This window comes from Danio rerio, chromosome 1, assembly GCF_049306965.1.
Source record: "Danio rerio strain Tuebingen ecotype United States chromosome 1, GRCz12tu, whole genome shotgun sequence".
Classification (NCBI taxonomy): domain Eukaryota; kingdom Metazoa; phylum Chordata; class Actinopteri; order Cypriniformes; family Danionidae; genus Danio; species Danio rerio.
Window position 1 is genome coordinate 61174050 of NC_133176.1, and position 219495 is coordinate 61393544.

General features: G+C 37.9%; 14 protein-coding genes, 2 long non-coding RNA genes and 1 other non-coding gene across 33 annotated transcripts; 11 read left to right on the plus strand and 6 right to left on the minus strand.

The window, feature by feature from the left end:
• Nucleotides 1–2686: 2686 nt before the first annotated feature.
• Nucleotides 2687–10503, plus strand: LOC101887025 (polymeric immunoglobulin receptor-like). The gene is made up of 7 exons (XM_068220927.2): nt 2687–3152; nt 3229–3555; nt 3635–3928; nt 4003–4326; nt 7977–8090; nt 8237–8280; nt 8530–10503. Exons 1-7 carry the CDS (start codon nt 2807–2809, stop codon nt 8701–8703), a joined length of 1623 nt encoding a protein of 540 aa, XP_068077028.2. The 5' UTR covers nt 2687–2806; the 3' UTR covers nt 8704–10503.
• A 3004-nt stretch (nt 10504–13507) lies between these two features.
• On the plus strand, nt 13508–53376 carry LOC141375328 (obscurin-like). Of its 2 annotated transcripts, none has more exons than XM_073908226.1 (12): nt 13508–13896; nt 13973–14290; nt 37898–38191; nt 39179–39493; nt 39593–39886; nt 42349–42639; nt 42721–43026; nt 43104–43294; nt 47585–47669; nt 50353–50454; nt 51113–51153; nt 52188–53376. In XM_073908226.1, exons 1-12 carry the CDS (start codon nt 13554–13556, stop codon nt 52470–52472), a joined length of 2865 nt encoding a protein of 954 aa, XP_073764327.1. In that variant the 5' UTR covers nt 13508–13553; the 3' UTR covers nt 52473–53376. The 2 variants fall into 2 exon arrangements, with proteins under 2 accessions (XP_073764327.1, XP_073764323.1); XM_073908222.1 differs by lacking the exon at nt 13973–14290 and adding an exon at nt 37189–37506.
• Nucleotides 20137–33490, plus strand: LOC137496051 (uncharacterized). The gene is made up of 6 exons (XR_011016132.2): nt 20137–20551; nt 29478–29547; nt 29672–29872; nt 30221–30266; nt 30542–30668; nt 31629–33490. It is a non-coding gene; the product is annotated as an uncharacterized lncRNA (long non-coding RNA).
• A 1694-nt stretch (nt 53377–55070) lies between the features above and the next one.
• Nucleotides 55071–61928, plus strand: LOC101883999 (uncharacterized). Its single transcript, XM_009295658.5, has 7 exons — nt 55071–55256; nt 55426–55722; nt 57398–57721; nt 57841–57858; nt 60161–60262; nt 60801–60844; nt 61099–61928. The coding sequence occupies exons 1-7, from the start codon at nt 55184–55186 to the stop codon at nt 61237–61239; spliced, it is 999 nt and encodes a 332-aa protein (XP_009293933.1). The 5' UTR covers nt 55071–55183; the 3' UTR covers nt 61240–61928.
• Nucleotides 61929–61938: 10 nt separating this feature from the next.
• Nucleotides 61939–64909, plus strand: LOC100537163 (polymeric immunoglobulin receptor). The gene is made up of 7 exons (XM_021477798.3): nt 61939–62128; nt 62220–62561; nt 63047–63355; nt 63718–63867; nt 63948–64043; nt 64111–64172; nt 64255–64909. The coding sequence occupies exons 1-7, from the start codon at nt 62071–62073 to the stop codon at nt 64411–64413; spliced, it is 1176 nt and encodes a 391-aa protein (XP_021333473.3). The 5' UTR covers nt 61939–62070; the 3' UTR covers nt 64414–64909.
• A 2200-nt stretch (nt 64910–67109) lies between these two features.
• nlrp3 (NLR family pyrin domain containing 3) lies at nt 67110–82310 on the plus strand. The gene is made up of 9 exons (XM_068222147.2): nt 67110–67141; nt 69078–69354; nt 71322–73122; nt 73540–73713; nt 76878–77049; nt 77136–77308; nt 77395–77568; nt 78398–78444; nt 78532–82310. Exons 2-9 carry the CDS (start codon nt 69087–69089, stop codon nt 79065–79067), a joined length of 3345 nt encoding a protein of 1114 aa, XP_068078248.1. The 5' UTR covers nt 67110–67141; nt 69078–69086; the 3' UTR covers nt 79068–82310.
• Nucleotides 82171–93393, plus strand: si:ch211-114l13.12. 2 transcript variants are annotated; one of them, XM_073908365.1, is made up of 8 exons: nt 83380–84129; nt 84221–84544; nt 86036–86146; nt 86222–86344; nt 86716–86889; nt 86960–87055; nt 90443–90516; nt 93036–93393. In XM_073908365.1, the coding sequence occupies exons 1-8, from the start codon at nt 84072–84074 to the stop codon at nt 93270–93272; spliced, it is 1197 nt and encodes a 398-aa protein (XP_073764466.1). In that variant the 5' UTR covers nt 83380–84071; the 3' UTR covers nt 93273–93393. The 2 variants fall into 2 exon arrangements, with proteins under 2 accessions (XP_003197821.4, XP_073764466.1); XM_003197773.7 differs by having other exon boundaries at nt 82171–84129; nt 86036–86344.
• A 5811-nt stretch (nt 93394–99204) lies between these two features.
• Nucleotides 99205–105728, minus strand: si:ch211-114l13.9. Of its 2 annotated transcripts, XM_005160206.5 has the most exons (3): nt 105305–105728; nt 102561–102846; nt 99205–100525 (listed from the first exon to the last, which is right to left on the minus strand). In XM_005160206.5, exons 2-3 carry the CDS (start codon nt 102835–102837, stop codon nt 100365–100367), a joined length of 438 nt encoding a protein of 145 aa, XP_005160263.1. In that variant the 5' UTR covers nt 102838–102846; nt 105305–105728; the 3' UTR covers nt 99205–100364. The 2 variants fall into 2 exon arrangements, with proteins under 2 accessions (XP_005160263.1, NP_001104231.1); NM_001110761.1 differs by lacking the exon at nt 105305–105728 and having other exon boundaries at nt 99782–100525; nt 102561–102857.
• Nucleotides 105729–106012: 284 nt separating this feature from the next.
• On the plus strand, nt 106013–153219 carry trim35-1 (tripartite motif containing 35-1). 4 transcript variants are annotated; one of them, XM_073944181.1, is made up of 7 exons: nt 106013–106281; nt 144630–144725; nt 144896–145117; nt 148369–148391; nt 148498–148616; nt 149428–149606; nt 152325–153219. In XM_073944181.1, exons 3-7 carry the CDS (start codon nt 144983–144985, stop codon nt 152358–152360), a joined length of 492 nt encoding a protein of 163 aa, XP_073800282.1. In that variant the 5' UTR covers nt 106013–106281; nt 144630–144725; nt 144896–144982; the 3' UTR covers nt 152361–153219.
• On the minus strand, nt 108918–111637 carry nxnl1 (nucleoredoxin like 1). The gene is made up of 3 exons (NM_001110760.1): nt 111507–111637; nt 110832–111165; nt 108918–109239 (listed from the first exon to the last, which is right to left on the minus strand). Exons 2-3 carry the CDS (start codon nt 111155–111157, stop codon nt 108918–108920), a joined length of 648 nt encoding a protein of 215 aa, NP_001104230.1. The 5' UTR covers nt 111158–111165; nt 111507–111637.
• colgalt1b (collagen beta(1-O)galactosyltransferase 1b) lies at nt 113515–138926 on the minus strand. 2 transcript variants are annotated; one of them, XR_012402471.1, is made up of 12 exons: nt 138659–138926; nt 126280–126390; nt 124508–124625; nt 123155–123289; nt 122198–122402; nt 121198–121317; nt 121037–121113; nt 120309–120411; nt 120059–120191; nt 119487–119614; nt 117846–118052; nt 113515–117519 (listed from the first exon to the last, which is right to left on the minus strand). XR_012402471.1 is itself a non-coding variant. In NM_001110522.1 (12 exons), exons 1-12 carry the CDS (start codon nt 138862–138864, stop codon nt 117252–117254), a joined length of 1815 nt encoding a protein of 604 aa, NP_001103992.1. The 2 variants fall into 2 exon arrangements, 1 of the variants encoding a protein (NP_001103992.1); NM_001110522.1 differs by having other exon boundaries at nt 117252–117519; nt 120305–120411; nt 138659–138864.
• On the minus strand, nt 131817–134813 carry LOC137496053 (uncharacterized). Its single transcript, XR_012383274.1, has 7 exons — nt 134708–134813; nt 134484–134564; nt 133663–133746; nt 133488–133542; nt 133313–133388; nt 133062–133238; nt 131817–132724 (listed from the first exon to the last, which is right to left on the minus strand). It is a non-coding gene; the product is annotated as an uncharacterized lncRNA (long non-coding RNA).
• Nucleotides 153220–153270: 51 nt separating the features above from the next.
• Nucleotides 153271–167082, minus strand: caspb (caspase b). The gene is given in 8 exon segments (NM_152884.2): nt 153271–153926; nt 155842–155951; nt 156185–156283; nt 156371–156602; nt 156728–156904; nt 160772–160989; nt 161228–161504; nt 167055–167082. Coding segments are annotated over 7 exon segments (1215 nt in total). The 5' UTR covers nt 161496–161504; nt 167055–167082; the 3' UTR covers nt 153271–153815.
• A 1355-nt stretch (nt 167083–168437) lies between these two features.
• nlrc10 (NLR family, CARD domain containing 10) lies at nt 168438–179411 on the plus strand. The gene is made up of 7 exons (XM_073908235.1): nt 168438–168570; nt 170151–170297; nt 170564–172435; nt 172516–172689; nt 172774–172947; nt 178090–178136; nt 178538–179411. The coding sequence occupies exons 2-7, from the start codon at nt 170176–170178 to the stop codon at nt 179059–179061; spliced, it is 2913 nt and encodes a 970-aa protein (XP_073764336.1). The 5' UTR covers nt 168438–168570; nt 170151–170175; the 3' UTR covers nt 179062–179411.
• Nucleotides 179412–180403: 992 nt separating this feature from the next.
• On the plus strand, nt 180404–192803 carry si:ch211-114l13.13. Of its 4 annotated transcripts, none has more exons than XM_073948113.1 (9): nt 180404–181089; nt 182626–182799; nt 185978–186100; nt 187345–187467; nt 187619–189475; nt 189550–189723; nt 190161–190334; nt 190649–190695; nt 190776–192803. In XM_073948113.1, the coding sequence occupies exons 2-9, from the start codon at nt 182651–182653 to the stop codon at nt 191300–191302; spliced, it is 3174 nt and encodes a 1057-aa protein (XP_073804214.1). In that variant the 5' UTR covers nt 180404–181089; nt 182626–182650; the 3' UTR covers nt 191303–192803. The 4 variants fall into 4 exon arrangements, with proteins under 4 accessions (XP_073804214.1, XP_073804230.1, XP_073804224.1 ...); NM_001328438.1 differs by lacking the exon at nt 180404–181089 and adding an exon at nt 181412–181517 and having other exon boundaries at nt 190776–191306; XM_073948129.1 differs by lacking the exon at nt 185978–186100 and having other exon boundaries at nt 180952–181089.
• A 1218-nt stretch (nt 192804–194021) lies between these two features.
• On the plus strand, nt 194022–205521 carry si:ch211-114l13.1. Its single transcript, XR_012383204.1, has 9 exons — nt 194022–194049; nt 195066–195236; nt 197068–197176; nt 197469–197579; nt 200472–202274; nt 202353–202526; nt 202614–202787; nt 204569–204615; nt 204706–205521. It is a non-coding gene; the product is annotated as a si:ch211-114l13.1 (transcript).
• A 2081-nt stretch (nt 205522–207602) lies between these two features.
• On the minus strand, nt 207603–217781 carry caspbl (caspase b, like). 7 transcript variants are annotated; one of them, XM_005160202.6, is made up of 9 exons: nt 217640–217781; nt 216851–216981; nt 213947–214223; nt 213185–213354; nt 211140–211316; nt 210507–210759; nt 210315–210413; nt 209226–209335; nt 207603–208836 (listed from the first exon to the last, which is right to left on the minus strand). In XM_005160202.6, exons 3-9 carry the CDS (start codon nt 214212–214214, stop codon nt 208726–208728), a joined length of 1188 nt encoding a protein of 395 aa, XP_005160259.1. In that variant the 5' UTR covers nt 214215–214223; nt 216851–216981; nt 217640–217781; the 3' UTR covers nt 207603–208725. The 7 variants fall into 7 exon arrangements, with proteins under 7 accessions (XP_005160259.1, XP_073804124.1, XP_073804119.1 ...); XM_073948023.1 differs by having other exon boundaries at nt 216916–216981; nt 217640–217693; XM_073948018.1 differs by lacking the exon at nt 217640–217781 and adding an exon at nt 217080–217155.
• Nucleotides 217782–219495: the final 1714 nt, after the last annotated feature.

A 219495-nucleotide genomic window follows, 5' to 3' on the forward strand; every position in this document is an offset into this window, starting at 1 on the left:
ATATATATATATATATATATATATATATATATATATATATAYACACACACACACACACACACACACACACATATATATATATATATATATATATATATATATATATATATATATATATATATATATATATATATAATTTTTTTTTTTTTTTTTTTTTAATTTTTTTTTTTTTTTAATTTTTTTTTTTTGCCTCCCTTCAACGCTGTTCCTCTGTACGCTGTACAGTCTGTCAAAACATGTACAGTAATAAGTAGCCTAGCTAAGGTAACACATTGCTGCCACACACATATTGTTTTTCCACTCAGCTATGTCGTTATAACGAGATCTTTTCTCGTTTTAACGACATCGACAAAAGATCTCGTTAATGACGTAGTTGAGTCGAGAAAAAACAGTATGTGTGGCAGCAATGCGTCACCGTGAATCAGATCAAAACATTTGTAATTTTAAGGTTGTTCCAGAAAATCTCACTAAAATCGGTGATTCTTCTAATCCCATTCATTATACTTTTATTATTAATAATAATATAATAATAATCATTTATATAATAATTAATGATTTAATGATTAAAACTAATATTTTTAGGATTGCAGATTTGAATTTTTGATCGTTCTAATGTGTTTATGATATATTATTTTTCTGTATTGAATCCTTGTGTTTTATTGCGGTGGTATTTTTGCTATTGTTGTAGTGTTTTGGGTTTTTGAAAAGCACATTGCAATAAGATATTATTATTATTATTATTCTGTACATCTACACATGAATATATTCCAAAGTGAAGCTCCTGGCTCCATCTAGTGACAAAAGTTAAAAATACATCATAACATTTATATTTATCTGAACCTTACATTTCCTAGATCATCACAATTATTTGTATGTACTAATATTGTAATAATCTGCAATTGCCTCTCTGGATATCACACTAACTGTACCCAAAAAAAAAAATAAATAAATAAATACTAATACTACTAATACTTTCCTTCTTAGACTTTACAGAACTGAAACTTGCCTACAGCACTTATACATTGTTGCTCCTATAGTTGTGTAAATTGCTTCCTTGTCCTCATTTGTAAGTCGCTTTGGATAAAGCGTCTGCTAAATGACTAAATGTAAATGTAAATAATAGCTGATTGGGTATGTAACATGTATTTCCTTGAGTTCTGGTTTGGATGAAACGCCGCTGATTTCCTTAATTTCTTCATAAACAATGAGGCAATCAGGAAGAGTGAAACTTGGATTAAAATGTGATCATTACAGAGTCATTGTTCATAGAGATGTTTTATGACTAAAGTCAGAGATGAAGGGAAATAAACAATAATTGTCAATAAAATCAAGTTTATTAATGATGGTAATGTTTGTCTGAAAGCTGCTGTCCATGGTACTGAATCCACACCTACCTGTGATATATTATATCATATATAGTTTTTCTGTATTTAGAATGCAAAAAATTTGTTTAAATTTACAAATACAAATTATCAGAGAAAAAAAAAAAGTAAAATATTTGCAGTATGTGTGGTTTCTAGATCAGTGGTTTCCTACTTCAGTACCCACATTTAGTTTGTTTCTTTGATTTGACTTACAATGTTCAGTTCATGAACCTCAAACATCATGAAGATCTGGAGTTGGTGTGCAAAACAAGCAAAAGACATTGAAATAGTGCTGGGGAAAGTCTAGAAGGGATACAGCTGCGGATGCTCACATCAATACAGCATATTTTTATGACACTGAAACAACAATAATTAATATTTTACATTACTGTGATGATTGGGTTTAGGTTTGGGGTAAGGGTAGATGTTAATAAAATACAGTTTCATTGTTAATTTAAAAATTATGTAAAAATGTTAAAATATGAATAACACTTGATCTAGATATTGTTTTACATCATTGAGATGGTTGAAGTAAGGGTTGATGGAAATAATTTATAATTAATGGGTAACTTAATAAATAATATAAATAATTCTAGTTTACTTCTGGCCACAGCTGTATACCTTCTAGCAGTTTATTTGCAGTATGTGTGGTTTCTAGATCAGTGATTTCCTACTTCAGTACCCACATTTAGTTTATCTCTTTTATTTGACACATGATTTAGTTCATGGACCTCAGAAATCATGAAGAATTGGATTTGGTGTGTAAAGCAAGCAAAAGACATAGAAATGGTGCTGGGGAAAGTCAAGAAGGGATACAGCTGCAGATACTCGCATCAATACAGCATATTTTTGTCACACTGTAATAAAACAATAATTCATATTTTGGGGTTGAGTTTAGGGGTGATAATAATAATAATACAATTTAAGCTGTATTTTAATTAAAATATGAATAATGCCTGGTATATTTAGTGTTTTACTTTGCTGTGATGATTGGGATTAGGGTTGGAGTTGGGGTAGACGCTGACATAATACAATTAATGGGTAATTTAATGATTAATATGACTAATTCTCATACACTTCTGTCCATTGCTGTATCCCTTCTAGCAACAACCAAAGTGCTGTGTGGTGTGTTTAAGGCCTGCAGATGAGAAACACTGATCTAAATGATCTTACACATGAATTTACATGTTCAGTTTACAGTCGTCCTCTAGTGGAAGACTAAAATAATGCAGATGTGATTAAATTGAGTGTGATTTAGTCCTTACCTAGAGCAGATTCAGTGTTTGTCCTGTAGGTGTAGCTGTATGAGTGCGTAAAGCCAGTAAAGCTGCTCATTACTGATAAAGAACTGATGAGGAAGTCACTAAAGCAGACTGATGTAGAGACAGAGATACACACACACACATCTTTCAGCATCAACAGCACACTCAACTCAAGTCACAATGAAGATCCTCCTCATCTTCTTCATCTTGACTTTACAGCTGATCTCAGTTCAGAGCTTTAATTTTTCAGCCACTGGATACTCTGGAGGAAGCCTGATGCTGGATTCTGGGAAACTCTGGATCAGTGACTCTGCTAAATATCTGGCCAAATTACCAGACTGGAGGATAATAATTAATGACACTAAACATGAGAGATGGATTAACGAAGGAAGATTCACTCTGTTTAAAAACACTGATGAAAACCTCATGATCTTCATCAGAGATCTGAACACAGATGATGCTGGAAGATACGCAGTTGATGTTGATCAGGAAACCCGTATATATATGATACTGAATTTGGAGGAAGGTCAGTTTAAAATCAAAGTTTTTCTGTATAAATCTATTAATAATTGTAAAGGTTTTAATGATGTGTAATGTTTCAGACTCATGCTGTGATGTGTCTAAGAGAGTGACGGTGAACAGTGGAGAAACTGCTGTCTTCAGCTGTGAATATTCACACAATCAGATTCACCATGCAAAAGTCATATTTAAAGAAGAGAGAGACTCTGTTAAATCTGTCATACACACAACGGCCAGAATCAGAGAAGAAGGAAGAGTCCATATGTCTGATGACGGACAGAGAAACGTCTTGAGTGTGAGCATTACTGCAGTGACAGCAGATGATGGAGGAGTTTACTTATGTGGAGTTTGGGTCAGAGAAAACTCCTACAATTACTCAACTCTTCACACCATTCATCTCCATGTTATCAGTAAGTCAAATAATCTCTGATTATACAAGTGTTCTGTTTGTGGAAAAATGTGATCAGTTGTTATATCTGTGATTGACAGCTGAAGTGGGCGTGTCTACAGTGACTGGCTCCTCAGGAGCTGCTCTGATGATCAAGTGTGAACATCCTCAACACAAAACCAACACCAGATACATCTGTAAAGAATCATCAGCTGGATGTTCAGAAGAATGGATGGAGAATGGAGATGTGTCTGTAGATGACGACACCAGAGCAGGAGTCTTGATGGTGTTTTTTAGAGAGCTGAAAGCTGCAGATGCAGGAACATACAGGTGTGGAGTGAAGGACTCTGAATATACTGAGAGATTCACTCAACTTCAGCTCAAAGTCAGACACGGTGAGGAAACAGCAGATACTTTAAACTGAATATATAAGATGTCTCTTCTGACTTTCTATTATCTTGCATAACAGATGGGGAATATCCAAAAGTCATGAATGAATCTGTTCATCTTGGTGGAGAAGTGAAGATCAGCTGTCAGATCCCAGAACAACAGAATAAAAATTATTTTTGTAAAGAGGATGATCATAAGAGCTGCCAGATCAGGAGAGTATCTAAAGATCCACAACTGACTCCTGCAGGATCTGTGGGAAGTGAAGAGAGAGTTTTCACAGTGAGCATCAGTAATCCGAGTGTCAGAGATGCTGGAGTTTACTGGTGTGGAGCAGAAACCAGAGACACACATCTGACCTTCATCTCCCTGACCACTAAAATCCAGCTCAGCGTCATCAGTGATGGTAATTGAGTTTTCTTTTTTTTTCTACAGAACATTGATGTATTGATTAACTTGAAAGTATTTAAATTAAAGGTCGATTAACAGCTAAAAAGCAATAATAATATATTAAAAAGTGCAGTTTATGTGTGTCTTGCATTTTAGATTGTTTATTCATTCGTTTTTTTTTTTTTTTTTTTTTTTTTGTGCCACACTCTTGCATTTGTCTATTTGTCCAGAAGCACTTAATAATAACACATGAGTTAGCAAGAGTTCATGTTTATTATTTCAAATATTATCACTTACTTACTCCCAGGGCCGTTTATATTGAACTTGATATTTAGCAGTACTATGTTGGTGTTACATTACATTTCATTTTTACAAGGTGGGTCATTAGCCCAATGCTCAACTCCCAACCTGGAAGACTAGGACATACACACATACATTAGAGACAATTTAGCTAACCCAATGCACCTATAGCGCATGGCTTTGGACTGTGGGGGAAAACGGAGCACCTGGAGAAAACCCACCCCAACACGGGGAGAACATGCAAACTCCACACAGAAATGCCAACTGACCCAGTCAGGACTCGAACCAGTGATCTTCTTGCTGTGAGGCGTCAGCGCTACCCACTGCACCACTGTACCAACCCACCACTTTCACTTTACACACCATTAAATCAAATCACTTTTATTGTCACATCATCAGCAGCAAGTGTGCTATGATGAGTGAAAAGCTTAGGTGCTGGCTCCTGACAGTACAAAATATAGTGCAAATACAACGACAGTGCAAAATACAGACAGTGCAAATACAACAGCATACTCCCCCAAAAAAACAGGACAATGTAAAATTTACAGCGATTTGTACAATGAATAGGTGTACCCATAGTTGTAGGCAGTATTGTTTCAAGTATGGATTGGTTAAAGTGCAGTGCATGCTACATATTGATGGTGTGCAGTGAGGGGTATGGAGTGTGGGGTGTGTTAAGTGTTCATCAGCCTGATAGCCTGGGGGAAGAAGCTTTCCTTCAGTCGGCTGGTGCGTGACCGGATGCTGCGGAACCATGTGCCTGAAGGTAGCAGAGAGAAAAGTCTATGGCTTGGGTGGCTGGAGTCGCTGATAATTTTTTTGGCTTTCTTCATGCAATGCCTGGTGTAGATGTCCTGGAGGAAGGGAATCTCCCCTCCTACTACGCGTCCAGCAGTTCGCACAATCCTATGTAGGCCTTTGCGACATTCACGCTTTTAGGTTAAAAACCTGCAGCATATTCTAAAATCTTAACTTCTATAGTTACATTTGTAATTACACTGTTGACCTTTCCTTACACCCTAACCCACCCTTAAACCTACCCATACCACCAAACCTGTCCCTAACCCGATCCATATCCCACCTCAAGAGCAGGCTGGCCAGCTGCATAGTGCATCCCACCATAGTCCCTGAGCAAAGCCAACCCCCAAATAACCTGCGTACATGGAGATATCGCTTATGTGGTGGCCCAACACATCATCATTGCAGCTGGCTCCAGTGCATGGTCACCGGAAGCTGGCATTGTCCTCAATCTACCAGTCCCCCTCCTCCTGGGAGGAGATTGGCTGCAGTTTGAAGATTTACTCTACTGAAAATGATGCCAATTAAACACCAGCCAATGATGCTGGCTATCGAAAGCAACAGAGGGGAAAGAGTGTCACCAGGTAACCTGTACTCTGAACTCCTGCAACAGGTTTAAACACTGCTTGTGAGAATAGTGGATGGAGTAGAACATTCACCTGCGCCTCACCTCTCCCACACTTCGTCTTCTAACATGGTCTGCTGTACTGTGTATCTTAAAATAGGGATCTTGAGATAACCCACACCTGATGGCTGGTCACCCTGGGGACTGCAACACAACCCAGCGGACCCAAGATCCGTTCCATTGGACCAGGCTTGAAGCTGCCTCCCCCCAGCCCACTGATCCTGCTCCCATTGTCGAGGTGCCCTTTGACCTATTTGGCCTGGACCTGGTTGAGACGCTACCAAAGTCCGCTCGCAGGCATGAACATATTCTGGTCATCAGCAATTATGCCACATGATAGACGATCCTATTGTCCACATCAGAGAGCAGCTCTCAGCCACACGGAAGGTGGAGTTTTAAGCCCTGGGTGGTCAGTTCAAGGATGTGTTCTTGTAGAAGCCCGGGTAGACAACAGTAATCCGGCATAAAATCTCTACTGCACCTGGGCTCATCATACAGCAGTGGTCCTATCAAGCACCAGGCGCTAACTGCCTGACTATCAACGAGGAAATCCAGAAGAAGATGGTAACGTTAGAGATCATCGAACCATGTTGTAGCCTGTGCTCCAGCCCTGTAATGATGTTCCAGAAGCTTGATGACACCCTCCAATTCTTTAACAACTTTTGGGAGCTCTATGAGTTCTTCAGCTTCAACAGGTACCCCACGCCTCGAGTGGAAAAACTCCTGAATTGGTACGGAGGAGCCGGATTTATCACAATGTTAGGTCATTGACAAGTGCATCTCTCCCTGTATGGCTAAGAGAAGACCACTTTCTCCAACCTGGTGGACAGTGGCACTAACGAGTTCTTCCCATGACGCTCCACAGGGCAACATTCCAGCGCATGATGGACATCATACACAAAGCATATGTAGCCACATATCTGGACGATGTGGTCGCCTCTCAAGGTCTTGGCAGGACCATCTTACTAGGGAGGGTGCTGTTGGAATTACAGTAGGCTAAGCTCACTGCAAATCCCAGGAAATGTCATCTGGGACACGCTGAAGCAAAGTACCTAGGGCACCACATCAGACAGGGGCTTCAACCCCAGCAGGCAAAGAGGAGGTGCTGCAGAATATCTCTTGCCCAGGACCCAGGTACATACCTTTTTGCGGTTAGCTGGCTACTATCAATCTTTTGTCCTCACCTTTTCATACATACCCATCCCACTAACTGACCTGATAAAAAAAGGGGCAGCCAGAAAAGATCCCCTGGAACCCAGCAGCTGAACCAGCATTCCAGTACCCAGGGGCGGACTAGCCATAGGGAGCACTCGGACATTTCCCAGTTGCCTGATGGACAATCTGGCCTGCCAACATGAATCCCCCTCACTTACCAATCGCTTTCCCCACCACTCTTCACTCAAGTGGCCTGATGTTCAATAACTGTCCCAAGCAAAATTACCATCCCAGTCCACCCCTGCCAGTCCCTCTAGTCCATGCATCATACCTGCTCCTACATACACCAAACTACAGCTACCTCTTCATCATCCAGACCAATGCCTCCGACTCCGGCCTGGGATTAGTCCCAGTTCCACAATGGTGAGGAACACATCATCTACAAGGGTTAGAAGCTTTCCCCTGCAGAGTCCAACTATGCTGCTGTCGAAAAGGAGGCCATGGCATTAAGAGGGCAGTCCTGGAGCTTAATGACCTGTTCCGCAGAGCACCCTCACCTTCTGGGCCAGGACTTTCATGATGCATGCCTTCACTTCCACCTAAAATAAACCCCCCTTCTGGGGAATCTTACACTTTCCATCCTTGTTGGTGTTTTTTTCCTCTGCCTGTCCTCAATAAAAAAAAAATCACTCACTTGTTTTCATATAATTCATTATAGCATATATTTTTCATGGCCGTCTGTCATTATGATTTCATCTATTTATTTTGATCTATGTATTTTCTTTCAGATTTCTCCATGAAAACTGAAATCTCCATTATCATCATTACTGGTGTGTGTGTGATTGCGCTGCTCGCCGTTGGATTCCCTCTGACTGTGTGTATAATAGGACACAAGAGAACAGGTCTGATCATTTCTCTCTTGAATATGAGACATATTGGACATGAATATTCATAACATATGAATATTGAACAATCGGGCTCCTTAGTCTTGTTGGGTCTGTCTGTCTTCATCATACTGATGAATTTGTTTTCTTTTTGGGTACTATAGGAAAAAACTGTACAGCAGAGAAGAAAACAAGGGGGAAAACTACTGTGAGTTACTGTGTGTGTACTTGTTTTTATATCTCAGTGGGGACTAAATGCACACAGACTCATACAGACCTGTGTCACTGTGGAAGAGAATATACAGTATATACAGTAGAAACATCATTGCGTCTATGAGAGTCACTACTGGGATATAGAAACAAGTCTGTGTGTGTGTGAAGATGTGAAGGAAAGAGAAAGTGTGATATTATACACATACAAACTCAGCTCATTTTCTCTTGGTTTCCACATGTTCAGTCATCAGACAGCGGACATGATCAGACAGTCAGTCCTGATGGAGCATCTTCTGCTGGGCTTCTGTACGCATCCGTCACTTTCCAGAAGCATCAAGAGTCTCTCAGTGAAGCTGGAGTCACCTTCAGGACAAGTCAGGTTTACTCTGATTATACCACAGTCGTTTTACCACAGTAAACTCACCCATCACAGATCATCACAGTACAGCAGTGGATCATATATTAGTTCATATTTGGCTGGGTTGGGTTTGATTGTTGTTCAGTTCACTCTGTTGAAGTTTCACTGCTGCTCGTGTTGCTTCTTTCACACCATTAAAATAGTTCTTCATCTCGCTTTATCTGAGCTCATGGTGAAGACAGGAAATAATACCCCAAAGAGATATTTCTAGAATAAACTATAAAGTTTCCACTTCAAACACAGCAGTAGCGTTTTACAGTAAACAAACCGCAGCTTCTCAACAGACACAAGTTTAGCCATCCTTCATGATGAAAATTGACAATCATCATTTGTACTTTTTAAGAGCTTTTAAAATTATTAATGTGTTTTCTGAATATCTGAATATTAATTATGACATAAATATTTTTAATACCCTTATTTTTTTACCGACTTGCTTTATGCATTAACTTCCTCATGTCTTTTTCAAAATTGTTTTAGTTAATTCTTGTTGTTTGCTCTTAGTTAGTGTTTCTGATATCAATGCTTACAGCTTGCTTGTGCAATTTTTGTCATCATTTCTTGATATTGTTGTTAGTTTAATAATAAGTGAGGTTACATTTTCACATGTTTAACACATTAATATTATGCTTTTCTACTGTGAAATATAAATTAGATGATTTCACGTGATTTTTTTGTATAATTTTTTTAGGATAGGTCTAAATATTCTCATACTCCTATAGCTTATCCATGAGAAGGTCGTATAGTATTTTATTTCTCCCTGTATTCATCATTTGTAAGGAGTTTTAGCTTTGTCTGAAAGTTTCTCTGGAACATTGTAAGTATGTTTTGTGTTTGTATGTGTCTCTGTGTTATTTTTACATCCAGCTCAAAGCCAAAGAAAGCAGGTGGAGGTTCAGACTCTCAGTTCTCAGTTCTGTGTTCAGTCAGTAAAACTCACAGTGAGACTGAAGAGCAGAAGGCAAAGACTGAACCTGTTTATGTCTGGTCACTTCATATGTTTTAATTATGGTAAATATTTAATTTCTTTGCCAATTTAATTAGGTTACTGTAACTAAAGCATCAGATACATTACATTTTAGTTAAATTATTATTTACAGAAGCGTAAGCTATTTATCTATTTTTGCATTTAAATAATTTTATATGCAGGCTGTAAAACATTATGACAAGCACACAAGGAGGCTCCATGAACACATTTATTATAGGCTAAATTAAACATCTTTCCGTTGCTCAAGCTCTTGCAGCCCTCAACGCATCTGTTCCCATGTTTATATTTTTAAATAAGGGGTAAAATGTACATATGTGGTTTTAATAACCAGATGTGTTTAGATCTGTACAGTTTCACCTACAAACCACCTTCTGAATTGTTCTGAGTGACCATATTTGCATATATGCATTGCTAGAGGCCGTCGTCTTTAACCTCTTTGTTGGAGCAACTGACTCCCATGTGGAAAGTCGCCAGTTCAATCTGAGCTCAGAGCGGGTTGGGTGGTGTACGACCGGTGGGGTTACATCAGTAACTATGAGTACTGTTTTTCAGAATTTGCCCAAAGGAATGGCATTGTTTAATCTTGCAATATCTTTCTTTTATTTGTTATCACTCAAGGCTGTGCAATTTTAGAAAAAGTATATAAATATATATACATATACTCGTTAGTATAAACATTATTCTGTCTTTTCTTGTAAATGCCCCAGTGTTTTATGTTTGCAGTGTTATTCTGATTAAAAGATAAACAATTAAAAACATTTTGTTCTTGTATTTTGATATTTTAAGTCCAAACCAATAAACCTTTCAACCACTTACAGGATTTTTTTTTTTTTAGTTCTTAAATTTTCATTGATTCATTCAATTTCTTTTCGGCTTAGTCCCTTCATTGATCTTGGGTTGCCACAGCGGAATGAACTAACAACTTATCCAGCGTATGTTTTACACAGCGGATGCCCTTCCAACTGCAACCCATCACAGGGTAACACCCATAGACACTCATTCACACACATACACTATGAACACTATTCACCTGTGCCACATCTTTGGACTTGTTTAGGAAACCGAAGCACCCGGAGGAACACAAGGAGAACATGCAAACTCCATATAGAAATGACCCAGCCAAGGCTTGAACCAGTCACCTTTTTGCTATGAGGCAATCATGCTACCCACTACGCGACCGTGATGCCTACTTAAATTTTCTACTTCATTCAAATAAAGGCTATTGTACACATAATAGCCAGTAAAAAATATATAAATAAATAAATAATATTTCCGTTTTGTCTATAAAGTGTTTTATTTAGGCCTTTCTCTTTGAGATTCTGAATATTATATCATGGTATGACCACAACAAAACCCACAAAAGCCAAACAGGAACAAACTCCTTCCCTTTTCCTTTATATAGCACTAGGCACAGGATGTCCATGTGAAGCTCTGAGGTGTTCGTAAACATTAGAGAGGAGTTAATATTACGTATTAATTACAACTTACAGCTGATCTTCACACAGAGCTCATTTGTCTTTTGAACACCCGCAGTTACAAAGAACAAAGAAACTGCACGCTGCAGGACTCCTCAATTCCTCACAGTAAGAGTATTACAAACTCTTAACAACACTGTTGTATGACAATGAAAAAATAATAAACATTCACCATGCAATGATATACATTGAAAATGTACCCCTCACCCCTCACAAATTTCTCTTTTAAATTCCTTTTTTAGTAGGAAGCTCTACAATATGACATTAGTGCATACACAATAGATTGTTCAGTACTGACGTCAAATCTGGAGCTTATCTAACAAACCAACTTAAAATAACGGTCCAAACACTTGTACAGCCAAATTTATATGTTATAGAAAACTGTTAAACACAAATTTAAAACAGAGCAAAAATCAGAAGCAAAAAAAAGAAGAAAATTGTTGAAATTTTCTAGGTTTTGGTTTATTTTTGCAATATTTTGCTTGAATTTAATTGTATTATCTTTCAAACTCTAAATATGTTTGATGACTAAAATATTATTTTAATAAATATATCTGTTTAATAATAATGATAATAAATCTGTTTTGTTCAAATGCACCGAAATACACTGGCTATATTCAGTAAGAAATGGAGAAAAATATAAAATGGGCTGTAATCAATTATGCTGAGAAATAATTATAATATAATATTTAATTAATTATTTCTAAAAAAAAAAAAAGATTCACAAAAAAACTTGTAGAATAGTTTTAAAAAGCAAATGCTTGAATGTAAAACTAGATGTAGTTTTGGGTATTAATGGTAAAACAGGGTAACATTTTAATTAATGTTTAAAATACGTAATAAATATTAATAATAATAATAATAGATAATAATAAAAATACATTTGGTAAATAAATAAAAAATGCATAATACGTATTAAATCCTCTGTCTCCATCTAGTGTACATGTCTATGTAGTTCATTGAAATACTTGATATGAGGGCTACATTTTTATTAGTTTCATATTTCTTGTGTTTTAGTCAAAGTTTAGTTTTCATCAATTAAAATTATTATAAACTACACTAGTTTCATTAAAATGATTCTAAACTACACTAGTTTCATTAAAATAATTCTGTTCAACTGTTTTCATTAATTTACATAAGTATGCTTGAAATTAGTCATTTATCATTGATTATTATTAAATGTTCTATTTACAAGGATTTTTGGCTCAGTCAAGGTGAAGAAAAATGATTTCCAGGCGTTTAAAGTGGTAGTACACCCAAAAGTTGTTCTGTCATGATATACTCACACTTGTTTAATAAATGTATGAGTTGCTTTCTTCTGCTGAACACAAAATAAGATATTTTGAAGAATGTTGGAAACCTGTTTCGATTGACTTCCGTAGTAGGAAAGTCAATGGTTACAGGTTAAAAAAAAAAAAAAACTCTTTAAGGTTTGAAACAAGTAAAGGGCGAGTAGCTTATATGATGATAGAGATTTCATTTTTGAGTGAACTATCCCTTTAGCCTTAGGGCCCTATCATACACCCGGCCCGATGCGGTGCAAGGCACGGCGCAATTGTTGTTTGCTAGTTTCAGCTTGGCACAAGAGTCGTTTTGACGTGTTGCACCACGCTGTTTAAATAGTAAATGCATTTGCACTCATATGTGTGCCCATAGGCATTCTGGTCTAAAAAAGGAGGTGTGTTGAGGCGCACTGCTGACGCGTTGCTATTTTGAGGAACTAAAATAGACTGTTCAATAGACCAGCAGAGAGCAGATCTTTGTGCACCTCCCTTACACATCGCTTAATGCACACAGGATGAACAGCAATACACAAATATATTTACATATGAAAAATAATTAAAGGAATAAAATATTACAAACATTATTATTTTCTACATAAATATAAACACCACTGCCTCCAGGCCTTCTTCATCTCGGGGGGCTTTTTCAGTTTATTCATGACACCTTGCATCTGTATAATGTTATTATTATTAGCAATATTATTTATTATATGCAGATTTATATTTTCTTTATTAAAAACAAGCGTGGATTTGTCAACCTGTCAGGTTTTAGACCATATGGGGTTTCATTTGCTAACTTTTAAGGAGTGTATCCGAGCATACCCGACCTTAAAGTGGATTTGGGCATGCCATTAATGCTTTTGCGCCCTGCGCTTTGGACTTTGCAACTCGATCGTCAAAACAGAGCCCTTAGATTTGTGTGTGAGTGCTGAATGTGATGATCAGTCAGTGTTTGTCCTGTAGGTGTCGCTGTGTGTGTGAGTAACGCCAGTAAAGCTGCTCATTACTGATAAAGAGCTGAAGAATGAGGAAGTCACTAAAGCAGACTGATGTAGAGACACACACACTCATCATTCAGCATCAACAACACACTCAACTCAAGTCACAATGAAGATCCTCCTCATCTTTATCTTGACTCTACAGCTGATCTCAGGTCAGATTTCTTCTCTTTCAGCCACTGGATACTCTGGAGGAAGCCTGATGCTGGACTCTGGGAAACTCTGGGTCAGTGACTCTGCTAAATATCTGGCCAAATTACCAGACTGGAGGACAATAATCAATGACACTAAACATGAGAGATGGATTAATGAAGGAAGATTCACTCTGTTTAAAAACAATGATGGAAACCTCATGATCTTCATCAGAGATCTGAACACAGATGATGCTGGAAGATACGCAGTTGATGTTGAACAGGGGAAGCGTTTATATATGATACTCAATGTGGAAGAAGGTCAGTTTAAAATCAAAGTTTTTCAGTATAAATCTATTAATACTTTTAAAGGTTTTAATTATGTGTAATGTTTCAGACTCATGCTGTAATATGTCCAAGAGAGTGACGGTGAACAGTGGAGAAACTGCTGTCTTCAGCTGTGAATATTCACACAATCAGATTAACCATGCAAAAGTCATATTGAAGCCAGAAAGAGACTCCATTGAGATGATTTACAGCACATTAAATAAGCAAGACAGATTCAGTATTTCTGATGACAGACAGAGAAACTCATTCAGTGTGAGCATTACTGCAGTGACAGCAGGTGATGGAGGAGTTTACTTATGTGGAGTTTGGGTCAACAAGCACTCGTACAGTTACTACATTACTAATACTGTACATCTGCAGATTATGGGTGAGTAGATCAAACTTTCTCTCATGTCACATATAAAAGTCTTGTGTTTGTGATTGGTGTCATCCTAAAAAGTTTTGCTCTGCTGCTGAATTTAAAAGTCATGATCACTTTTTACCAAAAATCAAATGAAACGGAAACAAATAACAACTGTGTAAACTAGCGGTGTCTAAACTCAGTCCTGGAGGGCCGCTGTCGTGCTGAGTTTAGCTCCAACTTGCTTCAATGCACCTGCCAGGAAGTTTCTTGTAAGAGCTTGATTAGCTTATTTCAGGTGTGTTTGATTTAGGCCCCGTTTACACTCGTGCGTTTTAGTTTTAAAACGGCGTTTTAGATCAAAAACGATCCGCGTCCACACTAGCGTTTCACCTAGCGTTTCTGAACATATCTACGCCACCAAAAACGTGTATCACGTGACCATTCGCGCACTCTGGGCATGTGCGCTCTAGTATAAACAGGAAGCATGCGTCTCGCTCAGCATTTGGTTATTGTTAGTCAACAAACGCAGGTTGAGCAATGAACGCAATGGCAAAGAAAGCAAGAGACAAATTTTTGTGGACAGACGACGAGGTCGAGTTGTTACTAACCGTAAAGCGCCTAAAACAGACAATAGTGCAAATAACGCTTCCATTTCTGTGTCCGTGTCATTGTTTACAGTTAAGGCTGGTCTGCTGCTCAAGAAACGACTAAAAACCCAACTATTTAGTCTCCACTACACTTTCTAATCTGCAATTGCCTCTCTGAATATCACACTGTACCAAAAAAAAAATTAATAAAATAAAAAAAAAATACTAATACTACTAATACTTCCCTTCTTAGACTTTACAGACCTGAAACTTGCCTACAGCACTTATTCATTGTTGCTCTTGGTTGTGTAAATTGCTTCCTTGTCCTTATTTGTAAGTCGCTTTGGATAAAAGCGTCTGCTAAATGACTAAATGTAAATGTAAATGTAAATGTGCTGTCTTCCGCTAGCGTTAAAGCCATGTGTTATAGTCATGTGATAGGGGCTTGACGAATAAGGGAAGGATAAGCAATGACACAAAAGCCCCAATCAGCTAGCGAATCTCAGCAGCCCCGCCTCCATTTTTAGATGTCCCTGTTTTCCTTCATCCACACTGAGACGAAGCAGCAGCGTTTCAGAATCAAAACAGCCTCTCCAGCGTTTCCAAAACGCTCCATTTTTGGCGCTTGAGAACTTCGGCGTAGTGTGGATGGATGGCGTAACCATGGCAAAACGTATGCGTTTTAAAACGAAAACACATTAGAGTAAACAGGGCCTAAGGTTGGAGCTAAACTCTCCAGGAAACCGGCTCTCCAGGACCGAGTGTGGACACCCCTAGTGTAAACAATGAAAATGTAATACTACTTTGTTTGTGTGTTTTCTTTCAGATGTCTCCATGATCTTCATTATTATTGTGTGTGTGTCTGTGTTTTTTATTGGTGCATTCACTCTGGCTGTGTGTAAATTAGGACAGGAGAAACAAAGCGATGCTGCAGTTCACACACCGTTACCCACAACCCCCTCTGATGAAACAATCGTCATTTTCCAGAAGCACGCAGAGACTCTCAGAGTAGCTGCAGACGCCTTCATGACAGACGAGGTTTACTCTGATTACACCATGGTCATTTACTACACTGAACTGAACTAGTTGCTTTACACCAGAGTTTTTAACACTTTAGTTTACATATTAATGCATCATTATTCATGCACTGTTATTATAAAGTTTCACTCAGACTTTTATACACATGTATTATTGTACAGATGTCTTGTGGTCTGTCGAGGCGCTTTAAAGTTTCCACTGCTGCTCGTGTTGCTTCTTTTACATGATTAAAATAATTTGTCATCTCATGTCATTTGGCATTCTGAGGTCATGATGAAGACAGAAATAAAACCCCAAAAGGACATTTCTAGACGTTTCAGTTTCCACTCCACATAATAACAGCTCTCAAACAGACACAAGTTCAACCAAGTGTTGTAGTTAATCAGGCTGGGCTTGAAAATAATCACTTGCACTCTAATCTAATCTGTTAATAAGATCATTTTCCGTATTATTCAGTTTTGCATCATGACTACAGGTGGTACAGATAATTCCATGGACTATCATTAATGGCATAAACAATCCTGAAGCATAATAATTCTGGGTTTATCAGGCGGTAAAATAAGTGTAGTTGAAAATAACATTCATTCATTCATCAGCTTAGTCCCTTTATTGATCAGGGGTGGCTGCAGTGGAATGAACCGCCAATTATTCCAGCAAAAGTTTTATGCAGCGAATGCCCTGCCAGCTGCAATCCAGCACTGGGAAACAACCAAACACACCGATACACTACGGCCAATTTAGTTCATCAGTTCCCCTTTAGCCCATGTGTTTGGACCTTGGGGGAAACTGAAGCACCTGGAGGAAACCCACACCAACACGGGGACAACATGCAAACTCCACAGAAAAAAGCTAACTGACCTAGCCGACAATTGAACCAGCAACCTTCTTGCTGTGAGGCCACAGTGCTAACTACTGAGTCACCATGTGGTTGTTGAAAATAGCATAAATTAATTATTCTAGACTCATTTAAAGGGCACCTATGATGCAAAATCTACTTTTGTAAGCTGTTTGGGCAGAACTGTGTGTAGTGTAGTGTGTTCACAGTTGTATTGGAGTGATATAACACAACATCTCTCAATATCCTGACGTTAAAATATCATCCAAATCTATGGAACAAAATCAATGCCTAAAGTCTTGAATTAAAAAGCTTGTTGAATATCACAAACTGAAAAAAATAATACACCGTATTAACAAGTGCTTGCATTTTTATGACTTGAATTCCAGGGTTTGTATTTTTAGGTCCTGAAATTTAACATATCTGTATATTTAAGCTGTGAATATTTCAACGAAAAATATTTCAAACACGTTTTCAAACTTAAAAATTCAATAATTCATATTCAATTTTCAGATTTCACTTAAAAAATATTCAAAACCCTTTAAAAATACGATGTATAATATTCAAAAGGTAATTTTCAGTTCATTTTATTTCAGTTCAAATATTCGCTTCCATAAATTCAGTGGATCAAATTCGACTGTTAAAATTCAACATTACATCCGGGAACTGCAGGAAAAGCAATAGATTGCAGAGTGAAGATCGCCAGCTGCTCTAGCTTTCACCAGCAGGTGGAGATGGAATAATGTAAGATTTTTAACCCAGTAAACAGGCGAGAAAAAGGCTATTAAAGGCACAAAAGTAGCATTTAATATTAATATCAATGCTTTGGACATTATAAATGATAAAAAGTATGAGTAAAATGAGTAAATGAGGTTTTAATCATCTATATTTGCCCTTATGTAACGGAAGCCAGCTGGTGATCGCGTAAAGCTCACTCCTCGGATCCAGGGACAGACGTTGTTCTGCAATCTTATCGGAGCTTGTCTCCCATGCTGGCTCGTTACCTGCTCGGACCGGTGCGGTTACTTGCACATAAACCGTCTTTTGATGAATATGATGTTACACATTGTCTATCTTTATTGACTCTTTCTTCCATAGACACTAAGTATTATATTGACAGCTAAAGAATATAAACGTAAGAGAAACAGGAGAGGAAATATTATAATAATAATACAAAATAGATAAACATTGACAGGGCTAAGAACAATTACGAACAAAGATTTTCAAAACCAGAGAGATTTTATGAGAATGTCACACAAAACAGAGTTCAGGTAGGCCTATGATTTAAGGTTGGTTATGGATGGGGCGTCTGATTTAAAATAATTTAACATGCGAATGCATTAAAGGAGCGTCTTCAGTTATTCACACAGAACCGCCTAATATGGCATAACTATAAGGAGTAATGTTTGCGCTGTTTAAACGCAGCTATGTCAGGATTGGCATAGGTTATACATTTTCATCATTTGAATTATTATTATGATTGTTAATATTATTATTGTATGACATTTAATTGGGCTATTGCACTTAAATAAGTCATCCGTGATTCTAAATTAATATTTCTATTTATCCTTTTTATCACTCTGCCTGTCTTTCTCTTCTTTTTTCAAATTTTTGGGGTTCTGCCATGGTTAAACGTTTGCAAAATGTGTTAGTTTGTCCAGATTATTGTTTTATTGTTATGTAGCCTATAGGCGAGAAAAAGGTATTAACGCAAAAGTGGCAATGTCGCAGCCAATGATAAGTAATAAAATGAGTCGCCTGTGGTTTGATAATAGGCAGTTATAACTGACTTTAATTTGTTTTCAGTATTAAATGAGAAAACCATTATTTATAACTTTTCAGCGACCGTTTGAATTTTATGATTAGCAATGTTGATCTTTTTTGCAGTTGTTAAACATATAAACTTATTTAAACTGGTTTAAATTTAATATAGTTGTCACTTGAGCTAGTTTCATAAGATTATGTTTAGAATGCGTGGTTTGACATGCGTGGTTGAGGGGTTCCTGCAAAGCAGCTCTGTTCATCATCATGGGGTATTACTGAGCTTTAATCGCCATCTACTGGAGAGAATGTATTTGCTCATTTATTCTTATTAACTCTTTTCTGCAAGTCTGTTTTATGATTTCACAAAGTCAACCCATTATGTTTTTATTTTATATTTTGAGATGATCATATTTAAATAAACAATTGCTAGGGTAGCTAATAGTTTCTTTTTTCTTTTTTTTTTCTTTTTTTTAAATCAGTAGCCTATAAAATCATAATTTTTGCTTGACAAAGTTATTGGTTTAGGATTCTGGATGCATTTTTGCTAAATGAGTGTTGGATACTCTCACACTAGTTAAATCAATTATATTATCAGAAATGACAGATATAAGAAATCCATTAATATTTATCAGTCTTTTTACAATTATACAAGCAATTTCGCGCCGACGTCAGCTCCACTTTCGGAAATGGTAAACAGCGAGGTGTTATTCATATAAGCCCAAGCATGACATGTCATGATAATAATCGAAACACTCTTGTAGGCTATTCTTATGCTTGGCCAAATGTCATGACTTTCACTTTTATTTTACATTATTATGCACAAGCCCAGATATCATCTGAAACTTCGGAAGAATTCCTATCATATATTGGCAGCCATCCAGCATTTCTTAACCAGTTTGATATGCGGCGCTGGCTCTGACCGGCCACCGGAGCTCGCGGCCACTCGTTCGTCTTTGTCGTGCGCAAGCCGCACAGCACAGGCATAAAAACGTCAATCATTTCATTCATTCTCAATTCATTCATTTTCCTTCTGCTTCCTCTCTATTTTAGAGGAAAAGCGATAATCTGGACAAACTAAAGACATTTTGCAAACGTAACAGTGGCAGAACCACAAAAAAAAAAAAAAATAGACAAAAAGAAGAGAAAGACGATAACAAAGTGATAGCCAAAAAGAATGAATAGAAATATTAATTTAGAATCACGGATGACTTCCCAGCCGGCACACGACCGACCTTCAACGTTGAAATATGGTTGAAATAAGGTCAGATGTGTTTTGAGCGTTGAAATAATGTTGATAGAACGTTTAATGTTGAACGGTTGAAAAACAGCCTGCATATGACAAGGCTTCAACGTTGAAATGTGGTTGAAAATACGTCAGTAGTTGCTTTAATGTTGAAACAATGTTGAATGATAAATGGTTGAAAAAAAAAAGTTACAGAAATTCTTGTACAAATCAACGTTGACATTTTTTTTTTTTTTTTATCATGATCTGTATGTTGAATTAACGTCATGGCTTAGAACTGGTCAAATAAATGGGGTTTTAAATTTTCAGTGGAAAAAACCAAATATATTTTCTTTACAAACAAAAAAAGTAGTATTGACCTAAAACTGAAAATATATAATATAGAATTAGAACAAGTAAAAATGATCAGGTTTTTAGGTATGTGGTTAGATTCTAGAGCTACATGGAGTAATCACATCAGTAAGATGCAGGAGAAATGCAAAAGAATTTTGAATGTAATGAGATGTATTTCTGGGCGTGAGTGGGGAGCAGATAGACTAGCTTTAAAAACTATTTATGTAACAATGATCAGAGCAATTTTAGATTATGGTTGTGTGGCATACAATTCAGCAGCAAAGTCACAATTAGAAAAACTTGAAAGAATACAATCCCAAGCTCTTAGAATTTGTTGCGGAGCATATCCTTCCTCTCCAGTTCCAGCTTTGCAGGTGGAGATGGGGGAAATGCCAATTCAACTAAGAAGGAAACAACTGATATTGACATACTGGGCAAGAACAAAAGGCCAAGAGGTTAATCATCCTGTAAAAACACTAATGGAGGTATGTTGGGAATATGGGAAAAAGAAAATTAATAGCTTTAACTGGATTATTGAGGAATTAGTGCAGGAAATGAAATTAAATGAATATAATATTATACCATCAATAGTTCTACCAACAACACCTTTATGGATATTACCACAACCAAAAACAGACCTCAAATTATTGAAAGACAGACAGGAAAAAGGACATGAGTTAACAGAGGGATATCTAACAAGAGAGTATATCGGGACAAAATATGATCAGTATACACACATTTTTACAGATGCATCAAAAGATCCGCAAAGTGGCCGGGTGGGGATCGCATATATTATTCCAAGTTTAGATGTGTTAGAAGGGAAAAGAATATCTAATCATTTGTCAGTATTTACAGGAGAGCTGCTAGCAATTATGCTAGCAGTCAACAAAGTTTATGAAATGGATCTAAACAAGTCGATAATATGTTCTGATTCAACTTCAGCGTTACTATGCCTGGATATTAAAAAATCGGAAACTAGACAGGACATTATAATAGAAATTCTTCAATTATTACAAAATTTAGAACAGAAAAACAAAATAGTTGAGTTTGTATGGGTACCAGCACATTCAGGAGTTGAGGGCAATGAAGCAGCAGATAGATTAGCAAAAACAGTAATGGCAAAAGAGAGGATAGAAATGAAAATCAGGTATAGTAGGGCTGAACTTAAATCAGTAATTAAAAAGGGAATACACAAAAAGTGGCAAATAAGTTGGGACAATGAACAAAAAGGCAGACATTTATATGCAATACAACCAAAGGTAGGACAGTTTTTGAAATCATGGGGGAGCAGGAAGGAGGATTGTATTCTTTCAAGAATAAGTATTGCGACTTCCTGATGCCCTCTATAAGTCGCTCGAGAGGCAGTGAGGGTCCTTTATATTTGTGACGCGCTGGTGGCTTTAGACAGAGACACTGAGCCCAAGATGTTATATGGAAAGACTTTATGTAACTTGAAGCATGTAAAAACAATACAGCAATTTGTGTCTTTGAATACCTGTATGGTGCCGATTATGGCGTTGGTGTGATGATTGTTGCGTGTGCCGTTGTGATACAGTTTTGCGTTGCTGTTTGCGTGGCTGTTTGCGCTGCTGTTTGCGTGGCTGTTTGCGTGGCTGTTTGCGGTCAACAAAAAATACGGCTACCCCACTTTCCTTCTCTCCTCCACCCTGTGTGATTGTGCACGCGCTTTATATGTTCGAGCAGGTGCCAATTATGCCCACGTGACCAAAACATAAGACGTCACTGTGAAACCCAAACCAATCAGTATACAAATAAACATTATAATTAAATGAAAAGTAATATGGCTCCTATACACCAGCCCCTAATTATTAGATCACCACATAATAATTATCCAAAATTACAGATAGGAGACATAAATCAAACACACAAAAGTTCAACTGTAAAGTCCAACAGTAAAATGTCCATACTTTTCTTCTTTGTGTCCTAATGGCAAAATCCACAAATAAAAACAAAAAATAATCCACAAAAGGAATTATCAAAAAAAAAAGAAAAGAATTTAACTGTAGTTCATATTTAATCAAACTCAGCCTCCTGCAGCAAGCAGACCTTGGTAATAGGTCTTTCCAAACAGCTGGTTTTTGTTTTAATCCGTACTTGACGGACAAATCCTTTTCGGTCTGGGAAGGTTTGGATCACTCGACCTGTTGGCCAAGAATTTCTAGGAGCTGTGCTGTCCATAATGATCACAAGATCTCCCACAACGAGGTTCCTCTTAACTCCAATCCATCTCTGACGCTCCTGTAGCTGAGGTAAGTATTCCTTAACCCATCTCTTCCAGAATAGATCGGACATGTATTGTACCTGTTTCCACCTCCTAAGTGCATACATGTCTGTCGGTTGGAACAACCCTGAGGGTAATGATGGTGAAGTCTTTAACTGCAACAAGTGGTTTGGAGTTAGTGCTTCCAGGTCATTTGGATCCATGGAAGCCTTGGTGATTGGACGGCTGTTGATGATGGCTTCAATCTCACAGAGCACTGTGTGAAGACCTTCTTCATCCAGGTTTTGCACCTTAAACATTGAATTAAGGACTTTACGCACTGATCTTATTAACCTCTCCCATGATCCTCCATGATGAGAGCCAGCCGGTGGGTTAAAACTCCATCTGATTCCCTTCTGCAGCAAAAGATCATTGATCTGCCCCTGGTTCCACTGTTTAATGGCAGCTTTCAACTCACGTTCTGCACCTACAAAATTAGTTCCGTTATCTGAACGGATCTCTCGCACCTGTCCCCTTCTGGAAATGAAACGCCTGAGTGCATTAATGAATGAGTCCGTATCCAGTGATGGAGCAACCTCAAGGTGTACAGCTCTGATGGCAAGACAGGTAAATATAACCCCATACCGCTTTACCATGCTCCTTCGGCTCTTAACCTCAAAAGGTCCAAAATAGTCCACTCCCACTCGAGTAAATGGTGGTTCATCTGGGACTATTCTTTCGTGTGGCAAGTCTGCCATTTGCTGGTAAACTGGCAGAGCATTTAGACGGCGACAGACGATGCATTTGGACAGTACTTTCCTTATGGCTACACTGACACCAGTTATCCAGTACTTCTCCCTCAATTTGGACAGCATATGGTTCCGTCCACCATGCCCCACTTCCTGATGGATATGTCTCAGCAAGAGTTCTGAAATGTGAAGATCTTTTGTTAATATTATAGGGTGTTTAACTTCCACAGGCATAGCCAACCTACAGAGACGACCACCAACTCTCAGGATTCCATCTTGCAGCTGTGGACAGAGTTTATGGAGGTGACTGGATATTTTAATATGTTGCCCTTTCTCCAGACTGGCTAGCTCTTCAGGAAATCTCTGTCCCTGACAGAATTTAATGATGGCAAGCTCAGCCCGGTCCAAGTCCTCCACTGTGAGTTTACTGCTTGTCCTTTTAAAATAATCAATCTCCTCTGCCACGGAGGAGCTCTGCTGTGCATTGTTGTCAGACTGTACAACGGTCTGATGAAAGTGCCTTGTTTCCTTTAAACAAGACATGAGCCAGTCCTTGATCCTCAAGAACCATGCTACAGATTTCTTAAGGCGTGTCCAGGAAGAAAAATACTTGATCAGGTAAGTGACTGGATCTTCTTTGAGTTGTGTAACGTTTGTTGCAGCAACATTTTTGACCTCGGGGTCTTCAGGTGAAAGGTAGTTGAAGTCCTCCTTGTTTATAGGCCACTCACTCTCCGGATGTAAAAGAAAGTGAGGCCCTGACACCCATGTAGTGTTTTGAATAAACACATCCACCTTAACACCTCTAGATGCCATATCAGCTGGATTGCTTGCAGTGTCCACATACCTCCACTGCTCAGGACTGGAAACTTTCAGGATTTGAGAGACCCGATTAGAAACGAAAACTTTGAATCGTGAGGTTTCATTTCGGATGTATTTGAGCACAGATGTACTGTCCGTCCAAAACACAGAATCCAAAAGATCCATATGCATCTCTTTCCTCCAAAGAATGTCCATGCGACTGGCCATGGTAGCAGCAATAAGCTCCATTCTAGGGATGGTTACGGATTTTAACGGAGCCACTCTTGCCTTCCCCATGATGAAAGCACTGTGCATTACTGAATGCTGGTTCTTCAGCAACAGGTAAGAAACTGTTCCATACCCATCCTGACTGGCATCACTGAAATGGTGTAACTGGGCTGTAACAACATCTCCAAAGCATGATGGTTTCACACATCGGTCCACCTTAAACACATCCAACAAATGCAGCTGCTGCAGCCATTTCATCCAATCCTTTGACACGGACTCCGGCACAGTGTCATCCCAGCCAATTTCTCTCCTGCACAAATCTCTCAGAACTTTCTTTGCTGTTAAAATGACAGGGCTTAGCATTCCCAGAGGGTCATAAATTGAACTGATAGTAGAGAGAATTCCTCTTCTGGTGAGTGGTCTATCCTTTAGTACAATCTTGAACTTAAAACAGTCTGATTTTATGCACCATTCCAAACCCAGCACTCTCTCCACAGGTAATGAATCCAACTCCATGTTTAACCCTTCCATGCCTCTTGCTCTGTGACTTTCAGGGATAGCTTCCAATACACCAGGCCTGTTGGTTATCCATTTTGTGAGGGAAAACCCACCCCTGGCACACAGAGAAACCAGCTCCTGGTAAAGTGACACTGCTTCCTTCTCTGTAACAACTGACACAAGGCAGTCATCTACATAAAAAGAGTTCAATAATTTGTCTACTGCATTCTCACTGTAGTGACATCCATAATCCTCTGCACACCTTCTGAGGGCATAATTGGCACAACTAGGTGATGATGCTGCCCCAAACAAATGCACCTTCATACGGTATTCAACAGGTTGTTGTTCCACATCTCCATTAGGCCACCAAAGAAACCTAAGCAGGTCTGAGTAATCCGAAGAGACCCGTACCTGGTAAAACATGGATTCAACATCAGCCATGATTACTACTGGTTCCTTTCTAAAACGAGTCATGACTCCTATCAAAGAACTCGTAAGATCTGGGCCCTGTAAGAGCTGAGCATTCAACGATGTTCCTTGATAACTCGCTGCACAGTCAAACACAACTCTCATCTTTCCCTTGGTGGGATGAAACACTCCATGGTGTGGTATATACCATACCTTTCCATCACTGCGGTCTAGTTCCTCTACAGGCACCTTCTCAGCATAATCTTTAAGAAGCAGATCATTCATAAAGTTGTTATATTCAGCATGAAATAATGAATCTTTCTGAAACCTCCTTTTCAGATGATGCAAACGCTGTTCGACAATGTTCTTGTTTTTTGGCATGCTGACGTCAATGCTCCTTAATGGTAATGCAATTTGGTAGTGCCCATTCACATGTTTTACTGAATTACTCACTAGTTCTAGGAATTTTTGATCTTCTCTTGACATACCAGCATAATCATCGAGACGGTTTTCAGGGAAGTCAGTTTTAAACTGTTGGTGCCAAATCTCATCCAAATTTACAGCTGACACTCTATTAACCATTACCAGGGGCTGTTTCCAGTTAACCCTTTCTCCACTGTCTCCCATCAGTGGTCCATTAACAGTCCAGCCCAACATGGTTCTAATGGCATATGGTCCATCATTTACACTGCATACCACTTGTAATGGTTCCAGTGCTTTAGGGACATTGGTTCCTATCAGGAGTTCTATTTCGGAATCGATCTGAGGTAAATGAATGTGTTTTAAGTAAGACCATCTTTTAATATCCCTATTAGTTGGAATATTTCCTCGGTGCACTGGCATGGACTCTTGTGTATAAACTTTTGGCAGCTCAAGAAAACTATCTCCTTCCAGAGCTGCAACCTCCAAACCAGATATAATGTTGCTACTCACAACCTTCTCCTGCCCCATGGTTCGTAGAAGAATACGCCCCTTCCTTCCTGTAAGGTGAAGCTTGTGCATCAAGTTCTCTGTACAAAACACTGCAGTGCTCCCTTGGTCCAAAAATGCATAGGTATTAATAATTTTGCTTCCTTTATTAGATTTTACCTGAACCGGTACTATGGGTAGCTTGCAGTCCTCATCTCCAGCCCCTGTAAGACCACTTGACACCAGCATGTTGTCAACAGGCACCACTGTGTTCCTCTCAGTCTGCTCAATAACATGTGCAGGTTCCCTATGAAGTACTGTAGGATGCTTAAGGTTACACTTTGAACAAGAAATCCTTTTACGGCAATTTTTACTGATGTGTCCTCCTGTACACAAACAGCCAAAACATATACCATTTTCCCTCAAGAAGCCTATCTTCTTCTCGTGTACCATCTTCCCCAGCTGTACACACATATCTAGGGTGTGTCCTCCTCCACAGCACATACACACTTTCTTATCTGTTGTTATAATTTCCTTCCTTTTCTTTTCAGACTGACATTTACTTTCCACAGCGCCCACACTGGTCGCAAAGCTGATTCCTTTGTTTCCTGATCGATATTGTGACTTAAGTTTGTTCATTCCTTTATTTCCACTTACTGATGTAGTGTCTTGTATGTTACCAAACACCGGATCTGTGAGTATTTTCACTTGCTTCTCAATGAAGTCAGCAATGTCTTTGAACTTAACTCTCTGGTTATTGCTTTCCTGCAGCTCACAAACCTGGCTCCTCCATCGATCTCTGAGTTTATATGGAAGTTTTTTAATAATACACAACATATTAGAAGGCATGTCTAAGTCATGAAGATACTGCACATCCTCCATTGCATTACAACAGCCTCTGAGAAAGAAACTGAAATCCTGCAGAGCCTTCACATCCTCGGTTTTAATTGGAGACCATAAAAGGGCTTTGTCCATATAAGCAGAGGCCACTTTCTGTTCGTCCCCAAACTGTTCCTTCAACAAAGTTTTTGCTTTCAAATATCCTCGATCTGGATTCATATAATGACAGCTCCCCACAAGTGCTTTAGCATGGCCCCTTGTATATTGCTCCAAGAAATACAAACGGTCACAGTTGTCATTTATATTTTTCTCAATACCATTCTCAAAAGCTCTAATAAAAGAGTGGTATTTCAGTGGGTCACCATCAAATATGGGTATTTCTCTTTTTGGTAAAGCTGAAAGCCCCTGTTGCTGCATCAACAGTGTTGTTACCTCATTCTGTTTCTTCATGAGACCAAGAACACAATTTTTGGTTTCCGAATCCATGAAAATATCTGTATTGAAATCATGTGGTCCTTGTGAATCTTGCATGTCGAAAGAATTCAGGTGGTTTTGCGAAAATGGTGGGTCAATGATGTTTGATGGAGTTATATTGTCCAACACTGGAGTAAGCTTGACTTTGGGTTTAGCTCCTAAATATCTCTCCTTATTTGAATCTGATGGAATAAATTCACCTGCATCAACATTGAATGGTTGTTTAGACTGTTTTGCCACATAAGAGTTCATCCCATCTGAAACATTTGATGTCAGTATCACGCTTGTTGTTGTACTGTGTGTTTTGAGAACCTCAAGTTTTGCCTGTTCTCCTGCAATTTCAGCATCCAGTTGCAATCTTTCTTTCCTTTTACGCAACTTTTCCTCCTCTTCTTCCAGTGCATGTCTTTCTTCTAATAATTTTTTCTTCATGGCTAAAGCAGCCAACTCAGCTTGGGCTTTTAAACGTGCAGATGAGGTTGAAGAATGTTTTGACAGTGATGATTTGTTACAGCTTATGTTTGAAACACTATCACGTGGATTAATTTCATCCTCATTTTCAACTTCATTTGATTTTGCAGAAATCACATTTTCGTTCATTTCTGTTGCATTCTGTGAAACACCCTGGGTTTGCTCAGTTTCACTGATCCATTGCTCAGTTTGGTTTTGAAACACACTGCTGTAATTCATTATGCTTAAAAACCATTCCTTTTGTTTAAGAAATTCGTCCTCAGGAAGTAATGGCATAAGTTCATCATGTGCATTAACAGCACTCTCACACATTGTGTTTAAAGTCATTAAACATTGCTTTATTTGAAGGATGTTTCCCTTTTGTTTCATATATTCTTTCATTTTTGGTATCAACCCTTTGATTTTATCAACAGCACGTTTACGTTCACATTGCAATCTCTCAATTTTATTCAGCAAGGCCTTTTGAGTGAGTTTGCTTTCCCTTTTCTTTCCCATCTCTTCAACCGAGCACGGGGTACCACCAGTTTGACTCATAGTGACTCTTTTGATTCAGTGTTCAGTGAATCACAACATCCAAACACAATGCAACGTTTGAACACGCTCAAACGATTCGATTCAATTCAACAGCAGTTCATTTTCCTTCCAAACAACATCACGGCATCACACAAACAAGCCGCAAAGTGCAGACTTCCTACAGACACCAAAGTAAGTCGCGCGACCTCGCGCATCTGATTTGCATTCCAAACAACTTTAACATGCACCAATGCCAACCAGATTTCTCATCCACACATATATCCACAGATAAACTTATCTGTCCTATGTAAACGAACACATGACGTGGCCCATTTGGTTTGCAATCGCATCACTTACTTGGCGTCTTCCTGATTCGTCTGTGCGCTGATTTTGCGAGCGATGATTTTCCTGATAAGATGCCGTTTTTTGTTGACAAAATATTGCGACTTCCTGATGCCCTCTATAAGTCGCTCGAGAGGCAGTGAGGGTCCTTTATATTTGTGACGCGCTGGTGGCTTTAGACAGAGACACTGAGCCCAAGATGTTATATGGAAAGACTTTATGTAACTTGAAGCATGTAAAAACAATACAGCAATTTGTGTCTTTGAATACCTGTATGGTGCCGATTATGGCGTTGGTGTGATGATTGTTGCGTGTGCCGTTGTGATACAGTTTTGCGTTGCTGTTTGCGTGGCTGTTTGCGCTGCTGTTTGCGTGGCTGTTTGCGTGGCTGTTTGCGGTCAACAAAAAATACGGCTACCCCACTTTCCTTCTCTCCTCCACCCTGTGTGATTGTGCACGCGCTTTATATGTTCGAGCAGGTGCCAATTATGCCCACGTGACCAAAACATAAGACGTCACTGTGAAACCCAAACCAATCAGTATACAAATAAACATTATAATTAAATGAAAAGTAATATGGCTCCTATAATAAGGATAGGACATACAGGGCTGAACGCTACATTACACATGATAGGAAAACATCCAACAGGGTTGTGTGATGGATGCGGAGAAAGAGAGACAGTAGAACATGTAATCATTAGTTGCAATAAATACACAGAGGAAAGAAATATGTTAATTAATGACCTACAGATAAATGATGAACAAATAACACTGAAAGAGTTTTTATATCAGGAAGGAAAGAAATGGTTGATTCAATTCTTAAAAAGAACTCAGTTAATACATAGGATATAGAATGTCTAAATATATTTATTTAATTAACTTAATTATTATTTTATTTATAACAATATTAAGCTTTCTCCTCTCATCTACTATGTTTTCTATGTCTCGGCTGTGAAGGACCTGAGCTGTAGATGGAGGAGCTGAACACGCAGCAACATCGAAGGCTCGGGTTTTGAAGAGTCAAGAGGTAAAAAAAAAATAAAAAATATATATATATATATATATATATATATATATATATATATATATATATATATATATATATATATAAATAAATAAAAATAAGAGAGTCTCTGATCCATAACCCACAGTAGGTGGCGGTAATGCTCTGATAAGAATGCGAACCGCCAATAAACACCAGGAAGGAAGGAAGGAAGGAACGTCATGGCTTCATCCAATATTCAACATGTTTGGTTACCATGGTATCGGAGGACTAGGCGCACGCGGCCACGCGCAGCGCTTTACTTCACTTAATTACGAACACCTGACCTGCAGTGCAGCAGAATTCAGAGGTAAGCGTGTTTTTAGATGCTTTAATGTTTTATTTACCCCCCGATTTTGTTTTACACACAGTGTATCTTAAATGTGACTTGGTGTAGTGTTTCGAATTTTGAAGCATTTAAAACTTTCCAGTTTGGTTTTTAGTCGTTTGCGCTCGAGGTAATGTCACATGTTTAACGTTAGTCTAAATGAGCGTTTTTATGGCAAATTCAAAGCGATAAACTCCAAACGCAGTATAAAGTTACTTAGCAACGTTATAAAACAATATCCTTTTTATACGCTGTATTATTAGTGTTATTATTACAAAGTGAACTGCTGTCGTTTCACTGTTGTTGTTGTTGTTTTTGCTTTTACTCTAGAGACGCACTAACTTGCACAGCATTGAATGGAAAAGGCTTTATCCATGTAAGTTTACTTTAGCTTTAACTAAGCTATCTGTAAAATCTTCTTGATGCTTTGGTTGGTGATATTCTCTTTCTAATCTGTTTGTTTATTGATTGTTAGGCTATGTTGTGATATTATATTGATATTATTATTGTGAAATCATGTTGTGATGTTATACTATGTGACAGTATTGGGGAACAAATATGTATTTAGTTAGAAATTAATGCTTAAATTACACTTTGTATAGTGGCAGATAAGAGGTGTAATGGGTTTTAATTTTCTGGGTTTTCTGGAAGGTCCAGTTGAGGGGCATCAAGAACACGCAGATGGCCTAAACCTGTATCAGCCTGGACAGACTGCAGTTCTGCTATTCCACGCCAAGGCTTTTGTATGGATGTCTGACTACTACTGTGTTCTCTAAAGGTATTACTGGAGCAAAACAACAGCACCTGTTACAGTGAAATTTGTATTAATAAAAATAGTGATACATGTGTAGCAGGTCCAGTACATGTGATGTCATTGAGAAGTTGTTTTTATTAAATGTCCTTAAAACAAGTAAATAAACATACTATTTAAATAAATCTAAATATTAAAAACTTGAGGATTAAGATGAGAAATGAAATGAATCATCTGTCTTGCGAAAGGGGTGTACTTAAGAATTCTGGTGTTTTCCAACTGAAAGGGATAGTTCAACCAAGAATGAAAATTTACTCACATTTTACTCCCCAAATGGTTTAAAACCCTTATGAGTTTATTTTGTTGAACAAAAAAAGAGGCTATTCTGAAAAAAAAAACTAAAAACCTGTAAACATTGACCTCCATAGTAGAAAAAAATACTATAGAAGTCAATGGTTATAGATTTGCAGCTTTCTTCAAAATATCTTCTTTTGTGTTCAACGTGGTCAGTAAATGACGACAGAATACAAATTTTGAACTATCCCTTTAATTCTCTGACCTACATGCAGACTTTTGTAGAAGTGCTACTCCATCTAGAGTTTTTCTCAACCATATGTCTAAAAAGCTTCAAACAGCTTTTACAGTACATGTAATGGTTTACAACAACTTGTAATTATTAGATGTGTTGAATGTTTCATGATTCTTTACTGCAGCCTTTGTTAAAAAAAAAAAAAGTAATTTTTTTGAGAATCTGAAATTTGAATTCTGGAAATGCTGGCACCGGTGGTGGCGAAGGGCTTCCTGACGATATCACACCTTATTCTTCACTTCTCTTAGTTAGGAATATTCAGATGGATGAGTCAAAATTATTGAGTGGGACGATATTATAGGACAAATTTGGATTCAATAAAAAATAAATATTTGAATTTCACTTTGTATAATAGCAGACACCAACTTAGTTGTAACCTCGTATTTCATTTATTGCAGGTTTTCTGGAAGCTCCATTTGAGGACATCAAGGACATACTGATGGCCTAAACCAGTGTCAGCCTAGACAGACAGACAGACAGACAGACAGACATCTATTGCAGTTCTGCTACACAAGACCAAACTCTCTGCTTTTGTATGGATGTCTGACTAGTACGGTGTTCTCTAAAGGTATAACTGGAGCAAAACAACAGTATCCGTTACAGTGAAATTTGTGTTCATAAAAGATATGTGTAACAGGTCCAGTACATTTGTCATAAAGGTTAAATCACAGTAAGTACTGTAAAAATAACTTGTTTGCCTTTGCCACAACAGGTCATGGTGTGTGCAAACTGCTCGTAGTAAACACACATGCTGATCTGATGCGGGAGAGATATACGCAAACACATTTGTATTTACTGTTTTGTTTTGCCTCACTAAAGTGTTGTTGGAGCTTGGTATGTTCACAGTTGAAATCACTGAAGTCCCATGGAACGTTTTGACAATGTGTTTTGTGCCTTATCTTGACAATGACCATCTTGGGACTATTGCTGTCTGTAGAGGATGAGGAGCATTTAATCTAAAATATTTTAGTTTGTGTTCTGAAGATTAACAGGTCTCTGGGATGACACAAGTACTTAATAACAGAACCTATATGAACAGTTAATGTGACATGTAATAGTGAAATAGTGGTCCTACATTCACAAATGTGAGCCATTATTATAAGACCCATGTGAACATGCAATTTTTATGATACTAATAATAATAGAATAACAAATTGCTTTTACTGTTGTGTTTGTGAGAGAGAATCAAACTATATATTCTACACATTTTCTTGATGATTTACTGAAATATTTGTCTACATGTTCCACTGTCACAGGTGCTCAGTTTTGCTGCAGTAATGCTAAACACAATAGATGTACTTTATGCAAAAAAAAAAAAAAAAAAACTACTAAATATTTAGCATGCAGACCTGCAAAGTGAAGGAGTAATGTCAGGTTTAGATTATAGCATGAGTTTTCACTATTGTGAAAGTGAAGCCATTCATTCACAATGAATTGGAATAGCAAACCTCATTATTGATTTTGTAGGAAACTCACCTGGTGTTTGAGAAATAAATATGTATTTAACTGCTAGACTGATATAGATGTTTAAGTGTTTTACGCTTGATTTTTTTGTCCCAGGGCCATCTTTTACCTCAAGTTTTTCTCCCAACCTATAAAACCTCAAACAGATGTAATGTATTTTACTTGTGATTCTTATTTGTGAGTGATGTTTTTTATTTAATTTTTTTTATTGCAGCCACTTTAAAAATGGGTATTTTGTAAACTTTGTAAACGGAATTGTATTTTGGAGACTGTGATGGTTGAAGCATAGTTTAGTTACTTAGTTTAATTTAGTTAGTATCTGTCTTTCTGAAGACGGTAACACTTTACAATAAGGTTGTATTAGTAAGTGTTAATGTATTTACTAACATGAACAAAGAACAATGAAGCATCTTTCAAATAAAGAAAGTACAGTTCATGTCAGCTCAGTGCATTAATGTTAACAAGCATACATTTTGATTTTAATAGCATCGGGACATATTTCAATTAATTAAATGATTAATAAATGCTGTACAAGTATTTGTTCTTTGTTCATGTTAGTAAACATTAACTAACTTTAATTCATGAAACCTAATTAAAAAGTGACTATTTAATTGTATGCCTTTTTCTGTATTTGAGCATGTATAGTAACCTGCATGGTTTTAATGATGTATGCTGTAAATGTTGCTGTATATTTAGAATAATTGAAATAATGAGGTGTGTATTAAATAAATTGATACACAGGCTAAGTTGTGTATTTGTGTCGTGTATTTTTAATTAGTAAAAATTTGTTTGCTATATTTATGGACTTTGCGTTGTATGTAATTCCTATTTAACTTACGTTGAAATGTATGACGGTGAAACAACGTCACGGTATCAACGTTGATCCAATTTGCAAAACCGAAAGGTAATTCAACCTTCATTCAACGTCTACAAAACGACCATAATTCACCCATGAAAAAGGTAAGAGTGAAACAACGTCGTGAATTCAACGGTGAATCACCGGTGGTGTTCCGACGGTGAAACAACGTCACTATATAAACGTTGATCCAATTTGCAAAATCGAAAGGTAATTCAACGTTGATCCAACCATAGACCTGACGTTGATTCAACGTTGAATCACCGTTGAAATGCCGGCTGGGTTATTTAAGCGCAATAGCCCAAATACATGTCATAAAATATTAATATTAACAATCATAATTTGAATAATGAAATTATATAACCTATCCCAATCCTGACATAGCTGCGTTTAAATAATAACTGAAGACGCTCCTTTAATGCATTTGCACGTTATGTTAAATTATTTTAAATTACACGCCCCATCCATAACCAACCTTAAATCATACCTGAACACTGTTTAACATTTCCAAGTAAACTGTTTTGTGTGACATTCTCATAAAATCTCTCTGGTTTTGAAAATCTTTGTTCGTAATTGTTCTTAGCCCTGTCAATGTTTATCTATTTTGTATTATTATTATAATATTTCCTCTCCTGTTTCTCTTACGTTTATATTCTTTAGCTGTCAATATAATACTTAGTGTCTATGGAAGAAAGAGTCAATAAAGATAGACAATGTGTAACATCATATTCATCAAAAGACGGTTTATGTGCAAGTAACCGCACCGGTCCGAGCAGGTAACGAGCCAGCATGGGAGACAAGCTCCGATAAGATTGCAGAACAACGTCTGTCCCTGGATCCGAGGAGTGAGCTTTACGCGATCACCAGCTGGCTTCCGTTACATAAGGGCAAATATAGATGATTAAAACCTCATTTACTCATTTTACTCATACTTTTTATCATTTATAATGTCCAAAGCATTGATATTAATATTAAATGCTACTTTTGTGCCTTTAATAGCCTTTTTCTCGCCTGTTTACTGGGTTAAAAATCTTACATTATTCCATCTCCACCTGCTGGTGAAAGCTAGAGCAGCTGGCGATCTTCACTCTGCAATCTATTGCTTTTCCTGCAGTTCCCGGATGTAATGTTGAATTTTAACAGTCGAATTTGATCCACTGAATTTATGGAAGCGAATATTTGAACTGAAATAAAATGAACTGAAAATTACCTTTTGAATATTATACATCGTATTTTTAAAGGGTATTGAATATTTTTTAAGTGAAATCTGAAAATTGAATATGAATTATTGAATTTTTAAGTTTGAAAACGTGTTTGAAATATTTTTCGTTGAAATATTCACAGCTTAAATATACAGATATGTTAAATTTCAGGACCTAAAAATACAAACCCTGGAATTCAAGTCATAAAAATGCAAGAACTTGTTAATACGGTGTATTATTTTTTTCAGTTTGTGATATTCAACAAGATTTTTAATTCAAGACTTTAGGCATTGATTTTGTTCCATACAAATCCCAGTAATTTTCAGGCCCACCACAACTTGATGTAGGAGTTCAGTTTCCTCCGCCCACCGAATTGACTAACAGGCGTGTATTAACATGTCTCAGTAATAATGTGTAAAAACAGAACATGATTTTCAAAGAAACTGGGATTAAACTCAACTCTCCATCTTCAGCTGCACCTCAAGAAAGATTTACAAGTTTAAATTTGTGTAGGTTTGCAATAAAGAAAAGAGTCCCCACAGCCGCATCAGAGGACACTTCATACATAAAACAGGAGTCCTGGCTTGTGGACATTAAATCTGGTTAGTTGTGTAGAGTAGCATAATGCAGGGGTTTCCAAACTTTTCAGCCTGCAACAATGCCAGTGACTCACGACCCCCAATATCTTTAGTCTTTTGGAAGACTTCATAACTGGGTTGGTGTAGATGGGATTGTGCTAAATTGGTTTAAATCTTATCTATGTGGGGGGTCACAGATTGCGTACTGTTCCTTTATGTCATGCTGTACCCTAAGGGTCTTGGTCCACTTCTCTTTAGTATATATATGTTGCCTCTTGGTCAAATCCTGCAAAAATTTGGGATTAGATATCATTGCTATGCCAATGACACACAGATCTATATTAACACTTCTCCCAATTCATTGGTATCAATGTCATTGCCTTTTATCATCTTCGAAATACAGCCCGCGTACGTCCTTTCCTCTCGAGGCCTGACGCTATTATTAACATGTTAACAATGTTATTATTAATTAATATTTTGATCTTCAGTAGGTTATGGATAAAATGTGGTAATTCTGATTGTTTAATAAAATTAATTAGATTTTTGGAAATCGCCAAGCCACCCCACCCCCATTGTCCCGCAACCCTCACTTTGGGAACCTGGCATAATGGATATAGCAGTGTATATCAACTTGTATCCGGTCATATTTACTTCAAGTAGATGTGCAAAAACAGTGCAAAGTTAAATGTGTGTGTGTACTGCAAACTTTGTAACAGCATTTGTGTGGGACTCATCATTGCAGAAAGGCTTGAATAAACTCTATTACAAATCAAATAAACTCACTTGGTATTTTAACTCATAAACTAGATCAATGCTTCATTGCTGTCTCTGTCACTGACTGCTGTTTATCTGACAGAGACAGACACACATGTGGGAACAGTGGGTGGGGAGAACCAGCTCATTTGCATTTAAAGACACAGGCTATGAAACAGCTACAATGTAATTTTACTCCAAAATGTGTTTTTTCAGCAGGGTATAATAAATGATCTTAAAGGTATTTTAAGCTGAAAATTTAAAGACACATTTTAGAGACACCAAAGGCTCATCTTAAATCATGTAGAAAGGGTAAAATAGAAAATGAATCCAGAAGTGCCTTGTAAACCTCGTCATGTTCACTAGGTGTCGCTGTGCAAGTGCTGAAAGTGATGTTCAGTCAGTGTTTGTCCTGTATAGGTGTCGCTGTGTGTGTGTGAACAAAGGAAGTAAAGCTGCTCATTACTAATAAAGAGCTGAAGAATGAGGAAGCCACTAAAGCAGACTGATGTAGATACAGAGAGATCCACACACACACACACATGCACACACATTCAGTATCAACAACACACTCAACTCAAATCAAAATGAAGATCCTCCTCATCTTCTTTGTCTTCACTTTACAGCTGATGTCAGGTTAGAGCTTTTCTCTTTCAGTCACTACTGTAATGATGCTGTTTTCTGATCACACTATCAATTTAATCCTCAGCTGAGGTGAGATATATTGATGTCACTGGATATTTGGGAGGAAATCTTCTTGTTAGTTCATTGGAGCCTTGGCATGAAAGTGATGCAAAATTCATGGAAAAGCTACGGGGTAGCATAATAATAAACAACAGGAAACAGCGTCAGTGGATTAATGAAGGAAGATTCACTTTATTTTACACTGATTATAGAAACCTTGTGATCTACATTAAAGAGCTGGTCACAGAAGATGCTGGAACATACAGGATTAAAGTTAAAGGAAAGTGGTCCATCAACATGATTTTAAGTGTAAAAAAAGGTCAGTTGTATTAAGTGTTTTTTTTTTTGTTTTTTTTGGAGTAACTGATCATTTAAAAAACTTTTATGTTAAAAGATATATATCTTGTTTATGTAATGACAGATTCTTGTTGTGAAGTTCCCAAGACAGTGATGGTGAATAATGGAGAAACTAACAGCTTCAGCTGTAAATATTCACACAATCAGATTCATAATTTCAAGGCGATATTCAAAGAAGGAAAAAACTCCATTGAGGTGATTCACAACACATGGAAAAAGACAGACAGATTCAGTGTTTCTGATGACGGACAGAGAAACTCATTGCATGTGAGCATTACTGCAGTGACAGCAGATGATGGAGGAGTTTACTTATGTGGAGTTTGGGTCAACAAACACTCGTACAGTTACTACATTACTAATACTGTACATCTGCACATTATGAGTGAGTACAACAAACGTGTCCTTTATTAAATGTTTATAAAAGTTGCCTTTATGTGATATTAGTGAGGAATCTGAGTGGTGTAAATGTAATTACTGTCTGAAATGTACGTACAAGGTAAGTAATGAAGGGTTCACACTAAAGTAGAATTTAGGTTTTGGAGAGCCATAGTTCAGCAGAGATTTGATCCAGCATTGGCAAAAACTCAACTGCCTGTACCTTTCAAGTAACACTAATACCTTGAATACCTTGTTAGGTGTGTTTGATTCAGATTAAAGCATAACTCTCCATGACTGGCTTTCCAGAACTGAACTTGTTTATCACCAAAGTAAGGTCAACTCAAATCTGGATTTTGAGCTAAAATCTGTGGTTTGATGATGTTTGTGATTGACAGCTAAAGTGGGCGTGTCTACAGTGATTGGCTCCTCAGGAGCTGCTCTGATGATCAAGTGTGAACATCCTCAACACAAAAACAAGACCAGATACATCTGTAAAGAATCATCAGCTGGATTTTCAGAAGAATGGATGAAGAATGGAGATGTTTCTGTAGATGAGGACAGCAGAGCAGGAGTCTTGATGGTGTTTTTTAGAGAGCTGAAAGCTGCAGATGCAGGAACATACAGGTGTGGAGTGAAGGACTCTGAATATACTGAGAGATTCACTCAACTTCAGCTCAAAGTCAGACACGGTGAGGAAACAGCAGATACTTTAATTTGAATAAACTACTAATGCTATATTAGTAAGCCCCTGTGAAATCAAAATGGATGTTCTTTGCCGTGTTAGTGTCAATATGTTAGTCTTAATGTAATCTATAATCTAGTGGGCTTCAAAACAGAGTCTAGGAGCATTTAGAAGATCTTTAGGTTTGTCTATTCCGGCAAAATGAATCAACAAATGTTTTATTTATTCACATCAAATAATGCTCAAACGTAAACACTTGCAAATATAAGACAATAATAAATGATCTGAACTCTGTCATCTTTTTGAAATGCCATGTGCCATGTCTAGCCCTGCGGAAAATACATTGCACACACATACAAAGTCAGCATACAGGAAACAAGGAGAACCAAAATTCAAACAGTGTGTATACTCATTTGGTGACTAAGGTGGGGAAATAGGACTTCCTTTGAGGTGAATGAAGTCTCCTGTCATGTTGTCTTCATGTTTCAGTGGAGATTACAATAAAGATTAAATAAAAATGCACATTTCAAAGCACTTCTCGGGACTTCCAGCCTCCACCGCGGTGACTGAAGCGCTGCACAAGACTTTTGGCCAGCGGAGAAATTAAAATGGTCATGCTGAACTGAGTCTGGTTCTCTCAAGGTTTTTTTTCTTCACTCCCATCAGGTGAAGTTTTTTTTCCCTCTCCACTGTCGCCACTGGCTCGCATGGTTCAGGATTGGTAGAGCTGCGCATCGATAAATTTGCTCTTCAGTGTTTGAACTCTCAGTAATGATTAAATCACACTGAACTGAGCTAAACTGAACTGAACTGAACTTAAACACTAAAACCTGCACCACACTGTTCCAGTTACTGTGACCATTTATGTGAAGCTGCTTTGACACAATCTACATTGTAAACGCGCTATACAAATAAAGCTGAATTGAATTGAATTGAACTTCTAACCTGCATGTTTGGAGAATCTGTTCTGACTTTCTTTTATTTTCATTAACAGATGCAGAAAATCCAAAAGTTATGACTGAATCTGTTCATCTTGGTGGAGAAGTGAAGATCAGCTGTCAAATCCCAGAAGAACAGAAAGTTCTTTTCTGCAAAGAGGAATATAATCAGAGCTGCCAGAAAACAAGAGCATCTGAAGATCCACAACTGACTCGTGCAGGATCTGTGGGAGGTGAAGAGAGAGTTTTCACAGTGAGCATCAGTAATGTGAGTGTCAGAGATGCTGGAGTTTACTGGTGTGGAGCAGAAACCAGAGACACACATCTGACCTTCATCTCCCTGACCACTAAAATCCAGCTCAGCGTCATCAGTGAGTCCATTCAGATAAAGAGTAATGAAGCCATCAAACATTTACTGTGTATAGAGGTCACATTGACATGGATGTTGAACTAATATTTGTGATTGACAGCTAAAGTGGGCGTGTCTACAGTGATTGGCTACTCAGGAGCTGCTGTGATGATCAAGTGTGAACATCCTCAACACAAAAACAAGACCAAATACATCTGTAAAGAATCATCAGCTGGATGTTCAGGAGAATGGATGAAGAATGGAGATGTTTCTGTAGATGAGGACAGCAGAGCAGGAGTCTTGATGGTGTTTTTTAGAGAGCTGAAAGCTGCAGATGCAGGAACATACAGGTGTGGAGTGAAGGACTCTGAATATACTGAGAGATTCACTCAACTTCAGCTCAAAGTCAGACACGGTGAGGAAAATACAGATACTTTAACTTGTGTATATACATTTATCAGCTACTTTATTAGGTACTGTACACCTGTTTATCTGCTTTTTAACACAGATATTTAATCATGCAGTCTGAATAGTATGTCAATGCATTTAGGCATGTAGAAAGGAAAAAAGGAAAAGCGGCTTGTGGAAGTGATCAACATGACCTGCTGAAGTCTCAGTGGTTAACACTGCCGCCTCACAGCTAGAAGGTCACTGGTTCGAGTCCCGGCTGGGTCAGTTGGCGATTCTGTGCGTAGTTTGCATGTTCTCCCTTTGTTGGTGTGGGTTTCCTCCGGGTGCTCCGGTTTCCCTCACAGTCCAAACACATGCACTAAAGGGGAGTTGATGAACTAAACTGGCCGTACTGTATGAGTGTGTGTGTGTGTGTGAATGAGAGAGTGTTTCCCAAAACTGGGTTGCAGCTGGAAGGGCGTCCGCTGTGTAAAACATATGCTGGAATAGTTGGCAGTTCATTCTGCTGTGGTAAAATAATGGACTAAGCAGAAGGAAAATGAATGAATTTGATACTTTGGTCTGATTATTTAAGAAGTGAAGACTGGTTCAAGACTAGTTCAGTTGTTAAATAGTTGTCTGTTACTCAAATAGGAGCATCTTAGATGCTCAGCTTTTCCAGCCTTGAAGCAGTAGTGCATGACGTAGTACATATATGCCACTCCGGTCAGCTGAGAACTAAGACCACAATTCACACTGACTCAACAAAACTGGACAATAGAGGATTGACCAAAAGTAAAAAGGTTGCCTGGTTTGAGGAGTCTAATTTCTGCTACCTCACGACAGAAGCACATCTGGGAAAGGGTATGGAAATCTTCTGCAACACTGAAGGTGCCAATGATTACAGTAAATGCAAGTATGAAAACACCAAGTCTCTGCTAGAGTTTCCAATGGCAATACTGAGCCATAGAGAGAGTGGCCTCAGTCAGGTAGGAGACTTGATGGAGGCCTAATGACTCTGAAAGAGCGCCAGAGACCATAAGAAACAAATCTTTCTGGTCTGATGAACCTATAATTGAGCTCTTCTCTTGACTCTTGGGCTGTTTCTCAATTTGCGTTCCTCAGTGGTCTTGCGTCCTCGTGTTCTCGTGTAAACTCATTATCAGCTGCCAAAGTTCAGTTTCAATACTCAAGACCATAAGAACGGAGGACACGTGAACTTTCCCGGATGTGATCTGGATATCGAGAACGCACCAATGCAGACTTGAGCACTGAACATGCACTTTTATAAAAGTCCCAGAAGTCGTTGCGACTGGAGGTGGGAAGCGCAGCTTGTCATATTGACCTCATTCTAAAATGCGGAAGTGCGCCTGTTTTCGCGATTGTCTTAGAACTTCCGATTCAGTCGCCTATTGGAGAAATGACTAGGAATGATAAACGGCAGAAAACGGTCAAACTACTTGCCCTACAAACAAATGTTTGCATGACTATACAGACCAAGTAGAATAATATAATAAGAAAATATCAAATTGCAACATCAAGCAGCGTAACGAGCAGTTTTTAATGTCTAAAAATGAATGGAAGTGAATGAGACCGGAAGTCTCAAGCCAAAAACGTTCAAATGGCAGCGCCCGCTCGTCTGCGAAGAATAAGGTCAATAGACTTATTATTAAAGTTTAGAGACATAACTTATTTATCACAGGAGATTCCCTAAATGAAACAGTGAATATAAACATCACCATGGACATCTTAATAAAGGATTGAACACATTAAGGATGTTTGTTTGCTGAAATTCGTTTTAAAATCTGTTTTATTTGTATTGTGCAGCGTATGTTTGTAAAGTCCTTATGCAGAGTATATATTGTGAAAAGGGAAAAAACAATAAATCGTTGTATGAATGCTGTAATGTTTAAATAATTTACCATTAAAAACATGTGAAGGTCATGTGACCATCAGGAAGAACGCGGCATCTCATTTCTCACAGGACGCGTTCTCTGTTCTCACGGTCTCCTGAGTTTGTTCTTCCGAGATGACCTGGCAAGACCGCTCTCCACAAGAACGCAGGTCTGCATTCTTGGAATTGAGAAACAGCCTTGGTCTGGATTAAACCAGTGATGGTTAATCAGCTGACCAATACAATCCCTACAGTGATCATGGTAATGCAGCATCAGCTGTGGTGTGTTTTTCAGCATCAGGAACTGGGAGACTTTTCAGGATGAGGATGCTCAGCTGAATGTAGCAATAAACACACTCTCAGTCTGACTGTGAGATCACAAGTTTCCAGTTTCGAGACCTCAATCCAGCATAGCAACGTTGAGATGTGCAGCAATGACAGATTCACTATGTGCTGCAACTACTTGATGCTCTCATGACAATACAGAGCAAATCTTGATCTTAGCATGGTGTACCAAATAAAGTAGCTACTGAGTGTGTAAAATAATTGTTCTGAACTGTTTGTATTATTTTCTTATTTCTAATCATTTAAAGATGCAATCTTCATAAATAAAACAACTCGTCTTGGTGGAGACGTGAACATCAGCTGTCAGACCCCAGAAGAGCATATTGCTTATTTTTGTAAAGAGGACGATAATGACTGCTATAATCGCATCCGGCAAAACTTCAGCTCAGCTGAAGTACCACAGATCAATCCTGCAGAATTTGTGAGCATCAGTAATGTGAGTGTCAGAGATGCTGGAGTTTACTGGTGTGGAGCAGAAACCAGAGACACACATCTGACCTTCATCTCCCTGACCACTAAAATCCAGCTCAGCGTCATCAGTGAGTCCATTCAGATGATTCTGGAGTGAATACAGTCTGTTCACCATCATCTGTGTGTTAAATGTGTGTGTTTGTGTGCAGTGTCTCCAGTCGTGAGACGTGAAGGAGAATCTGCTCAGATCTTCTGCCCTTATGATTCAATCTATCAATCAAAGTCAAAGTCTCTCTGTAAGGGGAAGTGCTCCACTAGAGACACACGTCCTCTGGATGAGACTGTGAGAGAAGAGAAAGAGAGACTGACTCTGCATGAAGACGTCACAGCAAGCGTCTTCACCGGGACCATCACTGGACTGACAGCAGAGGATGCTGGGAAATACTGGTGCGCAGTGACATTAGACAGAGAGCTGAATTATCTTTACACTCATCTGATGGTCATCATCAAGCAGGGTGAGGAAGCTTCACACGTCTGAATGTGGAAAACTAGGCCTGTCCACTGATGTTCTTGTGTTTCTGCTCATTTCCAGAGCTGAGCTTGACTAAGTATGAAGGAGACGACGTGTCCATCCAGTGCAGACATCATGATGGAGATCAGAAAAGCTTCTGCAGAGCACATGAAGCCTCCGCGTGTGTGAAGGATGGAGATTCACTGGAGACCATCAGAGATGCTCGATTCTCTATCAGTGATGAAGCGTCTGCTGGAGTCTTTACTGTCAACATTGTATTGATAGGTGTTTTGAAGACCTATCATAAGTGACCACTAGATGGCAGTACGAGGCCATGGTAAGCCTAGTTGAGTTATGTGAGAAGAATAAAGCATTCTGACAAAAGTACTCGGTGTGTGAGCCTCGTCAATACATGGTACCAGGAGAAATAACGAAAATTAAAAAGAGAGATGATGAATAACATCCGTTCACCAGAGGAATTGAAGTTGACGGGAAATGTCAATGAGAACTGGAAAGTTTTTAAACAAAGTTTTGAACTTTATGCGCTCGCTATAGGGCTGGATGGAAATGAACGGAGGAAGATTGCGTTGCTCTTAACAGTGGCAGGACGCAGTGCACTAGATGTGTATAACACGTTTGTCTTTACTGAAGAAGAAAAAGATAAATATGAGGCTGTGATAGAGAAGTTTGAACAATACTGCACACCGAGGAAAAACGAGACCTATGAAAGGTATGTCTTCAGAAACAGACTGCAGAAGGAGTCAGAATCCATTGAGCAGTATGTTACAGATCTGAGATTAAAAAGCCAGACATGCAATTTTGGAACGCTGTGTGACTCCATGATTAGAGATCAAATAGTAATTGGAGTACAAGATAAAAGAGTGAGGATGCAACTGTTGAAAGAGACTGACCTCACATTAGATAGGGCAATAAAAATTTGCCAAGCGTCAGAGTGTGCAATGGCACAGCTGAAGACATTCAGTGAAGAGAAGGAGACAGCAGAAGTGGATACAGTACGTAGTGCTTCAGAGAAAGCCATGTTAAATAAGAAAAAACAACAAAAGCCAAACAAAGAGAGCAGGGCCTGTGGAAAGTGTGGCAACAAACATGCACGGAGAAAATGCCCAGCATTTGGAAAGGACTGTAGAAAATGTGGAGGAAGAAATCACTTCGCAAAGTGCTGTTATTCAAAGAAAAAAGTTAAACTCCTTGAAAAGAGAAGCGACAGTGAGGATGAAGAGGCACCGATTTTCCTGGACTCAATTAAAGAAGGGCAAACTACTTCAAAAGATGAATGGATAGCACACATGGAGGTAAATGGTACTGATGTCTTACTAAAATTAGACACAGGAGCACAGGCAAACATCCTGCCGATGAAAGATTTTCAAAGACTGATAAAAAAGCCCAGGATATGTGACAAAAAGGTGAATCTGAAAACCTATGACAACAATACCATACCGACAAAGGGAGTATGCAGGGTAAGTTTGTCCTATAATGGACAGAAGAAAAATGTTCTTTTTGTGCTCGTAGAAGGAAACAAACAAGCAATACTGGGACTGAAAACATGTATGCAGCTTGGATTAATAAAAAGAGTTCATGTCATAAACAAAGACATGACAGTGAAACAGAAAAAGAAAGATGCAAACACCAAAGAAGTTATGCACAGTGACTGGATAAAGCAATATAAAGAAGTGTTCAGAGGAATAGGACGGTTACCAGGAGAACACAAGATAAAGTTGAAGGAAACGGCAGAACCTGTTATTCACCCAGCAAGAAAAGTGCCAGTTGCTTTAAAGGAGAGACTTAAAAAGAAACTAGACACACTGATAAAAGAGGGAGTCATCAGGAAAATAGAAGAGCCCACAGAATGGGTGAACTCACTTGTAATAGTGGAGAAAGCAGATGGAGATCTAAGACTGTGTATAGATCCAAAAGATTTAAACAAAGCGATTCAAAGAGAACACTATAGACTTCCAACAAAGTCTGATATAACAAGTGCGATGAGTGGAGCATGTTACTTTTCCAAATTGGATGCCTCATCTGGATTCTATCAGATGGTCCTAGATGAAGAAAGCGCAAAGCTGTGCACTTTTAATACGCCATTTGGAAGGCATTGTTTCTTAAGATTACCGTTTGGCATCAGTTCAGCCCCAGAAGTATTCCACAGAACTGTGCAGCAACTTTTTGATGGAATTGAAGGAGTAGGAGTTTTCATTGATGACGTGGTGGTTTGGGGACGTACAAAGAAAGAGCACGACGCAAGACTTTGCAGGGTCCTAAATCAAGCACAGAAAACAGGATTAAAACTGAATAAAAATAAGTGTGAGTTCGGAGTGAGAGAAATTACCTTCCTGGGAGAAAGGTTGTCTGAAGAAGGGGTACAACCAGACAGAGAGAAAATCCGCGCAATCAAAGAAATGCCAGAACCAAGAGACAAGAAAGACCTCCAGAGAGCTTTAGGGTTAGTAAACTATTTAGGAAAGTTTGTTCCAAATCTGTCAGCAAATACAAGGTCATTAAGAAACCTGTTGGAGGCAAACACAGAGTGGCAATGGAAAAAGGAACATATAGAAGAGTGGGTGTGGTTAAAGGACAGTTTGACCAAAGAACCTGTCTTAAAGTTCTATGATCAAGATAAGCCACTAAAAGTCTCTACGGATGCATCGAAATTGGGTTTAGGAGCAGTTTTGCTTCAGCAACATGACATCGAGTGGTATCCAGTTGCATATGCATCTCGCACAATGACGTCTGCGGAAAGAAACTATGCACAAATAGAAAAGGAAACTCTAGGTGCAGTGTTTGGCTGCGAGAAATTCCATGAGTATGTTTATGGAAGACCAGTGATCCTGGAAACAGATCATAAGCCTCTCATAGCAATCTCAAAGAAACCACTAGGAGAAGTGCCACCTCGCATACAAAGACTAATGCTACGCCTACAGAAGTATGATCTGGCCTTTGAGTTTAAACCAGGCAAGCACCTCATTGTGGCAGATGCCCTGAGCAGAGCTAGTTTGCAGAATAGCACAAGCAGCACAGAGGAGGATGTGCAAGTTCACGTAGACTCTATCCGAGTACAGATACCAGTATCTACTGCAAAGTGGGCAGAGATAGCTAAAGAAACGCAGAAGGATGAACATTTAAAAAGAGTGATAGAAATAATTCACTTGCCTGAGAAAGGAATGTTGGAAAAACCATACCAACATTTTCAAGATGAACTGACAGTGCTAGATGGAGTTCTGCTAAAAGGAACAAAAATAGTCGTACCTAACACCATGAGGAAAAAGATGTTAAAACTTGTGCATGAGGGACACTTGGGAATGGAGAAATGTAAGAGACGGGCACGAGAGGTACTGTACTGGCCAGGTATGCACAGAGACATAGTGACATTAGTGCAGAAATGTGAAGTATGCCAGCGACACAGATACCAGCAACCTAAAGAGCCCATGAAACCACATGACAAACCAAAGGAACCATGGAGAAAGATTGGAATGGACTTATTTCAACTAAAAGACAAAGATTACTTGTTGCTTATTGACTATTATTCAAATTACCCAGAATTTGTGAGACTGTCAAACACAACATCAGAGCAAGTAATTGTAGAAACAAAAGTCATATTTGCACGTCATGGTATCCCAACAACTGTAGTAAGTGATAATGGACCACAGTTTATCAGTCAGAGCTTTAAAGACTTTGCAAGAAATTATGGATTTGACCACATAACATCGAGTCCGCTTTATCCACAATCCAACGGCTTAGCAGAGAAAGGAGTACAGATTGTAAAGCGCCTGTTGAAAAAAGCAGCAGAGACAGGAGAAGATCCTCACCTGGCTGTTCTTAACTACAGGGCATCACCTATGGAAAATGGCCTTTCACCAGCGGAACTTCTCATGAATCGGAAACTGCGGACAAGACTTCCATCAGCTAATCATCACATGATGCAAAGTTCTGTGAATCATGCGAAAGAGAGGCAGATTAACTATTACAACAGAACAGCAAAACCATTGATTCCACTGGCTCAAGAAGACGTGGTACGGGTGAGATGTGATGGACAGTGGGGACCGTTGGCCAAAGTGACAAAAGAGACTATGCCCAGGTCTTATGAAGTGTTGACAGAACATGGAAAGTTAATGAGGCGGAACAGAAGACACCTGCTGAAAGTGCCTCAGAGAGCCTTAAGGAGCAATGAAAGTGACTTTCAGGATGTGGAAATCTCAAAGCAAAAAGAACAATCAGAATTGCAAGACAAGTTAACAGAGACTGACAGAAAGAATGATGTTGAGAGACTGACAGAACGTCCAAAGAGGCAAATACAAAAACCAAAAAGGCTAATAGAAGAAATGTAAATTGTTCATATATATGTAAAAAAGTTATAGTTTCAAGTTTTCAAAAAAAAAAAAAAAAAAAAAAAAAAAAGGGAAGATGTATTGATAGGTGTTTTGAAGACCTATCATAAGTGACCACTAGATGGCAGTACGAGGCCATGGTAAGCCTAGTTGAGTTATGTGAGAAGAATAAAGCATTCTGACAAAAGTACTCGGTGTGTGAGCCTCGTCAATACAAACATCACTGATCTGAGAGCAGACGACTCTGGGGTTTACTGGTGTGGAGCTCACCTCATCACTAAAGTCAACCTAGAAGTCAAAAAGAGTAAGTACTGTCTTTACTTTTAAAGTATACTGATATGCTGCAGATTATGGCAGATTTTTCTTTAAGTAGTTGAAAATTCTGTAATTAATTACTCACCCTTATGTCATTACAATCATTTAAGACCTTTAATCGTCTTTAGAAGTCAAATTAAGATGTTTTACATAAAATTTGAGACCTCGCTCATCCTCCATAGACAGTAATGGTCCTGAGAAACTTAAAATGTAGAAAATACCAAGATACTTCACTGCACAGTGCTCGTGAAGGTGCACAATATACTGACACTGAGAAGAAGAAACTGTAAAACAATGTTGCTATGTCATTTTATGTGCACACTAACGTCTTTTTTTAGCTTGATAAAATTCCGATTGAACCACTTGAAGTATGTGGTCTGTTTTAAGAGTGTGTTTTGGCATTTTTCTGGACAATGAAAAAGTCAGGACCCTTGCTGCCTATGCAGGATAAGGGAGCTCTTCAACTTCATCCAAAGAATCTTAATTTGTTTCATGAAGACAAACAAAAGTCTTTAACCCAATCTCATTCTGAAAACATACCTCTATATACACTTCTAGGGAGTGCCAAATATGTCCCAGGAGCTAAATTTTTTGTAGTTTTTGTTTTCATGAATCCACCAGAGGCCTCTGTGTACGCTTTTTCAGATCTCAAATTTCTCTCGCAAGTGGCGTTGTGCCTGCTGTTTTTGCATAAATCCACTATTGACCGACTGACTGATCGACTGACCCACCCTCCTCCATCCCTAAGTCCAACCAATAGTGTTTTCAAAAGCACAGATTGACCAGCTCCCACCCACTGCCCTAAACCCAACCAACAGTGTTTTCAAAAGCAATCCAGAAAAAGAAAAGCTCTCGACTGATTTCTGCAATGTTTTCAAATTTCACTACATTCTCACTCTGTTATTTCCTTGTTCATTTTATTTTTTAGCTTTTGCTTTTTCTTACCTGCTTTCTGGAACCATGTTCACCTCACTCAAACCCCATTATCGTGGTCAACTCGCCTTTGTGTCTCAACTCCGCTGACGTACAAAGCAAGCTAACTCATTTTAAATTTGTTTTAAAGATGAATAGAGCCATACGTACTACTGGCTACATAATTCACGCTCTCCAGAAATGTATATAGGGCTACGCTTTCAGAATGAGCCTATGTAGAAAGTCTCACTGTATAGTAACAACACAAACATAATTAATGACATCATTTTATTTTTGGGTAAAGTAACACTTTGCGTTTACAGGTAGCGATGTCAGATGAGATTCTGAGATAGAGTGCCTCTCAAAAATATTCACACCCCTTGGCATGTTCCACATTTAATCATGTTTCAAACACAAATATAAATGTATTTCATTGGAATATTATGGGATATACCAACACAACATGACACTTAACTGTATAGTGGGAGGAATCTAATAAACGATTTTTAGAAATTTTATACAAATTAAAATAATAGTGAAAATCTGATGTGCATATGTTTTCACCCCCTTTACTCTTATCCCCCTAACTAATATCCAGTGAAACCTATTATCTACAGAAGTCGTCTAAGTACAGAAGTAAACTGGCCTAAGTACATAGGTGTAGTCTATATATAAATGCAGCAGTTTCAGTATAAATAGTTTTGTAAGGCATTGTTACGAGGGAAAAGTCATCGATTTCTTCTTGCGAGTGCACAAATCTAACATTAATTCTTGTGTTTTTGTAAAAACGCAAGCTTCATGTTTTTTGTATTTAAACAGCTCGCTCTCTGCAACTCTCACATGGTCGCCCACTGAAACTAAGCAGGGCATCGGCCGGTCAGTACCTGGATGGGAGATCACATGGGAAAGCTAGGCTGACGGAAGTAGTATTAGGGAGTTCAGCAGGGGGCGCCCAACCTGCGGTCTGTGTGGGTCCTAATGCCCCAGTATAGTGACGCGGGCTCTATACTGCTCAGTGAGACGTTAAACCTAGGTCCTGATTTTCAGTGGTCATTAAAAATCCTAGGATGTCTTTCGAAAAAGACTAGGGGTTTCACCCTGGCATCCTGGCCAAATCTGCCCAATGGCCTCTGTCCATCATGGCCTCCTAAACCCCCCCTTATCATAATTGGCTTCATCACTCTGTCTCCTCTACACCAATCAGCTGGTGTGTGGTGTGCGGTCTGGCGCAAAATGGTCATCCAGGTGGATGCTGCACACTGGTGCTGGATGAAGGAGATTTCCCCCTATGTGTAAAGCACTTTGAGTGCCCAGAAAAAGCGCTATATAAATATAAGGGATTATTATTATTATTATTATTATTTATTTTGATTTTCTTACTGTAACCGTAGTTAAAATGAGGGAAAACTCCAAATTTAACTAAAAAATGCAACAAATAGATAATAGTTAATAGTCACTAGTTCTCTATTGTCCATTCTGGACTATATTATTGGTTTTTGGTGATGATTAGCATCAGTATGACTCTTGACCTCACAGATAATGTTAGGGTAAAGATTAAACCGTTCAGCAGGCGGTTGAGCTGTTTTGGATTTCCTCCGTTTATAAAAGCAGAAGTGAAACAAACACAACAGCCACAAATAGATGACTGGAAACTCGCAGATGCAAAAGATGTTTCATTGTTTCAAGCTAAAAAAATCAAGCAGACTTTATTTATATGCATATTTATGTGTGATTAAATGTGTTTATTGTTGTATTTGCAGGTGTTTTAGCCAGAACCCTGATCTCTTGTGTCAGCGTGACTCTGCTGTTGACAGGAGCTTCAGTTCTGTTGTTTTATACATCAGGATTCATCAAGAAACGAGGTGAAGTTAACGCTCTGCTGCTCTTCTGTGACCTGCTGCTCCTTTTACTTGCTCATATTTAAATATCATCGTCATCAGTTCATGCACATTCTCATCTGATTTCCTGGAAGAGTTGCTTTTATTTTTATATGTACAGCAGCTAATTTGAGTTTTTTCCGTTCAAATTCGGGAAGAGGGTGGCATGGTGGCTCAGTGGTTAGCACTGTGGCCTCACAGCAAGAAGGTCACTGGTCAGTTCAGGCTGAGCCAGTTGGCGTTTCTGTGTGGAGTTTGCATGTTCTCCCTGCGTTGGCATGGGTTTCCTCCAGGGGGCTCTGGTTTCCCACACAGTCCAAACACAAGCGCTTTAGGGGAATTGATGAACTAAATTGGCCTTAGTGTTAGTATGTGAGTGTGTATGGGTGTTTCCCAGAACTGGGTTGCAGCTGTAAGGGCATCCGCTGTGTAAAACATATGCTGGTTCACCAACGTAGTCTAAAATAAAGACTGAGCCAGAGAAAATTGAATGAATGAATAATTCTGGAAGACCCATCACTACCATTCCAATCTCACAAAAAAATCCCAACCCAATCCCATCTGATTAATGCAGCTTTACTGTATTGTTGTATATTCTGGCTTTTCATATCAGTTTTCCCTCATTACTGGTTTTAATCCACAGATCGTCATTCGTCCTCAGTGACAGAGACGAGCCGTGGAGAGGTGAGGATTGATTTTATAATGAAGTTCATTGTATATTTTGCTGACTGTGTTTTCCACTTGAAGCAGAACTAGATTTCAGATTACAGATCTTGTGATTTGCTTGAAAGCACATTTCATATGCAGTGCTCATTCAAAGTAGTGCAGATAGAAAACCTAAAAAAATCAGAAACAAAAAAAAACAAGCTAAAGCAGAGAATTATAAAAAAAAAAATTATAATTTAGAATAAATACTAATATTATATATAAAATAACATAACATTGCAATGAAATAATAATAATAAAATACATAGAAATGTACTTACAAATAATAGCTGAAAAACACTCAAAATAAAACTAAATAAGAGGTAAATGTTTGATCATTTGCAATGCAAAACAAAAACATAATATTATATGCACTTTAAACAATTACAAAATCAGAGCTTGTTATGCAAAATCTGTTTTTTAATTAAATATTATTATTATTAAGCAAATTTCATATGAAGTAGTAATTCAAAGTGATAAAATAATAAAATAAATAGTGATAAAAAGGATGAAAAGAATAATCACAAAATGATCCCTTATCACATTTTTATTATTATAGCTATTATTTGTATTAATATTATTATTTTAATTATTTTTATTATTAATGTTATTTTTATTATTATTATTATTATTATTATTATTATTGCTATTATTATTATTATTATTATTATTGCTATTACTGTTATTATTATTGCTATTATCATTATTATTATTACTAATAATAGTAATAATATTAATAAATCAAAATATAAAAATGATCAAAATGTATATTATTGCAATAAAATTGTATTACATTTTATATTAGTCAGTAAAATAAAATATAATTAACTAAATTAATTTATTTATAATATTTATTTAGCAATTAAGATAACACAACACTAAAAGTTGCTGAAGTATTGGTGAAAATCAATGCTGTGCTTCTCTTTTAGCACATATTTATTATAATATAAATCACAGCCTTTGCGATTTCCCTTTAATTTGTGCATCAGTTTCCCTTTGTCCTTTGTTTTCAGGCTTCTCAAGCTGGGTGTGAATATGAGAACATCACATACGTCAAACAGCATTTAGCATCAGGAACTGAGGAAACTGTGTTATATTCCACTGTTAATCGTCCCACAGACTCTTCTGACGCACACGAAATGCTCTACTCAACAGTACAGCTTCCCAAAAACTCCTCTGACGAGATCCTGTACTCCTCTGTCCGTTTCCAGAAGCACAAAGAGTCTGACAGTGAAGCGGAAGTCTTCCTGAATGATGAGCTTTACTGTGATTACACCACGGTCAGACAGCAGTCCTGATCACTGATTTGATGAACACTAGAGACACCTGCTGGACAAAACCCTGTAAATACAGCAAAACATGCGTTAAAAATGACTTTTTATACACTGCATAACCTATTAGACTCAATTAGCTATTCATCTAACATAAAAATCATTAATTGATCAATTTTCAAGACTTTAATGAACTTTTTAAAGGGTTTAATCGCAATAGTGTGTGTGTCAGCAGTGTGTGAGTATCTCTAGCTCCCTCTAATGGTCAACAGTAGTGAATTGTCTTTGTTCTAATCAGACTTGATGCAGAAACACTTTGATTGACATGTTCCCTTTGTATGTGTCATCAGAGGGGGAAAGCCCCACCCACTAGTGCCCATCTCTTTATCTCATTAGCATCTCCAGCAGCCCTGAGTGAGAAGCAGCCGTCTGTCCATTAGCCATTAGAGTGCTTCAGCTGCTGAAGATGATGTCAGCACAGACTAGGAGGATTATAGATGTGGAGTTTTAGATGCAGCACAAATGAAGAGTGACAGGAGTGACATAGACTGACAGAAGCAGGAAGCACACTTGCACACCAGACCAGCATGGATAATGCTAGTCCTGTTTTGAATCTGCCATTATGCTGACGCACAGGCATTTGTAGCTCCGCCCACTTTTGAAAAGAGCACAACCTCATTTGAATTTAAAGCAACAATCAAAACACCACAAATATTGTATGTACATGGTGCAGTAAAGCTTAATGAGTTGCCCTCTTGCATCCTTCAGACCTTGAAAGACTTTATCAGGTTTGAGCAGAGCTAAAAGAAAACCTGGAAAACGTGAACACTTATGTTGTGATTTTAGTTGATGAAACTGTCGTGTTCATGTTCTGTGAGAGTTTGTCGCCCTCTACTGTTTCAGCATTAAACCTGCAGTTTAAACCACCTCCAAGTCAGCGGTGTTCCTCTGTGATTAATCAGAAAAAGTGCTTTTGTAATCATAGCTAAAAAACTCCAAATGGATAATTCTGGTTCACTAGCACCATTTTTAGCATAAAAAAGTGGAAATTAAATCAGAATTAACTTCATATTTAATATTGATATTTTTCCCAAGGTGTATATTATGAAAGGTTTTTCATTCATTTACTTTTCAGATTACTCCCTTTATTAATCTGGGGTCGCCACAGCGGAATGAACCGCTAACGTATCCAGCATGTTTTACACAACAGATTCCCTTCTAGCAGCAACCCATCGCTGGGAACATCCATACACACTCATTCACAAACATACACTCCTGTACTGCATGTGTTTGGACTGTGGGGGAAACCAGAGCACCCGGAGGAAACCCACGCCAACACTGGGGGAACATGCAAACTCCACACAGAAACGCCAACTGAGCCAGCCGGGGGACCAGTGACCTTCTTGCTGTGAGGCGATTGAGCTGCCCCTATGAAAGGTTTTAATTTATTCAATTTTTTTTTTAGCGAGCCTGGCTGAATATTTCATTCGTCAATCTAGTTGACGTGTGTTTCCTGGTACTGGGTTGCAGCCGGAAGGACATCTGCTGTGAAAACACATATGCTGGAATAATTATCGGTTCATTCCGCTGGGGCGACCCTTGATGAATAAAGGGACTAAACCGAAACAAAATAAAAAAGAATGTTGATGCACTTCAACCTGAAACTGAATATTAAGTAGGGGGCGGGGCTTTCTTTTTGCACATCATTCCCTCATAGCAAACTAACAATGAGAGGGCGTGGCTAAAAATATCGCAACAGAGATAAAGCCAATCCAAAACAAAACACCAACACATTCTTTTCATTGCATGAACACAGATTATCTGTTCAACTAAACAATGTTAATGTGCGCTATGTTTTATTATGGTTATTTTTTTATTTGATGTATTTATTTTTTATTTCTATTCTTATTATTTCTATTTTTATTTTTCTATTTATATTTTTTCATACATTTTTATCTTCCAATTGAAACTGAATATTGAGTAGGGGGTGGGGCTTTCTTTTTGCACGTCATTCCCTCATGGCAAACGAATGATGAGAGGGGTGTGGCTAAAAAACATTGCATTTGAAGCATCAATCTGACATCAACACAGACGAAGCCAATCCTTAACAAAACACTTACCAAAACGGTGGATTATTTCAGTGGATTAATTTGCACAGATCATCTGTTCAACTACAGAATATCAGCGTGCGCTAGCAAAACAAACATTGTGAATTTTGATTTCACGCTGACTTTATTCTTGACACCTATGAATAGAAGTGTAAAAGGACTGAGAGAAAAAGTCAGGGATACAAACCAATAAACCAGTCAATGTCAACAGTTTGAACAGAAAATATATATCATTTCAGGAATATCTTAATTTGACTTTCTTTATTATTTATTTAATTTTTTATTATTTAATATATGGCGGTTCATTCCGCCGTGGCGACCTCTGATAAATCAGAGACTAAGCTGAAATAAAATGAATGAAAGAATGAAAAAGAATTTTATTTGATGTATTTATATTTTATTTTTGAATCTGCGTGAGCACGATAACAGTCAGTGGTTTAGTGAGTCAGAATCAGCAGCAGTTTATTTCATCACAGCAGTGAGTTGAGAGGAGGAAAGGGAAGAGGTGGAGCTGACTATAAACCTAGTATATTTCAAGAGTACAAGACAGCAGAGAAAAGCAGCAGATAAACTCATGCCAGAAAACTTCTGACAGCAGAAGAACTCACTAATTTACAAGAGCTGGAGTATATGATGATGACGATGATGATGATGATGATGATGATGAAGACATTTCTGTTCTTTACTATCTTCCTGATTGAAGGTAAGATGCATGTTCATGTACAGCATCACATCTTATATGAAGGCAGATTTCTACTGAGCTCAAATCATGTGTGTGTGTTTACGTCTGGTCTTTATTGTGCATTGTTTTTTAAATGTATTGTTATTAGGTCAAGAGGCTCTTAATAGAGGAAGTGTATTTTTATTGACAGGTCACATGGGCGATGAGGCTGTTAGTGTGACTGGCGTTGCAGGCGGAAGTGTCATCTTCAACTTTCAATACAAAGACAAAATAAGTGTGGAGAGGTTTTGCAGAGATGCAGATGACGAATGTATTCAAGCACAGAGTCATTTATGGCTCCCAGAGGAGAAACTCACCATGACTGACAATAAATCTGTGAACTATCTTAGTGTGCTCATCAGAAACCTGACCGTCAATGACAGTGGAACTTATGAATGGAAAGACAACAAGGACTGGTCTAAGGAGGTGAAGTTAGTTGTTCAACAAGGTAAGAATATTCACATATTTACAATGGGTCTTGATTATCAAACATGAGCAGAGTGGGGGGATTTGTGTATGTGTGTGTGTTTGTTTTTATTACATGGTGGGGACCTCAGCATGTTAGCACACTCACAAAGTGGGGACCAAAAACATAGTGGGGACCGAGCTATGTTTTGCATTTAAAAGACTCAGGGGGCGTTGCTGATATGCCTAGTGCAGTTTTTTACTGATCCCCACCTTGACCATTTACCTGACTTGAGTGTTTAAGTGTGTGTCGGCGCACTGCTCGATAGCGCTCCTGTAGTCAGATGGCGGTAATGCACCCTCACACACACTTGGCGCAGTTCACACACACTCTGGCTATTGCACATGCGCAGATCTCATACATGAATCCGACTTTAATCAACTTAATTACGATCTATTATCAAATTAATCGAGGTTTTCGGGTAAGTTAGAATGTTTTTCACCATCATAATGTAATAAAATCGGTTGTGTGTGTGTGTGTGTGTGTACGTGTTTTTGTGACATCATGACACAAATCTGTATAATGACATGGGCATGACACAGGTATTACAAAAAGGAGGTGAAATATGCAACCCAGGCTCATTGTGGAAACGTAGCCTGGTCGACTGGGCGGCCGTTCACTGAATTTTGATGGACCGGCACAAAATATTACTTTTTTTTTTTCATTTGATCCGTCTTATTTTGTAGTTGAGAATTGATGAAAGTTTAGCTCTAGGTAAAGCAGCACTCGTCACCATCATTTTTAATCATTGGTCCAACCAGTAGAAGAAGGGCAGGACAAATACATCGACCAGTCCTCTTACTTTAGAACTGAATAACAAAACAGAGTTAATATTACTGGTCACTGCATTTTTATATTCATTAATATTCTTCAACTTGATACAGTAAATGTACATTACTGACGTAGATTCCAAATCATAGTAACCAAGAGCATCTCTGCTTGAAAAACGGCTTTTGCTAGAGCGGATACGTTTGCGGCCAGAAGTGAACGCGAATTATTTCTATTATTTATTAAATTTCTCATTTGTTGTATTTTATTATTAGAGTATTAGTTATGTTATCTATTAAATTACCCAATAAAATGTATTTTTTAACGCCTACCCCCTCCCCAACCCTAAACCCAACCCTCACAGTACTGTAAACATATTAATTATTGTTATACAGTGTCATAAAAAAAATGCTGCTTTATTAATGTGCATATCGCACTTCCGGCCGGAAAAAACTCAAAACAACTAATCTCATGCTCCCCCTGCTGGATGATTTAAGAAGAGCGTCTGCCATTTTGTAGCTGGATAAAAATGCTTTCTTTTATGAAATAATAAAAAGTAAAAAGTCCAAAATCTGAAACCATAAGAGAGTTTTCAGGAATGCCTGTTTCAGGAATGCCTGTTTCAAATTCAACTACTCTGAATTTATTCCTATATTTTAGATTATATTTGTTGTAATTTTTCATTTTTAAGCTCAAAGAATACAATCATATGAGAAACTAGTGACAACACAAACACAAAAAGGAAGGACCGACAAAAATAAATAAGATAAATAACGTTAATAATAACAGTAAACTAAACTCATTCAGTTATATTTAAAATCAGTTCACCAACAGGATCTGGTATGTTTTTATCTCTTCATTTATGTAACCATACATCTATGTGTTTCAGAGCCGTGTTGTGGGAGATCAGAGGAACAGACTGCGTATGTACAGGGAACTGCTGTCATCCATTGCAGATATCCAAAAACCAATCACGATTATTCCAAGCAGCTGTTCAAAGAGCAGAATGGATCACTGGAGGCTATATTTACATCTAGGGAAGCCAGTGATCCAAGATTTTCTATTAATCTGAATCATGGCGAGGAGCACTTCTTTACTGTGACTCTTACTAATGTGAGCAGACATGATGAAGGACTTTACTTCTGTGCTGCTCATGGAAAGATGTCGATTCGCTACAGTCTGCTTTTCACTGAGATTCAACTTCATGTTACAGGTGAGAAACTATTCAAAACAAAGTAAACATCAAATGCACAATTAATGTCAACTAACAATGTCATTTTAATGTCTGAACATATCATCTGTGGTCAACAATGGATGCTCGGGAACAAACAGATGCTCCAGTTCAGTCTGGTGAGTTCTTTAAAGTTTGCATGAAATCCACATCTGTTTAATTTATTAGTGCACAGTGTTAGTCTTGAGGTGAACAATTAATAAGTGCAAGTTAATACACTGGTTAAAACAGTTTTGGGAATCTTTAATCAAAGTTTTACTATTTGCTTGTACCCAGATCTATTAATTTCAACCCAGGCTCATTTTGAAAGCGTACCTCTATATACATTTCTGGAGAGCGCCAAATACATCCCAGGCTCTACTTTTTTTGTTTTCCTGAATCCAGCAGAGGCTGCTTTGTACACTTTTTTAGATCTCAAATTTCTCTCACAAGTGCCATTCACGCCTGCTGTTCTTGTGTAAATGCTCTGGAGGCCGCTGTCAACTGACTGACTGACTGACTGACTGACTGACTGACTGACTGACTGACTGATCGACTGACTGTCCTAACCCAACTGACACTGAACCATTCTGAACTGGACTCACACCTTGTCGTCGTGGTCAGGTCCTCTCTGCATCTCAAGCCGACATGCACAGCAAGCTACTGGGCAAACTGGTAACATCGGGAAAGCCGTCCATAGGGAGGTAAGCGGTCCGCTAGTAAGCGAAAAACTTAACGGAGTCATACCGCCCCATAGTGTTCATTTTAAAGACAAAATGAAGCCATACGTACTTCTGGCTACATAATTTGCGACCTTCAGAAATGTATATAGGGCTGCGTTTCAGAATGAGCTTTTGTTGATTTATTTGCTATGAGTAACAGAGAAAAGGCGGAGTTAAAAATTGTAAAACCCGCCCCCTACTTTCTATTGGAAATCAAATATATGTATTTATTCTACTTTCTCAATTTTCTACTAGTATTTATTCTAGCCTGCAGCAACATCCAGCTCATAATGACTTTATTAACACACACAAAATGTTTATACAGTGAAAAAAAAAATGACAGAACTACCTACAATTTCTTAAAGTGACAGTTCATCTAAAACTGAAACCTCTGTCATCATTGACTGCCTTCAATAGTTTCTTTCTTCTGTTGAACACAAACTAAGATATCTCATCTTTTAAAAGAGGACCAATCAAGCACAGTTTGGGCCAATCTGATGTTTCTCGAGTACTTATCCCAGGTAGCAAAGAATTCTGGCACAGCATTTGGCGTAAAGCTGGCACAGCAGGCCTTCATCTGGCATACAGCATGCGACTCAAACATGACCCTGGTTTGGCAGACATGGCACCATCTTTAAAGTAGCATACAATACTTGGGCCAGATGTCAAATGTAGTATTTGGCTCAGATGTTAATAATTGATATGTGGGCCATGTGACCCACATTTAAAATACATTTTAATTATTTTCAAATATGCAAAAAAAATACTACCAATAAGATCGCTTTTAGAAAAAGCACCCCCATAGCACGCCTAAAGCACAATGATTCATGGGTTTATAAATTTCATCGTAGTGGTGACACACCAATATACCTGGCCCAATTCAGGCTCAGTTATGAGTTATTAACTTGGCTGAGACTTGGCCCATATATGGTCCATGTTTGGCCCTTGTCTGGAAGGCAGACTTGGTCCAGTCATGTACCTTACTTCACTGCACTGTGGGCCAAGCAAAAGCTGATTGTGTGGGCCAGAGCTGGACCAGAAATATTTTGCTATGTGGGATAGATCTCCAAAAGTCTTCACTTTTAAGATTTATGAGTCTTTTATAAAAATGTAGAGAAACTTTAGGATTGTCTCCTTAAACAGTGGAGCTCCTGAATGTATGTTGTGAACCTAAAATGACTAAACTTGTCAGATTCATGACAGATTAAATGTTTAACAGAAGATCCTTCAACAGCATCAGCTTCTTCCCGGTGTTCATCCCAGAATCAGACAGTGATTTAATGCAGGATAATGAACCCTGAATACAACAAAACAGCAAACCCAAACTGCAAAAGCAGTTCCTGAAGCTGAAAATACCGAAATAATAAAATGGCAACCTAGAGTCCTGACCTAAACCTGATTGAGAATCTTTCTTGTCAATAATTGCTAATATTCACTGCTCTTTAGGACAAAGCTGTATATCCAACACAATATCACTGTAACTCAATTAGTAACTTTTTGATTTAGTGCCTAATTTAAATTAAATTAATAATTTCCTTCATACATTATAGTGTGATATGCCCATCCCCAATTGAGTAGGGTTAGAGGTGGGGTTTAGGGCCATGCCTTCATTTATAAATCATGAATTTGTACAAATCAACCACTTTTCTGCAAATATACATTAATTAGCTATTTTCTTGTGAGATCGGACTGTTTTTAATGCTGTATGTGTGTTTTCCAGATCTCTCCGTCCTCATCATTACAGTGTCTGTGTGTGTGATCCTGCTGTTCGCTGCAGGACTGAGTCTGTTTGTTCTCCGGCGGAGATGCACAAAGACAAAAGGTACAAACACACACACTGGGTTTATAAACTGAAACCAGACATGTTTCTGTAATGTTCTGGATAGGACTTTATAGTTTAAGTCAGAATCCATGCTATTAACTGCCTTATTACCCGCCTATTATTGAGATATCAACTGTTTCATTAGTAGTTATAAAGTATTTGCTGGTTCTGCATCTCTTATCCTACACTGTAAAACATTCCATGATCAATTAGTCTTGACAGCATATGTTTTAGGTCATGCTAATTTACTAAACTATGTTAATTTTGTTTTAACTTATGTTATGCAAGCTGTTTTAAGTCAGTTTAACATGATATAAGTTCATTGGACTCATACGGTTAATTTGATTCAGCTTAAAAAATGAATGCAACAAGGATTTTTTTTTCAGTGTACACAATACCTAAACACAAATACTGCCTTACTAACTATTAATAAGCAGTGAATTGGTTGTTTATGAGCTAAAAGTCTTAGTTAATAGTTTTGTTAACATGTTAGCATGTTTTCTTGTATGCTCACTTTCATTATCTTGTCTATCCACAGGTTCAAAATCTTCAGATCAGAGAAGCACAGTAGAGATTGATGAGGTAAATCTGTCTTTCACTCTTCATCTTCGCTGTTTATCTGTTTATATGACTCCTGCTGTCGCCATCACCATCTATAATTACATTTGTGTTGATTCAGAAAGATATACATCATACTCAGTTGAATATGTGTTCATTGGACTCATAATGTTAATTTGATTGAGCTTAAAAGATTTAATGCAATCAGGATTTTTTTTCAGTGTTACATCATGCTCAGTTAAAAACACAACACAAATGCTATTATCTTCCACTTTCAGATCAACTCCTCTGTTTATTACTCATCAATCAAAGAGCAGTGTGTTCAGAAGCCTGTGAGTATGAACACGGTTTATGCCACGGCACAATTACCCACAGTCCTCTCTGACAGTGATCCCTACACACTCGCTATGAAGAGCTGAATCCGCAATACACTCTCTCTGTTTATATATGTGGCCACTTTTTGTATGAAAACATGTACATCTGTATGTATTTTTGCTGGTAATAAATCAAAATAAAATTGTCTTGATAGAAAATGAACTGTTTGTGTTGCCTTTGCAAGGAATAAATGATGACGGACTGTTGAATTATTTGTAAATAATCTACACCCAGGGTGGTAAAATGTTGTTTCTATTGTAAATGTGTTTTCTATTATACTATTTGGTTGTTGAATGCTTGATTCTGATTGGCTGATGAGCGTTCTAAGGCATGCCGATATTGATAAATCACAAATAAAGTAGCTCCGGCTGATTTAGAGCACATTACATCAGCTCTTTATCACTCCGCTGATTTGAGTTTATTCACAGCTACAACAGTCAGAAATTATAACAAAACACAAGAGAAAACCCTGACTAATAAAGTCTCATATTAAACATCTCAACGGTGGAACAGCTTCGGGAACCGCCGGTGAATAAGCAGAGTTATTAGAGACCAGGCTGGAGGATTATTAGACAATATTGCACACCTGAGGTGTTTCTGCCACTCTGCTTTACCATCTAATGTGTGCATTATTTCCTAATAATTTAACAGTTTCCTTTAGGTATTAAATTGACTGGAGTCGATTGTTTTAAAGTGTAGCGGTCAGCAGAGGGCGCTCCTGCTGCAAACACACAGTAAACGTCATAGAGGGAGAGAGAGACAGAGAGAGAGAGAGAGAGAGAGAGAGAGAGACAGAGAGAGAGAGAGAGAGAGAGAGAGAGAGAGAGAGAGAGAGAGCTCTTCTAAGTTTGTCTTTTAGCTTCTCACACAGCAGAATGATCCACATCTCTGAAGATAAACTGCTCATATTCACTCTGCTGATCCTCATGGCAGGTAAGAGTTTACTCTGTTTCTAGAGCAGTGACTGCTCTCAATCAGGTCCTTTTGTGCACTGAGCTGCTCTTCTGTCTTTATTTCTTCTTAGTGGTGGATTCTGAGATGAAGACCTTCACTGGACATGAAGGAGGGAAAGTGGAGATACAGTGTTCATATGCAGAGTCTGAATATGAGGAAAATCAGAAGTATCTCTGCAGAGGAGAATGCTCAATAAATCCATTCCCATTCAATATTAAAGACATTCCTGTTGAATCTGGATCAGAACCTAAAGATAAGAGATTCTCTCTGACTGATGACACGACAGCTCACATCTTCACCATCACCATCACTGATCTCAGAACAGCAGATCAAGGAAAATACTCATGTGCTGTGAAGACAAGACTGGTAAAACTTGATGACTATAAAGAGATTTACCTGGAAATAAAACAAGGTAAGTCAGAATATACAGTTATATTAATGAAATACTGCAATACACACAGAGATAGAAATCTAACATAACACTATACTCTAATAAGATACACATATATAATGTAGTGTGTGTTTAAGTGTACTGTGTAGTGTTGTAGAGAGATGAGAAACAGAAGCCACAGTTTCCCCTTGTAATGCTGATATGACACACCAACAGAAACGCTGACCCGCATCACTTCCTCACACCACATGCGGTTGTGAATAACTGATCTACTTAAAAGTTAATTGTTTTACTATTAAGATGAAAAATATTTCAGCCATCAGACTCCTCCAAGGCATTCAGAATATTAGATGCAGAATATTAGTGATTCAAATTTGTCTTTACATGTTGACTAATGACAGTGTTTATAAGCAAAGCTACCACGACAAACTGAATCAGAAATATGTGCTATTAATCAGAGCAGTGTCTGATTAAACAGTCAGTGTCTGTTGTTTCTACTGATTTAGTGTCTCGAGTGTCTGGAGAACCTGGAAAACATCTGAGCATCACCTGCAGTTATACAAGAGATCTGAAAGAACACATCAGATTCCTCTGCAAAGGAAGTGACCCGTCCGACTGTAAGAATATGATCAAAGTTTCATCAGAAACAAAAACTAATGGCCGATTCTCTCTGACTGATGACTCTGAGAGAGTTTTCACTGTAAACATCAGAGATCTGGCAGAGGGGGATTCTGGGATATACTGGTGTGGAGCTGAAGAAAAACAAACACAAGAGTACACATGGATTTCAGCCATTGATCTGCACATTACTGAAGGTAAGATGACAATATATGTGATGTTGAAGGACATGATTCACTAAAGAGTGTTTAATTGTCTGTATATGTCACTAGTGAAAACCTTGAAACACGTCTCTGGTCAAACTGTTTGTACTACCACACCCTTCACACTGATGAAGTGTTAATAACAACTGTCAGGGGAAGTGTGAAGAGTCACATGATCTCGTGCCAAAATGCGACTGTAAAAACCAAACTGTGCACATATATTCTGACATGCATGCTCAATGCACAGAATAAACATCACTATATTTTAAAGCATCTCAACTAGTTGTATTCTTATCATATCAACAATAAATCACAGTCTTGTCATGCAATAAACTCAATCACTATTTCTGTTTCAGCCACATCTGAGCGGAGGCTTCCTAAAAATACCTCAACTGCTTCATTTCACACCAGCAAACCAGCAGATCCTGCATCCAGCAGACCCGTCACACCTTCATCACCTGCATCATCATCATCAACATCAATGTTGTCATCATGGAAAAGGCTGTGTATGATTAATTTAGTTGTTTTCCTCAGAATTATGACATTTTAAGGCATATACACATGGTTTTATTGTCTGCTTTTCCAGTGTGTACAGTGTTCATCATATTAATAACCTCAGTGATGCTGACAGTGTTTGGACTCTCAGTGTTCATCTTCCTCAGATGGAAACCACAGACAAAAGGTAACTCAAGGTCTTGTTTTCAAGTGTTTTCACTAAACTGGTCACAATGTATTTTATCCTGAATCAGGAGGAGGAAATGCTGCTCATGACCTGACTGAGAAACTGCTCAACACTGAAGAAGCTCCAGGAGTGAGTCTGTCCTCCATCTGTACAATCACCATCTCTGACGTGTGTGTATATTCTGCTGACGCTCTGTTCTCTCTTCATTCAGGACATTTATACCGTCTGTCATTATGAAGAGCTCATTCACACTGATGATCATCCTGCTGGACTGGGTTCGGGTCGTCCTGTATTTGGTGAACAGGATCCTCTGACCTGCTCCACCATCATATTTAACACTGGACTCCATTCAGACACGACTTCTGACTGACCTTCAACATCAGTCTGTGCTATAGTGAGCTCAGAGAAGACATTTAAACCATTTAAACAGCTCAACATGATGAATATCTGAGGATGTTCTTATTTCATAGCCATGATACCTGTATTATTATGTTCATTTCACATGCTAGAAAGTATTTTCTACTCGCTGCATTGCTTTATCATCCCAAAAACATAAATATGGCATCTCATTTCTTTGGCGAGCATCTCAACAGTCTTAACGCTACCAACAATTCTGTCAAAAAATATGTTGATTTTACAGTTTTTTCCTGATTTTACCTGAAATTAAACCTGCAACAATTGTGTAGCGCCCCCTGCCCTCTTAGGCTTTGTCCTGACCTAAGCTCTATAGGGTGGAGCACCGGATTCCTACAGTTTAGCCTCTCGACTATTATTTCACTCCCCCTAATCAGATACCACTTTTAGAGATCTTCAATGAATAAGTAAGCAAAACAAATTAAGTTATAAACAAATAGAAATTTATTTATAAACAAAATAAAATAAAGATGAGTATAGAGGTATTTGTTATTTATAAAGGTGATATTTTAGGTATAAATATAATTATAATGCTATTTATAATAAGATATGAATTATTAATACAACCTTATATCAATACACAATAGATAAAACACTAATTGTAAAGAGAAACAGTTATTAACCGTCAATACACACACAGTATGAGTATCCAACAACTGGACCCCAATCACTTAAGCAATAAGCATTTTACACTTTGGTGACTTGATGCACTTTTTAGACGCTCCCTTACTAAAACTATATTCACCCTTCAATGATTTAGATAACTCACAATTATTTAGTGCATTCGTATCTCAGATTATAGAATATCAAAGCAAATATTCTCTAAAAAAAAAATATAGAAATAACACCTTTTTCACTCTTTTGTAAGCGTTAACAGCAAATAAACACTTTTGCAACACTGAAATATTGAAAGTGGGCCCACTCTCACACACACACACACACACAGTCTCACCCACCCTCGATGCAGGCCTGTTATGTTGCTCGGGTGCGTAGTGGCCTTTGAAACTGCAAAATGGCCTCTTCACTCTTACAAGAGCAAAAAGAAAACACTTTAAATGTACCTGGCGTTCCTGCAGCCGTCACGATCGTCGTCCGTTCCGCGATCGTCGTTCGTCCGTTCCGCGCGATGTCGTCTGTCCCGCGATCGATGTCCCCCACCGCGAACCGTCAGTCCGATGCAGCGTCAGCACACAGCATGAACACTCCTGCCGATGCAATGAATCTGTCCTCCTGAACGAGCTTCACTCTCTTAACAGTTCACTCGCTAAAACACTGCGTCAGTCTAGTGTAGCAGACAGCTAAAACACGAGGATATGATCTCACACGAGCGTCAATGTCTTCAGCTCGCAAACGGTCTCCATATACTCGCAATTATAACACTATATGCATACACTAAGGTTCTTAAACAGCTTTAGAACACTTTAAATCAATATAAACTGTATATAACTCACGATTTGCAGTTATAACACTTAAGTTTCTCTCAGAGACAAGCCTCTGCGGTCTCGTTCTCTCGATCTTCTCCTCAACTCTCCCAATAAACCAATAATAGTTTATTCACCTATAAGAGAGGCGGGGACTAATTGGTATAGACCCAATCAGGTATTAACACACAAACTTGATAGCAAAAAGCACATTTTCACCCAAGTGCAAATCAACCAAACACTGAAATGTAGCGAACGAGTTACTTAAAGGGAAACATACCATATAACTCCTATAATAGTATGCATACTAAAATGCACTTTCTTAACAGAATAGTGGTCTGTTAATATTCTCTGTCTATTAGATTACCATAATATGAAAAATATAATTATAATCTCTGTATATTTCTATGTATAAAAATATATTATGCTCTGCTTTTAGGTGCAAGTGGGTTTAAGTAAGCTCTTTTTTAATAAGGGCTACAATTGCATTACAAGTCCAACTAACCATTAAGATAAGGCAAGTTTATTTATATAGCACAATTCACACAATTCATGCAAGTGACCGCAAACACAGAGTTTAAAACAAATTAAAATGAGGTAAAATAGCTTTAAAAGGAATGAAATAAGAAAAGACATGACTGCTCCAAAATGCCTGAATTTGGTCATCAGATCTTTACAATTATGAAAGGTAACACATTATAATAGCTGCACACTGTATGAACCCTTAATTGAGCATTAAATAGTACAGAACTGTTAAATAATGCCTGCTGACTTAAGGATATCCGTGTTGACTTGACAAAATACTATTTTTGTTAAATGTGTTATTCTTGCACGTTATATACAGTATATACTAATATCTGTACTAAATAATCCAGTGATCTCCGGCTGCAGCAATGGTTCAAGTCGAACGCACCTCTTAACAACGCAAGTCTAAAAGGGATACAGCTGCGGATACTCGCATCATCAGCATCATTGTTGTGACACTGTACAACAACAATTTACATTTTGACATTACAGTGAGGGCTGGGGTTATGTTTGGGGTAGAGGTAGACGTTAATAAAATAAAATATAAAAAAATATAAAATAATCGATAATTTTATAAATAGTATAAACAATTTTCGTTAACCTCCGGCCGCAGCTGTATCCCTTCTAGTAACACCAAAGTGAAAGTAACGCTAACATCCGGACCCTGTTATTTTCTGGTATTGAGTTGGTTTTTTCCCCTTCATTTGAAAGCCGTCTGTTTGGTAGAAAGGTTTCCGGGTGAGTAAAACTTTTAATGTTTTGTAGAACCAAATTACAGTTATAATGCTGTTCGCATCCGCCATGCTGCAAGTTTTAAACGACTAAACGCCATCAGTGTGATTAATAATAAAAATGCATGCATTATTAATTGTTTGCCGTTTAAACTCCGTTGTTCGCTCGTTTCTTCCGCTATTTTCCGCTGCCGTTTGTGTCATGAATAAACATGATGATAATATTAGAGTCTTTGACAAGGTTAATATTTAAGCATGTTTAAAATAATAATAAACATCTGAACAAAATACCACCGTTTTGGTCTCCACTTCAGGTTACAGTGAATTTCGAGTAACGTTAGGCTAAGTAAACTCATATCAGAAGAGAAATTACAGAATCTAATTTTTCTATAAAGCTAATAATAATAATAATAATAATAATAATAATAATAATTAATAAACAAAGATAGTGAAATATTTCTCTAGGCTGCGTCTGCAGGAGTGTAAGCCTACAGTGCGAAGGAAACAAAACAGTACTTGTACTTTTACTTCAGCTACTGTCCATGAATAAAAAAATATACATTATTATACATTACATATAATATATACATATAATATTACATTACGTATCGATCTGCACATTATTTACAGATTAGTCTATTTTCATTTGCTTTGTTTTATAGTAGAAATGCTATTTAGCTTGCTTTACAGGTTTGGAAAGTTCACGAATTAAGATGTTTTCGAGGTATAAGATCAATAATATAGTACAAATGTGATCGTCAAGAAATTATTTGAATGTAACTTTCCATCACAGCAGTTAAATGTACATTTTTAAGTTAATTAATTTAACATGAACTGATATACAGCCTGCATGCCTTGCGTGACTTGGTGACCAGAAGAAACGTATTTAAATCAAAATATTAATACAGTCTGGACTGTATTCCACGAATGCAAATAGTTTAAACGAATCACAACTTGTTTTTTCAGAAGCGACTTTTCACCATTAGCCTGAAGCAAAACTGAAAGCAGCACTTTTACTGTAGGTAAACCTGATCCAAGTCAGTTAGCAAAAAGATAACGATCACTTGACAAAAAAAAAGCGGTCTTTCTCTTGGAGATGTTTGTATTGTCTGACTGCATTTACATCTCAATTATTTGCCAATCTCCCACCCCAAACATAAAACCAGAAATCATGTACAAATGTGTACCTTTTGAAAGGGTTAATGTCCTCGAACGTTTATTTTTTGAGCGTTTAACCTTTGTGTTATTGGAGTCATTTTCATTCACTCTGGGGTGATTTGAGTTTTAATTTGGCCAGAACCTCCTCTGTGTTTCAGCAAGTGTGATGATTTTTGCTGACAGATCTGATTTTGACACATATTTTGGTAAAATGCCTTTTAAAGAGACCGCTGCACACTTACCTTGACATGTCTGAGAAAATCTAAATCATCCCCTCAGCTCTCAGAACATAGTAAACACAGTAAGTGTATTTCTGCACACACACACACACACACACACACACACACACACACACACACACACACACACACACACTATACTCTGCTGTTTTTACTCCACTGAACTCCATATAAAAGACAGACACTTATTTACACAGGCCTACAGTATCTAAAGCAGGCGAGCCCAAACTCGTTCCCAGGGCGCATGGTGTGCATATTTTAGCTTCACTTTCCTTCAATATACCTGTTTGAAAGTTTCTTGTACACATAGAAAGAGCTTGATTAGCTGGTTCAGGTGTGTCTAATTGGGGCTACAATCAAGAATGCATGATCATGCGATGTCATGGCTTTTGCAATCAAAAAATGTCATTAAAGTGGAAGTCAATGGGGCAAAAGCAGCCACTAACATCATGAAAGGGGAGTCAATTGGGACAATACACAAGGGTTAAAGGGGATGATTTTCATTGTATACTTTAATGTCACCCACATTGATTGTTTTTCTCCTAGTAACAGAAAATGGAGGCCATGAACAGGTTGATGACTGATATGCTTGAGGAACTTGTGGAGGCAGAGCTCAAACAGTTCACCAGGCAGCTGTGGATGGGTGTGAAACCAGGCGTCGATCCCATTCCTCGTGGAAAGCTGGAGAATAAGGACCGTCAGGATGTGGTGGACTGTATGGTGCAGCATTACAGCAAGGATGCTGGGAAAATCGCTGTACAGGCTCTGCGCAGCATCAAGCAGAACGAGCGTGCAGATCGTCTCGAGTTGAATCTGCGGAAAGGTTGAAAAAGCTTTAGGTTTAATCTCACTTGTTTTGTGATTTTTAGATATTTATCTTTTGTATTATTTTGAATCAGTATGGAGACTTACACACTGCAAAAAAAAATGCTTTTCTTACTTTTTGTCTTCCCAGCTAAGAGGAAACGTTCCCAGAACATTCACTAACGTTCTTTAAAAGTTGGGGAAATGTTAGCACAAAACGTTATCAATAGATTGTTTTTAGAAGGGTCTCATAACGTTAACGTTCTTGTAACGTTGTAAAAAACGTTCTTAGAACAAAGTTCTCGGAACGTCTTCAGAACTTTATTTGTACTTCAAAAACGTTGTCATAATGTTGATGGAAAACGTTCTTAGAACGTTATATTTTGGTGGAAATTTTGGTTTTACAAACATTGTAACAACGTTATCCTAACCATAAAAAACGTTCTAGCAACATTAAGCAAACTGGATAGTTCAACATTCTTGGAACGTTACAGATAACGTTAAGAGAACATTCTTACAACCTAAATTTGTTAGCTGGGTTGTTTCTAGTCCAAATATATAACAATTATTAATTCAAGAAGCAATTTCAGGACAGATAATGAACATTGCTTGTTTTAATAAATAATATGTCAAAATTAAGTGAGTTTTTTTCGTAAAACAAGCAAAACAATCTGCCAATGAAATAAGCAAAATAACATTTTCCTTTTGACATAAGGTTATTTTGCCTAATCCATTGGCAGGTTGCTTTGCTTGTTTGCAGTGTGAGCTACAGTATAATATGGTTAATAACAGAGTTTCCAAGTTTGCTTAGGTGACTCTGGGCTTGTTTAGTGTCTCCCAAAATTCAGTTATGTTATTTTTTTTAGTATTATTAAAACTTAACTTCATTTTGTAGCACTTTCTAATTTATTTCTGTATTTAAAGTTTTAACAATCCATTTTAAAATGGAAACTTTTTACCAAAAATGGAAAATGAAACTGTAAGGTTATATGGTTTTATATTAGATATTTGAAAATAGTTTTAAAGTTTTATTTTCAGAAACCCAAAAGCAAATGGCCTAAAGTTTTCTGCTTATAGTTGAAAATGTAAACAAACTCTTGAGGACTGATCACACCGCTTTTCAGTTCTGATAAAGTGAGAGGCACTGCATCATTTTGTTGACTTGAGAAAAGAGCAGTGTGCTGTGCTTTTTATGTAGCTAAGGAACCACTGTATCAATGGTCTTGATGCTGGAGTACATGACATCAGGGGACTTTTTGCAACTGCAGGCACACAGAGCACTCTGTCAAAAACACAGAGCAACATGATGCACCCAGCACACATAAACAGCATGTGCCAATAGAAACCCATTTTAAAAAGGTGGCTCTCACCATGAAAAATCAATCCAGTGTGATTAGGGCTATATGTCCAGTGGAGCTTTTTTTCCCAAGCTGAGTGCATTTTTTGTTGTTGTCAATGGGACTGCCATGTTGTTTTACAAAGCTGGCAACATGGTGAGACGTTTAACAAAAAGTGCTGAGCACTTTGCCATTTTTAAAGCTCTGACAGTTGGAGAAGCACTTACAGCTCAGTTTTTTTGAAGACTGCTGCCATTTTTTGCTGTGCAAAAACCCTTCAATGGACTCGTGGCCTCATTGTTCCATATTTTCCTCCTATTGACCTGGAGTCATTTATTTACAGTGACATTTTTTTCAGACCAGGTTGGTTATTTCTCCAGAAAAGCTTGCCATCCTAACCTGCCTACAGTCTGCATGAATTTGCTTTGTTAGCACTTTAATAGATAAATATATTTGTGTTTACAAATTGTGTACTTACTTTAGCTTTTTCACCCAATCCACTCAAAGGACAGATGTCCCAAAAAGAAGGTACAAAATCAATTGGCAAATCTTAAAAAAAAAAAGGGTTGGACTCACATTTACATAATTGTATCAATGTCTACAACAATTCAGCTAAAGTCACAACAATTCTTGTGCTTTTGATTTCTAGATGATGACTTCTTAGGAGAAGTCCTCAAAAAACACAAGGAAAGCATAAAGGCCAGTGTAGATGTGTTTGAAGGCAAGAAAGACAACAAAACAGACATCAACAAAGTGTACACCGAGCTGTTCATTACTGAAGGGGACATGACAGACGTCTGCAAAGAACACGAGGTTCAGAAGTTTGACCTAGCCTTGCAGATGCCAAGATCTGAGGACAAACCAATCGACTGTAATGAAATATTCAATTTGTTGAGGGGGAAGGACAAGGGAAACGTTGTTCTGACCAAAGGCATCGCCGGCATTGGAAAGACGTTCTCTGTGAACAAGTTCATCCTGGACTGGGCTGAAGGAAGAGCCAATCTGGATGTGGACTGTATGTTTCTGCTTCCATTTCGAGAGATTAACTTGATGATAAAAGATGGAGATGTTAGTCTTCACAAGTTTCTGTTGAAACTTTTCCCTGACATCACTGGCGTGGAAACGACACCGTTTTATGAAAAATGCAAACTGCTGTTCATCTTTGATGGGCTTGATGAGAGTCGCCTGGATTTGAACTTTAACCTTAGTTCAGTGGACGATGTCCATTCTTGCGCATCCATCGATGGTTTATTTACAAGCCTCATCAAAGGAAGGCTGCTTCGCTCATCTCTCATCTGGGTGACCTCACGACCCGCAGCGGCCAATCGGATCCCTTCCTACCATGTCGGGTTGTTCACTGAGGTGCGCGGATTCACTGACAAGCAGAAGGAGGAGTACTTCAGAAAAAAGGTCCCAGATGAAGATCAAGCTTCCAGGATAATCTCCCACATCCGGACGTCCCGCAGTCTCTACATCATGTGCCACATTCCCGTGTTCTGCTGGATCATCGCCACCGTTCTTCAGGATATTCTCCAGAAGAACAAAGGGGAGGACATTCCCTCCACCCTCACTGAGATGTACATCCACTTCCTGCTGATACAGATGAACATCAAGAACCAGAAGTATGATGAAAAACTGATACGGGATCGAACAGAGCTGTTGGGTTCAAACAGAGACATGATTTCTAAGTTGGCCAAACTGGCGTTCGAACAGCTGAAGAAAGAGAACGTCATGTTCTACCGGGAGGATCTGGCAGCATGCGGCATTAACGCAGATGAAGAGTTCACAGGACTGTGCACTGAGATCTTCAAGAAAGACTCTGTCCTGCATGAGCTGAAGGTGTATTACTTCATACACTTGAGTGTGCAGGAGTTCCTTGCTGCGCTGCATGTGTTTCTTTGCTACTTGGAGCTGGAAAAAGACATGAACTTGACAGATAGTGACCTGATGTTCTTCCTGGAGGATTCACGTCCAAAACAGAAGGAGCTGTTGCACGTTCTGCTGAGGAAGGCGATCGATAAAGCGGAGAAGAGCGATCGAGGGCATTTTGATCTCTTTCTGCGGTTCCTGCTGGGCATTTCTCTCGAGTCCAATCAGAAGCTACTTATCGGCATCCTGAACGAAACAAAGAACAGTAAACAAAGCATCAGTAAAACCGTTCAGTACCTCAAGCAGTTGCAAAACAATGACAAATGCCCAGATAAATCTATCAACCACTTCTTCTGCATCCTGGAACTGCAGGACAGAACCCTGTACCAACAAATCATGAAATATCTGAGGTCAAAGACAAATCGGCCAAAAGTCATGTCCAGATCAAACTGCTCAGCGCTGGTGTATGTGCTTCTGATGTCACAGGAAGTGCTGGACAAATTCAACCCAAAGTTGTTCAACAAAACATATGCGGGATGCAGGATTCTCGTGCCAGCCGTGAGATGCAGCCGCAAGGCCCTGTAAGTAGACCCAGATAATTATTCCTAAATCGTTATGCTGGGTTTGCGCTAAATGCATTAAATTAGATTACATACAAAGACAATACAAGCATGCAAATAGAGGTGAATTTTCTCCAGGTGGCGTATTTGCTGTGAATATGCTGAAGAAGCTATTGTGACAAATGCCGCATGTTCAGCGGCCTTTACATTTAGTCATTTGGAAGATGCTTTTGTCCAAAGCAACTTGCAGTTGAGGAAGCATACAGCAACTCAACAAGAAAATGCAATACAGACAACAAGTGCTGATTATACAAAGGAACTGTTTGTGCTCAGAGAATTACGTGCCAAAATTAGGAGTGAGGAGGGTTTTTAGAGTGTTTCTAAAGGTGCTTTTTCAAGCTTACTTTTTAAGTTCTCTTTGTTGTGATCTGTTTTCAGGTTTTCAGACTGTGGACTGACAGAAACATGCTTTGAAACAGTGGCTTTGGCTCTACAGCTGGAGAACTGTCCTCTGGTTGAGCTGGACCTGAGCTACAACTACAGTCTGGAGGCGGCAGTGAACGTGATGTGTGCTGGACTCAAGAGCCCACACTGTCACCTGGAGAGCCTCAGGTTATTACCATTCCACTAATATACAAACGTTTATCAGTCCCTACTGGATTTTACAAGTGCAATGATTGGCCATAGCAATATCAGCCAACACATGGTATTTTATTATGTTAACATTATCGGTCTGATATATTTATCCCAATATCTTTAGACTGATAAATTACTCTTTCTGAACCCCTTCGCATGCTTGATTTGTTCGGGTATTTTGATTTTGGTTATTGTTCATTACCTTGGTTGCTTTATTTATGCAATATTCATAATTCAATTAATTAAAATTTTTTTTGGTCAGACAGTAGATTTATTTTTATAAAAGAAATTGTTCATAGTTGTTTATAAACAGTTGATAAAGTTCAGAGAACAGTTCAAACTTTCCTGAAGTTAAATTTTCTAAATAAAAACAACAATCATGAGCAACTTTTTTTTAAAGAGCCCCTACTATGCCCATATAGCAAAATTTCTCTGGCCCAGCTCTGGCCCACACAATCAGGTTTTGCTTGGCCCACATGCCGCAGTGAATTACGGTACATGACTGGACCAAATCTGGCTTCCAGACAAGGGCCAAACACAGACCATATCTGGGCCAAGTCTCAGCCAAGTTAATAACTCATAACTGGGCCTGAACTGGGCCAGTAAGGTTGGTGTGTCACGATTGCAATGAAATTAATAAACCAATGAAGCATTGCGCTTTAAGCACACTATGGGCCTTGTTTTTTCTCAGTGACCTAATTGGTAGAATTGATTTATTTAATCAAAAATTATTTTTATGTATTGTAAATGTGGGTCAAGACTGGCCAAACTCACGTGGCCCACAATCAATTTTTAAAATCTTCGCCAAATACTACGTTTTACATCTGGCCCAAATCTTGTGTGCCGCATTATAGACGGTGCCACCTCTGCCAAACCCAGGCCATGGTTGGCCCACATGCTGTATGCCAGTACCAGATGAATGCCTGCTGTGCCAGCTTTTTGCCAAATCTGGGCTAGAATTCTTTGCTACTAGGGTGGGTTTTTGAGAATGATCTTCATGCAATGAGTAACACAGCTCTAAGTGAATGAAAACATCCAGCTGAGGTTTACATCTGAAAGTGCACCTTGTTTAAAGCTATTGATTCTTTAGCGAAATACTTTACTCCGAGTCGAATAAACGAATCGAGTTGGGTTTAGATCTTTTGCTTGATCGCATCGACGTCAATACTGTACTGTACATCACCAGATATGTACTTCCAGTTCCTCCACACACTAGCAGAGATGTGGGGGCTCACAGGACTGATCATGATGCGAAGATGATCAGTCACTGACATATTGAGATTCGGCTGCGGGCAGGGCTGGAGCAAACTGACCTGGAGCTCTAGGCAAAAGATGATCATGCCACCCTCAAACTGAAAATGAAAACGAGAGAGCGGGGTGGGATTGCGTGTACGACAGCGAGGACCGGGGCGGTGGGGGGATTGTCACGAACGCCGCTCTCTCTATTCTGGCACCCTCCATGGACGCGCCGGCCCTGGCTGCTGGGAAAAAAGGGTTAAAGTAAATTTTCACAACAATACCACAGTATATCAAACCTAGTGCTGTGTTTGTTCCTGTAAATTTTCTAATGATTGACACAATAACCTACGCTGCAGCGCGGGATTCGCTGGCAATTTGCTATTGAAGGAGCAGCAGAGACTATTATGTATGGGACTTTGTCAGACTTTGTCAGTAACTGTTACAGTTCATATGGACCAGTTTCTTCTTCCTCCAGATCATGACATGTAAATGTCATTAAAATTGTTGCCTCTGTAACGGAGGTCAGCTAGTGTGTGCTGTGCAGGTAGACCTCAGTCCTCTGACCTCTAAAAGGTGCTCTAGCGACAGACGCTAGAGGCCATGGTCTTTAGCCTCCTTGGTAGAGCACCCAACTCCCATGCGGAAGGTCGTAGGTTCGATACCAGCTCGGAACGAGTTGGGTGGCGTAGGACCGGCGGGGTTACATTGGTGACGTGACCTGGATGGGAGTGAGGTTTAGGGGGGTGAGTGTAATGGAGGTCAGCTAGTGTGTGCTGTGCAGGTAAACCTCACTCCTCTGACCTCTAAAAGGTGCTCTAGCGACTGACGCTAGAGGCCATGGTCTTTAGCCTCCTTGGTAGAGCACCCGACTCCCATGCGGAAGGTAGCCGGTTCGAAACCAGCTCGGAGCGGGTTGGGTGGTGTAGAACTGGCGGGGTTACAACTCATTTTGTGTAGTTTGCAAAATATGTGTTTAATTGTGTGTTGTAACTTGTAATCGCTAAGCATGGCTTGTGATCACGTATCTATTATAGATGTATCCCTCAGATTAAATCTGTATGGGGCTGTTCACATATCACGTCCAAAACCATGTTAAAAACGTGACACGTGCTTCTTCTTTTGCTGATTTTAAGTGCGTTTCTGGACTGGCGATCCTCTGCTGTTTGCCTTTGCTGTGGCCACCATTAGCTGTTCCTCACACGTACGGCACGGTCAATATTCAAAATAGTTCAGCTTTTGCCGCTGTGTGGATTAATACTGAATGTGTTTTGTTATTACTTGGGGTTAGGGTTAAGAGTAGAGCAATATTTTGGTGTTTAGCTGCATTCATTTATTGCATTCCTGCATTGGGCTCTCATATACTCTCTGGCTGCTACTTCATAGTCGTGGTGGGCTTTTCTCTCGGTCTTTTGCTGAACACAGTTGACCAATCGCAACAGACTGGCTCATCAGACCAATCAGCGCAGATTAGCTTTGGCTAAGGAGTGCTTTGGCAACAAATGAATCGCCGAACGATTCATATGGGAGCCGCTGGGATGATTAGGTAAAAATAAATGCAGATTATAAGACAATGAAAGTGTTTTTTGACCTTACACTCATATCAGCAAGTTGTTAGAGACCTCTTAAACCAAAATATGACCTTTTTAATGCAAAATAGGGGCTCTTTTAATCTAATTATTATCAGCTATCATATCGACTACCAGCCTTCAGATCTAAAGAGTGATTGAAAATTCCATATCGGTGCATCGCTAGAACATTTCACTATATTTTCTGTGTATTTTCACTGCAAAATCCAATGACGGATGCAAATAATTCCATAAGTGTTGAGAAAAACTGTCACTAGAGCTGTCACTCTACACTGCAAATATAATTACAAATGTCTCTGGTTTATGCTCCTTCAGGTTGGCCGGGTGTCATTTAGGGCAGGACAGCTGTATGCAGGTGGTCTCTGCACTTCAGAGTATCTCACATCGTCTAAAAGAGCTCGACCTCAGCGGAAACGATCTGCAGGACTCAGGACTCCAAAAGCTCCTACAAGGGATGGAGAACACAGAGAAAAGACTTCAAGTCTTGAGGAAAGTATTGATGATACTTAGCGTTACAGAAGTTTGAAGAAATCAGTTAGTAAGTGAGATGATAGAAGAGCTTAATTTTTATGCAGGTTGAGCTGGTGTAACCTCACTGAAATGAGTTGTCAGCAGCTTTCCACGATTCTGAGCTCCAATTCGGTCTTTAGAGAGCTGGACCTGAGTAACAATGACCTGCAGGATTCAGGAGTGAAGCTGCTCTCTGATGGACTGAAGAGTCCAAACTGTAAACTAAAGATACTGAGGTGTGTAAGAACATATGAAAGTTAATGTACAGTCAGTAAGTAATTTTGTTGATGTCTAATGGCAATCTGTGTGTGTGTCTCTGCAGGTTGTCTGGCTGTATGGTGACAGAGGAAGGCTGTGGTTTTCTATCTTCAGCTCTGAGTTCAAACCCCTCACACCTGAGAGAGCTGGATCTGAGCTACAATCACCCAGGACAATCAGGAGTCCAGCTGCTCCAACACACACTGGAGGATCCACACTGTAAACTGAAGACACTCAAGTATGTTGAATGTTTAATTAATATCTAATGAATAGGAATCCACATGAAATACACAGAATTTTTGGGGTATTTGGACTAGAAAGAAGACAGAAATATTAAGTAAGGGCGTATCCACATTATGCTATCCGAACCGTGCACAGGCCCGTTTTCCAGATCGTTTAAGAAGTGTGTGTGCTCTGAATCAGGCTCAGGCGTGGTTGTAAGGGGTGTGCCAGAGCGTGGTTCATTTGGGATCAGTCGCGGTACGCTTTTAGTGTGAGTGCAAAGCGCGCCTGAGCCCGAAACTGAAGACGAAACGTGACTTTTAAGGGACTGTTTAATATGGATTTATCAATCATTCTTATTATTCGATGAACGCACACTGTCGTAGTTTAATAAAGAAGTAAAGCCCTCACTGCACAACAGCTGCACCTTCAGCAAACCTCCAAATTCCTGCAGCACGAGAGCTTTATGATTGTTTATGAGGGTCAAAAGTGGCTGATCTGTTCTGGGAAATATTTGACTGTGTGTCACTGCATCCCAAACCCCTAAAGTCATGTAACTACAAAAAAATGTCCACTGTGCGCCCTCCAATGTGGGTGCGGGCCGTCAGGGGAGATGGATGTGGTACAAGCAAGCTTCAGCCCGGTTCAAGGCAACTGTACATAGTGTGAGTACGCCCTAGGAAGAGATTTTGCATCATTCGGTCTATTTGTTTACTTATGCAAATATGCTTATTTATTTAATTAGATATTTATATTAGTTTCAGTAATATTATTGGATAGATAGTATACAAATGTTGATTTATTACATTATCATTATTATTATTCATATTCTTTTCCCCCTGTAGAACTGATCCTATGGGTGACCACTTGATGAAACCCGGGATAGTGAAGTGTAGGTTTATCATCATCCCTCTCAATCAATCATGTATTCTACAAGTGTCTGTCTGAGGCAATAACAGAAGTGTTTTCTGTCTCACAGATGCATTCAATCTCACTCTGAATCCAAACACAGCTCACGTTCATCTGCTTCTCTCTGACGGAGACAGAAAGGTGACTCTAAAAGAGAAACAGCCGTATCCTGATGATCCGGAGAGATTTGAAGAGCATCATCAAGTGCTGTCCAGAGAGAGTCTGTCCGGACGCTGTTACTGGGAGACTGAATGGACGGGTCAGGAAGGCACGGTCGGTGTGGCGTATGAAAGCATCCCGAGGAAACCTGATGATCTTTTGTATGGCAGGTGCATGCTTGGAAACAACATCATTTCATGGAAGATTACGTGTGGAAGTCGCACACATGTTTCACACGCTGAAGAAGATATTACTGTGAAATCTCCATCCTCTGGCTCATGTAAGAGAGTGGGTGTGTATGTGGACACAACCGCTGGTGTTTTGTCCTTTTACCACGTCTTTGACACACTCACACACTTGTACACCTTCCTCATGCCTTTCACACAGCCTCTCTATGCAGCATTCAGAGTGGACGGCGAATCTGTGTCCATCTGTCCGATACCGTAAACAGAGGTTTTTAAATCCGAAGTAGAGGATGGTATTTTTTTGGGAATCGCACGGGTCACGGGATTTCAGTGGGATTGGAGTCATCTTTGCTTTTAATCATGGGATTGGGACAGTACAGGATAAAATAGTTTACGGGAGCAGATGGGGAGCAGGAATCAACCAATAGGAAAATGGCAACATAAAAAAATGCACTGCCATTTTGTAGTTTCCTTTTCATACGAATACAATCAACCCAAGCTCATTCTGGAAACGTAGCCCCGCGGACGTTTCTGGAGAACGCGATTTACGTGGCCAGAGGTACGTAAAGGCCGCGTTTGTTTTTTTTTGAGCGAACGCTGCGGGGCGGTGTGGTGCCGCTCCGCCCCTCCTGTTCGCGCTCGCCGGCCGACGGCTCGCCTCCGAGTGGAGGGCTTTCCCGATGCAATCAGTTTGTCCGCTTAGCTCACAGCGTTGCGTCGGCGGAGCGGAGGCCCCGGAGGAGGAGCCGGAGCCGGAGCCGGCCACGGTGGACGACGACCGGGATCAAGGCCGGGGAACAGCAGGTTTCGGAAATCAGGTAAGACGAAAAACGGAATCCGAAAAATAAGGGCGAGAACGTGGCGGGATCCGAAAACGCGGTCGAAATCGAAGACGAGGGCTTTTGCTTTTTTTTTTCCGATCCGGCGGCTTTTCGCGTGAGAACGGCGCGAGCGCGAACGCGCGCGCTCCCGAGAGGCGCCCGAGACGCGAAAAAGCACGCACAGCGGCCTCTCGCGGATCCGCGAAAACAATAAACGCTCCAATATGTACCTCCCGGGACGTAAATCGCGGTCCGCAGAAACGTCCGCGGGGCTACGTTTCCACAATGAGCCCGGGTTGAAAACAATGCAACGCAATTTAAAACTAACTGCACAATCGCTTGCTAACACCCGCGGAGAAATTGATGTGGTGAAAAAATTCTTTGCAGAGGTCATGACATTAACAGAACTAGTCAGGATGGAAATATTAATGAAGTTCATGAGAGTAAACTGCGATGATGATAGTACGCCCCGTATGCTGCTTGTAAAACATGCTTAATCTTAGTCAAGTACACCAGTTGATTCTGGGACGAGCAATCTGAAAAGGCACACTTGTTAAGTCTCGTCTGACCGACAAAATTGCTCACAACCATCACAGGTTCAGTGTTTTCACCCTAAGTAAATTAAATTTAATGAATCGAATTGAGGTGACGCAGTGGCGCAGTAGGTAGCACTGTCGCCTTGCCGCAGAAAGGTCGCTGGTTCGAGCCTCGGCTGGGTCAGTTGGCGTTTCTGTGTGGAGTTTGCATGTTCTCCCTGCATTTGCATGGGTTTCCTCCGGGTGCTCCAGTTTCCCCACAATCCAAAAACATGCGGTAGAGGTGAATTGGGTAGGCTAAGGGTGCTTTCACAGTTGGTTTTATTGCCTGGATCGTACCCAAGTTTGATTGTCCTCCCTTGCCACCTTCTGCCACCCAGGCTCATTCCGAAAATGTAGCCCCGCGGATGTTTCTAGAGACTGCAATTTAAGTGGCCGGAGGTACGTGTGGCCGAATTTTGTTTTTTTTCGAGCGAACGCTGTGGGGCAGTGTAACGCCGGCTGTGATGGCTCGCCTCTGTGTGGAGGGCTTTCCCGCCGCAACCAGTTTGTCCGTTTAGCTCGCAATGTTACCTCGGAGGGGCGGAGGCCTAGAGGAGGAGGAGCTGCCGGCCGCGGCAAGGACGACTGGGATCGAGTTCGGGGAAGAGCGGTTCCAGAATTCAGGTAAGATGAAAAACAGAATCCAAAAAATAAAAACGAATGAGTTCAGGACAGGGCGAGAATGCGGCGAAACCCGAAAAGGCGGTCAAAATCGGATGAGGGCTTTTGCTTTTTTTTTTTTGCTTTTGTAAATCAACGTTTGGGACAGACGGTCGCTCGACAGTGGCCTCTGGAGGCTTTTCGCGTGAGAACAGCGTGGGCGCGAACGGAGCGTGCTCCCAAGAGGCGTTTGAGACTTGAAAAAGCGCACACAGCGGCCTCTCGCGGATTCGCGAAAACAAAAACTGCACAAATTCGTACCTCCCGGGACATATTTTGTGGCCTCTAGAAACATCTGCTGGGCTATGTTTCCACGATGAGCCTGGGTTGATCTTCTCGGTTGGCTTGTGTTCACACTGTCTTTTTTCCTTCTGAACCCTGGCCCGCTTGCGTTATCGAGCTGCCATTCTGTTTATAGCTTGCTAGGTGACGGTCATGAAAGCAAAGCGCCAAAATGGAAAGACGCCCACATATCACGGTCGTCCTGCTTTTACTGAATCTTTTGGATTTGGTCATACAGAAAGCGACTTACGTCCACGTTCAGAACATCACACAGTGTCTGCAAAAGCTGTTTTTGAAGGAGACAAGTAGAAATTATTACTGTGTTTGCCCTGGCTCAATCATGCTTGTCACCAAGGTACGATTCCTGACACACACACATACAGACACACACACACAAATGAACATAATGAAAACTATAGTTTGTTGTACAGTCGGTGGTTCACTTCCGTTATTTGGTACGATACGATACCAGAGTTTACATGAACCATACCCCAGACCACCTCTTTCAGGCGGACTCGAGTGCGGTTTGTGGGTGCACACCCGAGTTCAGAAGACACTAGCTAAACGTACTGCACTATGACATCGAACGATCCTGGGTGCGGACCAAAAGTGCTAGTGTGAAAGCACCCGAAATTGCCCGTAGTGTCTGAGTGTGTATGGCTGTTTCCCAGTGATGGGTTGCAGCTGGAAGGACATCCGCTGCGTAAAACGTGCTGGATAAGTTGGTGGTTCATTCCGCTATGGCGACCCCGGATTAAATTGAAACTAGAAGAATGATTGTTTGCATGTGTGGTGGTGAGGAATGAGGACTAGAATATTTGCTGTTCATTTTTCATGTCAACTTTCTCTATAAAACCAGAATCATACTGACTATTTTCATATATTGAGGATGCATATAATGCATACAGCCACATGTTTTAATTTGAATCAAATAAGCAGATACAAACATTGTGTGTGTGTGTGTGTGTGTGTGTGTGTGTGTGTGTGTATACATCTTTTGTTTCTGCTTATTTGCTTATTTTTTATTTTTCAAAGGGTGTCAATATTTATTCGATGTTTAAATTGTGCATGCTGCATTTCTCTCTTTCATTATGTGCATATTGGATGAAAATTGTTAACATGTTAATTAAAAAACAAAACTTTTCAATAAATGAGTAAAATGCAGCCTCATGTGCTGTTTGGGTTTATTAAACTATTGTAGACACGGTGTGAACTATGTGCTGTTTACTGTAACTGATCTCTAGAAAATCTAGAAACTGGGACTCAGCAGCTGAAAACAGGATGGGGAGCAGATAAAATCAAAATCTTTCTATTACCTAAATAATAAAAGCAGAGAAAATATATATGACAATATATAAGTACAGGAGCGGGATGGGACAGGATTATTTCTTAAACTTTGGTCTGGGAGTGGGATGGAACTAAATTTCTTTCTGTGAGAGTGGGACAGGACAGGAGTGAAAATCCAGTCCTGTGTCATCCTCTAGTCCAGGGGTGGCCAACCCTGTTCCTGGAGAGCCACCTTCCTGCAGATTTCAGATGCAACCCATATCAAACACACCTGCCTGTAATTATCAAGTGCTGTTCAGGTTCTAATGAATTGGTTCAGGTGTGTTTGATATGGGTAGCAACTGAAATCTGCAGTAGCGTCGCTAAGTATCTAATAGCTTTTTTTTTCTCAGTAGCCTACTAACTATATTTTTCAGTAGTGTGGCGGTAGCGTTGCTACTTTATAAATCAAATACATTTCTGTAGCGAATCTATTATTTAAGTCAAGTGGCGCAGTAGCGTCCACACAAGCTACATTTACCGATCACATGCTGCAGATATCTGTTCTACTTGCCTTATTGCGTTATCATCCCAAAAAAGTTAATATGACATCTAATTTTTTTTATTAAGCTAATTAATATGAATGTTCCTTTTACATTTACTTGAGAGGGGTCTGGCTGCAGACTCGGTGCAGTGCAATCTGAGCTGCATCCAATGCTTTTTAATGCGCCCACCTAACCCCACCCCTAACCGTCACAGTGACGTCACTCCATTGAGTGCATTGAGTCTGACATTGCATCGCTGAGTGATGCATTTTTAGCTTGCATCATAAAGGCTGCATCCAGATACTATTGGATAATTTTAGCTTCATTGAGTGTTTCGAGTGATATCACAGGTTATCACAGGATCAGTGGTTACTAATGAGTGGTTATTTGATATCTGTCTGGTTTTATGCCTTTGTGTTTATGAGTGAAATATGACATCATCATTATGTATCAGACACTGACACCTTGAGGCATAAAGATAAACTGCAGTTATTAATTGTTGTGAATTCAAACATACTTTAGGTTATTATCGACTTCATTTTAATGAAATTAATAAAAAAATAAATAAAAACAGGCTGCCTTTAAAATGTGATTTTTCCTCCTCACTATTGTTTATAATGAGTAGATGGAGGAATGCCAAGTTGACATGTGTAATTAACTAATAATGGATTGTTTATAAATGACACACTTTCTGTTTCTCTCATTTCCTCAGTTTTTATGATGAACAACATATGAAGGTATGGTATGGTAATTTAAACACTGGCCAGACAGTTCATTACTACTGGATCATCATCTTGTCATGCGTGGAGATTAAACAGTACAGAACTGTTAAATAATGCCTGCTGTCTTTTGGAAACCAGTGTTGGACACGATAAAATGTACTATTATTGCTGAAATGTGTTATTCGTGTAAGTTATATACTGCATATACTAATTTCAGTGGTGAATTTAAGTGTAGCGGTCAGCAGAGGGCGCTCCTGCTAAAACACAATACACGTCAGAGAGAGGAGGAGAGAGTGAAAAAAGTGTGTGAGAGAAAGAGAGGTTGATCTCTTTTGTAAGTTTGTCTTTCAGCTTCACACACTCAAGGCACACGCACACACACACACAGCAGAATGATCCACATCTCTGAAGATAAACTGCTCATATTCACTCTGCTGATCCTCATGACAGGTAAGAGTTTATTCTGTTTCTAGAGCAGTGACTGCTCTCAATCAGGTCCTTGTGTGCACTGAGCTGCACTTCTGTCTTTATTTCTTCTTAGTGGTGTATTCTGAGATGAAGACCTTCACTGGACATGAAGGAGGGAAAGTGGAGATAAGGTGTCCATATAATGCTAAATATGAGGAGATGGAGAAATATCTCTGCAGAGGAGAATGCCCAATATATGATAAAGACATTCCTGTTGAATCTGGATCAGAACCTGTAGATAAGAGATTCTCTCTGACTGATAACAGGACAGCTCACATCTTCACCATCACCATCACTGATCTCAGAACAGACGATCAAGGAAAATACTGGTGTGCTGTGAAGACAGGAATTGGAAGTTTTGATAAGTATACAGAGATTTACCTGGAAATAAAACAGGGTAAGTCAGAATATACAGTTATATTAATCAATTACTGCAATAAACACAGAGATAGAAACCTTTATATAACACTAATATACACTATTTAAATACATAGTTTAGTGTGTGTGTGAGTGTGTGTACTCTATGATGTTGTGAAGACAGAGAGATGAACAGAAACCACAGTTTCCTCTGCTGATGCTGATATGAGGCACCAACAGAAACGCTGTCCCACATCACTTCCTCACACCACACGCATGCGGTTTCATTTGTTAAGAAATAGTTAAAAAAAGGGAAACCATAATTAATCTACTTAAATTATTACGTATTTAATTAAAATGAAAAACATTTCAGGTCTCAGACTCCTGCAATGCATTGTTAAAAAAGCATTCAAAACTTCCTCTTTCTGATACTCTTATTACTACATTACAGTCAGAATTAGAGAAGTTAAGATGTTGTGTGCAGGGTGGACGGTTGATAAACAGAATTAACCTGCAGTTATACAGTATAGAGTCTTTTCTAAAATAAAGTGATGTCTGTGTGTATAATAGATGTTCAATGAAGTGTATCAAGTGTGTCTGTGTTAAGTATCTGCTGACATTCAGGGATTCAAAAGATTGACTTTACATGTTCACTAAATAACTGTTTATAAGGCAAGGAGAGTGTATTTCTATAGCACATTTCATACACAGCAGCAATTCAAAGTGCTTTACTTAAACAAGAATAAAAGAGACGAGTATAAGAAAAATAAAAACAAATAATCAAAATGATTAAAAACAGATTAAAACTGATTAAAAAGTGTTAAAATAGGTTATAGAAGAATGAAAAAGAAAAGAAAGACACACTGTATTAGTGCGATCTGTGGGCTGTAGCACAGGGCTCATTCAGTCAATGCACAGTTAAACAGACGTGTGTTCAGTCTTGATGTGAATGTGCCTAATGCTGGAGCACATCTGATCATTTCTGCTAATTCCAGCAGCAGGGGGCGCTGTTAGTTGCTAAAAACCGTATTCTGTTTGCATATCTGTAATGTATTGAGCTCCTAGGCCATTTAGTGACTTATAGACAAGTAATAATACTTTAAAATCTATTCTGAATGTAACTGGGAGCCAGTGTAAAGACCTGAGGACCAGTGTTCTGGTCAGAATCGGTTCTGAATGAGCTGCAGTTGTCTGAATGTCTTGGCCACTGTCTAGGCTAGTGGGGAGTCTATTACAGTAATCCACCCTGCTGCTGATAAAAGCATCAACAAGTTTTCACTGGAACAAAGCATCTAACTCCTGCAGTGTTGTTGAGATGATAGTATGCTGATTTACTGACTGCTTTTACATGACTATTGAAACTCAGATCTGACTCCAGAGTCACACCAGAGTCTTGACCTTATTTTTTTATTAATTTTTTTCCGAAGCGAAGCTGCCATGACAAACTGATGAATGTAAAGCAGAAATAGCAGCTATTATTCAGAGCAGTGTCTGCTTAAACAGTCAGTGTCTGTTGTTTCTGCTGATTTAGTGTCTCGAGTTTCTGGAGAACCTGGAAAACATCTGAGCATCACCTGCAGTTATACAAGAGATCTGAAAGAACTCATCAGATTCCTCTGCAAAGGAAGCGACCCATCCGACTGTAAGAACATCATCAAAGTTTCATCAAAAACAAAAACTAATGGCCGATTCTCTCTGACTGATGATTCTGAGACAGTTTTCACTGTAAACATCAGAGATCTGACAGAGGAGGATTCTGGGATATACTGGTGTGGAGCTGCAGAGAAACAAGCACAAGAGTACACATGGATTTCAGCCATAGATCTGCACATTACTGAACGTAAGACCACACCAGACTTATTATACTAATATAACATGTTAAAGACAGAACTAAAGTTTCTTTGTGCAAAGAACTTGTAAAAACAAAACAGATTACTGCTCACACATACAGTAAGTGTGCTATTATAGCCACACCCTTCACACTAATGAAGCGTTTCTCACAGCTGTCAGGGGAAGTGTGAAGAGTCACGTGATCTCGGGCCAAAATAAGACTAAAACCAAACCGTGCAGATATATTCTGACATGCATGCTCAATGCACAGAAAAACACTGCTTAAAGCATCTCAACTAGTTGTATTCTTATTATATCAGCAATAACTGAATAAACCACAGTCTTGTCATGCAATAAACCCAATGATTATTTCTGTTTTAGCCACATCAGCGCCAAGACTTCCTAAAAATACCTCAACTGCTTCATTTCACACCAGCAAACCAGCAGATCCTGCATCCAGCAGACCCGTCACACCTTCATCATCTGCATCATCATCGTCAATATCAATGTTTTTAAATGCATCCACCAATGCAGCATCATCACACACACCATTAGGTAATATTTATTTAGTTTTTTCCCTCAGAAATAGGTCATATTATGCTGATTTCATTGTCTGCTTCTTAAGGGTTTACAGCATTCATCATGCTGATGGTCGTAGTGATGCTGACGGTGTTTGGACTCTCGTTGTTCCTGTACCTCAAGAGAAAACAAAAGAAAAAAGGTAACTTTCTTACTTAAACCTTTTATTTTCTCATTTACCATAGTAAAGCTGGACTTTAGTGTCAAAACACAGGTCTGATTAGCTTCATTTAGAGAAGTTTAATTACCAAGTCAGTATGCACAACATCTGCACTCAGGTTTCATTTAAACACTGCAAAATAATGCTTTTCTTACTTACTGTAGATGCTTTTGTTTTGTTTCTTGTCCTAAATCAAGAAGTGCTTTGCAGACAAGCAAAAATATATATTTTTTTTTTTACTGAATAAACCACATAAACCATATATATATATATATATATATATTTTTTTTTTAAGAAATGACCCAAATTAAGCGAGACTTCCATAAAAAAGCACAATAATCTGTCAGAAATGTAAGTAAAATAAACAATTTTCCACAAAAACTCCACACAGAAACGCCGAAACTGACCCAGCCAGTGCTCAAGCCAGCGACCTTCTTGCTGTGAGGCGATTGTGCTACCCACTGCTCCACCGTGCTGGCCCCCACTTAACTCACTTACAGATCATTTTGCTTGTTTAAAAGAACAATCCACTTAATTGAGACTTTTTCCAGCTAGCAAAATGATTATTAAACTAATATTCACAAATATGGTGCACACACTATGATGCAAACTGAAATGAAAGCATCAGAAAATACATACAACTGATATTGATGACAAATCCTACCACCTAGTGGTTATATTAAGCAAACTCAGAACTATATTTAGGGTAATTTACATACAATTCTGGTAAAGATGAGTTTGGTGTAAACAGCTGCAGGGAGGCGGTGAGTGCTGACATCTAAAAAGGACTGCACAAATCCCCTAGGGCTTTGGCTTGTGTTTTATTCATGTCTACATCTACATCTACCCCTTACAGTAATGAAAAAACAGTATTTATTGTTGTAGAGCACAGGTGTCAAACTCAGTTATTGGAGGGCTGCAGCTCTGCACAGTTTACTTCCAACCCTGCTTCAACACACTTACAGCTGAAATCAGAATTATTTTCACCCTTGTTTATTTTTTTTCCCAATTTCTATGTAACAGAGAGCAGATTTCTTCAACACATTTCTAATCATAATAGTGTTAATAACTCATCTCTAATAACTGATTTATTTTCTCTTTGTCATGATGACAGTAAATAACATTAGACTAGATATTCTTCAAGACACTTCTATACAGCTTAAAGTGACATTTAAAGGCTTAATTATGTTAATTAGGTTAAATATGCAGGTTAGGGTAATTAGGCAAGTTATTGTATAATAATGGTTTGTTCTGTAGACTATTGAAAAAAAATTGCCTAAAGGGGCTAATAATATTGCCCTTAAAATGGTGTTTAAAAAATTTTAAAAACATTTTTATTCTAGCCAAAATAAAACAAGTAAGACTTTCTCCAGAAGAAAAAATATTATCAGACATACTGTGAAAATGTCCTTGCTCTGTTAAACATTATTTGGGAAATATCTATATAATAATAATAATAATAATAATAATAATAAGTCAGAATAATAATTCTGACTTCAACTGTATGTATATATATATATATATATAATTTTTTTTATTTTTTTTTTTTAAGAAATAAATAGTACAAATTACTATTACAGAGTTTTTTCCTTTAAAAAAAAGAGCAAAAAAATCTGTAGTGTAAGTAAAATAAACAATATTATCTATCTTATATTACTTGTTTTAAGGAAAAACTCATTTAATGTTGACCTTTTTTTCTGATAAACCAAAACAAAACTCTTATTATTACAGTGATATTCACAAGCATGGTGCACGCACTCTCTGGGGAAAAAAAAGGTGAAATGAAAGCATCAGAATATGCATACAACAAATGATATTAATGACAAATCCTACCACCTAGTGGTTATACTTTCTCTAGAAGAAAAAATATGATCAGACATACTGTGAACATTTCCTGAATCTGTTAAACACCATTTTGGAAAATATTTAAAAAAGAAAAAAATTCAAAGGGGGAATAATAATATTAGAGAGTTTTTTCCTTAAAAAGAGCAAAATAATCCGTGGTGTAAGTAAAATATACAATATTATTATTATTTTACTTGTTATAAAGAAAAATTCATTTAATTTTGACTTTTTTTTCTGATAAACCAAAACAAAACTCTCATTATTACAGTGATATTCACAAGTATGATGTACACAAAAATCAGGTGAAATGAAAGCATCAGAATATTCATACAACAAATGATATTAATGACAAATCCTACCACCTAGTGGTTATACTAAGCAAACTCAGAACTATATTTAAGGTAATTTACATACAGTTCTGGTAAAGCTGAGTTTGGTGTAAACAGCTGGAGGGAGGCGGTGAGTGCTGACATCTAAAAAGGGCTGCACAAAAACCCTAGGGCTTTGGCTTGTGTTTTATTCATGTCTACATCTACCCCTTACAGTAAGGGTCTTAAACTAAATTCTTGGAGGTTCTTAGCTCTGCATAGTTTAGCTCCAACCACCTCCAACTCACTCCTGCTCAATAGTCTCTAGTAGTCTTGAACACCTTGATTAGTTGATCAGCTGTGTTTGATTAGGGTTGGAGCAAAATTGTACAGAGCTGCGGACCTCCAGGAATCCAGTATGATACCTATGCCTTAGAGCAGGGGTGTCCAAACTCAGTTCCTGGAGGGCCGCAGCTCTACACAGTTTAGTTCCAATCCTGCTTCAACACACTTACCTGTAGGTTTCAAACAAGCCTGAAGGACTCAATTAGTTTGATCAGGTGTGTTTAATTAGGGTTAAAGCTAAACTGTGCAGAGTTGCGGCCCTCCAGGAACTGGACTTGACACTTGTGTTGTACAGTGTCACAAAAATGACCCTATAGTTATGTGCACTTCTGGCCACAAGGGGTCGTGGCTCTCTAGAAAGAATGTGGCTAATTGGGACCAGTGACCATGTTTTTTGTAGTAAAAGTGTGGTTATGCAAATGAAAGTCAAAGCACTGTTGCTACTACTGTTTTCATTTATTCATTTTCATTCAGCTTAGTCCCTTATTTATCAGAGGTCACCACAGTGGAACCACCAACTATTCCATCATATGTTTTACAAAGAAGATGCCCTTTCAGCTGCAACCCAGTTTTTGTATACCCAATTCCCCTACAGTGCATGTGTTTGGACTGTGGGGGAAACCGGAGCACCCAGAGGAACCCCACTCCAACACAGGGACAACATGCAAACTCCACACAGTCCAGCCGGAACTCAAACCAGCGACCCTCTTGCTGTGAGGCCACAGTGCTAACCACTGAGCCACCATGCCACCTGCTATTACTGTTTTACTATAGTAAAACCATGGCTACTGTTTGAAAGGGATTTAACAGTAATAAAGCTGTAATTAATACAATTTGAAACAAACTGATAAGCTCTTATGTCACTACACAGGAGCGCAGACCAAAGATGACATCTATTACCAACCTGAGAATCTGCCAAATGGAAACACGGAGACAACTAGAGAAGTGAGTCTCAGCTGTATTTATTCTACTGGGCTGTCGAATGCTTGATTCTGATTGGCTGATGAGCACTCTAAGGTGTTTGGTTATTGTCAGATAAACACACAGCTGAAGTAGTTCCGGCAGCTTTAGAGCGCATTACAGCTATATATCACTCCGCTGAATGATTTGAGTTATTTCACTGCTACAACAGTCAGAAATCACATCAAAACACAAGAAAAGGCTTTGTTATTAGATCATATCAGAAAATAATGCACAGTATGAGCAGTTTAAGCAGAATAATTGATCCTAAGCAGTTGAATTATTGTAATACTATCTACTAGTTGAGGTCGACTATGTTTAAGGGCAAATGCAGGAGCACTCAATGTAAACAGATGCAAATCACAACACAAAAATGATCATTTCATATAAAATCCTTTAAAAAAACCCAGAATAAAACGGTCTGACGTGTATATATGTGCAGTTTGAGTATAAGCAAAATAATTGACTTAGATCTGTTTAAATATTAGAAAATAATGTACAGAATGAGCTGTATATGGGGAATGATTGACTCCAGTCTGTTGAATTATTGGAAAATAATCTTCATTTATAGTACTTTAAGCTAAATAATTCACTCCAGTCCGTTGAATTATTCGAAAATAATGTGCAGTTTGAGTAAGGGGAACAATTGGCTCCAGCTGATTGAATTATTAGAAATTAATGTACAGTATAAGTAGTATAAGTGCAATAATTGACTCCAGCCCACTGATTATTAAATATATATATATATATATATATATATATATATATATATATATATATATATATATATATATATATATATATATATATATATATTATAGTAGTATAAGGGTAATAATTGACTCTGGTCTGCTGAATTATATTTAAATAATGCACAGTAAATGTACTTTAAGTGGAATAATTGATCCTAAGCAGTTGAATTATTGGAAAATAATGGACAGTATATGTAATATAATTGAGATAACTGACTTAGGTCTGTTGAATTATTGGGAAAATAATGCACAGTATGAGTAGTATGAGCAGAATAATTGACTCCAACCCATTAAATTATTCACAAAAATAAATATGAGTAGTATATGAGTAATAAAATGACTACGGTCAGTTGAATTATTGAAAAATAATGCACAGTATGAGTACTATAAGCAGAATAATTGACTTCAGCTCATTGAATTATTAGAAATTAATCCACAATATGAGTAATTTAAGTAGAATAACTGACTCGGGTCCATTGGATTATTGAAAATAATGTACAGTATAAGTAGTATGAGTGCAATAATTGTCTCCAGCCCACTGAAATATAAAAAAGAAAACTAAATATGAGTAGCATAAGGGAAATCATTGACTTTGGTCTGCTAAATTATTGTAAAATAATGCACAGAAAATGTACTTTAAGTGGAATAATGGATCCTAAGCAATTGAATTATTGAAAAATAATGCACAGTATGAGTAGTATAAGCAGAATAATTGACTTTAACTCATTGAATTATTAGAAATAAATCCACAATATGAGTAATATGAGTGGAATAAATGACTTGGGTTCATTAGATTGTTGGAAAATAATGTACAGTATGAGTAGTATAATCATAATAATTGACTACTGCTCATTGAATTATTCATATATATATATATATATATATATATATATATATATATATATATATATATATATATATATATATATATATATATATATATATATAAATATGTAGTATAAGGGTAATAATTGACTCTGGTCTGTTGAATTATTGGAAAATAATGCACAGTATGAGTAATATAACTGGAAAAACTGACACATGTCTATTAGATTATTGGAAATTAATGCATAGTATAAGTAGTTTAAGCAGATTAATTGACCCTAAACAGGTATGAGTATGAGTAATATGAGTGGAATAATTAACAGTACATTGCATTACTGTAAAATAATGCACATCAATGCACATTATCGCCTCACCTTCTCTTGTGTGCCATGTTTTATAATAATTCAACTGCCCATCATCACTCTGTAAAAAATATCTGTTAGATAACAATATCAGTATTTAGTGTTTTGGGTTTATTTACAGATGTGAATTGCATTATAGGATGTTTAACAAAGTGACTTCTATTAACATGTTAGTTGTTTGAAATAATATAATGCATAAGAAATAATATCTAGAGAAATCAAAATTACAGAAAATGTACTGGCAGTTTATTTCAAGGCTTTAGGAGCGTAATATACAACACCAACACAGACAATATAGCACTGCACACTATTACACGTGCTCATAAAAGTCACTTTTTACAACTTTTCAAGGTTAAAAGTTATCAAAAGAAAGATTAAGACCCCATAGCGCAATTCAAAGGCATAAATAAAGCATAAATAAATAAAAACATGAATCAAGGAATATGGAAAACAGCTAATTTACGGATATTTTATACAGTGCAGTGCCACATGGTTATAGATTCTAGTCCTCTTCAGTATTATAAAATGATTTGTTTTTCCTCTGGTGTTTATTTCTTCTCCTCAGGCCTCTCATGGTGTCAGTGATTATGAAGAGATCAGCTCTTCTCTTAATAACCCCATCTACTCTTCAGTCTCTCCTGCTTTCAGTAAACAGGACGTCTCTGTTTATGCTGTAGCACAGTTACCCAGCAGCCCCTCTGATCATCTCAACTACTCCACCGTCAGGTTTTCAGCTTCACATCTTTCGGACAGGACTTCCGGTGGATTAGACACATGCGATTATGCCACTGTTAATGTCTAAAGGACGTCCAAACTCCAATATCTCCTTGTGTAAATGAGATCTTACTTGTTTTGTGATTACAAATATGTAGCTTTTGTATTATTTTGATGAATCAGTATTGGAGACTGGTTTACACACTGCAGGAAAGCTTACCTTGCTTTGATTTTTTTAAATAATGTCAAATTTAAGGGAGTTTTTTTTCCTAAAACAAGCAAAATAATCTGCCTATGCAAGTTATTTTGCTTGTTTTTAGAAAAAAGCGCACTTAGTTTTGACGTTTTTTTTGTAAACAAGTAAATCTTTTTTACTTGTCTAGTAAATGCATCTTAATTTAAAAATGTTTAGATGTTTAAATTAAAAACAAGGCAAAAACAGAGGTAAGAAAATGATTTTTGCAGTGCAATGCAGATGTTTTTTTTGTTTTTTTTTTTGTTTATTTATTGTCCACAAGCTATTAAAGAAGTAAACAACTGGAGAAAGGGAATCTTGTGCATTAATTAAAAATTTAAAATCAAAATAAAAAGAGCATTAAAAGTAAAAGTGAATGAGTAAATGACTGCGTGGGGTGATGGTCTTAATCGAGTAATAGAACCAGTCCAAGGCTTGTGAAAACTTTTGGGCATTTCTGTTCCTCATGATGTGAAGAGACTTAACGAACATCTTCAGATCATTCCTCCATCCATTAAAGCAGGGTTTCACCTTTACAAATTTGCATCTTTGAATGAAGTGTTTGGCTAGAATAATTAGGTTATTTACCAAAAACTCTAGGTCTTTGTCCTTTAAAAATATACCAACTTTGATTGAGACCACAGTTAAAGAGTATAATTTAATATGTTTGCAATGCAGCCAGTTCTGAAATTTCATCCAAAAACCTTTCATACCAGTGTAAAAACAACCCTAACATGAACATTGAGATACCCAGTAGCAGTGAATGTTAATGGTAAGTTCATCGACCGAACAAAAAAGAAATGCTACCCTTGCTTCAAAACTAGACTGGTATTATTGTGGTGCACTTCTTCCCAGTAATAATGTAGATAATAATTTATGATAAACATGTTTTTAAACCACATAGTAAAGTGTATAATGTGTACTACTCATTTGTTAATGAATGCAACAGAGAACCAGGGGCGTTGCTAGGGTCGAAAGGGATAAGGGGCTTAGCCCCAAAGAGTTTTGTTGTTGACTTTTAACTTAACATTTTGAAGCTTTGTGACTTGTAACACCAAAAAGGAAAAAAAAAACATTAATTAATTATCCCACTTCTCATTTACTAGTCTGTTATGAGCCATATCATACCTCTTGAGCCTCCTATCTCCTCTCCTGATTTGCAGTTTCTGTATGTTTTTTGAAAATGTAATATTCTGCATGTCTTCAAATCTAAAAAATATGATTTATTTTATATTGTGAGTTGTCATCCAATGTGATACAAAGCTACAAACATGTTCAGTTGGACAGAGTGATTAACAGGTGTAGTGTTGTCAAGATACTGGAATTTGTAAATTCAATACCTTGCAAAATATTGATATTCAATAGGCTACTATTTTTGACATAATAACAATTTTATCAAAAATAATACAAAAAAATAAAAATAAAGATTTATATGCTAAAAATATGTTTACTTCAAATTTCTTTTGAGGGTATTTTTTTCATTTTTCCTCAAAATAGAGTGATGTGGGCATTGTAGCACTTTAAATGCAAGTAATTCTCGTTTCATTCATTCATTGAGCAGAAATTCCAGATATGCCTCACAAAAGTATAGTAGAACCGTCCAGGAAATCCTTAATATGGATGAAGGCATCCAGCTATTGCTGTAGTTAAAAAAATGAAAATAAGATCTGAATAAGCATAAAAAGGCTTTAACTGATCATTTACACGACTGCGATAATACATGTTTATACAGTTAAAGTCAGAATTATTATTCCTCTTTTAATTTTCTTTTCTTTTTTAAATATTTCCCAAATGATGTTTAACAGAGCAAGGAAATTTTCACAGTATGTCTGATAAGATTTTTTCTTTTGAAGAAATGCTTATTCGTTTTATTTCAGCTAGAATAAAAGCAATTTTACATTTTTAAAAAACCCTTGAGGGTCAAAATTATTAGCCCCCTTAAGCACATTTTTTTCTGATAGTCTACAGAACAAACCATCGTTATAACTTGCCTAATTACCCTAACCTACCTTTAAAGCCTTTAAATGTAACTTTAAGCTTTATAGTAGTGTCTTGAAAAATATCTAGGCAAATATTAGATACTGTCATCATGGCAAAGATACAATAAATCAGTAATTAGAGATGAGTTATGTTTAGAAATGTGTTTAAAAAAATCTGCTCTCCGTTAAACACAAATTAGGGAAAAAAATAAACGGGGCCAATAATTCAACTGGGGCTAATCAAACTTCAACTGTATGTCTTCTTCCAGCCATCTCAGGTATTTTCATAAGAAAGTCGATTTATAATCCCCTGCTAATTGACATAGCATGTTACAGTAGAATGTAGCTATACAATATGCTAGATGCATGAACTCACTGTGATTTAACTATTACAGAAACAGATGTGACTGGCTATATTATATCTAGATAAATATGCCTAGATATCTATATCATATCTAGAAGACTAGAACAATTTACGTTTTTCTGACTAATTTGCATGTATGCATTGATATGATGCACATTTTATCGATTACAGTTATTTTATTTCACCAAAACTACACACATTTTATACTGTGGAAACAAATGTTAAACTTCATCAGTAGTTAGAACTATTCAGTTTCGCGAAAGAGTTGTATTATTACCTCATCAGCTTCAGCTCTTCAAAATAATGAATAAATAAAGTGCAGTGGCGAAATTTTTTTAAACATCATGTGACAACAGTGCCACTCCCACCTGCCGGTAGATACAGGTACTGCTGAACAGCTGACCCGACACAAACACTGCGTTAGGGGGAATGTGCGTGATGTACCAGTGGCGTAGCGCAATATGCAGAGGCCCCCCTGCAGGGATCGCTGACGGGGGCCCCCTGATGAAGGGGGGGGGGGGGGGATACGTCAGACGTCAATTTGCATATCACTGGCGTCATCACGTTCTACCGTTTCTGTTTGTTTAACAGCCTATGGTTAATAAAGGGGCATTTATAATTGCACTACACTTTATATAAGCATGTTTATTTAACTAAATTTATTGCTGTTTGAATACAGTATATCATTATAGATGTGTAACGTTAGTGAATGTGCAGTAATCTCTCATATGTAATAAACTCAGACAAGTTCAGAAACTGTCACTAAAATATCTGTGATTGTGAACAAGAAAAGAATAAACGCTCCAATTAAATTGTTAAAATAAAGTATAAGTAGATCGGTTAGACTGTACAAGGGAAATACCTTCACACTGCCTGTGCTAAATAATTTGTCGTCGGTACGCAGAGGGGTGATCTGCTCTCGGGCTGCAGGTGGGAGAGGCTGCTGTAGAGGACTGACTGGGCCGCCTGTCAGTGCTGTGAGGCGGGGGAGGGGCCGGCGGCATCACACGCAGCTCGTTGAGAAGAGTAGGGACGGTACAGTATGGACAAATGACAGTCTAAAAAAATCTCCAATAACACAAAATAAGTCGCTAGATTTGTCGCTAAGGGGGTCTGAAAAGTCGCTAAATCTAGTGACAAAGTCGCTAAGTTGGCAACATTGGCGGCAAGCTATCAGAATGAAGTAGTCCACCGCTTGAGAGGTGTTCAGAGAACACAGACCTGTGAACTTTGGTTCCGACCACAGTTGTTCCCAAGAGTTTGATTATTGCGTTCGCCGGTGGATTTTTAATTATTGAAAATCACGACGACGCGGGGCCCCCTAATCACGCGGGGCCCCCCCGCGGTGCGTGCCCTGCGGGCCCGTCCGCTACGCCACTGTGATGTACGCGGTAATTTTCAGTACTTAGATAACAAATTAAATGTTATACACCATTATATATACTTATATATTATATATACTTATATTTTTATTTAAGTGCAACATATTGCAAAAGATCAGGGGCTTTTGACAATACATCAGGGGCTTAAGCCCCCAAAGCCCCCCAAAACCACCCCCACCCCCGCAACGCCACTGCAGAGTTGTAAACTGATAAACTGGAATAAATAATGTAAGTGTAAACTGTGGTATATTGTCATGGTGTATAATTATAGCGTAGAAAACTGAAGCCTATTGAATAAATAATTACTACATTTGTTGTACCACAGCAACAATATAATAACTACGACAGTTTAACTCAAGTAATTATCTATACTATAGTATGCTTCCAATCACTAGTATTTACTATGGTATTTTTTCATGTAAGCAGCATCACCGCCTCAATGACAGGCACATATATTTTAGTTCAGTAATAAAATCGGCCGTCTTCATGATAGAAGAATCATGCCGAACATTTGTGGTTGTTTTTATTATATATCTCCTTTGAAATATGGTATAAATCGCAAAAATACAACTTTCCTCTGTGTCTCACATTTAGGTTTTTACTTTTTTTTTAATTTTTAAAAAAAAAATTTTATTAATGTCAGGGTAACAATAACATCATAGAAATGCAAGAGTGTACATGAGTTTTACAGAGGAGCAAATAAACAAGTAAGCACATAAAAAAGAAAAGATAATAAGAATAAAAAGAAAAACAAATAATAATACTTTATGTGTTAAGAAAATTAAAAAAGGAAAATAAGTTAACCGTTCTAATGGCTTTAAGATTTTTAGAGGAAGCAATAGTTCTAATGTACTGTTGAATTTCCTTTTCAAAAACAATAAAACAAGGTATACGCTGAGTGAATTTACAGCGGTGTATATGGAATTTAGCAAGGATTAAAAGGAGATTAATAATGAAATATTCCTTACTTTTATCATCAGGAGCATTAAAAAAACCCAGCAGGATATCTTTAAAAGATAACAAGAATCCTGGTAATATTTTACGATGAATATCTAAAGAAAGTTCAATCCAAAAGCATTGTGTATGAGGGCAACTCCAAAAAATATGGTCAGCAGTTTCATTGGGTATATTACAGAACGAGCAGCATGCATCTATATCTGATTTAAATCTTTTCAAAAATGTCTTGGCTGGGTAAAATCTGTGTAACAGTTTAAATGAAATTTCTCAAATTTTGTTAGTATTTAGGTTTTTACTTTCTACCCTTCATCTGAATTTCGCGCGTCACCGGACCACGTGATTAAAAACAACCTCGTTAAGCTCCGGCCACAGCTGCACCCCTATGTATGCTGTATGTTTTGAAAGCTGTCACGGTCTGTCTGGTAGAGAGATTTTCCTGGTGAGTATAACTTTTCAATGCTTTGTGGAGCCAAAGAACAGAATTTGATAGATAAAACTACGCTATTCTATGAGGCGACGTGTAGGATTTACATCAAACTTTGCTAGGGGGTAATTACATTATATTAAGGACAGCAATAGCAGCAGATTGATTTTATAACACCAGGTTAAACTTTCTGGCACATTTACAGCACTGACATACAGTAAAAAATTAAATGAAGAATAGACTTGGGTCTATTGGTGTGTGTGTGCAGCATTGCATTTATAACCACTGTATTTATAACAAGCTCAGTGGATATAGGCGGTCGCAAGTCACTTGCATTGTCATTTTGGGGGTCGTGGGCTGAAAAGTTTGGGAACCCCCCTGCTTTATAGAGTGTAGAGTCTGTTTGTAGATAAAGGCTGAAGCCTTTAATTTTGAGTTATACGATTTTAGAAAGTCTATTTTAGAGACAATAATTAATTAAACAGCTTGTGCTTTTTACATTTTTAGCGTTTTTATAATGATTAAAACACCTCACTGATTTAGTGTGTCTCATAGTGACGTTTAGCACTGATTTGAATGATTTAATAATATTTTTCAAATTAAAAATCTTCTTTAATGTTCTAGTAAATAAAAAAATGTAGTGCTGAATGTGTGGAAATAAACAACAAAGCATCATATTTGGTCATACTGTACTTTTATTTTGTAAAATACATCCTTCAATCATTTTCCTTTAGCTTAGTCCCTTTATTAATATGGGGTCGCCACAGTGTAATGAACCACCAACTTATCCAGCATATGTTTTACTCAGCAGATGCCCTTCCAGCTGCAATCAAGTACTGGGAAACACCCATACACACTCTTTCACACACAATCACACACATTCCCCTATAGCGCATGTGTTTGGACAGTGGCAGCCACCGTGACGCCCCTTAAAATATATCATGCAAAGTATAAATATGCGTATACTGTACATGTTTTAGCGACGTTGTGGTGAAGTAGGTAGTGCTGTCGCCTCACAGCAAGAAGGTCTCAGAGCCTCAGCTGGGTCATTTGGCATTTCTGGTTTCCCCCACAGTCCAAAGACATGTAGTAGCTACTGTTGAATTGGGTAGGCTAAATTGTCCACTGTATGAGTGTGAGTGTGGGTGTATGGATGTTTCCCATAGAAGGGTTGCGGCTGGAGGGTATCCACTGCGTAGAACATGTGCTGGATAAGTTGGCGGTTCATTCTGCAGTGGCGACCCGTATTAATAAAGGGACTAAGCTGAAAAGAAAATGAATTAATAAATGAATGTACATGTTTTCATTCATAAAGTATGTAAAACTGGCAGAAATCCTGCTGGTGAACAACTGGTACTTTCCATTTGCAAAAGGAGGATCTTTAAAACCACATTAAATAATGCTATAGTAATTCATAGTAAATACTAGAGTGTTTTTGAAGCATACTATAGTAAAGTACTGTAATTAATCTGTGATAATTCTGTTGTTGCTTTAATAACACAACAACTATAGCTATGCAAACAAATGACCCAATACTGTAGTTTTCTACAGCTATATAGTATTTTCTACTACATTACGCCAATTTACTGTAGTAAAAACTAAAGTATACTACAGTATGTATTAGTTTATCAGTTCACTATGGATAATACTGGAGGATGATGGCGCATTCATTAACAAAGAGTAGTAAAATCTATATACAACAGACTTTAATATGGTAAAAACACTAGTATTTACTATAGTATTACTGTGGTATTTTAATGCAGGGTCTCTAAAATATTCAAAAGTATTACTAAAATACATGGTAAACATTTGAATCCAGAATAGATGTGTCCTAGAGCACTAGCCGAAGTTCACTGAGCCATTAATCACAGAGTTGTGAATGACAGGAGCCTTTATGTTTCCTCCGCTAGCGTTTAAGTTCATTACAACTCCTGCAGCTGGACTCGGAGCGGTCGGAGGATTTCCACGGGATGATGAAGAGCCAGAATCGACATCTGAAACTAACAGAGAGACTGAAGTCAGCGCACAGTGCAGAACAGATGAGCTCAAAAACTAAAATTGCTGTATGCAAGTTTGACCGTTCTAAATCAGAGAAATACCATAATATGCTTGCAGATATATCAGAAACACGCTCAGTAAACATGCATCTGAGAAACAGAGCTAAAGTCATTTATTCTGCTTTGAGTATGTTAATTCTCTTTCGGAATGTCTATCTTTGATCTGTGTGACTCCGCCCACTGCCAGTTTAGCGAATTATATTTCAGTACACCAGGTTGCCATGGTGGTAAATGGCGTATTTAATTTCAGTCATGAATGCGTTCTCAATGTATGCAGACGCAGATGAAAATGCAGCCTCTAGAGGGCAGTGGCAGCCTCCGAAATTAGACAATAGGTGCGATCCCAAATTGCGTACTCATGCACTGCTCTACGCCATTTTGAAGTATTAATAGTGTAACATCATGTAAGTAGTGTGTTCACACTGCAAACTCTAAAAATAATAAGTACACTTTAATTACGCGGATAATGCACTCATTCAGCTGGCAAAATGAAGTGTGTAATGATGGACACTTCACGCACTCAATGGCTGCTGCTTTGCTCATGTAACGGAAGGGGCGGAGCTATCTGGCACTGATGTTAGAATAAGCTGCGGTCACACTGGACTTTTTCTCCCCATAGACTTCCATTCATACGCATGCGAATACGTCAGACCGGAAACGTAAGCTTGTGCGTCAAGTTTCGCTGATCGTTGCGTTGGAAAGTTCAAGCTTGGTGAACTCTGACCTGCGAAATCGTATCACTTGACTGCGAGAGACGAATCGAGGATCAAAACATGACCTCTCTGTACAGAAATTTTAAATATGGACCAATCGCTCGCTCTTTTTTTATTTCTAATCATTTTGTTTATTCCTGGCCATTTTTGCAACGCCGTACGACAGAATTTCGCAAGTCTAAACTCAAGTGTGACCGCAGCTTTACGTTATTTATTTTGGATGGTGAAAGCAAAATTCTCCTACGAGAGTGATTATAGCACCTCCTGATGGTGAATGCAGTTATACTCGTGGCAGGTGTTATTTGGTAGTTCGGTCATTTATGTCACAGATCTGGCAACCGTCAAACGTCATCAGGGAAAACGGTTTGAATTTCTGCGTAGTAAAAAACGTTAGTGCTCCATTTGGGACGACACTACAGTCATATACTATGCTGTTGAGTGTGTAAGTGCATAGGTACATAGTGTATAGTGTGCCATTTGGGACACAGTTATAGATTCACAATTATAAAAATTATTAATTAGCAAAGAATATATATATATGTGTATGAATATGTATATATACACACAAACACATACACACACACACACACACACACATATATATATATATATATATATATATATATATATATATATATATATATATATAYACACACACACACACACACACACACACACACACAYATATATATATATATATATATATATATGTATGTATATGTATATATATATATATATATATATATATATATATATATGTGTATATATATATATATATATATGTGTATATATATATATATATATATATATATATATATATATATATATATATATGTATATATATATATATATATATATGTGTATATATATATATATATATATATATATATATATATATATATATATATATATATATATATATATATTCATTCATGCCTATTATCCGATGACCAGAAAGTGATTATTTTTCTTTTAATTGTTAAAATATTGGTGTCTGTGATGCAGCAATTTCAGAGGCTGTTGTGTACATCATGATTGTTATAAAATTCACTTTAACATGTGATTTGACAAAAAAAGTGGTCATAAATAAATCTTTTCTCAATTCAAACCAGAAGTGGCTTGGACACGGAAACAATATTCCTTGTCAGGCACGCTCGCTCTGTTGTATATTTGATAACCTACATGTGTGTGTTGAGAAACTCCAATATTTTGAATTTGTACTGCAGTACCTAGTTCAGCCACTAGCTGTCAATCCTATACTGCACCTTTAGACACCACCGCAAGTGTCTTCTTCAGCTGTTCTGCAAGGTTGTTTTGATTCATGCTGTGCAGCAGACGGACCGCTACCTTCCCTGCTTCTGAAGTGCCGAAATGCTGCTCCATGTAATCCACAACATCCTGCCTATCGGCATTCTCCAGTTTTCCTCGAGGAATGGAGTTTTCAAGGGTCTCCTTATTCGACAGACGCCATTTAAAATCTTTAAACTCGCGTTCCCGAAGTTCATCGAGCACATCAAGAATCTCTGTTTTGGTTGAAGCCATTTTGAGTCACTGTTGGGAAGAAACAACATTACAACAGTCTTGAGACACAATTAAGGCTGATTTATACTTCTGCGTCAAGCGCATGTGTATGGTCCGGCGCACCGTCGCATAGCCCTCGCCATGGCTGATGCCGACGTGCACCTCTCAAAAAATTTAACTACATGTCCAACGACGCATAGCACAAGCTCTGTGATTGGTTGGCTAGTGTGGGCAGGGCCGGAAGCCATGCAAACCCATTGGAGCTAATGTTTACAAGTGTGGAATCCTGTGAAAGAGCTTCAGATAGAAACTGTTGTTTTGTGTTTACCTTATGATTAAAGTTGTTTACCGTTTTATCTGGTTTGTACTGCTTGCAAGGTCAAATCCTAATAAGGCCCATTCTGTATGTGCGTCAGGCGTCTCCGCCATTTCTGCTGTAAGTTTCCACTACACATGTTCATCTAAAAATGAATTTCCATTACACTTATACAGTATTATACAAAATATATGCCAGAGTAAACATAAAAAAACATTAAGTAATTAAATATATTTTATTCCATAAGAATATTACAAGTCTTCTTTGCTTTTTTATTAACATGTTCTCCAAACTTGTGCAGTAGTCCTTATTCCCTTGAAGGAAGTGAACAAAATTTGGCTTTGATCCAGTCCATTTTTTATGCATATGAAACTTTCCCATGATAATAAAAAGTTGTACTAAAAAGGCTTTTTTTTTTTTTTTTTACATGTATTGACTTAATTCATGCAAATATCAAAATTTTGTAGCTTGAATACAATATTTGTTTTCCTTCTAAGAAAATTTTCCACATCCATGCAGAAAATCTGTGTATATACAATAACAAACATGTACAATAGATTCCTTTTTCATGAAACAAAAATCACAGAAATAATAAATATTAAAATTAAATCTGTCTAAAACCTCTTTAGCTGAGAGTATACAATGTCAAATTTCAAATGCAACTTCTTTTACTTTGTTATTTATACAATAAATTTCATAAGAACGCCAAGAACGTGTATATATATATATATATATATATATATATATATATATATATATATATATATAAATTTTACATGTGTATATATAAATTTCACATGTGTATATATAAATTTCATGTGTGTGTGTGTGTGTGTGTGTGTGTATATATATGTATATATATATATATATATATATATATATATATATATATATATATATATATATATATACACATATATATATATTCACAGTATGTCTGATAATATTTTTTCTTCTGGGAAAAGTATTTGTTTTAGTTTGGCTAGAATGAAAGCAGTTATTATTTTTTAAACACCATTTTAGGGACAAAATTATTAGCCTTTTTCAGCTATATTTTTTATCGAACAAAACATCATTATACTACAACTTGCCTAATTACCCTAACCTGCCTAGTTAACCTTATTAACCTAGTTAAGCCTTTAAATGTCACTTTAAGCTGTATAGAAGTGTCTTAAAAATTTCTAGTAAAATATTATTTACTGTCACCATGGCAAAGATAAAATAAATCAGTTATTAGAAATGAGTTATTAAGACTATTATGTTTAGAAACGTGTTGAAAAAATCTCTCCGTTAAACAGAAATCGGGGAAAAACTTATATATATATATATATATATATATATATATATATATATATATATATATATATATATATATATATATATATACATATATATAAACACATCACCTGTTATAATATTTCTAATATACTTATTAGTATAACTTTATTTAATAATATCAATATTGCCTAAAAATAAAAATAAAAAAAAGGTTTTTTTAACATATTTTCCTTCTAAAGATTTATTGCCCAACTGTTTACTGCCCAACACTGGTCATCAAATTACAACGCATAAGATTTAAGTTTACTCAAAACACCATTAAACATGCAGTGGTGCAGTTTTGATGCTCGAAATGTTGTTTTTTTTTTAATATGGCAAGGCTGTAATACAAAACGTATCCACAAGAGAGTATCAGGATATTAATTTATAATGTGCTTTTTTGAATCACCGTGTGAATAAATTTACATTTCATACTTTGGATTTACATTTCTTCCTTTTTTTTTTTTTGCTTTTGAAATAAGTGTCTAGACTCTGCATTAGTTATTAGTGGTAGACTTTACATTACTGTCACAAAGTTAACAATATCATTCGCATTCTTGAAATATAACTCAAGTCTAATAATATATTTGCATCTATACAGCATGTTTCAGCTGCAGATCATGTATTTGTAATAAGCCTAATATAAAAACATGCTTGTTTATTAGTTTCAAACTTCGAGGAAACCGGAAACGGCCATTTGAAAACACTTTAAACTTTGTAAATAGCCTACCTTTAAGTACCTAAACTCACACGTGCACGCGCATAACATGATGCAATAACGCCATATTTAAATATTTGTAATATAAAACAGTAGCGTAGTCTAATGAGATTAAATGAGATTCATGTTGTACTTACGTTGCGAAGTTGTTGTTTCACCACTTCCTTTATGTTTCTCTGTCTGTCAGACCGCTTTCACTTTCGCTTTTTTCGCACACACCATCCAGAACAATTAAAATATGGTAATGATGCATTTTAATCAAAAGATTAATCAAACAAATTAGTATTTTAAATAAATTCGTATGTTTATCCTGTTTCTGTGCACGGTCTTTTTTAAAGTCTAGGCTATATGTTTGAAATAGTTTAAATGAGATTTAGACTACATTACTTGCAGGGTCATGACTGTCTACTTTAAACAGTCAACAAAATATTTTTATAATTATTGTGCACGTGTTTTATGGCCTCGTTTTAATTCAATAATTTCATTTTTGCATCATTTCGAGATCTATTAAAAAGTTAATAGTGGAGTGGTGAACAGGGAGGTGACATCCGCAGTGCAACAATATTTTTTGTTCACTAAACGTGACAAACGAGAGCAAACATGACTGTAAATAAAAAAACAAACACACAATAATAATAATTATTTAAGTAATAATGATAATTTAAATTAATGAGTTAATATATTAATGCTAGATGATACTAGCATAAATTAATTATATGCAAATAATTTACACATCCTAATTTATATTTTTAAAAGCACCTGGCTTCGAATAGCTGTCAATCAACTTCAACCGCCAATGAAATCAAACCGTAGTAGTTATAGTTGTGTAGGCCCCGCCCACACGCGTTCAGTTATTAACGGTTGACACCTGCAACGTTGTCAGAATAAACAAAACATTAGCGTCAAATATTAAACTTTGGAGACACTACACAGACGTTTTAGATAGAGTATACCGTCGATTGAAAGCTTTTAAAGTATCTCAACAAAGGATTATATATTTGTTCCGAGCATTTGGCTGCAGATTGAACGAGATGAATGAATCTGGTAAACGTTAAGGGAATTTTGTCGACAGACTGGATTTATATCCGCTACAGCTAACGTTACTCTGCAAACCGTAAGTAAATCACTTCATGACACTTATGTAAGTTATGCTAAGGGGTTTTGTTTAAATTTCTATCCATTTTTACGTTAGCCAACTGCAACAGTTAACGTTTACATCAAGCCCTTGCTAAATGTGGGAAATTGCTTTAGCATTCGGGGTGTTTTGCCACAATATTTGCATTAACAGATTATTCATATTTAGATTAATCTAGCTGCTGCCAGTTCTTGCAACACCCCAATTTCACTTGTACACTCCAACCTTAATGTTAAGTGTCCAAATAAACAGGCTTTTTCTTTATAATGTTAGACTTTATTATTGTGATAGAATGTTGATAAAAGCATTCATCTTAGGAAAAAGACAACATTTACTGGTACATTTAGGTTATCTGAGGCAATATTGCAAGTACACCTATCTGTAAATATAAAAATAAAGAATTAAAAAAATAATCTGATACATCTGAAAACATCTGAAAAGCAGTAGCTGACACTGAAATTGAGAAGTAGGTTTCACATATTAAACTGTTGAAATCTGATGACTTGAAGAAGCCAAGGTTGTTATTTAGAACAAGTAAGAAATGAGCTAAAGCTAAAACTCAATATATTCTTGTTTCAATTATTCCTCTTGACAATTAGTTTCGCTTTGAAAAAAAAAAAAACATCCACTGTCTTAAAATATTTGGTTATATAATTTTAACTTGAGAATTTTGATAAAATTATTATAAATTATTAAAACTATAACATACAATGGGCATATTTTATTAAAATAATATATTTTACTAGTCATATATGTTTTTAAAACCTGTATACTCTCTTATAGGCATGGGACGATAACTGTTTTTTAGGTATACGGCGGTTTGGAAAAGTCAAAGCTTTAAAACTGCCAAAATTTTCTGTAATACTGTTCCTAAGGTATGTGTAAGTTTTTTTCATTTACTTTTTTTAGACAATAGTATTTTCAGCAGAAAAAAAAATATCCAAAGATGCTGTTTTAAACTGTAAAGAAATCTGTGTTTTGGAAACATGAAGACAGCAGAAGTCAATTATTTATTTGAATTATTTAGCCTGACACATTTACGGTTCCAAAATATCTTCAAAAGATCAAAAAAATAAAATATATTGTTTTAAAAATATTTTTTTTAACCCAGATATTTAAAAAGAATATGTTTTAGAGCAATAATCACAATACTTTGAAACCGTGATATTTTTATCCAAGTTATCTTATCATCAGAATCTATTTCCAGCCCATGCCTACTCTCTTAAAATAAATGGTCTTTATTGGCATTGCTAGTTCTCCAAATAACATCCATAGAACTTTTTCATAGCAAATATTAAGTGGAAAAGGTTTTTTTTAATCGTCTTTACAAAGAAAAAATGCTAAGAACTGTACGCTGAAGTTATTTGGGGAATCAAAAATGGTTAAAAGATTTATTTTTAATGTGTGCACCTTGCAAACTGTAAACCTAGCGTAAACCATGAACTGTAAGAGTCACTGTAAATTAATAATTTGTAGAAAAATACCGAAAACTTTGTTCTGAAAATATCTGAAATTAAATTACAGTAATATTAGATTTGTTTATTTCTATTTTAATCTGTGGACACATTTAGTTTATATAAAATAAAAACATTTACACTGGAAACTGCGGTGTTCAAGAAAGCTTAACAAGCTGCAATTAAAGAAAACGTGTGCATTTACAAAAAAACGCCAGCAAATTAAGAAAAGATCCTCATCGGTTTGCAAATCCTTACAACACAAACAAATTAAGAAAACACACTGGCTTTTCTAACAACATGTGCAAAATAGCAGGGAACACGATGGAAATGTTTCAAGGGAACCCAAAAACATGATTGGTCTGGCTGGGATTTGTTTATTGTGCCAGGAGTACTATTGCTCAGTGAAGTTGCGGGGAATCTTTAAAAGTCTTCTTTTTTTCTTTCTTTATTTTAACATCCTCATTACACCGTTCCCTTGTCTTTTGTTAATTATTAGCCTAAATAATCATAAATAGCTGGGTCTGTCATGTTTTAGGGTCCCCTTGAAACATTTCTATTGTGCGATTTTTGTAATAGCATGTGTTTTCTTATATTACAGCAAATTAGTGTTGTCATGATACTGGAATTTGGTACCAATCGATACTGAAATATTAAAACAGATACAGGGACACTGGAGCATTTTAAAGCCGTGATTCATCAGCAGATCGCTCGTATTTCAGCTTATAGACGAACCAGCTGATTGACGTGACTTTGAAACGCTCCAGTGTCCCTGAATCTGTAGTTAGAGACAGTAAACAGCAGTGAGTTCAGTAAGCTGATGACCTTCACAGCCAATCGCAGTCATTTCTGTTGAGCACATGAACACAATGGCAAATCAGCGCTGTTTAAGAACGCACTCAGCGCTTGAATGTCAGCAGGAAATTAATGTTTTTAAAATTTCAGTATCGATTGGTACCAAATTCCAGTATCGTGCAACCTTACAGCAGGTTAAGCTCTCTCAACCACCGTTTAAACCATTGACCTTCAGATGTTTTTGTGGACAGTGATGGTCCTTTAAGTTAAAAACTACTGCTACATCTGCGTCTATCTTTCATCTGTCCAGCGACGTTTCTCGTTCTCTTGTCCCACATCACTAATATTCATCATCATCATCAATGTTCAGCCCCAGGGTCCTCCTCCACCTCCACCATCGTCATCGTCATCATCATCATCCCTCTTTTTCTTCTTCTTCTTCTCGTCCTCCACTTTATATTTGATTCTTCTGATGGGGTCGGTCATGCTGCGCATCTTTCCCTCATCAAACTCCTCGTTCATCATGAAGTTTCTGTCGATAAGCTCCGCTCCCTCCTGCCAGTTGCGGAAACAGTCGGTCCCCAGCGTGCAGATTTCAGACACTGCGTTCGGGGAGAGAACCGAGCAGTCGGGACGCAGAACCACCACCCTCGGCAGATCCCGCACCTCGAACATCACACCCAGCTCCCTGATAAACACACACATCAGCAGCACTGAGCAGTGTTGAAGAAACACAGTGCAAATAATGCAAGTTGCATAATAATATTACTTTTATGAGTGATTAATAAAATAACGCAGTATTTAAAAAAAAATAATAGAGTTGCTTTTTAAAAAATCAATGCAAGTTAATTTTTATTTTAATTAAATAAATTACTGAATTAAAATGAACAGTCATGTCACGCACTTAACAAGAGAATGTGCTCATTATTTTCAACTCATGGAAGAAAAGGAAAAGGGGACTGTCTCAATGGACAGATTTTACTTCACCTATTAGTCAGAAATACAAAGGTAGCAAACACTGCTTTATACTTTCAACAATCTGTATATACAGCATGTAGAGCTCTAGGTCATGCAGTTCTTAGTAGATAACATCCTAAATTATCATTTTAATGTGTTTTTTTTAGGTAAATTAAGGTAATACAGTGTGTTGTTAATTGCAGAGCTTCTATATTTTTAAAAAACTGTAAGCTCTAAAATAATTAATCCTCACCAAAGGTCAGGAAAATTAACTCAAAAGTAACTCAAAAAAGTAACGTAATGCCTTACTTGCCATAAAAAGTAACTACTGTAAGTAACACTAAACTACTAGTAAGGAATATTGTAATGCAATTTATTTCAAAGGTAACTACAATAGTAATCACAATAAAAGAAATGTAAATACACATTACAAAATTAAATGTAACTAATTGAAGTTTTATAAAGCATTCAATATAACTTGTATACATTTTTTTCGAAAATCTAAGATAAACTAATATTATGAAAATAAAGTCTACGTATTCATCAAAAATATAACGCATGCTACCTTGAAAAATAATTTATGTAATCACCAAAATCTATATTAAAAAGCTATTCTGAATATAGTGTACACGATCACCAAAACGCAAAATATGATATTGTGATACTGAGATGTGCACAATTAACATGTTATTCTGAAATAAGCTGCATACAGTCACCAAAACTTCTGAAAATGTGTACACAATCAGCAAAATTTAATATATACTATACTGAAAATGTGTACAAATTGTGAAATTAAATATGCTATTGTGAAAACAAGTTATACGTATTCACTAAAATCCACAATTTGCTATTCTGAAAATAAGTTAGACTTATTTACCAAAACCTAATATACGAATTTCTGAAAAAAAAGGTAATTTGCAAAACAAACAAACAAAAAAAAGCTAATCTGAATATACGTTTTCGTCTGTTATTCTAAAAATGTGGAATCGTCAACCTAAATTACGATATTCTGAAGATATGTGATATGCATTCGGCAATACCATAATGTCAGAAATTTGTATTTTAAGTTATCACCAAAACTTAAAAGATGCTATTCTGAAAATTAAGTTTTCGCCAAAACCTAAAATAAAAATTTCTGAAAATGAGCTGATCACCAATTCTTAAAACATGCTGTTCTGAAAATAAAGGTTACGTTTTTTTTCACCGGATATTTAGAAAATGTTAAAGCAATTTTCAAAATCTAAATTAGGATATTCTGAAAATAAGGTTGTACACATTTGTCAAAACCTGATATCCGTTCTTCTGAGAACAGCGTGTACGTACTGCCTATAGGGATCCTCGTAGGGCAGGAACAGGCAGCGTTTAGGCAGCTCCTTCAGGAACTTCTCCTGCTGCTCTTCTGATGAGTCCAGTGAGATGTACAACAGCACCAGCTGAGCTGAACGCTCCACGTAAAACTCATCCGTCAGCTTTTTATAGAAATCTTTCAGCGTCGGTGCAAAATCCTGACACTTCTCGCTATCGCCAGAGCCGAAGAACAACATGAGGATTCGGTTCTGGAGCCGCAGGATGATCTCGCGCTCCGTGTCCAGCTCATCCCGGTCCTTATTGTTCTTCACCAGAACCTTCCCCAGAAACAAGTCTACCATGACGGCGCCTGCAGAAAGAACATTGAAACTATTATTATGTCAAGTGTAGCGATGGAAAAAAATTGTATGAATTTTTATGATGCTAAAAATGTAAATAGCATCGCTACGCAAAGATAATTTGCATTATCATACTGTAAAATTCTTGCAATATTTACAATTTTACTGTTTAAGAGTATTTTTGATTAAAATAAAATTTTAATTAAGTTGCTTCATTAACCGAACCCCAAAACAAAAACACTATTTTTTTTCTTCAAATGTAAAAGTATAACAATCTAGATCACTTTTTCGAGGACTTACACTGACATTAAAAGCATTAAACATTATAACTGCATTTCTAAATCTGACACACCTTCAATGACGGAGTCTCGCCGTCCTCGGTATCACCAATGAACCAAACCGAAGCGATCATGAGTTCAGATGAATATAGTCGTGACCAAACTCCCCGAGATTACAGAATTAAAGCAACACCGCACCAAAACCTCAGTCAGTGTGTTTATTTACCGTCCCGCCAGAGAGAGACGTGACGATACGGCGAGCAGACCACCTAATCCACACCCACCCACCGTCATAATCCTATTGGCTGAGAGAGAGAGAGTGAGGGATAGAGGGATTACAGCTAACACAGGCTCCCGGGGTGTTTAATCTGACAGATGATAATTACTGAAAATGAATATAACACGCACTACACCTGCATGAAGCATCGCTGACATGCAAAAACTTGATTTTCACAAAGCGAACAGTGGAAATGAAGCCTGTCGCTCTCTCCAAGGATTATAGCAATTGATTGTCAGAGATCCCATAATCCTTCTTGGCTGAAAATACACCCAGACCTTAATCCCACAGACGGAGGAGCGCGGGAAAGAGGACAGCAGTGGATGAACAGGACTAAATCAAAACAGAAGTTCAGAGGCATGAAAATCCACATTTGTGATATTGAAAATTGGCTGCACTATATGGTTATTAGTGTCGATATCGCAATGTGCGCAATAGTCAAATCGCTGGATCTGCAAAGTGGAATCAGGAGTACAGTTGACTACAAGCCACAGTTAAAACCACACATGATTATGGAGTAAAAAACGTAAATTGTGTTATTCTGAAAATGTATTCAGCAAATCTTACGAATTTGCCGAAACACAAAATCTTATTCTGAAAATCAATAACATGCATGTATTCACTAAAACCTGCATCATGCAACTCTAAAATAAAGTATTACATGTTTTCCATAACACAAGTTATGCCAGTGTAAAAATACTGTTTGGATTCGCCAAACTTTTCTTAAGTCTGCAAATTTACCAATTCCTAAAAGTATGCTATTCTCAAAATGTATACATTGTGAATGTTGCCAAAACACAAAATCTTATGGAAAAACGTAAAACCTAATCACCAAAACTTTCTTTTCTGTTGCAAATATGTAGTTTATTTTCAAAGCTAAAATATACAATTCTAAACCTCTACACCAATAACACCTAAACCACTCAATAATCACCAATAATCAACTGTACATCTTATTTTCAGAGATTTGATTTTAGGTGAAGTCCAAATTATTCGCCCCCCTTTGATTTTTTTTTTTTTCTTTTTTAAATATTTCCAGAATGTTTTTTTAACTGATTCAGGAAATGTTCACAGTATGTCTGATAATATTTATTCTTCTGGAGAAAGTCTTATTTGTCTTATCTCCGTTAGAATAAAAGCAGTTTAAACTTTTTAAAAAAGCCATTTTAAGGTCAATATTATTAGCCCGTTAATGATTAAAACTATTATGTGCAGAAATGTGCGTCTGTGTAAAAGTACTTGGAAATGACTTCAACATTTAGCAGTTTCAGAACTACTCGAATCAACCTCACCACATTCACGCAAACCACATTACTTCCTCTTTCTGATGCTTGATTTGAACTTCAGCAGAGTTTCCTGACATACACATGCACAGTTTCCGCCTTGTGATTGGCTGATTAGATATTTGTGTTACTAAACAGCCAATCGTGTGTGCCTGAGGTAATAATGCAACTGCATGAACAGTACCATGCCTAAAAATATACGCAGTTGCCATTTTTGCTGAACAACTGCGCCTTAGTGGTCTGGAGCATTTCCATTGTGCTTGGCATGTTTTCATTGTGTTGTGGTATGACTTTGTAGTGTTCAGGGTTACTTCTGGTGTGTTTTGGCTTTGGTTTTGTTCTATTGTGGTTTGATTTTGCTTGCCTAAACGCGCACTTGCTGCCATATGATTAGCTGTAAAGATGATTATTTGCATTGCAATGTACTATGTAGTAATTAAAACACATTTTCACTCTTATTGTATGCTATTTCTAACTTCAGTGTTTGATGCACATCACAATAGACACCTCATAAAATCAGACTGCTTTTAAAAAACATTCTTTATTCTCAGGTATAAAAAGGCACATTCAGGAGACGTACAGATGAACATCTGTCAAAGAAATAAAAGCAAGGAGGAAGAACTGATTCATTAAACACTGCATTTTCCCTCTTAGCTAAATATGAAGCTCATTCATTGAGCTGACACACTAAGCATTATGTAAACATTTAGTTTGCCTCACACAAATGTCTCTGTGTTAGCTTTAAAATGCATTCTCTGACATAAATCTCTTAAGGCAACTGAGGAAATACATCAAATAAAAAAAGCTACGTACACTTCACATCAGGGATAATAACACATACTGTCGGCTCATATTTACACTGACAGAGGATTATGATCAAGCTGAACAAGCAATAAATTAGTCATCAGCAAGCAAAACCATCAGATCCAAACTGTCTTCACACGCCGACCTGCTTCCCTTACATAATAAAGGTCATGTTCAGAGGGAGATCCTCATAAAGGAATGTTCAAATCACGAGCACTGATCCATGTTTAACTAAAGCTTGACGTCAGATCAGGTTTGAAATAGCGCTAACTGGACCACATCAGATCATGATGATTGTTTTTGAGGCTCCCAATAAAAAAGAAAGAAATATATTGCATAAAAGTCAGAGCGACTCGCGTTCATGCTCCCAATAGATCGTCAAGCATTTCAGGAGAAGCTGAGGTTTTGTCTCATCTAAATTGTTTAATAGTGTTGCGTTTCGTCGAGTGTTGGTTTTATCTCAGTTGTGTCGTAAATCATCCTCTGTGCTGTGGATAATGTTCTCATAAAGATTATTTTTCTGTATTTATATGGTGGCCTAGCAGTGCACAACACAATGGAGTTTAAAAGGTAAATGTAAGTTCATAACATAATGGAAAGCCAAAATGCTACACAATCAAGGAAGAACACAACAGAAATGCTACTAAGCACTAAGATACATCTTTGCATTGGACACACATAGTTTTGTTAAGTGTTTGACGGTGCCATAATTAAACATGCCTTTTAATATCTAATTTTTAGTAGTGATGAACGATATTTTATCGAATCAAATAAAATTAGTCGATAACAATATGGTCTGGACTTTTGTATATTGCAACACCTTGTAATTTTAAGATTCTCTCTGCATTATGAATGATTTTGGATATTGAGCGTCAAAGTTTTTGCATTCTGTAGCAAAAAGTGTGTGTGTGTGTGTGTAACATTTTTTTTTCTTAAATAAAAAGGCTTAAAATGGAAACAACTTGTATAAAAAAACATCCCGTAATGTAAATAAGCTGTCATTTAATAAAAATATGTCAATAACTCAATTTTGACAAACATGTCAGGTGGAACCTTATAATTCTAAGGTGTGACTATTGATCTAACAGCCAATCACACAGCAGAAATGTGTAACGATGGGAATCTAGAAGTGTGTTGATATTAGAGATGTTTGGCCATTGAAAAATTGTGGCTTCAGTGATTGTTGGTCCTCTTTTAATAATGAAAGCTTTAACAACTTGCTTCAAAATATATATATATCATTATCGTTCAATATGGAAAATAATTATCAAGATTGCATTTTTGCCATATCGCCAAGCCCTGTTGTCTCTTTAACTGCAACATTAACCCGTTTTAGACATTCAAGAAAAACATGCTAGCAATTGTCGTTTTTGCTGACCTGCCCTGGTGGTCTTGAGCAGTTCTGTTGTATTTTTATGGCTTAATTTCCAAAGTTTTAGCTTGTTTTTTCATCATGTTTGGCCTTGGTTCTGTTGCATTTACATTTACTTTGTTCTGTTTTGGCTTGATCTTGTTGTGATTATGCTACATTTCATTGTTGTGGATTAATTTAATTGAGTTTGGCCTTTTTCTGTTGTGTTTTGGCTTGAATTTTGTTCTATTATGGTTTTATTTCATTGTGATTGGGCTTGATTTCATTTTTGTTTCTTGATTCTGTTGTGTTATGGGTTGATTTTGTATTTTGGCTTGTTTTTTGTTGCATTGTGGCTTGTTTTCATTCATAGACAGATGTTGTTGTTTTTTATAATACTTTGTCATTGTGTTTTGAACTTATGTTTTCTTTTAATGTAGTATTTAGAACAAATGTCTTTATCATTAATTCATTTTCTTTTCAGCTTAGTCCCTTTATTAATCTGGGGTCACCACAGTGGAATGAACCGCCAACTTATCCATTCTATGTTTTACACAGCGGATGCCCTTCCAGCTGCAACCCATCATTGAGAAACACCCATAAACTCTCATTCACATACATACACTACGGACAGTTTTAGCATACCCCATTCACCTGTACTGCATGTGTTTGGACTGTGGATGAAACCGGAGCACCCGGAGATAACCCACGTCAACACAGGAAGAACATGCAAACTCCACACAGAAATGCCAACTGACCCAGCCAAGGCTCGAACCAGCGACCTTCTTGCTGTGAGGCGACAGCACTACCTACTGCGCCACCGCGTCGCCCAGCTCTAGCCTGTTGTATTATTATTGTATCTCAGTACTATGTTGTTGTGTGTCTGGGCTCTAAAGCTCTCTACAGTTGTGGGTCTCTGTGTTCTTCTGGGGGTCTAGGATCCTCTATTTCTATATATGTGGCTCTAGAGCTGTCTGCAGTTGTGTGTTTGTATTTCTTAGCTCTTGACCTCTCTGTTGTTGTGTCTCTTTATATTCTGCGGTTCTAGAACTCCCTGTAATTGTGTGTATGTATGATTTTGAGATCTAGAGCTCTCAATAGGTATGTGTCTGTATATGTGGCTTTAGAACTCTCTGTATTTGTTTGTCTCTTTATATTTCTGGGCTCTAGAGCTCACTGTAGTTGTGTGTTTTAGTATTTTTTGGCTTCAGAACACTCAATATGTATATGTTCAGATATTTTGGACTATACAGTTGTCTGTAGTCATGTCTCTGTATTTGTTCTGGACTCTAGAACTCCCTGTAGTTGTGTGCCTGTATATTTCTGGGCTCTAGAGGTCTCTGTAGTTGTGTGTCTGTAAATTTTGTGGCTCAAGAACTCTCTATAGTTGTGTCTCTGTGTTTTTCTGGACTCTAGAACTCTTTGTAGTGTCTGTATTTCTGGGCTCTAGAGGTCTCTGTAGTTGCGTGTCTGTGTATTTCTGGGCTCTAGAGGTCTCTGTAGTTGCGTGTCTGTGTATTTCTGGGCTCTAGAGGTCTCTGTAGTTGTGTGTCAGTGTATTTCTGGGCTCTAGAGGTCTCTGTATTTGCTTGTCTGTGTATTTCTAGGCTCTAGAGGTCTCTGTAGTTGCGTGTCTGTGTATTTCTGGGCTCTAGAGGTCTCTGTAGTTGCGTGTCGGTGTATTTCTGGGCTCTAGAGGTCTCTGTAGTTGTGTGTCTGTGTATTTCTGGGCTCTAGAGGTCTCTGTAGTTGCGTGTCTGTGTATTTCTGGGCTCTAGAGGTCTCTGTAGTTGCGTGTCTGTGTATTTCTGGGCTCTAGAGGTCTCTGTAGTTGCGTGTCTGTGTATTTCTGGGCTCTAGAGGTCTCTGTAGTTGCGTGTCTGTGTATTTCTGGGCTCTAGAGGTCTCTGTAGTTGCGTGTCTGTGTATTTCTGGGCTCTAGAGGTCTCTGTAGTTGCGTGTCTGTGTATTTCTGGGCTCTAGAGGTCTCTGTAGTTGCGTGTCTGTGTATTTCTGGGCTCTAGATCTCTCTATAGTTGTGTCTCTCTGTGTATTTCTGGGCTCTAGAGGTCTCTGTAGTTCTGTGTCTATATATCCTATGGCTCTAGAGCTCGTCTCTGGCTGTGCTGTCGAGCGGTGATTGCAGGACGTCAGTGTTCTGGGCTTCGCTGCTCAGCTCCTCCTGCTCGCGGCTCTTTCGTGAGCGTGCTCTGTCCCAGTCGGTCAGCACGCTCTCGTTGTCCCAGACGCTGGAGGTCTCTGTGTCGCTGATGTAGCCCTGGTCTCCTGTGTAGTGTGTAGGGTATATCAGCAGTGGCTCCGCAGAAAAGGCCCGCAGGTCCCGCTGTGGGAAATGAGACATGTACTCCTCACTGCGAGATGGAGAACACACAACATCAGATAGAGATGCTGAGCATGCAGTAATGTACAATATTACATAATGTGACAGTGGTTTGTTCTGTGCTAATCAAACACAAATATTGCTTAAGGAGGCTAATAATATTGACCTTTTATTCTAGCCGAAATATGACTTTCTGCAGAAGACAAAATAATACTGCGAAATAAAAATAAAATAAAATAAAACTACTGTGAAAAATCCCTTGCTTTGTTAAACATCATTTGGGAAATATTTAGAAAAAAAAAAAGGCGAATAATTTTGACTTCAGTCAACTCAAGCAGAAGTGTTTGTGTGTCTTACATGGGGTGTTTGTTGTACATGACGGGCAGAAACTCGTCCACCGGCAGCATCTTCTTGAGCGGTTCGGCTCTTAGCAGCTTCTGTGCACCGCGGAGCGAGATCACGTATCCCAGCGTCCAGTACGAGTAATCTGCCTCCACCAGACTGTGGATCCGTGGCACTGATTTCTCCGGTCGCTCCACCTGCATCCGCTTGCGGCCAATATAACTGAGACGGAGAGAGAATAAAAATGTGTTTGTGCGTGTGTCCAACAGGGGGCGACACACACACACAGACCAAAAGCTGTGTTTCCATCCAAAGATGAGTTAAACTGTTAAAATGGAGCTAATCTGAGCCATAGAGGTGTAGTTTGATGAACTGTTGGGATTTGCCACTGTGGTGTTTGTATTCCTCTAATAAATGAGTTGCGCCTCAGAAGATGAAACAAAGAACATTTCAGATCTGCAACAATGGAAAGCTGGAAACATGGAAAGCTGCAAACCAACATTAAGGACGCAAACACCCTCCCACACATTTATATATCTGATCGGCATCTGTCAAATACTTAATCACAGCATGCAGACTGATCAAGCGCATACACACACTTTATGCACTAAATGTAGAGGTGTGAACCTATACTGGTCTCACGGTTCGGTTACGATTATCATGCCTTCGGTTCAATTCGATATCTCGGTGCATCACGGTGCATTGACGATGCTTTTATATACAGTGTTATATTTTAGGGGGGAGGCTATAACAAGATGTCTGTATAAACACACAGCACCACACTGTCTCTCATTCAAACACATACACAAACATAGACAGCACCAAAGAAACAAACACACACGTACGCACACACGCACGCGCACACACACACACTTAAGCTCTTGCAACAGCGAGAGCTCGCGCTGAGCGGAGCAGAAAAACGAAAAAAAGAAGCACTTTTCCGACAGTCCCCTGCTGAGAGCTCCTCTCACCGCGAGCTCTCCCGGCTAAACACGTATTGCGAGGGCTTAAAGGGAGCAGTGCTCATAATGTTGAGCGAAAAAAAAAAAAAAGAAAGACATAACCAGCTTTGTCTTTTTGTAGGAAACACACTTTAGATCTTTTTAGGGTGAGATGTTTTTGAGTTATTGCCGTCTATAACTGAATGTTCGTCAGGAATATTAAAAACAAAACCAACTGAACCGCGCTCCTTTCTGGCGCCCCCCTTGATATACAGCGCCCTTAGCATTTGCCTATGGTGCCTATGCCACGGGCCAGCCCTGAGTTGGCTGAGTGTTGTAAATACTCGCACTCACCTCCCTCACGACAGAGCGCATAGGAGATAAATGACGTCAGTACATAATAATCGGTTATGATTATTACTGAACCGATACCTTATTGTCCGCATCTGCATCGCGGTGCACCGAAGAAACAATTGATTTTGACACCCCTAACTAAATGCAGAAAGTAAATGCATAAATTCACATTGTTATTTATGCTTTTTTTTCTTACCGAATAAATCGTTTATTCTACTCAGTGTTTTTAAATGCACATTATCAAAATGTAGGTGCGTCTTGGCTTTTCTGTTAAACATTTTTTAGTGAAATTATTCCAACATGTGCATGAAAACTGTTGGATGGAAACAGCTAGTGTGGATTAATGAGTGTGTTTGCTCACATCAGATCCCAGTCGAGCTGCTGAGACTGAACCTCCTGCATCAGATTCTGCAGACGCCGCTTAAAGAACACCTCGAAGCGCAGATCGTCCTCGATCACCAGAGACGACTGCAGGCCACGATCCACAATCTGCAGAGACACGATAATATATAAATACTAAACCACTCTGATACAAAACATGCAAAGTTGGGTCGTCCTCCACTGTGATTGGACAGAGAGCTCAATATTGTCAAATGAGCAGAGCTCTGCATTTTACTCAGTCAACATTAAAACCCCACTGCTGTTGGGTCCTTTTCATCCACTCTGGGCTGATTTTGAGTCTTAATTTGGCCACAACTTTCTCTGGAATGATTATTGTTGGCAAATCTTTTGACACATACTTTGGGAAAATGCTTTGAAATTGTACAAAAACTCAACAATACACTGTGGGCAGACTGACTCCCCTTTGGTTATGCATGTAGCAATAATCAAGGGTGAGGTGAAAAATAAAACTAAAGTGATTTTTAAGCTTTTAAATATTATTATTATTATTATTATTATTATGTGTCATTTTAAACACAGTTACTCTCAGACCTCGTTCCAGATGTTGTAGTGGGACAGAAAGCAGCCCAGCTCTCCTTTGGTCAGCGGGCGTCCGTGATACGGGTCACTGTAACCGGGCAGCATCTTGATCCCCAGAGCCTCTACCTGACTTGCATTCAGTGCCCTGAAACACACACACACACTCTCAAGCATTACATGACTGATACTCATGCTGCATTCCAGTTTTTCAAAGTCCTAAAAGTTAGTGTGTCTATAGTGTGTGTGTTTGAAACATACTTGCCATCTACAGCTGTGATGATCTTGCATGCGATCTCTTGCTCGTAAAGCGTCCTCAACATGCGCTCGCGCCGGTCTGAGCGCCTCAGGAGATTTATCATGAACACCTAAAATATAATATTTATTGTAAACTGATTTATTTATTATAAATTTAGTATTTTTTTAATTGTATTTCATAAAACAATGGTACCCTATTTGGTTTTTCATAAAATTATAATACTGTAATAAAAAAAAATACCATACAATTGTAAATTAGACAAAAAATAAAATGAAGCAAGGTCCATAGATTTTTTGTAAATATTTTATAATAAATAAATCTAAAAAAATCAATGTGAAAGAAATAGGATTGCATATAAAACAATTAAATAAAATAAAACAATTTCCATTATTTTATAAAATATTAAATAAATCTAAAAGGCAAATATAATAAAAAAATATGTATAATTAAAAAAAATAATATTATTCTCATACTATAATAAAAAATAACAATTTAAAAATTTTAGTCAAAAAATTGAAAAAAAAAGAAAAAATCTATTATTTTATAAAATTTTGCAAAACCAAAGTTTATAAAAGCAATATTTAAAAAAATAGGATTGCATACAATAATCATACTAAATAATAAAGAAAATATGAAATAACAGTAATTTCATAAAATAAGACATTAAATAATACAGAATTAAACCAAAATACAAGTAAAAATAAATAAACTGAATCAAATCAAATTGTGGTCACCTCATCGAAGCCCATTTTATCCGTCTGTTTTGGCATTAGTGACAGATACACGGACGGCTCTATTGGAGGATTGCGCACTGGAAACACACACACAGAAGGATCAGGATGTTTAGTTTTTCTCTCAGATTTGATCAGAGCAGCTCCAAACTTCTTAAACTCACCCATAACCTCCAGCTGAGAGTGCAGAAAGCTCTCCGCCTCATCCTGCAGGCTGTTCTGGGAGCGCAGCGGCACCGGGAAATACCCATACGTCTCTCTGTTGCAGATGTACATCTGAACCTCTGTGGACAAACCAATTTTTGAAACAACAAAAGTTACAAGCATGAACACTAGAGATAAACCTTTTTTTTTGTCCAATTATCTGTTTCTGTAATTTCCATCTTTTTAAAAATATTACAAAAATATAAAAAGCAAAACTGAAAAATAGTATTGCATCAAATAATATGTTTAAAAAATTCATTACTTTATACATTATAAAAACATATAAGAAGTAATATTGAACAAAAAGGATTGCATACAATGATACAACATAAATAAATCTAAACATTAAAAAAAAAAAATCTGGGAAAAACAATAATTTTAGGGTTTATTTACTAAGCCCATCGGCAGACTATTGCTGATTCTAGTAATACTGGGGAAAAAATTACTGGAATGTTTATTAAATTATTTAAATTGAAATCTTCATAAAAGATTAGATGATGTTTTCTCTTTATATGTTTTTTTTCTCTATATAATTCATTAAATACCAGCGCAGCTGCTTTGTTGCTATGTAATAAGCGCCATCTACTGGCAGAGACTGAATCGGTATTTTTATTCAGCATTTCTGCTGTTTTTTTTTTTTTTTTTGGTAATGATGTCACGTTTTTGTTTTTGTTAAAAGTTTAATTTTTTTTATTGGAAAAAAAAATGCAAATCAGAATTTGGTAGTTTGCAAATGTGCTAATAAAAAGTAATCATCAATCAGAATCGCTGTAAAATCATAAATAACATTGTCAATCGGAATCAACCATTTAAAAAAATTTAATTGTCAACTCTGAATCAGACAGTAAAAAAATAAATCAAAAATTGTCTGTCGGAATTGTAATATATTGTCATAAAATATATAATCGTCACACGATCTGTGCGTCTCTAATGAACATGTAACATGACTGTGTGACGCACCTGCCATGCGTGCGGAGAAGGCGAAGATAATGATGTCATCAAAGGCCCAGGTGTAGTCGGGATGGGGCGGAAAGAAGGCCAGCTGACGGGACGCCTCTTTCCGCAGGTCCAACAGGAGCGTGGAGTGAACCATCGGCACCGCAAAACAGCCCTTACGCTCCTGACGCCGGATTGGCATGTAGGCCGGAGTACGCTTATAATAACCCTAAAGACAAAATCAAGACAAAATCTTTGTTTACATTAGTCAAACGCAAAGATAAAGTTCACATTTTCCAGAATCTACATTTGAATTACTTTTAGTTAGCGCTTCTTTCTGAAGAGGGCGGAGCTACAAATGTCAGCATAGTGGCGAATCAAAAACAAGACATTCTATGCTAATGAGGGAGAGATGGGCACTAGTGGGCGGGGCTTTCCCCCTCTCTGATGGCAAGAATGTCAATCAAAGTGCTTCTGCAGACTGATTTCAATCAAGTCTGATTAAAAAAAAAAAATCACATTTATAAGTTTAGAAGCTGGATATATTCACAGCCATAATGAGACCTTATTAGATAATGAGAATTATTAAAATTCCAATAAAAATACATGCCTGAGGATAAAATGTAGCCATTAGCATTAACAAAGTACAATTTATGAAAGCAAATAGAGATGAAACGAACAATGGTTAATATTCATAATAAAAATGGTTACTATTAACATGCATATTTAATGTTTTAAAGCACACAACAATTCAGTGTACCATTTGTACACCCTTTCAGATCTATAAAATGTATATTTGAACAATAATTATTGTGATAAGCGATATACAAATAAGCTTGAATTCAATATTTCACAGCTTAAAGAGTAAAAAGTGCAGCTTAAATAATAAAAATCACCATTTTTATTTCTTATTAAAAAAAGCAAATGTAAATAAGTAAACATTACTGCAAATATTATCGAATTCTCTAATGTTGGCAGTACCTGAGACGTCATGCCGCACCAGAAGTTGGAGTATGCCGCTCTGGATTCCAGCATCGGCGCCACAATCGTCTTGTTTTCCCGCATTAATTTCCACAACACATCACGATTAGTCAGCAGGTTATCACAGTCCACCAACTACAACACACATAGTCAGCTTATTTAAACATTTTCATCACTGAATGTTCATGGGATTTCATTCATTAAGTGTAAAACAATTCTGTGGCCTATTTAACATCTCATTTACATGGTTAGATCCTTAATTTACAATCGCATTCACTTCATTTAAACAAGCTTGATCATTTTGAACGAAGAAAGAAGAAAAAAACGTGGTCAATGTAATGAATGAGTGCTATGAAAGTAAAAACACATTGTGGATATTTATAAATCGGTTTTAAACATGATTTACACGGCCAGAGTTTGGTTTGATTCACCGGTGGCTCAGCAGAAACTGTGTTTAACTGGACATTTGAGTTAAACACACAGTCGAGAGCCACTGGACGGAGGATTGAGCTGATCACAGACCAGCAGAAATAAACACTCACAGAAATAACTGAAGATCACCGCATCGGTCATTACACTGAGAGCTGACTCAGGTCAGTTTTGGTCACCACTAGCTGTGTTTACATCCAAAGATGTCAATTACAGTCATGTTGAAAGAGAACAAAGCCATCACTTCCAGTGCAGCTGCTATGACTACAACACCAACCAAAGAACATATGTCAATACCACTTTTCTAGAAACGCCATCTACTGGCAGAGGCTGAATCTGCATTTTTATTCAGCCTGTCTGCAGGGCCGGCGCGTCCATAGAGGCGAACTAGGCAGCTGCGATACCAGCAATCAGAATCAGCCTTAAAAACAACAACAGCAACAACAACATATAATGTTGTCGTACAAGCGGATAAATGTAATTGTCAATAGTAATCAGCAATAAAAAAAAAATAAGCCCCTGAAATCAGCCTGTTAAAAATGAAATAATCAAATACATTCATTTTCCTTTGGCTTAGTCTCTATTTCAGAGGTCGCCACAGTGGAATGAACTGCCAACTATTCAGTTTTATGCTTTAGATACCCTTCCAACTGCATCTCCGTACTGGGAAACACACATATACACTGATTCACACACACACACCACTCATACAACATGGCCAGTTTAGTTTATTCAGTGGTGTTTGGACTGTGGGGGGAAACCTGGAGGAAACATGCAGACTCGACACCGAAATGACAACTGGCCAAGCCGGGACTCGAACCAGCTACTTTCTTGCTGTGAGGCAACAGTGCTAACTACTGAGCCACCATGCTGCATCATCAAATTCAATCAGCTGTAAAACAAATCAGAGATGAGATGCTGTACCATGAAATAGTCGGCCCACATCTCGCGTGCCGTCTCCAGAGCCGCCTGCCGGAGCTTCATCACGTGCTCGTATCGCAGATTCGTCCAGTGCTTCGGGCCGCTTTCACCCTCATACACACTGCAAAAGATGCATGCATTCTGAGGTCATTCGCCAAATATCCCCCAAAAAACTACAGCAAAAACAGTACAGCGTCAAACAGCTGCTTTCCATGTAAATATATAGTAAAATGTCATTAATTTATAAGATGTAAAGCTGAATTTTCTTCCAAACGAAGATAGCTGTTATATGGAACTGAGGGTATTTATAGTGTCTGATTGGTCAATCCTAAATTGAATAATGCAGCACCGGCTGCAAGCAATCATAAGCACGTGATCCTCTGGAAATTAGTTTAGAAATAAACTACACTTACGTTGGAAAAAGAGTATGGATAAAAGTAGAGCTTGCTTGTTTTTACACAATAGTTAAAAATATTTTGCTAAGAAATGAATTCCTAAAAAAAAAAAATATCATTATTAAATTACCATTGTATTAAATAAATGTATTAGATTTATAATATTTTTTTATAGGGCGAGTATATTTTTTTTCCATCTAGGCCATTTGAAAAATTTCTCAGCCTTTAGCCCTTTATGAGTCTAAAATTATAGTGTACATATGTACTAATCAAATTTACATTATTAATGACCACAAAATTATGTTTTATATAAGATGTGCAAACATATCTGCTGTTTAAACAAGTTCAGCTTTTAAATCCAGGGTTTCTGCAGGGTCTTAAAAAGCCTTAAATCTTAAAATCCAAATTTTAGGCCTTAAAAGTCTTAAATGTACTGAAATGTTGTGCTGTAGGTCTTAAATCTTTTTGAAACAGGTCTTAATTTTCCTTTCCATGTATTTCTACTAAATCTGGCCAAAACCCATACAATAATCAACAATCTTCTCTATACAATTTTGAACTTTTTATTTAAAAAGGTCATTTTTAACTTTATTTATCATAATAGTTTAATCATTTTCCTCACAATAATATTTGTTTCAATGTCTCCATGTATTTGCTGCTGAGGACACTGACCTGGACAGATTGTTGTCCATATTTAGTTTATTATAGTTTTTAAAACTTTCAAAACATTTGTTTATTTTTCTTTTATTTTAAAGATTGTTTATGTTGTAAAACGTGTATTGATACAACTAGAGCTTGCTTGTTTTTACACGATATTTAAAATATTTTGCTAAAAAATGTAATGTAAAATATTTTATTTTTTAATAATAAGGTATTATTGTATTATTAAATGTATTCAATTATAAATGTTTTAATTGATAGGGCAAATAAAAAATCTTTTCCATCTTGGTCATTTGAAAAATGTCTTACATTTTTGCCCTTTATGGGTCTAAAATTCCATTCATAATGGTCTTAAAAATATCTTAAATTTAACTGTGAAACCTGCAGAAACCATGAATTCAGGCTTGGTAAAATCAATTTTAGTTAACTACAAATAAAGTGTTTTTGTAACTCAAATGAAACAAAGGAAAAAAAAAAGCTGAAAAAACTAAAATAGATACGAGAAATTACTCGTCACTAATTGTTCATCAAGAAAATATTACTTGTTCGTGTTGTTTAAATTAAAAATACAATGAATACAACTAAAAGTAAACATTTCTGAACTAAATTGGCTCTAAAAAGCTACAAAAAATGAGGAAAAACACAATCAAAATGACTAAATCTTAGTTTAGTCTTGAACAGAACATCTGAAATAACTTCAGTGTGTGCATGAAGACTGACCTGGGCTCGTCCTGAGGTCTCCACTCCACATAATGATAGAAGTTCTGCACGTTCACCAGCCACTCGCGCAGGATCTCGGTGGTGTTGTCGGAGTTATGATCTGTGGCCACCCTGAGCACACGAACATCACATTATGAGTTATAAACCACAGATAATTCCACGTATAAAGCAGACACACAGAGAGATGGGTTGCCAGATTGAGAAAATGTCTGTAATTACTGCTGCTCACTGCTCATTTCCAGCTGAATGTTGAGTTTATATTTAATTGTCCTGCTGGAGTTTGGAAGGTTAAGCTTGTCTTTTGTGTTTTGGCTGCAGATGAGAAACAGAAACGCTGTGTATACGCACAGAAACACGACACATGGTGCACTTTGGGGGGTTTTCTCGGATAACGAAGCATCATTTGCATTGTGCAATGAAACATTTCCATGGATTTTAAAGATTGTTCATGTAGTCAATGAGATAGGATGCTCTGATAGCAACACTGCTGTTTCCCTAGCGAATTAATCATTTTCTGAATGAATTGTTTGAGTCAGAGATTCAGTCATAAAGACTTTTTAAACATACTTGAATGTATGAGAATGATTAGTTCTGCTGTTGTTTACGAACTCCAGTTCTGATGATGTACAATGACACTCTCATGCTACTGTCCCAATGTGTAGTAAACCAAGCTCATCAGTGCCCTTAATAGAGCACAAATTTGTGTACTGAAGACCCTGGTAGCTAGGGTGCTGATTGAGACGCAGCTTTTAGAATCAATTGTCTGACTGAAGGGTTCTCTTAGGAGACAGTATTTGTTAGGCATATATAACAGAGTTTCCTACAGTCTGCTTATCTGAATGTGCTACAGTACAGTAGCAAATCACACTGCTGGCTGGACAGGTGGTGTACCAGTGTGTGTGTGTGTGTGTGTGTGTGTGTTCAGCAGATGATCAGTTTGAGGAATCAAGAGTTAATCATCACTGAGATCATGAATGCTGGAGATGGAGGTTCTGCGGTGAACAGACGGTTCACTGGTGCTGGATGTCTGTCTCTCTCACACACACACACACACACACACACACACACACACACACACACACACACACACACCTCCTCAGGCACATTCCATTCCCTCTTTTTTTCTTTTCTCAGTCAGTTCATGTCCGTCAGGATTGCGATCTGAACACACTCTAGTCTACACAGATAGTGATGATACATGATGTGATCTTATGGTCCGCATTAAAAAGAGACTTTTAACTACATTACAAGCAGATACACATTTTCTGGATGGGGAAATTTTGCCAGTAAATAAATGTGCAGTTTTATTGAAAAACTATATTGAAAAGTTGGGGTCAAAAATGAATCATCATCATCATTTTCATTCGCTTATCTGGGGCCGGGTCGCAGGAGCATCAGTCTTAGGAAAGAACCCCAGACTTCCCTCTCCCCAGACACTTCCTCCAGCTCCTCCAGTGGGATCCCGAGGTGTTCCCAGGCCAGCCGAGAGACATAGTCCCTCCAGCGTTTTCTGGGCCTTCCTTCAAGACTTCCTCCCGGTGGGACATGCCTGGAACACCTCCCTAGGTAGGCGTCCTGGAGGCATCCAGAACAGATGCCTGGGCCACTTCAGCGGACTTCTCTTGATCTTGAGGAGCAGTGGCTCTACTCCGAGCTCCTCCGGGGTAACAGAGCTCCTCACCCTGTCTATAAGGGTGCACCCTGCCACCCTTTGAAGGAAACTCATTTCAGCCGATTGTATCCGAGATCTTGTCCTTACAGTCATGACCCAAAACTCATGACCATAGGTGAAAGTAGGAACGTAGATTAACCGGTAAATCGAGAGCTTTGCCTTTCGGCTCAGCTCCTTCTTTACCACAGCAGACCGGTACATTGAACGTTTTGAAGGCAAAACGCCTCATAATGGGCCCAAACTGTCGCAAAAGACAGCTGAAATTGGAGCCTGAGTATGCGCAGATGGGACTACTTGATGGAGCCAGAGGCGAAGCAGCAGAATCAAACTTCCAGCCAAACACTTGTACGTCAAAACAACCCCCTCCCCCCAAACTCCTCGCAGAAATAAAGGAGCAAAATAAAAACACGAATCGCAAAATATGGAAAACTGCTAATATTATAATGGATATTTTATAACGGAGTTAAAGAAATAAACTGTTCTTTAATTATACTAAATTCTTAAGTACTAATGCACGATATATCGGCGGCCGTATTATTATCGGCCGATAAATGCAATTTTTTTGTGTTATTGTTATCGATCCGATATCAAAATTAGGTTGATTAGGTTGTACAGAACTGCCTGCCTCGTACATGCATAGACGGAACTTGTTCAGACTTGTCCTGTGCATTATAATGGAGCTTTCCACACACTGTTTACTCCTTCAAAGTCCGTCCTATCTGTGTTTTGTATTGCTGGGCGTTAATAACTCGGTAAGCAACCATATTCCTTATTATTGTGTTTGATTGATTGTCATTGTGTATTTTGCTTTGAATCGCCCCAGGAACAAACATTACATGTGTAAACATAATAGCAGCAATGCACACGTGCTAAACAACTCATTGGGTTGTTTGTAATCTAATAAGATTATTTGGTATTATCAACGCGTTGCTTGACGTGTTGTTGATGTAAGATTGTATTCAGCATATTTAAAATGATTATAACGAGCGCACAAGATGGATATCACTGCATAAAAATAGAACATTTTAAAATATTTATATTTATTAACTATAATATATCGGCCTCCAAAGCTTAAGAGTTATCAGTTAGCGATATCGGCCAAAACAAACCCATATTGGTGCATTCCTAATATAATACAGAAATTCATTCATTCATTCATTCATTTTCTTGTCAGCTTAGTCCCTTTATTAATCTGGGGTCGCCACAGCAGAATGAACCGCCAACTTATCCAGCACTTTTTTTTTAACAACGAATGACCTTCCAGCCGCAACACATCTCTGGGAAACTTCCACACACACACTCATACACTACGGACAATTAAGCCTACCCAATTACCAATTCACCTGTACCGCATGTCTTTGGACTGTGGGGTAAACCGGAGCACCCGGAGGAAACCCACGCGAACGCAAGGAGAACATGCAAACTCCACACAGAAACGCCAACTGAGCCAAGGATCGAACCAGCGACCTTCTTTCTGTGAGGCGACAGCACTACCTACTGCGCCACTGCATCGCCATATCATACAGAAATTAAATAAAATAGTATTTCATAATATTAGTGATTTTTACAGTATTTTTATTAAATAATCTGTAAACTGAAGAGGTTTAAAATCTACATGGAAAAAGTCTTGCAAACCCAAACGGGAATAGTTTTGTAGTAGCAGCAGTGTATACAATAATTACATGTTAGACATAATTACGGTGATTAAAAACAAGCATGTATGTAAAGAATCACATCTGTAATGTGGCCAACTTACTCATAGATTATCATCAAACGAGGGACCTCAATCGATAATTAAAGTCATTAAGACACGGTAGAAAAAAGGCGGCAAACCACAGCGCAGATTCCCTCCATTATGAGGTCACAGCTCCGAGGTGGCAACCAATCACATGGCCACAAGCGCGGACACGCCCAACAAGCATTTAGAAGAAAGGAGAAGAGTAACAGATGAAGACGAACACAAGTTTGCAGATGCTCTTGTGAGCGTGTGAACCGCAGCCATCTCCACATGTAATGCTATGCTTGTGTAGCGCGCCTACTTGTTAGCGGTTAGCGCCTCTCATAACTGCTTCAAGCGCACTTAGAGAGCATTCCCGTAATAAACCTTGAGATTATATAGAATTTGTCTAGCGTGTGCTGGAGATGTCCGTCTGTTCATTAAAGGCTTGTTTTAATTTAGTGCAGCTTTTTTAGACTCGAGTCTTGGATGTTTAGCGGGTTTGCTAAAGCCCTAGCGAGCGCTGAGCCACCCATATGCCTTCTGGGAGTCTTGGACCGCATGTGGTTTGGTTCTGGTCTATTTGTGGCAGAGATACAAACCCTGGCGGTTCGGATTTGATTGTTAACTACACGCTGAGAGCGAGTCTGCACTTCTGGCTGCTCAACACTCTTTTTGAACCACACGAGGTGACGAGAGCTCAAAATGCTACATGCTAATCTGTGATGTAGGATGCTATAATAAATAAACAGGACGATTAGACAATCACGTTAATGGGGAAAAAAAAGTTTTGTTGTCATGTACTTTATTAGCCAAAATACATTTAATATATTTAATATAAATGTTTAATATAACCTGATTTATACAGGGTTCATACGGTTATGGAAAACCTGGAAAAGTCATGGAATTTTGACATGGCATTTTCCAGGCCTGGAAAACCAATATATTCTTTAATAAAGATTATTTTCTGTCCTTGGCCAATCACATACTCTCACATTATTAGTGCAGTTTAAGCATTATCTAAATAGATTTTACATAGATATAAATATAAAGTGGGCGTCACGGTGGCGCAGTGGGTAGCACAATCATCTCACAGCAGTCAGTTGGCGTTTTTGCGTGGGTTTTTTCCGGGTCCTCCGGTTTCCCCCACAGTCAAAACACATGCGCTTTAGGTGAACTGGGTAGTCAAAAATTTTCCATCGTGTATGAGGGTGTATGGATGTTTCCCATTGATGGGTTGCGGCTGGAAGGGCATCCGCTGCACAAAAAAAAGCTGCATAAGTTGGCGGTTCATTCCACTGTGGCAACCCCAGATTAATAAAGGGACTAAGCTGAAAAGAAAATGAATGAATGAACATAAATGGAAACTAAATAGATTGTTGTGTGCTTTACAGTGTGCTGTAATAGACTATGTCAGGGGTGTCAAACTCAATTCCTGGAGGGCCGAAGCCCTGCACAGTTTAGTTCCAACCCTGCTCCAACACACTTACCTGTAGGTTTCAAACAAGCCTGAAGGACTCAATTAGTTTGATCAGGTGTGTTTAATTAGGGTTGGAACTAAACTGTGCAGAACTGCGGCCCTTTTGGAACTGAGTTTGACACTTGTGGACTGTTGATGGATGTAATCTAAAACAATGGTCCTTGTTTTAGCATCTAAGAATACAAAACTAATCACAATTATTGATTACATAGGTTTGTTGGTTCAGTACTCTAATTGTGACAAATAAGAGTTGTTTGGAGAAAATTGTGTGAGCCTTGAGGGAAAATAACAGGAGGAAAGCAGATGAGCATGGCTCAGTTATACCATAGACAAGTTTTGAGTAAATCTCAGTCAGATTATTCCCATCCTATACACCCTGAATTGTATCTTCTCCCTTCTGGTACACTCTCAGAAAAAAAGGTACAAAATTGTACCTTTTAGGGTACAAATGGCCCGTCACTGGGGTGGTACCCTTAAGGGTACAAATTTGTACCTCTATTTAAAGGTACAAAATTGTACCTTCTACATTTGTACCCTTTAAAGGACAATTTTGTACCCCCACCGAAGGTACAAAAATGTACCTTTTTATATTATATAGCATTTTCAGGGTACTGACCCAGGCATTTTGATCCTTTGGTGACTGCATGCACAAATAAATAAATAAAATATTTTGGTTCGCAGATGTCCATTTTTATTTATTAATGTAGAAATATTTCATTACAACTCACAACTGAATGTGTCAAGAAATAAAATTACACAGCAAGTATAAAGCAGACATGTAAAACAGTAAAAAGAACATTTTAGAAAACAAATAAAAATTGTTCACTCACTGTACAGTATATAATCTACCCTTAATACAAAGACCACAAGAATACTGTTTAAGATTTATAAACACATTACACAGGCTACATCAAGTACTGCACTTTATAAAGTCCAAAGTATTTGTCTTTAGTCAGAATACTCAGTCATAATAAATAATTTGTCATCAAAATTTTCTCTGAATTTCAGAATGAAGGCAATGTTTCTCTATAAATTGCTTCAACAGTGCAGAAAACCAAATACATCAGTAGCCTCTTCCTCAACACCAGTAGATTACTCCTCATCATCCTCAAGTGGAGTTGTAATTTGTTGTAACACAATATGTGTTTATGCTTTTGGTAAGCATGACATGTAAAGCACTCATATCTGGAAAATGTTCTTTGATAGTCATTAGGACCACAAGTTATCTAAAAATTTGCTTTATGCATGAATGATAGCCGTGTGCTGGATTAACTTGATTGTGATTATACCAAGAGCATGTAGAGAAACAAAAAACAAGGTTGATCACTTTGGTAACTGGAGTAGATCGAGGCTTGTCACCGTCCACCGTTCATTCAAAACATTCCACTGCAGAAACATCAAGGTGTTCTTCTAATAAGATGGATATGTCAAAAATGCATATTCGTCCACATCATTAGCCCGGCCAATCGCAATCCCATCAACTCTGAAGACTGCCGTGACTCGTCTTGTTAACACAGTTGTCCAGTCGGTGGCCTCCTCCTGTACTTGAACTGTTGGATGTGGTGAAGATGGTTCACTGTAAATGACAAAGCAATAATTACATTAATATCAGTCACTCTATCACTGATGAAGAGAAAATCAACATGCATAGAAAGTTAAATAATTAATATTCACTGATTAAAAAAAAAAAAAGTATCACAGATTAAAAGACTAATATAAATTTCATTCATTCATTCAATTTCTTTTTGGCTTAGTCCCTTTATTAATCTGGGGTCGCCACAGTGGAATGAACCACCAACTTATCCAGCATGTTTTATGCAGCAGATGCCCTTCCAGCTGCAACCCAGTATTAAGAAACATCCAGACACACTTATTCACACACACATTTATACACTACAGACAAATAAGCTTACCAAATTCAGCTATAGCGCATGTCTTTGGACTTGTGGGGAAACCGGAGCACTTGGAGGAAACCTTCACGAACACTGGAAGAATATGCAAACTCCTCACACAAATGCCAACTGATCCAGCCGAGGCTCGAACCAGCGACCTTCTTGCTGTAAGGTGACAGCACTACCCACTGCGTCATCCTAATATAAAGAATATCAAGCATTATAAAATGCATTTATTACAGCATATACTAAACAGAAAACAACATACGCACCGGAGCACAACGAAATGTTGAAGTGTCTCGCTTAACAAGGCTGGCAACATGAGAAGTGCTGCTGTAAAATCAATTCCTGGAACATAAGATGTGGCATACAAACAAATATGAATGAATCCATACAAAGCTAGAATTTAATAATATTAATCAAGTGGAGAAAGTTTAGAAAGAGTACCTTAAAGTCAGGTCCATAGCATTCTTAAGTTGATCTCTCATCTTTCGATGAAAACCTAGAAAATAATTTTAAACACGTGGGTGTACATTTATTGTTGTTTGTAAGTAAAAACCTACAAATTTAAAATAGTATGTAAGCCATTAAAACCATGGTATAGATAATGAGACATACTTACATCTTGTAACTGAGCCATGCTTTCATATGACATGCCTTCATTGCTCTGATGCTGTTAGGCTGCATTATGTTGTTCAATCTTGTCCTGAAATACAATTGGAAACTTCATAAACTTCAGGAAAGCAATAAGATAAAGCAATAACTATTTATTTATAGTATTTTATTTATATATAAGTATAACGTTAAACGATAGTAAAGCACCAACAATTCTGGACATGAGAGTTTGTGGACACTCCTCAACATTAATGTAAACTTAGACACTGAAACGAAGATATGTACAAGCATACACACGCCACGTTTGTAACTAGCCACGTTTACATAATCAGTCGCTTTGCCGGTGACAAAATTGTGATTCTTCACAAAATGGCGGTGTAACTTATATAACCGTCTAAAATTACATTTCCGCGGTCATCCGTGGCTAGAAAATGGCCTCAAAATATAAAACATTATCGATAATTACAAATTCCAGTATAAATAACAAAAGGTTTTATATCAAGGTATATGAAGACTTTAGTCGCGCGAGCTCCGGGCCACACCGCACATTACTCACGGCCCGATTCCGGTGCACGGTTACGGCAGCGTCGGCTCGCTTCTGCCGCCGCATCTGACCCGAGTAACGATACAGCAGACGGACTCGGGCAGGCGAGAATCTAGCCGCAACTGGCCCAAGTGTATTTTGCTATCTGGGTTGCGATAATATTCCGCCGTGGCAACACTTATTAATAAAGCAGTAACGTAACGTAACATATAAGGCGCGAATACGTAACGTAGGCGATAAAGGGAACTTTTACACCGAGAAAACTAACAGCATATAGTACTTACCTTCTATAACGTTATGTCCCTCGGTGACTTCGATATCACGTTGTATTAACTTCTTTAATAAGCTGCAGACATCTTAGCAAACTCCATCATGCAGGCCAACGTACACCAGCCAGCCCGGAGCACAAAGCTGGGGAAAGCCGAGACCAGAGAGTCAGACAAAATCAACAGAACACGGCTTCACATGTAAAAATGAGACTGAAAATATATCTTTAATACATTCTTACCTGAAAAGTGTGGACTCCAAAATAGACTTTTCTTTGAAAAGCGTGCGAAGTTCTGTGTAAACAGCCAGCATACTCGACCGACCGCCTCAGTAACAAACACTACTATAACGTCTCAACAAGCCAAATTCTTAAAGAGACAGCATCATCACCACCTGTATGAAGATGCTGTCCCTCTGCATGGTTCTTATTCTACATCCCATATATACTATAGGGACTTAAACAGTAAGCAAAGACCAGTATTTACGTTTTTAATGATTAAAATTACATTTAATTATAAATTAAATTATTAACATTTTTGAGAAAAAATGTAATTTAAATACATGAAAAAAATTAATTATAAAAATATTTAATTTAATCAATTTATTTATTTATTATATTTTTAAATTATGTATTTTAGTATTAATGTTTAGTATTAATGCATTTAAATTAGTGTTATATAGTGTCTTGATCTTATCATGAGCTGAGGGTACAATTTTGTTCCTATAGGGAAACAAAATATATAATTGTACCTTTAAAGGTGCCAAATTGGTCCTTTACGGTACAATTTTGTATCCAAATGTGCTATAAAAGGTACAAAAATGTACCTTTCAAACCTAAATCTGGACATTTGTACCTTTATAGCCCATTTGGGTACAAAATTGTACCCTAAGGACCAATATGGGACCTTTAAAGGTACAATTTTATATTTTGTTCCCTCTAGGAACAAAATTGTACCCTTATTGTACCTTTTTTTCTGAGAGTGTATTCGATTTAGAACTCCAATTAGTAAAACAATTCTGTTTAAACCTTCATCCATCCCCAGTTTTTAAATTTAGGATACAATTTGTATTGTACTAAGTGTTTTGTGCATTATGTGTGACATGCTTGTATGCTACAACCAAATTGCCTTCGGGAAATTAATAATAATTAATTAATTAATACTGACTGATATGGTTATGATAGCTGTTTTAACATTAGGTTATGATTGAATTGCCTCTTACAGAACAGGAAATGTTCATGGACCATTCACATGACCACAGTGAACTAACTGTGTGGGTTCACTAACTAACTTGCGTGGGTTTCCTCCGGGAGTTCCGGTTTCCCCCACAGTCCAAACACATGCGGTACAGGTGAATTGGGTAAGCTTAATTGTCCGTAGTGAATGTGTGTGTGTGTGTGTTTCCCAGGGATGGGTTGCAGCTGGAAGGGCATCCGCTGCGTAAAAAAATGGGCTAGATAAGTTGGCGGTTCGTTTCACTGTGGCGACCCCAGATTAATAAAGGGACTAAGCCGAAAAAAAATGAATGAATGAATGAATGAATATGTAGACATTGCATGAAACATTAGGCCATGAAAATTTACTTGTAAGTCTTGAAAGAAAACATGTAATTTTAGTAGTTGAAATGTGTATAAACCCTGTTTACAGATGTACACTGTTAAAAAATATCCCTGAATAAGCAGTTTTCCATATTTTGTGATTCATGTTTTTAATTTTCCTCATTTATTTCTGTTTTTGAAATGCATTTTGGGATCTTGGCCTTTTTTCCCCAACAACTTTTAATCTTAAAGTTGTATAAAGTGACTTTTCTGCACGTGTGATGGTGTGCAGTGCATTATTGTCTGGGTTGAAGTTGTTTGTTATTTTACAAAAACCTTGTAATAAACTGCAGCACATTTTCTGTTATTTTACGGACTCATTTCTCTAGATATTATTTCTTATTCATTATATTATTATTTTAAGTGAATAAAAGTCACTTTGTTAAACTGTAGAGTTTAATTTTTAACATCAAACGTAGACAGAGCAGAGTGAATTGCATCCCATAATGCAATTTACACCAGGAAATAAACACAAAACACTTCAGAATCACAGAATATGGAAACTGTTCATTAATAGATATTTTTTACAGATGTAGATTTTGCTGTCATATTTAATTTAAAGCGGTCATCTTATGCTTAAACTTCTTCCTTGATTTGATGTGTACAATCCTTTGAGTAAGATCTATGCACTGAAATAAAGATTTAAATGCTGGAAGGACTTGGGTGAAAACCAAAAATGCTTTGTAATTTTTTAGAATAAATAAAAAATGAATACAAAGTAATTTGTAAGACTTGAACTAAAATAGATCCTTTATTAAAAAACACAAGCCAAAAAATAAACAAAAAAAAATTTGGATTACGGGTAAAAAGGAGTCACATATCATTCATTGATTTTCCTTCAGCTTAGTCTCTATTTCAGAGGTTGCCACAGCAGAATGAACCGCCAACTATTCCAGCATATGCTTTACACAATGGATGCCCTTCTAGTTGCAACGCAGTACTAAGAAACACCCACACTCATACACTACAGCCAATATAGTTCATCAGTTCCCCAATAGCACATGTGTTTGGACTGGTGGAAACCCGAGCACGGATGAAATACACGCCAACACGGGGAGAACATGCAAACTCCACACAGAAACACCAACTGACCCAGCTGGGACTCGAACCAGCGACCTTCTTGCTGTGAGGCCCATTTAGTAAAATGGAGTATATTGATGTGATTTATTTTCAACACATTAAAACAACAGCCCCAACAGTAACATTACTAGCATGCACAGAATAAAATCATGAATGAAAATGCCTTCTTAAACATGAGACATTACAGTATAACGCTTTGAATGCAGTTTTATATGGAACATGACTGCATTTCCATTCATTCAGCAATATAAAAATATCATTAATACAAGTATTAACTGTACATACAGCGTAAACCCTTTACATGTTTCCTCCATTCATTCATTCATTCATTATAAAGCAGTTATAACTGTATAATGAAATTACCAATCTACACCGGTAATTGTATTATATGCGTTATAGCGTGCTAAAGACGCGTCCCCCTGTTATAAATACACAAAGTCTCATTCATTCTCTCTCTCAGAGGTGCTTCATAAAAGCATTCTGTCGCCGCGGGGCAAGTTTTCAGCTCATTGACCCTCATTCATGCAGAGACTGTTGTTTTCTCCGATCTCTCTCTCTCTCTCACACACACACACACACACACACACACACACAGCGAGAGAGAGAGAGACACGTCGGCTGATGGGATCGGAAGGGGCAGAGCTGATCTGTGGGTATGAAGGGGCGTTTGTCTGTCCTCGACACGTCTGAACGCGCTCATTTCTCCTCGATTCACGGCATAAACTACATCCAGACCTCCCTCTCTCGTTTCCAAACAGAAATAAATCACACGTCACCAGAGAAACACTTGATCTTAATGCATCTCAAAGCTAAATCTAAACACAGCTGCGCCAGTTCAGTTCCCTAAACACACATCTGACTGCTGTTAACCTTCTCAGAGACTAGTGTGAAAGTCACTATGTATTAGCATAACCTTTGTATAATAAATAGCCTATGCGTTAACTTTAAATAGGCAATTTACACCACGTTTTTAACCCGGCTCTCTGGTTTGTCCATATTTGACCCATCGCCAGGTTAATACAACAAAGCACTCAGTGTGGATTAAACAACGAAGCATCATTTATGCGAGACGCGCATCTACAACATGCTGGGTTGTTCTAATAACCCAACATCAAACATGGACAACCCAACTGCTATTTTTTTATTAAACTTATTTATTAACCCTAATGTTAGGTTTATAAACATTTGACCCAAAGTTTGGTTAAAACAACAGCATTTCTGAGCGTATAATTGCATAAATTCAGGATTTTTAGCGCTTTTCACGATAATTATCACTGCAAATCAGCTTTGCAGAAGCTCATTTTATTAAATTGCAATCATAATCACAAATAAATGATGTTATCAATCTTACTGTTTACTCAAATAACCTCCAGAACCAGATAGCCATCCAATTTGAGAGTAAGTTAGTCGAGGCGGTGGATGCGCATTTATTAAATTACAATATTAATCTGAAAGACTTGATGTCTATAATTGTTTTGTTTACTCGAATGCTTCATAAAATCCTCCATAACTCACCAAACAGCCATCCGGTCTTTGGGGTAGTTCAAGCGGTCGATTGCGCCGAGGACATGCGGCAGGGAGTGCGCGGAGTTGCGGCAGACCAGCGCGACCAGCACCCGCGGGGCAAGAAGAGCCGACTCCGGGCTCCAGCGCTCCTCCGGGAAATAAGAGCGCGCCGGGCCGGTCCACAGCAGCAGGAAGAAGAAGCACAGCAGATGCATGGCCGGGGAAAAAGCGGAAGATCGGGCAGAGAGACTGATCGTGGAGCGCTGACGCGACCAGTGGCCAATATGCCCACCGACATTAAATACAGAGAGACTCACGGTGGTCCCCGGTGCAGAATTAAAGGGGAGGGCCTTTTCTAAATAGAGAAAAACTGGCTTAGGGACGAAGTCGGAAAGATTTACTGCACTCGATCGACTAGTAAATGACAGAGATGTTATAATATGCGGTAATTGAACTGCAGCGAATGTAGAGTTATGAGTGACAAACCGCTAATCTGGTGTGTGCGCCTTTAATTTCGCGGCGGCCCCTTTAAGAGAAACTGCGCTCGTTTGGAATCTGCCAGAAAGTTTGTGGGCGTGGCTCTCTCTCTCTCTCTCACACACACACACGCACGCATGCAAGTGAACAAATGTAGATGTGTAATGCTAAATGTCAATGTATTGAGCTAACGTGATTCGCACCAGTATATCGGTTGTAGGCGTTGAACATAGTTAAAGGACAAAAACGACCAATAGGTAAAGGAATTCTTCCTTAAAAAGTGAGATACACTTTAATTCGGAGTTTACAGAGTTAACCGAGGACATCTGCTGGTCACAACTTTCATGTCTAAAAAAATAAAATCATAAAATGTCCCCTAAACCATTATTTTTGTTGTGAGAATTAAAACTATTTTATTTATATGGAATGTTGGGGAAAATAATAAACATTTGACGGTATTAAGACACTTAAAAAATTACTTAATTGGTTAAAATAGGTATAGGCTTTAGGGTACACTTTACAATAAGGTTGTATTATGTTAGTTGACATGAACAAAGAATTAACAGTACATTTATTACAGTATTCATATAATTATATAGTTAATGAAAAAGCAGTTATTGATTTGTTAGTTCATGTTAACTCACAGTAACTAATGTTACAAGCATGATTTGGATGTTAATAATGTATTAGTAAATGCTAAACTGTGGTTAATAAATGCTGTATAAGTAATGCTAGTAAATACATTAATGAAAACCTATAAAGTTTGACTTTACCCAACAATGTATGTCCAAACAAAATTACCCAGCAACAATGCTCAGTTTTGTTTTGTTTTTAGAATGTTCAACAATAGATACAAAGATATACAAAAAATGTATAAACCCTAGCAACAACAAAAACAGAGAACAGAACAAAGCAAAACGAGAGAGAAGACCAAAAATAGTGTTAGGGATAATATAAATTACAATATACAATGTTAAACGTTGGTCACAGTCATGTGCAAACAATATGGTCAACCATAAATTATAGAAGAGACTATATTCACATTGTATTCTTGCTTTAACATCATAGTGATGATATGCACGGTAACTTGAAATAATGATGTTAACATCAACTACTGTGTATGCTATGTGGATGGTTTAGATAACTCTATATCAGACATTGTGAATATTGTTGTCCTACTTGTTAAACATCATATACATTTTTGTATCTGGACAGACACTGTTGTAACTGAACATTTCTTAAACCAATTTAAACTTGTTCACTCCTGACTGAGATTATTTAATGGTCAAACTCAGAAAATATTACCGGACATGTATAAGGGTCTCGTGTTTTAATTAACATTTTATTAATTGTTTTATTGCCTTGTAATACAGATCCCTTTAAGGTTTGATGCCAGGGGTGGACTGGGTCTAAAAATCAGCCCTGGCACTGTAGCCACACCAGCCCACATTACCACACCGACACAGGCCCACCCATGGACGCGCACATTCACTACTTATATTGGTGTACAGATGGTAAAATTATATAAGCAGTACCATATTTAAGAGATATTTAAATATTCAATGTAGGTGACGGGATCAAAAACAACCCATTTATATATTCAATCATTTCATTCATTTTCTTTTCGGCTTAGTCCCTGTGAACCGCCAACTTATCCAGCATGTATTGTACACAGCGGATGCCCTCAAAGCTGCAACACATTACTGGGTTACCCAATTCATCTATAGCATGTGTTTGGACTTGTGAAGTAAACCAGAAAGAAACCCACGTTAAATCAACTGACCCAGCCGAGGCTCGAACCAGCGACCTTCTTGCTTTGAGGTGACAGTGCTACCCACTATGCCACTGCGCTGCCCCCAGTGTCTGACTTGACTGCTTTTCCCTTTATATGGTACATCTCTGACAATCAGCTTGTGTTGCACTTACTGTTTGTTTCACATTCTTGCCAGATTTTGATTACGTCCGCGTAACCTCAGATTGGGTCGGCCCATCTCGAAACCAGCCGGTCGTTGCCGATTGGGCCAATGCTTAACATTTATTATTATTCTTACTAGTATCATTATCATCATAAAATTCACATCTTGCAAGAAATAAAAGCTGCCTACATGTGAAAACAATATATGAAAAATAAATAAAAATAGCTGACCGGCCCACATTAAAAAAAAAAAATGGTCCAGCCCTTCTGGCATTTGCCAGATGGCCAGTCCGCCCCTGTTTGATGCTGACTGTTGTTGTACTCTGAATCAGATAGAGCTTTTTTGTCAAGTGTGTGCAAACACAAGGAGTTTTTCTTTTAGGATCACAGTATAGATTACATCATAACACAAGAACAGAATTACATTTAACCCTTTCAGGCACAAATTAAATTTTAGAAACAGGCAAAGTCTATGCTTTTAACTGTTGCAAATCAGCAACGCCTGCCTTGAGAGGGTTAAATACAGTAAACAAAGATGCATATCCTATTCAATAAATAATATGATATATGCATACAGATAATTTATGTGCATTGCTGACTTTTTTAAATTGTATAAATGAGAAATATACACAAGTATTTACAATTAAGCAGCTTTGTTTACTAAGACCTTAAACGGTAAGGCTCCTGATTGTTTATGACTTTAAGAAAACCAGTAACATCTGATCTGCTGTTTAATTTGCAGATGGTCTTAGGAAAACTTGGTTTTATACTATGTTGTTAGCTCTCTGAGATGATGAACTGTTTATTAATAAAAATAAATCACCATCATATCAACATTGCACAGCGCCCTCTGCTGTACAAGCCTGCCATTGAGTCAGTCCCAAACTTTCTTCCAATTGAATTTTGGCACGTCATTTCCTCATACGAAGTGTATGCTAAAATCAGTAAGCAGTTTGCATGTTTCTGTCTTCGCCAGTGTTTAGTCTCGATTAGTTTTCAGCGCACTTTCGTTATTCTCCGTGTAAATGTCGCTTGAGGATGACCTGTCGTGTGCGGTTTGCACTGATGTCTTCCGTGATCCGGTGTTGTTGGGCTGTGGGCACAGTTTCTGCCGTCAGTGCATCTATGATCACTGGTCTTCCAGCGGAACCAGAAACTGCCCGATCTGTCGGCAGGTTTCACGGCAGCGCCCGGTGGCCAATGTTAGCCTGAGAAACACCTGCGAGTCTTACCTGCTGCGGGAGCAAAACACCAGGACAGACCGCAAAGATGAGGATGAACAGCCGTGTCCGGTACACGGAGAGAAGATCGAGCTCTTCTGTCAAAACGATGAGCAGCTTTTATGTGCGAGGTGTAGGAAATGTGGACACGGATGGCATAAGACAATGCCCTTACAACAGGCTGTACGACAACGCAGGGTGAGGCTGATTAGTCATAATTAACCCTTGTGTGGTGTTTACACTTTCGTTTTGTTCCTGGCTGTTTTTGGCTCATTGACTTTCATTAATTATTCGCCCCCCCAGTTTCTGTTTAACAGAGAGCAGATTTCTTTAACACATTTCTAATCATAATAGTGTTAAAAACTCATCTCTAATAACTGATTTATTTTATTTTTGTCATGATGACACTAAATAACATTAGACTAGATATTCTTCAAGACACTTCTATACAGCTTAAAGTGACATTTTAAGAATTAACTAGGTTAATTAGGTTAACTAGGCAGGTTAGGGTAATTAGGTAAGTTATTGTAAAACGATGGTTTGTTCTGTAGACTATCAGAAAATATATATAACTTAACGGGACTAATAATGTTGACCTTAAAATGTGTTTTTAAAAAAAAAAATCAAACTTATTTTATTCTAGCCGAAATAAAACAAATAAGACTTTCTCCAGAAGAAAAATATTATCAGACATACTAGCTGCGTCCCAAATCGCATACTTATGCACTATTCTACGCAATTTTGTAGTATAAATAGTGTAAGTAGGGTGTTCACACTGAAAACTCTAACAATAGTAAGTGCACTTTAATCACCCGGATGATGCACTCATTCAGCCGCTAAAATGAAGTGTGTAATGATGGACACTTCACGCACTCAACGACCGCAGGTTTGCTTACGTAGCGGAAGGTGCGGAGCTATCGGACGCACATGTTGGATAACTTTATTTATTTTGGATGGTGAAAGCAAAATTCTCCTACGAGAGTGATTATAGCGCCTCCCGATGGTGAATGCGGCAATACTCACGGCAGGTATTATTTGATAATTCGGTCGTTTATTTCACTGATTTGGCGACCGTCAAACGTCATCAGGGAAACGGTTTGAATTTCCGCTTAGTAAAAAAACATTAGTGTGCCGTTTGGGACGACACTACATACATATACTTTCCTGTTGAGTGCATAAGTACATAGTGCATGAGTGTATAGTGTGCCATTTGGGACGCAGCTACTGTGAACATTTACAGAACCCCGGAAGGGACGTAGTGGAGAAGAAAAAAAATTGGCTGGGTGAAAAAAAAAAAAATGGGTGAAAGAAAAAAATGGGGGGGAGGAAAACATATATTTTTAAGTTTTTGCGTTCCCTCGCAAAGTTTTGCGTTATCTCGCAAAGATGTTTTGCGTTCTCTCGCAAAACTGTTTCTCCACAAACACTTCCTGTTCACTTCACTCACGTAAACCCTCCTGTTTTTGCCGAAATTCTCCCATATTTTACCATTCTATCCCACTTTCTTTACATTAATACTGTGCGTCGATCGTCGCCTTTCACTGTGCAACCTCTAAACCAGAGAATGCATGTATAAGCGCTAACTGACAGACGCGCTCCTTACAATAAACTGATCCCAAATCAGCTTCTGTACACGCCATTTACAGAGGAGCGGGTGTATGTTTAAACAGATAAATACACTGAATAATATGTAAACATCTCCGTCCTGCATGTTTTATTTTAAACAGCTAATTTTCTCTTAAATGAGCACAAACAGTTTCTAAAGTAATGAAATGCTTTCATTATTGATCTGTGCATTCATACAGAGGGGTACATTTTGATGTTCTCAAACATATCAACATGTGGAAATGTCTTTCTCTCACACAGTATACTCAATACAAAATGCAAAAAAACTATGCTTTGTTAGCACTGCAACTGATAATCATCAGTAAAAATTACGAATTTTATCTCTTTCCAAGAGGAAAAACCAACAACAATCAAGAATGCATGATTATATGCTGTCATGGCTTTTCCAAAAATGTGATTTGTAGTGAAAGTCAATGGGGCAAAAACAGCCCCCAACATAACCAAAGGGGAGTCAATTTGCCTAGAGTGTATTGTTGAGTTTAAGTTATTGCATTTTCCCAAAATATGTGTCGAAATATGATGTGTTACCGATACCAATTATCGTTTCATTTGCTGAAACACAGAAAAGGTTGTGGTCAAATTAAGACTCAAAATTAAGACTCAAAATCACCCCAGAGTGGATGAAAACAACCCAACAGCACACAAATGAAATTAAAGAAATGCATATAAAAATGGTAGTTTGTTCAACATACAAAGGATAGTGGGTTTCAAATGAAGTTGTGACTGTGTGTTATGTTCATAGGGAAAGCAGAAAGCAGCTCTTCGATCCGCCGAAAAGACTTTGTTGTCATTACAGAACGGTACAGCGCGGGATCCCAAAATCTCTAGGTACATTCAGGTGAGAATGAAGTCTTAAAAATAAAGATTTAGATAAGGATCTATCAGTTCTCTGATGTTCGGCTTTTCTGAAGAGAGAAAGGAAGATATTTTGAAGCTAAAAAACCTGTAACTATTGACTTTGAGATATTTTTTGCATGTCCATTATTAAGTTTTTCTCTTAATGCTCAGTCACAGGTTCAGGAGACGGAGAGGAAAATAAAGGTGGAGTTTGAGAAGCTCCATCAGTTCCTCAGAAAGGAAGAGGAGAGCAGAATAATGTCTCTGAATGAAGAAGAGGACGAAAAAAGAGGAGCGATTGACCGATCAATACAAGGAGAAATACTGACCATTTGTGACAGAATCAAAGAGCTGAAAGCAGGAATTGAAGACGACGACATCAGCTTTCTGCAGGTTGGTTCTCGCACAATCAAACTCATTTTGATCAGCTTTTAATAGCAGTAATAATAAGTCGGACTAAATATTAAAGTCTCGTAATTATTGAATAACGCTTAATGTTCATGATTTGTGCAAAGGTATTTTTCCACTTTAAGTTTGGTTTATTTAATTACTGTAGTAATTTGTTGGAGCACTTTACAATAAGGTTTATGCAGAGCTAGTGTTTCTATCCATACCGAAACACTTCCGGTGAACGGTTAATGTGACTTCTTTCCATTTTATAAGTTTCCTTTTACAGCAGGGGTGTCAAACATACGGCCCGCGGGACGGATCTGGCCCGCAAACTAATTTAATGCGGCCCGCGAGATAATTCTGTGAGCTGAAATTTTTTAATAAAATACACTCCTTTTCCAATTGTGTCCACTGGATGGCGCAATAGCAAACTTAATTTCATCCCATCCAGAAGCCTGAATCGGAGAGAAAGACCTCATACCTTTTTTTTGTATCCGTCCAAGAAAACTAAACATTCGCGAACCAGTGGAAAATTTCTCTCGCTCGACACGTTTCCTACTGCTGGTTTAGTGTGTGCGCGATCTGTCACTCATACAGATGAGCCTTTTCCACCAAAATGCATCCGACCGTAGCTTCTGAATCTCCTAGAATGTCAGGGAATTAGGTTTTACTTTCGCATTCTAAAGTTGCCGTTATGTGTATGCGTTTTTGCATTACCATTTCACATCTGACTGCGCGCGCACAGCCGCGAGAGAAACATTTAATGATCAATCATTTAAAAAAACGACTCGGATAAACTTGATACTCGGAGAGAACAAAATGACATCTATAACGGCTGCGAAATATTTGTACACCATCAGAAATGGTTAATCAACTAATCTGCCTTATTTAAATAATATACACTTTTAATTCAAGTAATTATTATTATTTTTTGCAATAGTGTCTAGTTTTTCTGATATTTATTTTTTGGGGTCCTTTGGGGTCCGGCCCACTTGAGAGCAGATTTCACTCCATGCGGCCCTTGAGCTAAAATGCATCCATGTTGTAATGTTGTCACGGTTGCAGGTTTGTGCACCCTTCAGAGTGTCTGTTTTGTCACGTGCGTTTGTTTTGTTTAGGTCGTCCGCGTGTATTTGTTATGGTAGGTCACGTGTTATGACGGTACCTTCTCAGTATCTTTGTTTACCCGTGACAAATGTAATTAAGTTAAATAGACGTCAGCATTCATGTAGTTGATCAAATGGAAACCAAGATGAAAAGCCGTTTACACACGAGCACTGTCAGGATCAGCAGGTGAGCACAGAAGCTCCATTGAATATACTGAGGTAAAATAAATGTTCATATTTTAAAGGCATGGTGCAGGGACATGTAATTTAATGCAATGATTCTTGTTCAATCTGAGACCCACTTCATATTGTATATCAATCAGACATGTGTAGATCATTGATTTTTAAAGAAAACAGACCTTAAACGTGCCGTTTTGTAAAAGCATACAGTTCACCTGACATGCTTGACCCAGGTTACTGACAAATTAAAAGTCCTTTTGCATACTTCTGCATATACCCTATGAGGTTGTATTAGTTAATATCACTTAGTGCATTTACTAACATGAACAAAAAATGAACAATATATTTATTACAGTGTTTGTTCATGTTAGTTAACATTAGCGAATGAAAATACAGTTCAATATTCATGCAAGCTCGTGGTGCATTAATGTTAACAAGCATGAATTTGGATGTTAATAATGCATTAGTAAATGCTGAGCTATAATTAATAAATGCTGTAAAAGTTTCATAATTAGATCTTGTTAGTATAAAAACCTTATTGTAAAGTGGGACCTAGTTTGTGAATGTAAAAAAAATGTGTTTAATGACTATAAGAAATTATTTCATAAACTCAGACCGCCTCCAATTTAACATGCTGTGCTATTTTTAATGCACAGCTCATTTAGATATATCAAATATGCAAATACTACATTTACATTCTTGTATTTTTTTAATCTTATGGTGAGTGTATATCAGGGCCGGAGTGAGACTCCTTTTCAGCCCTGGAGTTTAAGCATTTGACCAGCCCACTTCAGTTCACGACGTTTCCAATTCAGTTGCAATGACACTATCATGTCTTTTTCAAGGAAACAGCTTCTTAAGAACTTTCAAATTTTTTCATAAAATGAGAAGATTAAAAGGTAGCTAAATCTCCAACACTATTCTTTAAAGCACAACAGTGTCCTTTCCTGCAATATCAAAAATATATATTCTGTGCTAAATTCTTTATAGATATTCAGTCCTTAGTAAAGGTGGTCACACAAAAAATAAAAATAAAATATTTACACCTATATAAGTAACCCAAACAGTTTTATATGTATTAACACTAAAAATGAAAAAAAAAAAATAAATAAAAAAAATAAAATAAAAAAATAAAAAATTATATATATATATATATATATATATATATATATATATATATATATATATGTGTGTGTATATGTGTGTGTGTGTGTGTGTGTATATATATATATATATATATATATATATATATATATATATATATATATATATATATATATATATATATATATATATATATATATATATTTAGGTGAGGTAAATGCAACATGCTGACCACTGGACCACAATGGCGCTATTACGCTGCTACGTTTAAAATAAAAAATAAGTATTGCACTGCAAGACTCCTTTAACCACAGTATTACTTTCTATTGATGGCTTAAAGTTTTTCTCCTATTTTTGGATTTCTAATCAAGTTATGTCAGATTTATTAATGTAGTGAATCATCTGATCTTCATTAAACAGGTGTAATTTTCATTAATATTAATTATTCGAATTCTTATATTCACTAAGGTGCCGCTGTTTGGGGTGGAATGATAGTTACGTCATCATTAACCTGCAGGCTGCATTCTGCTCACGTGGCTGCGAGAAAATAAATTAAAAGAGTGGAACTACTGCAAAATAATACTAATAAAGAGTGAGGCTATGGTCAAAAAAATAAATAAATGAAAAAAGTGTGACTGCTGAGAGTGCAAGCAGCTAGAGACACTGACCCTCACGGCCAAAAAAACAGACCGGCCCACCATGAATTCTCCCGGTCCTCCCGATTAGCCAATCCGGGCCTGGTGTATATTACAATGAGAGAATGGTTTTGGCATGAGGTGATGAGCTTGCATTGTGGTGATGGTTACGGTTTTCATCTTTAATAAATATAACTTCTTTGTATTTTTGTGCTTTTTTCTTTCTCAGAATTATCAGAGGATCATGAACAGGTATTTTGATTTCTGTTTTCCCCTTTGATTGTGCATGAGTGTTTACATAAAAAAGCTGATTCTTTAAGTCTTTCATCTGTGTGTGTGTGTGTGTGTGTGTGTTTAGGAGTGAGTACACACTCCCAGAACAGGAACTGAGTTCAGAAAGTCTTATCGATGTTTCCAAACATCTGGGCAACTTGAAGTATCAAGTGTGGGAGAAGATGAAGGAAATCTGCCCCTACTGTGAGTTCTAGACTGTTTATTGCTGTGTTATTGTTACACCAAGAGTCTGTTTCTCATTGGACTCATGTCAGTAGAAGGGTCTCCTGATTCAGTGTGTATCTCTACATTTTAAATGATTTGTTTTCTTAAAACGAACTATAAAATATTAAATTAACTATTTCGTTTTTAAGGACTGCTCAGTGTTTAGCACTGTGTTCTAACTAAATCTAAAATCACTGTGTTAAAACTAAATCTTCACCTCTTTTGACTGCTGAACTGCTCCATGATTGGGAGTTTGGGGACACATTTGCATTGACGCAGTAATCACGTTAGAATTGTTTTTGTAAGACCCTCACTATAGAATATCTGATAGATCATTTATAGAAGCTTCTAGATATTTACTAGGGACCCCCAGACTTCATGGGGCTCTAAGTTGATGCTTACCTTGCTTGTTGGTTCAGGGTGTCCTTGGAGTCTTAAAAAGTAAATTAGGTGTTTCATTCAGAAAGAAGGGGAAATGGGTTTGGAGAGAGTTATTACAACCTAACAGACTCCTCCTGCTCTGCATTTCTGTTTAATGTTAAAACTGACAGCTGGAGGGGCGTGGTTAAGTGTGTTAGCCACACCCAATACCTCAGACAGACCTAATCAGAGAATTTAACTGTAAACAAACAGGATGAGCATTTTCAGATTTCAGTTAAAGAGCAAACAGTTTTTGTTTTTAATGACCTGCACAGATGAATTTTTCACCACAGAACTAGCAATGTGAGCTAACAACTTCAATTTGGTTGGTTATGCACTTGCATATCTGACTGTTCGCTCTTTCCTTCAGACCCGGTGATCCTGAACCCAAACACTTCTGCACCACAGCTCTCTGTGTCAGACGATCTGACCTCTGTGACCTCATCAACCCATCGACAGAACCAAACCAGCGATCTTCCTCTGCACAGGAGCCGTGTGGTGCTGGGCAGCGTGGGATACAGTGATGGAGATCACACATGGGAGATTGAGGTGGGAAAAAGTCGACACTGGAGCCTCGGAGTGTGTCTTGAATTGAAGGGAAAACCCATTACGCAACCGTTGATCCCTGCAAATGGCTTCTGGGGTCTCAAACGTGAGGGATACATGTACCACTTGATGACCGCTGAGGCGTGTGAAATAAACATTAAGAGAAATCCTGAGGTAGTGAGAGTAAAGCTTGATTATGTGTGTGACGACACAATGGAAAAACAACGCTGGAGGAGGGTGAGCTTTATTGATGCCAGCTGTGATGCGGTTATTGAAAGATTTTCTAGAGTGCCGCTGCAGCATAAACTCTTTCCCTTTGTGATCCCAGAAGATCAGTCCATCCCGCTGCGCATCGCTCCGGCTAACATTATTCTGACCGTTGAAAAGAAAATGTCCTTCATGGAGAGACATGAACTCTTGATTAGGGTCTGTTTTGGTTTTGTCATGCTTATAATAATGATTCTCTTACCGAAGAATGAGCAGCGAGGCAAATAAAATATGAGTGCAATAGTCACACATACTGTAATTGTAGCTCAGATAACTTACAGAGAAACGTGCTTTGCACCTAAAAATGATCCTAAAGCATTCCCGTGTTTTATATACTGTAGTCAGCATTTGAAGTGGATCAAAACCTTTAATCAAAGTTGTCCTACAATGTTCGAACAACACCCGTTTCTTGTCTTAGGACAGTGGTTCTCAAACTGTGGTACGTGTACCACTAGTGGTACGCAGGCTTCCTTCTAGTGGTACGCGGAAGAATGAACACATTTCAAAATGTATTAAAAATGATGTATATAATATGCCATATATGACATATAGCCTGTATTTCTGAGGTAATCTGCCACGTTTTTTTAACTGTGCAGAGTTGTAGCTGCTTTACTGGGTCTACTACGCTACTGTATTTCAATACTGCTCATTTTGATGGTACTTGGAAAGACATTTTTTCTGGGGTGGTACTTGATGAAAAAAGTTTTAGGACCCCTGTCTTAGGACAATTTAGGAAAAACTTTTTGATGTTGATGACTGTATGTGATCACATATGTGGTGTCACTATTACAAGGCCTTCATTCATTCATTTCCCTTTGGCGACCCCTGAATAGGGATGCGACGGTTAACCGATTTCACTATTAACCGCGATTTACTTTGTCACGGTTAATTAATCGTAAAGGCTTCTCAACACCGTGTTCTTGCACGGAACAAAACTGCAGCAACTAAGCAAAGTTATGCCCACGGTGAGCTAGTTTGTACATCGAGACTAATAACCACACTGGACTAACTATGACTGAGGCTATTAACTAAGGCATGCTCGTTGAAGTTCGTTATTTCCAATGGAGGGATGTGCACGCAACGCGTTCACGCTTTTCAGGTGCACCTAATTGCGATGACAAGGGGGCTTTTGTGACCGGGGAACTGCATACGGCTGAAGTTTGAGGAGGAAGGAGTGGAAAGTACACCCACTTTAACCCACTTACAAATAATGGCGCCGATGAGAGCGATCATGTGGCGAGTGTTGATCCACCAGCTGAGATCAATTGAGTGTTTTCAGAGAGATTGCTTAAAGACTCAAGCCTGTTTCACTACGCAAGCGTGAGAAGCTAGTGTTTTTTTTTGGCCTCCATGTTAACAGATTAGAGCTTTCATACTTCACACAGCAGCACGTCAGCGTGAGCATCACTGAAGCTGCAGTGCCGTGACAGTTTTGGCGTTGGTCTATTTTTGCTGTGCTGCACGCGCTCAATTAAAGTGGTAATGCATTGATAATGACCAAAAACAAATTGAATGACAGTAAAAGTAGCAATTTTACCCTATAAATGCATCAATAATAATAATAATAATATTCACTGATATTTATATAGTCAATCAAATGAACTTTAAAAACGTCAACAAATATTTATTTAGGCCTGAACTACAAATACAAATTTAAAATAATTTTAAACTAGCGGGGTTTTGAAATCAATGAATGCAAATAATCGAGATAACCATAAAACTGTGATTATTTCTTAGACTATAATCGTATACCCAAAATTTATAATTGCATCCCTATCCCTGATGAACCGCCAACTATTCCGGCATATGTTTTACACAGTGGATGCCCCTCCAGCTGCAGCTCAGTACTGTCAAACATTACAGGGCAGTTTCAGTCTAATCCTGTCTTCTGTTCAGTTTTCACATTGTGTTGGAGGAGGGACTTTGTTTTCACAGAACTAAAATAAAATCAAGCTGTTAATTTTTGTTCTTAGTTCACTTAAAAAGGACAAATAAATATCTATAACTGCTTCTGTGATACTTTTTTTTATTTTGCTTGCATTTCTTCTGAGAAATCTAAAATAGAATCTCAAGGGGTATTTTATTGGAATTTATTAATTTGTTAGATTTTATTTATATATATATACACACACACACACACATATATATATACAGTGCATCCGGAAAGTATTTATAGCGCTTCTCTTTTTCTTTTTTTTTATGTTACAGCCTTATTCCAAAATAGATTAGATTCATTGATTTCCTCAACATTTTAAACACAATCCCCCGTAATGACAATGTGAAAAAAGGGTTTGAAATTGTGGCAAATTTATAAAATCAAATGTACATCAGTATTCACAGCGTTTGCTTAATACTGTGTTGATGCACCTTTGGCAGTGATTACAGCCTCACGTCTTGTTGAATATGATGCCACAAGCTCTGTCTTTAGGAGTTTCTGCCCATTCCTCTTTGCAGGACCTCTCAAGCTCTATCAGGTTGGATGGGAAGTGACAGTGTACAGCCATGTTCAGATCTCTCCAGAGATGTTCAATAGGATTTAGGTCTGGGCTCTGGCTGGGCCACTCAAGGACATTCACCGAGTTGTAGTTGTGCCACTCCATTGATATGTTGGCGGTGTGCTTTGGGTCATTGTCCTGCTGGAGGATGAAGCGTCGCCCCAGTCTGAGGTCAAGAGCACTCTTGTGCAGGTCTTCATTCAGGATGTCTCTGTACATCGCTGCATTCATCTTTCCCTCTATCCTGACTAGTCTTCCAGTTCCTGCTGCTGAAACACATCCCCACAGCATGATGCCAACACCACCATGCTGCACTGTAGGGATGCTGTCAGCCTGGTGATGAGCGCTGCCTTTTCTCCAAACTTAACACCTGGTATATTATAGTGTGTGTATACTGTATGTATGTATGTATATGTATTTATGTGTGTGTATATCTACAGTAGAAGTCAGAATTATTCGCCCCCCTTTGAATAGTTTTTTCTTTCCTAAATATTTCCCAAATGATGTTGAACATATTCAGGAAATGTTCACAGTATGTCTGATAATATTTTTTTCTTCTGTAGAAAGTCTTATTTGTATTATTTTGGCTAGGATAAAAGCAGTTTTTACATTTTTAACACCATTTTAAGCTCAATATTATTAGCCTCTTTAAGCTATTTGTTTTTGACTGTCTACAGAACAAACCATCGTCATGCAATAACTTGCTTAGTTACCCCAATTAACCTAGTTAAGCCTTTAAATGTCACTGTATGTGAAATTTAAATGTCAGCTGTATAGCAGTGTCTTGAAAAATATCTAGTAAAATATTATTTACTGTCATCATGACAAAGAGAAAGTAAATCAGTTATAAGAAATGATTGCGTTTGTGCGTGTGTATTACTGAATTCAAAACCCAATCAATTTGATTTGATTTACCAGTTTACTGAATGAGCAGACAAGGACAGATCCATCCAGTGATATTAAAGCCCAAGCAATAAAAATAAACTGTTTAACAACAGAGTAAAGAACCATTAACACCTTGAAGTACAGTAATTTTCCTACAGATTTCAGACTGATCCCCTGGAAACCACACAATCAGCCGATCATAACACAGTGAAAGATAACACATGCTATACCATTACTGATCATTAAATGAATCGATAATATGGTTGAATTAATTTCTGTTAAATGTAATAAAAATGATTACATGACGAATGACTAAAGAAAAGAATAAGAAAACACCCCAGATGAATAGAGAACGCCCCTCATTACAGTGTTTACAGTAGATTGAATAATCATTGTCTTCTAAGACCTTTCCAAAGATGAGTATGTTAATATAAAATCTGATAATACCTGTGTTTTTATTAATGACTTGTATTGAGGTAAAAAGGGCCTTCAGCATGGTGATGTACATGTTTTACTCTGATCACCTGTGCTGTTTCCCTCTGAAGCAGGTTTACTCTTCATGTCTTCACAGTCCAGGAAACAGGTAGAACCTCTTTGAAATGGACGTCCTTTCAATGCACGGCAAGAGTTTCGCCTGACCTTGGAAACGTTGATCTTTCTCCATACGCAAGGTGACCTATTAAAAATATATTGGAACATGTTTCTATCAACTCATATTTTAATGTTAACGTCTGTGAAGCAGGAGTTGCTGCAGACTGTATATCAGTGTGATGATGTATTCCCAACTAAAATGGAATATTGAGTAGGGGGTGGGGCTTTATTTTAGTGCCCCTCCTCTATTATTTCACTAACAGCATATTAACAAGTAAAGGGGTGTGGCTAGGCATAATTTACCCAATCCGAGTCATCAGAGAAGGACCGCTGTTCCAGAGGGGGAGCAGATGGTCAGATTTTGAAGACTTTAGTGTGTGAGAAATCCATAGACTGCAAAAGATTTGGACGTAGTGTCCGTGACGTCACCCATAGGTTGCTGAAGAACCCAAAAGAAGCAGTAGGCGTGGCCAACTGTTGCCATTTTGTTTGTGCGTCATCGTACTAACCAGGGGATACCAAATAAGCGCAAAGAGGCTAAGCGTGAGCAGAGCTACAGACACCTGCTGGCATTTAGCTTAGACTGGCTTTCCTATGGGAGAAACGCTGATTATGCGACTCGCTTGTGTCCTGACCACATGTGCTTGGTTGTTTACTATATTAATAAAGTGTTAAGTCTTTTTTAAAACACTGCTGTAATACATTGAGCCACTAAACATTGGTCTTATGACGTTTTTCAACAAGAGGAAAACCAAATGACTTCCAAACACTTTAGATATAGTCTGTTAGTAAATGCAAGGCTATTGATGAAATCCAGCATAACACTGTATGACAACGCGTCAGATGACTGATCTAGAGCCTACAGCTAATCAATCTGTCAGATTCTGGAGTGCTTTACAGCTCTAAAGAACATTATAAATGATAAATGATCTTAAATAAAACATATACATTTATAGAGATGGTATATACGCATATAATTTCACTCAGCTGGGAAATGGAGGCCCCATGAATGGTTTGTGAGCACAATTAAGTGCACACAGCATGCCATGCCATCTGATAAATGCAGGAAACAATTCTAAAAGGTAGTTGACTGTGTAAAGCCACAGAAAACAAAACAAAACTATGATTTATATGCCGAGCTCAGCAATTAATCAGCCAGAGTCAGCTGAGGTGATGTGATGGCAACCAGCAAGATTTATCTGTCACTCAAGTGGCCAGTCCCTTAATTATGCAGACTTAATATAACCTAATATAAAGGAAAAGGATGAGTTTGAAAATTCACCCCCCTCACAGTTGTCCGAAGCCCTGCACAGTTTAGTTCCAACCCTGCTCCAACACACGTACCAGTAGGTTTCAAACAAGCCTGAAGGACTCAATACGTTTGATCAGGTGTGTTTAATTAGGGTTGGAACTAAACTGTGCAGAGCTGCAGCCCTCCAGGAATTGAGTTTGACACCCCTGACGTAAGGCTAAGGGGAAGGGGTAGATATCCCTTAGAACGAAGATTTTTCAGGACCACACTCAAAACCATGGGGTAAGACAATTTCCCAGAATACACCAACCACAACAGTAGAATAGCTGCACTCGGAAGTAAGGAGATCCACACATTAGTATTTTTTGTCATTATTTTGAATGTTTATAACAAACAAACACATGATTCAATATATTCATAACCGTGTTTCGGAACTGAGTTTGACACCTGTGCCCTACGCCTTCAAGCTAAAGAAAATTGGGACACCCATAGGTAGGGGCTAAGGTGTAGAATTGGGATTGGGCCTAACTGTTAGTTTGCTATGAGGGAATGATGTTCAAAAGAAAGCCCCGCCCCCTACTCAATATTCAGTTTCAGTTGGAAGCGCACTAACATACTGAATTTAGTTTCACACAGACTTAAAAAGCAGCAAATCCATTCATTTTACCTGAGCAGAGCACTTGGAGTGAAGAAAAAAAAATCTAAAGGGTTGTTCTGAGGGAAATTAGATGGCAAGTTCAGCATTTACCTTCCTAAACAGCTCCATAATGTCATCCCTGTGGGCTGACGAACAGAACACATCCACTATGTAGCTGATAAAAAAACTTCCCTCGATTGGATTCCTGTATGCGAAAGTATCTGTGGAAATGACACAACGGCAGGTTAATAAATTCACTAAGCAAACTTTGCTCATAGTCATACAGTGCGTCCGGAAAGCATTGATAGCTTCTTGATATTAGAGCTGTTTGATATTTGGACTAGAAACAAGACCCAAACTCAAAGTAATAGAAGCTTTTTTTTGCAGTGAATATGCGCAAGATGAACAGACGCCACACATCAGTGTTTTCAGTGTGTGTTATTAGCAAACTTACTAGGCATGGTGGACATAAAACAGACAAAGTCTTTCTCCATGTGCACCCACGAGTCCGATGCAAACACAGAATCTTGAGCAAGCACGCCACTGGATTGTCCTGGACACAGAAACGGTTCACAAAATTACTGTTCACACAGACATGCGCAAGCAAAACAACATCTGCGTTTGATCAGCGGTGTCGTACCTCCTCTGCAGGCCTGAATCAGGATAACCTTGGGTTTGTCGATCAGAGCCGGACAGTTCACAGAGTTCAGATGGGAGAAAGTTTCTTCAATAAAGTAGACGTCGTCACTGACACCTACAATGGCATCTTTATTGTCAATTCTAGTCCCGTGAGACATGATGACGATAAAGGTGCTGTCTGCGTCTTCATGTTCACGACGTTTAGAGAAATTCTCGACTGCTCTCCTGATGTCCTGAAAATTAATATAATATTTTAATAATGCTTGGTATAGCAAACAGCCCACTTTAAAAGGGGGAGTTAACAACAAACATTCATTCATTCCCTCTTTTATCAGGGAGATTTATAAATCTTACGCACTTTTCCACTGAGATTTCTGTATTTTATAACTGCGAAGCCCAGAGATCTCAGCAGCCACTCCGCGTTCTCCTCGTCTCTGTCCGCTCCGTTTCGGTTGTGTTGTGTATTGGCGAATTGTATGTTGGTGATCAACAGAGCCAAGCCTTTCCTTTGAGTCCCGCTCCTCGGTGTGTAAATCTATACAGAAACAAATCAGAATTACACAAGATTACATTAAATAAACCGAATCAGAACCCTTAAGATTGCCTCGCAGTGTGCAGAGCTGGCGGATTACTGATGAATCTGCCAGCTCAAAAAATGATATCACTTTATTGTGTTGGTCCATTTGAGTATTAGTAGACTGTCGGCTTAATATCTGCTGATACTGATGACATTTAACAGACTATAAGAAACTTTGCAAGTACATGCCAACTTACACTAACCCCAACCTAAAGCCAGCTTTCCACTGCACATGACATTTGGTGTTGGAATATCTTGCCAATGCCATGCGTGTTCAATAAGAAAAGGTCTGGAGAGGGTTTTCTTCAATGCCAAAAATATTAGCAATTTATTAGATACAAATGAATAATTTGATGACAGAGCTCTGGGTTACATTACCCCAATGCAATACAAGAATTACATTCAAGAGGTTCACAACTAACATACATTTCCTGACTCCAGCATATATACACAACTGATATTAACAGGTGGAGTTTTGGTTTAACGTCACTTATCAGTCATTCTGCAGTCCCTTGGCTCTTTGTAACCCCAAGACATTACTTTCTCTTTCTGCAACCTTTCTCTGCATACCAGAACTGAACAATTACGTGCATCTTTCATATATTCCACACTTCTACAAGCATAGTCTAGACAGCAGTCTGGAACAAACCGAAATTTATTCTTATTCTGCTTTTTCCACTTGTCAGCAGTTCTTCTAAGTATGCAGCACAGTAAAAAAGAGGATGTGTCTAGTCAAGATGTTTTATAATACAAAAGAGAAAGATTGATTAATCAGTTGTTAGTCTAAACATTTTCTAATAAAAAAACACAAAAGTAATAAAAATAAATTTATTTTCTCCAACATTTGGACATGACTGTCGGAATACGCCCCCTTGTGGCAATCGATTTTTCAGTTTTGTCGTGCACCATGGGAGAGAAGCTGATATATTATAGAGCCTTTATTCTCTGTGCGTTCACCATGGTTGAATGAATGAATACTAGAAACTAAACAGCTAAAATATTGAAGGGAATGTGGAAACAACACATAAAATAATATGCTTTATTACTCATTTATGAATAGAAATGCAGTTTTTAATATAGACTTTTTCTGACTCAAAAAATTCTCATCTCGCGCGCACGGATCCCCTTGGACAACACTGAAATACATCACATCCTGTCGGCCGGTCGCATACGGTCTTGTAGAAGGAGTTCAAATATTTCAACGAATCCGCAAATCAAATCGGATCCAAATTTTCCGCATGATGATCGGAACTCCCGGACTACTCTCTATTGGAAATGAATGACTTCCGATCTGTCGCTTGTCGTGTACAGTGGAAAGGAGGCTAAACAGCCTACATAGCAAAGTTTCTCTGGCTCACACATTCAGTTTTTGCTTGGCCCACATGTCGTAGTGAATTTCGGTACATAACTGGACCAAGTCTGGCTTCCATACAAGGGCCAAACATGGACCATATCTGGGCCAAGTCTCAGCCAAGTTAACAACCCTAGTAGCAAAGAATTCTGGCCCAGATTTGGCATAAAGCTGGCACAGCAGGCATTCATCCGGCACTGGCATACAGCATGTGGGCCAAACATGGCCCGGGTTTGGCAGAGGTGGCACCGTTTTTAAGGCGGCACACAAGATTTGGGCCAGATGAAAAACGTAGTATTTGGCCCAGATTTAAAAATTTGATAAGTGGGCCATGTGAGTTTGGCCAGTCTTGACCCACATTTAAAATACACTAAAATCATTTTTGAGTAAAGAAAAAAAATTCTACCAATCAGGTCACTTTTGAAAAAGCGTGCCCATAGTGTGCCTAAAGAGCATCACTCCATGCGTTTATCAATTTCATTGCAATCGTGACACACCAACCTATCTGGCCCAGTTCAGGCCCAGTTATGAGTTATTAACTTGGCTGAGACTTGGCCCAGATATGGTCTATGTTTGGCCCTTGTCTGGAAGCCAGATTTGGTCCAGTCATGTACCGTAATTCACTGCCGCATGTGGGCCAAGCAAAACCTGATTGTGTGGGCCAGAGCTGGGCCAGAGAAATTTTGCTATGTGGGAACCCATAACTGGGCTAAATATGTTGGTGTGCCATGATTGCAATGAATTTTGATAAACCAATGAAGCGTTTCGCTTTTGGCATGCTTTTTCTCGAAGCAACCTAATTGGAATTTTTTTTTTCCTCAAAAATAAATTAAATGTTTTTGAAAAGTGGGTCATTCTACGTCAAACTTACGTGGCCCACATTTAAAAAATTTTTTAACATCTGGTCTAAATACTACTTTTGATATCTGGCCCAAGTCTTGTGTGCCTCCTTAAAGACGGCGCCACCTCTACCAAACCCAGGCTATGTTTGGTCCACATGCTGTATGCCAGTGCCAGACAAACGCCTGCTGTGCCGGCTTTATGCCAAATCTTGGCCAGAATTCTTTGCTTCCTCTACTTATAATCTAATTAGAATTACTTGGCATGTAGATGCAATGTCACTTAAATTCACCAACCGGATTCTCAAAATACAGCGTGACCCACAAAAATAATGGTGATGAAAACCGACTGTGTTGTTGCCTCGGATGTTTTTTGTGCGAAATTCTCAATGGCTGACTGTTGGTTTGGTGTGTCCTGGCTCTTAGGACGCGTGTCCACCGAAGTGTTTTTCTTGAGCTGGGATACGCTTCCGAAAACCACCGCTAGCCAACTAAAGTCGCAAGTTGTGTCGTTACAAACATATTATGTTGAATTAGTATTTCCCAAATCCGTCATTCCAACAAAAATTCGCAAACTGCCTCGCAAACTTCTACGCTTGCAACTACACCTCTGGAGCTGTAGTTAGAAAGAGAGTTCCTGGATGTGTTCTATTACCACTTATCCCCCCTGTGCCCTATTTATTCAGAACATTCTAAACATTTAAACATGTTAAATAAAGCATTAAAGTCACCTCTTTTAGGTGTAATTTGCTTTCAAAGTATTTTAAAGTTTATGTTTACAGTTGCGCTCCCTTCGCAGTGCACTTTGAAAGCATTGATGTCATTTAGAACACAGCCGTGACTTATGATGAAAGCTATAGGTGACCTGTTATTTAAAAGCCGAATGTATGTTACGTCTGGAAATCTTGTGAAAACAAAAAACACACATATATAATAATGCTTTTCATTTATAGTAGGTTATTGATTAAGTATCTGTCCTGTATATGACATGGACCTGCTGGATAGAACATCTCTACAGTGGTTAAAACTGTCAAATTGTAAAAGTAGACTTATCAAAAAAATAAATGGTCTCACTTTATATTAAGTGTCTTTAACTACTATGTACTTACATCAACAAAATAAATACAATGTACTTACTGTGTTTATAATGTATTTGAGAACACTTGTGGTGCTTTTGAGTTGGGATCGAGGTTGGGTTATGGACAGGTTTGGTGGCATGGGTAGGTTTAAGGGTGGGTTAAGGTGTAGGGAATGGTCAACAGTGTATTTACAAATGTAATTACAAACGTTAATTACAGATGTAATTACATACATGTATTTAATCAAGCATAAGTACACAGTAAATACATGTATTTACACTAAGTACATTGTAACAAACTATTAATTCCTGTGTAAGTACATATTTGTTAAGTCCACTTAATATAAAGTGGGACCAAATAAATAAATAAAATAAACAATATCCTACTTGATAATGATAGTAATAATCGTCATCATCATCATTAATATTAGTAATAAAGTAAGATGTTTTCATTTCCCACTGTCACCTAAAGCAGAACTTCACTATAGTGGCTGTCTGAAAGCAGTTCGGACGATTCTGAGTGTGCTCTGCTCATAAAAGTTAATCAAAATACTTGCATCGTCTCCGTGTGCTTTAAGAAGTGTGTTTTTAGTCTCTTGACTGCAGGGAATGATCTGCCGTGGTCTCTGCCAGTCAGCCTGGATGGGTTGGAGATCCTCAGACCCGGCATTGTTGATGGGCTGCGAGATGATCTGCTGGATGGGCTGCGAGATGATCTGCGGGATGGGCTGCGGTTCTTCAGAGTTTTGCTTATTTTCTTGCCCCTGCGACTGAACTAAAGACAGAAAGCACAGCTGTTGTTGTGAATTGTAAAACAAGCATGTTATTCATTTATATTCATGTAAATGTATATATGGAAAGAGTGCTTAAAGGGTCACGAAACGCCAGAACACAATAGTTGAACTGTTGAGAGTCATATATGTGTCCCGCGCTGCTAAAAACTTTACGTATATTTTTGCATTATTGGGTGAACTGTCTCTTTAACTAAAACCAAACCAATTTTTATTTTTCACCTTTCAGCAGATTGGACTCGAGCCGCTTTGCACGTTCGTTCTGCTTGATTTTGCGCAGTGTCTGTACTGTGATTGTCCCGGCATCCTCGCTGTACTGCTGAACCATGCTGTCCACCACATCCTGACGGTCCTTATTCTCCAGCTTTCCCCGAGGAATGGGTTCGACGCCTGGTTTCACACCGATCCACAGCTGCCTGGTGAACTGTTTGAGCTCTGACTCCACAAGATCCTCGAGCACATCAGACAGCAGCTGGGTAATATCCTCCATTTTCTGTCACTAGGAGAAAAAACATCACTGTGAGTGTGAGAATGCACTGGCAGATTGCCGAATCAAAACCAGTCCAATACTGAATCTGAAAGCATGGTCAGGTGCCATATTGTCTGGTGTCACTCATTTAAGAACAGACAACAGAGAAGAACCCATCTCAGGAGAACCGAGGGCTAGTTTGTTTGACTGGTTTTGCTGATATGTCTACAGCAGATGTTCTGGGGAACCCCTATTTGGGCACAAATTTTGGTAATGTGGTTGACCAACAATGGTGCTCTACAAGCCTTTCGACAGCAAACCGTGCCTCACAACACATTTTTGCATGACTCCTGGGTCATGTGCTCCATGTCCATCCTGTTAGATGTACACTTTTGCAGAGACAAACCAGATCACTTAAAAGCCTACTGCAACTATAAAGCTTTGCTTTTGCCTTGCTCTCGGACACACACACCGACAAGCAATTGGGTCACAGTGAACTTTCCATGCAACCTCATATGGCCCGTTTCCACTGAGTGATACGGTACAGTATGGTTCAGAATGCTTTTATGTCTGTTTTCACTGTCAAGGGGTACCAAAAAAAGAAACTGTACTGTACCACTTTTTGGGTTCCCTTTCCAAAAGGGCACCAGCACAACAAATGCATACCAAAAGGCAGAGCTTGAAGCACAGCTGAATGCTATTGGTTTACAGAGAAACGTCATTAGCGCGTGTACAAGCCAGGACCCAGATAGCATACGATCGTGGGCCACTTTAGGCAGTTATGCGGTGCTGGTGGTCTTCCTTCGGCCCAGACAAAATTAATGTGAGCCTGAAGTGGCCCATGTGGAAAATGATACATTTGGCCCAAATGATTGAGGACAATAGTAGGCCGCAGTTGGCAAAATAGTGGCTTAGTCATTTAAGGGTAATCTGGCCAAGTTATCTTAAGACATATGTGGGCCACTTTTGGCAAATATTTGGCACAGTAAGCTCTGGCTATTGCGGCTGTGAGCCCAATGTGGCCCAGAGAAGATATGGCAAAAGTGGCCCAGGTTTTTTAAAACATATGTGGGCCACTTTTGGCAAATATTCGGCACAGTAAACTCTGGCTAATGCAGCCATTTGTTTAAAGTGGCCCAGAGAAGATATGGAAAATGTGGCCCAGTTATCTTAAAACATATGTGGGCCACTTTTGGCAAATATTCGGCTAATGTTCTGGCTAATGTGGCTATGAGCCTATATCGGCCCAGAGGAGATGAGGCAAAAGTTACCTTAAAACATATGTGGACCACATAGACTAAAGTCCCCATCATGGAGAAAAGTGTTTGCTTTAGTTGGGCTCATAGCCCTGAACCTCTTAATATAAGTTTTCTTTTAAAAACTTTGCTTAAAGTTTATTCATTGCAGAAAACAAGCCAAGTAAAAAAGTGAGGCACAACCTGGAATGAAATAATATAATTCACTGATGTTTACCAATGTTTAATCCATTATTAGAAGTAATAAGCCAGATCTGGACCAGAATAAAAGCAAACTGTGGCCTAGAAAAGGGTCAGTTCTGAGTCATTAGGTTGAATTCTGGCTAATATGTGGTATTGGTTTGGCTTATTTGTGGCCCAGATTTGACAAACAGGAGCGGACCACCCTAGAGCCATCATCCCATTCAGTATGTGGTCCAGATGTAAGTGTCTGATGTGGGCCGGATCTAGGCCAATATAAAAGCAAACTGTGGCCCGGAATAGGGTCAGTTCTGGTTCATTAGGTTGAATTCTGGCTGAATACTGCTATGGCTTAATTGTGGCTCAGATCTGGCAAACAGGAGCGGACCGCCCAGGTGCCATCATTTCATATGGTATGTGGGTCGGTTGTAAGTGTCTGGTGTGGGCCGAATTTGAGCCACATGAATTTTGCTAGCTGGCCATTTTTAAATGCACAGCCGAGGCATTACACCGTACTAATCACTGTCTCATTTCAGAGGCTGCATCCTCCGAAGGGTGCATTCGAAGTGTGCTTCGTTATCGCGGCGTGACGAAGGCTGACTCATTTCAAAGAAATTCGAAGGCACCTTCAAATGCAGCTTCAAAATGCGTCCCAAGTAATGAAGAACCCAACCAGTGGATCCTTCGCAACCTCGAACGTCCCAAGATTCACTGCGCACTGATAACGGCAGGATGTTTTAAAAGAAAACTCTGGACTAAATGTTTGAAATAGGTTTTATTTTAATTGGATGTCTAAACACATGTTAAAAAGCAAAAAGAGCATGACGGGTCTTACTAAAGAGTGATTTTACAGACAGTTTTCATTAATATGTGTTCGTGTATGGATCAAATAAATTATATTTCCAGCTTTTATAAACCCTGTTTTGCCCTCAGATCACTTAAAATAAGTTTTAAAATCATCATTACAAATTTGATCATCGCCTATAAACAGCAGCTGTTACGGTTTCCTGGTGATGAGATCTGTCCTCTGTAGGCTAGATCATCTCATTGCAAAACGCTCGGTTCAGCCTGTGTGAACTTCGTAGGACTCCTTTAGAGGATGCAGCCTCTGAAATGAGACACAGCTAATATAGACATATAATAACGAGCCATGGTCAACCTAAGCTCAAAGACACCTTGTTGTCGTTTTAATGAACACCCACAAAGCCAAGAGGAGCAGTATCTGGCGTGTGTCCTGCTGTTGTTTACGAGGCCGTCTAAAATCACGAAAAAAAAGCTCTTTCTAGATGTACTTGAAACTTCCAAATAGGTGTGTTTAAGGAAAGTTGTAGCTAAAATATGCTGTGAACGAGTGTGAACGAGTTTGGGCTCGCCTGCTTTAGATAAGCCTGTGTAGAGAAGCTCCTGAGGGGTTATTTTGACTTTCTCAGACATGTCAAGTGCACAAGTCTCTTTATCTCATACACACTAGGCATGGGATGATAACCATTTTCATGGTATGCTGTGGTCTGGAAACGTTTTTTTTTTTTTTTTTTATATCGTTCCTAAAGTATGTGAGGGTTTTTTTTTTTTATTTAGGTTTTTATATTAGGACAGAAGTATCTCCAGCTGAAGAGATATGCAAAGATGCCGTTTTAAATTGTAAAGAAATCTGTGCTTATGGAAACTAATGAAGACCGCAGAAGTCAATGATTTGTTTGAATTATTTAGCCTGACATGTTTACTGCCAGCTAAACTGCATTTAAAAGCAAGAAACTTTTTTTTTTTGCACTGAAATTGATGTTCAAGAGCAAAAATGTCACAAAACCAGCAACACTCAAGAATGCAGGATTATCTGCTGTCATGGCTTTACAGTCAAGAATTTGAATATAATGGAAGTCAATGGGGCAAAAACAGCACCAACGACAGCATTAACCCTTTTAAAAGGTACACGTGTCTACACGATTTCTGATTTTATGTTTTTTGGTGGGAGATTAGCGACTAATTCAGATGTACAGTTGAATTATTCGCCCCCTGTTTAGTTTTTTTTTTTTTCTTTTTAAATATTTCCCAAATACTGTTGAACAGATTCAGGAAATGTTCACTGTATGTCTGATAATATTTGTTCTTCTGGAGAAAGTCTTATTTGTTTTGTTTTATTTCGGCTAGAATAAAAGCAGTTTTTTATTGTTTAAACACATTTAAAGGTCATTATTATTAGCCCCTTTAAGCTGTATTTTTTTTTCTGATAGTCTTCAGAACAAACCATCATTACACAATCACTTGCCTAATTACCCTAACCTGCCTAGTTAACCTAATTACCCTAGTGAAGCCTTTAAATGTCACTTTAAGCTGTATAGAAGTGTCTTGAAGAGTATCTACACTGTAAAAAATGTCCATGATTTTAACAGTAAAAAACTGTAAAAATGCTACAGTACAAATACGTAAGCTGGTTAACGGTATGTTTCCTTAATATATACGGCGAATAACCGTAAATTGACTTTTCCCTGCATGGCACATCACTTTATATGCATTTTGTTGACATTAACATGGATATTTTTAGTTGTTTCCCCATCATATATGTACATTAGAGATTTATTTTGCATCTAATGTTGATAAACAATGTTTATTTCATGACTTTAGTTTTATGCATGTTACCATACTGGTGTTCAGTAGCTGTGTGAATGGCACTGAGCACCTTCTTTATGCTGATACTCTTTTCTGCTTGTGGGAAAAGGTGATTGTGATGAGCATTGGCTCATTATGTAACTTCCTCCTCACCACCTGCATGTGGATGTGCTAACATGTCTAACTGTGTACCAAAAGATGTGTAGATGTTGATCATTCAAAATACAGACATATTACCTCTATAAATGTATAAAATACGGTAGTTTACCGTAAAAACGAGAAATCACTTTTACGGTTTGTACCGTGTTTTTAACGGTAAAGTACTGGCAACCACAGCTGTCGGTATTTTACCGTAAATTTTACAGATTTATTTTTTACAGTGTAGGATAATATTATTTACTGTCATCATGACAAAGATAAAATAAATCCGTTATTAGAAATGAGTTATTAAAACTATTATGTGCTTTAATGTGTTGTAAAAATCTGCTCTCCGTAAAACAGAAATTGGGGAAAAAAATAAACAGGCGGGCGAATAATTCAGACTTGAACTGTACAGTATGTGCTGTTTCTGTGTGTGCAGTCAGACAGTACAAGCATTTTTGAGTGTAAAATAACTTTGCTAAAGAGCATCACTGCTTTGTTGACAGACATGGATCAGATTTGCATATTACTGCTGTTTTCAGTTTTGCCTCAGGCTGTTGGTGAAAAGACGCTTCTGAAAAAAACAAGTTTGGCTTGTTTAAACTATTTGCCTTCGTGGAATACGGTCCAGACTAGTCTTTTTCTAAGATTTCCAAGATATGCACTGAGATTCTTCTGCATGCCAAGTCTGCATTTGGCACGTAGGCTGTATATTAGTTCATGTTAAATCCATCAAGTGTAAAATGTGCATGTTGTACTGTGGTGATGGAAAGTTATGTTAAATTAATTTCTTGATGATCACATTTGTACTGTATCCTATTAAGGAAGCACATTGAGGCCAAATAAACCTCGAAAGCATTTTCCAAACTTTAAGTAAGCTAAATCACAATTTTACTGACCTATTAAATAAAGTGAAAGTAAACAGATTAATCTGTAAAAGACTTGCAGATCAACACATCATGTAATTATATTTTTAATTCATTAAAAATTGTTGAAGTAAATGTACAGTAGCTTCATTTCTTTAGGCTTACACTCCCTGCAGACCCAGCCTAGATTTTAATTTTTTAATTGAATTTTTTTTGTTTATTAATTGTTTTAATTGTTGTTTATTAACTATTTATATCTTATCTGAAGCAAAATCGAGCTTCTGTTCAGTTCTGATATGAGTTATGGCCTAGCAAATCATCAAGCACATGAATTTGCCCTTACAAAAAGATCAAGCTGTGTCCTTTTGCTCAGCTCACTGAATAACTGTGCATTAATAACACTGTACTGTACATGTAATGCTGCTTTAATTATGATTAATCCCATTAATATTTGCATTAGTCAACAGTAAAGCAGCTTTAAGTGATCTGTATCTTATAAAATGCTAGAAAACTTAACATGTTCTACTTACATGCTGCTTGAAGAGTGTTCTTGTGACTACACGCTCAGTCTCAACTGTCCTGTACTTTTGTCCTAAACCCCACCCCAGAAGGTTTCTCCTGTAAACTCTCACACAGTTTTTTTTATCTCTCCTGCAGTGCTTTTTTCCTCTTTTTTTTCTTTTTGCACACTTCCGCCAGCATGATTTTTCACCAATAAAGAAAAGAAGATAGTTTGCCACCCTTAATGTATAAGAGGAGCTCTAAGTGCATTCATGAACACAGTAGTTGTGAGTAAATGTTGAATCAAGTACAAACCCAGCCAGTCTACTTACAGCAAAGCGAATTAGGAAATGTACAGCTTCACATCCTCATTCTGTGAAATTTAAAACCACAAAATACAGTATTTCTCATACCTGTGGAGACTCGAAAGTCACTCGAAACCAGTTGGTATTATGAAATAACTGTACATAAAGAGTTTAACTTTGTTATGAATGCAATCACAAAATCATAGCATAAGTGAATTTCAATGAATGAATTAATATAAAAAAATAATTCGCACAAATAAACACAGCTAATGCTGCTCCTCTGCATGTTTAAACAATTCACTTGTGTATGTAGCAGTGTTTGGTAAGCCGATTACACTAGAGACGTGTTGATTTTACATGTTTAGTGTTGACATTTTGAGTGAACAGTCAAAAAAGATGAATTATTTTCCTCATTATTACCATCATAATGAAGATTTATGTGTTTGTTGTGAATATGTCAAGCACCAACCCAACCAGGCTACTTACAGCAAAGCAAATTAGGAAATGTACAGCTTCACATCCTCATTCTGTGAAATTAAAAACCACAAAATACAAAATTTCTCTCACCTGTGGAGACTGAGCTTACTCAAAACCAAACACAAGACTGTACTAGTTTAGTAATAATTGTCATTATTGAAAATATGTGTGCAGAAGACCAGCATTTCAAGTCATTTTAGCCAACTTGGACCAAAAACTGTTCTTTTATTTTTTAATTTTGATTGATGCTTACAGTTGAATTCAGAAGTTTATACACTGTATAAAAAGGCACATAACCATTTATAAAAAGTCAGATGTTAATGTGTTTAGCTGGTTAGGCTGGAAAATGACCAGCTAAAACCAACTAAAACCAGCTTGACCAGCCTAGTTTAAGCTGGTCATAGCTGGTTTTGGCTGGGCTCCCAGCCTGGCTAGGCTGGTCAAGCTGGTTTTAGCTGGTCATCTTCCAGCCTGTCCAGCTAAGACCAGGCTGGAAATGACTGAAAACCAGCCCGGAAATGGCCAAAACCCCTCTAAAACCAGCCTGGTCGACCAGCTAAAACCAGCCAACCAGCCTGGTTAAGCTGTTTTTTCAGTTCCTCTGTTGAGCCTGTGATGATGCTCTGCGCCACTAGAGGGAGCAGCTAAGTTTGATTTTTATATCCTGTTAAAGACACCTTAAACCAGGTAAAGTGAAAGTTAAAAGGAAAAGTCGCCATTTCAATGCTTTCCTCTCAGTAAACCTGGACGGACACATTTTGTGGTAAGTTTAAATGGCCTATACTTAATGTAATCTCGTCATGTAAAATGTGCTGCTATTTATTTATTTATTTTAGTCTGCATGGGATTCAAAACGCGAATCATATAGCCTGCTTTGGTATTTCTTTTTGCAAACTAGCGTTAACCAAAATGGCGGAAGTGTTTGCGTTCGACTTGTTAATAATGTTTTTATCCCGCTCTCTTTGTTTTATAAAATGTATGTACTTAAAGACACAATACTAAACATAAATTTAAGGTATATGATCTCAACAAAACCCTATATGTGAGGTTTATATGAGGATTCCGGTACGTCACATCACACATTCTTATAATAGTATTCAAAAACAATTCAGTATTGTGTACTTGCATGCACAGAGATATTTTAATAAATATGCTAATGCTAGGTCTGTTGCCAAAGAGATCGAGGATTGTCGTTAAGCTTGATATTAATTAGTAGTAGTACTAGTATGTCTAAATTCGACACTGCAACATCATTGTTAAAATGCATTCACATGACCACGAGTTTTAATAAGGTATTTTAATATTTTTTATGTCTAGATTTGCATTCATGTCACAGACTTGTGAACTTTATCTCTAAAATAGTAAATTTATATATAAAAAAACGTTTTCTGTATAAACAGAAATAGAAATATATTTGCTATATATAATGATGCTATAAAGATTTAATTATATTTTATCCATGTCATTTTTTCTTTTAGCATTTTTTTTTTGTAATGATTATAATAAAGAAAACAAAATCTGCAGTCTTTTATGATGTTTGTTTTCGTCCAAAGTAAAATTTTAGACAGGCCATTAATGTTTGCAAAGACCAAAAGAAGTTATGAATAGACCGCTTCTTTTATAATGGCTTAAAGACAAAAACACAGATTATAAAGGAGCAATTCCAGCATTATGGATGTGACATTTGCAGTAAAAACTCAAAACATAAATTCATAGAGAAAGTATTCGTTGACATTATATTGAAACATCTGTTTAAATTTCCCAAAACTACTCGCCAAAGAGTTATGGGTTTAGAAAAATATCAATCTGTGAACATATTTTATTTTTTTAAATGAGGAAAATAACCATGCGTTATGGATGTGACAAATAAGTCTGCGAGTTAGCAGCATACAACATGCTTTGTAGAAAACAGCAGAAAAGCATTCATACGAAGGTAAGAGCTAGTGAGCGTGAAATGGAACAGCGTCATAATGCCCCATAGCGTTTGTTTTAAAGACGAAATGCAGCCATATGTATTTTGCAATCTCCAGAAATGTATATTGGTACATTTTCAGAATGTTGGGTTATTGTTTGTGAAGAAAATATATTATTTGTGTTTATGATCCACAGAACTATAGAAACTGTGTAAGTTTTACAAAAAGAGTATCTGTATCAGTGCATAGTCAGAATCTTTTGTATCTGGATCAGATTGGTTCTAAAAAAAATGTTAATGATGCATCCCTAATTTCTTTGTAATTATGGGGTGGGTAATTATTTAACTGTAGTGTAATTCACATTAAGAAGTATCCTTGTGTCAGGAGAACTCTTGTGTTACTCCATATAATGTCTTCAATACTCTTTCAGTAAATGAGAGCAGGTGAACACTAAAATGAGTCAAAAGAAGAGTGAAGATGTTGATTCTGACTCTGAAATGAATTCTGTATCTCCTGGATCAGCATGTGAATCTTTAAAAAGTGATTGGTCTATGGAGAAGACTCCTCCTAACCTTGGGTAAGTTATTTTCAGCATTGACAGAAGAGTTTGTCTGAAATAAAGGCACTTTTCACAACGAGTAAAAAGCCAACTAATTTCTATTAATGCAGCTCTTGTCTCTATTAATAGTTACATTAACAAATCTCTGTATTAATTCTGCAATCTGTACACATGATTTTGAAATGTTCTTCACTTATTATTGAATAAACTAATATCTATAGAGTATTAAAGCTTAATAGTAAGTGTGTGTAAAATGTTTTAAATTGCTCTTATGTAATCATCAGCGACAGAAAAAGACAGAGATCACAGTCTCCAGAACCAAGTGGTGTCTCTAAAAAGAGAAGCAGATCAATGACCCCACCATCGGACTTCAGTGATAAACCAGTGACATTTGACTCGATGATGAAAATAAAATTACAAAAAATTAAAGACCAGCACAAAACCAGCATGAAGAACAAGTATGAGAAAATATTTGAAGGAAACAAACTCAATCAGAATGAAACCCTCCTGAACCAGATCTACACCCAGCTGTACATCATAGAGGGAGAGAGTGAAGGAGTGAATGAAGAACATGAGGTTTTACAGATGGAGAAAACAGCCAGAACAAAACACTCCCAACACACTCCAATCTACTGCAATGACATCTTTAAAGAGGAGAAAGAGCAAATCAAGACTGTTCTTACTAAAGGCATCGCTGGAATCGGAAAAACCGTCTCTGTGCAGAAGTTCATTCTGGACTGGGCCGAGGGAAAAGCCAATCAGGATGTAGATTTCATGTTTGTGCTTCCATTTCGAGAGCTGAACTTGATCAGAGATCATCAGTACAGTCTTCACACACTTCTGCTGGACTTTCATCCTGAACTTGAAGATCTGGAGCCCAAGATTTATGAGGAGTGTAAAGTTGTGTTCATCTTTGATGGTCTGGATGAAAGCAGAATCACACTGATGTTTTCAGACGCTCAGAAAGTTTGTGATGTGACTGAGACTTCATCAGTGGCTGTGTTGATGTCAAAGCTGATGAAAGGAGAGCTGCTTCCCTCTGCTCTCATCTGGATCACCTCCAGACCAGCAGCAGCCAATCAGATCCCCTCCAAATACATCAAGCGTCTGACAGAAATTCAGGGATTCACTGAGCCTCAGAAGGAGGAATATTTCAGGAAGAGAATCAGTGAGCAGCATCAAGCCAGCAGAATCATCTCACACATCAGAAGAGCAAGAAGCCTCCACATCATGTGCCACATACCCGTCTTCTGCTGGATCTCATCCACTGTGCTTCAGAAGCTCCTGGAAGAAGATCAGAGTGCAGAAATCCCTCAAACTCTGACTGAAATGTACATCCACTTCCTGCTGATTCAGATCAACATGAGGAATCAGAAGTATGAAGAGAGAGATCCAGAGAAACTCCTGCAGTCCAACAGAGAAGTGATTGTCAAACTTGCTGAAGTGGCTTTCAGACAGCTGATGAAGGGCAATGTGATGTTCTATGAGGAGGACCTGATTGAGAGCGGCGTAGACGTCTCTGACGCCTCAGTGTATTCTGGGATTTGCACTGAGATCTTTAAGGAGGAATCTGTGATTCAGCAGAGGAAAGTCTACAGCTTCATCCATCTGAGTGTTCAGGAGTTCCTCGCTGCTTTCCATGTGTTTTACGTTCATGTAAGCAGCACTGCAGAAGCATCTTTTGATTCATTAGAAAATCTCCATAAAAGAATCATTGATAAAGCCATTGAGAGTGAGAATGGTCATCTGGATCTGTTCCTGCGGTTCCTGCTGGGCGTCTCACTGGAGTCCAATCAGAGACTCTTCCAGGATCTACTGACACACACAGAGAAGAGCTCAGAGAGCATCAGGAGAAGCACACAGTACATTAAAGAGAAGATCAGAGATGGACATGGACTCTCCACTGAAAGATCCATCAATCTGTTCCTCTGTCTGCTGGAAGTGAAAGATCAGACTCTGTCCAGAGAGATTCAGGAGTTTGTGAAATCAGACAAACAGTCAGAGAAGAAACTCTCTCCTGCTCACTGCTCAACAATCGCCTACATGCTTCAGATGTCAGAGGAGGTGCTGGATGAGCTGGAGCTCCAGAAATACAACACATCAGATGAGGGCAGAAGAAGACTGATACCAGCCGTCAGCAACTGCACAAGAGCTCTGTGAGTGTTTGACCAAGTTTTTAGTGTTGAAACTTGTTTTGGGAGAAATTTATTTACTGTTTGTTTTCCTCTTCTTTCAGTCTTGCTGGCTGTAATCTCTCTGCTCAGGATTGTGAAATTGTGTCGTCAGTTCTTCAATCCTCAAACTGTGTCCTGAGAGAGCTGGACCTGAGTAACAATGACCTGCAGGATTCAGGAGTGAAGCTGCTCTCTGATGGACTGAAGAGTCCAAACTGTCAGCTGGAGATACTGAGGTTCGAGTTTCATATTGTGTGATCATCATTTAAAGTGGGAGATTTAATACTATCTTTAAAAATGCACCCGTTGTGTCTCTGCAGGTTGTCTGGGTGTATGGTGACAGAGGAAGGCTGTGGTTTTCTATCTTCAGCTCTGAGTTCAAACCCCTCACACCTGAGAGAGCTGGATCTGAGCTACAATCACCCAGGACAATCAGGAGTCCAGCTGCTCCAACACACACTGGAGGATCCACACTACACACTGCAGAAACTCAAGTATGTATCCATGGCAAGGCACCACACAAAAATGTATCCCTCCAAGGCTACAATACAACTTTTCATTCAAAACATTTAGTCATCGTTGCTGTTGTTGTTTTAAATAGCAGATTATAATTGCACCAAAACGTATTAAAAGGTAAGTGAATTATAACAGCGCAAACTTTTCTGTAACCTTATAGTGCTGTAGTGCTTTTCTGTTTAACCCTTTGAGGTTATGTGCTGACTGACTGACTGACAGGTCCGTGATGCGTGAGACCAGCAAACAGGATGTAGCTCTCTGTTAAGATGAACACAGTTTCCATAATTATACTTTATTTACAGATAAAAGTCTGTGGCTCTGCATAAAATGACTTTATCTTGCTGGAGTTTATAGCCGTTTCACTTTACTTCAGGACACATTAATGCAGCTCTGTAGGTCTATTGGCGACATTCATAAATATTCCTAGCAAATTTAATAAATGTTGGAGACATACTCACTACATAAACAACCTAAATCGCATTTTGGCAGTGTTTATTTGAGAGCGCACAAGAATATCTGCTCTTGAGCAGCGGATATTTGAGGGGTGTGCAAGAGGATTTGTGCACGCAAAGGAAATTGATGCGCAAGCAAAGAGTATTGCACATAAATGCGATCTTGACCTTTAATACTGCGCTCACGACATTTCTCCATTTGTCATTGAAATAACACCACAGGTAGTTAGATTTGTGTAAAAGGTCTGCCACCACAGCTGGCAAAATTCCTAGAGGAAACATTGAAGATGTAGGAGAGACTGCTTGCTGTCTCAAGTTATCCAGAGCTTTATGAATTTACAAATCTTGAATATCACAATAGTATTAAATATTACAATTGTAACAACATAGACAGCAACAGTCTTGCACAATCAATACCCAGCTGATTCAGTTGTTCATAGTGACATAAAAGAGAGCACTGCGCTGCTTTTATCCTTGTCAACGTAAAAGACATTGAGGTGCGCCTCATGTTTTTGAAACGGAAAATCATGTTTGCTGTGATCAGGCCTTTGTTCAACTGCAACACATATTTGTTAACTCGCAGGCAGGGCTGGCGCGTCCATAGAGGCGACCTAGGCATCCTCAGTTATATCCGTGCATAGGGCGGCAGAATAGAGAGCGCAGTGTCTGCGACACCTCCCTCCCTCCCTCAGCACTCGCGCGTCCTCAGTTATATCCGTGCATAGGGCGGCAGAATTGAGGTCCGCGACACCCGGGCGTCCTCAGTTATATCCGTGCATAGGGCGGCAGAATAGAGAGCGCATTGTCCGCGACACCCGGGCATCCTCAGTTATATCCGTGCATAGGGCGGCAGAATAGAGAGCGCAGTGTCCGCGACACCTCCCTCCCTCCCTCAGCACTCGCGCGTCCTCAGTTATATCCGTGCATAGGGCGGCAGAATAGAGAGCGCAGTGTCCGCGACACCCGGGCAGCCTCAGTTATATCCGTGCATAGGGCGGCAGAATAGAGAGCGCAGTGTCCGCGACACCCGGGCGTCCTCAGTTATATCCGTGCATAGGGCGGCAGAATAGAGAGCGCAGTGTCCGCGACACCCGGGCAGCCTCAGTTATATCTGTGCATAGGGCGGCAGAATAGAGAGCGCAGTGTCCGCGACACCCGGGCAGCCTCAGTTATATCCGTGCATAGGGCGGCAGAATAGAGAGCGCAGTGTCCGCGACACCCGGGCAGCCTCAGTTATATCTGTGCATAGGGCGGCAGAATAGAGAGCGCAGTGTCCGCGACACCCGGGCGTCCTCAGTTATATCCGTGCATAGGGCGGCAGAATAGAGAGCGCAGTGTCCGCGACACCCGGGCGTCCTCAGTTATATCCGTGCATAGGGCGGCAGAATAGAGAGCGCAGTGTCCGCGACACCCGGGCAGCCTCAGTTATATCTGTGCATAGGGCGGCAGAATAGAGAGCGCAGTGTCTGCGACACCTGGGCATGCTCAGTTATATCCGTGCATAGGGCGGCAGAATAGAGAGCGCAGTGTCCGCGACACCTCTCTCCCTCCCTCAGCACCCGCGCGTCCTCAGTTATATCCACGCATAGTGCGCTGGAAAAGAGGTCCGCGACACCTCACTTCATTTACATAACCGGTCACTTTTGTTTTCACATTGGGGTTGAGGGCAGTATGATCGTCCTCTGCCTAGAGCGGCAGTTTGGCTTGCTCCAGCCCTGCTCGCGGGACGATAACGTATGACCACACGTGCCTATAGACATATTTGCCAAAGAAGCAAAATGGAGGAAGAATATTGCTGTTTGTTACAGCCGAGTCGATGCCAAAGCAGCGCTGATGCTGATCGCCTCCTGGATCTGCGTCATAAACACAACAAATAGTCTTTAGCTTTTATTTTACAGCTTCTAAAGCATCTATGCAAATTAATGCAATATCATATTTAAACAACAAAACTGCTTACCAAAAGTCAACATATGCATAATCTTTTCATCACACAATGCGCACACTTGAACCGCAAGTGAGGAAACCATATATCAAGACATAATCTTTAAAGTAATGATTTATATTAAAAATGTAAAAAGGTTTTGTGATGCAGATTTTCCCTGGAGCGAGCAATTTGAGGAAATCTGCTATTTTTATTTGACGGTAGTCGGAAGACTAAAACATATGATTGGAAAAAAACTATGCCCGTTCTTAAAAAGGATTAGTCAGTGTTTTTGTTTTGTAATATAAATTAATCATTTAAGTGAAAAATAATTTAGGGCAGGCCTATTTATTTTATTAATTTTATTTAGTTTATTCTGTTTTTCTATGCTGTTGGAAACACTGCATGTGCGTGACGATTCTCTGTTTTTATGTTCTGTTATTAATATGCTAGCATGTTAAAATAAATCAGTATTTTAAAATGCAATATTTAATGTGTCAGACACAAAATAGACACGTCAATTTAAAAAAAAATTAATAAATAAGATTAATCTGACCAGTTATTCGTTAATATCAAATTAACGAGCGGCGGTTGTAGGTTAGCAAAATTAACCGAAATGAGCATCCCTATATGTAACTTTAACTTAATTCAATTAAACTGCTTGGTAAAACCATCAACACATTTGCCTTTATTTATTAACTAAAGTACTAAGAGTGTTTATTGTGTTTGTAGTTCTGCTCGACAGAAACTCTATTAGAGCTGGGTCAGCTACACTGCTGCTGGAATTATTTAAAAGGGGATTATCATATTGTAGAAATGAAATTTAACAAGTCTATAAATATAATTTAATACTTTTACTTGATACTTTATGAACAGAGTTATGGTCTGCAATTGTGCTGAAATTTTTTTTCATTTCAAATATGGAATTAAATCACACATTTAAATTCATTTAATTAAAATTCATTTAAACTCATTTGAATTTTTGATGTGTTAAGAGGTGCGTGAGACATGATGTTGGTATAACCAACATGGCTTATCTTAACTTGTGCTGCATTTCAAACAACTCTGGCGCCCCATTCACACAGGACATCAGTGTCAACACTTCTCATTCACTTTGAGTTAGTGACGTCAGGCATTGCAGAACTGCATTGTGGATCCGTCGGCACCGCTTCAGTGATGTTGCTCGCTGCAGAAGTTGGGACTTTCTCAACTTTTCAAGTGCCGACGGAAGCGTCAGCCAATCAGATCGCTGTATGCAAATACACCAGCTAGACAGTGGCTTATTGCTGACTAATTTCATTGGCTGATGCTGCTATGACGATCGCGTCAGCCTCAACTTCAGACACGCCTTCAGTCAAGCGCTGAGGCTGAAGCCCTGTGTGAATCAGGCATGAATTGGTCTTCGTACTTGGATATTACATCTGGAATGCTGCTAGAAGACAGACATCTGCCCTTTGAACTCGTGGCAGATTGAGCAACTCCGACCTTAGCTGGAATGCATCATTTGACATCACTTTTTCCGTAATGCATCGGACCTCTATACATTTCAGCTTTTTTCATGTGACAGTCGCATTTTCACAACATCAGCTATAAATATTTCATAACATTTTATGTTATTGTGTTCTAGATTAATTCCTTACATTTATATAGCGCTTTCCTGGGCACTCAAAGCGCTTTACACAATGGGAAGAATCTCCTCATCCACCACCAGTGTGCAGCATCCACCTGGATGACGTGACGGCAGCCATTTAGCGCACCACACACCAGCTGATTGGTGGAGAGGAAACAGAGTGATGAAGCCAATTATGATATGGGGAGGGTCAGGAGGACATTATGGACCGAGGCCAGTGGGCAGTTAAACTTTTTAACTCTTTTTCGAAGGACATCTTGGGATTTTTAATGATGTTTTTCTCAGCGTCTCCCAGCTTCCCTGCTGTATTTATGAATTAGTCTATGCGTTGTATGTTTTGAAAACTGATCTCATGCTGTCTGAGGAAGTCGGATTGCACAGATGAAGGAATGGCTCATTTGCCTTATTTTCCATGACTCTGCTAATTACAAAAATGGATGGTAATTTTATTATATGATGAGCTTGATTAACTTTGATTAGGATGGTATCACTGGACACTGAAAATGGAGCTGAAAAAAACAACACTAACCATAAAAATCTGAATATCTAGGTCATTCTGTTGACCCTACCATGTGCTCTCTGGGGTGACTCCTGTAGTGTAAAGTAAAGAATTTAAGATTGTTTGTGTATCTGGTGCAAATGCCTGTAATTTCAGTGAGACAAATATTAGTAAATCACATGACATGCATATAGGGTCAGGTTCAAAAATCATTGTCAATGTGTTTTCAGCACTAATTCTTCTCTACATGTCTATTAAATCACTAAAGCTTGCATGCCAAAAGATAGTAAATTATGTTAGTAAAAATGTTAAGGAATCTGATCCTATGTCTTTGACCACAACCCTGAGCCACCGGCTGGAAACCCTCCACATTGCAAACCTTAATGAGTGACTGCATCAGGCTGACTTAATATGCACGGCTCATTGAAATGCAGATGTGGCTGCTCATCTGTGGATAATTTTAAAGGCTGGTGTTACAACCTCAAGGCTAATGTATTAAAAGCTACTAAACTTAACATTTAATTTTCAAGTTTAGGTTTTTCTTCAAAAATAGTATGGTTATATCTACTACTGAAAAACCATGTTGTACTATTTACCATTGTTTTTGTTTCCATTTAGTTTAGATGGTGGAGGACACTTCAGGATCACATTAGGACTGAGAAAATGTAAGTCACACACACTACTCCAAAAGATATATTCCACAGGTTTGCATTATTTACAGGGAAAGTTTTGCACTTTTACTTTCTAAAAATATAAACTCATTCTACATGATTTATAAACCTTTTAAAAATGGGAACATGTGCAATATCACCTGTCACCTGTTCCAGTAATACCTGTATCATACCCGTATATTAATTTGGGTCCTATAATTTAACAGAAACACACACACAAAAATCATGTCATTATTTGTATTTACTTAAAAAAAAACTTAATGTTACAATTTTGTAAAGTAATTTAAGGGTTTATTCCCTCGAAATTTTGCCTTTCCATCACTTGATTCAATGCATACTTCAAAATGTGCATTAACACAGGTCAAAATAGAAACTCTGACTCTTTTTGTGTACAGATGCCTGTTTTCTCACACTGGATCCAAACACAGCACACAGTCATCTGGTCTTGTCTGACGGGAACAGAAGAACAACACATATAAAAGATCTTCAGTTGTATCCTGATCACCCAGACAGATTCGAGCACCACGAGCAGGTTCTGTGTAGAGAGACTCTGACTGGACGCTGTTACTGGGAAGTTGAATGGAGGGGATCGACCTATATAGCAGTGGCCTACAGAGGAAACAGCAGGAAAGGAGGAAGCGACTGTCGGTTTGGACTCAATGAAAACTCCTGGAGTCTCTATTGTTGTGAGAATATTTACATTGTCTGGCACAATAATAAGAGCACAAACATTGCCACTCCTTCACCCCAGTCTAATAGAGTAGGGGTGTATGTGGACGTGCCGTCCGGCTCTCTGTCCTTCTACAGCATCTCTAAAACACACACACTCACACACTTATATACAATCAACACCACATTCACTGAACCCCTTTATGCTGGATTCAGAGTTTATCCTGAATCTGCAGTGTCTTTGTGCTAGATTTAACACACACACACACACACACACACACACACACACACACACACACACACACACACACACACACACACACATTAAAGACATGAAGCACATTCACAACAAGACTGATCACACATCTGTTTAACTGTGCCTTTACTGAATGAGCACTGTGCAACAGCCCACAGATCACACTTTTATGTCTTTCTTTTCTTTTTTCAGTCATTTATAACCTGCTTATAACATTTTAATCTGTTTATATTGATTTTTTATTTATTTTTTGCTTTTATTTCTTATACTTGTTTCTATATTATCATTGATGTAAAGCACTTTGAATTACAGTGCTATGTAAATAAACTCGCCTTGCCTTGGTTTATATTTGCAGAAGACTTTTATTTTGCATCTACAAAGATTTTTCCCTTATGTGTAAGTGAATTGGCTTCAGATGTGCAATCTATGCAACATTCAATCACAGGTGACACAGAAAAATAACACCAGTGGATAAAACTTTTTGTCATTAATTGTACATTCATTGTGTGAAATTGTTGATAGAGAAACTGTTAAATCACTTTATCTTTATTATTATTATTATTCCTATTCAAATTCAGTATTCTGCAACACATTTTGTTTTAAGATTTTATTTAATACTATTTTCTTTCAAATATTTAGCCAAAGCTGTCTTTTAAAACAATTGATTTATTCTGTTCAATTTCTAAACAGCAAGTTTAAGTTTTTATATTATAAATATGTTTGTATTTTTGTACTTTGTCAAAATGTCATCAGCTCAGGTAAATGTGTGCTTTCATTCAAAATAAAACACAAATATGTAATATTCTGACAAAATATTTGCCTTAATATGTTGCAGCACTTAAAGTATACTAGTAAACATCAGATCAGATTAAAATATTGCTTTAAAACAGTGGTCTCAAACTCAATTCCTTGAGGGTCGCAGTTCTGCAAAGTTTAGCTCCGACTCACACCTGCTCAATAGTCTCTAGTAGTCTTGAACACCTTAATTAATTGATCAGCTGTGTTTGATTAGGGTTGGAGCAAACTGTGCAGAGCTGCGGCCCTCCAGGAATCCAGTTTGAGACCCATGCTTTAAAACAACACTGCAGAAAACAATTGTCTAGTCGATCAAGAACATTTTGGGGGACCAGTCAGTAAAGAGGTATGGGACTATTTTCTTATGTAATATCTGTTCTAATTCACATTGCAAGGAAGCTGCACGTGTTGTGAATACTTTTTGAAGGAGATGCCAGCGCTGCAGTGCTGTTCAACCTGTGATGATGGTCTGCGCCACCAGAGGGAGCAATTCAGTTTTCGTTGCATACCCGGTTTAAAAATGAAGACACCTCAAGAAGGTGAAAGAGAATAGAAGACGACGTTCCGTGGCTATACACGTATTATTAACCTCAGTAAACTTGAACTTACACACATTTTGAGCCTTAATCTCAGAGGAAATAGAGGCTGCTTTTTATATGGACATTAAACCAAATTTCTCAAGAGCTGTTTTTAAAGGGAGCACAAATAACTTAACTAAAATTGTACTTTTAAGTAATCCTCAGGATTTGACAAGTGAGCACTAAAGAGGGCAGTGAATGAACCATCAGATTTGTTATGGAAGGCAGTTACTCTAATGAGGACACTAAACACTGCAGTCTCCCAGGCAAGTTTATAGGCTGTATAGCACCTTTCATACACAATGGTAATTCTAAGTGCTTTTACATAAACAAGTAAACGAAAGAAGCTGTATGAGTTCTAGCAAAAACATGGCGAAACATCTTTGCGAGGGAACGCAAAAACTTTAAAATGTACATTTTCCTCCCACCCAGTTTTTCCACCATAGTCACGCTCGTCTCTTCAGGGTCTCCGTAAACATGTGATGCTCTGCTAGAGGGAGCAGTTTAGCTTGATTTCACCCTGTTCAAAAATAACGACGACACACCTCAACCAGGTGAAGAAGTGAAAGAGAAAATGGTAGAAGACGAGACTCCGTATCTTTACGTGTATTATTAACCTCAGTAAACTTGAACGGATACACATTTTGAGGTAAGTTTAAATAGCCCATTCTTCATGTACCTTTACTAAAAATGCGAATTAGCTGCGTAGTTACTGCAAACTAAATCAAAAATGAAAGTGTTGTCCATCGTGTTTATGCAATGTTTTTATCCCACTGACTTTGTTTTATATTGAAAACATGCGTACCAATAGCGTACTGTAATACTGAAAAATCCCAAGGTATGTGGTTTAACTTTACCATTTCGCGTAACGTCATGCGAGCAATGCAGTGCTGTTTAACCTGTGATGATGCTCTGCACCGCTAGAGGGAGCAGTTTAGTTTTATTTTAGTTTGTTTAAAAATAAAGACGACACACCTCAACCAGGTGAAGAAGTGAAATAGAGAGTAAAACGACGACATTCCGTGTCTTTACACGTATTATTAACCTCACTAAACTTGAAAGGACACACATTTTGAGGTAAGTTCAAATAGCCTATTCTTCATGTCTACGTCAAATGAAAATGTGCTGATTTCTTGTCTTTTCATGGGATTTAAAATGCGAATCATTTAGCTGCGTAGTTATTCCTTACTGCAAACTTAATCAAAATGGCGGAAGTGTACTCGACATTTATTTGTGTAATGTGTAATATAACAAGCTCGGACTTTTTTTCTGAATTATATTAATAATTTCGTTTACAGTAATGCATTTTTTTTTTTTTGCAAATTACAAATAGTGAAATTATAATTAAATTATAATGTATAATTTATACATTAGCGGCCTATGACTATCAAAACACTGTTCACAGTCAAATAAACAGTGCTAATGTTTTGAAGTCATACTTGCGATTTTAAGACGAATATTCAAAGTACCATAGTAAACAATAGAGAGCGTTTCACAGGTTGTCTCTGAATTAATGTGCGAATGTAAAACCAACTGTTCTTCAATTGCACGCACTGTATCACAGACTTTTGAACTTTAGCTGTGTAGGTGTAAATAAAGAAATGTATTTTCCATAAACAAAAAATATTTTCTATATGTATAATTTTCCTGTAAAAGTCGTTTAATTAAGTTTTTTGCGCTTTTTTATAAGCAATAATATAATAATCATTAAAATCTCTTCTACGATTTATTATTAGGCATATTTTGGTTTCACCAAATTTTTTTTTTCCATTTGTTCCTGTTTGTTTGCTTCAGTTTAAATAAAAGTATTGATGGCAATGTTTGCATGACCAGAAGTTGTTTTGAGTAGACGGCTTCTTTTACAATGTTTTGTTAAATATAAAAAAACTTAAAATGAGAAAAAACAGCACAGTGTAATCAATTGGAAATAAAAGAGCATGGATTAAAAACCCTCAACTAACCAACTGTTTTGGCGCAAATGAGTTCTAAATTAAACTTTAATGTTATTATTATAATAATTGTTATTATTACTATTATTACTATTATATTAACCTTTTTAAACTTCCTTCTTTATATGGGGTTGCTAATTATTAAACTCTAGTGTCACATTAGGTTGTAGCATTGTGCCAAGAGATGAATTTCCAAATATAATGCTTCTAAAATCAGTGTCTCAATATTCTTTCAGTAAATGACCGAAGGTGAACACTAAAATGAGTCAAAGGAAGAGAGAAGATGAGGACGCTGGCTATGAAATGAGTTCTGCATCTCCTGGATCAAGCTGTGTGTCTGTGAAGAATGATCGGCTCATGGACGAAGATCCTTCTTCCCTCAATGATGAATCAGTGAACTCAGCCCCCCGGTAAGACACTGGTCATTTCAGCATTTACTGAGAAGTTTGAAGGTAGTCACTTTTCACAGAGAATAAAAAAATTTAATAGCGTGTTGTAAAAAGTGTTTACCCCCTTACAGATTTTTTTTATTTTTATTTTATTTATTTATATTTTTTGTGGCAGTAAACAGATCTGCTGGGTATAGCTAGAAAACTTTGATAAACCGGAGTTAACACTTTTTCACACTGGGGTATATAGTTTTGGATTTTTTTTTACCTTCATTTCAAAACTGCACGATGCGTTTACTTGTTATCTTTGACTTGTATATAAATTTGTTTGATGATGTGAAACAGTGACAAACATAAAAAAAAAAAAAAAGAAATCAGCCAGGGGGAAAAACACTTTTTTACACTACTTTGTATTATACGATTGAATGTAATATTTTTATTTTCATTAGTAATATAATAACTCCCTTATAATGTTTCCATGCTTAATTAGATTAATAATTTTTAAAGGATTAATGAAGTGACACATTTAGATGGTTTAGATGCCACCTATTTGTTTAACAACGTAATTTCCAAAACCTTAAAAAGTCTAATTAACTAATTAAGTCTTAATTTTAACTTGGTATATTATAATTTCAACTTCAGCTCATAATTTCTTTTCTGCTAGGTCGTAATGTCGTAATGTTTAATCTTGTATCTTGTAATTTTGAGTGTTTAGGTAATAATTTAGACTTTTTAGTCTAAATTTAGTTTAAGTCATGGATTTGACTTTAAGTATGATTTTTTTGTTTGTTTTTTGTATTAGACAGAAACAGTCTTCCACATATATATCTTATTTGGCATGCAAATTATTTTAGATCCAGGCTAAACATCAATTAAACATGCAAATCATCATCTTAGGAGCCCAAGGCAGTCTCCACAATTGCTGTCCTTAAGTCTGAATGAAACCTCTATTTTTGTCAAACAGATATGTTCAGGGCATTATTCAAAACGTATTATTGTGTACGACATACACTCCCCCTCCCCCCAACATTTATTTTGCCTTTGTAAATAAACAATATGGCATATTTACCATTCTTTTCATAAGGATAGTCTACAGACATGTGCTGTGTCTGTTGTTAATGCTGCAAAATGGAGCAAACAACTGTCAGCTGTGACCTGCCATTGCTTATGCATTTGCACCTGTATATCTGATGGTCATATCTCCCATAAATGAGCACTCTCACATATTTTTATTATTATTATTTTTTACTTTTTTTTTGAGAGGAGTAAAATTTATATATGTGGTTTCAACAACCGGATGCATTTAGACTTGTCTTGTTTTATATCCATTTCGAATGTGTTTCGGAGGGCATTTACACCTGTACATATCAGTATTGGATGGCTATCCAATCACAAAACAACACATGAAGTGATCAGGGGTCTGTTCTTTGTACGTGGATTACTCAATTAGCTGGATTTGGAATTGGAATTGTTGTCGATTTGACATGATCCAGGATCGTTTCGTTCTTCAAAACTAATTCGAGAGTTGTTGTCACAACATCAGGTCTGGTAGCTCAAACCTGTTTATACACACATATATATATATATATATATATATATATATATATATATATATATATATATATATATATATATATACACACACACACACACACACACACACACACACACACACACACACACACACACACATATATATATATATATATATATATATATATATATATATATATATATACACACACACACACACACACACAGATATAAATATATATATATATATATATATATATATATATGTACACACACATATATATGTTTATATTTTAAAAAAATATAGTATAAATATAATTATAAAAGAAGTCACGTGGTGGTTCTCCCAAAAGGGTTCAAAGAAAACATTTATTAATATGGACTTTTTAGACACAAATGAGTACTATTTTTACAGTACCATATCAGCTTCAGTACATGTATAGTAATAGACATGCACAATATATTCAACTTTTTCTTTTTTTAAGAAATAATATTTTCTGCAATCATAAACTAACATGTTTTGACCACTAATATGACGGTAATTTGATACTTTGCAAAAGTTGCAGACACCTTTACCAATATCAAAATACGTTTTTGATGCAAAATTAATTTGAACGGCCAGTTATTCTTTACACCAATTAAGAAACTTAAATAGGCATAGACTACTATAATAAAGAAAATCCGGTCTAAATGTAAAACTAAATAAATAACTAAACACTCTTGACACATGTAAAGCCTGCAGCCCACAACAAAGATAGAAAGTTATTGCGCATCATATTTAACAAATCGTTTCCTATGAATTTGATGTAATTCTGCTTGCATGGTAATTGAATATTAATCAGATGATGTCATTACGCTGCTGTGCCGTCAGCCAATCATTGTATTGCTGATCATGATTTCGAGAATGGATAGATCTGACCTTTATAACACACTCAGCGATCTCAGATCAGTTCATCCAGACATTCTAATCTGATTCACGAACTTGTTTGAAGAACCAAATTAGCCAGAGATCAGTCATCAATATGAACAGATCCAGGATCTGCCAAGTCATCTTAGATCATTTAAGCGAGGTACAAAGAACGAACCCCAGGTGTAAACAGCCACAAAGCTTTATTGAATGTGGTGTGAAAATACTAAGGGCTTGTTACTGGCATTTTTTAGCAACCTTATCCTCTTTTAATTTAATTTAATTTAATTTTTTTAATATAATTTTCTGCCTGTTAGTGCCCACATAATATTTAAATATGACGTCACTGCTTGCATCAATTATGATTCTGGGTAATTATGACATTGTCTAAGATTCAGTATTATAGTCATTTATCTTGCTGAACATGCCATAAAATAAAACACATTAGAGATTTCTGTCAATCTGATGACTGGACCAAAGTTTTATTACCCATAAGAGTAAAAATGCATCCTGAATATAATCTAATTGATTATTTAATTTAGATTTGATTAAGGTTTGGGGAAGACATTTTTACTTTTATTTTGTTTTTTAAATATATTTATATGTTATGTTTTGGGTATGTGGACTGTCAAGGGAGGAGAAAAATAGTTTACATGTACTTGAAAGATGAATGATGTGTAAAAGGTTTTTTATTTGGCAAATATTTGTAAACTAAAGGCCTTAGATGTGTCTAAAATGCTGTTTTATTTCTTTTGTCAGTGTAATCAGGAGGAAGACACCGAGATCAGAGTCTCCAGAACCCAGTGGTGTTTCTCTGAAGAGTAACTGGTCTATGAATTTTCCCCCTCAATTGAGTGATGAACCAGTGACCTCTGACCCTCAGTTAGTATGCATTTATATAATATTTTTACACACTGTAGGACAACTAAGATTAGTAACCGTTTTAAAATCCCACTTAACATAGATACACCTCAAAATATTCACAAATTGAAAATTGTGTAAAATATTTAATTTAATTTTATTCAGGAGGAAAAAGAAACATGAGCTGATCACATCAGTGCCCCACACTTCATCCAGCTATCAGACTCGCATTACACAGTACAATACTAATGCACACACACTGGAGACTGGAGACCTGCAGCTAGTCAAAGACCAGCACAAAACCAGCATGAAGAATAAATATGAGAGATTATTTGAGGCAGCCCACAACAAAGATAGAAAGTTATTGCGCATCATATTTAACAAATCGTTTCCTATGAATTTGATGTAATTCTGCTTGCATGGTAATTGAATATTAATCAGATGATGTCATTACGCTGCTGTGCCGTCAGCCAATCATTGTATTGCTGATCATGATTTCGAGAATGGATAGATCTGACCTTTATAACACACTCAGCGATCTCAGATCAGTTCATCCAGACATTCTAATCTGATTCACGAACTTGTTTGAAGAACCAAATTAGCCAGAGATCAGTCATCAATATGAACAGATCCAGGATCTGCCAAGTCATCTTAGATCATTTAAGCGAGGTACAAAGAACGAACCCCAGGTGTAAACAGCCACAAAGCTTTATTGAATGTGGTGTGAAAATACTAAGGGCTTGTTACTGGCATTTTTTAGCAACCTTATCCTCTTTTAATTTAATTTAATTTAATTTTTTTAATATAATTTTCTGCCTGTTAGTGCCCACATAATATTTAAATATGACGTCACTGCTTGCATCAATTATGATTCTGGGTAATTATGACATTGTCTAAGATTCAGTATTATAGTCATTTATCTTGCTGAACATGCCATAAAATAAAACACATTAGAGATTTCTGTCAATCTGATGACTGGACCAAAGTTTTATTACCCATAAGAGTAAAAATGCATCCTGAATATAATCTAATTGATTATTTAATTTAGATTTGATTAAGGTTTGGGGAAGACATTTTTACTTTTATTTTGTTTTTTAAATATATTTATATGTTATGTTTTGGGTATGTGGACTGTCAAGGGAGGAGAAAAATAGTTTACATGTACTTGAAAGATGAATGATGTGTAAAAGGTTTTTTATTTGGCAAATATTTGTAAACTAAAGGCCTTAGATGTGTCTAAAATGCTGTTTTATTTCTTTTGTCAGTGTAATCAGGAGGAAGACACCGAGATCAGAGTCTCCAGAACCCAGTGGTGTTTCTCTGAAGAGTAACTGGTCTATGAATTTTCCCCCTCAATTGAGTGATGAACCAGTGACCTCTGACCCTCAGTTAGTTTCACTTAATATAATATTTTTTGCATACTGTAGGACAATTCAGATTAGTAACTGTTTTGAAATCCAAATTAATTAACACTTAATACTACTCAGAATATTCACAAATTGAAAATCATGTAAAATATTTACTTTTTATTTTATTCAGGAGAAAAAAGAAACATGAGCTGATCACACCAGTGCCATACTCTACATCCAACTATCAGACTCTCATTACACAGGAGAATACTGAAACAAACGCACTGGAGACTGGAGACCTGCAGCTAGTCAAAGACCAGCACAAAACCAGCATGAAGAACAAATATGAGAGATTATTTGAGGGAAACAGACTCCAAGAAAACCAAACCCTCCTGAACCGCATCTACACCCAGCTGTACATCATAGAGGGAGAGAGTGCAGGAGTGAATGAAGAACATGAGGTTTTACAGATGGAGAAAACAGCCAGAACAAAACACTCCCAACACACTCCAATCTACTGCAATGACATCTTTAAAGAGGAGAAAGAGCAAATCAAGACTGTTCTTACTAAAGGCATCGCTGGAATCGGAAAAACCGTCTCTGTGCAGAAGTTCATTCTGGACTGGGCCGAGGGAAAAGCCAATCAGGATGTAGATTTCATGTTTGTGCTTCCATTTCGAGAGCTGAACTTGATCAGAGATCATCAGTACAGTCTTCACACACTTCTGCTGGACTTTCATCCTGAACTTGAAGATCTGGAGCCCAAGATTTATGAGGAGTGTAAAGTTGTGTTCATCTTTGATGGTCTGGATGAAAGCAGAATCACACTGATGTTTTCAGACGCTCAGAAAGTTTGTGATGTGACTGAGACTTCATCAGTGGCTGTGTTGATGTCAAAGCTGATGAAAGGAGAGCTGCTTCCCTCTGCTCTCATCTGGATCACCTCCAGACCAGCAGCAGCCAATCAGATCCCCTCCAAATACATCAAGCGTCTGACAGAAATTCAGGGATTCACTGAGCCTCAGAAGGAGGAATATTTCAGGAAGAGAATCAGTGAGCAGCATCAAGCCAGCAGAATCATCTCACACATCAGAAGAGCAAGAAGCCTCCACATCATGTGCCACATACCCGTCTTCTGCTGGATCTCATCCACTGTGCTTCAGAAGCTCCTGGAAGAAGATCTGAGTGCAGAAATCCCTCAAACTCTGACTGAAATGTACATCCACTTCCTGCTGATTCAGATCAACATGAGGAATCAGAAGTATGAAGAGAGAGATCCAGAGAAACTCCTGCAGTCCAACAGAGAAGTGATTGTCAAACTTGCTGAAGTGGCTTTCAGACAGCTGATGAAGGGCAATGTGATGTTCTATGAGGAGGACCTGATTGAGAGCGGCGTAGACGTCTCTGACACCTCAGTGTATTCTGGGATTTGCACCGAGATCTTTAAGGAGGAATCTGTGATTCAGCAGAGGAAAGTCTACAGCTTCATCCATCTGAGTGTTCAGGAGTTCCTCGCTGCTTTCTATGTGTTTTATTATTATGTAATGAAAAATGTGGACACGTTGCAATTTTGTGATGTGATGCATGATCTGCATAAGAATGCAGTAGATAAAGCCATTGAGAGTGAGAATGGTCATCTGGATCTGTTTCTGCGGTTCCTGCTGGGCGTCTCACTGGAGTCCAATCAGAGACTCTTCCAGGATCTACTGACACACACAGAGAAGAGCTCAGAGAGCATCAGGAGAAGCACACAGTACATTAAAGAGAAGATCAGAGATGGACATGGACTCTCCACTGAAAGATCCATCAATCTGTTCCTCTGTCTGCTGGAAGTGAAAGATCAGACTCTGTCCAGAGAGATTCAGGAGTTTGTGAAATCAGACAAACAGTCAGAGAAGAAACTCTCTCCTGCTCACTGCTCAACAATCGCCTACATGCTTCAGATGTCAGAGGAGGTGCTGGATGAGCTGGAGCTCCAGAAATTCAACACATCAGATGAGGGCAGAAGAAGACTGATACCAGCCGTCAGCAACTGCACAAGAGCTCTGTGAGTGTTAACTTTTAGTGTTAAAAAATAGTTTGTGTATGGAACTTAATTGTTGTTTTCTTTTCTTCTTGCAGTCTTGCTGGCTGTAATCTCTCTGCTCAGGATTGTGAAATTGTGTCGTCAGTTCTTCAATCCTCAAACTGTGTCCTGAGAGAGCTGGACCTGAGTAACAATGACCTGCAGGATTCAGGAGTGAAGCTGCTCTCTGATGGACTGAAGAGTCCAAACTGTCAGCTGGAGATACTGAGGTGTGTAGTAATATTTGTCTATGTCTAGTATCTTAAGGAGCATCATGATATACTAAGGTGAGTAAATTTGCATTCATTGTAGAGTTTGAGCATACAAAAATCTGTTGCAGAGTTTTGTGAAAAGAGGTGCGATAAAACAAGATGATGCAATACTGATAAAATGAGCAGTCACTTCAGGGAGGTCACATTTTGATCATCAATTGATCTTATACATTAACGTGACACAAATTTGCAAGTCAGAGTTCATCAAGCTTAAACTTTGGAATGCAGCAACATGGAATACTTTCAACACAAGCTTGTTTTCTTTCTGGTGCATTCACATGCATATGAATGGAAATTATTGGGACGAAAAGTGCGATGTGACCGGGGCTTAGAAACATAGTAGGAAAAATGTAATAATGTCTGTAGATGACACGTGTGTCTGTCTGTGTGTGCAGGTTGTCTGGCTGTATGGTGACAGAGGAAGGCTGTGGTTTTCTATCTTCAGCTCTGAGTTCAAACCCCTCACACCTGAGAGAGCTGGATCTGAGCTACAATCACCCAGGACAATCAGGAGTCCAGCTGCTCCAACACACACTGGAGGATCCACACTACACACTGCAGAAACTCAAGTAACTCTTAATCTCAGTTCAAATATTTTGAACAAGCTGTGGATAATATATATCAACATTATAATATAGTGTTAACTCCCTAAACATGATCATGTTCATATACTCTTTATAGTGCTTTATACAGTGGACTCTCTTTAAATTTCTGGGCTTTGCAAAAGCAGAAGTTGTCTTTTTGCAAAAATTTCTTAATTAGTGTATAACAAGAATTTTTTTTTTATTTGCCTAAATGGCATAAGCGAAATTTCTCATTTTAATTTTCATTCCAACAAGTCTTTCTATTTGTATTTTTTTATTTATTTTTTTGTCTTGTTCAGTTTGCACCATGGAGGATTATACAGAATCATGCCTGGACTGACAAAATGTAAGTAGACAATACTTCACAGTTGGTCTGTGCATAATTCATGATTTCACACATTGTGTGATCTCTCTTCTTCTGTTCAGATGCCTGTTTTCTCACACTGGATCCAAACACAGCACATATTCAACTGCAAGTGTCTGATGGAAACAGAAAGGCAGTGCATGTGAAAGATCCTCAGCCGTATCCCGATCATCCCGACAGATTTGATCAACAGGAGCAGGTTCTGTGTAAAGAGCCTATCACTGGACGCTGTTACTGGGAGGTGAAATGGAGCGGCTCTGTTCTTATAACAGCGGCTTTTAAAGCAATTGATAGAAAAGGAGGTAGTAACTGTCGGTTTGGACGCAATGAAAATTCTTGGAGTCTGTACTGTTATGACAGAATTTACTCTTTCTGGCACAACAATAAGAGCACTGATATTATTGCTCCATCTCGTAGTAATAGAGTAGGAGTGTATGTGGACGTGCCGTCCGGCTGTCTGTCCTTCTACAGCATCTCTGACACAAACACACTCACACACTTGCGCACATTCAACAACACATTTACAGAATCGATCTATGCTGGTTTTAAGGTTTATCCTGAATCTTCAGTGTCTCTGTCTCAGATTTAAAAACCTTCTGAAGTTCCTCAAAAAAATAAATATATGTAGGCCCCTTTCGATCCCAATCCCAACACACATGGATCACATACAAAAATTTTCTGAAAATGCTAGCTTTGTGTTTTGGAGAACAATTCTTGCAAATAACTACTTGCTTATTAATAGAACATTGGCTGTTTATTAGTACTGATCAATAAGGCTGTCCCCGATTAAAGATTATCTTAGTCGACCAGTAATCGTTCATTAAAGCCATTGAACTATATGTTGTTGGGAAGCCTTACCGTTAAAATGCTCCGATAAAGTAGATGTGAAAGGGATGGAGTGATTATGATCCCACACTTTTTTGATTTTTTTTTTTTCCAGACATTATTATTATAGGTGAATTTGCCAGATCTTTTAGTTTGCACACTGACTGCACCACTTGTGTATTTTTTCCCTGTGACTAAACAATTAATGAAAATTGAGTCAAACAAGCCTATTCTGGTCGACTATAAATTAGTTGACTATTTGGGAACAGCTGCACTGATGAATGTCTTGTTCTGTATGAACATATTTCAGATCTCTTAATCCTACCCCACACATAAACCTAACCTAAACTGGTCTGAGTATTTCAGAAACTGCTGATCTACTGGGATTTTCACGCACAACCATCTCTAGGGTTTACAGAGAATAGTCCGACAAAAAGGAAATATCCAGTGAGCGGCAGTTCTGTGGGTGCAAATGCCTTGTTGACCAGTGGCCAGACTGGTTCCAGCTGATAGAAAGGCAACAGTAACTCAAATAAGCACTCGATACAACCGAGCTCTGCAGAAGAGCATCTCTGAACACACAACACGGCCAACCTTGAGGCGGATGGGCTACAGCAGCAGAAGAGCACACCGGGTGCCGCTCCTGTCAGCTAAGAACAGGAAACTGAGGCTACAATTCACACAGACTCACCAAAACTGGACAATAGAAGATTGGAGAAACGTTGCAAATAGGTGAACATGCTGTACAGGTTGCTACTAATTTTCAGGAATTTGCAAACAGATATGAACATAATATACAGCTTGTTATTTGCTATAAACAGGAATTACAAATGGATATGTAGATATTTAAAGTTCACAAATGTGACTGCTTAGTTCAGGGGTGTCAAACTCAATTCCTGGAGGGCCGAAGCCCTGCACAGTTTAGTTCCAACCCTGCTCCAACACACTTACCTGTAGGTTTCAAACAAGCCTGAAGGACTCAATTAGTTTGATCAGGTGTGTTTAATTAGGGTTGGAACTAAACTGTGCAGAGCTGCGGCCCTTTTGGAACTGAGTCTGACACCTGTGACTGCTTAGTTAATTTGCACATGATGAATCGCACTCACTGTCAAGTGTCACTGTCTTTTACAGACAAAAACCTCAGTCAGGAGCACGATTATGTCCAAAAACTTAAAACATCTGTTTTATCTTTTCTTCATCTACTAAAATATGTAAACTAGGCATGTTTAACTGCACATAAACAGCTTTTATATAAAGAAGTTACTTGAATTGAAATTGCACTTGTGGTTTTAGGTTTATTGTTTGTTTAAATTATTATTTTACATTGTTTTATTACTAAGAGGTGTGCATAAGGGTTTATGTAAACTTTGCAAACTTTGCTCTGGTCAGCCCTGGATGTGTTCTGTAAATGTGTTCACTAAATGAAAATGTGTTCACAAAATAAAAACTAAACTGAAACGAAGAAACCCATTCATGAAACTAATGAAAACTAAACTGAACATTAGAGTAAATTTAACAATAGTATTACAATAATAAAAATAGTAAACAATAGTTGTGTGTTTTACAAAAACTTAAACTATGTATTTTTGCTCAGGTCAATGAATAATTGTATATAATAACGCTATACTAATGCTATTTTAATTATAATTACGATCAAACACATTTTCATTCGTATTAGCTGACTTTCTTCTAAACCCCGCGCCAGAAACTCGTGTTTCTGATTTAAACGTTCAGTCAAGTTTTTTTAATTTTTATTTTGGTCCATTCTTTTACATTCCCAACATTGTAAAAATATGAATAAAATTTAGTCAATAAATTGTACTCTACTTTTAATGTATCACTTTTGGACTTTGGGATACACTCTAAAACTCTCAAAACTAAAAATAAACAAAGAATACATTTTGTCTCGAAAGTCTAAGACATGCATTTGGGTAGTATGTAATGTCACAAAAGCCAACATTAAATCAAAACACAGAAGCAAGACAACAATATAAACAATGGTAATAGCAAGGGGAAAAGGCAAATTAATATGTAAAATTACAAAGAAAAGAAAAGAATGATTGTATACTTAATATTAGATTAAGTCATCAACTTTTAGATATTTTAACATTTTGAGAAATGAAATTGATCATGTTTAGCTAATTTTTACACATTCTGTGTTGGTTTCTTTTCATTTATTTAATAACCGATACATTTTTAATAGACTAATAGTAATTATTATTATTATTAATAATAATAATAATAAAATGTCCATTACCTTTAAAACAGACATGACATCTGTGTTCAAAGGATAAAATATGCTTTATATATTTTGTTTTGCACTCATTTAATAATTAAATAAATAATAATTAAATGTAATTTGCACACATTTTGACATTACATTTGAGGTTGTAGATAGGTACAGGCGTTATTTAATTTATTAAATAACTGGCATAATGTCCCCTCTTTGCCACAAGAGGGAGCAATCTCAGCTTTCAGTTTTCAGATAAAAAGACGAAGGAGACCGTTCTGGTAAGCTCTGATTTTACTCTTTAAATGAGCATGAAATACGAGTGACGCATCATGCGTATTTACACACGTTTGATTGTAGATTAATTTTAAAGCTCAATTATTTGTCACCAGATTATAAAAAGGCTGCATTCAAAGTATAGTGCGCCATTTACACCTTCTTCAGTAGCAAAACAATAAACGTTGAAATGATGACATTTGCAGTGTAATGAGAAAAAAGCCTCACAACAGCAGAAGATGCCGCCCAGAAACTGTTTAATCCAAATGTGTGATATACTGCATTTATATTGTAGCATTTACAATAGCCTGAAGCCTTCGTGACAGGCCAAAAAAAAAAAAATAATAATATGTATAAAAAAACTGTATAAAAAATCTGAAAAAAAAAAAAAAAAATAAATATATATATATATATATATATATATATATATATATATATATATATATATATATATATATATATACAACGAAGATTGATATTTGTCCACGCAGAGAGCATATTAAAAATGTTTGTTTACAATTAGCTTATTAACATGTATGCCATAAGTCTCCTCTCTGATGACAAATGCTTAATATTTTATATGTGAATACTCTCATATGACTATGATGAATGTGAATTATTGGCAAATCTATTGGGATGATTTTGTAGGAAAGTGTGTGTAATATATTATTATGGCATAGATAGATACATGTACATGTATATGTATACATACATACACATACATACATGTATATATATATGTGTGTGTGTGTGTATATATATATATATATATATATATATATATATATATATATATATATATATATATATATATATATATATATATATRTGTGTGTGTGTGTGTGTGTGTGTGTGTGTGTRTATATATATATATATATATATATATATATATATATATATATATATATATATATATATATATATACACACACACACACACACACACACAGAGAGAGAGAGAGAGAGAGAGAATGCTGTACCAATCTGAATGAAAAAAAAGGATTCTACGTTGTTACTATAGGTTGTCTCAAAGATGTCATAATTTTTCCATTTAAACATGAGGGACGCTGCTTTTGGGTTGTGCTGATGTGGCGTGCACGACCACTATAGGCTACAACATTTTACTCGTCACAGCGGAATCAGTTTCAATTTCAACTTGTTGGCCGTCTCATTCATCAATGACCGAGGAGACGTGAGTATTGCTTTATTTTTTCTTGCTAAATAAGATATGTGAATATTCAAACGAACCCACACTTTCCGTTTCAACAAGGAAGCAATCTGATCCATCATTACACTGCAATATAATTGGCCATAATGTAATTAAAACGAGCGAGTACCATTTCAGTACTCTGTGCAAGGACAGCGACAACATTCTTGACGCCTACTTAGGGAGGTGTTCCAGGCATGTCCCACTGGGAAAGCCTCGGGGAAGACCCAGGACACGCTGGAGTCAAGCTGGAGAAAACTAGCTAAACTTAAGTAATTTTTGAGTGAAATGCTATTGGTGAAATCCTATTCAATGGTCTATGCTAAGCTAAGCTAAAGTCGTATAAGACCATTAGCATCTCGCTCAAAATTGAATAAAGAATTCTAATAAAATAACATGGTACAGCAAAGTTCCTTGATTATTATGCTGGAATTAGAGTATAGTTCCCAGCCAGTGGCGGAGTTAGGCATGGGTTAGGGTTTTTTTCTTCTCTTAAAGACAGACAATATATATATATATATTCATTTAAAATGTTTCAAGCTTCTCAAATTTCTCTCATCAATCTTTAAATAATCAATATAAATTTTCCCCAGAACCCTTTCATTCACATTTCCTTTAAGCTCAACTAAAGTTTTATTTTCTGTTTCTCACGCACAGCTGCTCTATTTAAAGCACATAGGGTGTTTATTTGCAGTTAATCACAATTTGTTTATTGTGTATATTTACCACACTATATGAAGAAACATCACAGCATTAGTAAAAGTTTTTCCATGGTTCAGCTCTAACAGTATTTTTCATCTTGTGAAGTCATGAATGACTCAAATACTGATATAATCTCAAGCACATTACTTAACATTAAGCACAACACATTACATTGGTTACTAGTTCATGCACTTAATAAACTAATTCAGTTTGAAGCTGTGCAATTTATGTATAAACAATTTTATTTTCTGCCTTACAATAATTACATTAAACACCACTAAAAATGAACCTGTTGTCAAACGCCTCAGTCATTTTGATGAAGGCAATTCCCCACAGATTGGAGCATTTATCATGTCATTAAATTGTGTAAGTACATATGCTGGTCAGTTGGTGTTTCTGTGTGGAGTTTGCATGTTCTCCCTGTGTTCGGGTGGGTTTCCTCTGGGTGCCCCGGTTTCCTGCTCAGTCCAAAGACGTAGTACAGGTGAATTGGGTTGGCTAAATTGTCCGTAGTGTATGAGTGTGAATAAGTGTGTGTGGATGTTTCCCTGAGATGGGTTGCAGCTGGAAGGGCATCCGTTGTGTAAAACATATGCTGGATAAGTTGGTGGTTGAACTAATGCCGTTGCTGTTAGTTGAAGTAAAATAAGACTTGTAAAGGATGTTTTTACCCATACTCAAAATTGGTCCTTTGATTTTAACCCATTCAAGTGCACAAACACATATTGGGTGAGGACTGGGAGCACGCACACACACACACACACACACACACACACACACACACACACACACAGTGAGCATACACCTGGAGTAGTGTTGACATATTGCTTTCAGTGCACGGAGAGTATAGTGGGACTCGGTGCCTCAGCTGGGTATTGAAGATAAATTGTGGTTATTTTTCCCAACCATTGATTTTATCGTCATAGCTGTGCGTGTGTGTGCGCGTAAATGTGTGAATGACATATCTCTAGGTTCTTTACTAACAAATTATTGCATTACCATCAAAAACTACAATAGAATTGTTCCTTATTCAAACACTATTATTGTACTACATAAAACTGACGTCACTGCTTTAAATGATCAGTTTGTCTAGTTAACATCTTTATCTTTTAAGGAAAAAGTAAAATGGACACTAAGGAGGACACTTCCTCTGAATCAAGCTGTGATGACCCCACAGAAAATCTCTCTGCTCTTAGTGGTCCAACAATGACCTCAGTCCTCGGGTAAGCTAATGAAGGTTTTGTATATGTCAGATTCATAAACAGTGCTCTCTTTACTGGAATCATGATTTAGCCCTTAAACTTTAGGTATCAGCAATAAGTCAGTTTCCAGAACCTTCTCTGTCACTGTTCCTAATTGATCGCATGATTAACCAACTGTTCAGCATAAGTCTGTTGGAGTTTCATACTCTGTAATAATTCATCTTTTCTGGAAGCATCTAAATGAATCCAGTAGTTATGTCTGTCTTCTTTCTTAAATTCATCCCTGCTCTGCTCTGATCGTGTTATTTTTCAGCAAGAGAAAGAGATCAGCTTCTCCAGAACCCAGTGGTGTGTCTGTGAAGAGTGACTGGTCCATTGATCCACCTCCGGTTTTTAGTGATGCTCCAGTGACCTCTGACCCCAGGTAAGACACCAGCCTTTTTTCAGTCATACCAAAAGATTCTGTCCTGCTCCTGCAAAAATATATATTATTTTCTCCAGCTCCCACCCAAAGTATTCAGTTTTTGTCCCACTCCTGCTCGCAAAATCCTGCAGGTAATCAGAAGTAGTTTTATTTTCACCTCTTCTTCCCGCTTTGCTATTATTTGTTAAAACTTTCTTCCCCTTTGAGTATAAATAAAAAAGAAACGGAAAATTAACAAATACGTTTCATTTTATTCATGTTTATTTAAGTGGAATGATGAACATGGATCAAGAGAAACAAGGAGCTATACAGAACAAATAAGTAAAGTCAGAACAGTTAGAAATAGGGTAATCATTTTGCAATGGGAGAGAGCCCTGAGCTTATAAGATCCTCGAGCCCTGGGCTCCCTCCCGTTGCAAGGCGAGAGGGGAGTTTGAGCTCAGGTAGATCTCGATGACTCCCCTTCTTGCTTGTTGTAGCTAAGTGTCGGATATGTATGCTGAAAGGTGTACTCAAAGTTTAGCTAATGTATTTGGATTAATTGTTTAGAGTGCTTGTTTTTAAACTGTTGGAGGAAACCGGAGGACCCAGGGAAAACCCACGCGACCATGGGGAGAACGAGCAAACTCCGCACAGAAATGCCGTCTGGTTTGGAAAGGAATTAAACCAGGGGCATTCTTGCTGTGAGGCAACAGCGCTGGCCACCATGACACCCGTTTGAAAGGAGGGAAAGTAGGGTTTGGTGGGGGGCGTTTCAACAAGACGAAGATATTGAGATGAGAAAAGTCTGGTTATTTATAGTGAGTTAAGGATCGTCTGATTGGATAATCAGTTATTAGCTAAAGTTGGAACAGCTGTGAACAATCATAAGCACGTGATCCTCTCGAAATTTGTTTATAAATAAACTTCACAAAGGTTGATTTCTCAAGTGGTCAAAGAGAAAAGCATTTGACTTAATCCTGCTTTAAAACATTCGACTGTATCGCTCGTGGGATTCTGTGGAGAGTGCTGTGGGAGTATGGGGTCAGAGGCGCTCCGTTAAGGGCTGTCTCGTCTCTGTATGAACAGAGTAATAGTGTGGTTCACATTGCCAGCAATAAGTCAGACTTGTTTCCAGTGCATGTTGGACTCTGGCAGAGCTGCCCTTTGTCACCAATTCGGTTCATAATTTATGTAGACAAAATTTCAGTGTGCAGCCTTGGGCTGGAGGGCGTCCGGTTCGGGGACCACAGGATTTCTTGTTATTCGCAGGTGATGTTGTTCTGTTGGCTTCATCGAACATGGACCTTCAGCATGCACTGGGGTGGTTTGCTGCCGAGTGTGACGCGGCTGAGATGAGAATCCGCACCTCCAAGGTCATGGTGCTCCACTGGAAAAAAGTGGTTTGCCATATCTAGGTCGAAGGAAAGTCCTTACCCCAGGTGGAGCAGTTTAAGTATCTTGGGGTTTTGTTCACGAGTGAGGGAAGAATGGAGCGCAAGATTGACAGGCGGATCGGTGCAGTGGCAACAGTAATGCGGTCGATCTACTGGTCGGTCCATTGTGGTAAAGGAGGAGCTGAGCTGAAAGTCAAAGCTCTCGATTTACCGGTCAATCTACGTTCCTACTCTCACCTATGGTCAAGAACTTTGGGTCTGACTGAAAAGACAAGATCTCAGTTCCAAGCAGCCGAAATGAGTTTCCTTCTCAGGGTGGCAGGGCGCACTCTTATGGATAGGTTGAGAAGCTCTGTTACTCGGGAGGAGCTCTGAGTAGAGCCACTGCTCCTCCACATTGAGTGAAGTCAGCTGAGGTGGCTCAGGCATCTGTTTTGGATGCCTACTGGACGCCTACCTAGAGAGGTATTTCAGGCATGTCCCACTGGTAGGAGGCCTTGGGGAAACCCAGGACACTCTGGAGGGACCATGTCTCTTGGCTGGCCCGGGAACGACTCGGGATCCCCCGGGAGGAGCTGGAGCAAGTGTTTGGGGAGAGGGAAGTTTGGGGTTCTCTCCTAAGACTGCTGCCCCCACGACTCGGCCCTGGAAAAGCGGTAGAAAATGAATGAATGCCTTAAAACGTGTGGTGGACTTTTTTGCCCTATAATAAAGAAGTTATCCTTATTTGCTAGTAAATAAAAATAGGCCAATTTTCAATATTTAGCTAAATAATTGAAAATAAACTGAATTAACAAAAAAATTAGGCTCACTTAATGTGTCCATGCATGTCATTCACTGCTGAGAGCTGAGAATAATGCATCTCTGCTCGAGTAATATAATGTGTGTATTTATACAGCACATTTATTGTGCATGGCCATACACCCAAAGCACTTAATAATCATGAGGGTGGTCTCTCCGTGAATCAGATTAGAATGTCTGGATGAACCGATCTGCGATTGTTGCGTTAGTTGTGAAGGACTGATCTATCCATCCTTCAAGCCATGATTAGCAATGCAAAAATTGGCTGACGGCACAGCAGCGTAATACATCATCTATTTGAGTGTTGGAATTCAATTATCCATCTGATATATATTTATGTATATAACTTTTAAACACAATTTTAATATTACTAAATGAAAATATCAGCATATTTTCTGTATTAACAAAAGGAAAGTACAGAGGTCAGTGTCAGCTGAACTCATGAGTGTATCTGTAAGGACTAACAAGTCCATGAGCCCAACAATAAACTTCAGAGGTGGACCGGTGAACTCTGGTCCTTCGTTAATAAATTTGTACTTTCAAACTTTACTTTAATGTATAACACTTAATGTGTATAACCATTACCATAAATTGTAGACCTTAGCATTATCATTGTCATATCCTTTAGAAATATCTGGTTATGTTATAGAGTAATTACATTTTTAGGTGGGAAAATACAACAGATCATATCAATCTCATTCTCTATATCTCATAGTCATATCCACATCAGGCAGAAAACAAAAACATCCATTCAGACAGAAACTGGAGTCCTGCAGAGAGTCAAAGACCAGCACAAAACCAGCATGAAGAACAAGTATGAGAGATTATTTGAGGGAAACACACTCCAAGAGAACCAAACCCTCCTGAACCGCATCTACACCCAGCTGTACATCATAGAGGGAGAGAGTGAAGGAGTGAATGAAGAACATGAGGTTTTACAGATGGAGAAAACAGCCAGAACAAAACAATCCCAACACACTCCAATCTACTGCAATGACATCTTTAAAGAGGAGAAAGAGCAAATCAAGACTGTTCTTACTAAAGGCATCGCTGGAATCGGAAAAACCGTCTCTGTGCAGAAGTTCATTCTGGACTGGGCCGAGGGAAAAGCCAATCAGGATGTAGATTTCATGTTTGTGCTTCCATTTCGAGAGCTGAACTTGATCAGAGATCATCAGTACAGTCTTCACACACTTCTGCTGGACTTTCATCCTGAACTTGAAGATCTGGAGCCCAAGATTTATGAGGAGTGTAAAGTTGTGTTCATCTTTGATGGTCTGGATGAAAGCAGAATCACACTGATGTTTTCAGACGCTCAGAAAGTTTGTGATGTGACTGAGACTTCATCAGTGGCTGTGTTGATGTCAAAGCTGATGAAAGGAGAGCTGCTTCCCTCTGCTCTCATCTGGATCACCTCCAGACCAGCAGCAGCCAATCAGATCCCCTCCAAATACATCAAGCGTCTGACAGAAATTCAGGGATTCACTGAGCCTCAGAAGGAGGAATATTTCAGGAAGAGAATCAGTGAGCAGCATCAAGCCAGCAGAATCATCTCACACATCAGAAGAGCAAGAAGCCTCCACATCATGTGCCACATACCCGTCTTCTGCTGGATCTCATCCACTGTGCTTCAGAAGCTCCTGGAAGAAGATCTGAGTGCAGAAATCCCTCAAACTCTGACTGAAATGTACATCCACTTCCTGCTGATTCAGATCAACATGAGGAATCAGAAGTATGAAGAGAGAGATCCAGAGAATCTCCTGCAGTCCAACAGAGAAGTGATTGTCAAACTTGCTGAAGTGGCTTTCAGACAGCTGATGAAGGGCAATGTGATGTTCTATGAGGAGGACCTGATTGAGAGCGGCGTAAACGTCTCTGACACCTCAGTGTATTCTGGGATTTGCACTGAGATCTTTAAGGAGGAATCTGTGATTCAGCAGAGGAAAGTCTACAGCTTTATCCATCTGAGCGTTCAGGAGTTTCTGGCTGCTTTCCATGTGTTTCAACTTTATGTGATGCAGAATATGGACACATCTCGTTTTTTAGATGTAATTCATAGTCTGCATAAGGAAGCAGTAGATAAAGCCACTGAAAGTGAGAATGGGCGTCTGGATCTGTTTCTGCGGTTCCTGCTGGGCGTCTCACTGGAGTCCAATCAGAGACTCTTCCAGGATCTACTGACACACACAGAGAAGAGCTCAGAGAGCATCAGGAGAAGCACACAGTACATTAAAGAGAAGATCAGAGATGGACATGGACTCTCCACTGAAAGATCCATCAATCTGTTCCTCTGTCTGCTGGAAGTGAAAGATCAGACTCTGTCCAGAGAGATTCAGGAGTTTGTGAAATCAGACAAACAGTCAGAGAAGAAACTCTCTCCTGCTCACTGCTCAACAATCGCCTACATGCTTCAGATGTCAGAGGAGGTGCTGGATGAGCTGGAGCTCCACAAATACAACACATCAGATGAGGGCAGAAGAAGACTGATACCAGCCGTCAGCAACTGCACAAGAGCTCTGTGAGTATCTAATCAAGTGTTAGTGTTAAAATAGTTTTGGGTAAAATGTATTTACTGTGTGTTTTCCTCTTCTTCCAGTCTTGCTGGCTGTAATCTCTCTGCTCAGGATTGTGAAATTGTGTCGTCAGTTCTTCAATCCTCAAACTGTGTCCTGAGAGAGCTGGACCTGAGTAACAATGACCTGCAGGATTCAGGAGTGAAGCTGCTCTCTGATGGACTGAAGAGTCCAAACTGTCAGCTGGAGATACTGAGGTTTGAGTTTCATATTGTGTCATGATCATTTAAAGCTTCAGATTCAATACTGTCTTTAAAATTGAACCCTGGTGTGCATTTCTGCAGGTTGTCTGGCTGTATGGTGACAGAGGAAGGCTGTGGTTTTCTATCTTCAGCTCTGAGTTCAAACCCCTCACACCTGAGAGAGCTGGATCTGAGCTACAATCACCCAGGACAATCAGGAGTCCAGCTGCTCCAACACACACTGGAGGATTCTCACTACACACTGCAGAAACTCAAGTATGTGCCCCAGTTATGTTTTTTATGATGAACAGTGGAGCTAATCTTATAAACTAGAGCATGACAAAAATCAATTCATCTTTATTTCTCTAGTGTTTTTACAATGGAGATTGTGTCAAAGCAGCTTAACAAAGAAGTTCTAATAAACTGGAACGGTGTCAATCCAGTTTTCAGAGCTGAAGTTCAGTTCAGTTTAGTTCAGTTCAGTGTGGTTTAATTTTCACTGCTGAAAGTCCAAAAAGTGAAGAGCAAATCCATCCATGCGCAGCTCCACAAGTTCCAAACCAAGCAAGCCATTGGTGACAGTGGAGAACCCAAGAGAAACCAGACTCAGTTGGGTACAACCAGTTCTCCTCTAGCCAAACTTCTTGTTCAGAGCTGCAAAAATCTACTCCATGTTATTGGAGAGTAGAATCTGGCTTATAGCAGTATCTCAGTCGCAGTTCAATCGAGTCTGAGGCCATAGTGTTTGACCAGAAAGATAGGTAGAGTTTGTCTGGGTTGGTTTGCCATCTTCAGGTCAGAGTGGGGAGTACTTCCCCAGTTGGAGCATTTCAAGTATCTTGGGGCTTTGTTCATGAGTGAGGGAATGCTGGAACATGAGATTGACAAATGGATCAGTGTTGCGGCAGCAGTAATGTAGTCGTGTGTACTGGTCCGTTGTGGTAAAGAAGGAGCTGAGCTGAGAGGCAAAGCTCTCAATTTACTGTTCAATCCACAGTAGGTTCCTATTCTCACCTATGGTCATGAGCTTTGGTAGGGTGTACCCTTACGCCCCATTCACACAGGGCATCAGCGTCAATGCTTCCCATTCACTTTGAATGAGTAACATCAAGCGTTGTTGAACTGCATTTAGTGTGTTGGCGCTGCTTTAGTGGTGTGTCTTGCTGAAGTTGGGAAATTCTCAACTTTTTAAGCGCCAACAGTAGCGTCAGCCAATCGGATCTCTTTATGCAAATACACCAGCTCAGACAGTAGTCAATTGCAGACTAATTTCATTGGCTGATGCTGCAATGACGATCGTGTCAGCCCCAACTTCAGACACGGCCTCTGTCAAGCACTGACGCTGAAGCCTCGTGTGAATCAGGCATTACGGTACGTTTCCTCTACAGCATGCATTCTGCACTCAGTGCAGCTGGCAACACTACAGCACTTCTCTAGGGCATGTAAGACATAGGGCTGAATATGCCTGTTTTAATCAGTGTTTACACACTTATCCCACATGCATTGTCACACGTGCAAGAATTGATCAATGCATCAGGTTTTATAAGAATTAACTGAAAACGCTGTGGTCCCTACATGCTAGTGGATACGTGCCGTTAAAGATGGGGTGAGGATCTTCATCCTCCGGGAGGAGCTTAGAGTCAAGCTTCTGCTCCTCCACACCAAGAGAAGATAGTTGAGCTGATTCTGATGCCCACCCAGGCAGGATGCCCCAGGGAAGACCTAAAACATGCTGGAGTGACTTTCTCCCTACTTGCCCAGGAATACCTTGATCACCCCAGAGAAGCTGGAGGAAGTGTGGGTCTGGAGCTCCATGCTGAGTCTGCCCTGCATGGTTGTTCCAGACTGGTATAAGATTCTGATAGTATGATAACCTTGAATAAAAATATCAGTTTGATGGTAGGAGCGATACAACAGTAAATTTCAGTGGTTTTAATGTCTACTTTTCCAAACATTCGTAAACCTTGAAACCTCGGTTTTCGTCCATGCCTAGTTCTGAATAGGTGGTTGATGATGGTTGAATTAATAATTAAGACTTTATATTTGTGTCTTTCTAGTTTAGATCATGGAGAACAGTCAAGAATCGCACCAGGACTAAAAAAATGTAAGTGTTTTCTTCCTTTCTCACTCAATCACACAGCTTAAACACATTGTCTTCATGTACATTGGTTATAATTTATGTCCTTGTGTTCAGATGCGCTTCATCTCACACTGGATTCCAACACCGCACACAATAAACTCATCCTGTCTGAGGAGAACAGAAAAATCACATTTGTGGAAGAGTGTCAGCCGTATCCTGAACATCCAGAGAGGTTTGCGCACCATCCTCAGATTCTGAGTCGAGAGAAGCTGACTGGACGCTGTTACTGGGAGGTTGAACGGAGTGGCGCTAGTGTTGATATTGCAGTGGCTTATAAGGAAATCACCAAAAAAGATGGGAGTGACTCTTGGTTTGGGTACAATGATAAATCCTGGAGTCTCTACTGGTATACTAATGGATTCACTGCATGGCATATAAATGAGAGCCATCCCATACCAGCTCTTTCAGCACAATCTAATAGAGTAGGAGTGTATGTGGACGTGCCGTCCGGCTCTCTGTCCTTCTACAGTGTCTCTGACACACACACACTCACACACTTACACACATTCAACACCACATTCACTGAACCCCTCTATGCTGCATTGAGAGCTTATCCTCAATCCTCTGTGTCTCTGTGTCAGATTTAACATCATTCAGTGATCGCAGAGACATCACAAACAACCAAGATATTGTTCAATTACAAGTGTGTAAGTGTGTTCTAGTGCAGTTGTTCCCAACCTTTTTCTTTGGGGCCCCCCCATGAACATATACAAACATTGGAGCCCCCCCACCATATAAATACACACGCACACACACACATATGTACTGTATATATACATTGTGTAATATTAATATTTAATATGTATAGAAAATATAAATTAATCAGTTTTAACTTGTCTTGGCCTTCAATAAAAACAAAATTTATGTAGGCTTTGTCATACTGTCTAATCTTTTTTTTCGCCTCTGAATAATCACTGCATTTACGTTTCACGTTGGACAAGCACATTGCGTGAGTGAGCAAAATTTAAATAATTATTTAAAGTTATTTATTTAAGTTATTTTTACTATTATGTTGGAATTTTAAGCATGTTTTGTTTTTTTTTTTGTTATTTAAAAATACATATTTATAGTAGGGCTGCTGGATTTTGGGAAAAATCCTAATCACAATTATTTTGTTCATAATTATAATCACAATTATTCAAAACGATTATCAGTTAAAGTCAAAATTATTAGCGCTCCTGAGAATTTTTTTTTTTTTTATAAATATTTCCCAAATTATGTTTAACAGAGCAAGGAGTTTTAACAGTATTTCCTTTAATATTTTTTCTTATAGGCTTATTTGTTTCACTTTAGCTAGAATAAAAGCAGGTTTAAATATTTTGAAACCAATTTAACTTCAATATTATTAGCCCCCTTAAGCAATATATATTTTGGATTGTCTGCAGAAGAAACTACTGTTATACAATGACTTGCCTTATTACCCTAATTAAGCCTTTGAACTGCACTTAAATCTGAATGCTTGTATTTTTAAAAATATCTAGTAAAATATTATGTCATCATAGCAAAGATAAAAAAATCAGTAATTAGAGACGAGATATCAAAACTATCATGTTCAGAAATAAGTAAAAAAAAAAAAAAACTTCTTTCCATGAAACAGAAATTGGGCAGGAAAAGGGTTGCTAATATTCAGGAGAGCTAATAATTCTGACTTTAATGTATACATAGTTATTTTCCACGCTGCAAAGGAAAGAGAAATAAATACAATTGAATAAAAATATGAAACAAACTGTGCTTTAAGCATCTTCACTGTAAGAAAAACACTTTAGCTACAGCAGTCCTTCAGTCAAGAGCAGAGAGGGATTTTCTCATTATGTTTGATTAATAATAATAAAAACAGGCGGCAGCAGGAATATTTCTCGCTGTCTCTTTAATGGTTTCCCTTTCACGTCTTTTGATCCTCAACTCGTTTGTTTATTACACAAATGAGGGTTAATATGAATAATCACTAAACACCGCGTATTGACACCTATTTGACCATTAAAGCACTCACATTAAGATGACTTTAGATGTGTGTGCTCTCTGCTCGTCTCAGTGTGCGAATGAGAGCGAATGCTGACCGGCCGAATGCTTCTGACTGCGTGTGCGTGCTGCACACACACATAAGCACGCGCTCTTTCGCGCTTTTAAGAGCAACACGTGTACAACTGGAAAGGGGGCGGTATATGATGCAATAATCGTTTATCTCGATTAATGCTTTTTTATAATCGTTTGAAATCGAAACCGGATTTTCGATTAATTGTGCAGCCCATTTTTATGCCTTTTTCTACCTCAACACTTATCCTCTCCCGCGCTCCCCTTGTGAACTCTAAGGGGGGCGCGGACCCCAGGTTGGGAACCACTGTTCTAGTGTATCACATAACAATGGATTGTGTTATATATATATATATATTGTACTGTATTGTAAATTTCATGAATGGACGTATTGCACAGATGGCAACTTATACAGTAGCCCCTGAGAGCAACCCATTCATTCACCTACAATGTTTGTTAAAATGTACCTACATGCCTAGTGGTCGATTTTATACATATTTGTTATACGTATTTTATATAGTTACATTTTTTTGAGAGGTGCGTGTCAGCGTCGGCATTAGCCACGGCGGGGGCTATGCAACCTTGCGAAGGCTGTGCTGGACCATATGCATGCGCTTGACGCAGAAGTATAAATCAGCCCTAAGTGATGATAAAACTGATGATTTTGATAAGAATATAAGGCTGAAAGGCATGAAATGCCCTATGTCTATGAACATCTCCCAGTTTTTCTCCATCGTAGGGTTTATTATGTGGCCATTTTGTGATCTTGTTTCTTCGCTCTGCTTAATAGGATATATGCCGAGCTAGTGCTGTTCCCATGCTGATACACTTCCGGTGTCCTGTTATTGTGAACTTTTTACCATTTTATACGGTTCCTTATACAGCATGGATGTTGTAATGTCATTAAAATACATTCAGTTAAATAAACTTTAGCATTTATTTAGTTGCTCAAGCGTAAAACGAGACAAAAAGCTGTTTTTTCGCACGCTCCCATCAGAATCGGCAGGCTAACGCAGAAGCTCCATTGAATATACTGGGGTAAAATAAATGCTCTTATTATAAAGACATGGCGGGGGGAAATGTAATTTAATGCAGTGCTTCTTGTACAATCTGAGACCCACTTTAAATCAGATATCACTCAGCTAGTGAAGATCGCTGATTTTTAAAGAAAACAGACCTTCAACGCACCGGATTTTGCATTGGCATTCAATTCGCCGGAAGCGCTTAACCCAGGTTACTGGCAAATTAAAAGTCCTATTAGCATGCTTCACCATATACCCCATATGACAGGCTGATGGCTGCGACTCGCTGAAATCTCAGAAATTTTGCAATCATAATTTCAAATAGGCACTTACTATCCTTATAAAGAAACTGCATTTCACAATGTAAACAATCTAAAAACACTGTGTATGTGTGTTTGTTATTGAATAGAAACCCAATCAATTAGTTATTTACTTATAATTAGTTGTTTACTGACTGAGCATAGAAACAGAAATCCATCCAGTGATATTACAGCACAAGCAATAAAAATAAACTGTTTAACAACAGAGTAAAGTACCATTAAACACCTTGAAATACACTCCTTATTTTATATATTTCAGATTGATCTCCAGAAAACATAAGATTATAACACAATGGAGGATAACAAGTAGCCTACTACAAAATTACTGAATGAATTGATGAAATGCAGTCATTCAAGGTTTAATTGATTAATGCAAACCATTACATGTAGTAATAAAGTGATTACATGATAAACGACCAAGGAAAATAATATGAAATAAAAACACCACAGATTAATAGAAAACACCCCTCATTACAATGTTTACTGTAGGTTGAATAATCAAGCAGGGAATGTACCATCTTCTAAGACCTTTCCAAATATTTGTTTATATAAAAACTGCTAATACCTGTGTTTTTAATAATGACTTGCATTGAGGTAATTTTCTGGCAGGAAAAGAAGTCCTTCAGCATGGTGATGTACATGTTTTACCCCGATCACCTGTGCTGTTTCCCTCTAAACCTCTAAGTTTACTCTTCATATCTTCACTGTCCAGGGAACAGGTAGAATTTCTTTACAAGAGACGTCCTTTCAATGCATGGTAAGAGTTTCGCCTGACGTCGGAAACGTTCGTCTTTCTCCATACGTGCGGCAACCTATTTAAAAAAAAAAATTACAATATTTAAATGTTAAAGTCCACATGAACCAGTTTCTGTAGATTTTTATTTCAGTTTTATTTCTTATTTTCAGTACAATGATGCATTTCCAACTGAGTCAGAATATTAAGTAGGGGTGGGGTTTTATTTGTAGCCCCGCCTCTCATATGTCTCTTGTTTGGTGGGTGGGCCTAAGAACATTTCACCCAATCACTCAAACTGACATCATCAGAGCAGAATGCAGTCATATTTTAATTAAACATTACCAAAACCAAATTGTTTCACTGGATTAGCTTGCACAGAATAATTGATAACTGTCCACCATAAAACTAACTTTGCTTTACCTGAGCATAGCTAAGAAAAAAGCTAAAAGATTGTTCAGTATTTACCTTCCTAAACAGCTCCATAATGTGATCCTTGCAGGCTGATGAGCAGAACACATCCACTATGTAGCTGATAAAGTAACTTCCCTTGACCTCATCCCTGTATGCAACAACATCTGTGGAAATCATACCAAATACAAAATACAAAGCAACCTTTGGTCAACGATATAAATACACCGGCCATCATGAACAGACTGTTGATGCATCCCAATCCCATACTATGCGTCCTAAATAGTATTCTAAAATAGAATTAGTATGTCCCAAACCATAGTATCTGGAAAAGAGTATGCCAAAAGGATCCTGGATGGTATTTCCGGTAAAAAATCTGAAGTGTAGAAGCGTCCTAACTGCCGATATTGACAAAAAAACACTGCATGTTGAACGTGAATTTGATTAGAACTACAAACTCGAGTAAAAAGTGTAAACAAACTACAAACATGGCTGACACACAAGATCAACTGTCAAGTAGAGAGTTGTTTAATTGACCGTTAATTATGATCTAGCCAACTGGAAGCTATTTAAATCACATTTTCTATGTTATATTTAATCTGCAACAACAATGTGAACTTATATCAAGATATGTTTGGACATTACCGTCAGAATGCAGAATTATCCAAAGAGCTGAGGAGATTTCTCTGCATGAAAGACTCGTGAATGGTAAATACCTCCCAATAAGGCAGGTAATTAAATATAAAATAAATATGGTTGATATGTCGAGATGATTGACGGGCTTGTAACTAAGCAACATAACGATCTGTCACAAGGAAGTAGTATGTCCCAAAGCTTGCATACTCTTCTGTTACACACAAGTATATTTTCTACCTTTACAAAAAAGTGCATACTTTTAGGACATTAAGTATGTGAATTGGGATGCAGCACGTGTTTTTGTGCAATCGCTAATGACATTTTAACGCACATCTGAGTGGTTTCATTGAGGAGGGTTTTTTTGTTTTGTTTTGGAAAGTAAAAGAACAAAAAGAAGAAGAAAAAAAACAAATACAATGGCTTTTACTGTTTTTATATGATATTTGAATGTGAGCAAAATGAACAGGCGTGAGCCACATGTCAGTTTTTTTAAGCAGTCAACAAACTCACCAGGCATGGTGGACATAAAGCAGACAAAGTCTTTCTCCTTGTGCACCCACGAGTCAGATTCAGGCACACAATCTTTAACAGGCACACCACCGAGTTGCCCTGCACACAGAAACAGTTCACATTAATACTGTACATTGCCAATGATAATAAAGTAGCAATGATAATATCTGCATTTGATCAGCGGTGTCGTACCTCCTCTGCAGGCCTGAATGAGGATAACCTTGGGTTTGTCGATCAGAGCAGGACAGTTCACAGAGTTCAGATGGGAGAAAGTGTCTTCAACAAAGTAGACGTCATTACGGTTTTGAAGCCAGTTGTAATTGACACCTAAAATGGCATCTTTATTTTGAATTCTATCCCCATGGGACATGATGACTACAAATGTGCTGTCTGCGTCTTGATGTTCATGACGTCGAGAGAAATCCTGCACTGCTCTGCTGATTTCCTGAGAATCAATGAATTCTCGTAAAAAGATGCATGGTATAACACTCATAGCACACTTTAAATGGATAGTTCATGCCAAATATTTACTCACTATTTACTCCCGTTTAAGTGGCATTTCTTTCTTCAGTTCAACACAAAAGAAGATCAGATGCTGAAAACATTTAACCATTGACTTCTATAGAAGGAAAACAAACACTATGGAGGTTAATGGTTACAGGTGTTTAGCATTCTTCAAAATATCTTCCTTTGTGGTGAACTGAAGTCATAAAGGTTTTGAACGAGCAAATGATGACAGAATTCTCATTTTTGGTTGAGCTATCCCTTTAAATATGCAAGTAGCTGTACATATTTTGGGCATTACTGGTCTTAAATCATACGCACATTTCCAGTGAGATTTCTGTATTTTATAACCATAAAGTTCAGGTTTTTCAGGAGCCACTCCATGTTCTCCTCATCTCTCTCCGCTCCGGCACGGTCGTCTTGTTTATTGGCGAATAATATGTTGGTGATTAACAGAGCCAAGCCTTTTCTTTGAGTCCTGCTCACTGGTGTGTAAATCTGTACGGAAAAAGAAAAACAGATTAAAAACATCAACAGAATCAGAACTTCCCAACTCTTGAGTTTGCCTGGCGGTGTGCAAAAAAACGGGATGATTTAGGATGTGTGTCCACCGAAACGTTTTCTGTTGTAGTTAATAGTTGCACTGCATTATTTTTTTCAACCTGTAACAGTACATTCACACAAGGCATCACTGTCAACGCTTGACAGAGGGCATGTTTGAAGCTAGGTGTTGACGCAGTTGTCATGGCAGGGTCATCCTAATGAAATTAGACCACAATTGGCTACTATATGAGCTTGGGTATTTGCATGAAGCGATCTGATTGGCTGATTGGAAATTCCCAACTTATGCATCTAGAAACGCCGCTGATGCATCCACAATTCAGTTCGGCAATGTGTGACGTCATTCATTCAAAGTGAAAGGGAATTGTTGACTCTGACACCTCATGTGAATTGGATGTAATGGTAGAGGATACTCTGTATCATGGCCATCGACTGAAAAAAACACTGCATTGCAAAATCGCTTACAGCTGAATATTTATAAAACTGCACTACCATTTCTGCAGCACATAAATGCTTCGGTGGAAAAGCAGCCTTAAGCCCTGTTTACACTGTCAGGTCTTGATGCCCAATTCTGATTTGTTGCCTATATCAATAAATGCCTCAATTAAACTGATTTGCCTGTGTACATGATAGTCGCATTGTCACAGATACGATTCATTGTCACAGATACGATTGTCACAGATACGATTCCAATCTGTGTCACATATAAGCAAAAAATCGAAATTGGGTCACATTTAACGGTGTAAACGGGGTCTAAGATTACACATGGTAAAGTAATGAGTAAACTGACTACAAGGGTGCCAGATTCCACCTGAGCCCCCTGAGATGTAGAAGGCATAAAAAGGAGAATTTTTTATATTTTTGTCGACAACAATTAACACATATATGGACCCGTTTTGGACCCGCATAGGTGCATAACACCAACACACTTTCATTCATTCATTTCCTGCCGCTTTTCCAGGGCCGGTCGTGAGGGCAGCAGTCTCAGGAGAGAACCCCAAACTTCCCTCTCCCCAGACACTTCCTCCAGCCCCCCGGGGGGGATCAAGAGGCATTTCCAGGCCAGCCGAGAGACATAGTCCCTGCAGCGTGTCCTGGGTCTTCCCTGAGGCCTCCTTCCGGTGGGACATGCCTGGAACACCTCCCTAGGTAGGCTTCCAGGAGGCATCTGAAACAGCCTGAACCCCCTCAGCTGACTTCTCTCAATGTGGAGGAGCAGCGGCTCTACTCTGAGCTCCTCCCGAGTGTCAGAGTTCCTCACCTTATCTATAAGAGTGCACCCTGCCACCCTGAGAAGGAAACTTGTATCCAAGATCTTGTCCTTTCGGTCATGGCCCAAAGCTTGGGGACCACAGGATTTCATCTCTGTTATTTGCAGACGATGTTGTTCTGTGGGCTTCATTGACCATGGACATTCAGCATACACTTGGGTGGTTTGCTGCCGAGTGTGACCAACACACTCTTTAAATAACAAATAAAAACCCTGCGCCATAGACTATAGACCAGCTTTAAGTTAGTCAATGGCTGTCTGTTTGAATAAGCCAACAATGTGAGTTACCACACCTTCTTTTCAGATCAGCATGGCCATGAGCGCACAAAGCGGAGCAAATGCATTTGCTATTTAAACAATGTGGTGCAGAACATGAAAGTAACACCTGTGCCGGTTTGAACATAGCAAAAGAAAAAGGCTTGCGACACACTTATTGGGCCCATCATGTAATAAAGCGTCAATAAAGTGGCTCTCTGAAAGCAGTCCTGCTCACTGAAAGTGTGTTCTGTTTGTAAAAATGTATTGAAATACTTGCATCGTCTCTGTTTGCGTAAAGAAGTCTGGTTTTAAACTCTTGAAAGCGGTTAATGATCCCTCGTGGTCTCTGCCAGTCAGACTGGATGGGCTCTAGCTCATCAGACCCGGAAGTGTTGATGGACTGCGGGTCTTCAGGGTTTTGCTCATTTTCTTGCGCCTGCGGCTGAACTAAAGACAGAAAAAACTCCTCTTGTTATGGATCATAAACATATGCATGTTCTTCTTTAATATTCATTTAAATGTATATATGCAAAGAGGGCTTAAAGTTCACCCACAAATTAAAATTTGCTTTAAAGATTAAACATCCTTATATTTTGAAGAAAACTAAAAACCTGTAACTACTGACTTCCATAGCATGACAAATCAGATGATGACACTGACAAAACTAATTCCTTGATTTTACAAAAATGTCTTTAAGGTGAGTGTTTGCAAACTATTGATACGGGCTGAATTTAAACGAAGAAATTATGCCCAACATTACTACATTTAAACTGTCTGTTTAAATTCAGCCCATATAAATGGTTTGCAACCACTTACCTTAAATTTGTTTGTGTTTTTTTTGGTAAATCCAATGAACATTTTTCAGAGTTTTATGGATGTCAACGTTTACAGGTTTCCAGCTTCTTTCAAAATAATGTCTTTGGTGTTCATCAGAAGAAAGGATCTCAATGAGGTTTGGAGGAAGAGTAAATGATGACAGAATTTTTATTTTTGGGTGAACTGTCCCTTTAACTAAAAATAAACCTTTATTTTTTTTAACCTTCCAGAAGTTTCGACTCGAGGCGATTTGCACGTTCGTTCTGCTTGATGCTGCGCAGTGCCTGTACAGCGATTTTCCCAGCATCCATGCTGTAATGCTGCACCATATAGTCCACCACATCCTGACGGTCCTTATTCTCCAGCTTTCCCCGAGGAATGGCTTCGACGCCTTTTTTCACACCCATCCACAGCTGCCTTTTGAACTCTTTGAGCTCTGACTCCACAAGTTCCTCGAGCACATCAGTTATCAACTTGGTAATATCCTCCATTTTCTGTTACTAGGAGAAAAACAATTAATGTAAGTGTAGGGACGCACTGGCAGATTGCAGAATTAAAACAGTCCAATACTGAATCTGAAAGCATGGTCAGGTGCCATATTGTCTGGTGTCACTCATTCAGAAAAAAACCATCACAGAAGAGCGGAGAGCTAATTTATTTGACTAGTTTTGCTGATATGTCTACAGTAGATGTTCTGGGGAACCCCTATTTGGGCACAAAATTTGGTAATGTGGTTGGCCAACAATGGTGCTCTACAAGACTGCTCTCAGACACCGGACTGACATGCGATTGGGTCACAAAGAACTTTTCATGCGGTACAGTATGGTTCGGTGCGCTTTTATGTCCTTTTCTACGGTCAAACGGTTTCAAAAAAGCAAACTGTACTGTACCACTTTTTGGGTATCCTTTCCAAAGGGCATCAGAACAACAAAAGTGCACCAAAAGGCGGAGCTTGAAGCACTGCTGAATGCTATTGGTTTACAGAAAAACGTCATTAGTGTGTGTACAAGCCAGGAGAATGAAAACAAATGAAGCACCAATTTCAAATGCACAGCCGAGACATTACACCGTAATAATATATACATATAATAACAAGCCATAGTCAAGCCGAGCTCAAACAAACCTTCTCGTCATCTTGATGAACACCCACAAAGCCAAGAAAAACTAAATCTGCTGTGTCCTGTTGTTGTTTACGAGGTCGTCTAAAATCGCGAGTGGTTTCATTTTCTCTGGAGAGCTCTATTTGCAATCGCTCGCTGCAGGTCCATATTTGAAATAACAAACTTGACCTCATAATAATAACGTGTGTGGGATTATTGAAGTGCTTCTGACAATCGATCCTTTCAGAAACAGACAAACGCAAGACTGAAGTGCGAAATAACAAAGGAGCAAATGATTCATTCAGCAACCTAAAAGATGAAGGAACGGCCATGTTGAACTATTAACATCACCTTCTGGACTATTGTAAACACAGAATGAGAAGATGTGAATGTTACATGTGCTATTGAAGAATAAAGATGAGAGGTTTGTGCTGACTGTATATGTTTCATATTTTTTATGAACCCAAATAAAGCCTAAGTCTATGTTTTGGGTATTTTTGTTTTTGTAATTGGTTACACTCTCTATAATCCTGGACCAGGCCGTATCCTGAGCAGCTGCTGTGGTGGTAATGGAGGAGTGAAAAGCATGAGATTGATTTCTGATAGACCCCAGTGACACGAGTCTTCGCATTGATACTGAAGGGCCAGCATGAACATCCGCCGGTGACCTTCTCCACGATGGACGTCCAGTGTTCTCCATCCTCCAATGCCTGAACTGTTGTGCCTAACTGAGCCTGGTTTCTCTCCAGGTTTTTTTTTTTCCTTCAGTTTGGTCAATTGGTGAAGTTTGTTCCTCCATTGTCGCCACTGGCTCGCTTGGTTCGGTATGTGTGGAGCTGTGCATTGACGGATTTGCTTTTCAGTGTTTGGACTCTCAGAAGTGAAAATTAAACCACACTGAACTGAACTAAACTGAACTTCAGCTCTGAAAACTGGACAGACACTGTTTCAGTTTACTACAACTTCTGTGTGAAGCTGCTTTGACACAATCTACACTGTAAAAGTGCTAAAGAAATAAAGATGAATTGAATAGAAAGGTTATTTATTAATGTTTATACACAAGTAAACATATTTATGTGTATAAAGCATCAGTTTTGTATGTGATATGTGAACGAGTTGTACAGCTTTACTTTAACATTTCCTTGAGCGAGAAGGACGTCGACTGATCTGTTGTACACCATGGCCACCAAAATGGTTACATTGGTACAAGTGGTAAAGGTGACCCGTACCATACCAAACTAACCCATACTATTCAGTGGAAACGAGACATAAAGGTTTTGGGGTCGGTGTCCTGCAGAGTTTAGTTTAGTAACCAGCTAACCAAGCTCTTTCTAGATGTACTAGAAACTTCCAAATAGGTTCAATAGGTGTGTTAATGAAAAGTTAAAGTAGCTAAAAAGTAGCTAAAATTTGTTGTGAACGAGTGGTAACGACTTTGAACTCACCTGCTTTAAATAGGCCTGTGCAAAAAAGGTGCTGTCTTTCGTTTGGAGTTTAGTGAAGTAAAACAGCAGAAACTATGAAACTATGCTTTTTTTGCAATGCAACTGAAAACTAAAAATTTAAAACTGTCCCTCCTCCCAACAGGGAAACCCAGCAACAATCATGAATGCATGCTTATACCGTATGCTGTCATGCATTTGCAATCAAAAAAATATTATTATAATGGAAGTCAATAGGGCAAAATCAGCACCAACATAACCAAAGGGAAGTCAGTCTGTCCATGTTGTTTTTTTTTTTCATTCCAAAGCATTTTCCCAAAATATGTGCCAAAATAAGATTTGTCAGCAAAAAACATTGCATTTGCTGAAACAGAGAAAATTGTGGCAAAATTAAGACATAAAATCAGCCCAGAGTCGATATAAATGTCCCCAACATACTGTAACACAACAAAATAAATGTTCGAGAACCCTTTCATAAGATACACATGTACACGATTTCTGATTTTTATGTTTGGAGTGGGAGATTTGCAGCTAATTCAGATGTATATGCTCTTTTTTGTGTGCAGTCAGACAATACAAACATACCAAGAGAAAAAAAAGGGACTACAGGGGATTTTGTCAAGTGATCTTTGTCCTTTTTCTTAACTGACTTGGATCAGGTTTCTCTATAAGTGCTGCTTTCAGTTCCACCTCAGGCTGTTGGTGAAAAGTCGCTTCTGAAAAAACACAAGTTTGGCTTGTTTAAGCTATTTAAATTCATGGAGTACAGTATGTCCACAATAATATTTTGAATTAATAAGATTCTTCTGCTCACCAAGTCTGAATATAGCATGTAGGCTGTTTAATAGTTCATATTAAATTCATCGATTGAAAACTGACATTTTTTACTGCTGTGATGGAAAGTTAAAATAAAATAACTTCTTGATGATCACATTTGTATTATTGATCTTATAAAGGCAACACACTGAGCCCAAATGACCTCGAAAACACTTTCCAAACTTGTAAAGTAAGCTAAATTACATCTCCACTGACCTATAAAATAAAGCGAAAGTAAATAGACTAACCTGTAAAAGATCTGCAGATCGATACATACTGTAATTATATTTCTTATGCTTATTAAGAGAAATGCTCAACTTTTTTTGTTTACAATTCATTGTTTCTACCTTTATCTAAAGGGAAAACAGGCTTCTGTTAATTTTTCTTATAGTTTGAGTTTAGTCATTTAACAAAGCAAGTGTATTTGCTCTTACAATACATTTTTGCTTATGTGGCTGAATAATTGTACATTAAAAATGCTGTATTGTGCCTGTAATGCTTTTAAATTTTAAGTAATCTATATTTTTTAAAGACTAAAAATAAACGTGCTCTACTTACATTCTGCTTGAAGAATTTATTCTTGTAACTACACGCTCTGAACTTGCCTGTTCCTTTTTCTTAAACCCGCCCCAGAGACTAAAGGTTTTTTTTTATTTCCCCTGTCAGCGTTAAGTTGCCAGATCCTTCGATGATTTCCATCTAAAAATACAGAAAAAAATAGTTTACAACCCTGTAAAGGAGTGTATGAAGTGAAATTAAAAGTGAAACTAATGTTCCATACATTTAAATAAGATTGAGAATAATTATACTTCGCCCTAAAAGTGTGTACTTTTTTTTTCTTTTTTTGTAAAGAAAAAGTATATACTTCTGAGTGTGTAAAAGACGAGTATGCAAGCTTTGGGACACACTACTTCTTCCTCAACAGATTGTTATGTTGCTGGTTACAAGCCCTGTCAGTCATCCACAGATTATCCACATTTCTTTCATATTTCAGTTCCTGCTGCACCTTAATGGAGAAGCAGCAGCAGCAGCAGGATAATCTGCCATCCACGAGTCTCTTTAAAGCCTTTAAAAAATGGAAACATGTGCATTGCACTTATAAATCACCTTTTTGTAAAACCGGTGTACTAATGCACACACACAGACACTATGACCAAACAATATTTACTACATCAGAATCTATACGGCAAATATGTTTGCATATCATTATTTGTAAAAACTGTATTAAAAAAAACACCTTATGTGAAACTTAAAACAACCATAAAAGAATTTAATGAACCCCCCTTGACTAGTGAAATAGTCAAACATCCCTCCACACTACTGTAAAAATTGAAGACTAAAGTCTGAAACTGAAGTGTTCACACATTATTTAACAAACATGTACGAGCAGGTAATTAATGCAGCTGTTTCTCACACATGAACTCATGTGACTCATGTTGTAGTTGAAGTTAGTTCTTGATTAAAGCATGATCTTAACTCGTCATTGGTTCATAATGAAGTAACATATTAGTACATCATTATTCATGTGCAATTATTGTAAAGCGTTACCAATATTTCTTCAAAAGTTTTAAATTTACCCACCTAAAACCTGCAGAAGTTTGGTTATCTTAATCAGGTTTGTTAACTATAAGTAGAAAGCACACAGGTACATAAACAAAAATGGATTTAAACAGAAACACAAACTATCTTTCTTGATATCGACAATCAACATATATTTGGAATACACTATTATTTTGTATCGACACAGGTTCTGTATGCTTAAGACAACCAGTTTCTCCCTTTTATGTAAGTGCATTGGCTTCAGGCATGTGATCTATTTGACAAAATTGTACAGGTGACAGAGAAGAAAAATAACAAGCTGGTGAAATAAAAGCTTTGACACACTATCATTGATTTCACATTGTGTGTAATAGTAGGAATTTCTTGATGGACAGCCAGAACGGTACTATAGCTAAGACTGTCATTGTGACCAATTCATTTTGTTCTGTTCAAGTTTTTACATGTTAAAATTTACAGCAGTTATTTGTTTATATATATATATATATATATATATATATATATATATATATATATATATATATATATATATATATATATATATATATATATATATATATATATATATATATAGTTGAAGTTAGAATTATTCGCCCCCCAGTTAATTTTTTCCCATTTTCTGTTTAACAGAGATTTCTTCAACACATTTCTGAACATAATAGTGTTAATAAATCATCTCTAATAACTGATTTATTTTATCTTTGTCATGATGACAGTAAATAATATTAGACTAGATATTCTTCAAGACACTTCTATACAGCTTAAAGTGACATTTAAAGGCTTCACTAGGGTAATTAGGTTATCTAGGCAGGTTAGGGTAATTAGGCAAGTTATTGTATAATGATGGTTTGTTCTGT

Excerpts from the sequence above, each read along its gene's own strand:
- trim35-1 (XM_073944168.1), top strand. The coding sequence starts at position 142,067 with ATGTCGCTTGAGGATGACCTGTCGTGTGCGGTTTGCACTGATGTCTTC. Across the intron at positions 144,726-144,895 it reads AAATCTCTAGGTACATTCAG|TCACAGGTTCAGGAGACGGA; the intron begins GTGAGAATGAAG and ends CTTAATGCTCAG. Across the intron at positions 145,118-148,368 it reads ACGACATCAGCTTTCTGCAG|AATTATCAGAGGATCATGAA; the intron begins GTTGGTTCTCGC and ends TTTCTTTCTCAG.
- si:ch211-114l13.12 (XM_003197773.7), top strand. The coding sequence starts at position 84,072 with ATGATCCACATCTCTGAAGATAAACTGCTCATATTCACTCTGCTGATC. Across the intron at positions 86,345-86,715 it reads AGATCTGCACATTACTGAAC|CCACATCAGCGCCAAGACTT; the intron begins GTAAGACCACAC and ends TTTCTGTTTTAG. Across the intron at positions 90,517-93,035 it reads ACACGGAGACAACTAGAGAA|GCCTCTCATGGTGTCAGTGA; the intron begins GTGAGTCTCAGC and ends TCTTCTCCTCAG.
- LOC101887025 (XM_068220927.2), top strand. The coding sequence starts at position 2,807 with ATGAAGATCCTCCTCATCTTCTTCATCTTGACTTTACAGCTGATCTCA. Across the intron at positions 3,153-3,228 it reads GATACTGAATTTGGAGGAAG|ACTCATGCTGTGATGTGTCT; the intron begins GTCAGTTTAAAA and ends GTAATGTTTCAG. Across the intron at positions 3,556-3,634 it reads CATTCATCTCCATGTTATCA|CTGAAGTGGGCGTGTCTACA; the intron begins GTAAGTCAAATA and ends TGTGATTGACAG.
- si:ch211-114l13.13 (XM_073948113.1), top strand. The coding sequence starts at position 182,651 with ATGAGTCAAAGGAAGAGAGAAGATGAGGACGCTGGCTATGAAATGAGT. Across the intron at positions 186,101-187,344 it reads CCAGTGACCTCTGACCCTCA|TGTAATCAGGAGGAAGACAC; the intron begins GTTAGTATGCAT and ends TTCTTTTGTCAG. Across the intron at positions 189,724-190,160 it reads TGTCAGCTGGAGATACTGAG|GTTGTCTGGCTGTATGGTGA; the intron begins GTGTGTAGTAAT and ends CTGTGTGTGCAG.
- nlrp3 (XM_068222147.2), top strand. The coding sequence starts at position 69,087 with ATGGAGGCCATGAACAGGTTGATGACTGATATGCTTGAGGAACTTGTG. Across the intron at positions 73,714-76,877 it reads TGTCACCTGGAGAGCCTCAG|GTTGGCCGGGTGTCATTTAG; the intron begins GTTATTACCATT and ends ATGCTCCTTCAG. Across the intron at positions 78,445-78,531 it reads GAAACCCGGGATAGTGAAGT|ATGCATTCAATCTCACTCTG; the intron begins GTAGGTTTATCA and ends TCTGTCTCACAG.
- caspbl (XM_073948004.1), bottom strand. The coding sequence starts at position 216,055 with ATGGTACGGGTCACCTTTACCACTTGTACCAATGTAACCATTTTGGTG. Across the intron at positions 211,317-213,184 it reads TTTACGCAAACAGAGACGAT|ATTTACACACCAGTGAGCAG; the intron begins GCAAGTATTTCA and ends TTTTCCGTACAG. Across the intron at positions 209,336-210,314 it reads CTTTATGTCCACCATGCCTG|ATGTTGTTGCATACAGGGAT; the intron begins GTGAGTTTGTTG and ends TGATTTCCACAG.
- si:ch211-114l13.9 (XM_005160206.5), bottom strand. The coding sequence starts at position 102,837 with ATGGCTTCAACCAAAACAGAGATTCTTGATGTGCTCGATGAACTTCGG. Across the intron at positions 100,526-102,560 it reads ACTTGCGGTGGTGTCTAAAG|TTTCAGATGTCGATTCTGGC; the intron begins GTGCAGTATAGG and ends TCTCTCTGTTAG.
- LOC101883999 (XM_009295658.5), top strand. The coding sequence starts at position 55,184 with ATGATGATGACGATGATGATGATGATGATGATGATGAAGACATTTCTG. Across the intron at positions 55,257-55,425 it reads TACTATCTTCCTGATTGAAG|GTCACATGGGCGATGAGGCT; the intron begins GTAAGATGCATG and ends TTTTATTGACAG. Across the intron at positions 60,263-60,800 it reads GAGATGCACAAAGACAAAAG|GTTCAAAATCTTCAGATCAG; the intron begins GTACAAACACAC and ends GTCTATCCACAG.
- colgalt1b (NM_001110522.1), bottom strand. The coding sequence starts at position 138,864 with ATGCATCTGCTGTGCTTCTTCTTCCTGCTGCTGTGGACCGGCCCGGCG. Across the intron at positions 126,391-138,658 it reads AAAGACCGGATGGCTGTTTG|GGTGGCCACAGATCATAACT; the intron begins GTGAGTTATGGA and ends TCGTGTGCTCAG. Across the intron at positions 121,318-122,197 it reads CTTCTCCGCACGCATGGCAG|AGGTTCAGATGTACATCTGC; the intron begins GTGCGTCACACA and ends GTTTGTCCACAG.
- LOC100537163 (XM_021477798.3), top strand. The coding sequence starts at position 62,071 with ATGATCCACATCTCTGAAGATAAACTGCTCATATTCACTCTGCTGATC. Across the intron at positions 64,044-64,110 it reads ATGGAAACCACAGACAAAAG|GAGGAGGAAATGCTGCTCAT; the intron begins GTAACTCAAGGT and ends ATCCTGAATCAG. Across the intron at positions 64,173-64,254 it reads ACACTGAAGAAGCTCCAGGA|GACATTTATACCGTCTGTCA; the intron begins GTGAGTCTGTCC and ends CTCTTCATTCAG.
- LOC141375328 (XM_073908226.1), top strand. The coding sequence starts at position 13,554 with ATGAAGATCCTCCTCATCTTTATCTTGACTCTACAGCTGATCTCAGGT. Across the intron at positions 47,670-50,352 it reads CAACCTAGAAGTCAAAAAGA|GTGTTTTAGCCAGAACCCTG; the intron begins GTAAGTACTGTC and ends TTGTATTTGCAG. Across the intron at positions 51,154-52,187 it reads CAGAGACGAGCCGTGGAGAG|GCTTCTCAAGCTGGGTGTGA; the intron begins GTGAGGATTGAT and ends CTTTGTTTTCAG.
- nxnl1 (NM_001110760.1), bottom strand. The coding sequence starts at position 111,157 with ATGGTAGACTTGTTTCTGGGGAAGGTTCTGGTGAAGAACAATAAGGAC. Across the intron at positions 109,240-110,831 it reads TACGAGGATCCCTATAGGCA|GGAGCTGGGTGTGATGTTCG; the intron begins GTACGTACACGC and ends TGTGTTTATCAG.
- nlrc10 (XM_073908235.1), top strand. The coding sequence starts at position 170,176 with ATGAGTCAAAAGAAGAGTGAAGATGTTGATTCTGACTCTGAAATGAAT. Across the intron at positions 172,436-172,515 it reads AGCAACTGCACAAGAGCTCT|TCTTGCTGGCTGTAATCTCT; the intron begins GTGAGTGTTTGA and ends CTCTTCTTTCAG. Across the intron at positions 178,137-178,537 it reads CACATTAGGACTGAGAAAAT|ATGCCTGTTTTCTCACACTG; the intron begins GTAAGTCACACA and ends TTTTGTGTACAG.